The sequence below is a fragment of the Cavia porcellus genome, unplaced genomic scaffold (assembly GCF_034190915.1).
Source record: "Cavia porcellus strain 051 isolate PalLab524CR breed Dunkin Hartley unplaced genomic scaffold, mCavPor4.1 scaffold_11, whole genome shotgun sequence".
NCBI lineage: Eukaryota > Metazoa > Chordata > Mammalia > Rodentia > Caviidae > Cavia > Cavia porcellus.
In genome coordinates this window covers 75,960,119-76,248,476 of record NW_026947494.1, presented here as the reverse complement: position 1 = coordinate 76,248,476, position 288,358 = coordinate 75,960,119, and the positions used below count along the sequence as shown (strand labels likewise).

The window sequence follows — 288,358 nt, the reverse complement described above, 5'->3', positions numbered from 1 at the left end:
AAATTAAAATTAAATAATTTCCAAGAGGAGAAAAGATCTGATTAAAGGAACAAATTAGAAGCAAATTGCCAAGGAAATCCCAGTTAGGAAGAAGCTACCCCCAAATTCCAGGAGCCAAGATAATTAGTATGGGCAACTCTGTCAGAAGATTCAGTTCACTCTGCCACAAGAAAGCACACAGAGGGTTAACCCCTAACTCTCACCGTCCGAGTGAGAATATTCTTGGAGAAAGGTAAAAAGTAGTGCGGATGAAAGAACTAACAAATCTCGGAATTAGAGATGGCTTGTTGAGGAGGCAGCTGGCATTTCACTTTGATGAGTCACTTGAACCAATTGTCATGAGCAGGGTGGGCTGACAATACAGGGGCTTTACTAATTTTGTCTTCTATTGTTACATCACTGGTTTATCAGAAAATAGTATTTGATTAAAACATGTCTCTTCAATGTAGATGCATTTTTTAAAGAAAATACTAAGTGATTAGGCTGTTACCCACAATGTGTTGACCCATCTCCTAAGAGAGACACTTTACAAATAATTTATATTCCCATTTGATGTGGTGTAGCCAAAAAGGAAATGGAGCCAAGCGCCAACACTGAAATCTCATCCAGTGGCCATGCAGAAGCAAGAGTCAGACTTGCTAATCAGCTTCTCAGTTCTTACAGACTGGGAAAGTGGGTGCCATACGTAAAAAAATAAGAGAAATGAGGGACAGGGGTGGACTAATAAAGGGAAAAATTGTCATGTCTTTTCTGAGAATGATCAGAGATTTCCCAAGAATTTGGGAGCCACCACTTCCACTCCTTTTCAGTTCTGTCTGATCGTCATCATGACAGATACCTATGCAGACCTCAACACATGCCACATACACACACACGTACAACCAGATGCACCACACCACGTGCCACATCACAACACACACATACAATACACACATGCAGACAGATACACTACGTACCATACCACACACATATGCACATGGTGTACTACCCACAAACACTGCATATAAACCCACACAACATATAGCACACATATATACAACACATATGCTGTGCACACATGTACCACACACACAGCTACCCACACACTCATGTGCATAAACACACACACAGAGCAATGCTGAATCCTTCAGTGGCTGTGTGGTGTACTGAAGAGTGAAGTGACCAGTCCCACTATGGTAGCACAGAACACACAGCTTCTCCTGTTTTTGAGCTTCAGGCCCTGTGCAAGGCACTGACTGTGCCTCTGTAGGCTTAAAGCCAGTGCTGAGCCCTGGCCCTAGGATGAGGGCCCAGATGCCCCCCAACCACACACACTACCCAGGCTCAGCACCAGGCAGAGTACTCAGGTCAGGCCTCTGCTTATGAGAGTCTGGCCCTTAAGGCTCTCCTGGCCCTGCCCTTAGCCCTCTGCTGCTCTGGGCAACCACGCCCTGCAGGACAGGTGCCCTACCATCCTGCTCAGAGCCTGGGGGATCTGATTCCTTCTATACTGTGGCAACCAGCTCTCATGTCTCCCCGCGGTTCAATTCACAAGGGATTGCAAAGCTCTGAGGTCCTAGTATGGTGGACTGGATTCATCTTAGGGGGATTTCCCAACCAGATACACCCAGAAAGACCAAGAATCAGGCTTCAGGGGACCACAAGGCATGAGGCATGAATGACAAGTGCCCCAGTGGTAGGGGCTTCACTGCGACAAATATAGCAGCTTGCTCTGTGCTCGTTCAACACAGCCTCCCAGACTGGGATCTTTGTGCCTGTCCCTGCTACCTTCAGCCTGCTGAGAGCTTTCTGGCCAGTGCTGGCCAGTTTAGAACGTGTTCTGAGTTTCATGGAAAATGTGGGAGCCGAAGCCCAGGAAGAGTCCCCATGCGGCCTAAGCTATTCCTCCTGTGACCACTGCGGGGCAGGGCAGGTGCTACAGAACTCTTTCTGCATGAGATTGTTTGCCTTCATGTCTGATGCCTCAGAACTCTTAGGAGTTCTGCAATAGTTCCTGGCTCTGGGACAGGTTTCCCAAGTGGTCATGACCTGGCGAATCTAAAGTGTTAGAGGTCTTCATAGTACATCAGAATAACATAGAATCCCTAAAACTCACAGAAGGAGAATTGAATTGTAGACCCCAGTCTTTTGGAACGTGTAGAAAACTGACCTTTTTCAAAGCAGCATCTGTGCACTACTAGACCTTGGTAAAAAAAAAAAAAAAGGTTTATTCTTGCAGCCTGACTCCTACCATGGGGTGCTGGTTATTGATATGCTACACCTCAGCTGTCTATTGCTATGTAACAAACTTCTGCAAAAGCAAGCAGCTTAAAATTACAATTTTATTCATTAAGAGCTCTGAAAGTCAAGATTAGTTTTCTTACTCAGAGATATGGGACTCTCAAAAACACAAAAGAGGCAACACTGAGTCCTGAAGATCCATGGCATGAACACACTCTGGAATACACATAACAATCTCATTCTATCATGAAACCAGGTCAGTCTTGGGACCCAGAATCTCCTTGTCTCCCTTGGCTCCAGGCACAAAGGAAGGTCTTGACAGTGGCTCCTCTCCACTGGAAGAACCAGTGGATTCAAGAGTCAAGATGTCCATCCCCATGCTCCAAATCCAGTGGCAAGGTCAAGAGAAGAAAACTACCACCACTGTTTCCAAACCAGAAGAAAGCAGAGGACACACAAGGATCATAGTTCTGTACGTGTTGCAAACCCAACTGGGTGAATGGTTCACCCAGCACTGGTGAATGCAGCGATCCCAGCCCTGAAGGAGGATGGCTAATCAGTGAGGACATCAGGGCAGGGATGGAGAGCTCTTCTTACAGCAGAGAACATGTGTCATGAAGTGACAGGGTAGACAGAAGATGCCAGCTCTTGTCCTCAGCCACCCAGTGTTAATAAATTATGACAGCTTTCCATTACTGAAACAAGAATCTGAGCTAATTCACTTATGAAGTTTTATTTTGATTGGGCAGTATTGGAGGTTCCAGTTGGTGATCAATGGGCTCTGTTGCTTTTGGCCCATCATGAGGCAGTACACTGTGGTAGGAGCACGTGGCAGAGCAAAGCTACTTACCCACTGGCTGGATACAGAAAGAAAAGGAAGACAAGACCACAGTCCCACAGTCCTCTTCAGGGACATGCCGCCTGTGACCTAAAGACTCCCCTAGTCTCCCCTTGGTGAGGTTCTACCACATCCCTACAATACCAAACTGGGGAGTTTTAACACATGGGCTTCTGGGCAACTTTTTGAAATCTAAATTTCAGCAGGTGCTCCTTAATTGAGGCAATCATGGTGGCAGGATGTGTTCACTGGCCCAACTTCATGGCCTCTTCTGCTCCAGCTGATCCAGATTCTAATCTGCCAGCAGCAGGGCCTCGGAACAGACCAATTAGCTAGTGGTAATTAAACTGCTACTGATTTGGTAACGTTGTATGTCTTCTTCCCTGGAGGAAGCAGCAATTCATCCTTACAAAACTGACCCCAGATATTAGTTTGCTTTCCTGTGTGCTCCACTGCTACCAGCATTATTTGAAAATTTACAGTGTCCTTTTGTCAACACTGAATCCTACATCATAAGATGAGGTAATCTCTTGTCATCTAAGACCAGAAGATCCAATTTATGGTGAAGGATGTGCATTGGGGATCACACAGTACATTACTCTGGAAGTAGTCTTCTGGGCCCATCTCCCCACTTTATCACTGACAGTTCTTTTCCCCAAGTCAAATTCTGATACAGTAGTTCCCAGGTGAAACTCTGCTGATGATTCCTTAAAGACTCTGGGCTATAACTTCATGCTTCAGAACATTGTATAAGGCCTTTCACAATCTGGCACCAAATTTCTCCCCAGAGCATCTCCCAATGCTCCCACTTGCCTAGTTTATTAAAGCAGGTTCCCTTTCAGACCATGTCATTTGTATTGGTTACTCCCTCTGGAATACTTTGTCTTGATTCTTCTCTAACAGTGATGCTGAACCTTTCAGAGCTTTCAATGATAACAAACAGCATGCATGCTATAAGTTCACCATCACTGTGCTTACAATATCCCTCAGCTCATTTAAAGCCTATATTAGCAATCTATAATGATGACACTAACTTAGCAGTTTTAAAGGACGCATATATTTATAACCTCCCACTGTCTGTGCAGCAGGACTCAGGCCTGGCTTAGCTGCATTCTTTATCTCACAGACTGTGATCAAGTTGTTGCCTGGGGCTCCAATCTCATCTCAAGACTCAACCAAGAAGGATATGCTTTTGAGATCATGTGGTTGTTGGCAGAACTGAGGTCCTTGAAATTTCCCGGTGAAAGCCTCAATTTCTTGCAGCTGACAACTAGAAGTCACCCTTAGCTCCCTATCACACTGTCTTCTCCTTCAGGGAATCCACAACATGACAGCTTACTTCATAAAAGTTAACAAGGAGGTGAGTTTGATAGAAAGTATCTAGTCACAACCTAAGACAACACAGTCACAGCAACGACATCCTAGGACCTTTGTCATAGTCTCTTGGTTAGATGCATATCACAGACCCCATCCTACCTCCATTATAAAGAGGCAAAAACACAGGAAGTGGCCCTCTTAGATCCTCTCATTTACAGGGCCCAACTCTATCACCATTGGGGTCTCCGTAAGCCTGCTCTGTGCTGTGTTTCACAGTACAGAGCCTCAGGTCTCAGATGTGGTCTCATTGTTTGCTCGGTAAACATCCCACCACAGGATGCTCATGGGATCTTCTTGTCACTGTCTCCAGGGCTTGGCTCAGTGCTCCATGAACAGAATGAGGCAAGGAATAAAACCTTACAAAGACATTCCATCCAGTTGGCTTCATTTGTCATAGAGAAAGAGATGCAGAGGCTTACAAAGGTGGATTTTCTATAAATTTACTCCCCTTCCAGCTTTCTGATTATCATGAGGAAATGTTGTAGATTTGACAATCTAATAAAACTCTTACCCTGTCTGAAACTGAAATAAAAGCTTAGATTTTACTTGTACCTGATGCCAACCTAAGATAATTTACATAGTAGAACAATTTCAGCCATTGTTTCCATTGAAATGTTTAGCCAAAGGAAAAGAAATCTATTGAATTTTACACACAACACTTCGAATCCTCATGAGCTGCTTCTAGAATAAGCATTATTGCCTCCATTTCATAAGCAAGAAAATGGAGCATGGTTTAAGATAGAATCAGAGCTCACATTTTAGTCTGAATGTTTCCTTTCTTCAATCCACTCACTCAGTAGCACCTGGGCAGGGAGGTAAGCTCGCCAGTGACTCTGATTTCACATCCAGGTATCACAACATACAGTTCCAGAATCATCTCTGCAGGAGCTTAGGCCACCTTAAATTAATCATTTTGCTGTTGCTGGAACAAACCACCTGATACCTATAAATCTTGCATTTTGCCTGAAGAGCCAGCACCAAGTGAACAATGCCAACATCTGCCACTATCTTGAGCCATATCCTTGCCCCTTTGGACAACAGTTTCAGAGTCCTCCGAGTACCTGGATATCTGAAACAATCCCATGGAGTCCATTCCTCAGGTGACCCTCCTCAAACAGAGGAGCAGGGACTCTCTTCTCAAATGAGGGCTTTACAAGTTGTGCACCTTTATGCCTATGATGGCTAGCATGTTGCTAATACTTGAGATACTTTCAAATCATCTTTCCTGTAATTCTGATTTTAAAAAGTATTTGTCTTCTTTTCTGTACTAAACTTTTTAGCAATCAAGCTCTCTATGGTCCCCAGTTTGTAGGTGCTGCCTTTATGATGGAACTGCAAACTCTTCAAATCCTTTAGCTCTGCTCCTTTCTCTTGATTTTTTCACTGTATATCTTAAAGAAACCAGCAGTACTCATGCAACAGCCTGAACATTAGGTTGCTTTGAAATTTCCTCCACCAGATTAATTAGTCCACCACCTTTAACTTTGGTCTCCTACAAATTTCAAAACATGGGCAAAACAAATACAAATTGTCTGCCAGGGTGTAACACTTAGGAGCTCCTGTCTAACTGCCATTGGAATCCTCATTCCCAACTTAAACCTCCTGAGGCTGGCCTTTACAGTCTGCACTTCCATCTACATTCTGATCTTCTGAGCTTTGACCAGATTCTCCTGTCTGTGCATACTCTGATTACAGTGTTCTAAGGTTTCCAAAACTGGCATCTATAAACCTTTTCAAATTTCATGCACAGTCCACTTCCAAAGATTTATGAACTGCTAGGTTAAGTTTAGTCCCAGCAATAACCCCACTTGCCTAGTACCAAAATCTCTTATGGTTCTCTAGAGTACCCAAATCAATAGAAAATATATGTATTATTACACAAGGATATTTGTTATGTAGACTTACAGAATCAGAGGGAGAAGAGTCCACAATGGCCATCTGCAGGATAAGTTCAAGAGAATCTAGTAGCCTGTTCACTGTAAAGATGTAAGTCACAGAATAAGAAGTCTCAAGGATATAGCACCAACCCAAGGTCAAAGACCTGCAAGTGCTATAGAGTGTCACCAGTACTGAGTCTGTGCTGGAAAGATGAAGAAACTGGAAACCTGGAGACTGATCTTCAAAGGCAACAGTGATAAATTTCAGACCCACTCAGAAGACAGGAACTCTTCAAAACCAGGCATACTTCGCTCTTCTTTCTCTCTTTATTCCATCCAGTCTATGGGCCTATTGGTCGGTGCCACTCACAATTGGGATGGATGTCTCCCTACTCAACCTGCTGGCCTGCTTGTCAATAATTCACAGACTCACCCCCTCTTGTGGGTGGGATAACCTCAGCCACATAGCTTAGGGCAGTGAAGACACTGAGCAGAAGGCAGAGCCAAACTGATGGCTGGAAAACTTCCTGGAACAGAGCCTTTGAGAATTTTAGACTACAGTTCAAGCTTTGGTGTCCTCAAAAATTATCTCTAAGCCTATTCCCATACCCACATATCCAACCACATCATGGCTACCAAAATCTTGGATGTTCAAGTCCTTTATATCAAATGGCATAGCATTTGCCTATAATCCACAAATAACCTCCCATATAGTTGAACCTCCCATATCATTTCAAGATTGCTTATAATAACTAATACAATGTCCACATGACATTTCATTCACAAAGATTTTATGTAGTCCTCAGCACAGAGAAAGTTCTGACTTTTGAATCTTTCTGAAATTTTTTCTCAAATACAGTGTTTTTCATCTAGAGCTGGCTGGATCAGTGGATGTGACACCCACAGGCTCAAACAGCCTACTGCACTTGCAATATCCTCTAATATCCTAATAATAAATCAGCTTTAAAACTCTCACCCAAAGAAAATTCATTTAAAAAGGCAATTTAGCAAATTTCATTCATCCCACCAATGTGATTCCCTTATTCTGCCTCAAAGAAAGTGTCTTTTCAACACTAATTCATCTGAACCCACTCGAGAAGGCTGTGCTCATGGAGCCTCGTCTCCTCCAGCAGAGATTTTACAGCTGACACTTGGTGAAGCAGGCTGGGCAGGAGTCATTCAGGGAGACAGGAGGAGGAAAGAGAGCCAACGATAGCATGATTCACCTCGCCTCTGTCTGCAGGCATCACCTAGTAGAGCTGAGTGGTTCACCACTATCAGAGGAAAACTGTGCTTTGTTTAAGATGCCCTAGATGCACTGGTTCATTTGTTAAAGACTCTTATTTTTGCCTCAGAAATACTGTATGCAATCTTTGTCCCAGAGGTATCTTCTGATCACAGGTTTTGTTCTTCTTCAGGTTCCCTCTCTCCTTAATGAATGTACTAGGAAGTGCCACACACCTCTCTGTAAAGTCTCCACTAATAATGTGCCTGACTCTAGATTGTTTATTTTATTCCTCTTGACCTCAGCAAACTGAGACGATGGAGAAAGAATAGATGATCCTGAGATTTGTTTAAGCCTCTGAGCAAAATGAATTAAATAATCTGATTGATCAGCTAACCGTACCATTTTTAAAATATGACTGTTACTGCCTTGAAATAGATTAACTCCTAGCAGGCTGCAGGCAGGTACTTGAAAAAACAAACATAGGAAATAACCAAGCATAACCTTTCTTTAGAAATGTCATGTCACTGGAAATCACTGAAATTTCTCTCCCCCTCCCTCTCTCTCTCTCTTTCACCCTCTCCTTGTCCTTCTCCCTCTCTCTCCTCCCCTCTGTCTCCCTCTCTTTTCCTCATTAATAAAATGGATCTGAAGAAATTCAAAGAAAGTTTTAAGTTTGGCAAGAATATTGGTACAGTCTCCAAGTCTCCAGCACAGCCTCAGTGTTCATAAACATTCATGCTTTTAAGAGACTTTGGCAGCGGTGATAGGGATGTCTTCAGAGAGTCATTCTGCTCTCTGAGGAGAATCTTGGGGATACAAAAAGAACCCTTAGCTCCTCTGAGTCAGAGGGAAACTCTAAATTGCATCTTCATGCCCTAAGAAATAGCTCTGGAAATGCTTGGCGAAAAAGATGAGCGTCATGAGTGCAAAGCCTAGCAAGGTTCGGGGACCTGGCCAGTGTCTTTGGTACGTGGAGCAGGAAGACTCTCTGATCATCTCTTATGCCAAAAATAATGAAATCTGCCCACCACCAAGCCCACCACACACAACAGCAGGAGAATTAGGGGACCCACAGGTTAGGAGGTGTGTCCCTACAGATGATCCCGGTGTCACAGAAAGAAGTCCCTCAGGAGGGAGGGAAGTTGCCACAGACCAGCTCTGGAGGAGTTAGGCTTCCCAGCGTGGGCACTTACTAGGTAGTGATGCTTTAACTGCACCCCAACTTCCACATCCATGAGATGATGACCTTGATTTTGATTATTTAAGTGTAAAGACAGTGAGTGAAACTGAGGCTGGAACCACGTCTGCTCACTGATACTTGCTAAACCCATCTAGGAGCACTTCCAGGAAGGAGAGTTCACCTCCGAGAAAGGGCAGAAATACAGTGCCACTGGGACACCATGACTTCCTCTTGTTCTATTCCCATAGTGAAGAAAAATATACCCCAAAGCCCCCATAGAGTCAAAACTGTCATTAATTAACAAACTATTCATCAACATGCCATTAATTCCAGAGCTCCAGGTAAAGAAACAGAGCCACCATCCATCCACGCGGGCTCAGTACTGAGGCCGACCTCTGTTTCCATGGAATTGCAATCCGGAGCTGTTACCAGAGGAGAGCGCCCTGGGTGTATAAATTTATTTACTCGGCATCTTGGTCTGCTCTTCCTTGCTATAACAAAATACCTGAGACCAGATTATTTATAAACAGTTGAAATTTATTTCACTTCTGGATAATGGCGGCTAGAAGCCCGAGAGCATGTGGCAGTACCTGCTTGGCATGGGAGAGGATGAGCTTTATCCTACATCATAACGTAGGAGAGAATATCACTTGGTGAGACAAAGCAGGTGTGCTAGCTGAGGTGTCTTGTGCTTGGCCTATAAAACCCCTGATGCCATAATGGGGGCTCCAACTTCACGACCTCATCTGATCCTAATTATCTTCCAAAAGCTCCCCCAAATCCAAACACCATTAACACATAAATTGGAGGGAGGCACATTCAAACCGAAGCACTTGGCAAAAGAATTTATCTATTTTATTTTCTTAAAAAGTGTAATGAACAGTAAACCAATAGTTCTCAATCAAATCAACAAAACAATAGCTATTTCATATTTTGGGTAGATACTTGGAAATAACAGAATTTGGGACACTAGAAATAACTTATAACCTATTTGGAAGATAAACTGCAGTACATAACAGGAAATTATATATGAAGACCTTTGGACTCATGATTTAATTTCTAATACTCCTTGCAAATTAATTTTTAAATTACTTTAATGATATAACCATGTCAAAGACACTATAATTCCTTTTGTCTCATGCAAGATTGCAAGTTGGTAGGCAGTAACACACAGCAGGGAGAGAAAGCACAGGTACTAAGCATAGAAACTACAGGTTTGCTAAATGGCAGAACTGGAATCAGGCGGAGGCAGTCAGATGTTACATCTGCAGGGTCAGATAAAAGAGTTCACCATATGACAGGGGAACAGATAGGTTTCCCTATCTGTCCCTATCTGAAACAAGAATTCGCCTCTAAGGAAAAACATCAAAATGTCTGCAGCAGCTGCTCAGAGTTACGGCTGAATAGAGTAGCTTTCTGCAGTGGCACAGAACAAGGCAACCAGAAAACAGGACGAACCAGTCGTTTCCCAAGCCACGGTCTCTCACATCATCTTCCACCCTGCAAGGACCCCAAAACGCCAATAAAGTAGCTCATGCAACACCAGGATCCTCGGGAGGAAGAGGAAGCGTCCACATAATGCTTCTTACAGAGCACAGTGAAAGAACAAAATTCCCCATGGAGAATAAATCTGCAAATCAAAACTCCGGAGCAAATAAGAAAAGTCAGATAAGAAAGAAGCCAAGAAATGTAACAATCAAGATATAATTTTACTGCCAACAAAGTGTAAATAAAGCAATCTCAATATGGTTTAAAAAAAAAGTATATTTAACATTCTCAAGTAAATAACATTAAGAATTAAAATTTAAAATAAAATTAAAATAGAAATTCTTAATAACAGATGAATATAAAAATTAGAAAATGTGGAAATAAAATCAGAACAATTGCTGAAAAAACTGGCTTTCCACATGCCAGAGACTAAAACTACACTTGTATCTCTCACCACGCACTAAACTTAAATCTAAATGGATCAAAGGACTAAATATTAAAAAAAAAAAAAAAAAAGGAACACTAAATCTACTGGGAGAGAGAACAGGTAGAACTCTTGAAGACATAGTTGCAGGCAAATATTTCATCAACAAAGCCCTGATCACACAGAAAATACTACAAAGGATCAACAACTGGGATCCTATTAAAAAGCTTTTGCACAGCAAAAGAAATTACCAACAGAGTGAAAAGACCATCCACAGAGTGGGAAAAAAATTTTATCCAGTTGCCTCTCAGACAAAGGACTATTGTCTAGAACATATAAAGAATTTTTTAAAAATTAGACCTCCCCCAATTTAAAGGCCTAATCTAAAAATAGGCATCTGAGATGAATGTGCACTTTTCACATGAAGAAACAAAAACAGCAAATAAACAGAAAAAATGTTCATTTGAGAGATACAATCAAACAACACAGAGATTCTATCTCTCTCTAGAAAGATGGCTGTTAACAAGTTATCAGCCAATGACAAATGCTGATTGGGCTGTGGAGAGAAAAAGAACCCTTCTCCACTGTTGGCAGGGGTGTATATTGGAGCAACTACTATGGAAATCAGTGTGGAGAGTCCTCACAAAACTAAGCCTAGAAGTTCCACTGAACCCAACTATTCTTCTACTTATCTTCCCAGAAAAATTAAAAATATCATACCACAATGGAGATGGAAACCTGTCTTTATTGCACCACAGTTTGTAATAGTTAAATCTTGAAAACCCCAAATATCTGTCAACAGAAGAATATATATATATAAAAAAAAAGATGTGGAGTATTTTTATACAATGGAGTACTACTCAACCACAAATAAGAATAAACATGAGACATTTCTGGGTACTAGTGCACAGAGTTTCAGGTTGAGAAGGGAAAAATGTTCTGGAGCTGATTGGTGATGATGGTTATGTCACCAAGCTAAATATACTTTATGACACTGAGCCACGCATTTAAAGCTGATTGGATGGCAAACTTATGCTATATATATTTCGCCACAATTTTTGAGAAAAAAAGCAGAAAGATACACTAATGTTCATCAGATCACACATAATTGGAAGCAGCCCCCTCTCCTATCTCAGTGGTCTTGCATTTGTGTATGTGTCACCCTGAGCCAGCACCAGTACAATCCTTGCTGTTGTGATAAATGTCCAAAGAGCTGAGAGACTGGAATCGTAACAGCTGTTAGGCAGCAACAGAATCTTAAATCCAATAGGATGATAAGCACTTGTAAAGATTCTGTATTTCATTTACTCTGTACATATTTATACGCCATCTCTTGACAAGTATACACTAAAGTATAAATCAAAGTATCTTAGTAGGTAAAAAAAAAAAAAAGTAAAAATAGATGATATGTGTAAAAGACACACCATTCTTAAAACTTCCAGCCACAGTGACCAAGTGCACCTAGCAGGACTGTCCAAACCAACTCTGAAGCCGGGCACAGTGGTGAACCCCTGTACTTTCAGCACTCGGGAGGCTGAGGCAAGAGGATCACCATGAGTTTGAGGTTAGCCTGGACCACAAAGTGAATTCAAGGCCAGCCTGTACTGCACAGTGAGACTCACTCTGTGCATCAGTCACCAGGCCCTGAGGCTCACCTTCCAGACAGAGGGCGCTGCAGGTAAGCTCAGCTTCATCCCTCACGTTCCTGTCTCCTCAATATTCATTAATACCCAACAATGGCATCAGGAGGTGGGACCTTTGAGAGATGACTAGTTTGGGAGAGAGCTGCTCTCATCAATGGCATTAGCGTCTTTATAAGGGGCTGCTGGCTCCCTACCTACCATATGAGAGTACGGGAGAAAGTAGCTGTGTGCAAACCAGAAACAGGGCTCATCAGAACCCAGGCCTGCTGGCTCCCTCACCTCTGACTCCAGACTCCAGAACTGTGAGAGATAAATGTTTCCATACCACCCAGTCTGCAGTATCCCGATGTAGCAGTCAGAACTAAGACACCTCAGAGCCAGTGGCTTCCTCCCAGGAGCACAAGGGTCCGCTTATCCCCAGAGACCCCAAGGACCCCAGACTCTGCACAGCTAGTGACGCAGACGTTCCTGCCTAGCTGGTATCCAGCCTGGCTGGAGAAGCAAGCTTGCCCACACAAAGGCAGAATAAAGAGGTAAATTCTCTACACTGGAGCATGAATCCAGTGGGGAAGGTCCACTGGAATTCTGCCTCACTGTGATATGAGGGGATGAGGGGCAATAATGGCCTCTTTATTTCTTGCTGACGCTTGGTCTTACATTTCTCCTTTCTCCTAATCTGCATCTGTGCCTGGAATTAATCCATCTGGCCTCTGGTGCATAACATCATAGTGTTTGACCCTCGCTCTGTCCTTACCAGTGCTAACACCTGGGCTCAGAGACAGGAGCAGCACTGACTGTGACAAGCAGGCCCCTGAGACGGGCACGTCCCTGCCTGATGATCTGAATTCCATGCACACTCAGCATCGTAATCACCCCCAAGCCTGATGACAGTGTGGGTAATCTCGAGTTCTGGCATAATAACTGAGGCCCTCGCATACTTTCCTGTTATTTGCCATCAGGTTTTCAGTTAAGAAAATATTGAAATGTGGCATGTCACTACTACTGTCCAGAAAGGAGAAAGATGCTTCCAGGGTGGAAGAATATTATTAATTATAAGCCCCAAAATAGGACGCTTTCCTTTTATTTTTCTTTTCTTTTCTTTATTATTTTGAAGGTAGTAAAATACAACAAAACAAGACAGGACAAAGCCAATGGAAACAATGCAGTGAAATTGGTACAGAACTTCAGGGCAGGATACCAGGATACCAGGATAACAGTAATAGGTACCATAGTACATCAATAGTTATCCATTCAGTCAGGTGTAGCAAAATCAAACCAAAAACAGAACACTATACAACCAATCAAAATAGAATATTGAATAGAGCAAAAACAATCAGAACAAAGCAAAACAGTGAGAACAATATTGGCCTTCAAAAAAGAAGACAGAAGAAAATCCCCCATGGTTGCTGTATTGCATACTGTAGTCCTCCCAAGAGATGCTCAGGCCTCTGGCCCCAGTTCAGCGAATTCAACCCAACAATACAGCATTTGGTTACTCTGTGTGCCTTAGTTGCTGTCAACTCCGGCTGTGCTCGGCACCACCCAGCTGCTAAACCGGGGTGGGGGTGGGGTGTTGGTTCTCAGCCAGTGTGCCCTCAGGCTCACGGGAGACACTGACTTCTTGTCTCCCTGGCACCCATGCTGCCACTTACCAGGAGGAAGGACTTGTTGCTTTCTTGTTCAGCCCCCCAAGTTCCAACATGGCCCTATTTATTTTTCCTTATGCTACTAAACATCTAACAGAAAATCACATGACAGAATGACAGCTTAAATATACAATGTTTCTTTAAACTGTAACATTATATATTATTCTGTATACAAATTATAATCTATAAATAGGCCAAAACGTAATAAATTGGGGCCAGGGATTTAGCTTAGTGGCATAAGCACCTGCCTGTCAAGCACAAGGTCATGAGTTCAATTCCTGGCACCAAAAAAAAAAAAAGTAGGTAAAAAATAATAAGTCAATCAAAAATGTCAGGTTACACAATCATGTCACATATCACATAATTTAATTTCTATCCAATATAATAACCATCGTCAATTTTTATCCTGTTCTTGGGAAATTCTGTATCAAATTGTGCATCACTTTTATTCTCTTTAAAGTAAATAAGTAAATCTCCTCCTACCACCACGTTGCTTAATTCACCCAGCTGGGTTTCTACCTCACCCTAATGTTACTTATCTTGGAGGATGGGATATCCAAAGGCCAGCAGTCCTCTTTAGGTGAGCTACCCAAAAGCAGCTGGACCTAAGATACCTGCCAGAGTAACAAGTAGGTGATGCCTAATGTCATTGTAATCCCATTGGCATGCAGCATGGTACACCCCAGTGGCATCACAGTTGACAATTGCCATGATGGTGACCAAAAAGAACCATAAAAGTGGGGATAAAGGTGGCACTCAAATTCCTGGGAAATCTCTGCCCATTCTCACAAGAAGCATAAATATTCCTCCCTTTAATTGGCCATGTTTCCCCCTTGTTTCTTTTATCCTCTATCTATAAATTCTCTTTCCTAAACAGATCAAGAAACTCATTTGCAAGTATCTCCTGCTTCTCCAATTCTTGGCCAAGAACAATGTTTTTCATTGCTCAATTGCTTGGTTTTATCGATTTCACAATTCCAAAGAGGGAAAATAAACAATCCAGTTTGGAGTCAAAATTGGCAGTGCCAACAGTTCTCCAAGGCAGAGCCCAGGCCACCAGCTCCATCACCCTAAGCTCTGCACACACTGCCACAAGGCTTTGCCTTTAAAATAAGGGCCTTTGGGACATGATAGCTTTGAATCCCACTTCAGTGTCCTGACGTGTGTGTGTGTGTGTGTGTGTGTGTGTGTGTATGATGTTTGGCCTTATTTTAAATGTAGGTTTTATTATTAAAGTATGGTGAGACTAATACAAACAACTGCCATTGAAAAAGTTTATGTCCCACAAATCCCAACAGGATAGGAGGCCACCATGGGCCACATGAGGAAGTTTGGGAGTTAGTCAGTAAGCAAATGGAGGAGGGTCTAGGCAAGAGCATTGACTGTGATTTCTATAGAAAGGAATGACCAAGCAGGGTAAGCAGGCTTAGGACTGGCTGATCGGAATCCCTTCCATGGGCTCTGGGACATAAGAGCTACCACCAGATGTCTACAGTGGGTTCCTGGAGTAATTATGACAGAAGAGTAGCTAGAGTATAAGAGCCCAGTACATGAACTGATTGCAGTGTGAGCTCTCTCTAGAGTGGCTGGTTTGCATGAAAGGAGAGTTTGCAGGTAAAATCTTAATTTTCCTGTGGAATTGGCTGGCTCTGAAGGGGAAGCTCTTGAAGGGTCAGCAAGACCCAAGATGCAAAAGCATCAGAAATACACTGTCAACACAGCCTGCATGCAGAAGAGTTGATGTACAAGGTCTCACTACTCTCCTTTGAAAGGTCTGCTTATGAAATTGGTGCTTAGCTGGTTTCTGGGAACGGATTTAGGAAGAGTTTCAACCACTCTGTGCAGGAACAGTGGATCACTTACCACAGTAGAGAATTTACAAATTGTGGCTAATGCTGAAAGCAACCTTTTCTCAGGGGACTCTGGGATTTGGGCACATGCCAGGCAGCCAGGAGTATAAGCCCCTAAGCCATGAGTTGCTAAAGAGCTTCTCTAGCATTTGCTGTCTTAGTTTACTGATGAAGGAATTAAGAGTGTCCTATGTGTCTCCTCTGAAAAATATCTCTGGAGGCTTGTGCTTGGTTTTTCCTGGACTTTTCCTGTGTATCTTTTTCTTTGCTGGTCTTGCTTTGTTCTTTTCACTCTAAGAAATCATTTCCATGTGTCTAACTGTATATTCGAAGTCATGCTAATGAATCATGAACTCTAGAGATGCTCTCGGAGAACCCTAAAATGGTTATCTCTTTATCCAGTGAATATTAATCCCCAATTAACTTTGATTCTAAAAAATAAGTTTTTAAAATTAGTCATCATTAAATATTTGGCATACTGAATAAAAATCACACTCTGGTATGAATCATCTGTGAAGGGTATTTTGTGATCAAGCTATTTCCCAGCTCTCTGAAGTTTTATCTTTGATCCTTAATTTAGTAATGCCAGGAGTACCTCTCACGGCCCTCCTCATAGGAACTCTTGGCTTCTTCTACATTCTGTTCACTTCTATGGAAGTGAACATTCTTTGTGGAATGTTATTGATTTTTGTGAACTCTTTTTGTCCCTTGTCTACTTTTTCCAGATAATCATATAGAAGTAATTTCACATAGTTGAATGATAAAATAAACCCAGAAAGAACACTCATACCGTTTATGCAGCTTCTTCCAGCAGTAATATTTGCAAAACTATACTACAACATCATAGATGATATACTGTGTATTGATATTGACAGAATCCATTAATCTTATTCAGGTTTCCTATGTCACTTGCACTCTGTAGTATTCAACCATGTACAATTTATCCCCAATGCAGTTTCTTTATCCACAACCACACTGGACGGTGGAACTTCAGTTCACAAACTTGATTCTTTCTACAATTTTTGTTGCCACCAAATTGCACACTTGCAACCAGAATCATGGAACAAATTCTATGACCATAGTCATGGGCTGCACTAAACAGCTCCAACTCCACAAGGACCCTTTTTATTGCTCTTTTATAACTACACCCAGTTCCTCTTCCCTGGTAACCACTAATCTCATCTCCATTTCTAGCATGTTACATAAGGGACTCATGCAACATTTAACATTTTAGAATTGGCTTTATTCTCTCAACATGATTTCCTGGGGCTTTATCTAGTCTGCTTCAATAATCAGTGTGGTAGTTTCCCCTTGTCCATAATCTTGCTTTCCATAGTTTTGATACCATAGTATTAAAATACAAGATGTGGAAATTTCCAGAAAGAAGCAATTTATACATTTTATGTAACTTTTACTGCAGTCTATTATAAGAAATTTTCAAGTTCATTAATCATTATATGATTAATCTCTTACTGAGCCTACTTTATAAATTAAGCATTATCATAGGTATGTATGCATTCATGCATGAGGAAAAACATAATATATAGGGTTCATACCATCTGAGGCTTCAGCATCCACTAGGCATCTTGGAACATATCCCCAAGAAATAAGGGAGAGGTATTACAGTTTCTCCATTTTTGTACCTAAGTAGTATTCCATTGTATGCCTGGATCACAGCTTGTTCATCAACTGATTTGTTGAAAGAATTCTGGATTTATTCTATTTTGGCACTTGAAAATGGAGCTGCTACAAACACTCATATAAAGACATTTGTGTGAACACACCTTTTCACTTGTCTGGATGGAGAACCACAAGTGCAGTGGCTGGATCATTGCTATGGCTGTGTCTAGACGTCCCCTCAAAGCCTAATGTGGTCATGAAGTATTTTTAGAGGCAGCTGAATCTAGAGTATATGACTGATTTGTAGCGCAATACTGGGATTAAAAGTACTGGTATTAAGCGTGGGTGATGGATGGATCAGGCACCAGTCGGATTGGCTCAGCCCTAATCCCAGGAGACAAGATACAATATAAATGACAGAAAGAGGCTTGTACCCTGCCTTGTTGCTTTTTCTGTCTTCTGCCATCATGAACTGTTGCCCATGTGCCACCCTTCCTTGGAGCCAGCTATGGGCTGGAACCTCTACAAACTGTGAACTAAATAAACCTTTCCTCCTTCAACCTGGGTTTTGGGTGTTTTGTCTCAGCGATGAGAGAAAAGTAACTAAGGCAGTCATACAACTGTCTATGCCTTTTGTTAAGAACCTGTCAAACTATATCCTGAAGGTGAGTAATCCTGTTTCTCCGACTATTAAATTTTCACTGTCCCAGATTCCCCTTTTTCCTACTGAGTGATAACAATCCTTGCCTAGTATGCATGAGGTCCTGGATTCAATTCTCAGGACAGAAAATCATTAAAAGACACCACAAAATCATATTCCTCCTCTTGAAAATATGTCTAAGTGCTTAGAGGCCTATCTCTAATGGGAATAAAATACAATATACCTGTCCCTCTCATGCTAGGGCAAACATCACCTGCCTATTTCCTTCCCGCCCTCACAAAACTCAGTCTTTGTTTCCTAAAGGAAACTGTCCGAGATCCCCCAGGCCAAGTGGAATGGTTCCTCTGCACCCTACCTGTCCTCACATAGTAGCATTGCCACCTCTATTTCAATTACTCAAGTAGTTGTGTTCCTTGCTTCTCAATTCTCTGAGAGGAGGAATGAGGAAGATCTCATTTGTCACCCTATCCTCAATATCTAACCCACTGTCCCTGAACATGTAGGTGCACAAGTGTTTCTCTCTCTGTGTGTCTCTCTCTGTCTCTCTCTGTCTCTCTCTGTCTCTGTCTCTCTGTCTCTGTCTCTCTGTCTGTCTCTGTCTCTCTCTCTCTCTCTCTCTCTCTCTCTCTGTGTGTGTGTGTGTGTGTGTGTGTGTGTGTGTGTGTGTGTGTGTGTGTGTCTGTCTCTCTCTGTCTCTCTCTCCAAATGAGCAGTCCTAACTTCAAAGGCACAGTTCACACTATACTCCAGGCAGCTCTTACCTGCCAATTAAAATTGACATAAGAGGCCTGGGTTTGAATGTGAGGCGGAGCAGTGGTAGGAGAGGGTACTGCTTGCTACAGTGTGCGGCCAGGATTCCCTCTTCCGTTCCTGTATCCCCACAAGGAGTTTATAGCAATGGAGCTTAGTGATGCAAATTTGCAAACACTAACAGAATATTTGGAAAAAACCTTGATCCTGATCCTGCCATCAGACGTCCAGCTGAAAAATTTCTTGAATCTGTAGAAGGAAATCAGAATTATCCACTGTTACTTTTAACATTACTAGAGAAGTCCCAGGATAATGTCATCAAAGTGTGTGCTTCAGTAACATTCACGAACTATATTAAAAGAAACTGGAGAATTATTAAAGATGAACCCAACAAAATTTGTGAAGCTGATCGAGTAGCCATTAAAGCCAACATAGTGCATTTGATGCTTAGTAGCCCAGAGCAAATTCAGAAGCAGTTAAATGATGCTATTAGCATTATTGGCAGAGAAGATTTCCCTCAGAAATGGCCTGACTCACTGACAGAAATGGTGAATCGCTTTCAGAGTGGAGATTTCCATGTTATTAATGGAGTCCTTCATACAGCACATTCATTATTTAAAAGACATCGTCATGAATTTAAGTCAAATGAGTTATGGACCGAAATTAAACTTTTCCTGGATGCCTTTGCTTTGCCTTTGACGAATCTATTTAAGGCCACTATCGAACTGTGTAGTACCCATGCAAATGATGCTTCCGCCCTGAGGATTCTTTTTTTCTTCCTTGATTCTGATCTCAAAATTGTTCTACAGTTTAAACTTTCAGGATCTCCCTGAGTCTTTTGAAGATAATATGGAAACTTGGATGAACAATTTTCATACCCTCTTGACACTGGATAATAAGCTTCTACAAACTGATGATGAAGAGGAAGCTGGGCTATTGGAGCTCTTAAAATCTCAGATTTGTGATAATGCTGCACTCTATGCTCAAAAGTATGATGAAGAGTTTCAGCAGTACCTGCCTCGCTTTGTCACAGCCATCTGGAATCTGTTAGTTACAACAGGTCAAGAGGTTAGATATGATTTGTTGGTAAGTAATGCAATTCAGTTTCTGGCTTCAGTTTGTGAGAGGCCTCACTATAAGAATCTGTTTGAGGACCAGAGCACGCTGACAAGTATCTGTGAAAAGGTTCTTGTGCCTAACACGGAATTCAGAACTGCTGATGAAGAGGTATTTGAAGATAATTCTGAGGAGTACATAAGAAGAGATTTGGAAGGATCAGATATTGATACAAGACGCAGGGCTGCTTGTGATATGGTACGAGGATTGTGCAAGTTTTTTGAGGGACCCGTGACAGGAATCTTCTCTGGTTATGTTAACTCTATGCCTCAAGAATATGCAAAAAATCCATCTGTCAACTGGAAACATAAAGATGCAGCCATTTACCTAGTGACATCTTTGGCATCAAAGGCCCAAACACAGAAGCATGGAATTACACAAGCTAATGAACTTGTAAACCTGACGGAGTTCTTTATGAATCACGTCCTTCCTGATTTAAAATCACCTAATGTGAATGAATTTCCTGTCCTTAAAGCTGATGGCATCAAATATATTATGATTTTTAGGAATCAAGTACCAAAAGAGCATCTTTTGGTCTCTGTTCCTCTCTTGATTAATCGTCTTCAAGCTGAAAGTATCGTCGTTCGTACTTAGGCGGCACATGCTGTTGAATGGTTGTTTACTATGAGGGAGCCTAACAACGCCACTCCTTTTACAGCTGCAGAAATCACACCGTTTGTTGAGATTCTGCTAACAAACCTTTTCAAAGCTCTCACACTTCCTGGCTCTTCAGAAAATGAATATATTATGAAAGCTATCATGAGAAGTTTCTCCCTCCTACAAGAAGCTATCGTCCCCTACATCCCTCCTCTCATCACGCATCTTACACGGAAGCTATTGGCTGTTAGTAAGAACCCAAGAAAACCTCACTTCAATCACTACATGTTTGAAGCAATATGCTTATCCATCAGAATAACTTGCAAAGCTAACTCTGCTGCTGTGGTAAACTTTGAGGAGGCTTTGTTTCTGGTGTTTACTGAAATCTTACAAAATGATGTACAAGAGTTTATTCTATACGTCTTTCAAGTGATGTCTTTGCTTCTGGAAACACACAAAAATGATATCCCGTCATCTTACATGGCCTTATTTCTTCATCTCCTCCAGCCAGTGCTTTGGGAAAGGACAGGAAATATCCCTGCTTTAGTGAGGCTGCTTCAAGCATTCTTAGAACGCAGTTCTAACACAACAGCAAGCGCTGCAGTTGACAGAATTCCTGGTTTACTGGGTGTCTTCAGAAGCTAATTGCATCCAAAGCAAATGACCACCAAAGCTTTTATCTTCTGAACAGTATAATAGAACACATGCCTCCTGAATCAGTTGACCAGTACAGAAAGCAAATTTTCCTTCTACTATTCCAAAGACTTCAGAATTCTAAAACTACAAAGTTTATCAAGAGTTTCTTAGTCTTTATTAATTTGTATTGCATAAACTATGGAGCCCTAGCATTACAAGAAATATTTGATGGTATACAACCCAAAATGTTTGAAATGGTTTTGGAAAAAATCATTATTCCTGAAATTCAGAAAGTATCTGGAAATGTGGAGAAAAAGATCTGTGCAGTTGGCATAACAAAGTTACTCACAGAATGTCCGCCAATGATGGACATCGAATACACCAAGCTGTGGACTCCTTTATTACAGTCTCTGATTGGCCTTTTTGAGTTACCTGAAGATGACACCATTCCAGATGAAGAGCATTTTATTGACATAGAAGATACACCGGAGTATCAGACAGCATTCTCACTGCTGGCATTTGCTGGCAAAAAAGAGCATGACCCCGTAAGTCAAATGGTGAACAACCCCAAAATTCATCTGGCACAGTCACTTCACAAATTGTCTACTGCCTGTCCAGGAAGGGTTCCCTCCATGGTGAGCACAGGTCTCCATGCAGAAGCGCTGCAGTATCTCCAGGGAAACCTTCAGGCAGCCAGAGTGACGCTGCTCTGACTGGCTAAACCCACTGTGGGAGAACAGTTTCTGTAGACTTGTGAGCACAGCTGCATTCAAAAAAGCAAGTTTTCCTCTTGAACTTGTCCTTATAATATCTTATAAAGGATATTAAATGTTGCTTTAAGCTGAAAAAAATTGACATAAGAGTTAAAAATGTAAATCAACAAGATTTGCTTTCTATTTCCAAATAATATATGTTAATGAATTAATAATCTCTTCTAAAAGAGCAACTGGACTTCTTTTGCTTGATGTGTGGAAATCAGCCCTTTATTATGGCTATAGACACACATTTCAACCTGTCATGTTTAGATGTGTGCACATAGTATAATAATCTGCTTTAACTGCTTATTAACTGTCCCTAGAATCAGTAATTTCTAACAGAATCTTTACCTGGACTTTCAATTTTCATTTTAGGTCATTAAGTTCCTTCTAATGCTAGGAGACATTCTCCTATTTCCAGAGGCAAGAATCCAATATTGTCATAAAAATGATTATTACCCTAGAGATGTATGTAATAGAGTGCAGTATCTAATTCCACCCAAGGGATTTGGACACTTCTAATTAGTCTGTGTTCCTTAAGCCCTGATGAGGAACGCATCTGAGCTATTGTTAGTTTCTTCCAAAAAGGCCCATGATCTCACCATCAATCCCTGAAGTTCCCAAACCTATGAAGGGAAGATGAGATAGTCATACAAAGCACTTGTAAAAAAATGACTAAAAATTAGTAAGCATGTACATTCATTAGGCTGCTCCAAAGAATCAGAACCAACACAATGCACAGACTGAGAAAGAGATTTCAAGAAAACAGCTCATGTAATTTGAGATCTGCAGTCCTAAATCTTCTGGGCAGGTCAGCAGGTTGGAGAGTCAATGGGCAGTTCCAGTCTGAAAGCCATCTAACGGTAGAATTACCTCCTTTTTAGATCTCTGCCTTCTCTTAAGGTCTTTGAATGAATGAAGCCTGCTCACATTATGGAGGGTTACCTGTATTCCTCAAATGCTATTGATTTAAATCTTAGTTGTATTGAAATGAATACATTGGCCCAAAACTGTATATTATGGGCTAGTCAATTTAACATAAAATTAACCAATTTTTATGATTTTTGCCAGATTTCCTGAGCATACATTCTTTCATTTTCAGAAGTCCTGAATTCCCTATTCCTAATTCGATATTCCTTTGCTCCTGTCTTTCCAAGATCTTTCCACTGAGTCCCTGTTCCACAACAAATGTATCCAGTGGAATCCATTGTCCATTTTTCTCCCATCCACTGCTTTTCCACTGAAACTCATGCTTCCAGGATTGTTCCTGCTTGTACTCCAAAGCCCATAGAGCTCAGGGCTGAGATGTGCCTGGCTGTTCCCTGTCATTCTTCTCCCAGACTGGGACTCCCCCACTCTGAGTGAAAAGCCTTGTATCTTTTAGAATCCTTCAACTCAGCTAAACCACCTCCTGTTTCTACTCCAAAGAACTTTCTCTTTACCTTGTCCACTCTTCATCCTGGTGTTGGAAGCATACCATGGCAGCTGTCCCACCCACTGGCTTCTCAGCGCTGTCTTCCTGCTCCCCACTCCCTGCTCATTTTCATATCCACTCAGAATTGCCACCCCTGGTAGTTTCTCCCTATGAAAATGCACAATGAAACATCCTTCCCTCTATCCCTGTGGACTTCACCTCCAGGTATTCATGCCATTGCTTCCACCACACTATTTTTGTTTAACGCGTTCCAACCCCAAGTTGCTAGCCCCTTTAACATAATCCAGCTGAAGAATCCTACCAGCTACATTTCCTTCTTTATCTAGTTCATTTCACCCATGCTTCTGGGGCTCTCTACCCTCTTTCTCCTGCCCCCTACTTTCTTCACCATCTCTGTTCAATGGAAGCACAACTCGCTGCCTTTTCCCATCAGCTGAGATGGAGCCACCACAGTGATAGTCACTGAGCTCACCTGAACCCTCATCATGGCCAGAAAGGGCTGTTACACTTCTTCCTCCCCCTGCAATAGTAACAGGTTCAAATTCCTTCCTCTGGCCCAGTCATCTGTGGTCAAGAATTCCCTGTTGGTATACTACCTTTAAATTCTACTTTTTTGCTGATTTAAAGAAGCTTCATGTAATTGTCTCTCACTATATTTGTTTCTTGAGATTAGTTTCAACTGCATTCTTCCTAAGTCAGTTTTCAATTCTATACAAGGAATGAAATTCATCCACCAAGCTCAGGCAGTAATGTGACATGCTAACGCATAACTATAGACTCCCATAGGCCTGTGGATCTGGCCCTTTCTATGGTTGACTCCTTAAGTGGAAAATAAATTTGGCTGTAGCAATCAGGAAGGAAGAACAAATACAATATATTTTATAATTACATGCAAATATAAAGTTGCCAAGCCACCTGGAGTGTGACAAATATTCTATTACTGTTGCCTCCCAAGGCACTCCTATTAGCATCTGAAGGACTTACATTGAAAATTCTAGTAAACTCACAAAAAATAAAATGTCTTATAGTATACTGGGGCCACACAAATGTTTGAATATAAGGAGCTAAAGCACTATTAACTAAAAAAATATATGTCTGAAAAGAGAACAAATTATCTAGTGTACTTCAAGGGCATTGGAAATACCCAACTGAGCTATTTTAAAAGACACTCCTCTCTCTCCTCTCTCTCTGTCTCTGTCTCTGTCTCTCTCTGTCTCTCTCTGTCTCTCTCTCTCTCTCTGTCTCTCTCTCTCTCTGTCTCTCTCTCTCTCTCTCTCAATGTTTTAGCCAGAAATAACCTCTGCTTTGTGCAGAAGCCAGCATTGCACAGAGATCCTACATGTTGGAGTCACCTTTCTACTCTTGATGAAATGTGTACAATATTTACTGTCAGCATAGGAGGTAGTCTTTCCTGAATCAAGAAGAAGCCAAGAGGATGTGTAGTACTAGCATGGATTGGAAATCAGGCACTGGATTCTTGCCATTATATTTTAATCATAAAGTGCTTCTTGGTACCGGGTCTATCTGTCTGTTGACCTTTCTACTCTAGTATGGTTTGCCCAGGTTTCCTTTCCATTTTGTTCCTCCATTGCTGAAGTGCCTCTCTTGCCAATAAGTAAGTTAAATGTCTCACAAGCAGTTTCTAGACCCACTTTCTTATGATCTCCTAAATTAGTTTAAAATTATGGAAATAAACTTTGGCTAAATCTGATGGAATTTAGGAGAGGATTTGGGGATATCCAAAAGTATCTCTTAGGGCCTGGAAAGCAGGGGTCAAGAAAAAGTTCAAAATTATCCTGTTGCAGCTGGGTTCCTAGTTACATCCTCCGTACCCGGCTCTGGACCTGTTACCAGAAGTCATAACTGCATGAAGTCCCTGCAGCCCCCGGTTCTTGGGACAGTAGCTAGAGCCAAAGCCTGGCTCAGGGACTTGTGACAGAGGGAATGCAGGGCATTGTGGCAGCTAATTTCATGCAATAAATGGTTAGACTACAGACCCCAACTGTTTGGTCAAACACCAGTTAAGATGTGGCTCTGAAAGTAACTTTTAGATGTGACAGACATTTGAATCAGGAAAGCAGAGTAACCTCCACAGTGTGGGTGAACCTCACCCAACCTGTGGAAGGTTTTATTTGCAAAGAGTAAGCCAAGTGCAGTGGACTACACCTATAATCCAGCATCTGAGAAGCTGAGCCTAAAGGATCACAAGTTTGGGTGCAATCTAAGCAACTAAGTGACTTGGTATGAATTTATCAATAAATAAAGGGCTGAGGCTGTAGCTGAATGCAAAGGCCCTGGATTCAAAGTCTGGTACTACAAAAAAATAAAAACCTAAAGTCCCCAAAATAAAAAATAAGTCTGCCTTCAACTCTTACCTGAATCTCTAGCCCACCTGCATATTTTATTTTCATATTTACCAGGCTGCACAATCACATAAAATTGTTCCTTCAAATATACAGTATATGTACACGTATAGTTTGTATAGACTTTATCCAAAATGCTTGGGACCAGAACTATTTTGGATTTTTTTGCAGGGGGAGATCTGGAAAAGTTTGTACATACATAATAAAATATCTTGGGGATGGGACTCAAGGCTCAATATGAAATTTATTTGTATTTCATGTATACCTTATACACATAGCCTAAAAGTCATTTTATATAATATTTTAAATAATTTGGTACATGAAACAAAATTTCATGATGTGGAATTTTTCTGCTTATAATATTGTGTCATTTTTCAAAAATTTGTTATTTTGGAGCACTTCAGATTTGAGGTTTTTGAGATTAAAGATGCCTCCCTGTTCTGTTTTCTGGAGACCTTATCACTAGTTGCTTTCTGCACTCAGCTGCCAGACGGGCTGGCTTCTGTAATGCAGGAAAGGAGCCCTCTCACCAGGATCTGATGAAAGGAATAGTCGGAGTACAGCAAAATTATACTACTTTTATTCTTACATAAAATGAATATGCAAATAAGCAAATAAAAGTATAGATAAACTGACTATATTTTACTTTGAAACTCTTGCAGCTGCAGCTTGAACAAAGTTTCTGGAGTGGCCAAAGCTTAAAAAGTTTCATCTTTCTTGGGTTTGACTCACCGTGAATCTGCAAGGCTTAGCTGTGAAGCAACTGGGACTGGCCAGGGAGCCACCCAAGGCTGGTCCGCTGTTCTTCCTGAATTTCTGGAACCAGTCACATGTGCAGGGAGACTTAGTTTCTTTCACTGTTATTCTAGTTTATTAGTACATGTGGGTAGTACGTGTTTTCACTGTGTGTGGAGCTGGTACATGAACATAATACATCTTAATTCCTTTCACTTCCATTCCGTTCCTTTCCTTACAAAATGACCTCCAAAACAAAGTTAGCTCTCAAACTGTTCATGGAAAAAATGAAGTTTGTAAATGAATTGACTCACAGTCTGGAGCCGAAAAATCGTTGACTTGCTGTAAACTAATGAATGGAATTCTGATACTGACCAAGACACATTTTTCCCCTAAGCAAAGTCACAACATATTTTAGAAAGACAAGAACACAAAATTACTGAAACTGGCTCACAAAGTCTTCAGGCTAAAGAAAAAACCTGCTTAACAAATGAAAGGAAAAAGAACTCTGTGAAATTTGAAAAGGTCATCGAATGGCAATGGAAGAAAGCATGTGATTCTCAGCTGAAGTACAATTCTAAAGGAAGTCAAGGAACAGGTGTCCAAAAGAGGGGCTTTAAGTTAGCATTCAGAGGTTCTAATCCATGGTCAAGAAAATCCATTGCCTTTAAGGCTTCTGGTAGGGGTGCCAGAGGGCAAAAGCAGGGAGTATGGGGTAGAGCAAAGCTGCTCCTTCCACCACCAGGAAGCAAAACAGAAAAGAGCACAGTCCCAGGCTCCCTTCCAGGGAACTCCTGCCCCCAGTGGCCTGACAGCCTCCACCAGGTCCCACTCTCAAAGTTCTTCACATCTCTCTTGAAGGACCAACACGGTGGCCAAGCTCTCACATGGGCCTCTGGGGATATGCAAGACCCGAACTACAGCACATGGAACTGGCAAAATTATCTAGGTGTCCATCATAAGGTCTACATACCAAGCACAGTGCTGGGAGCTTTACTGGGAGAATCTCACATGAGTCTCCAAACAAACATAAGCCAAGTATTACGACAATCATCAACATTCATTTCTGATGAGGGATATGAAATGCAAAGGGATTAAATCACTTGCACAAGGTGGAGGAGTTGATCAGGGTTAATGCCTCAGTGTAAGCATTTTTACCACCACACCATATGACCTTATTTTTAGAAACACATTCTGAAGGATCTCCAGACTCTAGCCAGTTTTCTGAATTATTTCTGGTCTTCTTTACCTTTCTGTCTTTCTTTCACTAAGTACTTTTTCATCACTATTATCTATACAAATTAACTTTGACGCCAACAATTTAAGTTTTGACCCCAAGTCATCTAGTTTGTGCCACACTCCTAAGCACCCACAAAGAATATACTTCACAACTATTAATGTGTATTGAAAATCTGCAACCAAAAATGTCTACCATTATAGTAATGTGTTTACAGCATCCATAGAAATATATGTGTGTGCTTCTACTCCATAGATAGGTAGGTAAATAGGTTCTGCGGTTCGGATCTAAAATATCCCCCTAGAGCAAAGATGGCAGATAGATAACAGCTGGCCACAGAGGCTCCCTGAGATAGTCAACTTAGAATTCAACATAATATAGCGTGGGTAGCCCTGAACAGAGGGAGATAAATTCTCTTACCCCAAAAAGAAACTAAGGTGAGAAGAACCAATCAAACATACAGTCCCAGTGCTATTATTGGAACAGCTAAAAGTTCAGTGCTCCCGCCACAGCGGATGACTTGCCGAGCCATCTGAAGCCATCTGCTTCAACTCACTGGAGGTGCAGTCACACTGAGGTGGTCAGGGGTCACCCAGTTGAATGGAGAGCTGAGCTGGTGGGGAGCCAACATTGACCTGTGGTGAGAGACGGGACTGGAGCCATTCCACAGAAAGAGGGGCTCCAGTAAATGACATTCTGAGATCAGGCAGGCCTGGCAAGTGCAAGGGGCAGCAGTGACTTTAGTCAGTTGTTCCCTTCCCTAACAGGATTGGTGGAGTGAGCTAGGCCTGGGTCATGTGACCTGGTTAAGACCCAATAGGTTATCCGAAATCAACTCCCTAGAGCACCGGTGCACACTAACACAATGAAGCCTCAAAAGTTTGACTGACCCAGAGGGGCGGGCAGGCACACTGGAAAGGGTCACATAGCTAGTGCTTCAGAAGAATTGTAGCCAACAAAGAAAGAAACTGGGGCCTCCTGGAGGAAATGGAAAAGATGGGAAGAGGAAGCAACACAAAAAGTCCCCAGGCCCCAACCCTGAGAACATTGACCCAGGACAGGTAAATACAAAGGAGAATGAGAACAGCAAGCATGCATTATCAGACACGGCACCAGTGGACATAAAGAGATATCTTCAAGACCTCATAGATGAGTTCAAAAGTGAAATATTTATCCAAGTAAAGCAAGATATAAGAATATTAATAAAAGAGATGCTAAGCACCCCTCAAGAAAACACAAATGGAAGAAGGGAGGAACTCAAACAAAGGAGAGAACCATTTGATGAAGAATATAAAGAAAATATAGACTACATGAAACAGATTCAAAGAGATTACCAGGAAATTAAAACTCTATGGTAAGATGGCAAATCTGCTTGAAAGAAACTAAGGATAGATTATCCAAACTGGAGGACAGTTTTGCAATGTGGGGTTATGAAAGGAAAAACTTTTTAAAAATAACAAGAAAACAAGCAGTAACAATACAAAGGCTAGAAGATGACAAGAGGATCTATAACTTGAGAATAAAGAATGTGAATGAAGAAGCAGGGGTACAAACAAAGGAACTACAAAGGCTATTCACAGAAGTAATTAAGGAAAACTTCCCAAACATAGGAAAAGTAAGTGATATTCTGATGTATGAAGCACACAGCACTCCAGCCACCTACAACCAAAACAAAGCTATGCCCAGGCATATAATAATCAAAATCCCAGAAATTCAATATAAGAATAGAATCTTAAAAGTTGTTAGAGACATGAAACAGATAACCTATAAAGGAAGGCCCATCAGAATAACAGCAGACACAAACCATCAAGTCAAGAAGAGCCTGGAGCGAAATATTACAAGCCCTGAAAGAAAATAATCTCCAGCCCAGATTGATATACCCTGCTAAACTTTCTCTAGAAATCAATGGAGAAACAAGATGCTTCCAAGATAAAGAGGAACTTGGGAAATTCACAACCACCAATCCAACTCGACAGAGAATACTGCAGGGCATTCAAGAGAGAGAGAAAAGTACTAGGATTCCAGGAACAGTGGCAGAGAGGTCTTAATGAATGGAGCAGAAAACAGAATGAAGAAGATAAGCAGACAACTGATGGCAAAAAAAAAAGAGCATAACAGAAATGAGGCAGAGAAGATTGGTTACAATCTCTAATATAGATGGCCTTGATACCCTAAATTAAAAAAAAAAAAAAAGAACCACACATAGAGCAGATCAGAAGGTAGGGTCCACCGAGATGCTCTTTATAGGAAATATAATTAACATGAAAAAAGAGTTCATGTACTGAAAATCAAATACGAGAAAACAATGCTCTATGTGACAGAGAACCAGAGAGTAATAGGGGCAACTAGACTAGTATTTGTGGATAGGTTAGAAAGACAGGCTTTAATAGGTAAAGGAATACAATTAGAGATCAAGTCCAGGAGAGAGAAGGTTCAGAACCATTTAGGTAAATAGCAGGCTGCCCCGCCCCCCAATTTAAAACCAAGAGTTTTGGTTAGACCCAAAAATACACAGTGTACCCTGGGGAAGTGACAGGGGAGGGAGAGTCTTTAAAAAGATGGCAGAAGATATTATTAATAGTGTATCAGGATTTAAAACCCACATTACTCTGCATAGATAGATTTTATTCTGTGCAGTTTGTCTACTTGCATTAGATTTGAGGGCACAGACAGCTATCCCCAAAATACCAGGATATAGCACAGTAATCATCTTTAATTTTCTATTATTTTAATACTGTTTTATCATGACTGATCTTAGTTAAATCTGGTTTGTTTGATTGCTGTTTGGTATCGACAGATTTTATTCAAAACTGATATGATTGACAGTATTACGTCTGAGAGTACAGGCAATTACACTGAAGATGATAAGACTCTACGATACACATTCTGGTTTGATAACTGCCTGTTTTTGAAGTTTTATACTACATACAAAGTTGTGTTTTTATTGATACTGTTATGTACTGATATATTCAATTATACTATGTCTGATGATATGGCCAATTCTATTGGAGATAACAAGAGACAACACAGGAACCACGGTAGAACTCTTTGTACAATGGTCTTATATGTCTTTTTCATTTCATGTGTTTATAGGAATATGTTTTGCTTTGTCTTGCTTTGTTTTGTTTCTCCCTATAATATACAAAGGATAAAAATACATGTTAAGACTCATAGATGTGTAGAATCTATAAACAGTTTATGAGAACTGATTTTATGACACATGATGAAATGAACAGATACTTTGAAAAAAAAAAAGAGACACTAAAATACCCAGTGCTGATCCTGGAGGGTCATAATGTGAAACCCAGCAATAGAATTATTCTTTATTCAGAGTGATATTAGACTGCTTGGTTTTGTTCAATCTCAGCATAATTGAAGATATGGATAACTGCATGTATGTTTAAGTGTATAGGATTGATAACCATATTTCTAAGTTTTAGATGGATAGTTGTACAGAACTGGTTGCAGTCTCACTGTTTGAATCCCTACTTTATATGTTCCACTTTAGTATTCCAAATAACTGTTTATAAGAGGACAATCTGTAATCATCAACTAGTGATTTCTGTTTGTTTTTTTCTTTGAAAGTATGTATTATTTCTACCCATTTTCTGTTTTGTTTAGTCTTTATTTAAAAAAATTATAAATAAATAAATAAATAAATAAAATATCAGCCAGTTCATAGGCTTTTGGGAAATGATCAGAAAGTGATTGGGTCAATCAGTCAGTTAATCCACAGATGCGATTATAAATTGATTACATTACTGGGAGGTGACAGGAACAGGAAGGGCGGCTTAGCTGGCAGTTGGTCACGAGAGGCTGAGCTGGGGACCGTATCTGATCTGCAGACCCTTCCTCAGAGATTCTCTTACCTTCTGCTTCCCTGCCTCCCATGCAGTGAGAGCAGCTCTTCTCCACCACATGCTGCCTGTCACAATGCTTCTGCCTCACCACAAGCCCAGAAGCAGGAAACCAAGTTGCTGTGGACGGAAACCTCTGAAACAGTGAGCCAAAATAAACCTTTCCTCCTCCAAGCTGTTTATACAAGGTGTTTTGTCATGGCAACAAAATGCTAACAAAGATATAGGAAAACTTCCAACATTTATTTTTTTAAACTCTACTCATTTATGCACCCAATCTAGAAGCTAAAATTTATCCATAATCTTTACTTTGCCCTAAGTGGCATCATTTTTATGATCAGCTTTGTATGTATGGGTAGAACCATCTAGAACCTTGATGAAATTATACAAAAGCAGATGCTTTGGACTATATTCTATTATGGCTAAATACAGAAAAAGGTATCTCAATTGTGGGCAGAATAATTCTTGATAGAGATGATTATGATGTGAAGGATTTAAGGCTCTTGGCGACATCATGGAATGTGGGGGCTTGGTGTGGTGTAGAATGGGGAGACCTGAGTCACGAGGCGCACTGCCCATCCTCACTCCCCTACCCTCCCTCCAGCCTTAGCTCTGAAGAGGAAAGTCAGCGGAGCAGCAGGAGGCTGCCATGGGCAAGCCGAAGGGAAGGTTCTTTCGATGTGGGCCGAGGCAATGAGAAGACTGTGCTGCTGTTTCTTGTCCTGGGTGACAGTTCTGCTCTGTCACCTCCCAGCTTGCATAGTGCCATGTGCTTCTTCACCACTGTTTGGCGGGCTAAGAGGACAGATTAAAGAAAGTCTCAGTAGCAAGCAGACACAGTGACACTGCACATGGGCAGAGGTGATGGCGGCAAACAAATGAAACCAACTGAAGCAAGACAGAGCAAAAAGGAAAAAGCAAGAACTAGGAGAGGAAGAAACCTAGCACACCAGGACCTCTGGGAAGGAGACCGACTTGTGTTCTTTAGATGTTAAAAAGGAAAGTGACTTCAAGGGGCTAGACAGTTCAAGGACAGGTATACCGAAGCAGGAACAAAACTTTAGAAGGAAAGCTAGTAATGGTAATAATCAAAGGTAGATAACTAATTCTTAAAGAAAAAAAGCAGTGAGTATCCACATATTTTCAGATGTGTGAAAGGGAAATGAGATATTTTTAGAATTGAATTTCCTCTAAAGCAATGATACTAGGCCAAAATTCACTGCAATAATAAAATTCTTCTAAATTATTGCTTTATTAATGTATAATGAATATCCCTAAGGAGCTCTATCCTGAGTTATAGCTAAAATTCCTATCTAGCTCTCATTTCTATTTAGCATTAAAGACTAAAACTATGAGATGTATACTCTATAATTTGAAAAAGATTAAGTTAATAATTCTCCATTGTTTAATAAGGTGTCAAGACACTTTGTGCAAATAGAAATGTATTTTTGTCTTACTTTTTCAACTCAGAATCACCCAAGACACAAGGCCTTTGACTCAGAAAGCAAAATTTAAATAATATCCTTTTAAAGCAAGAGGCATAGAGGTTTCTAAAGCACAAAAGAAAAAAGGAGAGAAAACAAAAGATGATTCAAAGAAACTGTTCATTCGCAAGGGGCAACATGAACACCTGAGCAAACAGAAAATGAGTGTCACATTGTTACCGTGCAGTCATCTGGAAAGCCCCAAGTGGCTTTTAGAACTAGAATAGATCTCCGTTTAAAAAGGTCTTTGAAATGAAGCCATGAAAAGGCATTAGAGGAAGAGTGATCACAGATTTCAAATGTTAAAAGATGCCACACAGTTTTTCCCTCTTGCTACTGAAGCCACTGTCCTACTATCTCTGAAACTCCCCCACAACTTGTTTCTCCAATTCTTGCCCTGTTTAAGTCAAATGTGGCCTGTAGCTTTTCTTCCAAGCCCTTGCTTAAAATACTCCTCCAATCTGAGCTCCTCCCAGTCACCAAGTGCCCTTCCTCCACGTCAAATCCCTAATATTCTACTTCCTCAGCGTAACTGCTGAGATTAGAGACAGAAGCGAGGGGGACCACCAGAGCATTTTGTGCCTTAAAGTGTCTAGAAGCTTCCACTGGCCACCCCTGACCTGCCTAGGACACAGGCATTGATCGTGTACAAGGTGCAAGCATAGATAATGGTTGGCTTCCCACTGTGCTGCCTTTGGCAGCACAAATACTAAAACCGGTTCAGTTGCTGAGAGCTGTTGGCAGGACTGTAAAAGCTATAAGCTACCAGAAGCTCTGGCTCCGTGGGACATTTTGCACTTAGAGTTTTTATAACTTTGGCATGATTCCCTTCATTCTTTATCAGCAAAAACCACAAAGTTGGATATCTTTTGTGGTTTTTAAATCTATGATTCTTTCAATGAGCACAAATATTTTACATGAATTTCCTCCCATGATTAGGAATTTCTGCATATACTGGAGTCCTGTCCTCCTGATAACTAAAAAGCAAGCTAGAAGCATCCAAACAGGTGCTCTCCTATCATCTATGCTGTGGCTCCTTGTATCCTCGGGAGTGCCATCTCTCACCCTCTCTTTAGTTAGCCTCCTGCAGCAAAAAGGGAATGAATAACTACTTGCAAAGCAAGGTAACAGGATAGAGAGTTTTCCATTTTAAATGTCCATCTTATTCATAATTGTCTTTCTTATCAAGTCTGGAAGAGTATTGTAGTCAGGATTTGCAAAGGAATAGATTTAATACAGGACACACAATTTATAAGATTATTTTACAATAGTCACACAAAAAGTCAAATGCAGAGGCGTGCAAGAGATCTATTCACATATTAGAGAACCGAAGAATTCAGCTAAGGGCCTCGCTACCATGGCAATGTGCTCCATGAGTCCAGCTGAAGACCTAGAGCCCAAGGCATGTCCTCCATGAGTCCAGCTGGAAGCCTAGAGCTCGCAGCAATGTCTCTGGAAACGTTTCTTGAGGATCTGCACTGGGAAGGCCCAAAGGTCAGTGAGGAAGCAAGAAACTCTGTGCCAGAGGGTGAAGGATCTGTGCCACAGGCTGAGGAATCTGCACTGGAGCCAGGAAGTGACACTCCAAAGTTAGGACCAGGGAGACCCACAGCCATCCTCAGTGACAGTGAGGGGCCAAGCTCCTCCAAAGGTGAAAACAACTGAGTTCAAGGAAAACCAGCACAACAAGCTTCTCCAGGAAAATCAATGAACCATCTTCCTCTCCAGTTCTCCTTTTTATGCTGTTGGCAGCAACCGTCAGGTGGGCCTTCCATACCCAGAGCTGTGCTGACTCAGTTCTGCTGCATGTTCCAATTTGATTTATTAATCCACCACAAACAGCAATGATTGCAGATTTAACTGGCAATGTTCATTGTACCTTCTAAGTTTCCAATAAAACCAAAACTCTGGTACCAAGTTATACTGGCATAAATTTTAGGAGCATCTCCACTACTCTGATTTACATAGCTCCCAAATTTATTCATCACTTGGTAGATTGTAATTTCTTTTGCCCTTCCCAAAGGAAAAAAAAAGATATTCAGATAAAGTTGAAAAGAAGCCGGAAATAGCCTTATTGGATGCTCACAAACAGATCCAAGCAAAGCATAATTGACTATTATTTATAGCTAGAGTTAAAACTACAACTCCTCTCATTCTCCCCAAAAGCATGAGGAAGGTGGAACAGAGGTTTAGTCAAATCATATGTATGACTAAATGCCACTAAAGAAAGCCTTTACGCTTTATCTATATAGTAAGCAGGTTCACCTTGACAAAGTAAAAATACAAAAAAAAAGAATAACAAAAAAACCAGGTGGATTTGAAATAAGCATGAGCACAGAGTCTTAAAGATCAGCCTCACTAGCTTATTAGAATCTGAAAATGTACAACTGATATCGCATGCAAGAGGACCATCCCTGAGCGAACAACTGAATTTAAACGGCCTGATAAGCTAACAAAGGCTGTCAATGCAAACTGGGAGGATTTTTATCCATTTTAATGAAGCATTTCAAAACCTAATATACAATTAAATGGCACTATTTTCTAGGTGATTGTTTTTCAATAGAAATATAATGCAAACCACACATGTAATTTAAAATTTCCTAGCAGTCACATAATAAAAAGCAAAGAGAAACAGATGGAATTACTTTATTTATATTTTAGATAATCTTATACAATCAAAATATTATTTCAGCATGTAATCAACATATAAATGATTAAGAGGATATTTTATGTTCTTTTGTGTATTAACTTTTTGAAATTCCTATTATTTTACATTTATAATACATCTCAAATTAGGCCATCCATAGTTTCAGTATTTGGCAATTATATGTGACAAGAAACCTCCTTCTTGTCAATACAATCAAAATTTTCAGTGTCCTAGTATAGATTCTATAAGTGGTAAATTCTTATCTACAACTGACAACTACCTTAATTACACAGCTAAGTTGCTTTTGATTTAAAAAGAAATAATAATTCCTGAAATTGCCATTTGCCAAACTATAGCATACATTTGCTTGGAAGCTATTGAGTTCTATCAAATGACTGAATTTGTAGTTTGTCAGACATAGGCAAACATTTTAAGACATTTTAAATGGAAAGAAATGAATAAAAAAAGTTTGTTGAGCATAAACAGAATTCACAGAATACAATAAGCATCAGTAGTCTGTGAGTATACCAGTTAGCATAGATAGAAAAACAAAACATACCTAGTATTCATGAGTCACTTAAGTACTAAATATTCATAATATAATATGTAAGAAGTGCTAGATATATAGAATTTACCAAATAGACACAAGTACTTACTATCCATGAGGCTTTCATTTGGCCACACCCATTGTTGACAGTCACTCTGATGAGATCACTGAGTACCCCAAGATTCGGGGATGCTCCTTCCATCTCACCCCACCTATGGTAACTCACTTTTTTCTTTTTCTTTGCTTCTCATTGAGCAAGCACATAGTTCTGGCATTTTAATTGGATCTGTGAGCCCATCTGTCCTGTGGCCTGAGTGATTCCCCACATGCTACAAAGAATGCTACAAAGAGATTTACAACAATTTAGAAACACTTATACAAATAAATTCAGCTAACATTCAATTAAATGACAGCATTATGTGTTTTAAAAAATTGAGACTTCTGGTCCTTTTATGTCCTCTTCTTCCTAAACTCCCACCTGATGAGGCATGCACAGGAGAGCATGGGGTGGTACACTATGTCGGCTTCCAATCCCCATGGGCCCCATGACCTTGAAGTAGCCTTAGTCTTCCTGAGCCTAAGTTTTTAGGTATGAAATGAAGGCCAAGATGCTGATTACCCCATAGAAGTGTTACAGAGATTGAATCTTCTTTCATTTATTTCAATGAAGTTTTAAAATTTCTATCAATAAAAAGTGAGTACCAAATTTATTCTTCATTATACTCAATAGAATGGCACAAATATAAGAGACATATATTTCTGATCCAAGTTGAGGATTTCAAGAAATCAGAATTCATACCTTGCTGGTATGCATAAATTGACACATCTATTTTGAAAACAAATTGGCAGTATTTTAGAAGTTGAACATGAACATACTCTACAGCACCACAGTTCCATTCCCAGATTTGTACCTTAGAGAGGTGATTCCCAAAGTATACTCTTCGGGATCGTAGGGGTCCTGAAAGACATTTTTTTTTAGTGGTTTCCCATGTCAAAACTATTCCAAAATAATACTAATGTTACAGGCAGGTGATTTGGTTAAAAAGATTATAGGCAGTGAGACAGAGCTAGGTCCTCGAAGGAGACTGTGGGAAAGACAGACACCTCCTACTGTGGACCAGGCCACAAGACAAAGGGTCAGACAAATGCACCCACATCCTAGGGACTGATATTCTAAATAGTTCCCTATCCCCTTGAGGAAATCCGGAGTCACCATCCCAACCCGCTATGGGAAGAGTCACTGTTCCATAAGAATGCCAGCTTTCTACATGATTCACTTCTCCATTTGCCCCTGACTTAGTCAATTTTGCCAGAGCAATTAACCATAGTTCTGTCCCATCTTATGCCTGTCTGCCTCGTGAGTTCCCAGTTTTCCCCACCTTGAACCCATCTTGCCCCATGATTTTACTCATAAAATTCCTAGAAAAGACAGTCTTTGGCAACCCGCTCAGGACCCCTTCTGTCACCTACACTAATAAGACCTATGTATGTTTTCTTGTCCTTTATTGTAGGGCACAGTTGACATCGCTTTGGTTTTCCTGTTGTCATAGCAGATCTTGTGATGCTGCACCTGCCCGTTCACCTGTCAGCTTACCCGTGTGCACCACACCTCTTTGCACAGCTCCTTGGGCAGAAACATTTTGTTTTTCCTCTGCTGTAAATGATCTCTTTCAGTCCCAATCTTCTAGAAAATTACTCTGTGATATTTTGCACTTATTTTCTTTGTAAACTATCAAACTACTTATGCAACACATCTTTAGCATTCAGTAAAACACAAACATTGAGCATTGCTTGTGTTTCAAGTGACATCATAATTGTTCCATAATTCATCAAAAACATCCACTCCATCTTTGTTTTGTTGTAGAAAGTTTCCATCTCAGGCTTTAATTTTGTCAGTTTCTCTGTCAATGTTTCCATCATGGTACAATGCTGATATCAACAGTACCAGTTTGTTTTTCTTTGCCATGTATCTGAAATTCAAAGATCTTTCTGAAATTCAAAGATCATACTATATAATTCTGTTCTGAAATTGCAATATTTCATTTGTAATTTATGCTTTGTTCCTGCATACAGTTCTTACACTGATCAACTTGCACTTAGTTGGCAAATGTAAAATCAGTCAGAAGCCGGTAAAGCAATGATCAAATGTCACCCTCTGTTTAGTTTGTAGCTGGAAGCTAAAAGTCTACTCACAACATCACACAGTTCATTACTTTGTAAATTAGGACCTGGAGGTTGTGTTTCAGGATAAATTTCTAAACTGAAAGTACAATGTCTTGCAGCTACCAGAGCATATATTTTTATGAGTGCTTTCAGTTCAGCCAGTGAGGTGTCATAATAAACGGATTTTTTGGTATGGCTATCAGTGCATGCAGAACCTTTTACTTATAGTTCAACTGTTATGTATTTCACAATATCCTGTACCATTTTACCTGTTACAAACAATTTCCAACACTGAACAGCAGTGCTGGCATTTGATCCAAAACGTTTCACTCCTATTGAGATCATCGATATATTTTTGAACCTAGTTCTAACATTGGATCATTTTTGGTTGTGTAGCCATTTTATATCATTTGGTTAGTCAAATATGTACTCACATTGCTATTTCCTTTGCCATCTGAATCAAAGAGGTCTGAATTACGCATGTTTGAATCAGTTGATTCTTGCTCCATTTCATGGTCACAAGAACTTTAGCTCACATGGCCAAATCAGCCATCATCACCATCATCACTGCCATCTTGCATGAGCTATCTGATGATTCACTTTTGACCTCCTTCAAAACTTGTAAATCTGGTTTCTGGTGTATCCTTGTACCGAACTAGGGTACTTCTACCAGAAAAATCAAAAGAAAAAGTTCTTAAAAACAAATTCTAAATACACAGAAATTTAACTGTGAGCCTTTACGTGGGTAAAACTCCCCTCTCACTGCTTTGAAGCACTTGTACACACCTTGCCATTCGTCTGCCCAATGGGTGAATGCACAGATGGGTTCCTTCTTTCCCCAGGCCCAGCTACTGTGAGTCATACCCACATCCTATTATGGTACAGTACATGCTTACATAACAGATGAATAATGTTGGTTGTATTTTCTGTGCTATGATATGCAGGGGAAATAGACCCAGAAAAATGTTACATGTAGCATTATGTGGGTAAAAATCCTAGTTTGACACTTTGGCACATATCCACACACCTTGCCATTTATTATACGATGTAGGTAAAAGCAAAGGTCGGTTCCTGTATCCCTCAAATTCAGTTATGAGATTTTTACTAAAGTACAAATTTTCATTAGGAAAGAAAGATACGTGTTTGTGTAACCCAGTATGACGCCCCAAGAATAGAATGAATACAACAGGCAGGGTGAGCAGTTAAGCAGAAAGGGAAAAATAGAACCAATAACAGAAAAGTAATGCAATGACAAGAATAAATCAATAGCTTTAGTAATAGTTTTCAATGTGAATAGTCTTAATTCTCCATCAAAAGACACAAATTGGCCAGTTGGGTCAAACAACAAAACCCAGTAATATGTTGTACACAAGAAACACATTTAATCCAAAAAAAATTCCTAGACTAACTGGCAAAGGATGAAAAATAATATTCCATGCAACAAGAATCTGAAGAAAAGCAGGAGTAACTATCATATTTTCAGACAAAGTGAACTTCAAGCTAACATTGATCAGATCACAACATATTGAGTAAGGGATTCAATAGGAAGAAATAATAATTGTAACTATATATGCACCAAATGCCAGTGTGCCCAACTTCATAAAACAAACACTATTGGACCTAAAAGATCAGAAAAACAAAAATATAATTACAGTAAGAAATCTTAATATCCCATTCTCTGAATAGATTAATTAAACAAAAAAATCAACAAAGAAATATCAAAGTTGAATTAAACCTTCACACAAATGGATTTAATAGATATTTAGCATGTTCCACCAACCAGCAATACACATTCATCTCACCAGTGGAAGAAACTTCCCACAAAGTAGATTGCATTACAAAGTCATAAAGCACATTTAAGTAAATGCAAGGAGGGAAATTACAAAGATTAGAGCAGACATCAATGAAACAGGAAAAGAATCAATGAGTTGAAGAGCTGGTCCATTAAAAGACTAAGCAATATAAACAAACTCAGTCAATGTTATCCAAAGAAGAAAAGACCCAAGTCAATGAAATTAGAAGTGAAATAAAGCAAAACCACAATGGACAATGCAACAACTTAAAGATTATTAGTGGACTATTTCAAAGAAAACAAGAGACATTATGGTAGCGACTGTTCATTTCCTGTTGTCTTGTTTTTGAAATTCTGTGTTGTTTGCATTGTTTTGTTCTGATTGTCTTGTTCTGTCTGTTTTGTTTTGTTTTGTTTTGTTTTGTTTAAAAAAATAAAAAAATTATTGGTAACAATTTCAAAAACCTAGAGGTTTTTGAAAATTTTCCAATAAATTGGAGAATCCAGAAGAAATGGATAAATTTATAGATACATATAATTGCCAAAACTGAACCAAAAAATATAAAAACTTTGAAAAACTCAATTATTATGCAATGCAATTGAAATAGTAATTTAAAAAAAAACAACCTATCAAGTAAGAAAAACTCAGGATCTTATTGATTCAGTGCTGAATTCTATAATAGCTTTGGAAAAGATCTAATATCAATCCCTCAAACTCTGATAAAACTTAAAGGGAAAGAATACTTCAAAAGTCATCTCTAAAATGCTAGCTTTACCCTGACCCCAAACCAGGAAATGATACAACTGAAAAAAAGGAGTTATAGGGAAACCTTTTTAATGAATATAGACACAAAAATCTTCAGTAAGATACTGGCAAACAGAAGACAATGAGCAATAAAAATAACATGCAGTATAACTTACTAGGCTTCATCCCAGGGATGCAAAAATAGGTCAACATATGTAAATCAATAAACATAATACATCACAGAAAGAGAAGCAAGGACAAAAATCACAAGATCATCCCAATAAATGTAGAAAAAGTTTATGACAAAATCCAGCATCCATTCATGATTTTAAAATAACCTAAAGAAAAGAGGCACAGAAGGACTTCACCTCAATCTAGTAAAAGTAATTTATGACCAACCTACTGCCAACACCATATTAAATGAGAAAAAGCTGAAAGCTCTCTCCCTAAAATCAGGAACAATACAAGGACGGCCAGTATCAACCACTCTTGCTCAGTATAGTATTCAAAGCATTAGCCAAACCAGTTAGGAAGAGAAATAAAAAGGACACACACAGAAAAGAAGCAGTCGTACTGCATTATTTGCAGATAGCATGATACTCTACTTAGATGACAAAAAAAATTCAACAAATGACTCCTAGAATTAATTACCAAATTTGGCAATCTAGCAAAATATAAAATCAACAATCAAATATCAATAATATTCCTATAAACAAATAATGAAGTCAGTAAGAAAGTAATTTTAAAAGACAATACCATTCACAGTAGTTTCCAGAAAAGATACTTCAGAATTAATCTAACCAAAAAATACCTGTACAACAAAATCTATAGTACACTTAAAAAGAGAACTAAAGAAGTCTTAGAAAATGGAAGGACATTCCTTGTCCCTGGGTCAGCAGATCCAAAATTATCCAAATATTTTCAAAATAATATATAGATTTGATGTAATCCCAGACAAAATTGCAACAGCATTCATCACAGAATCTAAGAAAACAATCCTAAAATTCATAGAACAACCAAAAGCAATCCTAGGTAGCAACAGCAAAACAAAAAAAAAAAAAAAAACGCATTCTGGATTTCAAGGATTTTTTCACGAAGCTACAATGGAAAACATGTGGATCAATGGAACAGAACAGAGGGTGGAGAAAAACCCCAGACACATTGAGCTATCTGATCTTTGGCAAAGGGTCAAAAACGCATTGGAAGAAAGAGCCTCTTTAACACACAGTGCTGGCTACGCACATGCAGAATGTAGATACAGATCTCTCGCCATGTATCGACTAAAATCAAAAGGAATCAAAGAACTAAATGCTAAACCATTGCTGGAAGATAAAATAGGTAAAACTCTTGAGTGAGTTTTGAGCAAGGACTTTCTGAACAGAACCCCAATGACACAAAACATAACATAAAAAATAAATGGTATTACATCAAATTTAAAAGTTTCTGCACAGCAATGGAAACAACCAACATAGTAAACATGCCTAGAGAAATGGGGCAGAGGACTAATATCTAGAATGTACTTTTAAAACTCAGAAAAATTAAAGCTCCTCCCCAAATAAAAGAGCTACTTGAAAAATGGGCATCTGAAGTTAATAAACACTTCTCTGCAAAAGAGATATGAATGGTCAATAAATACATGAAAAAATGTTTAATATCCCTGGCCACGATAGAAATGTAAATTAAAACACTGAGATTCTCATTCCAGAAAGAATAGCTATTATTAGGAAGTCAGGTAATTATAAGCACTGACCAGGCTCCAGGAATAAAGGAACCCTTCTTCACTGTTGGTTGCAATGTAAACCAGTATAATCTTATGGATATCAATATGAAGATTCCTCAAAATCTAAAAACAGAAATTCCATTTGACTCATTATCTCCCCCAAACAGTTAACAACATCACGTAAGTGATACATGCACACAAATGTCTGTAGCGGCACAACTCATAACAGCTAAACCTTGGGAGCAACCTATATGCCCATCTACAGATGAACAGATACAGAAAATGTGATATTTATACATAGTGGAGCACTAGTGTGCCATCAGTATGGCTAGCCTTTATTTATCTGAAGAAAAATGGTTGCACTTTGAGGCCATAATGTTAAAGGAAATGAATCCAACACAAAGCCTAAGTATCTCATGGTTTCTCTTATATGAGAAACCAAAATATAAATAAAGAGCAAAATAAGAGACAGATAACCAGAAGAAGTAGGTCTTTTGCAAATGGTAAGGGGACCAAGTGATGTCGGGAGAAGAAAGGAGAAGAAGGGAAGGAGTTGAAAACAGAATTAAGATGTGTTGTGTACATATACCCACTCCCGTGAGTAGTGCCAATTAATAAAACACAAATATAAATAAAGAACAAAATAAAAGATAGTAGAAAATAGGGAGATCGGTCTTTTGCAAAAGGGAAGGGGACCTAGAGATAAAGGGAGAGAAGAAAGGGGAGAAAAAGAGGATAAAAAAGAATTAAGATGTATGGTGTGGTGTACGCGTGCCGACCTCCGTTCATGAATATAATCATTTTGTACTGCGAACATGTACTAATAAAAATAAAAGATAAAAGAGAGACTTCCTCATTATGTCAGCTCAGGTAGAAATAAAAAACAAAAGCAGACTTAAAGACTTTCTAATAAGACTTAAGTTGAGGGACTGGGGATTTAGCTCAGTGGCATAAGTGCCTGCCTTGCAAGTGCGGTACCGATAAAAAAAGACAAAAAAAAAATTTTTTTAAAAAGACTCAAGTTGATGTTAGTTATTGTGATCTTTGTGGTGTTAGTGATGAAATGCATCCACATTTAGAAGATCGGCATATCCTGGTATACTATTATTTTCCAAATGCTCCATGCATGAAAAATGAGGTTGTGTGAAAGATAAACTCAAAATGCACTGGATTTCAATGGAATAGTGCAGCAATTGCACCGAACTTTCAGATTCCCCATTCTAACCAACCTTTAAGAAACAAGCTTATATCTCATTTTAGTATACTAAAGATCATCCACAATTCTCCAAGAAGATTGAAACAGTTCTCCTTTTCCATCTAGATATCCTACATAAAGTTGGATTTTCTTTATATACTTCAACCAAATAAACCACAGCCATCCTAATGAAGAATTAGGTGCCATGGGAATTCACCTGCCTTAAGAGAGCCATTCAAAAGATTTACTAAACTATAAAGCAATGTTATTGTTCTATGTTTTTGTTTTTTTAAAGTACTGTCATTAAAATGTTATTTATGTTAACATGCAAACAGTTTAATATTTTTACTTTAAAATAATAAATATTTAGAATTATTCACTGTTAATTTTTGCTATGGTATATAGCAGTGGATGTAAGAAACAAAATTTCTTTTGTTAATAATTTTAAGAATGTAAAAGCATCCTGAGACCAAAATATTTGGGAACTATTTCCCCAGAGAAACTCATCAAATGACCTTTCAGTTGACATTCTGCTAGTCACATTCTAGGGACTTCTAGACCCAGGACCATACCAGTAAAGCCATCTATCATCCCTCTCCCAGTCACAGCAAGACATTAAAAAGGAGAGGAGATGTGCAGAGAAAATGTGATGAGAAACCAGGAATCAATAAAGTAAGAGTGCAAATCCCTCACCTCCTCCTCCCCACAACCCTGAACTACTCTGGTCTTCACCCTGGACAGCTCAGCTTGAGGACACCCCCTTTGGCTGGTTTCACCTTCTCCTTTGTCATTTGCCTTTGACAGTTGTCATGTCTCGTTTGGCAGGGGTGAGGGAGCAGGCTACAGCAAAGGGAAAAGAACAAAAAAGGGGGAAAGAGTTCAGTGTTGCTTAGCAGCACAGATTCAAAGCAAGCCAGAACAATTAGAATAAATTATTGTGGGAGGAAGTAAGGATCCCTGCCTCAAGATCATCCAGACAAATTAGTGATTTGAAATGAATTAGAAGCACATGGGCTTAAAAACAGAGGTCAGGATCAAACGACAGATGGAAACACAGCCCAGAATTGTGGCACTGTATGAAAAGAAAACCCACCTGTCTGAACTCAGATTCGAGGCCCAGGACCCTTACATTTCCCCAGGGGAAGTGACAGCTGGTATCAACAATGTTTTGTACGTGGTTTATACTTCAAGCAATTCAAACCCTGGCAGGGCCATCACACCTTATTGGCTGTCATTTATTTAACTCTTGTGCAGCTTATTATCTGTCAAGCTGTATGCTAAGGTCACATAAATGTTATCTCTTGCATTCCTAATAACGGCACAATGAGTTCTGTGCATGTATTCTTGTTATCACCATTTTACAGATGCCCAAGCAAGAGCACAGACCTTAAATCATTTGCTTAAGGTCACAGAGCCAGTGAGTGAGACAGGTCTAGGACTCAGGCCCAAGCAGTCAAACTCCATGGACCAGACTCTTATCAGGTTGCTTTAGCAAAAGACCCAAAGTGGGGTGATGTGCAGTGGTGACTGAGAAGGAAATGGGAGGACAGTCCTCCCTGGCTACACGAGGCGAGCATGTGCGGGTAAAAAGCCCACCACTGGGTGATAGGACGCCTTCCAGATGCTCTTGCTCTCCTGCATGAGGACCCTGGGGCATGCTTCTGCGTGGTTACAGTGAGGAAACCCTCCACAGAGCAAGTCAAGGGTGTGGCAGCCAGGTGAGCATCAGTGTGTGGAACCATCTGCTTTGTGGCTGCCGTGACCTCGAAAAACCATGACTCCCACTTGAAACACAATGATTGCATTCAGCCAGCTCCCCACTGTGAGACGTCACAGTCTCCACAGCCAGAGCTCAGCCACAGGGACCCTGCCACTCCTTCCTGATTCTGAGGTTTCTGTGCACATTTTTATAGCCATTTATTCAGGAGACCCACTTAAGCTCCATTCCCTGGTTATTGTGATCTCTGCTGTCATATCCCTACCTTCCTTCCCCACACAACAACTTTGCTAATGATCTAGGAGAAACATATCCCGTCCCCACCTTCAGTCCTACCCATAGCTGGCCTGGGCCACCTGTGTCTGCTGAGGGAGCAGATGCGACAATCACAAAGATGGCAGCAATACAGCATAGACTCTCCACAGCTCCAAAGATGAATGCAACATGCTGAACTGTGTTTTGATATTAGAAACGATTATCAAAACACATTGTGTGCTTATAGACAATCTTCATTTATAAGTCGGTTGTTTATTTGTGGAAGCAGTGATTCAGGAGAAAAAAATATTCGTCCAGAAGCTCAAGCCAGAACAAGTGATTCAGCCAGAAGATTCTGCCTTCCTTCCCTTGTTGTCCTCATGCTTTCACGGGTGAATCTGAAGGGCGCAAAGAGGTGATGCAGCCACAGTGTTCTTTCATCTGTTTGCCCCACTTTTCTCTCTGTGCTGCTCGCAATTTTTCTTCTTCGACTGCGAGGACAGACTTGACAATTCAAATGATTCCTATCGTCAGTGTACCTTGGCAAATTCCAACTTCTGCTCTTCGCATGGCTTTTGATTTGTCCAAATGTGCACACAAAAGCAAGCAAGCAAGAGCACAAAGTGTCATTTTCATTGTCTCCCTACTGAAAGGAGAAGCAGAGGGTTTGCTTGTGGGTCAAGGCTCTAGGAAAAACAAATCTGCTATTGGAAATGACATTTCACGAAGTCCACCCACAAATCAATGCCCAAAACAAGGCCATGATATTCATTTCCAGAAACCTATTTGTATTAATGAAAATTTTAAAGGAATTCATCCATTTTATTCATCCAAATTAGAGCACTAATGATAATTTATGAGTGGCATTCAAAAACCAGATGTTGGCAGGTAATGAAAAAACAATCACTCAGTTTTGAAATTGAGGTCATGAGAAAGTATAGACAATTACAGACCAGTGAGTGCTTCAGGATAATGGTTCTCAAATTTGATTCTAACCCGAATTAGATAGCATGCTTATGCAGTGCCATCCACACATAGGAAGCTCTCTTTTCCAAGATGATGCTTCCGAGCTTGTCTCTGGTTATTGGTATAATTGAGTAATTAACCAGTGAAATCCCAGTGGAAGGCAGCACTTTCTTGCAATGTTTGAAGTGCATTGAAGATAAGCATCTTTTTAACTCAGTAATTAAGTCTCAATATTATAGATTGTTCAGTGAAATAGAAATTAATATATAGTCAGAACTTTCATCCTCAAGGAAGTCAGCACAAAACTAAAGACATCAGAATTGCAACTGGAGGTACATCTTGAGGTCAGACCTCAAGGTGAAGACACAATGGCCAAATGTACACGTCTACCTGCAGGAGAAGCAATGATTTGAAATTATACTGTAATTAGCACCACCTGATCCAGGAAGTCTAGCTTGGCATCAGACTCCCAGGAGAATGACCAGATCATCTGGACCTGTACCTTTCCCAAAATGTCCCAATGGTGCCATACCCATTGACACCTGGCTTGTTTCCCTTTTGGATCAATGTTAGCCAGGCAGTTACTTGTGATCCTGTAACTTGATTGCGCTCTGACTCATGTACATAATTGTGACTTTTCTGTATAAATTACCTCCTGAAAATTACCCCTGAACAAATTACTCCTGACCTTCACTGGTCATACCATTCAGGACCCTTCATGGAAATCTAGGAACTATTCTTCCCATTATTCCCAATAAAGCTCTCCTAACTTCTGCCATGTGTTCAAGACTTCATTCCTCAGTGCTGTGGGACCACCAACTTGGCACATTTGACATCTAACGGGTTGGGAGTTATATTTTTCCTGTATCACCAATGATGAAATTGGACCTGTAAAAAGCCCCTAACTAAAATGCATAATGTCATTTCACCTTCATAACAAGTACTTCAAATGAGCATTATTGATGTCATTTATTGATGGAAAAAGCTGAATCTCCAAAACTTATTCTGCCCTCTGAAGCATAATTATGATGTAATTACCACCTTTTCAGAGGACATCCCACCAGCCACTTCATAGTCTCCCAGACCCCGCTGCCACGTACACTGCTGAAGACATCAAGCAGCACATTTCCTATCTCCAGACTCCTTAAAAAAAGAGGCTGATTTAGACCCAAAATCCCCTGTTCTGTTTTTTAATCTCCCTGCCATTCCATTGCTGGACACTGCTCAGTCTTCTCAAGAATCCAAAGGCCTCCAACCCAGAAAATTAGCTCCAGCACCTGTCTCTGCTCTCACATAGGACTCAGGTTCCCCAGCACAGACCAATCTCACTTTCTGCAAGGAGTGGGACCCTGGAATTCCTCCACTCTACTGAAACCTCAGGTGGTTGGCTTTCCTTTTTTAAGGCTTTTGTCTGATCACAAAATTAATTCATTCTCATTAAAGAAAAATGGGATAATACATAAATATACAAATAAGAAATTTAAATCATTCCTGGCTAACCCATCAGACATAAATGCTATTAAACATTATTACATATTCCCCACTGGGATTTCTTTACTCTATGTTATTGCATTCCTTGTGTAGGTCGTTCACACACACACTGAATGTCTACTGCTTCCCACGGATTGTGAGAGGGCCTGAGTATAGACAACTTCTGCTTTCAAGGAGCTCACTGCCTATTCAGGTAATGTGGCAAGAAAAATTCCATAGTGAAAACATTATAAACCATCACTAAGTTACTGAAGAAAAAAAAAGAGAAATTGCTATGAACAAAAGAGCAAGAAAATATTAGTTAGTGTGGGGAGTTAGGGCTTCCTTTTCTACAGTCAATCAAGGAAACGGATCTGAGCTTGCCTCCTGGTCACTTGCCAATAAAGCTCTTTCTTTCTGCAAAAACATCTTACCAAGAAGTTGCCTTCCATGTGTTTCAGGCAGTGAGCCCTTGCTTAATATCATAACCAGGCACCCGAAGTCTAGCATTCCAGATGTTTTCTCTGATCACTGTGAGTTTGTCAATCAGCAAAAGGACCTTAGGGCAGCCTCCTCCTCTACCTATCTATTGTAACTGTGTGGGACCAAACAATTAGTGACAATAGCAGCCCAAAGAAACAGTGATAAATTGGCTTAGTCCACTAACTGGCATCTTCTCAGGCCTTCCTGAGCAATAAAGAAAGTTCCCAGGATCCTGGGGTGAGCAGTGCAGGTCCTCTTTGGGTTCAGTATGCATCTCAGCTATGAAGGTAGGGCTAGAAGACTACCTCCAGCCCTCCTTTCCTCAGTGGCAGTTGTGAGCTGCATCACCCTGTAGGAGAAAAATCCCCCCACCAGTCAGTATACTTCATTTTCTGTTAGTTGCCTGGGTAACAGTTCCTGTTACAGTTCCTGTTACTTCTCTTCCTTAGAAATGGCTGGTCACTGTGATATATAATTTCTCACTGTGATGCATATTGTAACAACCAATCAATAACCACCAAATACTCTGTTCTGTACCTACTGTTTGCTCATCATATATAAATGCCAAGCTACCAAGGATGAGGACCTGACCTTTTTATAAGGATTAATTTATTACCAGTACCCATCGAATAAATCTGCCTCCAAATCCTGGGTGATGCTTCAGTGTTTCTGTTTGCCATAGCAGTCCTTCCCAAGACAAAATGGACCAGGCAGAGGGATCCTAGGCTTTTAAGATACATTTACTCTGGTCATCTGGTGATCAAGCAGGCTCTGTGGGCCTCCTCCTTCTTTCTCTCCTGGCTGCAGATCATAGTACACCTTGTACCCCAAACACTGTCTCAGTGACTACTTGCAGATAGTTCAATTTTCAGTCAGAGTTTATGCAGAGCGATAGATTACACTAAGACTATGAGCAGCTGAAAAGAAGGAGGGTGGAGGAGGAAGGTAAGAGAAAGAGGAAAGTAGAAAGGAAGCAAAAAAGGGATGGAAGAAAGGGGAAAAAAATGAGACTGAGAGTTGCATTAACTTTTTCATGAAAAGAAACTACAACTTTGGGCTGGGGATTTAGCTCAATGGCTTAAGTGCCTGCCTGGTAAGTGCAAGGTCATGAGTTCGTTCCCCGGTACCAAAAAAAAAAAAAAATTACAATTTCACATAGCAAGTAGCTGGTCCAGGTAACCTAAATTGTTACATCAGCCTTCACATGCCTGACCAAAGATAAGGTTCTTCCAGCCTGGAGAGTATTGTGCAGACCAAATCACACACATGAGCATGTGTGACAGGAAACAGCTACTCAAACACAGTGTAGTTTACACAGCAGCACAATAAAGGACTTGGGAAAATCCTCTCCTCTTTGGGCCTCAGTTGCTTTGAAATACAGATATCCAGAAATACTTTCTATTTCTTTGCCCTAATATATGTGATTCTAAATATATATATTCATAAAGAGTTTTTTGTTGTTGTTCTGGGAATGTTGGTAGTATAACTTGTTTAATGCATTAGAAGATGGTAGCATCAGGAACATCAATCCTCAGATTCAAAAATGTCACAAACTCTCATAAATAAAACATTTCTCTGGGAAAGGGATCCGTGAAATATATCCTTTCCTTGAAGGGGTCCATGACTCCACAAAACTTTGAAAAGCCCTGATTTTGATCCCATAAATTCTATGCCTTTATTAAATGGGGCAGTTTGCCCAAAATAGATGTGGCAGGTAAACAACAGATTAAAGTAACAGAGATGAAGAGACAGATTTAATAATAAAGAGTATACAGGTATAAAAGAAGAATTCAGGGAGGAAACAAGAGCTGAGTTGCTGTTGAAGCCAGATGGATTCCTTGCTTTATGCCCTCTGCCCCAAGGGAGAAGGGCTCCAATTCCCACACGTGAACACACAGAAAGACCCTGAAAAAGAAAACAGAAGCTCTTCATCTTTGAAAGATCTCACAGCCAGGACATCTGAGTCTCTTGCTGCAGCTGAGCTGGGGAAGCAGAGAGGCTCATGGAGACCCAGCAGTGACAAAGAAGATGCCTGGGTGGTGTTCCAAGGTCCTCACACCGTAGAGCAATGGATAAAGACCAAGGCTTCCCACAAATCCTTTTCTGAACTGTGGCCCCGAAGAGGGAGCATTTATTTATTCAACAAATAATTTTTGAGACATTATGTACAAAGCAGTGAAGAAAAAAAATCAGCACCAAAATTAGGAATCTCTCTCTCACAAGGGACAAGTTCTGTAGCCTTATGTGAGGACAAAGAGTGGCTGTGAGAAACGGAACAGAAACAGAAACAATGGTAGGTGTCTTTCTGCAGACACCAGCAAGGACAGAAAGATGACCAGGGGCCAATGCCAACAGTATAGCACTGCCCAAATGGGAAAAATTCCAAGAAGAAAGAGGGAGTCCTGAACTGACCCCAGAAAGGCAGAAATTACTGACTTTACATAAATTGAATGTTCTGCCATCAGTAGATAGAGGTCTCAGAACAGAACTCCATCGAGTTCTTTTACTACACAGTTTGCAGTCTGAGTTTCTAGCCTGCAACTGTCTAGCTTGGAGCAGACTTTCCCATCCCATCCTCAAGGGTAAAATGATGAGCAATGCATGCAGGAATAGAGCCTCACTACCCCACAGGAAGATGAGTGCGGGAAATATCAAATGATTTTCCCAAGGTGCACTTAATGACACAGTTAAAATCTTTCATTCAGGAAACAACTGCTGGAGGCATGCTAACTGCGATATATACCGGTCACCCAGCACACTCGTGGAACCTTGGCCTCTATCACAGTTCTCCTTATCCTATGCTTCTCTAAATGCCATTAAAATAACCAAAGCCTCACAATTCAGTCCAGTCTTCAGACTGTGATATAATTGCCCATCAAAAGTGGCAGACATTCAGTAAATGTTTTTAGGAATAAGGCACTGAAATTCATGTAGTATTTTTTCAACTATGATTTTCCTCTTGTCAGACCATTATTCTATATTTAAAATTGTTCCCGTGTATCAAACTGCACAGAAAAGTAGTTTATTTCCAATTGTGTAGCTAAAAACAACAACAACAACAAAAAAAAAAAAACAGGGCTACGATTGTTGAGATGACAGTAACAACTCAATTGCCTTGGTTAAGTACTCCCTGGAATCTCAAAGTCATCCCCTAAGGGAAGGAGTAGCATTGTTCCCCAAAGTATCCCATAAAGTGAGGTAATTTTCCCTAGGGTCACAAAGACTGTGAGTTACCAGGCTCAGATTTGGCCTTGAGCCATTCCACTTTGGAGTCTCCTCTCCAGGCTGCCAGCCTTATCGAGATTTTGAAATTAAATTATGGCCAAATTCATCCTGATTTCTTGCTCAATTCTGATGCTATTGATAATCCAAATTATGCTTGCAGGGTACAGTGCAGCTGCTGATCTTCATCCTCATAGCGGTGGCCCTATTCTTAGTGGGGAGAATCTGTAACCTCATGAACAGACCAAGGAATCCAGCTTTGCTGAGTGTCTCCAGCTTTCCATTATCTCTGTTGAGATTCTGTATCCTTGATACAGTCAACTATCATTGGAACTTGGCATGTCCCATGGGCAAAGATCCATATGATAAAAGCTTGATCCCAGGGTATCACCAATGTAAGGCAGTAGAACCTTTAAAATGGGACCTGGTGGGAGGTCTTTAGGTCATCGGGGGTGAGTTTTGAAGGGGATGGTAGAGCCCAGTCCCTTTTTACTCTCTATTCTCTGACCATGAAGTGACGAGTTTTGCTCTCCTTCGTGCTCCTACTATGATGTGTGTGGTGGATTCACTAACGATTAACACATAGCACTGCTGAAATGAATCAACGTAGTTCTGGGTGCAGATGGCCCACCTGAAGACTACTGCCAACAGCACAAAGAAAAGGCTAGAGAGAAAGGTGGCATGCTGTTCATTCACCTGGAGAAACTTACTGTACTGTTTTTCCTGACATGAACTCAGCTGTTCTTATCAGAGGAGCTCAGATCCTCACTGCTGCTGTGGTTGGTTGCAATTCTTTTCAGGTGAGCCCTGGTCCTTCCATTGAGCATTGCTTCCTGGCTCCAGTACAGATCCCTCAGCCTGCTGGCATAGATCTTTCATCCTGCTGGCACAGACTTTCTTCACCAGAACGCTTGCAGGACATTGCCATAGGCTGTAGGCCCTCAGTTGGATTCTTTGGGTCTTTGGTGTGTGGACAGATCTGCACTTTTCCATATTGACTATTTGGGTGAATGTTATAAAATAATCCTGTAAATTATGTGTCATATATTAAATCTATTCTTTTGTAATTTCTGACTAAAACACACTCTAATATTAAAGGAAATATAATGCAGTGGTTCACACTTATGATCACATAGTTCCGTCTTAGTCTATTTATGCTTCAACCAAATACCTGAGACTGGTTAATTAGTGAAGAACACAAACTCATTTCTCACTATTCTTGAGGTGAGAAAATTCTAGATCAAGGTGCTGACAGGTTCAGCTGCCCAGGAAGGGCTGCTTTTTACTTCCAAGATGGTACTTTGTGGCTGTGCCCCCTGTGGGGGAAGAATGGTGAGTACAACATGACGGAGTGCAGGAGGGCAGAAGACACAAACCCACTCTGTGGAGTTCTTTTATAACCTGTCACACTCAGGAGGAGGCTTGGTGGAATCACCTCTTGAAGGTCTCTACCACATCAAAACAACTGAATTTTGGAGGGAAACCCAAACCTCATAGTGTTCCCTAAAGTAACTTTTTAAAAGCATCATTTTCTAGGAAAACAACATCATTTTTGCCTCTGAAATTCATATCGAGTCTTTTTCTCCATAGATTTCACCCTGTTTAAATATCTTCCCATGCTTATAACTTTTAATGATCAGTCTTTACAAGAAGTGTGATTATTTTTCAAATTTTCTAATATTTGCTTATTTGTTTTGACAGAGGGTCTCACTAAATCACTATTTCCCAGGCTGAGCTCCAGTTTTCGATGGTCCTGACATAGCCTCCCCGGGGGCAGAGTTAACAGGATGTGTGTCCATGCCTAGATAAAATTTCACAACACTCTTGTTTCCTGACTGTGAAAAAAAACTTCTGGATGAACAGCAATATTTCACAAATTTCCATAATTATTGAACAGAAGTAAGCATAGTTTTCATTAGGACAGGGTTCTAGCTCATTGACAGAGTGCTTGTCTAGCATGAACAAAGTCCTGGGTTGCAACCCTGCACTCTACAAAGCAATTAAATTTTTCATTAAATGAATAGTATTGAGTTGGATTTTTTCCATGAATGCAAGTTTGCAGTACATAACGTTTACAATCCTTGTGGGGCATTGGTACATGTACACAATACATTTAATTCCCTTTTTATCCCATTTTGCTCCCCTCACCACTCTCTCCATATCTTGTTCCCCTTCCCATTTGAGAAAGTTCTATCTCCCTACTCTCTATTATCGATCTTTTATTTTGCTCTTTATTTTACTCTGAGTTTCTCATATAAGAAAACCCATGGAATATTTAAGCTTTATGCCTGGTTTATTTCAGTTAACATTATGTTTTCAAGGTGCATTGATTTTCCTACAAATAACACATTTATCTTTTTTTTATTACAAGCACTACTGAATTGTGTGTAAATACTTGTATTCTTTATTCATTTGTCCACTGACTGATTCATAGGTGCCTTTCAAGATTTTGTTCTTATGAATTGTGCTGCTATAAACATGAGAATACATGTTCAACTGTAATGGTCTAACTCTTCTGAGGAGATACCTAGAAAGGGGATAGCTGACTTAAATGGAAATTTTAGTTTTAGTTTTTTGAGAAATTTCCATACTAACGTGGGGAGCAGGTGAACTGGAGACTGGCCACAGTCAGGCCAGCCCCAAGAACACAGAGAACCAGAGGCGAACCATATAAACAAGTCAGGACTAGAGCAAAGCCAGTCCAGCCAGTGTCTGGCCTTGAGGTTCCTCCCTACCACCTGCAGCACCGCAGCTCTGAGAATGTTTCATTTCAGTGTTCTCAGCAAAACATGGACACCGTGCTCTTTCAGCCCCATCACCATGTCCCGTCTTTTACTGTGTATGAGTAAAGATGCAGACAGTGCTGAGTTGTCACTGCCTTTCAAATTCCTTCTGGTCTCAAGTTTCCTCTTATTATGTGCTAGTTTTTTCTTAATCTTCTATCAGCCTCTCTCAGGATCCTGCTGGCTGCCTGGGTTGCAGATTTCCATCATGGTTGTACTAGTTTACATTCCCACCAACAATGTAGAAAGGTTTCTTTTTCCCATAGCCTCAACAGCACTTCTTAGTATTTGATTTCTTGACTCTGGCCATTCTTTCTGGAATGAGATGAAATCTGTGTTGTTTCAATTTGCACTTCTCTAATGGGCATGAAGCCAAGCCTTTTTTCATGTGTTTATTTCCCAATTGCACTTCTTTTGTGAAATGTGTATTGATTTCACGTCCCAGTTTTTTGATTGTGTCACTTATTTTGGAGGAGTCTACTTTTTTTGAGTTTTTATTTTCTAGATATCAATCACCTGTCTGAAGAAGCTAACAAAATTTTTTCCTGTTATGTAGGTTTTCTTTTCACTCTCAGATGTTCCCTTTGTTGTGCAGAAAATTTTTAATTTGATATGATCCCATTTGTTGATTCTGGTTACTATTTCCTGCATAACCAAGATTCTGTGCAGAAAGTCTTTGCCTATACCTATGGCTTCAAAAGTTTTGCCCAATTTATCTTCCAGGAGAGTATTTCTGTTTTAACATTTAGTTCTTTTTTCTTAATTTTATTTAAGGATAAAAAAGAAAAAAAACATAAAAAGGATACAAGTTATACAGAATTTCAAAAAATAAATAAACAGTAGGAAATCACTAGTTGATAGATTACATATTGTCATCTTAGAAATAGTTGTTCAAGTTACAAAATTAAAGCATATAAAGTGGACATTCAAACAGTGACACTGCAAATAGTTCTGTTCAATGATCCAACAAAACTCAGTAATATGGTTACCTACCTTATATACTTAAATATACATGCAGTTATATCCTTTAGAGCACTTCTTTTCCTCTCTTTTTTACAATAACATTTATATATTTTGGGTTTTATTTCTCCCACAGTTCTTATTACTTTTTTTGAAGAGAATAAAACCAAATGTGACATAACAAAACAGAGTCAGTCAAATCAAAAGGAGACATAGTACATAATTGTAAAAACAGAATACAAGGTGATCAAAATCGTTACCAAAGTGCCTCTTGCTATCTTAAAAAGAATTGCCTATGTCATCAGTTATAATAAAATTGAACAAAACAGTAAAGAACAAAACCAATAAAACCAAAACATTGGAGACATTACAGGACTTCAAAAGAAGATAATAGTCAAACCAGAATGAGCGCCATAGTGAATCTTATTGTCTTCACAGTTGTTGCCTATACTCTCAAACTTGGCACTATCAAGCAAAACAGAATAGAGTAAAACCAGTCAAAACAAGATGGTGAGAGCAATACAGGGTTTCAAATCAAGTTAATAGGAAATCAAAGAGGGTTACTATAATATATCCTGCTATTTTTTATTTTGCCCTTAATTAAAAATATAAAAATAAAAAAATAAATAATAGAAAAGGAGATTGAGATAAAAGAGGACATAACAACAAAACAGCACAGGTCAAAACATAACCATTTAAGCAAAATAGTGTTTCACCACAAGATATCCCATCATAAAAGTAGTTACCATAGTGTCTCTTTCCTTGAAATCTTTGAGTATAACTTCGTATACTGTAGCATCAAACATATCAAGACAATGTAAAACCATTCAAGAGAATGATAGTATTACAGGGTATTTAGAAACAACTAACAGAAAATGAACAATGGTTTCTGTATTATCTCCTTGTCTATAAAAGTCTTTGTTTATATTATCACATATAAAATCCAATAAGATACAACATGTAAAGACTGATGGAGACTGAAGAACAAAAGCTTGATGGGACTCCAAAACAAGATGATATTAAATCAGCACTAGCAATTATGATGTCTTGTTTTCTCCAAAATAGCTGTTCATACCATCCAATCTTCTCTGCCTCATTTCTGTTGAGCTCGTTTTCTGCCATTAGTTGTCAGTTTGTCTTCTTCATTTTTTTTTCTGCTCCATTCATTGTGGCCTCTCTGCTACTGTTTCTGGAATCGTGGTTTTAGAATGTCCTGCAGTAATCTCTGTAGAGTTGAATTGGTGGTTGAAAATTCCCCTAGTTCCTCTTTACTCTGAAAGCAACTTGTTTCTCCATTAATTTCTAGGGACAGTTGTGCAGGATATATCAATCTTGGCTGGACGTTATTGTCTTTCAAAGCTTGAATTATTTCACCCCATGCTCTTCGTGATTTGATGGTTTGTGTCGAGAAGTCTGCTGTAATTCTGATGGGTGTTCCCTTGTAAGTGATCTGTTTCTTATCTCTGACAGCTTTTAATAGTCTGTTCTTATGTTGGATTTCTGGAATTTTGATTATTATATGCCTAGGTGTAGTTCTATTTGGGTTGTAAGTAGTTGAGGTCCTGTGTACTACAGAGATCTGAGTATCTTTACCTTTTCCCATATTAGGGAAGTTCTCCTTGATTATTTCTGTGACTAGCCTTCACAGTTCATTTGTTTGTACCCCTGCTTCTTCCTTTATATTCTTAATTCTTAAGTTATAGATCCTCTTATCATCTTCTAGCCTTTGTATTGTTACTGCTTGTTGCCTTATTTTTAAAAAGTTTTTCCTTTCATGCTCCCACATTACAAATCTGTCCTCCAATTCAGATAATCTATCCTTAGTTTCTTTCAAGCTGTTATGCCAGCTTTCAATAGAGTTTTTAGTTTCCTGGTAATCTCTTTGAACCTGCTTCATGTATTCTACATTTTCTCTATTTTCTCCATTAAATGATTCTCCCCTTTTTTTCTGTTCTTCCATTCCACCATCTGTTTTTTTCTTGGGAGGTGCTTAGCATTTCTTTAACTATTCTACTTATATCTTGCTTTACTTGGTAAATTACTTCATTTTTGAACTCGTCTATGAGGCTCCAGAGATATTGCTTTATGTCTATTGGTGCTGTGCCTGATATTGCATGTTTTCTGTCCTCATTCTCTTTGCATTTACCTTTCCTGGATCAGGGTTCTCAGATTGGGGACTGAGGACCCTTTCTTGTTGCTCACTCTTCCCATACTTTTTGTTCCTTCCATACAAACGTATATAGGAGGCCCGGTCTTTTTCTTTGTCAGTTACAGTTTGTTTGAATCATGCTGGCTAGGTGTTCCCGCCCACTGCAGTGTACTAGGGAGACACAGACCTGGGCAGCCTATGCTGGGCCCACCCCTCCAGGTGAGTCAACCTGCTGAAGGCTTCACAGCATTAGGATGCACTGCCAAGTGCAGGGACCTGGTTTGGGCTAGCCTACTGGGTCTTAGTCTGTGGCGTCACCCAGGTCAAGTGCTTCCCATGAATCCCATTTGAGAGGGGATGTGACTGAAGTCATTGCAGCATCCTCTTCCGGCTAGTCTGCCTGGTCCCAGAATGTCCCTCTGTTGGAGCCTCCTAGTCTATGGAAGGGTCCCCATTCCTCTCACTCACCGCAAGTCAATGCAGGGCTCCCCGCCAGCTCTGCTCTCAATTCAATTCTCTGATTCCTGCTTTCATGTCTCTATCCCTGCTATACCGATTCAGATGCAGCAGCAGTGGCAGGAAATTCAAGTCACAGTTTCCTGAGGCGCAGGTTCCAGCTTTGGCACTGAGACTTTAGCTGTTCCAGTTGTAGCACCAGGATTGCATTTCCATTTGGTTTCTCTCAGCGTAGTACATTCCTGGGTCGGCAGGGTATATCTCCCCTTCTTAGGACTCCACACGTCGCACCATTCCTGGAATCTAAGCTGGCTGTCTCAGAGAGCCTCTGTAGCTGCTGTTATCTATCCACCATGTTCTCCCAGAAGTCTGCATTTAATTCTTTAATCCATTTTGATTTTAGTTGATTTTGTGGTAAAAGATATGGATCTAGATTCAATTTTCTGCATACAGATACCCAGTTTACCCAACATTTATTAAAGAGACAACATTTATTAAAGAGAATATGCTTGAAGTTATTTCTGCATCCTCTATGTGACTACTTTTGTGCAAGTATCATTATGTTCTTATCACTGTGGATTTGAAATATACCTTGAAATCCAAGACTGTGATGCCTCCTCCTTTACTCTTGCTACGCAGCATTCCCTTTTGCTATTCTGAGTCTCCTCTGGTAAGTAAGAAGTATGAATTTGTTTTGTACAGTAAACGGTATGGTTGGTACTTTGGATTAGGATTGCATTAAACCTGTATGTCAATTTTGTAAGTGTGGCCATTTTGACTCTGGGTTCTGCTTACTCAGGACAGGGGATAGCAGTCCATTCTCTGAAGTTCTCTTTGATTTCCTTTTTCATAGTACTGTAGTTTTCATTGTAGAGTTTTCATTCCAGTAGTTTGGTTAATTCTTAAGTATTTAATTTTGAGACTATTTTTCCTGATTTCTTTCTCAGTGTGGATCCATAATCAACATACAGGAATGTTGATGATTTTTGTGTGTTGATTTTGTGACCTGTGACATCACTGAATTTAGTTTTAATTCAAAAAGCCTTTTTTTTTTGGATTTCCTGGGGTTGTCTATGTAGAGAGGATCATGTCATCTGCAAATAATGATCATTTGATGTCTTCCTTTCCTGTGCACATTTCCTTTATTTCTTTTCTTGCCTAATTGCTGTTGCTAATGTTTCAGGTTCTATGCTGAATGGGAATGGTGATAGCAGACATCCGTGTCTTCTTCTGGGTTGAACTTACTCAGGTACCCATGGATGAAGATTATTATTCCTAGCCAGTGTGGTGGAACACCCCATAATTCCAGCACCCTGGGAGCTGAGGCAGGAGGATCACAAGTGCAAATCTGCCTTGGGCAGCTTAGTGACATAGTCAGACCTGTCTTAAAACAAATTCAAAAAAGGTTGACGTTATAACTCAGTGTGAAGACGCTGGGATTAGTCCACAGTACCAAAAAACTCTAGTTTTAGTTGGGGTAAACATTAATTATGTTCAATTTTTTGTTCCTATATTTAAGTGCTAAGAAATATTGTCCACATAAATGAGTATAGAGAAAAGAAGCTAATATTTATACATTGCCACTAGAGTGTTTCAACTTGCTTCAGATTTGTATGCCCTTAGAAAAAGAATAGCACATACTTCACTTGGTGATTTTGTTGTTGTTTTGGGTTTTTTAGATAGGCCTCACTATGTTTCCCATCCTGGGCTCAAACGATTCTTGTTGGGAGCCGCAGCCCCGAGCCCGGTCGCCTCACTTGGCAGACGTGAGGCCTGTAGTAAAGAGTAAAGCCTGAGGTAGATTACCCCTCCCATCGAGCACGTTAGTTTCCTGCTTACCGCGTAAGCAACCCGCTCAACAATATAGTCTGCCTGGCAACTGATGATGTTAGCCAATCAGCTTGCCTTGCTCACTTTAACATGATTGGACACTGTATCCGTATATATACTGGTGCCACCCCTGGGGGGGAAAAAGAAGCCCGGAAATAGAAGCCCAGAAGGAGCCGCGGGGAGCGGACCAGAGGAGGCTTCGGCTGGGAGCGATCCCAGGGCAGGCTGTACGGAGAAGAAAAATAAAAGAAAAGGTTGTCCACTGCCAAACTTTGTCGTGTGTCCTTCCTGCCGGCCGGGAGCGGACATCGACAGATTCTCATATGTCAGCCTCCTGAATAGCTGGGAATGCAGGTGTACCACTGTACTAGGTTTTACAAAATTATTTTAAATGATCTAACAAATTATTACCTACATAAGTCCTAATGAAAATGCATTAAAAGCTAATATTTGACACTCTTGACTTTGGAAATGAGTTATTATGAAGTCACTTTCTTTTTAAATCTGGGGAAAGAATTTTTTAAAATACTTTAATCAGTCTTTTCAAATGACTCTCCATTATACTTGATTCTCTTAACCTAGAAACACCTAGTATAAATTAGAACTAAAGAGGAAACAAAAGCTATAAAATTGAATATTGGATATTTTAAGATTTTTTTGTACTGACTAAGACATGAACATTAATACTGTCAATATTCGTGGTTGTCATGAAGATTAATACTAACTGTCAATATTCTTGATTGTATCCATATGTCTTTAAAAAAAAATAGGACTGATCCCAAACAGAATTTCTTTTCCTGGCATGCAGCGAAGCCAACACTATGCCACTGGTTTTTGCAAAAAGAAGTAGTGTGATTGAAGACTGCCTAACAAAGAGACAGGAGACTTGACCAATGAACCAAGGAGAGAGGTGGCCAAGGCCTTTTGGTTGTCGATGGGTTTAATAATATCTTGGCTTTTGACTGAACACAGCTGTGCCTATAAGGTTTTGCTATCTCATTCCTTGGGATGCATGGTCAGTCCTTTCTCCTTCATTGTAGTCTGCGCAGCTCCTGATGGTTATGCTCCATTTTGCCTGAGACATTTAGTTCCGTTTTCCCCAGGGTGATGCTTAGGCTAGACTTGAAACTGTATTCCAGGACCGCATACTGTGCTAAGCATTTCACACAACATTCAGAAACAAGGAATTTCTTTTTTAAATGCCTAACAGTATGGGGGTAAACTCCAATTTTGCTTGGATGCTTTAAAAATAATTTTAAATGATTACTTTCAGAATAATGAATGTGGTAGAAAAACAATACCATGTCAATACTTTGTGCCAAAAATTAGCTGTGGTTAAATATTTTCTAATTAATTAATAGTTTAAAATTAATGGCATTGTATCCTAGACTGAAAATGGGGCATGTTTTGCTTCTACTCTTAAAAAAGAAAAGGTTAGGATCATAATATCTTCTGTGAAAGCAAAAAGCAAAAAGAAGTGGTGCTACTGTGTTACTAGTAGGTATAGAGCTTACAAAAAAGTTATCTGCAATTATTAAGTGCAATATCCTGACTGCCTCCAATAACGTGGCAAACATGAGTGATTTTTTCCTTGAGTTAGAATAAAAGTTTGTACAAATATCAAACAATAATGTTCTCTGCTATCTATGGCTGTTTTGCAAGTTTACAACCTTTTCCTCCTAGAAGTAAACATGAATCATATCCCCTCATCCTGAAATCAAGCAAAATTAAGAAGAGAGACACAGCCCAAGAAATGGGCTAATGCACCAGCTCCCAGCTGGTTTTCTAGATTGCCTGGATGCACAGAGTAAAGAATTATCTTGAGGTGCATATAAAATGTACAATATGATTGATATATGTAAATGAAAAATTCCTTTTTATATTTTAACTTATTCTACAAAACAGGTTACTCCAGGCTTAGTAATTAAGAAAATGTATGTGTTTGCTTAAAACAATAAATGCCTTTCTTCACTGGCACACACACGTGTAGGTAAGTCGAAATGCTATCATCAGTCATCACAGGTATTTACTCACCAAGTCGCATGAGTGCATGCAATGTTTGATACACACAGGTTTCAGTTAGACTAACCGTGCACGGTGGCCACAAGAGGCAGACTGAACCTGCTCTGTGCCCTTCTTTACATGGTGTTCAGTTGTCTTCTATGCAGTCTGCACTCAAGCAAATGAAAAGCATCACTAAAAATCACATAATAACATTAATTAAAAGTTGAAGATTCCTGGGGCCACATTACTAGTTGTGCAAGGCTGCAAGTGGTCCTCATATTGGACGTGGCTGGGCTGAGAGAGGTCTGTCTCCTTCTTGAGGGTAACAAAAGGCAAGGGGCTCATTTGGAAGCTGAGTGAGGCTTCCCAGAATGCTTCCTACCAGGCTTTACGTTTGGCTCCAGAGATACTCAGAAAAAGCATGAAGCTTGCCCTCAGTGTGTATCTGGATGGATCAGTACCTCACTTTCAATATTTGTTCTCCTTCTCTCCAAGACTGGGTCTCAGGGAACTTTCGCCAAACAGAGGTATGCTGCTTCACAATGGTCAGCCATAATAGATGAGACTATAAAACAAAAAGTAGAATTCTCACACTGGCTCTCTCTGCAATGTGTCTGATTTCAGAATATCCTAGTAATAACCAGAGTACTGTTTCTGTTTTCTCCACTCTGAAAGAAATATGGGTAGGACAAGGAGTGCTGTCCAGGGTTTACAAAGATCCTGGATACACAGAGCTCTGCTGGTTTGCCTCTTTGTTTGATGAAGTGGAAAATGAGAAAGAACAACCATGGCTTCCAAAGCATGGGTCGTGTTAAAGGTGTCCTCATAAGGGACATGGCTGGATGCTGAGATTGCTTCCATGAACTCCTCACCCCAACCTGAATGCCCGTGTAATCTTCCATGGCACCTCAACCCAGATGGACTTTTATGGGTTTTTACGCCTATTTGCAGCTGATGCTCTTCTTTTCCAGGGCCTTCATTAAACCCAGGGCCTTCATTGTGAGCTACATCCCAAGCCCTTCCTTGTTTTTCATTTTGAGACAGATTCTAGGTCACTAACTTGCCAAGGCTGAGCTCAAACTTTTTAAAAGCTGCATCTTTGCTGAAAGATGCCAAGAGCAGCTGTGCACATCTCCAACACTGGATCTCTCACCTGAGCACAGAGACTTTGCTTCTGCATGGGTTAGAAAAAGTTTCATCATGGCAAGTTTGGAAACAAAACTGAACATGAGCCATCCTCCAAGAAAGCAAATTTAATTTAGGATAACAGAGATTGATAAGGACCAAAAGTAACTGTTTAGATTAGCAATAAAAATATCAGGGTACAGTGCTGGAGAAGAGCTGAATGGGAGGAGAGCTACAGGAGATGCTGGTGTGGGCTGAGGTTACAGAAAGAAAAAAAGCATGGAAAAACTACAAATATCTTCCGTTCCATCACGTCCTCTGTGAAGTGTTTCCCAGTGCTTCTCCAAACTGAAGCAATCCATCATTCCTAGAACCCACCTAAAGTATTTTCAATTTCTCTTAACATGTTCATCACATTGAGCTTTTTATTCAAGACATGATTTATCCTCTCTTCCTATACTATAAACTTTACAGAGACAGTCACATCCCTCTTGATGCTTTATTCCCCCACTACACACCCATCACCTATGAAATACGTTATGGTTGGATCAAAATTATCCCACAAAAGATTCAAAAATGGGACTTTTGGAAGATGAGTGGGACATGGGTGCATTAATTTCATCAGCTGATTAATCTGCTGATGAGTTCATAGCTAAATGAGCTGTTAGCAGACGGGTCTGGTTGCAGGAGTCAGATCACCGGCGTCATAACCTGAAAAAGTGCATTCCTGTGGCCTGCTGCTTGCTTTGTGGCTCCGTCTGCTCTGTTTCTTGCTGCCCTCAGGCAAGCAGCTCTCTGCTACCTCTCTGCCAGCTGGCCACAGACTGAACCACTGAAGCCATGAGCCACAGCCTTTTAGCCCTCAGGTTTGTTCCTATCAGATGTCTTGGTCACGGAGACACAAAGCTCAATAATACAACACACAGTACACTCAGACCCTACTCACTGCATACACACACACATTCTGTACACACACGTGCACACTGCACACACTTACGCATAATACATATCCTCATCTATACAAAATACACCATACACACATGCCCAGCATACACACTTCACACACACCACATCACACGTGCACAGGTATGACACACTCTACAAGCAGACACCACACACACATGCATACACTTCACAAATACACTAATATGCATTCTTCCTACATGCCACACAGATATGCACACCCCACACACAATACACACGCACAAAGTACAACAGACTTACTATACCACCATAAACATACACACACACACAAACCAGGCATATACTTCTGCACTCTATACATACCACACACACACAAACATGATGCACATAGTCACAAACTTCCTCTCACATATCCACCGCACACCACACATCCCACATACTCATGAAACATCACACTCATTGTGCACGTATACCACTTGTGCATGCATATCACACAATACTACATGCACTGCATACATGATACACATATGTAACATACACATAGCACACAAACATACCCTGGGCAGAAGTGTTTAGATTAGTTCCTGTACACAGTAGTTGTGTTTAATATAATAATGTTCATTTGAGTTGAATTAATATATTCTCTGTCAAAAAGAACTAACTTTTTTATATCAAATATTCTGTCCTCTGACATATTGGTGCATTACATGGTGGTAGAACAGAAGATCTATTCTTAATCATTTGATTTATTTCTATCTCAGTGTCATGTTTTCACCTCAAGATAAAACTTAATTTGAGCAAATCTGCGCCAGACATTAATCACATGCTTATTAAATATTTTTTGAAGCTTGACTATATGTGACTTTCTGAGATCAATGCTTTGGTTAGTTTTCCCTGGAGATGCCAGCTGAATTTTGATACACTTGGCACACAGTGTATAAGAGGAAGATGAGTCACACATGGCTCCATCTAACGTGGTGCTTCTTAAGGTACAAGAGACTCTCTGGGGCAGCCCCTCTCTTGGGACCCATGTCCCAAGACTTGGTCTCAAATTTGCCATCATACTTGGATATCCACATGGCAGAGTTACCCAGACAATAGCTAGGACTATACCTTGAGTTGGACTTGTATACCTTGAGCTCTTGATTTCTATCGTACATTATTGCCTAAAATTTGAATCTATTTGTTGTATTTACATAATATCTGTTTCTTTTAAGTGCTGGGATGGAACCCAAGGCCTTTCTAGGCAAGTGCCCTACCACTGAATTACATCCCCAGACCAGCATATTTCTGATATGCAGTTGGCTACTTATTACCAAAACTAGTATCTATGTAAAGGCTTCTCTGTGAATTATGATTTCTCTTATTATCATACTCAAATCAACAAAACTTTATTGAGTTTTGCGAAAATCGGGATTAAATTACAAGAAATGGATTTAATAGAGGGAATTGGTTGCTTTTGACATCATTGAATTGGACATTTAAAACAAGCTCTCAGAAAAGCTTTGGAAAATGACTTACTCTGCACAGATGCCAAAATGGTGGGCCAGATTGTCACCACCTGTCCCATCTTCACAAAGGGGGAAAGGAGTGTCAGAGGGCATCCACAGGTCTGCCGGGTCCAGGGATCCGGTAGCCAAAGCTGTTACTGTAGTCACCAGTTCTCAGCTCCCTGACCCTAGAACTGGACACAGGCTGCTACTGCAGAAAAATCCAGCACCCCCAGCAATGAGGAGCCCAGAGTCTGGTGAGACAGGGCTGCTGTTACCTGCACCTACATATCTCATCTAATATCATAGCTTCCTTCTCAACCGAACAGTAGTTTTAAAATACTACAGTACATTAAAGGAAAAACACAGTATTTTCATACAAAATTTGAGGCTTAGTAAGGCCAGCAGATCAGGAAATGATTGCTATTAAAAGTAAGTTTGTTAATATAAGTATAATTAATAGGAGGGGCATGTCATGCCAGGGGTGGAGATGAAGTGGTCCCAGGAAACACCAGCGATGGTCAAAGGCCAAGGTCAGGACTGTGGACAGCAACCTTCATTGGCATAGTGAGAAGATCTTAGATTGACTAATTTGGATAATTTCAGTAAGCTCTTGACATAGAGACTGGACCTAGTTGCCTAGAGTGTGTAAAGCAGTGGATAGTGACCCCGAGTGTAAGATCCTAATAAAGGAGGCAGCAGGTGGAGGCTCTAGATTGACTGGTATATATTGGGAAAGTATGCTCATGGGTAAGTCGTTTACCTCCCTGGAACTTGCTAGCATTGAGAGCCACAGTCTCTCCAGCACCAACAGGAATCAGATATAAAAGCAATAGAATACAGAAAATAAGACCAAGCAAGGAAGTTTTGAGTTTCCAGCCCCTGCAAATGAGAAAGGCACGTTAACCACAGTGTTGCTGAGCTGTTTCCCTGAGTGATGCAAAGCCTTCTTCAGGACTCAAGAAAGACTCTGCACCCTGTGCTCAGGCACACACAGCCAAGAAAGAGACCAGAGAGAATGCAGCACACAGCAATATTACAAGGCAAAGTGAAATAAGGGACCCCAGACACAGCAAGACACTTACTTGTGTTAAAAGGAGATTAAAAGCTGGGGTTGTGGCAAATTTCTTTAATTCTAGCACCCAAGATTACGGGCTTGAGGCAAGAGGACCACAGACTCAAGGCCAACTTTGGCTATATAGTGAGATCAAGTCTGTCATGCTCTACTTAGTGAGACCCTATCGAGAGAGAGACAGACAGAGACAGAGACACAGAGAGAGAGAGAGAGAGAGAGAGAGAGAGAGAGAGAGAGAGAAGGAAAGGAGGGGCAAGAGAACCCCCAGATGCATGCCTAGAGAGGCCAAGAGAACCCCCAGATGCATGCCTAAAGAGGCCAGTTGGAGGTTATGGAAAGTGCATTCAGCTAGGCTTTGAAAAACTGGTAAGATTTGAGAGAGTCAGGTCAGAGGACATTCCAAGTAAAAAGAGGAGTTGGAGAAGAGGCACTGAGGGGTTAAAATAAGGTCTGTGTTGAGGGAAGAGGACTCAGTGTCATTTGTCCCCTATGCAGACATTCAATGACGTAGATTGGGGGAGATATCATCAAATCACAACACCTGGAGTAAAGACAATTAGAGTACCTCTGTTCTTAGACAGTTGAGAGCCCATGAGACCCAAGCTGTAAAAGCAGCAATTGAAATAGAATACAAAAGATAGGTTTTTGTGGTAAAGCAATAGATTTTGATGGCCAAACTAGGAATTTCTCAGGCATACGTTTATCTTGGGAAGATCCATCCTGTCCACAGTACCTGAGAGACATGTAAGGTTTTGTAAAATAGCATCTATATGACTTGGTAAGTTGAAGAAAGTTTGGCAGTGTATTAGTCCATTTTCTATTACTATAATGACAGTACCTTTATTTTTTTTAAAAAAAGAAATTTATTTAGTTTAAAATTTTGGATGAAGTAAATCCAAAATTGAGTAGATCCCATAAGTTTGACCTCTGGTGAAAGCAACCTGGGCTGAGTCACATAACAAGAGGAGTGCTTATGACAAAGAGGGGGTCGCATAGGAATCAGTCAGCAAACCAGAGAGAGCCTGGGGTGCCCTGAGAACTCTATTATTGCCTACAAGATCATTGCTCCCAAAGCCCTAACAACCTCCTATTAGGCCCCCCTTTTTAAAGGTCCTGTCTCCTCTCGCACTGCCACATTAGACACCAAGCTTCCAACATGTGTACCTTTGAGCAAACATCAAGTCAAAATGTTGTGAGTCTCAATGACTGAACAAACACTGTGCTGTCTACTGCCAGAGAAGCCAAAGGCGTGTTTGGATAAGTGGCTCAATCTGTATCGAGCCTAACCTGCTGAGATCAGGAGAGTGAAAACCAGTGGTAGCAAATATTTTTAATTTTTTTCCTCACTATTGGAGATTAAAACCAGAGGGTGCTGTGTTGCATGCCCAGTTTTTGTTTTTGAGACAGGTATTCCCTAGGTTGCCCAAGCTGACTTCAAACTTACAATGCTGCCTCAGCTTTCAGAGTAATGGGATTATAGGTATGCACTACCATGCCCAGAACAGGTGAAAATCTTGAGAGACATCACAGTCAAAGATTTGGGTACCACAGAGAAGCATTAGGATGCAGCCTTGAAGTAAAGAAGGAAGAAGAACCAGGAACAGAGAAATTCGGAGAAAGTTCTGGATCAAGTAGTACTCCAGAAGCAAGAAGCTGAAGGCCAGCAAAGACAATCCATGCCATGTTGCAAAGGGCAGAAGACAGCTAAGGAAAATTAACTGGTTTTGTAGTAGGGAGTCATTGGTGATGTCTGAGTGAGCACTTGTAAAATTCATTGAAATCTCTGCAGAGTTAAAAAATGTTCAGTGCCTTAGGCCCACTCCCGGAGGTTCTGCCCTAGTTACCTGATCTAAGTCCTGCACCAGGATTTCTGAAAGCTTACTAGGAGATACAGATGACCTGACCAAGATTAAGAGTCACAGCAGGACAGTGTTGAGACAAGAAGTTAGATGATAAGAATTAGGAAGAATATATTGGGAAGGTGGAGATCATATATAAACAAATGACGCTCACATGTGATTACCTCTACAGGAACTTAGCAAACATCTAAAACTAATAAGTGGGCTCAGAAAAGTTGTAGGATTCAAGATCAACATAAAAATTAATTTCATTTCTGTATAATGTACTATCAATTAACACATAGAAGCAAAAACTTAAAATACAATATGATCTACATTCTCACATAAAGTAAAATACATAGATATAAATCAAACAAAATGCAGATATACTCTTATAATAACATCTATAAGATACTAATGAAAAAAATAAGATCTACATGTTCATAGATTAGAAGACTCAGTTATAAACGTAACAGTTTGCCTCAAATTCATCCACAGGTTTAAAACAGTTCCTGTCAAAATCCCAACAAAACTATTTGTAGATACTGAAAAAATTTTTCTCCAATGTATGTGGATCAAGAGGCTGAGGCAGAAGGATGGACATGAGTTCAAGGTCAGCCTGGGCTGTACATAGCAAGACCTTGTCTCAAAAAAAATTATATGGAAAGAACAAAATCAGAATGCCTACGGTAATTTGAAAAAGAATAAAGTGAGAAAAATTAATGTATTCAATTTCAAGAATTACTATTGAGCACTATTAATCAAAACTACATATTACTGGTTGAAAGATAGACATATAAATTAGTAGAATATAATATAAAACTCAGAAACAGACCTAAACAAATGTTTCCAACTTATTTTTGGCAAAGATGAAAAAAATAAATCAATGAGAAAAAGATGGACTTTAAACAATCAGTGCTGGAGAAGATAGATATACATACAGAAAATTCATAGCGAAAATATGAACTTCAATTTAAATCTCACATCTTATCTAAAAATTAACCCAAATTGGACCATAAACTAAAACTTAAAGGTGCTATTTTTATCCAGGAATAAAAAGCATTTTCACAAAAAATAGTGAAATAGCAAACACCAAAACTTACTTTCTTCATTAAGGTAACCATTAAGTTGACAATAAAAGACAGAGCCAACCTTTTTTAGATTTTAGAAGAGCTAATGTCAAAACTGATAGCAACTTAGGAAACTCTGATTAAGTAGAAAGGTTACCAAGTTTTGGCATTTGAAGGAAACTGCATTGGACTGCTCCATGACAGCTAAAATGATTGCACACAGCTTCCTGTGACCACTGAAGACAAGAAATAGAGTCTTCATCTAAAACAGTTTGGAAGAGTCGCTAAGCAAATAGATAATGGCAGCCCTCCAAAATGATTGATAGATAGATAGATAGATAGATAGATAGATAGATAGATAGATAGATAAAAACAAAGCAAAACAAAACAAAAACCAGCAACACTGAGCCATGGGGGATGAAAGGATCTGATTTCCAAACTTATCACATGACAAGATTCAGAACTCCCAGTGTTAATTACATTAACATTAATTACAAAACATAAAAATAAACCAGAAAATACAGGCTGCATAGAAAAAGGGGAAAAGGAACTTGGCAGAAGCCATCTTCAGGAAAGCCCAGAAATCTTAATTACTAGGCAGACTTTGAATTGACTGTCTTCAGTATGCTTTGAAGCTAAAGGGAATTATAGGCAAATATCCAAAGGAAGTCAGGAGATAACTTGGGCACAAACAAACAATATCAATAAAGAGATAAGATTTAGGGAGGTTCCAGAAGATGGCAGATCAGTAAGTAGCAAAATAGGGAGCCTCTCTGAGAGAAACAGCTCAGGTGCTGGAATAAAACATCCTGGAGAAGACCAGATGGAGGGAGATGGATCCTCTTGATCCAAGAAGAAACTAAAGGGAAAGGAACCACTCAGACTCACAGTTGTGGTGCTCTCACCACCGGAGCCACAGTCACACTGAAGTCAGGGATTGGCAAGCCCAACAGAGAGCAGAGCCAGCATGGAGACCTGCACCAACCCATGGTGAATGCTTGGAATTTGGCCTTCCCGTGAGAAGGGTGACCAACTGGACGACATATTGGTATTGGGCAGGATGGGCCTAAACAAGGAACAGCAGTGACTTCAGCTGGTTGCTCCCAGCCCAGAGAAGATTGGTGGGATCTGCTTGGGCTGGGTCATGCCCCTGGCCAGGACCCAATAGCTAGGGATGGAATTGTCCCTAAAGTTGTTCCAAACTGGTTCCGTCCACTAGGCACATACTAACCTGGTGAAGGCCTCCAATGGTTGAATGGACTGGAGGGGAGGGGTCAGCCTACACCATTCTTACTTGCACCTCAGTGACCAACAGCAAACTGGAGAGGGCAGAAATCCCTATCCAGCATGCTTCAGAAGAACCATAACCAATAAGAAAAGGGGCTGAGACCTCCACCATACAACTATATGGAAGAAACCAGAAACAGGATATAGGTCTGCAGAGGAGGAGCTGGGCAGATCTGGGGTGCCCTCACCAGCCTCTCTGCATGTCTGGAGGACTCTGGATATCTCCGCCCAGATTGCTGGAGTTCCCCCAGGCTTCCAGGTGCAGTGAAGGGGAGAGGTGGGTTTGAGGCTTCCACATCAGCCACCCCATTCCGATTACACTTGGAGAATTGCTGAGCTACCCACGGGTGGGCGGGCCCACACTATCAGCCTAGCCCAGCCTGTTTAGCTGCTGCGCCTGGCCATTGGTCTGCAGAGGAGGAGCTGAGCAGATTTGGGGTGCCTGCATCGGCCTCTCCATGTGTCTGGAGGACTGTGGATATCTCTGCAACCAGGGAGGGTCCACAGGTTCCTGAAGCACTGCGGCCTGTGGTGAGTAACCTAACCCAGCTGCGATTGAAGAACTGTGGAGCTTCCAAGGGGCAGATGGGCGCACAGTGTCCCTGAGGCCCAGCTTGTCTGGAACTGCGGAGTTCTGAGCAGGCAGAGGAGGGCCACTGGTTCTGTAGGCCCAATGGCTTGGGGTAGTGCGGTGCCAGAGTCTCAGTAGCTCCAAACATAGAAGGGGATTTTCAACAGATCCTGAGGAAGCTTTCAAATAACACTTGAAACACAGAAATATAGGAAAATGATAAAACGAAAGACCAAATTACAACCTCAAACCTCCAGCCCATCTCAAGAAACCCTAGAAGCGATGTATATAGAAGAAAATATATCCCATCCACCTCATATATCGGACACAATAGCCACTGAAATTGACAAGCAACTCCAGGAAGCTTTAAAGAAATTCAAACTCGAAATAATCTCCCAGATAAAAGAAGAAATGATAAAAGAAATGAAAGAGATTCTAAATATATCTAAAGAAAACACAGATAAAAAATTGGAGGAACTAAACAAAAAGATAGAATCCCTAGACGAGCAATATAAGAAACAAACAGAATACATAATGCAGATGCACAGAGATATACAGGAAATAAAAAACTCCACTGAAAGTTGTAAAAACCGCCTTAATGAAAGTGAAGATAGAATTTCAGACCTTGAAGACAGGATTGCAGCTAGTGAACAGGAAAGGAAAGATCTTTTGAAAATAACAAGGAACCAGGAAACAACAATTCAACAACTGCAAGACGATGCAAAGAAGAATAACATAAGAATGATAGGGATTAATGAAAGAGAGGGAGACAACATGAAGGATGTCAGGAGGATATTTAGAGAAGTAATAGCTGAAAATTTCCCAAGCATGAGATCAGAAACTGACATCAGGATCAGTGAAGCATATAGAACTCCAAACAGTCATAACCAAAATAAAACTACACCCAGACATATAATAATCACCATCCCAGAAATCCAACACAAGAATAGATTATTAAAAGCTGTCAGAGAAAAAAGACAGATCACTTATAAAGGAAAACCTATCAGAATCACAGCAGACTTCTCAGCACAAACGATAAAGTCAAGAAGAGCATGGAGTGAAGTATTACAGATCCTAAAGCAAAATGATTTCCAACCAAGACTGATATATCCTGCAAAACTATCATTCAAAATAGATGGTGCAATACGATACTTCCATGACAAAGAACAGCTGAAGAACTTCATGAACACCAAACCAACCCTGCAAAAAATATTGAAAGACAGTTTAGATACACAAAGGAAAAAAGCACTAAGCAAAGCAAATAATTAAACAGAACAGAAAGATAAATATGCAACAGCAGAGAGATAACATTCCTACAATTAACAAGCATTTAACAGTAATAACCATTAATGTAAAAGGTCTCAATGCACCAATCAAAAGAAACAGACTAGCAGAATGGATCAAATCAAAGAGTTGGTTCTTTGAAAGAATAAATAAAATCGATAAGCCCCTAGCCAACCTTATTTAAAAAAGGGAAGAAAAAGCTCAAATTCATGCAATAAGAAATGAAAAAAGAGAAATCACTACAGACCCAATAGAAATACAGAGGATCATCAACACCTATTTCGAAAACCTCTACTCTCAAAAGTTTGATAACACAGAAGAAATAGACAGATTCTTAGAAGCATATGAAGTACCAAAGCTAGATCAAGAGGATATAAAACTGTTGAATAACCCAATCTCTGCTAATGAAATTGAAAATGTAATTAAGTCCTTACCCACCAAGAAGAGCCCAGGCCCAGATGGATTCACTGCAGAATTCTACAGGAAATATAAAGAAGACCTAATGCCGACACCCCTCAAACTATACAATGAAATTGAAAGGGAAGCAATCCTTCCTAAGTCATTCCTGGAAGCAAATATTACTCTAGTACCAAAACCTGAGAAAGACCCAACTATAAAAGAGAACTATAGACCGATCTCCCTAATGAACACAGATGCAAAAATCCTCAATAAAATATTGGCAAATAGGATCCAGCAAATCATCAAGAAGATTATACACCATGACCAAGTGGGATTCATCCCAGGAATGCAAGGATGGTTCAACATATGCAAATCAATAAATGTAATCCACCATATCAATAAAGCCAAAAATAAGAATCACATGATCATTTCTATAGATGCAGAAAAAGCCTTCGATAAGGTCCAACACTTATTCATGATAAGAACTTTACAGAAAATTGGAATAAATGGTCTTTACCTCAATATAATAAAGGCCATTTATGACAAACCAACAGCCAGCATCATACTAAATGGCCAAAAATTGAAAGCCTTTACTTTAAAATCGGGCACAAGACAAGGATGTCTTTATCACCACTCCTATTTAATATAGTACTGGAAGTATTAGCCAGAGCAATTAGGCAAGAAAGAGAAATAAAAGGGGTAAAGATAGGAAAAGAAGAAGTTAAATTATCATTGTTTGCAGATGACATGATACTCTACATAGAAGACCCCCTAAACTCCATTGAAAGACTCTTAGATACAATAAATAAATTCAGTAATGTGGCTGGATACAAAATCAATACTCAGAAATCAATAGCATTCCTATACACGAACAACAAAATTACAGAGAGGGAAATAAGAGAAACTGGACTATTCACATTAGCAAGCAAAAAAATGAAATATTTAGGAATTACTCTTACGAAATAAGTGAAAGACTTATACAGTGAAAATTATAATACACTGAAAAAGGAAATTGAAGATGATCTCAGAAAATGGAAAGACATCCCTTGCTCATGGATAAGAAGAACAAACATTGTGAAAATGGCCATTCTCCTAAAACTGTTATACAGATTCAATGCAATCCCAATAGAAATACCATCAACATACCTTATAGATCTAGAGAAATCACTCCTAAATTTCATCTGGAACCAGAAGAGACCTACAATCGCAAAGGCAATTCTAAGCAGCAAAGACAAAGCAGGAGGCATCACAATCCCTGACTTGAAGTTATACTACAAAGCAACAGTAGTAAAATCAACATGGTATTGGAATCAAAACAGAGCCGAAGATCAGTGGAATAGATTAGAAGATACAACCACAACTACGAACACACTCAACCACCTTATCTTTGATAAAGGAGCCAAGCAGGTTCACTGGAAGAACCACAGTCTCTTTAATAAATGGTGCTGGAAAAACTGGCTCTCCATTTGCCGAAAACTAAAGCTAGACCCATGTCTATCACCATGTACTAAATTAAAATCTAAATGGGTCAAAGATCTGAATATTAAAACAGAAACACTAAATCTATTGGAAGACAAATTAGGTAGAAACCTTGGAGACATAGGGGTAGGTAGAGAATTCATGAACAGGACTCAAACCGCACGGGAAATACTTCCCAGAATCAATAACTGGGACCACTTCTTATTAAAAAGTTTCTGCATGTCAAAAGAAATCTCCAGCATAGTGAAAAGAAAACCCACAAACTGGGAAAAGATTTTAGTGAACTCTCTCTCAGACAAGGGCCTCTTGTCTAAAACATATAAAGAATTAAAGAAACTCAGACTTCCAAAATTCAAAGATCCAATCCAAAAATGGGCATCTGAGATGAATACGCAATTCTCAGATGAAGAAATGCAAATGGCAAATAAATACATGAAAAAATGTTCATCATCATTGGTCATTAGAGAAATGCAAATTAAAACCACACTGAGATACCATCTCACACCTGAAAGAATGGCCAGGATCAAGAAAACCGACAACAAATGCTGGAGAGGCTGTGGGGAAAAAGGAACTCTCCTGCACTGCTGGTGGGAGTGTAGACTGGTACAGCCTTTGTGGAGATCTGTCTGGAGATTTCTCAAAAAGTTGGGACTGGAAATCCCATTTATTCCAGCTATTCCACTTCTAGGCATATTCCCAGAAGAACTGAAAGCATCATACCACAGTGATATATGTGCACCTATGTTTATAGCAGCACAATTTGTAATCACCAGATCTTGGAAACAACCCAAGTGTCCATCAACTGAGGAATGGATAAAAAAGTTGTGGTATTTCTATACAATGGAGTATTATTCAGCTATAAAGAAGGATCACATTGAGATATTTATCAATAAATGGGCGCAGCTTGAGACCATACTCATAAGTGAAATAAATCAATCTCGCATGTGTGAATACCGAATAGTTTCCCTAATGTAAGTATTGATTCAAATATATAAAAATATGTGGTAATCATGATTCCCCATTAGGTGGCCTTGAAGCCTTATAAAGTTTTCACTCATTAATTAGAAAGACTTTATTCTGGGCTTCTTGATATGAAAATATTTGAAGCTAGAGTATATGAAGTTTTATCCAAATATTTCAAGGAAAAAGACACTATGGTAACTACTATTAAGTCGGGTTATATGGTGGTGAAGTACTAGGTTGTTAAAACAGTCATGCTGTGACCTCTATTGTTATATTGTTATGTCCTGTTTTATCTCAATCTCCCCCTTATTGTTTTAAAAAAATTATTTAATCATTTCTTATGTTTGTCTTAATTAAAGAAAAAATTCAAAAAATTAGGATATATAAATAGTAACTCTTTTTGATTTCCTATTAACTTGTTTTGAAGTCCTGTAGTACTCCCACGATCTTGTTTTGACTGATTAGACTCTGTTCCATTCTATATGATAGTATCAAGTTTGAAGACATAGGCAACTACTTTGAAGACAATAAGATTCACTAAGATACCCATTCTGGTTTGACTATTGTCTTCTTTGGAAGTCCTGTAATGTTTACAATGCCTAAGTTTTATTGGTCTTGTTCTCTACTGTTTTGTCCAACTTTATAATATCTAATGAGATAGACAATTCTTTTTAAGGAAACAAGGGACAACGTTGATAACCATCGTTGATAAACTTGTACTCTGTTCTACACCATGTGCTATGTCTATCCTTGGTATTGACTGACAGCTTTGTTTTGCCATATTTGACTGTATTCTTCCCCCCCCCAAAAAAAGTAATAAGCACTAAGGAGTAATAAAATCCAAAATGTGTAAATTTTGTTGTAAAAAAGAGAGGGAAAAAAAAAAGAAAAAGAGCTCTAACGGATATAACAGCAAGTGTGTTTAGGGGTGTTAAATAGCTGACTATATCAATGTTTTTGGATCATTGAACACAGCTGTTTGCAGTCTCCCTGTTTGAATGTCCACCTTGTATTCTTTGATACTGTGATTTGAGGAACTATTTTCAAGATGATAATATGTAATCTACTAACAGGTGATTTCTTACTGTTATGTTTTTTTTTGTTTTGTTTTGTTTTGTTTTGTTTGTAGTTCTGTATTATGTGTACCTTTACACCACTTTGGTTTGTTTTGTGTTTTTCTCTTTTTCCTCTTTAAAAAAAAAAAAAGAAACCAGAAACAGGACAAGAGGGAATATCGGTCCAGGAGAGGTAAATACAGAAGAGATTAAGGGCAGCAAACATGTAATATCAGACATGGCATCAGCTGACATAAAGAAATATCTTCATAACATTATAGATGAACTCAAAACTGAAATATTAATACAAGTAAAGCAAGATATAAGATTAGTAAGAGAAACGCTAAGCATCTCTCAAGAAGACATAGATGGAAGAATGGAGGAACACAAAAAAAGGAGAGAAACTTTCAATGAATAATATTTTTTAAAAAACCTAGAATACATGAAACAGATTCAAAGAGATTACCAGGAAATTAAAAATTTCATTGAAAGCTTAAAAAATTGCCTGAAGGAGACCTGAATTTAGATTTTAAAAACTTGAAGATAGGTTTCCAATATGTGATTGTGAAAGGAAAGTTCTCTTAAAAATAACAAGGAAACAGGCAGTAACAATACAAAGGCTAGAAGATGACAAGAGGATCTATAACTTAAGAGTAAAAAATGTGAGTGAAGAAGCAGGGGTAAAAACAAAGGAAATACAAATACAATTCACCAAAATAATTAAGGAAAACTTCCTAAGCATACAAAAAGGAAAGGATATTCAAATGTATGAGCCATACAGAACTCCAGCCACCTACAACCAAAACAGAGCTTCACCCAGACATATAATAATCAAGATCCCACAAATTCATCACAAGAACAGAATATTAAAAGCCATCAGAGAAAAGAAACAGATCACCTATAAAGGAAAACCCAACAAAATCACAACAGACTTCTCAACACAAACCATCAAATCAAGAAGAGCTTGGAGCAAAGTATTCCAAGCTCTAAAAGAAAATAACCTCCAACCCAAATTGATGTACCCTGAAAAACTCTCTCTCAAAATTAATGAAGAAACAAAATGCTTCCATGGTAAAGAGGAACTGGGGGAGTTTGTGACCACCAATCCAGCCCTACAAAAAATACTGAAGGACATTCTAGAAAGAGAGAAAAAAATAAACACCAGGATTTCAGGAACAGTGGCAGAGAGGCCTCTATGAACAGGGAAGACAGTAGAATGAGGGAGAAAAGCAGAAAACCAATGGCAGAAAAATAGCATAACGGAAATTAGATGAGAAGGTTGGGCTATAATCTCTAACATAGATGGCCATGATACACTAACAAAAAGAAACACAGAAAGAGTAACTCAGGAGATAGGGTCAACTGAGATGCAATGTATAGGAAATATAATTAACCTGAAAGAGGGTTTATGGAACAAAAGTCAAAGATGAGAAAACAATGCTCTATGTGACAGAGAACCAAAGAGAAATAGTAGCAACCTGTCCAGCAGCTGCAGATAGGTTGGAAAGTCATGACACACTTATGCAGTGGAGAACTACTCATCAATAATGAAAGAAAACCTTTAGGCTTTTGTAAGTAAAGGAATACAACTTAAGATCAAGCCCAGGGGTAAAAAGGTTCAGAACCACTTAGGTAGATAGTGGGTTGCCTCCCTAATCTAAAAACTAAAGGAGTTAGTGGGACCCAAAATATACAAAGCACCCTGAGAAAGTGAAAGGGGAGGAATTGTCTAAAAAAGTAAGGCAGAGGACATTGTTAATAGTGTACCAGAATTTAAAAGACATAGTAGTCTTATCCCTATGTTTAGTTTGATTATATTTTGTTGCAGTCTGTCTACTCATATTAGATTTGAGGGCACAGACAGCTAACCCAAAAATAGCAGGTTATACTACAGTAACTATCCTTAATTTCCTATTAACTTAAACTGAAACCCTGTATTACTTACATGTCTTACTGTGACTGATCTTATTTGAAGCTGGTTTGTTAGACCGCTGTTTAGAATTGACTGATTTTATTGAAATTTGGTATGCTTGATAGTATCAAGTCTAAGAGTAGAGGCAACTCCTCTGAAGATGACAAGATGTAAAACAGATATCCATTCTGGTTCTGATTATTAACCACTTTCAAGTCCTACAATGTCTTCAAAGTTGTGTTTTTATTAAAGTAGCTATGTAATGTTATATTCAATTATATTATGCCTGATGATGTGAACACTTCTATTGAAAATAACAAGAGAAAGCATAGTAACTACTGTAGATCACGTAATATTGTGATCCTATATGTCTTTTTCATTTCATGTTTTTCTAGGAATTTGTTTTGTTGTCTTGTTTTGATCTATTTTTCTCTATAGTACAGAAAGGATAGATACACATGTAGAGATTCACACATGGGAAGAATTTCTAAACTATTTATGGGAACAGATTATATAATACACGATGTAATGAACAGATACTCTGAAGAAGAAGAGACACTAAGAAACCCAATACTAATTCTATAGCATTATGATATAAAATCTAGCAATACTATCATTCACTGTTCACAATGATATTAGTCTAGTCTCTTATGTTCAGTTTCAGCATATGTAAAGATAAGACAGCTACTTACGAAGAGACTGAGAAACATTATGATAGTCATTATTGATTTCCCCAAAATCAGGTCTTGAAGACTTAAAAAGCCTTCATCATCCTGTAATGATTTGATTAGTTCTATAATGTTCAGTATATATTTAATGTATGTGAAGATGGGGACAACTATTTGGAAGAAAACTAGAGAAAATAAGATAGTGAAGATCTCCAGTGGACTTGATTTGAAATCTGTGATTCTTTAAATTGTTTCCTTATAAACTGTTTTGTTCTTTTTGTTATGTTTAATCTCACCCTCTTTAAGATAAAAAACAAATGTGTAGGACTGATAACCGTATTACTAAGTCCTTGTTGGATCATAAAGCAGAACTGTTTGCAGTGTCATTATTTGAATATCACTTTGTATATTTTAATTTTGTAACACAAGCAACTATTTCTAAGATCACCGTATGTAACTTATCGACTGGTGATTTCTTACTGTTTATTTTTCTGAAATTCTGTATTGCTTCTACCCTTTTTCTTTCTCTTTAAATAAAAAAAGAACTTCTAAATAGTTTAAGAAAACTAATTATATAATGCATGATGAAATGAACAACCTCTTTGAAGAAAAAGAGACACAATGGTACCTAGTGCTAATTCTGTAGTGTCATGATGTGAAATTCAGCAATACTATTATTCTTTGTTCATAGCGATTTTAATGTTTTGTTTTGTTTTGTTTTGTTTAATTTCAACCAATGTGAAGATATGGAGTTACCTTATTGTCTGGTCTTGAAGCTCTAAAATGCCTTCAACATCCTGTTCAGATCAGTTTTATACTATGCTTTTTTTGTATGAATTTATTGCATGTGAAGATATGGACAACTATGTGGAAGAAAAAAAGAGACAATATGATAGATAGTGAAGATCTCCAGCTGTCTTGCTTTGAAATCTGTGTCTCTTTCATTGCTTTCTTATGTTGTGTTTTGTTGTGTTTAATTTTATCCTCTTTAAAATGATATTTAAAAAAGAGATAAGATTTATAAAAAGAAAACAAATAAATAAAAAGTGTGAGGTAAAAATGAACAATACATGAAATGAAATTTATAGAGGACTTTAGGAACAGATTTGAGCAGGCAGATTTACTGAACTTGAAGATACAGCAGCTAAAATGATCTAGCCCCATTATCTTGTTTTAACTGATTAGACTATTCTGCTCTGTATGAAAGTAACAAGTATCAGAGTATAGGCAACTACTTTGAAGGCAATAAGATTCACTATGATCCCCATTCTGGTTTGATTATTATCCTCTTTTGAGTTTCTGTAAGACTTGCAATGTTTAGGTTTTATTGGTCTTGTTCTCTACTGTTTTGTTCAACTTTATAATACCTAATGAGATAGACAATTCTTCTTAAGGAAACAAGAGCCATTATGGTAACCATTGTTGATAACCTTGTACTCTGTTTTTACATCATGTGCTATGTCTATCCTTGGTTTTGACTGACAGCTTTTTCTATCATGCTTGATTTTATTCTCTTACAAAAAAAGTAATAAGATCTCAGGGAGCAATAAAACCCAAAATGTGTAAATTTTGTTGTAATAAAGAGGGGGGGAAAGTGCCCTAAAGGATACAACAGCAAGGGTGTTTAAGTGTGTTCAATAGAAGACCATATTAATATTTTTGATTGGATTACTGAACACAACTATTTGCAGTCTCACTGTTTGAATGTTCAATTTGTGTGCTTTGATCCTGTGACCTGAAACACCATTTCTAAGATGATAGCATGTAATCTATTAACTGGTGATAGCTTACTGGTTTTTTGTTTGTTTGTTTGTTTGTTTGTTTTGTAGTTCTGAATTATTTGTACCCTTACACTGTTTTGTTTTGTCCTGCTTTTTTTTCTCTTTTTCCTTTTAAATAAAAAAAAGAATTTAAAAGAAAGATCAACAAAGCCTAAAGCATCTGTGATAAACCATAAAGCAGGCCAATATTAACATTTTCAAAATCCAAGAAAGACACAGAAGGAATATTTGAAGAAATAATGGCCCAAAACTTTCCAAATTTGATAAAAGATGTGAATTTATACAAGCAAGAGCTCAGTAAGTTTCAATTAGGATAAAATCAAAGATCTATATCTCAGTCTATCAAACTATATACAAGCCATCAAAATGTTATATGTTAATGCATTATAGAATAATATACATAATGATATAATCAAACTATGAAAAGACAGAGAATAGTTTTCTTTTCTCCCTCTTTTTTTTGAGACAGGGTCTCTCTAAGTTGCTAAGAGAGCTAGAACTTGTGATCCTCTTGCCTTAGCTTCCCACGTGTTGGCATTACAAGCAGCAACACCATACCCAGCTAAGAGAGAATCTTAAAAGCAAGATAGCAGTGATTCAACATACATAAGGAATGGTCAATAAAATTAACAATGAATTTCTCATCAGGATCCATGAAAGCCAGAACTCTGTGGTATGACATTTGTGGTAAGTTAAATTGATTTTTTTATTTAAAAGCAAAAACAAAACAAAACAGTGTAAGGGTACAAGTAATACAGAACTACAAAAAAAAAACAGTAAGAAATCACCAGTTAGTAGATTACACATTATCATCTTAGAGATAGTTGCTCAAGTCACAGGATCAAAGCATACAAAGTGGACATTCAAACAGTGAGACTGCAAAGAGTTGTGTTCAATGATCCAACCAAAAATATTAATATGGTCATCTATTTAACACCCCTCAACACACTTGCAGTTGTATCCTTTAGAGCACTTTTTTCCCTCTCTTTTTTACAACAAAATTTACACATTTTGGGTTTTATTACTCCGTAGTTCTCAATACTTTTTTGGAAGAGAATAAAGCCAAATATGGCAAAACAAAGCTGTCAGTCAAAACCAAGGATAGACATACCACATGATGTAAAAACAGAGTACAAGGTTATCAACAATGGTTACCATAATGCCTCTTGCTTCCTTAAAAAGAACTGTCTATCTCATTAGGTATTATAAAGTTGAACAAAACAGTAGAGAACAAAACCAATAAAACCTAAACCTTGTAAACATTACAGGACTTCAAAAGAAGATAATAGTCAAACCAGAATGGGCATCATAGTGAATCTTATTGCCCTCAAAGTAGTTGCCTATACTCTGATACTTGATACTATCATACAGAATGGAACAGAGTCTAATCAGTCAAAACAAGATAGTGGGAGTATTACAGGACTTCAAATCAAGTTAATAGGAAATCAAAAAGTTACTACAATATGTCCTGCTAATTTTTTTATTTTTCCCCTTAATTAAAAAAATCATAAAATATAACTAAATAATTTTTTTAAAGAATAAGGGAGAGATTGAGATAAAAGATGACATAACAACAATAACAATGCAGGTCAAAGCATGACAGTTTCAGCAACCTAGTGCTTCACCACCAAATAAACCGACTTAATAGTAGTTACCATAGTGTCTTTTTCCTTGAAATATTTGAATATAACTTCATATACTACAGCATCAAACATATCAAGTCAGTGTAAAACCATTCAAGTGGATGAAAGCATTGTAAGGTATTTAGAACCAGCTAACAGAAAACAAACAATGGTTTCTATATTATCTCTTTGCCTATAACAATTTTTGATTATACTATCACATATAATAAATTCCAGCAAGATACATCATGATAAAACCAATGGAGACAGAAGAGCCATAGTTTGGTGGGGCTTCAAAACAAGATGATAGTAAATCAGCACTATCTATTATGATGACTTGTTTTCTTCAAAATAGCTGTTCATTTCATCACAGGCCACAATATCAAGCAGCCCAGAATAAAGCCATTCCAATTTTATAAGTGAAAACTTTATAAGATTTCAAGGCCACATAATGGGGAATCATGATTACCACATACTTTTATATATTTGAATCATTTCTTACATAAGGGAAACTATTCAGTATTCACACATGCAAGATTGATTTATTTCACTTATGAGTATGTCTCAAGCTGTGCCCATTTATTGATAAATATCTCAATGTATCCTTCTTTATAGCTGAGTAGTACTCCACTGTATAGAAATATCACAATTTTTTATCCATTCCTCAGTTGATGGACACTTGGGTTGTTTCCAAGATCTGGTGATTAAAAATTGTGCTGCTATAAACATAGGTGCACATATATCACTGTGATATGATGCTTTCAGTTCTTCTGGGAATATGCCTAGAAGTGGAATAGCTGGAACAAATGGGACTTCCAATCCCAGCTTTTTGAGAAATCTCCAGACTGACCTCCACAAAGGCTGTACCAGTCTACACTCCCACCAACAGTGTAGGACAGTTCCTTGTTCCCCACAGCCTCTCCAGCATTTGTTGTTGTTGGTTTTCTTGATCCTGGCCATTCTTTCAGGTGTGAGATGGAATCTCAGTGTGGTTTTAATTTGCATTTCTCTAATGACCAATGATGATGAACATTTTTTCATGTATTTATTTGCCATTTGTACTTCTTCATCTGAGAAGTGCATATTCATCTCAGACGCCCATTTTTGGATTGCATCTTTGAATTTTGGGGGTATGAGTTTTTTTTAATTCTTTATATGTTTTTGACAAAAGTCCCTTGTCTGAGGGGGAGTTCACTAAGATCTTTTCCCAGTTTGTGGGTTTTCTTTTCACTATGCTGGAGATTTCTTTTGACATGCAGAAACTTTTTAATAAGAGGTGGTCCCAGTTATTGATTCTGGGAAGTATTTCCTGTGCGGTTTGAGTCCTGTTCATGAATTCTCTACCTACCCCTATGTCTTCAAGGTTTCTACCCAATTTGTCTTCCAATAGATTTAGTGTTTCTGTTTTAATATTCAGATCTTTGACCCATTTAGATTTTAATTTAGTACATGGTGATAGGCACGGGTCTAGTTTTAGTTTTCGGCAAACGGAGAGCCAGTTTTTCCAACACCACTTATTAAAGAGACTGTCGTTCTTCCAGTGAACCTGCTTGGCTCCTTCATCAAAGATAAGGTGGTTGAGTGTGTTTGTAGTTGTGGTTGTATCTTCTAATCTATTCCACTGATCTTCGGCTCTGTTTTGATTCCAATACCATGTTGATTTTACTACTGTTGCTTTGTAGTATAACTTCAACTCAGGGATTGTGATGCCTCCTGCTTTGCCTTTGCTGCTTAGAATTGTCTTTGCTATTCTAGGTTTCTTCTGGTTCCAGATGAATTTTAGGAGTGATTTCTCTAGATCTATAAGGTATGTTGATGGTATTTTTATTGGGATTGCAGTGAAGCTTGTATAACAGTTTTAGGAGAATGGCCATTTTCACAATGTTTGTTCTTCCTATCCGTGAGCAAGAAACGTCTTTCCATTTTCTGAGACCCTCTCAAATTTCTTTTTAAATTGTATTATAGTTTTCCCTGTATAGGTCTTTTACTTCTTTCATAAGAGTAATTCCTAAATATTTCATTTTTTTGCTTGCTAGTGTGAAGAGGGTGGCTTCTCTTATTTCTCTCTGTGATTTTGTTGTTCGTGTATAGGAATGCTATTGATTTCTGAGTATTGATTTTGTATCCAGCTACATTACTGAATTTACTTATTATGTCTAAGAGTCTTTCAATGGAGTTTAGGGGGTCTTCTAGGTAAAGTATCATGTCATCTGCAAACAATGATAATTTAACTTCTTCTTTTCCTATCTTTACCGCTTTTATTTCTCTCTCTTGTCTAATTGCTCTGACTAGTATTTCCAGTGCTATATTAAATAGGAGTGGTGATAAGGGACATCCTTGTCTTGTGCCTGATTTTAAAGTAAAGGCTTTCAATTTTTGGCCATTTAGTATGATACTGGCTGTTGGTTTGTCATAGATGGCCTTTATTACATTGAGGTAACGACCACCTATTCCTATTTTCTGTAAAGTTCTTATCATGAATGAATGTTGGACCTTATCAAAGGCTTTTGCTGCATCTATAGAAATGATCATGTGATTCTTTTGGCTTTATTGATATGGTGGATTACATTTATTGATTTACATATGTTGAACCATCCCTGCATGCCTGGGATGAATCCCACTTGGTCATGATGTATAATCTTCGTGATGATTTGTTGCATCCTATTTGCCAATATTTTATTGACGATTTTTGCATCTGTGTTCATTAGGGAGATTGGTCTATAGTTCTCTTTTTTACTTGGATCTTTCTCAGGTTTTGGTACTAGAGTAATATTTGCTTCCAGGAATGACTTAGGAAGGATTACTTCCCTTTCATTGAATAGTTTGAGGAGTGTCGTCATTAGGTCTTCTTTGTATTTCTTGTAGAATTCTGCAATGAATCCATCTGGGCCTGGGCTCTTCTTTGTAGGTAAGGACTTAATTACATTTTCAATCTCATTAATAGAGATTGGGTTATTCAGCAGTTTAACATCCTCTTGATCTAGCCTTGGTACTTCATATGTTTCTAGGAATCTGTCTATTTCTTCTGTGTTATCAAACCTTTGAGAGTAGAGGTTTTCGAAATAGGTGTTGATGATCTTCTGTATTTCTGTAGAGTCTGTAGTGATTTCACCTTTTTCATTTCTTATTACATGAATTTGAGCTTTTTCTTCCCTTTTGTAATAAGGTTGGCTAGGGGCTTATTGATTTTATTTATTCTTTAAAGACCAACTCTTTGATTCGTTGATTCTTTGGATTTTTTTTCTTAGTCTCTATTGCGTTGATTTCTGCTCTGATTTTTATAATTTCCTCTCTTCTTTTGGCTTTGGGCTTGACTTGCTCTTCTTTTTCTAGCTCTTTGAGGTGTAGCATCAGGTTATTTATTTGTATTCATTCTGTTTTCCTGATGTGGGAACTCAGTGCAATAAATTTTCCTCGGAGGATGGCTTTCATTGCGTTCCACATACTCTGGTAAGTTGTATTTGTGTTTTCATTTTCTTGCAGGTAGTGTTTAATTTCTTCTTTAATTTCCTCTGTGACCCACTGATTACTCAAGAGTGTATTATTCAGTTTCCATGTGTTTGTGGGATTTTTGCAGTATCTTTTATCATTAATTTCTAATTTCAAAGCGCTATGATCCAATAACATGCAAGGGATGATTTCAACTCTTTTGCATTTGTTTAAATATGTTCTGTGAGCTAATATATGGTCTATTTTAGAGAATGACCCATGTACTGCTGAGAAGAATGTGTATTCTGATGTTGTTGGTGGAACATTCTGTATATGTCTATCAAGCCCACTTGTTCACAGGTGTGATTCATTTCTGGGTTTTTTTGCTCATTTTCTGTCTGGTTGATCTGTTCCTTGGTGTCAATGGTGTGTTAAGGTCTCCTGTTACAATTGTGTTACTGATAATTTGAGTTTTCATTTCTGTTAATAGTTTTCTTATATAACTGGGTGCTCTGGAGTTTGGTGCATATATATTTAAGAAAGCTGTCTCTTCCTCTTGGAGTTTTCCCCTAACGAGTATGTAGTGACCTTCTTTGTCCTTTATGATCATTGTTGGTTTAAAGTTCATGTTGTCTGCAAAGAGAATGGCTACTCCTGCTTTTTTCTAGATTCATGTTGCATGAAGTATTGTTTTCCATCCTTTGACTTTCAGTCTGTGAATATCCTTCTGGGTTAGATGGGTTTCCTGTAAATAGCATATGGTTGGATTTTGTTTCTTGATCCATTCTGCTAGTCTGTTTCTTTTGATTGGTGCATTGAGACCATTTACATTAATGGTTTTAACTGTTATATGCTGGTTTATTGTTGACATGTTATCTTTCTGCTGTTGCATCTTTATCTTTCTATTTAATTATCTGCTTTGCTTAGTGGCTTTTTCCTTTGTGTATCTAAACTGTCTCTCAATATTTTTTGCAGGGTTGGTTTGGTGTCATGAAGTTCTTCAGCTGTTCTTTGTCACAGAAGTATCGTATTTCACCATCGATTTTGAATGACAGTTTTTCAGGGTACATCAGTCTAGGTTGGAAATCATTTTACTTTAAGATCTGGAATACTTCACTCCATGCTCTTCTTGACTTTATTGTTTATGCTGAGAAGTCTGCTGTGATTTTGATAGGTTTTCCTTTATAAGTGATCTGTCTTTTCTCTCTGACAGCTTTTAATAATCTATTCTTGTGTTAGATTTCTGGGATGGTGATTATTATATGTCTGAGTGTAGTTTTATTTTGGTTATGACTATTTGGAGTTCTATATGCTTCACTGAACCTGATGTCAGTTTCTGATCTCATGCTTGGGAAATTTTCAGCTATTACTTTTCTAAATATCCTCTTGACATCCCTTATGTTGTCCCCTTCTTTTTCATTAATCCCTATCATTCTTATGTTATTTTTCTTTGCATCGTCTTGCAGTTGTTGAATTGTTGTTTCTTGATTCCTTGTTATTTTTAAAAGATCCTTCCTTTCCTGTTCACTAGCTGCAATCCTGTCTTCAAGGTCTGAAATTCTATCTTCACTTTCATTGAGGCAGTTTTTACAGCTTCCCACTGAAAGTGGAGTTTTTGATTTCCTGCATATCTCTGTGCATCTGCTTTATGTATTCTGTTTGTTTCTTATATTGCTCATCTAGGGATTCTATCTTTTTGTTTAGTTCCTCCAATTTTTTTAACTGTGTTTTCTTTAGATATATTTAGAATCTCTTTCATTTCTTTTATCATTTCTTCTTTTACCTGGGAGATTATTTTGAGTTTGAATTCCTTTAAGCTTCCCGGAGTTGCTTGTTTATTTCAGTAGCTATTATGTCCAATATTTGAGGTGTATGGCATATATTTTCTTCTATATACATCGCTCCTAGGGTTTCTTGAGATGGGCTGGAGGTTTGAGGTTGTAATTTAGTTTTTCGTTTTGTCATTTTCCTATATTTCTGTGTTTCAAGTATTATTCCAAAGCTTCCTCAGGGTCTGTTGGAAATCCACTTCTATGTTCGCAGCTCCTGGGACTCTGGCACCCAGTTCCCCTAGGCCGCTGGGCCTCTGGAACCAGAGGTGGTCTTCTACCTGCTTAGAATTCCACAGTTCCAGATAGGCTGGGTTCCAAGGACAGTGTGCGCCTGCCTGCTTGCTTGAAACTTCACAGTTCTCTGAGCACAGCCAAAATGGGGAGGCGGATGTAGGCACCTCGGACCCACTTAGCCACTCCTCTGCACCTGGAAGGCTCGAGGGTCCCGAACAGGCTGGGCTTGGGGCAGAGTGCACTGGGCCCTTACTACAGGCCGCGCATCCTCTGGAACTGGTGATGCTCGCCTGCTTGCTTAGAAATCCACAGTCCGTAAGTTAAATTTAAAAAAAAAACAGTGGTGATGGGGAATCTGTCAATTAAGAATTCTCAATCAGGCAAAATTATCTTTCAAACATGCATAACAAATTTAAATCCTCAGATAAACAAACCTTGGGAGAGTTCATTACTATGAAACTAGGACTCCAGTGGGAAAAAAATGAAACGATAAATGGTACTAGACAGTCACTTGAATCAGTATGAAAAATTAAAGAACCAATAAATGCATTTACTCTGTAAGTAAATACAATGACAGTAGTGTTGTATCTCTTGCTTTTAGCTTCTATGAGTTTTCATATAATTTATATGGATATGCATATACAGTAAATATAAAGTTTAGCTGACACACAGTGTATATACATAGAATCTGTGACAACAGAAACATAAAGAGGACATGTGTAGAGTATCACATGAGTAGAAATTTTTATATTACTGAAAATAAGTGCCAGTTCAAGCTAGACTGCTATAAACTTATGATAGTAACTGTTATTCTTAAGGTAATTACTAACAGCAAAAAAGTTTTTTATAAAACAGAACTGGGCCTCATCTTTAGATATACTAAAATGGAATTTCTGAAAATGAAGCCTAGGACTCTATTTTTAAAAGTCCAATACATCCTGTCATAAAAACAAAGCCATGGGGATTCACTCTCATTTTTCTTCCACCACCTATAAACTTGTTTTCCCCTATACTAAACCCTTTTTATTCTAAGATAGCAAAATTTAGACAAAATCTCCTGCTTTGAACCTCTAATTATCATTAATCCAATTTTTTAACTGAATAAAACACTCATTTGGTTACCTCCATAATTTTTTTTATTTACACAGTGACACAAAAACTATGTGAAACACCTGACTTTAATCTAGAACCTGAGCCAGAGGGAAAATTAAGGCTATTGCTATAAGGGACATTATTAAATCAACCAAAATAATTGGTTATGGGCAATAAATCAGGAAAAAAAATATACACTTGTTTAGCTAATGATTATTCTATAATTATATATGCAAATGTCCCTATTCTTAAGACATGCATGTTGTAATAGTTACACCTAAAGAATCATAATGTTATGTGGGCATGATGATGCATGCCTGTAATCTCAGTACTCAGAGAAGCTGAGGCAGGAGGATCATAAGCCCTGTCTGAGCAACTTAGTGACTTAGATTCTATTTCAAAATTTTAAAAACTTTAAGGTCTGGGGATGTAACTCAGTGCAAAAACCTTGTGTTCAATTCCCAGAACCACCAAAACACAAAATATGTAACCCACTATCAAATAGTTCAGGAAAGAAAAGTAGAGTTTGTGAAGATGAGACTGGATCTGAGGATAGGGTATGGGACGTAGAGAGGGGCAAGGGAAATAAAAAGATGTGATATGGTTGTGTACCAGTTTCCCAAGATAAATGGAAAGATTATATATCAGAAACAAACTAATAAAAACACAGCATTGCAATGCAAACACTCACACTGTAGTAAACTGGGCACACACTCAAGGAAACTGAGGCAAGGAAAAGTTTTTTGAGATAAAATGGGAGATATGCAAATAAGCTGCATGGCTACAGAGTTCAATGGTTTTGGAGACCAAACGGCTTCAGCTCACAGAGGGTAGTGCAGTTATTAGGCAACTGTTCTGTCCAGAAATCCCCCACTGTGCAAGCAACCAGCTGACGGGAGGAACACAAGCTGGGATGATAGCAACTGAGGTACAAAAACAACTTAATGCTTGTATTTATTGATTGACTTTGCAGGTCTTTGACCAGTAGTAGTCTCAGCATCTGTTTAAAGGATAATAATATGCAAAATAGCAGCTGTGGGGGATTTCTTTGTCTTCTCTTTGAAATTTGATATTGTTATTGCTGTTTTGCTTTACTCTGGTTTATTGTTTTATTCCTTTCAAAACAAAGATAAAACATTATAGAGAATGTATATGTATGATAAAATATATGTGCACCTCACAAAGAAAAAGAACTCTCATTTAGTTAGATGTTTAGGAAAAGCTTCACATAGAAGACAGTGTCAATTAAGTACATTCTAGGAAGAAGTAATCTGTTAGCAAAGGAGTAATAACTAGAGAGAGTGGGGAAAAAGTAATCCAACCTTGTTAACCATGGACTGTTACAGTTTGTGTCTAGATATTCCCCCAAAGTCTCATGCAAAATCCAAAGATAGGACTTTTTCAGAGGTGGCTGAACCTAGAGTGCAGGGTGCTGGGATTATGAAATCAGCCCCTTGGTTGGTTTGGCACTGCCATAATCCCAGTATCTTAGATAAAGTATAAAAAGGACAGAAAGATGTTGCTAAGCCCCTGTCTTTGCAGTCTTCCACTGCTGTGAGTGGCTTCCTGTCTGCCACATGTCACCATACTTGGAGCCAAAAGATTATGGACTGAAACCTCTGTAAATGCTTAATTAAATAATTCTTTCCTCTCTTTAACTTTGGACATCGAGAATTTTGTCTTAGCCATGAGGAAAGTAGTTAAGCCATGGACGAGTGAGAGATAGAGCTAGATGGAAGCACTACTAAAAGTTTACCAAAAGAAATTCTCTGAGGCATAGAAAGAGCTTCAAATATAGAATTTTTCTTCCTAAATGACTTTGCTTTGTTCATAATTTATTTCTTGGTGACTTCTATGATTTGGATATAGTTTAAGCATCCCACAAAACTTCATGAGCTAAAATTTAATCACCATTTTGAGGTACAAAGAGGGTGAAAACTTAATCCAACTATGATATTTAGAAATATGGTGGGAGGTGATTTGGATTAGATAAAGTTTTCAGTGTGGAGCTCCCATAACTGAACCCTGGTGGCTTTATAAGAAAAAAGAAAAAAAGAGCAGAAGACACACACACAGTGTGTCTCCTGCCACCTGCTGCATCAACAAGAAGGCCATCACCGATTCAACCTCTCAACATTGTTCCTCTATGGCTGGGAACCAAAATAAACCCTTTTTCTTTCTAAATTTAAAAAAGAACAATTTTGGAGCTGCTCAGTGCTGAACCATGGAACTGTACAACATAACTAAGGTCAAGTGGGATTCCTATTAAGACACTGCCATGCATTTCGGTGAAAATGAAGAGGGTGTAGCCTCGGTGACACAGATACAAGATTAGACACTGTTTCTTCTTTTTATATAATCAATATGAACTCCTGCACTGCTACAAAACTGATCATGCATAGTGGCAATAAAGTAACAAAATTTTATTTTCTAAAAGAAAATAAAGATCAATAGCTCCTCTATAATGGACAAGCTGAGAAAAATCAGGAAAACAATTCCATTCACAATAGCTTCATAAAATATGTAGAAATCAATGTAACTATGGAGGTGAAAAATGAAAATTTCAGAACACCAAGGAAAGAAATCAAAGAAGACAGTAGAAAGTAGAAAGACTACCCATGTCTTTTGGCAGAATTGGTATTTTCAAAATGTCCATATTGCCAAAAGTGACCTCGGGATTCCCATCAAAATACCAATGACTTTCTTCATGAAATACCAACTACAAAAGAAATGCTAAATTTCATATGAAAGCACAAAAGACCCAGAATATCCAAAGAAATCCTAAGGGGCTGGGGATATAGTTCAGTGGCATAGTGCCTGCCTGGCAAGCCTAAGGTCATGAATTTGATTTCTGGCACACACAAACACACACACACACACACACACACACACACACGCACACACACACACACCTGCAAAGCTAGAGGCATCACAAAACCAGATCTCAAATTATGCTGCAAACTCACAGTAACAAAAATAGCATGACATGGGCACAAAAATAGACACGTAGAGCAACGCAACAGAATAGAAGAGACAGAAATAAACCCTCGCAACTGAAACCATTTGATTCTGAACAAAGGATCCAAAAATATACCTTGGAGAAAAGACTATCTCTTTAACAAATAGTGCTGGGAAAATTGAATACCTACTTGTAGAAACTGAAGTTAGATCCATATCTTACACTGTTATAGATTAATAACTGGTGGTCAACTTAATGCCAGCTGGATTACATGGCACTGAGCATACCGTGCTGATGGAAAGTTGCCAGCATAAACAGACAGGTGGAGAAGGAGAAGGAAGGCATTGTTGTGTTGTGGCGTTGTGAGTTCTCCTACGAGTTGCTGTCTGAGCTGTTGGTTCTCCTGGAGAAGCTCTGGTCCTCACATTGAGCATTGCTTCCTGGCTCCAGAGGGGAAGACCTGTGCCGCTTGGTCTCCAGAATGAACTCATTACTCTGGCTTTCTGGCATGTATTTAAAATGACTGTGCTTGTCATCGAGGAGCTTGGGGTCTCTGTCACTGAGGATGGCTGTGGTGCTTTTCAGGACACCACACTCATAACAAAGCTTTTCAGGTGCTTTGTTATGAGTATGACTTCTTGGCTCCAGTGTAGAACCCTCAACCTACCAGCACAGCTCCTTCACCCGCTGGCATGGATTTTCTGGCTTCCACCGCTGACCTTTGGGCCTTGCCAGCATGGATCCATGAAAGAGACTGGCATGAGTCCCTTCTTGTGGGCTCTGGATCTCCAGTTGGACTCGTGGGAGGCATTGTCATGAGTTCTAGGTCTTCATCTGAACCCATGTGGGACATTGTTGTGGGATTCAGGCCCATGGCTAAAGATTCTATGTCTTTGGTGTTGCAGGTAGATTTACTGCATTTTATTGTGTTAACTCTCGGTGACCATTATAAAAGTAATAAACTCCATGTCCTAATTATAGTTGCTCCTGCACCACCCCTGACTACAACATACACCTTGTACAGAAATCAATTCAAAATGGATCAAAGACCTAGGTATAAAACCTGAAATTTCTTTGGAATGAAAAACTGAAAGTATAAATAAGAACCAAAATGTATAAATGGGGAAAAAATGCTCAAATGAGAAGGGGAAAACGGGAGGAGGGAGAGAGGGAAAGGAAAGAAAGGCTAAGAAAAAAGAGAATAGAAGGAAAAATGGAAATAAAACTTGTAAATAAGGAGGGGAAGTGGGTTAAAGGGAGGAGAGGGGCTTGGGAAAAAAGAAAAATCAAGATATATTATATACAGGCGCAAATTCCTATGATGAATGTCATCACGTACCAATAAAATGTATCAATAAAAATTTTTAAAGCAAAAAAAAACTGAAATTTCAAAACTGCTATAAGAACATATAAGGGAAACACCATATATATAAGCAAAGACTCCCTGACTTCCTGAATAGGACCCCAATAATATGGGAAAAAATAGCAAGAATCAATAAATTGGGCTATATTAAATTAAAATTCCCGCACAGCAAGGAAAACACATAACAGAAGAAAGAGATAACCTACAGAATGGGAGAAAATCTTTGCCAGCTACTCTTCTGACAAAGGATTCATATCTAGAATATATAAAGAGCTCAAAAAACTTCACACCAAGTTGATATATTGATAGTCCAATCAATAAATTTGCAAAGGAACTGAACAAATATTTCTCAAAGCAAAAGTAAAAATGGCCAGTAATTATATGAAACCATTTAAGGAAACACAAATCAAAATGACATCAACACTCCATCTCACCCCAAACAGAATGGCTATCAGGAATACAAAAAACAATAAATGCTGGGAGAATGCAGAAGTACTTTAGAATATGGCTGCTGAGATTATAAAGTAGTACAGCCATTACGGAAATCAGGATGGAAGACTAAAAACAGAGGCTCCATTTAACCCGCTTCTGCTATTCCTTGGTAAATACCCAAAGGAGTTAAAGTCAGCATGCTACAGGGCTATCTGTAGTGCTGGGTATTGCACCAGCCTAGGTGCCCATCAACAAATGAATGGGCAAAGAGAATGTGGTATATATGCACAATGATCATTATTCAGTCAAAAAGAAAAACAAAATTTTGTTGTTTGCATAAAAATAAATGGATCCAAAGATCATCCTGCTGAGTGAAATCAAACTTAGAAAGACAAACACCCTACGTTCTCTCTAATGTGTAGACAAGAACGTGGAAAAGAGACTACTAACGGAAGAGAATAAGAGAGAGCTGTACGGGAAGGTAGTAGGTGGGACAGATATGATCAAAACATAAGTATTAAACAGCATCTGTGACACCGGGGGAGGGGAAGGGAAGGGAAGTGGCAAACGGGGTGAAGTGATCAAAGCATGCTATATGCATGCACAAATCTGCCAAAAGGAAACTTGCTGATGTGTAGACCGCTATATATATACGTACAAAATGTGAAGAGGAATATTAAAAATAAACTTTGACACAGAAATGTGTGTGTGTATGTGGGAAGCATGTAAACCAGGCAGTGTGCAAATAGAACAAGAAATCTCTTTTGAAGTCCTGTGGACATCCTTGAGAAAGTCCTTACCTCAGACAGGCAGACATGACTGCCCTCCATCTCCACCCGGTCACCCTTCCCCAGCTCTAATTCTGCCTGTTTCTAACAAGAACAATCTTCCTTTACCATCATCAACTGTCACAGTTACCAAGTTGGGGGCAAGGGCAGGAATCTCACCATCTTTCTATCTCAGCTCGGCAGTCATGGCTTAGTTTTGTTTCATTTTTATTTTGAATCACCTGAATGTTTCCACAACAAATATTTAACTACAAAACTCTACAGGTAAGCAAATCTTTTTCTCCTCCCAAGCAAAGTGAGGACCTTAGAGCACAAAGTTAGCATATGAGCTCAAAGATCATATTTTATTACTGTGCAAATTATTTTTCTCTATTGTTTTTATTTTACCCTCTTAAATGAGGCCTTATTCATTCATCTTATGCTTTCAGGTTATATTTCTGAATTCCACTCTGTCCACTGGTTTCTGTGTCGATTCTAATGCCAGTAAGACAAAGATTTAAGTACTTTAAACCAGGTATTTTAAGTCCTCCAATTTGGTTCTTTCGATTGTTTTGGATCTTGGATCCTTTGTATTTTCACATAAATTTTTAAATTGACTTGTCATTTTCTTCCAAACAGCTATGTGACATTTTCCTTGGGATTGTATTGAACCTACAGACCAAGTGAGAAGTACAAACACTGCAACTGTTCATGCTGGTGTCTTCATTAATTCAGTCCTTTTGAATTTGTCCCAAGAATGTTTCAAGGTTTCCAATTGTATAGCTTTGGCGCTGCTTTTTTACTTCCTTTTTTTTGTTTGCTTGTACTAAGGGTTAAACTTAGGGCTTTCACATTTCCAGCTCTTTTGTTGTTTGATTGTTTGTTTGTAGTACCTAATGGTTACACTCTTTGTGGTAACTGACACATTTTAATTATTTATGTCTCTTTCTGTCCCCATCCAGAAGCTCTCCCTCTCTTTCACTTTTGTAAAACATCTGTCTCCCTGTTTCCTATTCTATATCTTTTATTTTATACTTGTATTTTGGATCTTTCATGTAAGAGAAATCAGGTGATATTTAAGCTTGCCCATCTGATTTATTTCACTTAATCTTATTTTCCAAGAAATATCTCAATTTTATCCTTCATTATAACAGAGTAGTACTCCACTGTGTACAATTACCTCATTTTCTTTATTCATTCAATTGCTGATGGATGCATAGGCCACCTCCAAGATTCAGCTATTATGGACTGTGTTACTAAGAACATAGGTACTCGTGTATTACTACAGAATGACATCTTTTGCGAGTAACAAATACCAATTTTATACCAGTGTCTTCAAAGAAAGGAAGATGAGGCAAGATTTCTGGACCCATTATTTTCCGGAAGCAGCCAAAATTACTTTAACAACACGGCCCACCCCACCAAAAGAAAAAAGACAAGAAAACCACAGGTCAATATTTTTAAAGATTTTTATACTTATGTACATGAAATAAATAATAATTGGAAAATAACTTTTTAAATAGCATAAAAATGTAAAAAACTCAGCAAACTGTGGAAGCTAGGATACTCTTTCGAAAGGACCTAGTATGGCACAGCTGAGTGGATTGTAATTTCCAATTTTAGTTTTTTGAGGAATCTCCATACTGATTTCCATGGTAGTTTTATGAGTTTACATCCCCACCAACAATATAGAAAGGTTTTCTTCACGACAGTTGTGGGAGCAGTAGTTATTGATTCCTTGATGATATATATGTTAGTGTGTGTTATATGTTATTCCTTGATGATGGCCATTCTTTTTGAAGTAAATGGAATCTCAGTGTTGTTTTAATTTGCATTTCTCTAATGGCCAAAGATGTTCAACAGCTTTCATGTATTTATTGGCCATTTGTACTTCTTCAGAGATGTTTCTGTTCATTTCAATTGCCTGTTTTTTTATTGAGTCTTTTATCTTGGGAACTCTAACCTTTTTTTAAAATTCTTTAAATGTTCTAGATATTTGTCTCCTGTCTAAAAATAGCTGGCAAAGAAAACATCCCCATTCTCTAGGTTGTCTCTTTGGTGTGCTGTTTCCTTTGCTATGCAGAAGCTTGTCAATTTGATTTTAAAAATTTGTTCACTCTTGATTCTCTTTCTTGTGCAACTGGGGTTCTGTTCAAACTGTCCTACGACATCAAGGCTTTTACTATTTTGTCACTCAGAGGTTGAAGTGTTTCTGTTTTAATATTTTGATCTTTGAACCATTTAGATTTTAGTTTATAAAGGATGAGGGACATGGATCTAGCTGCACTCTTTGGCATGTGTTTAGCTAGTTTTCCCAGTGGTGTTTATTAAAGAGGCTGTCTTTCCTCCAGAGTAGCATTTCTCAGCCTTTAAATATTTCTTTTGAGAAAGAGCTCAGTAAGTTGCCAAAATTGTGCTTGAACATTTGAGAGTCTTGCTCAACTTTCCCAGGTATTGAGTTGTGTTTTTATGTTTTTTTAAAATTGTAATTTCTAATTAAGGGTTTTTTCATGTACACAAATGTAAAAATGTCTTAAAAACATCAGTCTGTAGTTTTATTGTCTTTTGGGAGATACTGTGTTGTTACAATAATTTTGGTTGCAGACAATAATGAATCCAGAAGCATCCCCTCATCTTCCTTTGTTAGAAAAGTTGGTGAACAATTGATATTGGTTACTAGCAAAGAGAGATGCATTTAATTTTTATAGATTGACTTTGTATTTAATTTATTAATTCTAGGGGGGGTTATATTTTTTTAGTTTCTACATTGATAATGAGGTCATCAATTTCACCAATAAATGAAGCTGTATCTTTTAATTTCCATTGTATATGCTTTTATCTTGCCACCTTCCACCCAGTACAGATTAACATTTACTTTGCACTGTTGAACAGAAGAGACATCACTAACTTATTCCTAACTTTAGGGGAAACACATTTAATCTTTTACCATTTAATATAATGTCAGCTGTAGGCTTTTAGTAGATGCCCTTTATCTAACTGAGAAAGTTTCCTTTTATACTTGTTGGCAGTGTTCATGGTGAGTAGATACTGAGTTCTGTCAAATTCTTTAAATATATTGAAGTGATCATATGGTTTTTTAGTCTAAATTTGATGTTACATTGATTGATTTTTTAAATGTTAAATCTATTTTGAATTCCTATAATAAACCTACTTGGAAAATATGTATTATCCTTTTTATAAATTGTTAGATTCACTTTGCTCAAATTTTGTCAAATTTTCACATCGATGTGCATGAAAAATATTGGTCCATACTTTTATTTTTTCTTCTTTTGAAAGTGATGTCATGTAATTTTGACATTAAGAAAAATGAATTAAGAATTATTCTCTTTGGGGTTGGGGATTTAGCTCAGCAGTGTAAGCACCTGTCTGCTGAGCGCAAGGTCGTGAGTTTGATCCCTGGTACCAAAAAAAAAAAAAAAGAATTATTCTCTTCCTTTGGAGAAATTAATATTTCCTTTTTAATTCTGATATACTTCATTAATGAAGTCACCTGGAAATGGAATTTTTCTGTTCTCTGTTAGAACATTTTTACCTACAAATTAAATTTCTTTAGTAGGATTATGACCACTAACCCTTAAGGGAAACTGAGGCACAAATTGAAACAAAGTTTATTTGGGCCAATCGGAGTTCTACCTCAGGTCAACAGACTAGTCAAACAGACTAGATTATGTGCTCCAGGGTCTTAAAGATTTCAAGCTAGTTTCAAGGGCAAAAGCCAGAAGTAGGAGAGGATGACGTTAGTTTTCTGTCAAGAATTTAGATTCATGCAGGTAATTAGCAAGAAAGGGACTTGTTAACTTAACTAATACAAGTAAAATAGCTCTCAGAGGAAGCAGAAAGAAAGGACAAGAACAAAGAAATTCTTGGAAGGAAGAGGCAAGATAACTGTGATAGCTGATGTTCTACTGTAATGAAAATGACACCTCTCAGCAGTGAGTTCAGGTTGTTTAACTGTGTGCAGGGAAAGAGATGTATTCCACATGGTCAGAAGCTCCTCAGTTAGATGTGGATAAAGCCTGGTTCCTTCTGTCCTCTTGATGTCAGGTTGCATTGGGTGGAGGGGGGAGGCTTTATCTGCTTTGTCCTTTGATTTTAATTTCTTCCACAGTAGTATGAAGTTTTCTTTGTAATTTTTCTTCTTTTGGGTGCATTGGGTTTCTTGGATCTATAGTTTTGTGATTTTCATCAAATATAAAAAATCCAAAGACATTATTTCTCCATATTTTTGGTCCCTTCCCCTCTCTGCTCCTTCTCATACTTTGCTACACATATACAGACATTGTTTGATATTATCCCACCATTTCTCAAGACTTAGTTTTTCAGTCTTTTTTGTCTCTTTACTTCATTTTCTATACCATGCTATGCTTTCAAACTTACTAGTCTTTTCTTTCTCAGTGCTTAACCTGCTGTTAATTCAACGAAGCATGTATTTTATTTCATTACCACTTTTATCTCTAGAAATGGCATTTGAACCTTAATATCTTGGATTTATTTCTTTATCCTCCTCATATTTTCCTCTATAACAATATACTCTTGTTTTGCCGTTTCTGGGTTTATTTCTCAGTGATAATTTTTCTCTTGTTCGTGAACCTTATTTCTTCTTTGCATGGTTTGTGATTTTTTAAATTGGATGCTAGACACTGTGGCTTTTATGTGATGAACTGAATTTAATTATATTCTTTTAAAGTGACTTGACACATAGGTTATTTAGAACAATGATCCTTTAATGGTTTGCTTTAAAATTTGTTAGGATCAGACTAGCTCCTCAAAAATAAGACATGACATTCCTGAGAACCCCATCCTGCTTTCCATACATGACCAGGTCTCTGCTCTGCACAAGAGAACACAGACTTTCCCCAGCTCCATGTGGAACAAAGACAGCATGGGTAATGGGCATCTTCTCACCCTTCAGGATAAATTCCATCCAGAATGTGGCTTCCGGGGAGATGAGCCCAATGGTGCAAATATGAACCTCTAAAGAAGGTGCCATCAGGAGAGGAGCTATCTGTTTAAAAGTCCTTTTGCTTTCTTTAATCCATGATTTTCCATATCCTTCATTCTCCTGGAAATTCACCGCCTGGGGATAAATGCCCTATATGTCTTCCAGCCAGGTGAACAGTTTCCAGAGACAGTTGGGCAGAGGTTCTAGACATTCTGACACAGTTTTACTTGTTACAGATGCCACCAACTGTTGATCTGGTAAGGACCAAATGAAGGGATTCTTAAGAATTGCTTGGTATTTCTTACATTTTAGTAAAAATATTAAACTCTATTGTTTGGGAGATAAAATGAGGTTGACTGAGGTCTACTGAGACCAAAATAAGGAACGATGGAAAAGAGTAACAGAAAATGGCAAACCGAAGTGGAATCTGAAATTTCTGAGCTGATGGGAACACTGACACCCCTCATTATCAATAAGAGCGTGAGAAGCCAGGGCTCTAGCAGAGCCTTCCACAGCAATTTATGAGTCACCCCATTCCCATTTAAGACAGAGCCACAGCTCTGTGTGATTACATGCTACATTGTCTAAGCAGCACACTCTTGACAAACGTGAAATATATATTGAAATATATATTGAAATGTTTCATGCTAGTCCCTTGTACATTACCACCAGACACCTGAGTTAATCAGAATTCAAGAAGGAAAGGTTTGTTTTAGTTCATAATTTTGAAGGTTTCAGCCCAGGCTCTGTTGACCCATTGCTTTGGAGGCAGTGGCAAGGCAAGATGTGACACAGAGTGTACAACAAAGCACAACCAATCACCTGTGGTCAGGATTCATAGAGAAAGTGAAAGGAGGAGAGAGGAGTCCTACAGTCCCTCTCAAACACACACCCCAGTAACTTCAAAGCTACTCCAGGCCCCATCTCTTACACTTTCCACCTCCTCCCAGAATCTGGAGACAAAAACATTTACCACATGGGGCTTTGGGGGACACTGCAGATCCAAACCAGAGCAAGTGTTCTAATATTTAATACAAAAACACGCATCTGGAGAAGGACTTGTTTACCATGACAGGATGCTGCCCATAGGACACATCATCTTAACATGGTCATTCAGCTCAGAAACTAAGCACCAGTGAGCTAGGTGTTCTGATCTAATTATCAGTCAGTACCCTAAAAAGTAGCTTTCGTTGAACTCCTTTCCACAATAAGTACACATGAATAATATGCCCAGTTATATGTCCCATTACAAACCAACAAACCACTTAATATGTTATGGGAAGTGGTTACAGTTGTTACTGTCTGACTGAGGTTTAGTTGCTTTGGCCAAGGTCACTGTGATGGTGGCTGTTGCCAGACCATTCTCTGAGAGTGACAGTGAGACCCATAAAACAGCCACTGTGATTAAAATCTCAGAGTCATACAGATGTTAGGAGTGTCTGGAGAGGAAGAAAGAGCCACAAGGAAAAGAATGGGGCAGCCCACAGAGCTATCCCAAGGGTAAGTGCCAGTTCCTCTACCGTCTTAATCAAGGTTGCAGCACAGTCATGGACACTGAACGCACCAGAGCTACTTTCTTTTTTATTATAATTTTTTTACTTTCAAGAGAATAAAACTCCACAAGCAAAATAAAACAGAATAAAGCCAAATGAAACAACAGTGTGATATAAGATTTCTAATCAAGATAACACGAAATCAACAACAGTTACCATAATGCCCCTTGTTGTCTTCAAAATAGCTGCCCATACCACCAGACCTGGTAAAATCAAACAACACAGAACCGATCAGAACAAAACAATGGACTCAATACAGGACTTCAAAACAAGATAACAGGAAATCAACAATGGCCACCATAATATATCTTGTTGTCTTCAAAATAGCTGTCTGTCCATGCCATCAGATATAATAAAATCAAATAACAGAACAGAATAAAACCAAACAAAACAAAACAATGAAAATGATATAGGACTTTAAAACAAGATACCAGGAAATTAACAATGGCTGCTACCTTCCGAAAGAGCTCCTCCATAGATGCTACATTGCATTTTGTTATCCTCTAAATAGATGATCAGAGGGCTGGGGGTTAACTCAGTGGCATAAGCACCTGCCTGGCAAGCACAGTGTTGTGAGTTTGATCCCTGATACCACAAAAAAAGACACAAAATCAGTCTATCAACTTTTGGCCTACAAAAGTAAATGAAACACTAAATATTATAAGCATTAAGTTTTATTTTACTTCAATAGCTAACACTTCAGCCTGTATTTCTCCAGCCAGTTGGTTACAGGGGGTGGGATAGGGAGGGCAACCCTAGCTCTTCTTTTTTCCCACGCACTGGAAGGGGCTGGCATCTCATTCTCCTCCCCATGGCCCACACAAGGCACCAACTCTCAGGAAGGGGCTGGGATCTTGTTCTCCTCATGGTGGCCTGAGGCTGGCGTGGACTCAAAGGAAGGGGCTGGCATCTGGGTCTCCTCCTCATGATCCGCAAATGGCACCTACTCATAGGAAGGGGCTGGCATCTTGTTCTCCTCCCCATGGTCTGCACATGGCATCAGAGCTACTTTCACAGACCCAGAAACAGTTCCCTTTTGTTGGAAATTCTTAATATTCAGTTAATCCAGGAAACAGTCTAATATTAAATGCAACCTCACATATTTATCTGGAAGACCCTTGGTCAGATACTTGGATCAGATATATATACTTGCCTTCAGTAGTCTGAGTCAAAGAGGCAGGAATAATTAGACTATCTTAAAATAAACATTTAGATTTGTTTTATGCCATTTATACTATTGAAGGAAAAGAAAAAGGGATCAAATCCTGTTCTGTGTCACAGAACAAGCTGTCCAGCCAACTTCAGAATAAATCCCTCTTGAACACGTAACTGCCAGCTTCCCTAGGGAAGCCCCTCACTCTGAAATTACCTGTGATTTAGACTTGGTAAGGTATTGTACATGCATCCAACACACATACTCAGGTACTGGAATTGTTTTCCTCCCATACTTGTGATAAAAGCTAAAAATACCAGATCAGAACTTTGGAATCTGAACCAAATGGTAACCACTTCCCAAATGTCTTCAGGTGTAGAAAGCTCTGGATTAACCAAGGCCCATCCCACAGCTGTGTTCTCTCAGTCCTGCACTAAGCATAGTCCTGCTGGATGAAAGGTGAGTCCACATGCAGCAGCTGAGGGGACAGCAAGGACTACCTCACTCCTCCAGGGGGGCAGAAAGCACTGTCCCTGCAGGTCTGAGGCATATGGTGCCGATTCAGCTTGTTCTCAGGGGTGTGCACCTTAATGTCAGCCTGGAGCCTGGGGGCTGGAGAGGCCTCCTGTACACAGGAGACACATCTTCCAACACTTCAAGGGGCTTGGCCAGTTACCTTCCTCCTCTGCAGAGGCAACCGCGCCTTCATGATGGGCTGGGAAGAGCAACTACTGGCTACCAACAGGAGTCTCTGGAAGTGCGGATCTTAAGTTTACTAATCAGTCTATCTGCTCTGGTTTCTTGTCTCCTTCCTTTCTGTCTGTAGTCTAAAAGCCAAAAGAACTTGATTCTCATCTCTTAACCTTTTTTTGTCCCTATAAGAATATATTTTCTACTGCAGTATTGAATTGGCAAGGACGGTCAGTCCTGGTTGCTCCTCCTCTGGATTTGCACTTTCATGTGATCTCTCCAGCTTCACTGGGAAGGGCACAACATAAGTTTCTTAGAAAGGCACAAAATCATGAGTGTATAACAACCACATTTATTATTTAGAATATTTCTATTGATGAATGATTTAATTTTAGTTCAATGAGTTTTATTACATTGAACAATGGTACCCAACAGAGGAAAATACTTTAAGTGTTGCATTTTTAATATTATTAATATTCACAAAAAAGCATCAAAAGTTTCAACATAATTGTTTTGTGGTGTACAAAGTCTAAAAAATAACAACAGAATTCATACATTCCTATATGAACTACAAAGAAAATACCAGTAGAACTCTACAAAAAATAATCTTTACTTCCATTATCACACATAAGGCAGTCTTCACACATAACAATGGCATACTCCATACACATGTATTGCTTACACTGACAGCACCTGTGTTTTGTTTTCCTGGCCTTTTGTAGGATGTATTTGACATCTTGCTGGTCTTGCTGTTTTGTCAGGAGGTTCTTAATGTATTATATAATGCATAATTTATGGTTGAATAAAATACCAGTAAAATAAAGTATTAACTTCTCAATATGTATTTCACGTAAGGCCAGGGATTTAGCTCCGTGGCATAAGCACCTGCCTGGCAAGTGAGAGGTCATGAGTTCAATCCCCCATACCAAATAAAGAAATAAAATTATTTATTTCCTGTTTACAATAAACATCAATATATCAATATACCAACTACATACTTGCTTACAAAACCTAAAAGATAACATCATAAATAAATTCCTATGTGAACTACAATGTGAACACAGACAAAAGTCTACAACACAAATAGTCTTTGCTTCAGTCTTTACACGTGATAATTGCATGTTCCGTGCTCATGTCTCACTTACGCTGACAGCACACATGCTTAGCTTTCCTTTCCTATATGGCAGGCCATTCCTGTCACTTCTCTTTCTGTTTTATCAGGAGCTTCCTTCTCTACTGTACAATGTGCAGCTAGCAGGAAAAAAAGATATCAATACCATAAAATATCAAATATATAGTGAGTTCTTAAAATAGACATCAAAATTTTCACATGGCTGTTCATTTTCCTACAAAAACTAAAATATAATATCAGAAAGAAATTTCTATGTGAACCACAATGAAAACAAACAAAAGTTTACCACAGAAATAAGCTTTGCTTCTACTCTCACATCCAAGACAGTCTTCAAACATGAAAACTGCATGTTCCATACACAGTATCACCTACATGGATAACACATGCTTTGGTCTTCTCTCCTTCTTGGCAGGGCACAGCTGACATCTTTTTAGTTTTCCTGTTTTCCTACTAGGTCCTTGTGATGCTGCACCCACCTGTTCACCTGTCAGCTCACCGGTGTGCTCCACAATGTTTTTGCATAGTTCCCTGTACAGAAACACTTTATTTTTCCTCTGCTGTGTATGACCTCCAGTCCCAGGCCTCTAAGAAAACTTCTCTGTAATATTTTACAATTGCTATTTTCTTTGTAAATTATCAAACTGTTTGCACCACACATGTTCAGGCTTGAGGAAACACAACCACGGGCCAACACTTTGTGTTTGAGTTTTGGGTGACATCATAATTGCTCTGTAACTCATCAGCAACATCTACTGTCCTTTAAAGTTACCTACTCAGGCTTCAGTTTTGTTGCAGTTTCCTTATCAAAGCTTCCATAATGGTGCAGTGTCAACATCAGCAGTATCAGTCTGTTTTTCTTTCCAGTTATATCTTTCCAAAATCCAAAGATTGTACTATAGGGCATGCATTTTATGCCGTATTTCAAAAGGATTTGGGGGAATACACTGCCAAAGCTACAGCCACCATGAAATCTGCAAGATGTTCATCAACAGATCAAGTCATGTATTCAGACAATTGCTGGACGATTACCCGCAAATCTCTCAAACAGTAAGCAGACAGTAGCCAGGTTATCAGTTCTTTTTCTTTGTCAGTAGGCAGTTTTGTCATCAAACCTTGGGTGTTTTGAAGGAAACCAAATCTCCTCAGTGTTATCATCGTTATTCCACAACCTCAAGCCTACATCCACCACTGTTCCATCAAACTTTTACATTCTGGCAAGACCATGAGAAAGCCTTACTAAGTACATGGTGTTCAGCTAGTACATCAGTTTAGCTAGTGAGGTGTTACTTGTATTTCAGCATTTGTGTATTTCACAACGTCTTGTAGCACTGTATATTGCCTATTACAATTTCCAACATCGAATGGCAGTGCAGGCATTCTGTCCAATAGGCTTCACCCCTACCAAGACCCTCACTATATTTTCAGACCTGGTTCTAGAATTGCATCATTCCGTTTCATGGCATGACCATTTTGTTCCACTCCAACTAGTCAAGGATGTACTCCCATTGCTACTTTCTCAGTCATCTGAATCAAGGAGGTCTGTGCTCCCCATGTGTGAGTTGGTTGATTCTTACTCTGCATCAGTGTCACAGGAACTTTAGCTCATGTGGCCAACATCAAAGTCATTGTCATCTTCACTGTCCATGCATGAGTAATCTGATGATTCTTTTTTCATCTCCTCCAAAACTTGGCCATCTACTTTATCATGTGCCCTTGTACTGAACCAAGCTACTTCTATAAGAAAAATCAAAACTTTTTAAAAAAATCCTAAATGCACAGGAATTGAACTATGAGCATTTCATGAGTAAAACACCTGCTGCTGCTTTGCTCCTCCTGCACACCTTGGCATTCATCTGCCAAGTGGGTAAATGGACAGACAGGTTTTTTCTTCCCCTAGGCACAGGAATTGTGAGTTATACCCACTTTCCCTCACGATAAAATACATGTTTACACAACAGAAGAGTAGTGTGGGTGAGTGTATTTTACCCGCTGTGATCTCTCAGATAAATGAACTGAAAACCTGTTCGATGGAGCATAATGTGGGTTAAAATCCAGGTTTGACTCTTTTTTCACAAGTGCATACTTTGCCATTCATCATACCAAATGGGTAAACACAAAGACTGCTCAGGTGCTTCTGGTGAGACACACACCTGGCTAATATTATGCTAAAGTACAAATTTACAGTATAAAAGTGTAGGATGGGTTGTTGTAACCTGTTATGCTTTACTACCAACCCCACCTCCTTCCTCTTCCAATTCTAATATTCAGATGAAGTATTCTTGGGAAATGGGGCTCAAAAACCTTGACATTTCCTTCCCCAAAGCAGCCAATCAGTTCTCAAACCTATTGGGTTTTAAGTAACTAGGTAGATTCATGGGGTCTAAACTAAGCTGTTTACTAAAAGAGTGACCTTGAATCTAGGTTCAGACCTGCATACCTTGAAAGAGAGATGAGAATCATAAGCAAGTGGAGATATGCCCTGCTGACCCAAGAATGAACTGGGCTGAGAGAAACCAACTTGGAATGCAATCCTGGTGCTATAACAGGAACAGAAAAGCCTCAGTGTGGAAGCTGGAGCCCGCGGCATTGGAAGCCACGATTTGGGTTTCCCGCCGCATGGCGGCTGCGTCTACATCGGCTTGGCAGGGAGAGAGATGCGCGGAAGCTCTGAGAACGGGAATTGGCGAACGGAGTTCAAAACAGGACGGGCGGGGAGCTGTGCATTGACTTGCGGTGAGGTGAGTGAGAGAAACTGACACTCTTCCACAGTTTAGGAGACTCCAGCGGAGGACATTCTGGGACTGGGCAGACTTGCGGGAACAGGGCACTTCAGCGACTTCAGCCACGTCTTCCCCTCTCAAGCAGGATTGGTGAGAAGTGCCTAGCCTATGTGACTCTGCTGGCTGAGACCCAGTAGGCTAGCACAACCCAGATCCCAGAGGCTGAGGGTGGCCTGGAGGGGCGGGCCCCGCGTAGGCTGCCTGGTCTGCAACTTCCTGGTGTGCTGCGGTGGGCGGGAACACCTAGCCGGTGCAATTCGATCAGGCTGTGGCTGACAGGGAGGGAAGCTGGGCCTCCTATATAAGCTTGCATATATAAGGAACAAAGAATATGGGAAGAGAGAGCAACAAGAAAGGCTCCTCGGCCCCCAATCCTGAGAAACAGGCAATAGCGGACACCGCACCAATAGACATAAAGAGCCATCTAGAGAGACTCATAGATGAGTTCAGGAATGAAATTATTAATGACGTGAAGCTAGAAATAAGCAGAATAGTTAGAGAAATGCTAAGCACCACCCAAGAAAAAACAGATGGTGGAATGGAAGAACAGAAAAAGAGGGGAGAATTGTTTGATGGAGAAAATAGAGAAAGCATAGAATACATGAAGCAGGTTCAAAGACACTACCAGGAAACTAAAAACTCTATCGAAAACTGGCATAACAGCTTGAAAGAAACTAAGGACAGACTATCTGAACTGGAGGGCAGATTTGTAATATGGGAGAATGAAATGAAAAACTTCTTAAAAGTAACAAAGAAACAAACAGCAATAATACAAAGACTAGAAGATGATAAGAGGATCCATAACTTAAGAATTAAGAACATAAAAGAAGAAGTAGGGACACAAACAAATGAACTACAAAAGCTACTCACAGAAATAATCCAGGAGAATTTTCCTAATTTAGCAAAAGGTAAAGATACTCAGTTGTATGAAGCATACAGGACCCCAGCCACCTACAATCCAAACAGAGCAACACCCAGGCATATAATAATCAAAATTCCAGAAATTCAATACAAGAACAGAATATTAAAAGCTGTCAGAGACAAGAAACAGACCACTTACAAGGGAACACCCATCAGAATTACAGCAGATTTCTCTGCACAAACCATCAAATCATGAAGAGTGTGGGGGGAAATAATTCAAGCTTTGAAAGATAATAATCTCCAGCCAAGATTGATATATCCTGCACAACTATCCCTGGAAATTGATGGAAAAACAAGGTGCTTCCAGGATAAAGAGGAACTAGGGGAATATGCAACCACCAATTCAACTCTATAGAGAATACTGCGGGATATTCTAAAAAAGAAAAATACAAAGAATCCAGAAATAGTGGCAGAGAGGCCACAATGAGTGGAGCAGAAAACAAAAGAAGAAGACAAACTGACAACTAATCACAGAAAAAGAGCTCAACAGAAATGAGGCAGAGAAGATTGGATGATAGGAACAGCTATTTTGGAAAAAATGATGTCTTAATAGGTAATACTGATTTAGTATCATCTTGTTTTGAAGTCTCATCAAGCTTTTGTTCTTCTGTCTCCATTGGTCTAAACAGGTTGTATCTTATTGGATTTTATTATGTATGATAGTATAAGCAAAAACTTTTAAAGACAAGGAGATTATACAGAAACCATTGTTCATTTTCTGTTAGTTGATTCTAAATACCCTGTAATGCTGTCATTCTCTTAAATGGTTTTACATTGTTTTGATATATTTGATGCTACAGTATACAAAGTTATACTCAAAGATTTCAAGGAAAGAGACAATATGGTAACTACTTTTATGTCAGGATTATCTTGTGGTGAAACACTATTCTGCTTAAATGGTTATGTTTTGATCTGCGCTATTTTGCTGTTATGCCCTCTTTTATCTCAATCTCCACTTCATTATTTACTTTTTTATTTTTATCCTTTTAATTAAGGGAAAAATAAATAAAAAATAGGATATATTATTGTAAAAAAAAAAAAGAAAGAGAGATGAATGAAAAACATGAGAGAGAATAACTTGTGGAGGGGCAGGGGACTTCACCAAAATGAAGCCCCACACAGACTCAAACTCCCAGATATATCAAGGAACAACTGTGGCACAACAGTGGCATATAGTACAAATGTTTGTTTCAAGCTAACAAGGCACAGTGACAGTTTGACTGAATCATTAACTTTTATTTGATTGACTTCTCAGAAGTTTCCTTGTTTTCTCTGTCAAGCCCATTTCTGTTCTAGTTGGCAAAACATCCTGTCTTCAAGATGTTCTGGCTCCTTGGAGATAAGTCTTCAAGCTTTGAAGGCAACCTAAGCAGACATTGATCCTTTGGGTGTTGCAAGGAACTCCACACTTGAACAAGCTATTTAATCTGTTACTCATCTTTCAAATGGGATGGTTTTTATGTTCCTTTATGTTATTGTGAAGAAGTGAGGAAACAAATGTAAAGCATTTGACATGTTAATTGGCATATGGTGTTGTGCTTGATACATTGTGTCAACTTGAGAAGTTTAGAAGTTTAACTGAGAGACTCAGCAGGGATCCAGGATCCTTATTTTGTAAATTTCCTCATCCTGTAGAAGAGGGGGGCAGAGATTTTGTGATTGCTACATCCACCCTGGGGTGGGGGTAGGGTAAGGCAAGAAAAGAGGCTTGCTCTGCCCGGTTTTGCTCTGGCTGCTGGCTTGAAGTGTTGCCCCAGTGCCATGCCACCCTGCCTTGGAGCCAGCTGATTATGCACTGAAACCTCCACAAACTGTAAGCTAAATAAACCTTTCCTTCCTTCATTTTGGGTATCAGGTATTTTGTCCAGCAATGAGAGAAAAGTAAAAGTAACCAAGACATATGGCAAACAATTTCCTACCCTGGTTTAGCTACCCTGGATTAGCATGGTCTATCTGAGCTACCTGTAACACCTTTTCACCTGTCTGTCTGCACCCATCACCCTGACCACTTCCACCACCTCCTCACCTATCTGTGTTCACACGCATGTTTACAATTACCATCGCTTTAGCAATAAGATACTTTTTGTGAAAAACTATGATTCTAGGCAGCTTCTCCAACTTCCTCTTGCTGACAGCATTAACAGCCACGGCCTCCTCTCCTCAGCTCAGTAACTGGATAAAAAGTAAAGCCTCAGCAGCATTGTCTGAAAGAAATTTGCAGGTGCTTTGAATAAAATGTTTTCTCTTTTTACCCAAACAAATGGGCTCCTGTGTTTCCTGGGAAGTAGCAGCCTGTGGACCTGAGCACCTGGTAACAATTCTACAGACTCTGTGTTTAGCAGCACCTTCAGCTCAGGCCAAGAGGTCTGCTCTACTGTTCCCTGTCATTTTAACACTCTTATAAATCCTCTTATAAATCAATTGTTGTGCCCTTAAAAATCATTAAAACTTCATATTCTCCTCTAAACATGTCCCTGGCTCTTCTGTAGGGAGGAAAGCAGATCTGCAAAGGAAGGTGTGGTTTTCTCTCCACACCCCTGCAGGAGCATCTATCTCAAATGTCCTTGGACCCACAGCCAGCTCTGTCTCCATGTTTCCAAGGTTGGTTGTCCACATCAGAGGGGATGCTTGAAAGGAGAAACATGGATGACATCAGTGGCAGAGGACACAGTTGACAGAATTAAAATAAGTGCCTGGTCCATGGCTTGGCAAGCAACAAAACAGGTTGGTAGGCAGCCAGGGAGAACAGGCAAAATGCAGAGAAGGAGAGATAGCAGTATTAGAAAGGGTTACTCACCGTGAAATGCATGCTCACCACCATTTTGATCTTACCATCAGCAGAGATGTCTCTCGAAAACCCTGAGATAATCATCCACTATTCACTCTTTCTGCATGACAAAGCTCATCCCTGGAGGAACATCTGAAGCCTTAACAACAGGGTCCCCCTGGCGGCCTCCACCCCAGCTTCTGGTGTGACTCCCGCACCTCCACTCCTTTAAACCGCTGCACCCTCAAATCTACTGCAGGCAACAGCTGTGCTCCCTGTGCTACGTTCCAGCTGCACTGCCACTCCCAGCTCCTGGGAAGACACCTTGTTTTACACATGCGTAGGTTCTGGTTTTTCTTACTCCAAGCCAGGCACGGGAGGCCAAATGCTACGTGATCTCACTTATTTGTACAGTCTGAAGAAAACTGTTTTAATAGAAGTAGAGAATATGACAGTGGTTACCAGAGACTGGGGAAGGCTAGGGATAGAGGGAAATGTGGAAAGAAAGGTCAGCAGGTTCAAAGTTGCAGTTAGGAGGAGTAAATTCTAGGGTTCTGTAGCACAGCAGGGTACGATGACGTGTCTTATATTTCAGAATAGTTAGAAGATTTTTTGTGTGTTTTCACTGCAAAGAATGTGTTTGAAGTGACAGAAATAATTACTCTGCTTTGATCATTACACAATGTACCTCGTACCCCAAAAATTACTACAGTTATTATGTGTCAAAAAATATCAACTAATTAGAACTGTTGATTGAGTCAACATAGGTCAAACTGCCTTCCCAGTTACCAGGAAGAGGTTGTGTCTTAAAATGAGTGGACGAAATTATTGTTGAAAGAGCTTAGGTATAGTCAGCATACACACACACACACACACACACACACACACACACACACACTCACTCACATCAAAAACTCCTGCTAACTTCTGAGTTCAAGTTTCCTAAAAGACTGGCTGGCAAAGCCTCAGCTTATTTAAAGAAAGACATAAATATAGTTACAAGGATAGACAGATAGATAAAAATGACAGTGTACATTTCTGTTAGTCCATGAATATTTGAACCCCTGTCTGTTGAACACGTGCTGACAAATTGACAAACACAGAAGGAAGCAGTTCTATCAGCTACTATCCATTCCTGCAAGAAACCCTTTCCATCCTCCATCAAAGTTATCCAAGTCCAGAAAATTGCACACAGAGTTAAGTCCACCATTTCTCGACAATACAGACTTCTTTTGCAAATTTCTGAACCAAATCTTCTTGGTTTGAAATTTAATTTCTCTTGAACAGTTGTTTTCCCTGGTTTCTCAAGCCTTTCTCCAAAGGCTGTGTTATAACATCAGCCTGCATCACACAGTCCCAGGAGGGATGTTCTGAGCTGTGGGCATCGTGGACAGATAGCCTCTTTTTGTGCAACCAGTTAACCCAGGATGTGCAGAACAGCGATGGACCTTGAGAGCAGTAACAGTAACCTGCATGAACAACAATCTCAGAAGCTCAAAATTTGTCCTGTAAATGCTTCAAAGCTGCAAAAGACAAGGAAGGACATACCCTTGGGATCTCAGAGCGATCCAGCTGAGGTCATCACTGAGAACCACCATGTTCAAAGTGCAGTATGAAGTTTAACGGAGTTCGAGCAATCACTCAAGTGATGACACAAACAAAACCAACCTTGAGACAGATGTATATAATATTTAATGTAAAAGAACAGTAATTATATTGCATGAATAGAAAAAGGTCTGATTTCAACTTTGAACTCACGCTGACATCTCCAGGCTCTCCTTGATTCTGAGTACCTTCACTCTACACTCACCTCTGGGAGGGTTCTTAGCCATGCACATAACAGTCTCCTTCCTCCCAAGAGGGTCGTTGCTGTCTTATGAGAGAAGATTGTGTTCTGGTTTTCTTTATGCATCACTTGGGTTTTATTTTTTAACACAGTAAGCAAAATTTCTGATCCTGGAGCCCCATTTCTGGGAACCACTTCTGACGCTGGACTCAGCTTCAAGTATCAAAAGTACAAGAAGACATAGAAATGGCCCAGCTGTCTTCAGCTCTCTGGTAACCCATTCATGGGTCATAATGCAAGGCAGCCTCAGGCTGAACAGCTCCTATCGTTGGTCCAGAAGCCAGGCCATGCGCCTCCTTGAATGTCTGCTGAGTAAGCAAGACAGTTCTTGTAGGAAGCTATACAAATGCTAAGTGGTCCTTATGATGGTATTTGTGCACCCTTCTTCCCACATACTGTGCTACTGTGAAGGAATGAGGACATTTTAGAGGGGAAATTATGGATGTGTGTGATGATAAAGGTCATAGTTTAGGTTCAGGGATTTTGGAAAGTGAGTTGGCTTTTTACTAACTTGGCTGACATTGTTCTTAATCTGTTCTTTAATAACCTTATTTTTGGTAGCAACCTGATAATAAAAAAACCAAGATAAGAAAAAAAAGTTTAGGAGACTTCTCAGTTTCAAAATGTAAGTACAATAAAAATTGCAGAGGAAGGGAGGAAAAGTGCTCTAAAGGATGTAACTCTACTACTAAGTTTTCATTAGATCAGTGAACAGAATGGTTTGCACTGTGAATGTATGCTAACTTGAACAACTGTTTCTAAGAGAACAATATAATTTATCAACTAGTAATTTTAGTGTTAATATTTTTCTTTGAAATTATGTATTACTTGTACCCTTTATTCTTTAAATAAATTTTAAAAATTGCATAGTAACTGCATAATTTTAATATGTAGTCATTGTGACATCTTCCTCTCAGAAAAACAATTAATACAATGTGATTTTATATATATACAAAATGTTATGTTTATATTCTGAGTTACTTTAAAAAACTGCTATTCAGTCACACAGTGCGATGTGAGAAGCCACCACCCCCTAGGAAAGGACACAGAAGTCCCCCTTGCTCCCTTCTATGCCTCCCTTTCCCCACCTCATAGTGGCTCAAGACATGTCAGAATGAACCTAGCACAGTGCAGAGAGGAATTGTTCTGGAGGACACTCATCAGAATTGTACCTGCCAAAGACATTATGTGTTCTTCTTGTATCCAAAGATGTTAAGAGTCCACGGGAACCTGTTAACATTTATGGATTATATTCTCTAGCTTGAAATGTAGGACTGAGCTCTTTCCCAGAAAGCCAGAAATAGATTTTCCTCAGTACAACTGCACTGTCCAGAAGACTTTGGAAGTTCAGAATAGTGTTTAAAACTGGGCTAGGGATGTAGCTCAGTGCTACAGTGCTTGCCTAGATGCATGAGGCCTTGGGTTCCATCCCTAGCGTCCCTTCCCCTTCCTACAATAAGTAATTTATAAAAGGCTTCATAAATAAAAACACAAAGCCTCTGGACTCAGTAGTACACAGCTGCCCTGGTCTGTAGCAATATTATCCAGAAAGTGGCCTTCTCTGGCTCCACCTATTGTGGGAATACCAGCACACTAGCACAGGGTTCTGATCGTGTTTATGACAGGATCAGTATCCAAAGGCCAAGCATAGGATGCTGAAATCATCTCAAGCAGGTGTTTGCATGACTAGGTCCATGTTCTTGTGAGGGCTGCCTTCCTACAGCCTGTAATTATAATCCCACCACTTTGCTTTCTTACATTCTGGTTCTCCTCTCAGAGAAACTGATGACAAGAAACATCCTAGGAAAGTCCGCAGGAGAAAATGTGTCTTTAACTTTCAGCAGTGGCCATTTTTGTAACTCATTCCATGGGCAACAGTGTAATCTGAAATGCAGTTGTTATTGTTGTTGTTTTTTTTAGCTATCTTTTAGAGAGAATAAAACCAAGTAAAATAAAATAGAATAAAGCCAATCAAAACAAGACAGTGTGACACAGGATTTCAAAACAAGATTAGTATTACTGCATTAGGTCTTACTGCTAATGAACTTTGTAATAGAAAGGTGTAATGCACTGCAGACCTGGGGTTCTCTTGCTCTATTGTGATCATATTTATCCGGTCAATATTTTCATCAACTATATGGATAAGGACATAAATTTATTAAATACACAGGTGGTCAAAGCAGAGAAATAATACTAATGAACTAAAAGATTCAGGTTTTAAAAATCTGAAAGGCATTTATGCATTAAAAGGACAATTGCTATGACCAGATGTGACTGTTCCAGAACTGCAAAGGTTTCTTAGCACTAGGAACTGCCTAGATTTGAGGGTCACCACAGGAGAGCGTATCTCTAGGGTCATCTATGAACTTCCAAGGAGTTATTCCACTAGATTTCTCAAGGGAATGGACAAACTCAGTCTCTGTCATTGGCTGAGGGAAACCTGTAGTAAGTCCCAGGCCAACATCTCTAGTTTCCACAACAGCAAAACACTAGGAAAAGTGCCTTTAAAATTAAGACCAACAAAGATGCCCTATTAAGTAGCAGCATCTGATGACATCTCAACAATAACTAATATGAGTCGTTTTGGTCTGGGGTGTACCTCAGAGTTAGAGCACTTGCCAAGCATGCAAGAAGCCCTGGGTTCAATGGCCAGTAAAGAAGGAGTATGTTGAGTGCCTATTACTTATCAGCATTTGCTTCAACGTTCACCACTCTATATAGTAGGTACTATCATTTTCTTATTTTATAAACAATGAAGGCAAAGCCTAAGGCAACTCAATAATATCTACTTGATAGTATGAGGCAGTGCTTTTATGTAACCTTTCTCTGTTAACGATATAAAGCAGAAAAGACAAACATACTCATTGAAAAGAAGAAAGCTGTCAGCACTCCTTTTAACAACTGGGGAGCAGAGGTAGGACAACTGCTAAATTCAAGCACAATGTGGGCAGGTTAGGGAGACCCTGTCTCAAAAGCAGGAAGCAGAGTTGGGGGGAATCTGGAGATGTAGCTCAGGACGAAGGCCCTGGATTCGATCCCCAGTAAGGCAAAGAAAAAGAAAAACGGACTAAAGGAAATTGTGAATTTAGTGTTTGATTTGCATACAGCATTGAGAGATTTTAAAATTATTCACAGCTCTTTTTTTCCACTGATTTTCCCACTGGAAAACTGTTCAGAAACTTAAGGGAGCCACAATGCTTAACCAGAACAGAACATCTTGTACAGCTAAACAAGACAGAAAATTCAAACTAAAAAGAGATTTCATCACAAGATTTAGATTTGGAAGGTAACTTTGCCACCTACTACCTTTTGAGTGATTTTAAAGTGTTCTCTATATCAAAGGCAAAGTATGGGAACAGAGAACCTTTTAAGTCATTTTCAAATACATCAAAAACACTAAAACTTGGCTCTCTGCTTTCTAAGATTAGACAGCTAAAAGTTACAAGAATATTTAAATTTTAATTATATGAAAGTTAATACCAATTTTGCTGATGTGTCTAAATAGAAAGGAATGATTTTAAGTGTAGAGATTCTGTACTCTGATATTTGTAGCTGGCCGAGCACACAAGTGGGAGTTAGTTTCATCTGCCTACACAAGGGCACGCACCTTTTAGAATTTAAGACTCAGAGTAGTTTTCTAAGAAAGCATGATGGGATTTTATTTTCCTTTCTATGCAAATGTGTGCCACTCAAAATGCTCAGTGCTGAACAATCCTTGTCAGGTTAATTTTATTATAAAAGACTAACATTTAGAGACTGGTTTATTTGGGTAAACTTCCTGTTAAACTTTTAAAAACCTATTATGCCCTCAGTAAGAAACTTTTTAAAACCTATTATGGCCTTAATAAAGAACTTAATAAAATAAACTTTACACATATTTTCCTTATTTTGACGATCCAGAGATGTAGCTCAGCAGCACAAAAGCCTGCCTGGCAAGCTCAAGGTCCTAAATTATTTATTTTTTGAGACAGAGTCCCCCTGTGTAGTTCAGGCTGGCTTTGGACTACATAGGCAGCCCAGGCTGGCCTCAAATTCACGGTGATGCTCCTGCCTCAGCCTGGTGAATCCTAGTATTACAGGTGTGGGTCCTCCTCATACACTGGATTGCCAAAAAAGGGAAACCTCTGGTTTGGGAAGAGAAATGTAACTGACTAGAACCCAACTGAAAACCTTGTATTTCCAAAATGCAATACACACACACACACACACACACACACACACACACACACACACACACAGTGAGTCTTACCACTCCAGAGCCAGAGCGCAGACCAGGGAGAACTAAGAAGGAGACTAAGCTCCTGCCTGTGAGCCAGCCAGAGCAAAGAATGCAAAGAACCGGGAAGGAAGCTAAGCCTTTGCCTGCAAGCCAGCCAGAGTACGGACCAGGGAGAACCAGAAAGGAAGCTAAGCCCCTCTGGAGGCCAGCCAGAGCAAGGAATGGGTAGAACCATGAAGGAAGCAAAGCCCCTACCCCTAAAGCCCATAGTCTTCAGTAACTAGAGAACAACAAAATGCAATATAGTAAATATTGTAAACTTCCTATTGTCCTATTACTGTTTCAGTTCATTTTAAATTGTTTTATTACCTTTAAATTTAAAAAAAATAGACCTAGAAAAAAACTGGGGGGAAAAGGAAAAGAAATGCACACCATTACTGGCTGGACGGTCACTCGGCCCCCGTGACTCCCAGCCCTCAGAAAAGTCTCACACATTCAGTCACAAAGCATTATAACATTGCTGAGACAGCACTCACAGCCTTCATCTATTATCCATAGCTGGCTAGAAATGCTAGGGCCTGTCCCTCCCAGTTGGGTAAGTATATTCATAAAACTCAGGAGGACAGAAATTGCAAACTGCTGGATAGGAACTCAGAGGATCACAGCAGTTTCTTCTAAAGGAGGAAGCTGCTGCAGCCTTTGAAGTAGTTTAGTTGAGATAAGGTCTTCCAGAAAGACAAGATGTCACCAGTATAAACCAGTCAAAGCCAACCAGCCTTTCTTCTAGGGTCCACAACCAAACTTTGCTGATTATAATCGAATGATAATGCCAAGTTTGCTGCACAAGGGCTGTTTCTGTCTCCCACCTTTAAACCTGCAATGTATGAAGCATCAGGATTTAGGACTGCACGTGCTCTGAAGACGCCCTGCTCTGTCTCTCCAGTGTGAAAATGCTTAAGTCTTCCCAGTAAAATCCCCTTGCATCCTTAGTTCATAAAGAAATGCTGTGCGAGTCATCCCAGTGCTCTCTTTTCTTGCAGCAATAAACCTTCCTTCTCTCTTACATCCTCCTGGTTATGCTTAAGTCTTTGCATTCACCAAGAAAATGAAAGCAAATATTCAATCGTGTAACACTGCTGATTTGGTGTCAATTGTGCTTATAAAGGTATAATACATATTTTGTAATTATTGGGACCTTTGATTAGGCTTGTTTTTTCAAAAATACTTGATAGAATCAGCTCTACTACTTATCTGCTGGTTAGGTTTACAGGCATTTATCCAGTACTTTGATTTGATTTGTCAAACTTACAAGTCTCCTCAGCTAAAATGTTCATAGTCTAATTGAACATAAAATTAGTATTAAATTTTGAGCATTTAAGCATTATCAATCAAAAGTGATGAAAAACAAAACTATAAGGGCTTAAGGGAAGAAAAGAGTCTAGAGATGGTTAATACAGCATGACAATTAGGGCATGATGACATGTGAGTGTTAATTTTCACATACAAAATACAAAAGCACTTGCTGGAAATTAAACCACCAGTATTCGATCAGAATGGTGCCTCTTATTTCTGCTTTACAACTATAGGGCTGTACATAATGAAACTAAAAACAGAACCTAGGACACCAAAGAATCAGTGTGTTCTTATGAATCACAGAAGACTACAGTGTGTCTGATTCCAGACACTGTCTGAAAAACCTAATAACTTACAGACTGCCGATATATTAACATGAAAACTGAAATTTCTGCTTATGCAGAGAATCTGTAATTAACACCATAAAAAGCTCTGTCCAGTATTATTGCACATTTCTGAAAAAAATATTCAGGTCTACAATAATTTAAAAAATTCTAACTTTCAGTAAATAAAATATGGTGGTTTGATGAGACCACTAATATCCTGGCTAAAATGAAGTACAACTTATCATAGTAAACTGTTTTTTAGCTGTGGCATATCTAACAAATCAACATTCAGAAAGCTGTTAAGCATGAGAAAGAAGGTAGAGAGAGAGAAAAGGAGAGAAGAGAAGGAAACGGGGAACAGAGAGAGAAAGGAAGAGGGAGAGCAACAAAGAGGAAATTCAGAGACCCACCGATGAGGTTAAAACCCAAATGGCTCAAAAATAAAGGGGAGAGCCAGAGACACAGCTCAGAGGCACAGCACCTGCCTGGCAAGTACAAGGTCCTGAGTTTGATTCCTGGTCTCTAAAATGAAACAAATACATAAATAAAAGGGAGGGGGGACAAATGAAACAACATGACATTGGAAGATAAGGTATTTTTCACATGCAGAATGATATTGCTATATAAAAGACTACCATTCTGCACACAGTCGGACAAAACTACAGCACATACGACTACACAATGCACAACACTTAAGCAACTGCGTTACCAGTTTGTGTATTTGCCATGTTCTTTATCATTATTTTAGGGCACATTCCTTTTGTTATTAAAATAAAGCACACTGTCCGCCACATTCGCCAGTAACAGCCTCCTCCATCTCTTCATTCGCATCCAGCCAGGACAGGTGACTGACTGGACAACCCAGGCTTGGGAAGGTGCACTCTGTGACGTCTGCACAGTGACAGTGTCACCTGAGGACACATTTCTCATAACATATTAAAATACCTGTCATCTACTGCTTTGCAACAATTCTTTCAATTTTGTGCAAAAAGGAACAACAGATGACTCTTGTTCAAATCCAAGTAAGGAGTAAGTAAAGAGAAATGGACACGTTTGGAGTGAGAATTCTTTAATAATTATATTCATTTCCTGAGAACAATAAATACAGAAATTGCAAGCAGTACATGTAACAGTAATATTTTCCTTAGAAAGGAAACTTAACAAGCAAACACACTATTTTTGGAAATTAGCACTGAGAAAAGTTACACAAGAGAAGAAAATTATTAGTGACATTTATTTATTCTTGGCTCTAAGTACTGAGGTTCCCACTCCAGGCTCCGGCACAGGGACAGGGGAAGGGTGCACAGGTCAGTTCAGCTTCGGGCAGCGGCAGTCTGAGGCTGCTCAGATTGGAGCTGTTTACCAAGATATTCCCTAGAAAACAGGAATATAACAATGCAAATTAGAACTTCAATAACCAAGAAGCACTTTAAAGATGTAAAACGTACAAACGAAATAGCCCTAGAAGACAAAGCTTTTCCAAATTTCTAAAGTATCTGTGGACCATTTCTACTCCTGTTCTGTACACAAACTAGACGTGACACACACCTGCCAGTCACTGCACACACAAAGGAGGAACTGCAAGACATGGGGACACACTTCTCGGGGAAAGTCTACCATCTTGTTCACATAAAGGTCTTGTTTGTTACTGCTCAAAACTCAATTATGATTCCAGTGGCTTCATACATGAAAAACACATTTCCCAGTGTTACCAAATACACATACCACAGACTGGGATGAGCACAGGAGCACACGAAAAGAAGTCATGGCAGTCTCATCAAGAATCAGCACTGCCCAGGGTTTCTGGTTACAGACTTTCTATGGACTGGCCCAGCCTGGTGGCTGTGCAGCAGCCCCGGAGCCAAGAAGCAATATTCTTATCCCAAAGGGGCAACCAGGGTAGCATTTATGGAACTCTTCACATTGCACTGTACTTCAGAAAACAACGAACATGCACAATGTAAGCACGCAGCATGTGGACCTGCAGTTCTAGACTGCACCCAGGTACTGCTGTTAATTTCAGGACAGCAAGCCATCTTTTCCCTCTTTTCAGATGAAACAGCAGAGAAGCAGCAGGCACTAGGTTGGTGCTGTCCCTTCTTACATCTTCTACTGGCCCCACAGCCTCTGCTATGTAAGTGCTACCAGTGACCAACCTTTGGATACCCTGGAGTCTACTGGTAAATATGGGTCCGCCTTCCCACAGACCTGCCAGAAAGGCAGACAGAAGCAACCCACATGTTTTCTCACCTACTCTACCTTCTGCTCTGAGAGCCAGCTCAGAAGAATGGCAAAGATGGGAGATGGTACGGCTGGCACTAGGCAAGGGAAGATGCCACACAGATAAGGCAGGGGATGGGAACTGGAGTCGAATGAATATTCCTAGAACCCAAGGCTGCCTTGGAACCCTCTGTGACCCCAGGCATATCAGGTGTCTACGGCTGAGAACAGAGAATGGATACTGCATTCATTTTTTTTTTTTTTTTGTACTAGGGATTGAACCCTGACCTTCACACTGAACTATATCCACAAGCTTTTTTTTAAATTCTCTATGTTGAGGCAGGGTCTCACTAAATCATTAAGTTGCCCAGGCAAGACTCAAACTTGCAATCTCCAACCTTGATCTACCAGAGCACTACGATACCAGCTGTGTGCCCCAGTGCCTGGTTCTGTTCTGCTCTTTATGACAAGACATCATGAAAACTTAAAGATATGTTCATACCTTACCCTATTCCGTATTTATAGATGGGTGAGTGTTACCTTCTCATTAAGTAACGAAGTGACCAGAGTCTCAGAAAATGTCAATTATTCACATACGGGCAAAGTAAGTTCCCAGGTGGCCAGGGCTCTCATCCCACGCTCCCCAATACTGTGGTGTGGGGCTGCCCAGCCTCCAAGAAGAGCTGGGAAGGTGCTGGAGACAGCACTGCTCTTGTTTTTGTAGATCAGAAAATAGTTAGAGACCATGACTAGTTTCTTTAAGTTAAAGTTATATTACTGTCTGGCAAAGGAAAAGTTGATAGATCTTACTTTGGCAATTATAGTGTATCTACAATAAAGGACTCAAGAAGAGATTTATTAAAGTGAACTAATCTTTTTGCTAGACAACAATAAAAATACAACTTATAATTCATTCAAAAGGTACCTGATTTATATCAACAATTTACAGGAGTTTAACGTTCAATCTTCATTTGCACTATTTAAGAAGCCTAATTTGAGAATTGTAACATTTTTCTTCTCTTTTAACTTTATCAGTAACTGAAATCGTTTTAGAACCCCAACATCTCTGAAGAGGATGTCTGAAGACATGTTCCTTTCCTCTGGAAAAATCCAAGTACAAAACAGCACATAAAGGGACCCACAGGTATACTGCAAGAAAGTGCGCCTCGATGGAGAATGGAAACCGGTCTCCAGTTCCTACGAGGCACCTCGAGCCAGCTCGGCCTGGAAGACAGGATCTGACTGAGGGCTCCGTGATCTGTTCCATGAGGCGCTAGGGCAGCCAGCTTCACCTGCTTCCTCATTTTTCCCATGTAGTCACAACATGCAACATGACGAGCCACTAACAGCACTAGGTCGGCAGCAAGTGCCCCTGTTCTTTTAAAGCTGCCAGTTCCTGATTAGCAAAGTTGATTATCTGCATAGTGGCCAGATTAAACAGCCATCTTTGCTGCGCTAAGAAGTTTCAATTTTTTCCTGGGGAAATTTTTTCGGGGGAAACTGAGGCTCAGTGAACTGGAGAGGAAACACTGGAGGAAAAACACAAACAGGGCTGTAGTTCCAACCAAGAGCAATGGGCACAATACAGAACATGCCCCTAAGTGACCACCGTGACATACAGAGCCAGTTACAATGCCTTTGGTGGTGGTGGTGGGGGGGGGGGTATCTGTTCTGTTAAAGAAATGTGTAACAAGGAAAGCTGTGCTTACTACAAAGATACTGTGTAAACACGGGCCACATTTAAGATTTACCAGAGACTCCTTGTTCTTGAATTACATTTAGACCATGAGACAATAACTGCCTGACGGTTGTCATAGGATCCGATTTACCTTCTTCCAATATTCAGAACAGTGTCCAGAATAAAAGATCAGTAATTATTCAGTGAAAAGTAGCTGAAAGGGGTAGGGTACCTCGCTCACCTGCATGTGAGATACCCAGTGTCTGAACGCCCAACACTGCTCCCCAAAAACAAAAAAAAAGAACAAAAAGAAAAAGGCCAAGCATGGTGGGGCATGCCTACAGGCTAGGAAGCCAAGGCAGGGGGATCACAAATTCATGCCCAGTCTGGGCAACTGAGCCAGACCTTGTCTTTAAAAATAAAGAGGGCTTGGGGAGTAGCACAGACCAAAGAGGCCAGGTTCAATTTCAATTTCTGAAACACAACAAAAGGACTGGGAGATCCTATAGGGAGTTAGACCCTAGAGGACTCATTATCCTCCTGAGGAGAATGTGCTGAAATCACTAGCAAAGATATCAGTAGTTTAAACCTACCAACTACTTCATAATCTAAACTAATATATTGCATGGATTGCTCAAAATGTAAAATCACCTTTAGTTACAGTCTGCTTCTAACATAACTCAGTTAAATCTATAGTAAAAAATCAGTAGACGGGTAGTTCATTATTTTAATGATACACAGTAGAACATGTATTACATCAGCTTTTAAATCAACCTTGTAGCCTACTAATGTGTTGTTTAGAGGATCATTTCTCCATAAGATATGCTAAAACCATAACAAACCAAAGCATTCAGGTGAGTTGTTTCTTCAGTATGAATCACAACCACCTGCAATGAGCTACATCCAGGAAAAGAAAGCCTATGCAATTCTGGCAAAGCCGTAATGCCCGCCTTCCCCCTCTCACATCCAGCTGTTCTCAGGGGCCCACAGATTCTGCGTCCTCACTACACAGAAGCCACCCCTTGAGCTGCCTTGCTTCGCTGACACACACCTCAGGCATGGCTCGGGTGGAACTACAGCCTCATTACTGGTGTTTTCCTCACTAACCCTCACTCTCTACAGTGGTCTTGCTGAGATGGCACTGTTACTGCTTTTGCTGCCCCTCAGCTTTCCCTGCCTTCAGGAAAACATTCAGACTTCTTAGCCCAGCAAAGGTGGCTTGTTGCACCTGGTCACTATGCAGATCTCCAGCTTTATTTTGGGCCTCGTGATCAGATGCCAACTCCACAGAACCACTGCCAACTGCCCAGAGGGTCAGGCTCTCTGGAATCTCAGTGTCTCTGCATACACAGCTCTCCTTGCCTGGGCACTCCCCATGCTCCGGGCTCCGTCCTCCCCTTCACCAGCGCCCTTCTCCGAATCTACCACAGGGCCATCTCCTCTTTGCCCAGCGTATTCCTGTGCCTGGAAGAGGCCCACTCTCCACACAGCCACCAGCCTAGCCACATAGCACTGCAGTGAAGCCTCTGCCTGACGCCCTTGTCACAGGACGATCAATCAGCATCCCCCAAAAACAGGTAAGAGGAAAAATTAGCTTTGCTTACATTTATAAACCAGATACACATTTCAACAGATTGTGATTAATGGACTTACCAACTGTACCAATCTTCTCTGTGAAAAAATTTCAAATTAAAATGAATTTTATTTAAATAGAACCTACAATTAGCTATTTTTCACTTAGTATACTAAAAGAAGTACACCTACTGCGATGAATATTTCATACAATAAAACAAAAATTCTTGGCAATGCCTAGGTCATAAGAGCTGAAAAATACTTACTTTCAAGAGACTGTAAATAGTTTTCCTGAAACTCCTAAAGGAAGAAGGGGCTTTAAGCTACATTATTTGAGGTTTCTGCTATATTGTCAGCTAGCCCTATCCTTTCAATTCCTTCTTCTCTTAAATATAAATACTAGTTAGTATCCATGCTAGATACACACTGGTAAATTCATGTGCCTAGACTAGTTAATCTGGGGTTAAAATTATGTCGGGATAATAGCTTACCTACAAACAAACAAATCCAGTCAGATGGCAACAGAACTCAGATTTTTTTTTCAAATACTAAAAATTGGAAACTTCCCTCAAAGGCCTGTTTACAGAATTCTGACCCAATTTCTACCTGATATTTCATCTAACACTTGTGCCCCTTCTAGTTCTCATCCATGCAGGTGAGCAGAAAGGCTGTGATTTTTACCAGGCCAGAACTACAAAAGCATTAACAATATAGAAAATCTTGAGTACCCCCAGAAGTGGTAACGAAACTTCCCCTCTTGTGAAGGGAAGTTTAGCTATTTAGCCAGTAAACAGACAGCTGGCAAGGGACAGGTCCTGAGCTGGAGCTGAGCTGGCAGGCATCACAAAGGAAACAGCAGGGACAACAAGCCAAGACAGCTCCTAACTCAAGCCATGCAGAATTAAGCTTGAACATGTACAGCAAGCTCAGGAAATCTGGTGAAGATGCAGGACAAGAACAGGCAGTTAAGAACTCTGGCTCCCAAAAAAGAACTTCCTAGGCACCAAGGTGGCAGCCCTCCCTGTATCAGGGCTGTGGGCTGATGAGAAGAATTCAGGAACACTAAGTAACTAGTTTTACTTTTGAACCCTACACTAAAAACCCAAATCTCAATTGGTTGTTTTGGGCTTGCAAGGCCACCTGTGATGAGTGACCCTGAGCAGTGGACAGAGTCTTGCACTCTACTCATTCATAAAAAATTCTGGGCAAAGAATCACATGGCAAACCCACTTTTACGACTGCTCCTGACTACCCACAGGAAGCTTTCTTTCTTATACCTCCAATGAACACTTCTCCCTTACCACCTCCTTTTCATCTATAATTTCACTATTTGGATTCATTAGACAATAGGCTCAGTTTATACGAAGTTAATTTCATTATGACTATACAATACCACTCCACTGGGAGACTTTAATTTACACAATGAGCATTATACATAGCTACAGCCTTTATGCATACAAGTCAGAGGTATGGAAGGAACAAAAGCAGAAAAGAGGCCAAAAGAAATCATCTAGTAAACTGCAATTGATATAAAAATGGGGAGGAATTCAGGGCACAGAAGAAGAAGAACATGGAGAGTGAAGAACAGACACTCATGAAATGTGCTTCTAAACGGAAAGCGAAGCCCTGAGAAGCTGGTTAGGCAGCACTTTTCCTGCACTGCGAGGCCAGGCCCAAGCAGCCTTACTGAAGAGCATCAGAGTGATACCAAATGTGGACTCTGAGGTTACAGACACAAGCTCAAATATGAGTCCCATAAATGGGGGTCATTTAACCATTTCTGCCTGGGCCTTCCTATCTATGACCACTAGAACAGCAAAACCTAACGGTAAGAGAAAAATAAAGACAAGCTGTCCGTCTCGGATTAGTGCTTCTTTGGTGTCTAATTAATGTTGACCTGTTCCTTCCCATATTCTGGAATAGGATTGTCTTTCTCCATCCTCACCTGTTACTTATAACACTCAGTGTGCAACTGGTAAGAGTCGGGGGACACCAAACATTCCTAAGGAAATGCACCACTTCCCGGTCCTATGGAGTCTCAGCCCCAACCCCCAAATTACAAGTTCAGAGCACAAAAAGTTAAATATTTGTCCATGAGGAAAACAGGCATTCAGCATCAGTTGTCTACTCCACCCTATCGACCTCGGTTACCAATTCACTTCAGTAAGCATGCATGTGCTGAACTAGTCCAGATTAAGCACCTGCTCAATCTACTAAAAGTCCTGAGCAAGAAAGTTTGTCTCCTCTTTCCCTGGCAGACAGGCCCCATCTTCCTTCCACTGACAGCAGCCCTTAGCTCTTCTCCTTGCCCTCTCTAACTCCTGTGGGTAGCATGGAAACCAAAACATTTCCTATTTGAAAATTAATTACAACACAAATCCAGTCCCCACCTCAGGGCCACACAATATACAGGCCTCCTTCCTCCTTTTCCAATGAAGCTTCTGGAAGGAAAGACCTCTGGAAGGGAAAGACTTCCCTCCCTTTACCGTCCTCCTCATATTGTAATCTGGCTCCCGTATTGCAATCAAGGGCTCAGGCACCTCTGACATTCTTGCTGTCCACATCCAATGTACATTTTTCTCACTCCTCCTCCTCTAGGCTCTATTTTATACTGCTCACTGCTTACTCAATCCTTGCAATACCCCTTTTGCTTTTGTTTTCCGCTTAGAAGCACATGTCCCTGGTTTTCCTCTAATGTGCCAGTCTTCTCTCTAGAGTTCCCTAGTTTTTCTTCTACTCCATCTTGTTTTATAAAAACTCTCCTATCAGCCCCTTACATGTTTTGGTCTGGTCTCTAACAGTGATTTTCACCTTCTGAGGATCAAACATCCTTCTGAGGAGGTGATGGAAAGCAAGGCCCCTCCTCCACTGCAGAGACCTTCAGGAGCCTCACTCCAAAACCTCCCGGGATGAGTGGCGAGGCCCTCACAGACGCTTTCCAGACTAATCTCACACACTTCTACGACTTTCCACTCCACTGATTATGTTAAAGCTATCACTCTTGCTCACATCTTGCTCCTAGACTCCAAGTCTATAATTTCATCTTCTGGATTTCTCCTCGGATATTAATACAGAGACATCAAATTAAGTGTGTCCAAAAAATGTCCTTATTTTCATTCAGACCCTGTTTCATCATCTAAATTCATTCATTAGTAAATGAAGCAGCCATTTGCAGTCAGAAGCCTAATTGTCATTCTGACAGACTCATTCACCACCAGCTCTTTTCAATAATCAAATCATTTCTGTCAGTTCTATACTTTTAGCATCCCAAAACACCGGTTCTCATCCCTGCCTTCATAGCTATCATTATTATGAAGCATTCAACTGATGTCTAAATTGGTTCTCTAGTCTCCTACTTGGTTTCTTTGCCTCTAATCTTGCTACAAGTCAGGAGAGTGACGCTGAGAAGCACAAACCTTCTCACAAAACTCTCCTGTTCAGGGTCCTCCATTTGCTGCCCACCTTTCCCAGGTTAATATCTGCACTCCTTAAAGGGACGAGAAAGGCTCCTGACATCACCAAGCTCATCTGTCTCCACTCGCCTCTTCATGACTCCATCCTAAGCCTCAAGAGACAGCTGGCCTGGGGCCAGGCCAGGCTGAGCTGCACTAAATATGGAGTTCACTCAGGACTTTTATGAATTGATGTGAAAAAAATAGCTTGTTAAGACTTTTTACATTGGTTATTTGTTGAAAGAACAATGTAGATATATTAGGTTAAACAAACATTAAAATTCGCCATTGTTTTTATTTTTTAAGCTACTTGAAAGTTTTGAACTTCTCAATTGGTTTGCATTTGTGGCTCCCCTTGTATTTCCTCTGGGCAGTACTGCTGTATACAGTATAACTCTGTGCAGTTCTTCCTGCTATTTGTCCATTCCGGAAACACTACTAATTCAACCATACTTATTAGGTGCTGCATATGAGCTAACAAGAGAGCATACAAAGAACATGGAAGCCTCAAGATGCTTTCTGTATGCTCCTCCACCTCTTCATTTGAGTTAGCTTCAATTGAGTGAGTTAATTCCAGAACATTTTCCTGATTTCACCAAGTCGAATGCCTCACTCATCTTTCCCCCAAGGGCTGCAGTGCACAGTTCCATCTTAGTGTGCAACATTGTGCTATCACTGTCCGTGCCAGTTCTTACACTAGTTTATTAAGGTCTGTGAGGACAGAAACATACAGCACCACAGTTTAACAAGGTCTGGCACAAAACACCTGCTGAATAACTACATGAATAAATTAATAACTCACACAATCCATACTTGTGATTCCAGGTCTGCTGACGGCATAAAAATAGAGACTGGATCACAGGGACAGAAAATCTTTGGACACAGCATCTCTTTTCTTCAAACCCTAGTCCCAGTACACCAGAGACCAATATACATGTTTTGGTTGGTGGGTTCAGTACTGAAGGATGTCCTGTTGGAGTGGAGGTTCAGGGGACAGGAAACAGAGCCCTGGCTGTTCGGGCCAGCTCTCTTTTTCTCAGGATGCTGCACTACCAGTATATTCTATAGTCATGACTAAGAACCAGAAGTGGAAAGAAAAGGCGCGGGAATTCAGTAGGAGGAAGGTCACACAGAGAACTATCCTACAGGGTGTGGCTAGTCTAAATACAATTCTTTGTTCATCTTTCAAAACCCTTCAGAGGAGTGGACCTCAGCCGCTACACCAGTCCATATCAACCTACCACCCTGGCTTAGCTCAGCAGGTAAAGGAGAGAAACTTGCCAATCTACAGGCCAGACTGGAGCTTCCACAACAACTGGGAAGAACACACTCAAACTGAGCTAGCTAAACACAGAAAGATAACCTGGAAAATCATTAAGACACAAAAGTTTATTAGCCAGCTGCTTTGATGCAACCAATGATGAGGGCTTGAGCAGAAAGGCCAGTTTACAGACAAGAGCAATGGAGATTGTTATAATTATGAGAAATAGGGCCCAGAGGGCAGGGAAGTTGGAAAGTTGCTGCTTTGCTTTTGCCCGCTTTCTGATTCCACGTTTTGCTGAATTAACATTCAGCGACAACTTCACCTAAGAGATACTCAACAGCCTTATAATGTATCTTCTTATATTTAAGCTAACTTGAGAAGGTGGTGTTTCTTACAAAGAAATAATTACTAGTGAAGATAAAGAACAAGAATAAAAACATAGATCTTGGTTTACTAAGGTACTCTCACTAGTAGAATCAATTACACTACATTCCTGTTTTATTCCTACACATAAATACATGTAAGCATACACACAAAATTTTCTTTTGTACACAGAATAAACTTAGACAAATAAAGTAGAATTTAAAAATTACACTAAATGTTTTAGTATTTAGCAATACTAAAATATTAGTCATGAGCATATGAATCTTATCAAACAATATGGTTCATTCATGTATACCTGAAAACTAAAGAAAACAAATGTGTACAGTAATTTAAATATCTTATGGTTTACTCTTAAAATTGTATTTTTCAGTATATGTTTGCATAATGATTCCATTAAAATCATATTCTTGTGGGAAAACACTCACCCTTATTATCCCAAGTATAAGCTCCAGTACTAACTTCTATTGCAAAGCTTAGTTCAGAGAATTTTTTCTAATAGCTTTATTATGTCCATCATAAGAACATCCTAAAGAAATCAAAGCTGTATCGCTTTCAGAAAGTCACAACTGAGATAGGAAGCAAGCTGAAAATGAGTCACATTTTCCCCAAGATAGCTACCTAAAATGAATAAAATAAGAATTTCATTCTGTTTCCATCTCTCCTTTCCTGCTAGCACCTAAGTACCAATTACTAGCACTCGAAGGAAAGGAAAAGTGGAAATAAGAGAAAATTTTCACTAGCTCCCAAAACTAGGCTCTTAGATGCCAAGTACCCTGCCGTTCTTGCCTCCTTAGCTCCACGAAGAAGCCCTGACCAGACTCTTCGTTGAGCCATTATATTATCTCTGCTTAAGATTCCCTTTCCTATCTGCTGATGAATACAGACTAACTAAAGAGGTGTTAGATTTCTAACAAAAAAAAAATTCCAATGGCATTTTGTGACCTTTATAGTAATAATTCACTCAAGTAAGAAACACCAATGGAGGGCTGGGGATTTAGCTCAGCGGCATAAGTGTCTGCCAGTGTCGGCAAGCACAGGGTCACAAGTGCAAAACCTGGTGCCAAAAAGTGAAAGAAACACCACTGGATATTAAAATAATTGGGTGAGGAATTATTGGGACGTATAAGTACTTACAATCTTGAAATATACCCCCAGATTATTTACTCATTACAAAGGGAAAATAGGTTTCTTTACAATGGTAAGATACCACTGTAACCAAATGATCAAAGTTAACCTAATCAGTAACCGAACAAACTGACTCAGGAGCTTACTAATGGGAACTGAGGAGGACACCATATCCCTTCTGCAGGGAACCTACCAAAAACATCACATCATGAGGAAACGTGAGAGGAAGCCAAACTGAGAGGCCTCTATAAAGCACCTGCCGTGTAGTCTAAGAATATTAACATTAAGAAAACCAAAGCACCATTCTGTTGAAAGAAACCTAACACAACAGTAAAATGCAATATGTGATCCTGGGTTAGACAAAACGTTTGTTAGTGCACAACGGTAAAAATAACAGACAAATGTGAATATGAGCCATATGCTACACCATACCACAGCATGTGTGAGAACATTCCTCTAGAAATTCATGCTGCAGTATCCAGAGCTCAAGAGTCAGACTGCACCATCTCAGGCTCAGGAGAAAGAGCGTGCACACACACTAATGCTGTAAAACAACATTTTATTACCTCATCATACAGACTAGTCTTAAACCTTTTCAGCAACTGAAATCTTTCCAGTTAGAAAGTAAAACAAGCAAACAAGAAAAGAAGGCTTTGCAAGAAAGCTTTTTCATTTGTACTTCCCCTTTCCATCACGACCAGGACGATGAAAACTCCAGCTCACAGCTGGGTACCAGAAGGATGGAGGAGCCTGGTTCTTTCACAGTCAGCTGTGGATTTGTCAGTGTGTAGCATTCAGATCACATAAAAGATAAATAGATCTCGTACTAATTAAAAAATACTATAAAAATAAACTTGGATTCAAGTTAATATGATTATATTAAGTCCTCCTCAAATACTAAGACAACGTGCGTGACTTCAAAGGTGGCCTTTGTGTGTCAGTTCAGCCACTAGAGGAAATCTCCTGATTTCGCCTGTGGGGACACAGCTGTGACTTCCCAGACGCATCATGCCCGGACTGTCTTTGCCCAGAAGTCTGCCCCACACACCAGCCACATCTTCTCCAGCTCTTTCCCCCATCCTGAGTTGGCCTATGCACCGCCTCCTCAGACACAGCTTCCAAGCTCCTGGGACACTGGTAAAGGTTCTGTCACTGCCCTCATGCCCTCTGCAGTATGTCTCATCTTCTACTTCGTATTTCCCAGCTTTACACTTAGGAATTATCTAACAAGTATTCCTTTCCATACTTAAACTTAAACTGGAGGCTATATACAATGTTCCCTTAATTTCCTTATCTGAGAAAGGAACTAGATACAACAGAACAACAGTGTACATACACTGAAATGTTTTCTCATAAAACATTTCTGGGATAGTTAGCAAGGCAAGAAAAACTGCCCTCCAAGGAGCTGCTGCAGGCGACCACAGCACTCACCCTCTTCTTAAGCCCTTGAGGTAAGAGACGCACAGCTCCTAGCAGCACAGGGCATGGAACCCAGGAGCCATCTCCCTGTAGGTGTGGAGCCCTGTTAACAGAGCAGGACTCAGAAGCCTGATCCTTCAGGAGACCTCTGGCCCTCATGCTAGCATGTGGGCATCTTTCTACTGAATTCATTACTTAAAGAAAAGACAAATGTTAAGCTTTAATGGAGTGGGGGTGGTGAAAGTAACTACTTCATCACTGCATGATTCTTTTAAAGTTTAATAAAAATTCAGTTGAATATTTACATCAAAATTTATATCTACAAGTATCTTTTTAAGATGACAGGCTTGTCACAATTTTTTCTTGACCAACTCCTCCGATGTTAAATAGCAGCAAAACCATGTCAACCCATTTCTGTTATCACGAGGTTTTCTGTCCCCCATCAAAATGCAGTTTCTGGTTAATATTCCATAACAGGAAACCAAGCAAGTAATTAAAAAACCTAATTAAATCCCTGAATAAACATAAAGTTTATTTAATGTTTATCTAGTTTTTGGCCTACTCATTAATCTCTATTTAGATTGACTATTAAGACATACATACACATACCTGCCCACAGCCTACACCAAATGACCGCAAATGTAACTGCTCCGCTCATAGAGAAAAGAGAGGCGGCCATGAAAGCAAAGCAAGTTAGTTCATTTTTCTCTACCACTTTTTATTAGACAAGCCTTTTTTCCACCTATGCTTTACTGATTGTTCAAAACCAAGTTTAAGAATCTGTACGACTAAGAAGCTGATCCTAATCAAGCAAAATCAAAACATGAACTGCATTCACAGAGCATCATACCACAGTCCCGGGCACCCAAGTGTGAAATTGGTATTTGATTTTGTATTTAATTTAAAAATGGACAGATTCCATTACCCTTTGGGGTTTTCTTTACTGTCAAACTACTCAAGATCCACTTCTTCCAAACATTTATTTAGGCTGACACTTTGCAACAATCTCAGGTTTTGTTATGCTGACGTTTCCAAATCAGTTATAATGAAATAGCACATAGTGTCCAGAAAAATAAATAGTACAGCCTCAAGACACATGCCTAACAGGCAGGCAGAACCTGCACCTGGGAGACTGTAACCTCCTTAACTGATGGTGAGCACACAGCTCTATTACCAAAAAAAAAAAAAAAAAATTCCATCCTTACTTGGAACTGCTTTTAAGGTGGCATGGTCAGTCATTCCTAGGGCCTCCAGAACACTAGGCCAGCAGTCCAACACTGAGCTATGTCCCTGTTCCTGAGATAAATAGACGGATGGATATAAAAACTCCAGCTACATTTGCTTTTTTAGTAAGATACATGAAACATATGATATACTTTCAAAACTCCCTTCACTAAAGATGTCATAAGAATAACGTGGAAAATCCCAGGCACTCAAAAGAAATAATTTTCTAACCTAATTCTGGAGAATGTTAAATCTGGTAATGTTATGTTTATTAAAACCATGGAATCTTTTATATGCAGTATTAGTGCTAAAAGTTTAAAACACATAAAAGGGTTTTCTCTTCTGTTCATAAGTAACAGTTTAAATCACTGTATTTACAGCCACACACAAAATAACTAAAATATTAGACATAAACACTGGAAAGCAAACCAGAATTATAGCCATATTCTTGGCCTGGTGAATTTCTCTGTTATACTGATTTTCCCATTTGTAGAATATCTAATGAGGGTTATATTCATAATTTATTTTGCGTAAGGTTCAAAAAGAATGTAGAAACATAAATAGAAAAGATTCCAAGAGATCCTATATCTACAGCATTCAGTGTTGGTTTACAGAAGTCCTGAGCTTACACACACACACTATGTTGCTGCCGACTTAGAGGCTGATTATCTTTAAAATCATTCTATAAGAGAAAAATGATGACATTTTATGATGTTAAATTATAAAGTATGAAATGGGCATACACAGATAAGCTCTCTAGAATAAATGGTCATCATTTATTTATTACTGTCAAGTTTATGAAAATATAAATCCAGCACTGCTGATAAAGAACAAGGAAAGCAACAAAGAAAGGAAAAATCCGAGAGCTGCATGTCGTCATCTTGAGGGAGACTGAGAAATGCCTTGCTCCTGGCTCCTGAGCTGAGGGTGCTTGTCCTTCCCCAGTGCTGTGGCAACTCTATTCTTCCCCAGCTCCCTGCACTCAGAGACAGTTAGAATCCGTTAGCCCATGCAGTGCAGATGTCAAGTGGAACGGGAGACACGACAGCCATTTTAAGAGCCAGGGCTATGAGGAAAGGGCCACTGCCTGGTAGACAGACTTCATCTTCATTCACCATTATATGTTAATTATTTATGAACAACTTTTCCTATGGAATACTAAAATATATCATCTATAAAAGCTCATTTTGATTTAAATCAAAAATCAATTGTGTTTTCAAGTCTTCATTTGGTGTGAAAGTAAACAACTTTAAAGAGAATTTTATACATTTTAATCAGTAAATATACAGAACATCAGCAGCATAGAAACAACAGTGAAATGCTATTTTAGGTAAGTAAAAACAGTATGGTTTAATAAAGTGACTAGGCTGCAACAGATATTCCACAGATACAGATCCTTTATATTTGGGAATGTACTTTACAGAAGGTTTACTTTCCATCTGATGATCTATTTAGCCTCATGTTAATTTGATGTTGAAATTGTTATTACTTGAAAAATTTTCATTCTGTGGCCCCAAGAGCTATGGAAATGTACAAGTCATAATATAGAGGTCACATGTGAATGATAATAATCTTCCCTTGAATGGGACAAGCAGAATGAAAACAGGAAGACTGTTTCCATAGATTTTCACAGTAGTAAAGATGGCTAGTGGACTGGAGCTAGACACTAAAAGTGAGATCAAAGCAGATGGACCTGGAGTAGCTCCCAGAGCTGGTACTAACAGCCTTGTACTGTCTCTTGAAATAGTTTCTCAACCTCAGCACCAACATATAGGGCTAGACAGTTCCTTAATGTGGGAGCTGTCTGCAGTTTCAGATGTTTACCAGCACTGCAGGTCTCTAACCAATAAGTACTGTCAGCACCAGCATTAAGCCCAGGGTTAAAAGTAAATTTGCATCCATGCATTACTTTACATGAGCTAAGCTCATTGCTATTTCTGGTTTTTTCATTTCTTTTCCCTCTCATTCTGTCTACTTGAAAGGCTGATCAGGCCAAATAATTAAGCTATCTGGCAGGTTCCTCATCCATAAAGTCTCAGCATAACAGTTTCGACCCACTCAAAGAGGCCACCCCTAATCATCTTATGAAAGGTTATACCCACAACCATCCTATCTTTAGCCCACACTTACAAAGTACAATGTACTTACGAAGTTCAAAGGAAATATGAGAATACATAAATATCAGTATTTATAAGAAAAGGTACTTAAGCGGCAGGACCATAAAATTCAATATATGAGACCACAGCAATCCTCCAGGATGTTCCCATGTGCTGCATTTGCCTGTATCTTCAAATGTGCCCATTCTAAAGCACCATCCATCTTTTCTTATGGAAGGCAGATAGCACTACCATCAGCTTGTGGGCACTGTTCAGCATGTCTTTCCAAAAACTATACAAAATCAGAACATCTTTCAGTAGGGTGGGGAAAAGGAGGCTTTAAACTTCTCAGGAAAACATTACACAGTCACCGTACACCTAAAAACAGCCAAGGCAAAGGAAAACCTCATCTCTTCTACCTTGTACACAAGGGTCTACGTCGATTATATTTTAAGTGGACACAAAAAGGTTAATAATATTATTTTTAAATAAGAACAGCAAAACTTCAAAAGCAAAAGGCTATAATAAATGAAATCTGTGCTCTAATCAATCAGCTTCTAAGTTGTTACTTGAACTTCTAATGTTGTTACTTGAAAAATTCATTCAGGTTAACCATACATTGAATAGTTAAATCTTGGAAAACTATACAATAATCAGTCATCCACATGTATTCTACTCAATTCAAAAAAAGATTAATTCATTTATGTCACAATGGTCTTTTTAGCTACCTTCTGGAATTGTCTGCGATACTGGTACTTTGAATTTACCTTTCTTAACACCATTAGTACAGTTCATCTTTCCAAAATTATGTCACTGCTCTAAATCGGTAAAATACATTTCTAGATTTTTAATCAAAATCACTGATTTTAAAACTAATCCTTCATCAGAGTAATCACATACGGACTTCCGGGATGGGCAAATGAGAGCCCCAGTCGGAGTAAAAAGCTGAGCGTACCAGTTGTGTACCATGAGCTTCTGCACAGCCAGCAGAGCGTTGTAGCGGACCTGCTGATCTTCGTGATGCATGTGGTTCATTACCAGCTGCTTCCCCCCGAGCTGCTCAATAACCCTGCAAAATGGAAGAGGCACAGTAAGAACACCCACCGCAATCACTCTGAACTCATGCTGTGCATAAGCAGGAAGTTCCAATACCTAAATACCAAAGTATTTTCAAAAGAAAAGTTACAAGACACAGAAGTAAACCAACATGTGCACCTTTGTTACATTATTCTCTCTGAATCATAGATTTCAAATATTCGAGTATGTTCTCTTTTGAATTCCTAATAATATATCCAACTGTTGTTCTCATTTCTGAGTTGGAGAGAGGGGTAGGGGATCATTGACCTTGAAACCTCACAGACTGGTACTCTAGGTTATCATGTTCTGGGTGTTCAGCATCAACTTATAACCAGTACTTTGCAAGGCTGGAGTGTAGCTCACTGGTAGAGTGCTCAGTATGTAAAAGACACTTATTTATAGTGTGGAACACAAGGTAAAACACAGCCTGGTCTTTCACCTCAGCCAAGGAAGTCCCCATCAATAGCTCAACTGTTTCACTGCATTGTGCATGAATGACCCAAAGAGTGCCATGAGTATTGTCATGGGCTTCTGAATTAATTTTGGCAGATAATAGGTTTTATTACTCTGTAATCTACCAATAACAAGGACAAACATGTAATTTCAGAAAGCTGCCATGTTATGCATAACGTGATTGACTGAAAAACATAAAGGGATCATATTTCATTTACAATAATAACAGCAGCACATTTTCTACATGCTGGGCCCTGTGCATGTATCATAATTCTTATTATAATCTTCGCAATAAATGTATTGCCAAAGGTCTTAAAAAGCAGGATTTTTGACATTATAAAACACTGCCTTTTACACTATCTTCTCAAACTACTACCAGCAAAGAAAATTGTGAAGTCCTGCTTTTAATAATCAACATATTTGTTAGGGCCTGGGATGTACACAGTGACTGACCACTTGCTTAGTATGCATGCAGCCCTGTGCTCTACCTCTAGCACTGCAAGAAAAAAGTGTATTATTCGCCTTCAACCTACATGTTCATGTTTCAGTCTCCTGCAAGTCCCAGAGTGTGGATAATCTCACCCACTGAAACTCACTGCTATAGGATAAAGATACATTTCTTGTCTTCCCACCTCCAGACACAAGTGAAGCACCAATTACTTCCAGAGTATACACATGTCTGATATCAGAGATGTTTGGAAAACAGAGATGTGTGAAAAGAATTTTCCACTTGTCAGACTGTAAGACAACATCATTTCATAAAGGATATTCTGATCATTTAATTGAGAGTGAGATTCAAGGACCTAATAGGGACAACCTTTCAAAACACATTGAGCCAATACCAATTCACCTTTAAAGACCTGGAACATCATAATCTATAACTAACAAGCTCTGCTCTGGTAAAAACATTTAAGGAACCAGCACCAGCTGGTGAAAGAGAAAAATGTAATTTTAGTGTAAACTTTAAATATCCCTAAAAGCACAGAACTATTTTTGTTTGTTCTAAAGATCTTTTTTTCATCTTAATTCTGATATTTACATAAAATACCCTGTGAAGGATTCTACTGTTTAGCATTCTATTTATGGATGTTTAGAGGTTAATGAAATCATATACTTAAATCAATACAACAATGTGTTCTCTAGACTCCATAAATTCAATAAGCCATAGAAACCATAGCTGTTTTGTTTTCCTTGGGAACAGGTCATTAATATTTTAAAAAAGAGGAAGTATTTAGGAGAGTGTTCTGTGGATTTCCTTTGGAAAGGAAGAAGCTGAGTGTGGCGGCACATAACTGCAGCCCACAGCATTCTGGGAGGCTGATGCAAGAGAATCAAAAGTTCAAGCCCAGCCCAGGCAAATTAATGACTTGCTGAGTTCCAGTCTCAAAACAGAACTGTGCTTACAGCTCAGTGACTAAAACCAGCACCAGCGGGGAAAGCAGTGGAAAAATCACCAGGTCTCACTTGAAAGTAAGCCTCATGGGCAATACTAAGAACGATGCCCACAAGAGATGCATGATAAAACATATGAAAATCTATGATTTTCACTAAATAACAACTGAAACTTACACATATTTTAAAAGTTATGGACAGAAAAATTTAACATAGTAATGTAATAATATTAATGTTTAACATAAATAGATATTCTAAAAATGTATCCGTCAAGTGTTAGTCCCAGTAAATCATGCAAGTAGTTAAAATAAAAATTACAAGTATGGATGCCATTTTCTTGTAAGAGGTTAACGTGAAAGGATAGCATTAGTGACAGCATGGTGAAAATGTTCTCTTATTGTAGTTGAGAATTCAAATTGGTCTACATTCAATAATGTTTTAGAAATCTCAGAAATATTCATATACTTCATCTTATTAAGTCTACTTCAGAAAGCCAACAAAAGAAAGTAATCAAAATACAAAATGTTTATTCCATCTTCATAATAATAAAAAAACTGCAAACAAATCAAATATCCAGTAGTAAGAAGAGTAAACTGAAATACACATACCTATAGATAATATCAAGTTATATTTGATGGACTTCAAATGTTTCATTTACAGATTTTAACATAAAAAACAAGGTACACAAATACATATTATATCATGATGACCAAGGCAGTATTGTACATCATGAAACTTAAAACAAAACAAATTTATATAGTAAATGTACAGGCAATGAATAAACATAATACCTGATAATTAATCCAGGCTTTTATGCACAAAATGATCTAACTGCGTACTTATACAAAATAAATCATTTGATAGACATCAAAATGACAACCACTCTGACTGCCTACTGCCTTATTCTTCCAGTGAGCATTCTGAGAGAACATTTATATAATACAAAAGGAACTGACATGGCACTTAAAGACTGCAAAAAAAGAACATAATTAAAAGCATGTTTATAATGCAATTCTGCATAAAATATACAGAGTAAATCTTACTAGTTCAAAAAATTAAAAACCAAAAGCCCACCCTCATAAAACAAACACAAACTCATCATAGAAAATCGCTCCTCATTTGTATATGATTGGTAAAAACTGGTAAGATTTTGTTAGAGGGACCAGGGAAGACATCTAAGAAAGTCATTCATTAAAATTTGTTCAAAAACATTGACAAGGTTGTAACTTGCTCCTTATGCCATCTTAAAATATTTGGCATGAATACACTTTCTACTACTAAACTGCACAACAAAAGAAAAACTTGAAGAAACCGTTTATCAAAATGAGCCCAAAGGTCCAGAAGAACTATGTGGGCCCTATAATACACACTTTAAACAAACTTCCTGTTGATTATATCATATTTTGAAATGCCACATAGGGAAAACAGCTCCACTTAAAAGCAAGATCATAAATACATTCCTGACAAGTCAAACTTTCTATAAGTTTATGATGTGAATATTGATTTTTATTTTAAAACAAGTTCTAAGCATTAAGAGAAAAATATACTTTTCAAATAAACCTGTCAATGTATATAAACATTTTCCTTTGGGTTTTTCATTATTTTTAAACTTAATTATTTGAAAAAAAAGATGATGCATGACTACAAGCTTTTGGAATAGTTCATTAGAAGTAAAGCAGCCAAAAAAAAAAAAAAAAAAGATAATTCATTAAATGCCTACGTTTTAAATCATTCTAAATTTAAAAACTCTTTAAAACTAGATAGCTCCCATAAAATTAAAGTTTACTCAGATTGTACAACTGTAAGTTATTAAGATGACCATGGTTACTTCCCAAGTTCTCTGCATAAAAATGGCATTAAAATAAAGAGACCTGGCACCTCTTTCAGTAAATTGCTAATCACCTATTTGAATAAAAATGGGCTGAAAGAAGTCTGTCCCTGAAATGAATTCTACAGTGTACTACATGTGTTACTCTTCTAAATAAAAACTCAATGAAGGAGACAAAATTGACATGTATATGTTTACTATGCATTTATTCACAACTGTTGCTATTTTTTGGATGTCACTGAAGATTCTATAAACCAGGGCCCAAAAGTAAAGATAATCTGGTTTGGAGAGAAACAAGCATACTTAAAGGCATTCTACTTAAAAAACATTTACCTATATAATAAATAATAAGTGGGCTGGGGATTTAGCTTAGTGGCACAAGCATCTGCCTGGCAAGCGCAAGATTGGGAGTTCAATCCCTGGTACCAAAAATAATCATAATAAATAATAAGAAAAATAATTACACATTCTATCCTCAATAAATGGCATGTGTTTTGCAAGTCTGCAAAACCTGCAATGAGGGAGTGCCTCCTAAGACAAATTACAAAAGGCAACTAGGGGATAAAATCTTTAATAAGGAATAAATATTGCCATCGCATTTTTCTGTAGCTACTTTAAATTTCTGTCTTGTTTTCTTTCTATATAAAGAGCGATTTCCCATTCAGCTACATCTTGGGTCTTCTGAACTACGTATATTAAAATTCCAGTTAAATTTCTACTAAAAAGGCAAGCTCGGAGGCAGCCCTTTTATTCTGAAAAAAAAAATCACTTTTGTCAATTTTTCAAAAATACCTAACAATTTGGAATCTGATTCTAAATCAAAATACATCTACATTTTAACTAAGCAGAATCCAAGCCAGCACCTGAAAGGCTGAGGTGGAAGGGTTATGAGTGAGGACCTGCCGGGCTCCATAGTGAGTTCAAGGCCAGTATGGGCTACACGGTAAGACCTTGTCTCCAAAGAGAGGGAGAAAGAGAGGAAAAAGCATCCAAGAAACACCTTCTAATTTAGCAACTACTGCTTGAAAAATCAAGAATTTAATTGTCCAAGGAGATAAGAAAAATAATAGCTGGATTTTCAAACATACATTCCAAAACTAATAGGTAAAAAGTTGTTCTGTTTTATTCCCAAATTAAACCCTCAAGTAACTTAACACAGAATGATAAAATCTATGGAAGGCTTATGATGTAATCCCACTGTGTGCCTTAATGCAATAGATACTTTCTTTAAAAAGCTTCACTACTCATCTGTAGGCCTCTGAAGAAACAGGATAAATTTCACCGTGATTGTCTAGAAGCTAATTTTAATTTCCTTTTTGTAGTTACATTTAGATGTAATACTTGATTCTTACAATCCACAACAGAAGACATTAAATTTTTTTGTAGGCACCCAATATGAAATGGTTAACTGTATCCAGGCTGGTGACAAGTTTATCCAACAAAGGCAGAATGTACATTTGAAAAGTGAAGACCAGACACATTCTACAGACTTCAAGACAGGACTGATATAAGTTGTAGCTTGGCATAACTGTACCATCTTGTACCCTGTATTTGACCTAAAAGAGTGAAAAATTACTCAGGGTACAAGTTCCATGAGAAAAGCAGAATGAGCTGTACCCAAAAAGAAAATACTTAATCTGCTCAGCAAAGAAGCAGGATATAAGTGTCAACCAAAGTGAATGCAAGATTCTAGCTAAACTGTTTCCAACAGGATGTCTTGCTTTGTGGTTTTCTGCTTTAAACGTCCTGTAACCCTCCAGTTCAGGGCCACTCAATTTTGATTCTGAAACAGTCATCTACATGAGTGGTCACTGAGCTTAGCTAATAAAATCCCAAAATTTATCAATTTTGCTGTTTGGATTCCAATACTGACTATGAACCCACTTCGACATACCCAAAATGTTCAAATTCAGATTGACTCCATCTGAACAGGTTCACTAGTAAACTGACAAAGTTTCCAAATCAAATTCTCCAGAAATATTTGGTTTAAAGGGAGGTACTGCCTGTTTTTGCTCCAGGACACTTCCAGTTTTTATAGACAGAAAATGCAGTATATGATTTTTAATTTTCCAATATAACTTGGAAGAGATAATCCTCAATTTTGATTAGGATTATCAGAATTCTGATAATATGAAATGGTGACCTTCTGATCATCTCAAACATTAGCATTCCCAGAATCCACCAGTTGACACTGAAATCATAACCTCCTCTTAAAATTTACAGAGCAGTGTAATTAGGAGTACCACAAAAAGTGCTGGTAGTATCTCCTGACCATAATCCTTTCTTACACCTGACATAGTCAGTGAGTTTAATGTGCCTGAGTCGCAGTAATACACTGTGCAATTTCAAATCTCCATAAATTTGCCTTACTCATGAAGACAAGGAAATGTTAAATTGATTTTAGAGGAGTAAAACCTAGCATGTTCTTCAGCAAGTTTTAATTACTGCAAGTGAAATTTCCCATTTACATACTCTAAGAATAATCTTCTTCCTATGTGAAAACAAGAATGTAGTCCAACAGGAAAAGGGTAATAGGATGCTTGCCAAAAAACATGCCTCTGCATGAAATCAATATCCTGATCATCACTGACCAGTTCTTTTTTACAACCTTCTTTGCACAGATAATTTTTTTAATTGAACCAACAGCATTTTCATATAACCTCTTCTCCCTATTACCCAGAGTAAATCAAAGTCCTGAAGATCAAAACTGGATGAAGCTTTGCCACTTTCCCTACTGTTCACTGTCTCATTTTCTTACCAACTTGGTCCAAGCTCTCACGACTTGAGGAGGAATTAATGGAATTACTGAGCGTACAGGGTCTGAATGCATGGATGACTGCTCCACTGGCTGTCCAAGGAATGCTACTCACATTCAACTGTGACAAGTTTGTGGCACATCATACAAACTATGAGTTTAGAACTGATGTATCCGGCATCCAAGTCCTATTTGGTCTATGCAGGCAGCACATTTAGCACGCCTGTCAAAATGTTTGGCTCAAAGAGTATGGCTATTTGCACAATAAAGCTTTCTCTAGTTGCAGGTACCTCTGTGATACATGGGTTATCTTCTCTTGGGCAAGGCATTCCAGGTCATTCTAGTATACAAGAGAATACATAGATTAAGATTTCAGAATCTTTGTTTAGCTCATAAAGCCTAAGAGCTTCTAACTTCAACAGAGATGATACAGTACTATACCCAGATCTCCTTTGTCATCTATCCATTTTATGCTGAAAAGCTGTTCATTGTCAAAAGAATACACCTCAAACTTAATTGCCAAGGCCCCTAAAACAGATGGAGGATTCAAAATGTGTTATCATGACCTCTTCTCATCATGAGTGCCTGTCAGGTAGAGGTGGAGACCATGGAGGTGGTATGGAAGAAGGGATCACAGAAGGGTTGGCTGCCTAGGAAAGCTGGCAACAGGAATCCAGAAAAAATTGTGGCTTGACTCCATGCACCAACCACAATGGCCAGACTTTGGCAAGACTCCCAGTCAAGCTATTTCCATTGTGGTGACTGGACTAGAGTCGATGTATGGTGGGCTTCTTGGTGTCTATGGGTTTCTGATGGCCAGAGACTGGCCACTGAGGAGAACCTGTCAAGAGCTACTTAGTATCTCTGGGTATGTGGTGGCCAGACCCAGTGAGATTTACCTTGCGCTCTTCCACATCTTTGTCTCTCGTGGTTAGCTTAGGGAGACTCCCCATGGGTTCCTCGGTTTTTCTGGATGACTGGTAGTCAGGCCTGAGGAAAACTATCCTAGATGCCTTGCTGCTCTGGGGACCTAGGCCTTGGGAGATCTTCCCTGGGCTCTTTGATGCCATTAGGTAGCTGGTGCCTAGATCAGAGGGAGACCTTTCCTGGGCTTTTGATGGCTGTATGGCTCCTGCAATGTGGCTTAAAATGTTTGGATGAATCAGCCATCTTCTCAGTCCTTCAAAGACACTCTCCCTGCCTGGGGTCCTGCAGATGGGGCCTCTCATGATCGGGAATCAGCTCAGTATGTTTGTGGTTAAGAACATCTCCAGCCACGTAAGCTCAGTAGGTGTCACCAGACTGTGATGCCTGTTAACATGGTCCAAGTTCTCTTTAACATGTTGCCCAGGAGGTGATGTCACGTCTTGGGGTCTACAACATTAGTGCTCTCTCTGATAAAAAGATCTGATGGTAGGGGCTGGGGGTTTAGCTCAGCGGCATAAGAGCCTGCCTTGTAAGCAGGTAGTCGTGAGTTCAATCTCTGGTACCGATAGAAAGGAAAAAGACAAAAAAAAAAAAAAAAAAAAATTAAAAAAAAAAAAAGATCTGATGGCCCATCCTTGTCTTCATACTAAATAAATCAGTGGCTACACACTTTGTCATTTTTATCTAAGTATCTAAATGCCTTTTAATCTATTTAGCTAGCTAGCTATCAATCTGTTGAAGTACTAAGGCTTGAACCCTACATCTTCCCACTGAACTACACGCTCAGACTTTTATTTCCATAAACCCGCTAAGGATCTCAGTAAGTCATCACATTAGTCAGGCTGAGTTCCACCTTCTTGCCTCCGCTGCCCAAATGCTCAGAGTACAGCCACACACTGCTGTGGTTGGTTCAATGTGCTATTCAGAACAGTAGACGAAAAACTAGCGATGCTTCCTGTGATATTAGGCATCGGTGACATTTAACTCTTAAAGCAACAATGTGTACTGACACTCTGCACAGAGCTGAGGGGGTCTTTTCCTTACCAAGGGACCATTTTCCCTGAAGATGCATAGCTAGGCATTTACAATTAGCTGTGAAGTTTTATTTAGGATGCTTTTCTTTCCTGGACTGAGTATATTTTATTTTATTTTATTTTATTTATTTATTTATTTATTTATTTGTGTCTTTTTCATTTTTATCGGTACTAGGGATCAAACTCACGACCGCCTGCTTGCAAGGCAGGTGCTTATGCTGCTGAGCTAATTCCCCCACCCCTAGACTGAGTATATTACAGTGTGCATTTAAATAGGAAATACTGAAACATTCCATAAATTTTCACAATAGTTTTCTTTGAAAGCTAGAGATGTTGGTTCCAAACTGTAACATCTGGGATGGTGGTGGTGGATTCTCAGCAAGTTGTAGCTTTTAGATGCACACAAATGGTAACTTTATTCTTAGCTAAAGAACTTAGTAGTCAGTATTGTGAGCTAGCATAAGGTAGAACAGCGTGTGGTAACTTCACGGCAATAGTCTGTGTAGACCCTAGAAACCACCACCCCACTGTAATGATGAGCATCTAATATGTCACTTGGAAGCTTTCCTTGTGGCCACTTGTGATCACTTTAAAATGTTAGCAGGATGTGTTTGTACAAACCTTTAATCACAGCACTTGGAGGTGGAGGTAGAAGTATCACAAATACAAACCAACCTGGGCAACTTAGCGACCAAAGAGACCCATCTCAACATAAAAACTAAAAAGGGCTGGGGGTGGATTTCAATGTGAAGGCCCTGAGTTCAACCCCCAGTACAAAAAGAACACAAGTAATATCCATAAAAAATAACTAAAAGCAAGAAATAGAGTAAATACCACATGATCACTGATTCAGAGCGAAAAAAGATACATGGCATAGATGTATTATTATGTTTAATCTCACAGTTTTCAGTATTAGAGCGCTATTTCTCCTTCATTATTCTTTTCTGCAATTCTCAAATTTTCCATAATGAAGACTTATTGTTTTTCATGATAGCTACAGTTTATGAGGGAAATTAATTGGTTTTGATGGATAAAAGCTTTGTGCCACTATCAAAAAAAAATTATGTGTATGTGCTATTCTCATCTTTGTACAATGGAAGAGAGATATCTATCTGATGTTAAAGTCTGCATTTTAAGAGAATAGCATGAATTTTGGTGACTCAGGATTTAATTTTCCCTACTGTGTTGTGAATACTATGCCTACTCAAACAGTTACTCTTTTCGAGAAGTTCAGTTTAGAAAGAAGACATATAATCAGGTTATCACTGAACTAAATGAAAAGTGTTACATAATAAAGATGCATACAGAATAATATGCTTCCATAATAAAATAGAATACTAGTGTTTTGTTCTAAGGGCAGGTACAGGGCTTTCTCCAATATTTAAAAAAAAAAAAAAAAAAAAAAAAAAGCAAGAATCTTTTGCAACACTCAGTATTTTTAGTTACAATAGAAATCTGATTCTTCCTAAGCAGCAAAAGAAGGCAGTGACAGCTGGGAAGGCCAGAGAAGCACACTTGAAGGCTGCCCAAGCTGGACCACTGCTAAATTCAAGTAACCCAATGAGGTGCTGCTATGACACGTGGCCATGCAGCTTACTCTGTTCCTATCTTCCCAAGACTTCTCTCTATGCTCCGCTCACCACTGTTCCTGACAAAGTCCAGGGCAGGTACATCTGTTCACTGAGCTCGGTAAACTGCAGTACAGGAAGATTCAGAAAAGTAAATTGCTGACATTTTGATCTACAGTGGGAGAGATTATGCACCTTCTAAGATGGGCATTCCTGCAATATAGAAAAGTGATTTATATGCTGAATTTAAGGCAATAAAATGTGCACCATGGCATTCAAGGCAATTGCGCACATCCACCTATAAGAGAATTAACCTCGCTTGGGTTCTGTCACAATGTTTAAATGGTTAGAACAATGTTCAGAAAGCCAGACTTCTGGAGAAGACAAGTCAGTGTCCGATGGCACACTGAAATACACTTTAATGAGAAGTTTCTGTGGAGCCACACACGATCTGAATACCCAAACCTCTGCCAGAGCCTGAACTCTCATAGCCATGACAGCCCACTAACAGTGACTTAGCACAGCACTTTCTAACTAGGTAGCACTAAGAAATATGAAAAGAAACTGAGTACAGAACCTGACTTAGGATTTGAGAAATCCATTCTAGAGACCTTTGTTTAAAAAAAGTTACAAACGAAAAAGTTCCTGTAACTGATGCAAGAATTATCGGTAATTTAAGTATTATAGTTAGCCTTTAAAACACTTACTTAAAATTGCTGGGCTATAAATATAAAGATATATATATTGTTAAGTTTGGAGAAAAAATCGAGCAGCACAGAGAAAAAAGAATAACTTCATTTTTTTTGAGAAGGCTCAAAAAGGAAAGTCTTCAAGGCAGTACATGATAAGAAAATAATTTACTAATAATTTAAAAATACAGAGTCAGCAAAAAAAATATATATGCACTTGAGGAAAAGAAAAATATGGTGTTACCCTTGTATGGAGATCCTAAAGGATATAACATAGCACAGAAAATCCACTACACTGCCAGCCTTTAGAGCAGAAATTGAAAATGAATGTGCAGCAATTTCAACCACCAAGGTTACCCAAGCCGCAGTTAACAGTACTAACAAATCTCTGGAAGTGAATGATCACCACTGTGAGCACCTCTTATAATTCTAGAGGCCAAAGGTAACTTGTATTAATATCATGATGTCTCAATAAATTTAGTATTAAAATAGTTATACAAGTTTTCCTTTCCTGAAGTATGCACATTTTTTGGCAGACTCTGTATATCTCAAAGGATAAGGAGAATGCACAGAGAATAAATTGCTCCTGGTGAGGGGCTCCAGAGTTAAGATGAGTATCTTGATCTATGACATAAACATGCCACTGGAAGGACTCAGAAAAGCAGCAACATGGCCAGAGTTTAAGTCAAAAGAGATTGTTTCAGGAAGAACAATGAAGATTCCAAGGGTGTTATGCCTGTGTCTAGATGTCCCCCCAAAGCCTCATGCAAGCAAGCGGGGCTTTTTCAGAGGTGGCTCAATCTACAGTGTGAGACTGATTCATGGTGCCAATGCTAAGATTAAGGTGTTAGGAACAAGGTGATTAGTAAATCAGTCCACTGATTGGTTTGGCTCTGTCCTAAGCCCACTAGCCTGGATACAAGATAATGGACAGAAAGAGGCTTGTCTTCTCCTTTCCCTTCCTTGCTTGCTTTTGCTGTCTTCTACCACCATAATTGTCTCTCCTCTGGGATGCGCCACTGTCTTAGGGCCAGCAGATTCTGGACTGAAACCTCAATAAACTGAGCTAAATAAAGTTTTCTCTTTTTAAAAGTTTGGGTGTTGGTATTTTGTCTCAGCAATAAGAAAAGTAACCAAGAAAGAGTAAAACCGGGAGACAAAAAGGTCCAGGCCAGTGAACCAGATTACATGAATGTTGCAACAGGCTTCTGATTAGGTAGCAGATCAAAGGACAAAAAAGTTGAAACACCAGCTGGTTGGCAATGTCAGTACTGAGCCACCTGGAAAAAGATAGGTTCTCCAAAAAGCTTTTAGGTTTTCAAACTATTATGCTTTTTTAATCTTAGTTCATTTTTAGCAGTTACAGACCTAAGAAGGCTCTATCTACCATGTACTATTTGTAGTTCCTCATGTCAAATGCTATTTGGATGGTTTAGGGGTGTTAGCTACTAGCTTTAAACTCCTGTGCCACATAATGGCCTTTTGTTCAACAGATGATACACATGACAGTGGTCCCCTAAGATTATGTCACCTACTGATGTCTTAGCCATCTTTGTTTGTATAAGTACAGGTTATGATGGCCATAATGACAAAAGAAAGCATCTAACAATTCATTTCAGAGAATGTATCCTCTTATTAAGCAGTATAAATACATGGCTGTATTTACATTTGCCTTATCTAAAGATGTTTAGCTTTCCATAGTAAAAGAGTATTTTTGGGTAGTGTTAATTTTGGACAGCTCTTCATATTATAGTGTCAAGAACAATAAAGATCTTACTTCTTACTCTACTAGCAGCTGTCACATGAGCCTGCCTTAATGTTATGGATGCTGGTAGAAGTCACTAAGACTTGCAGATCTGAGACAAAGGACAGTTTATTGTGAAGGCAGTAGAAGAAGGAAGACGCTAGTTTTCTGAGGCTCAATTTCCCTGGGACAGTATAAAGAGAGCCAAGTGATCCCTGCAAACTGTGCAGAAGAAGCCCAAATTTAGGAAAATGAATCTTTCACAGTAAGCACAGCTGCCCTTTACTCAACAAACTTTTTGAAAAGAACATTCACTGCCTCGTTTTCAAGAACTTCAGAGAGGGGATAGAAATATCTTCATATTATATCAGTCTCTCACTTCTACACTATTTTGCCTTTTGACAAATTTAACCATGAACACAGCAGTTGCTAGTAACTCTGATTAATATGGCTGGCATACATGGGAAGAAACAGTGCAAGATTTGAATGCTTTCACTATAGAGTAAAATATGAACCTAATATCATCCCCCAAAAAGTCTTTTTAGTATTTCTACTTCTTTTTAAGGCTTCTTGTGCTATACACACATACTCCTATCTATGGCCATCTGTTTTCAGACGTGTGCCTAGAATGAAGTTTTATGCCTATCCAGTAGGAAGGGTTTCCACTGCCAAATAAAAATGAAGTCCACTGTCTTAATTAGCTTACTCCAATAACCTTCCACTTTCCCTAAAGCATACACCAATATTGTAAGTAGTTTCCCAATTTCTTCTCTCACTTAACTCTTCTCTCACTTATCTCCAAAAATAGCTCCAACTGCAGGGCAGAACTACCCAGCAAACCTATGTACTGTATTACATTTGGCACATTCACCCATTATGCAAAGTTCTGAGATGTCTTTGGTCAGTATTTCAACCCAGAAAAAATGCAAGGGAAACAGTCCAGTTTATGCCACAGTGACCTGTTTATGCCATAGGGATATGCTTCACATACCCAAACCCGAAAGTGGATTTCATCTTACCGGCTCCAAGTCATCCAAGTGTGCCAATGAAAACATACCTGACCCATGTGGTACCCACCACAGTACCAACAAATTGCTCCAGATGAAACTGTCACAATTCTGGAACTAGGGTTACAAACATCAAGCAACATAAAGTAGCCTGAGCTACCATACAGGTACAGAAAAACACGATAAAAATGAAAAACAATATTCTTCACTTGTGTACTTAGGAAAAAGGGTACTTTCTTCATTTCAAAGGATATGTCTTTGTCTAGTCATTGATATGACTTTTGTTATGATTAAATATTTTATACAAAATAAGGACAAAGACAAAGGTATGGAAATCATGAAATTTCTAATGTTATCTCTGTTGGCTCCTCCACAATAATATTAATTCAAGTGTACTTCTATCTTTATACTGTTCAGTTTTAAGTTTATCTATTATGGTATTCTTGATTTCATTTATTCCATTATTAGCTCCTCTACTAAATTACTCTACTTTAGGTAAGTACAACATTTAGAATTCCACCTGGAAGCTTAACCCAAATGAATCAATGGTCTCCTTACCGTTTGCCCCGTGGATAATGGCGCACATATTCTCCAACATCGTGAGCAGCAACAGCCAATACCTGTGGATCATCTGACACCTCCAGAAGCTTTGTTAAGATTCTGAAATAAATTTAATCCAAAAAGATCAACCTCTGCTTTTTTCTACAGAGCACAGCAGAGCATAGGTATTAGAATGACATCCACCTCAGTTAAGATGTTTACTGTCATACTCTGCTGAGGATTTCACTATTACACCTCACTTAGCAGTTTTTAAATCTTTACACTTATGTGGCAAGTTACTTGCAGATTCATGATGTCTAGCATGCACAATTCCCAAATATCAGGGACTCCCTGTCCCTTTGTTTCAAGAAAGACTAGAATAAAAGTTATTTTAAAATAAGACCACCAGTAGATTTTTGCAAATTATCCTTATTAAAAAAAAAATACCTGTAAACCACAGGGTTTATGTACTGTTAGTACCAGAACAAATTCCTTGAAATCCACTGTGGTGAGTGAATGCTTCTTAGAAGATGGCAACCCAAATACACCACTCGGACTCCCTGGCTCTCCTAACACGGTTCCCAGTGCAAACACAGTAAAGTTTCCATTGAAGACCTACGGGAATTTCTGAGACAACAGAGGTGATCCCCCTCTGGCAAGATTTCTGTCTCGTCCTTCAAGGACCACAATGGAGAGAGTACATCTACCAGGGGGTGTGCATGTCCTTGGGAGTGAAGAGGAAAGGAGAGGACACTGCTTAGAAGCCATGGAACTAATAAAAGATGACCTTCCTGTCCAAGGAACAGATAATTCCTATGTTATTTAAACTGCTCCAGGGCCCTCCAAAAAGATGGAAAATTTGTAAACTCATTCTCCAAGTAGATGGTAACTGATAATCAATCAGAATGAGTAGTTTTATTAGTGTCTCAGTCTAGTCACTGACATAGCAACTGCTTTCTGTTATGCTAGCAATCATTATTCGTTTAGAAATAGTTAAATAAAAACCTTAATGAATTAGCAAAGTGAACCCAGTAGTATACTGAGAGTACACATAATTCAGTTCTCATTCTTGGTCAAGAGACCTACCACCCTAAGACAGCATTCTCTGCCATTGTCTTTTCCTATTTCTCTTCATCGTACTAGTTACTGTCCACCATTACATCCTCTATTTCCTGGACTGCAACGTTAGTCTTTCCCCAACACAATTGTAAGCTTAATAAGAATGACTTTTATTTGCCATGCATCTATAACATCTAGAATAGCACTGATGACTCAAATAGTACAGATGCATCAAAAAACACATCAAAATAAATGAATAAAAATTTAAAATGAGCCAACTGGGAAAACCATTTCTGATAGCTTTTGATGGAAATTAAACTACAGAGAAGCTTTGACCCAGCAGTTCTATTTCTAGGAATCTTTCCTACAGAAATATTTTCACATTTCCACAAAGATGTACATGTAAGTTGTTTATAAAATGACTAAAACACTTATTTAAGTGAGTCACAGTAGGTAAAAAAGTCTCAGTGGGTAAAAAAAGACAGCAGATTAACACACTTACTGTAATGAAAGTATAAACATTTTTTTATAAAATGTAGATGAGATACATCTACATATCAAAAAAACTCCAGAGACTCTACTGCCTGTTGATTCCAGATCCCACTGAAGAGGAACAGCACTATAAAAAATTTTTTCTTAAAAAACTTTTTCTTTTAGTTCTGTATGCCTTTAAGAGTGCTCAGAAGACTCTGACCAGACTGTTTGCAATAACTTGGAATTCAAGTAAGCAATCACTTATTTTTACTAAAATGGTCAAGATGCTACTACCCATTTGAATTGCTAATTATGCAAAACTAGCATTAGCATGAAAAAAATGAAATAGTTCAGCTGTCTGCATATAATCCACTCACTTATAAAACGTCATACTTCTTAAAATCTTTACTAGGAAACAAATCCCAACTGTCTTTGCTTATATCAGTTATCAAAGCAAATATCAGTAATAAAACTCATTTGGTTCAAAATTTATCTGAATCCACAAAATTGTTTACTGTAGTTTCTGGATCACACATATTTGACAGCCTCCTGAAGCTTGAAGTCTTCCTGCTTACCTTCTCCTGTCACCACCTCAACCTGCCAACTAGCTAACATTTTACAGACAATAAGAAGCACTACACAAGGACTTTGATACTAGTCAAGGAACCATTTCATTATGAAGGAGTTATACATCTTCTTCCTTCGGATTAGGTGGAAAATCTGAATTTCCAAATTAAAGAGGAGAAAGGAATAACCACTAACATAGATATAGATAGGGATATAGATATATTAGGCAGAGAGATAAACGTATGCCTCAAACTGTTTATATACATCTTTACAAACCACAAATGCAAAATGAGGCTCAAAGAAGTCAGTTAATACATCTTAAAACAAGCAAATGTTGCAACTAAAATCTGATTATCTGCTGATTCTATAGCCACATAACTGCAGTGCAAGAAACTTTAACTCATGTACATGAAAAACCATGACATATATTCAATTTTCCATGTTTATATTTAAATTTTATTTTATTAGTATGTATGTATAGTACATAGTGCTTATATTTCTTAGGAGGAGTTGGTACATGTATATAACACATCTTAATTCCTTGTTTATCCCCTTTCCTTTTCTTCCCTCCCCCATTTACGCTTTTCTTGATCTCTGAAAGAAACAGAAATTTAAAGTTGTCTATTTGCAGGCTAAAGTGTTTAACTCTGCCCGGAAAACTGTTATGTCATAACCTTGTGGACTTGATAAGGACATTCATCTGAATGAGTCTCTAATGGGGAAGGGTAGATAGTCAATACCGTAAGCATCACTACGGTGACTGGAAAAGTACTGGCAGTTAAGAAGTTACCCCCTGCAGCTTAAAAATTTGCTTATAAAACCACAAAACATTTGCAAAGAACAGGGGACAAGGGTATTCAGGTGCCTAGGGAAAAGACTGTATCTGCCAAGTACTGGGCCAATGAGGAAAGTGGGGAGGAAACCACACTAGTAGGAGATTGAAGAGTAACAGGAGGCTCCCCTCCTTCTGTGCCTCATAGCATAATGGATATCCACTCTTGCAAAACTGAACCAAAGCTTCCCTTTCACTGTTTTTCTTGCCTCTTACCATATTCTCTGAACTAAAATTCACTGTCTGAGTCTAGACAAGATACCATGTCTCACACAATCTCATTGCCTTTTGTTGTTGTTCTTTTCTGTACATACTTAAATGTTCTTTTCAAAAAACCAGCTTGCAAATTATTCTAAACTCTGGTTCAGCTCAATTGAAAAATTTAATTATTTCAGAAGATTAGCATTATGATATTTTAATACTAAGAAATTATAAGCAAATTACATTAATATAAAATTATTTACAAAATTAACATACACTTGCGCTGAATATCTCAAACCAGGTCTGCAGATTATAACCCAAGTCTAAGGCTGGTTGCCATCTGTTTTTCCAAGTAAAGTTTTGTTGGAATGATTCCAGGCTCTTTAGTTTACTTACTGTCCATTGCTATTTTGGCACCATAATGACAGAGCGGCCACAGCCCTGTCAGCATTCATTACTGGCCAATGTCTGGATTAATAGCTATTCTCCCTGGAGTGACATGGAATCTCACAGATGTCTTAAATTTGCATCTCTTGAATGCTGAATCTCAGTGATGTTAAGCATTTTTTTTCAAATATTTATTTGCCATTTCTACTTCTTCATTTGCTAAGTGTCTGCTCATTTCAGATACCCATTTTGGGGCTGGTCCTTAAATATGAGGGTGTAGACTTTTTAGTTCTTTATATATTTTAGATAGTGCTAGGAAGAGCTGACAAAATTTTCCCACACTGTGTAACCACCAGTCTGTTGGTGGTTTCTTTTGTTGGGTAAAAACTTTTTAGTAAGATGAGATCCCAGTTGTTGATTCTTTGTGATAGTTCCTATGGGAATAAGGTCTTGTTCCTAAAGTTTTTGCACACATCTATATCGTCAACAGTTCTACCTATTCTATCTTGTAGAAAATTTAGCTTCTGTTTTAATATTTAGATCCCTGATCATTTGCTTTTAGTTCAGAGAATAAGGTAAGAGACATGGGTCTAGCTTTAGTCTTTGGCATATGGAAAGCCAGATTTCCAGCACCATTTACTAAAGAGGCTGCCTTTCAGTAAAGGTATTTGGCTCCTTCATCAAAGATAAGGTGGCTGAGTGTGTATGGAGTTGTTTCTGTACCTTCTAATCTATTCTACTGATCCTTGGATCTGTTTTTCTGCCAGTATCATGCTGTTTTCATCACTGTAGCTTTGTAGTATAATCTCAAGTCAGAAATTGTGATGCCTGCCCCCTGCCTTGTCCTTGTCGGTCAGAATCGCTTTTGCTATTGTAGGTCTTCTCTGGTTCCAAATGAATTTTAGGATTGTCTTCTTGATCTTTGTGATATATGCTATTGATATTTTGATCAGGAGTGCATTAAATCTGTGTAACAACTTTGGAAGTATGGCCATTTTCATCATATTTATTTCTCCTACCCAAGAAAAAGAGATGTCTGTCCATTTTGTGATATCCTCTTCAATCTCTTTCTTAGAGTACTGTAGTTTTCAATTAAAATCTTTTATTCCTTTGTTAAACTGATTCTTATATTTTTCTTTTTTTCTTTTCTTGGATGTCATTTCTCTCAGTGAATTTGTTAATTCAGTAAAGGAATGCTATTGAGTTTTGAGTGTTCACTTTGTATCCAGCTATTCTGCCAAATTTAATAAGTTTTAAAAGTGTTTTTGTGGAGCTTTTAGAGTCTTCTAACATTTTCCTTTCCTATATGTATTTCAATTATTTATTTAGTTGGTTTAATTGCTCTGGCTAATGTTTCCAGAACTATATTGAGAGGAGCTGTGATAGTGGACATCCTTGTTTTGTTCCTGATTTTAGAGTGAAAGTTTCACTATAATGTTGGCTGTTGATTTGTAACAGAAAGCTTTCATCAGATTGAGATAAAGAACTTCAATTACAATTTTAAAAATTTTTTTTAATCACAAATGGAGTGGATTTTGTCAAATGCTTTTTTGTGCACCCATCTAGATTATCATGTGAATTTTTTATCCATGGTTCTGTTACTGTGATATATTATTCTTATTGATTTGCACATATTCAACACCCTGGATCCTGGGATGAATTCTACTTATTCATTATCTATAATTTTCTTGGTGATTTGCTGCATTCTGTTTGCCAGTGTCTTACTGAGGATTTTTGCATCAATGTTCACGAAGGAGATTGACCTATAGCTCCCTTTTTTGGTTGGATCCTTCTCTGGTTTTGTATCATAATAATGCTTACTTCTAGGAATGAATTTGGGAGTATTACTTCTCTTTTAATTTTATTAAAAAGTTGAAGAACTAATGGCACTGGGTCTTCTCTAAACTTCTTGTAGAATTCAGTAGCATAATGGTAATCATTTTTGATCACCTGGTATTCTATTTTTGCATCATATACTATGTCCATCCTTCTGTTCTAACTGACTCTATTTTGTTTTGTCACATTTGGTCTTATTCTCTTCAAAAAAAAGTAATAAGAACTGTGGGAATAATAAAACCTAAAAAGTGTAACTGCTATTGTAAAAAAGAGAGGAAAAGAAAGTGGTCTAAAGGATATAACTGCATGTATATTTAAATGTGTAGAATAGAAAACCATATTACTGAGTTTTTGTTGGATCGTTGAACAGAACTGTCTGCAATCTCACTGTATGAATGTCCACTTTGTATGCTTTAATTTTATAATTTGGACAACTGCTTCTGGGATGACAATGTGTGATCTGTTAACTAGTGATTTCTTACTGTCTATTTTTTTTCTTGAAATTCTGTACTACTTGAACCCTTTTACTGCTTTTTTTTTTCTTCTTTTTTCTCTTTAAATTAAAAAAAATAATTCAGTAGCGTAGCCTGGTCTTCAGTAATCTTTTCCCTACTGAAACCTTGTTAAAGGCCATGGCCTCCATCTCTTGTATATAATTTAATCAGCATGCACTCTGGGACACACATGCATGTTAATCCCTGGGATGACTCAGCATTCTGTCAATCTTGGCCAGCGACCCAGGGACAGGTACCTGGGCTGAGGCCATATCTGGAAGCCTGATTTATCTGCACATGCTTTTTATTTCCCTATTTCCCCTATTCCACTTTTCTGTTTACACTACCCTTTGTGTTTCTGTTGGCACAGACCTACTCTAAGCACATCTTTCCATTAGCTTCAATAAAGGTAGCTGCTTTTTCTTTTACCAGCAGATGTACATTTGCAGTTCTCTGCTCGTCACACATCACAGCCTGGAGTCTGTCAGTGGAACCCACTACACATATCACTACTTGTCAGTCAAGCCATGCAAGTAAGGTAAAGGAAGAAAACAATGATTTCAAATTTTTCATCATTAAACACAAAATAAAACTGTATTATAGTGCACAGTTCCTGGTTATTCAGAAAAATCACAAAGGTTCATACAGAGGTAAAAAGTAGTAACCTGAAGGAGCCATGAAAATTAAAATCTAATGCCACAAAACAGAATGTACTTTCAAAAAGTTATCATTATGTTAGTTATAATAAAGACATGTAATGCTTCAGCAATAACTTGTAAAAGGCTCCCCTCTGTTACATTCCCAACTTTCCCAAAGACTAGATTTTAAAAATACTCAACAGCTTTTTAATACTATTAAAAACTCAAAGCGACAAGGCAATGCTGAAAGATAATCCATTATTTTCACTTCCTTTTATCCAGCAGTACTGTCTCATCTATCAACCACTCAGTTTGACTTATCACCCTCTGTTTAAATAAGAATAAGAAATTTTCTATGGATCAATAATCCATAGAAAATAAAGTCTGAACCACAGAAGTATATCTGCCTAAAAATGTTCCATCAGACACAAATACTTACCTCTGCTTATGTAGATTCCTCACTTAAAAGAAAGTAAAAGTAATTTTTGAAAGCAGAAACCCATGGAAAAACAAAATGATAAAATAAAATACAAATAACAAAATATTAAATTAGGAAGTCAGAGGAACAATTGTTAAGTAACTTGATAAAACAAAAATACCAAGCTGGCCATGAGGAAAGCTGAGCAGCAAATCCATTTAGTACACATAATAATTTATAGCAGTACTTCTAGACATCAGCTGAGACTGTTATACAATTTGACAGGCATTAGACACACATGGGGGTACAGTTACATGGATTAAAATTAAATTTAAAATTCAATTTGCTGGCCCTCAAAAATCTCATGCTTTCAGAGGCTAGGCTTTTGGAAGGAGACTGCACCAGGGAGATGCTAACCTACACAATGGATTCACCTACTGAGTTCACAGTTGTACGTGCATTAGAACAGGTTAAACTGGGCCTGGTAGGGAAGAGGCAAGTCCCTGGAGAGTGACCTAGGACACACAGCACGCCCTCCCCGTTGCCCACCAGAGGTAATCAGGCTTGCCTTCACCACGTCCTTCTACTCCAGTGTTTCTACCTCAGAGTCAGCCAACCGAATTCCCTCAAGTAGGAGACAAATTTAACACACTCCTACCTGCCAGTGTGAGCCAACAGTGGTACCGCGTGACTGCCCCACAGGAAACTGGTACCGCTGGTGCACAAACAATGCAACCACTTTCACTGTCCTCTCACTAATATGGGTATATTATTCCTGTACCACAGTCTGCTGCAAGGCAGCAAGACCTATGAATTATGCTCCATGGTGAATGTGTTAAATGTCTCCTCCTTAAAACCATAGGTGTCGGGTATCTTGTTCCAGCAACACAAAAACTCACAAACACAGCCATCATGAAATACAAATAGAAACCTCAATGAGATGGCACTGCACATCTACTACGATGATGAGAATCAAAAACCAGATAAAAAGTCTTGATAAGGAGGCCCAGAAACTAGAATATCACCCATGCCTAATGGTAACACAAAACTGTGCAGCTGCTCTGGAATACAATCTGACAGTTCCCCAAAGGGCTACACAGAGCAATTCTTCTCTGAGGTATCTACTCAAGAAAGGAAAGCAAAAATATTTTATGCCCCTTATCAGCTTGCACAGTAAATACTGTTGGTAGTAACAAGGTAACCAAATGGTAGAAACAACACATACATCCATGGACTGAAGAGTTAATAAATCAAATGCAGTCTTACCTATAAAATGCAATAGCATTTAATCATAAACAGGAATGAAGTACTAATAAATGGAACAACACGGTTGAGCTTTGAACATATGGTAAGTGGAGAGGGAGTTAAAAAAAGGACAAATATAAGATTTGACTCACATAATGGTAACCATTTTTGATCACCTGGTACTCTATTTTTGCATCATGTACTATGTCCATCCTTCTGTTCTAACTGACTCTGTTTTGCTTTGTCACATTTGTTTTTTTTTTTTTTTCTCTTCAGAAAAAAAAAAGTTATAAGAACTGTGGGAGTAACAAAACCCAAAAAGTGTAATTGTTACTGTAAAAAAGGGAGGAAAAGAAAGTGGTCTAAATGATACAACTGCATATATTTAAGTGTGTAGGATAGAAAATCATATTACTGAGTTTTTGTTGGATCACTGAACAGAACTGTCTGCAATCTCACTGTATGAATGTCCACTTTTTATGCTTTAATTTTGTAATCTGGACAACTGTTTATAAGATGACAATATGTAATCTATTAACTAGTGATTTCTTACTGTATATTTTTTTTCTTGAAATTCTGTATGACTTGTACCCTTTCACTGCTTTGGGTTTTTTTTTTTCTCTCTTTAAATAAATAAAAAAAAGATTTGACTCACATAGAGACTTCAATAGCAGAAACGTTTTCAGAGGTATGAAGCAGATTTTAGTTACTTAAGGCTGGGAAGACAGAAAGGTCAGAGCTAAAGGATGTGGCGTTTTTGTGAAGTGAAGAAAATGCTCTAAAATTGTGCTGATGGTTGTGAACATACTACAAGCCATAAATTGTACAAATCATGTCTCACAAAAAGAAAGTTATCTGTATGCATTTGGTCACTTTATCAAACAAAGGTAAGCCTGAAGAACACTGCGGGAAATGCTATTTCCAATAAAGGAGCCGCTTCCATCAGACATATATGTGAGGGAAAAAGTGAAGCTTGACTCCTACTTGACACCTTCCCCCAAAATAAATTCCAGATGAATTGGAAGTATAAACGGAAGAGATAAAGCAATAAAGCTCCTACATGATAACACAGAAGTTCTTCATGACCTTGGATAAGCAACAACATCTTAACTACAACACAAGACACCAGCCTAGCCATACTGTGATAGATTAATAAATTCAGCCACAGTATGGGCTGGGGACATAGCTCAGTGGCACAGCACCTGCCTGGCAAGCACAAGGTCCTGAGTTCAATTCCAACCATCCACAATAAACTTGGCCACTTTAAAATTGAGGGCTTCCGTTTATCAAGGCACTGTTAAAGAGTGAAATGGAATGAGACAGCAAGACAAAACAGTTCCCATGAATGTATGACAAAAACTCATGTTTAAAATGCAGAACTCCTATAAAAATATATGGAAAAGCTACACAGACTTGAACAGATATCTCCCTAAGAAAAAAGATGTTTGAACAGCCAGAAGCACTGAAAAGATATTTAGCCACATTATAGAAAGAAAAATATGAAATAAAATCAAAGAATATCTAAAATATAAAGAGTAGCAAAAACAATTATTGGTGAGGATTTGGAATAACAGGTTATTAAGGATGTAAAGTAGAGTTAAAACTTACTTCAAGAGTTCATAATTCTTCTCATTTAACCTCACAGCATTTTCTCTCCAAAATTTCTCAGATTTGTGCACAGGGCTCCATTCCAGCCTTCCAGATTTAAGTTCTGAGCTATATTCATCGAAAGAGCTATAAAAATTTTTAAAGAATTCCAAGTTTATGTAAGAATCCAACTTAATCCAAAATTAAACAAAATAAAATATCTTCATTGATGACTTGATTACAAATCTCTGCTAACTGCCCTTAAAGACTGAACAGTTTAAATAATCTTTAATAGACAATGTCAGAGTACTAAGGCCAACACACCTACAAATCTGAATGCTTGGCTGGGCAGAGTGGCACACACTTATCGTCCCAGCCCTCAGGAGGCTGAGGCAGGAGGATCATGAGTACATCATAAAACAAATCACAGCTATCAGTACAATATTTTACAATGTAATAACCAATAATATAAAAGTCACTAATTGAATTAACAGATTAACCAAAACCTACAACACCTGTACACATAACAAACTGTAATGCATTCTAATTCAAAAACATTTGTATGTACATAGTAACTTGATTATTTAAAGCTTTATAATACACATTTTAAATCTGCCAACAGAGAGTGTAAGGGCATGCTTCAATCTTCTTTCAAGTAAAAATGTAAAAAGAAATGTGGATTAAAGGTTGACTTGGTAAATTAGAATAACCAGGATATACTGGGTAAGTTAATCATGGTATCTTGTTCAAATGAAGTATTTACTTTAATGCAGGGTCAAAGAGTATAAGAATTGACCTATTGTTAATGTTCACATCCTAATTCTGGTAACAACAAAAAGAAAATAAAAATAAATAAACCAGCTATACCCATCCCATCATCCTATTAAACAGAATGGTGTGAATCACCCCAAATGAGAAAATACATACTTCTAATCAACTGTTACCATGTAAAAAATTCTCAGTAGAAAACATAGCGTATTTTAGGGAAATCTCTTGTTCATATTTGGCACCCTATTCAGATTTTCTTTAAAAACCATGCAAATCAGCATATATAACTATAATCCTAGCTACTTGGGAGACTGAAACAGAAAGATCCCTGGAGCCCAGGATTTCAAGACCTGCCTGGGCAAAACAGCAAGAACCCATCTACTCATCCTCCCAAAAACTACACAAGTCGAACACCCCATGAATTCAGTACATAAAAACTTTAAAATAATAAATAATAACACACCTAAGGTCCTGGACACTCTCACCAAGCCTTTCCAAAAGAAATTTGATATCTTCGCTGATATCTTCATCGTCGTATTTCTGCTGTTCCAAGTTCTCCAACTGCTTCAGAACTTTGCACTGAATCATAGCTAGAGCATATTCTTGACGAGTTTCTCTTTCAGTTGATTTTTCTAAAAAGTTCTGGGTTAGACAAAGAAGTAATGAGAAACCACGTAATCTGTTATGTGATGATCTCAAACTTCTATACTTCCTTCTATACACTCTCACCTTACCGTATTCACAGATTTTAACTCTCATTTTTGGTGATAGTTAAGGTTCATTTTGAATCTTTACGTCTTTCCTGAATATCTATATCTGTCCCCTTGTCAGAAACCTAGTTTTTTTTTTTGTTTTTTTTTTTTAATTTTTATTTAAGGAGAAAAGAAAAGAAAGGAAAAAAAAAAACAGTGAAGGGGTACAAGTTATACAGATTTACAGAATAAAAAAATGCGCAGTAGGAAATCACTAGTTAATGGATTACATATTGCCATCTTAGAAATAATTGTTTAAGTCACAAAATTAAAGCTTGTAGAGTGGACATTCCAACAATGATACTGCAAACAGTTCTGTTCAATGATCCAATAAAACTCTGTGATATCATTTTCTATCTTATACATTTAAATATACATGCAGTTATATAGTTTAGAGCACTTTCTTTTCCTCTCTTTTGTACAGTGACTATTACACATTTTGGGTTTCACTGCTCCCACGGTTCTTGTTGCTTTTTTGGAAGAGAGTAAAACCAAATGTGACATAACAGAACAGAATCGGTCAAGTCAAAAGGGTGGACATAATAGATAATATAAGAACATAATACAAGGTGATCAACAATGGTTACCATAATGCCTCCCGCTATTTCTAATAGAATTGCCTATATCATTAGTTGTAATACAATTGAACAAAACCGTAAAGAATAAAACCGACAAAACCAAAACATTGGAGATATTGTAGGTCTTCAAAAGTAGATAAAAGTCAACGAGAATGGGCGTTATAATGAATCTCATTATCTTCTCAGCTGACGTCTAAACTTTCGAACCTGATACTATCCAGCAAAACAGAATATAGGAACCTCAGTCAAAAACAAGATGGTGAGAGTAATACTGGGCTTCAAATCGAGACAATAGAAAGTCAAAGTGGGTTACTATATTATATACTGCTATATTTTTCCCTTTAATTAAATGGATAAAAATAAAAAAGTAAATAATGGAGTGGAGATTGAGAAAAAGGAGGGCATAACAGCGAAACAGGGCAGATCAAAACATAACCATTTAAGCAGAATAGTGTTTCACCACCAGCTAATCCTGACCCAAAGATAGTTACCATATTGACTCCCTCCCTGAAGTCCTTGAGTACAACTTCATATACTGTAGCATTAAGTATATCAAAACAATGTAAATCCATTTAAGAGAATGACAGCATTATAGAGTATTTAGAATCGACTAACAGAAAATGAACAATGGTCTCTGTATAATCTCCTTGTCTTTAAAAGGTTTTTTCTTATACTATCGTACATAACAAAATCCAATAAGATACAACCTGTTTAGACCATTGGAGACAGAAGAACAAAAGCTAGATGAGACTTCAAAACAAGATGGTACTAAATCAGTATTACCTATTAAGATGTCATTTTCTCCAAAAAAAAGCTGTTCCTATCATCCAATCTTCTGTCTCAGTTCTGTTGAGCTCTTTTTCTGTCAGTAGCTGTCAGTTTGTCTTCTTCATTTTGTTCTCTGCTCCATTCGTTGTGGCCTCCCCGCCCCTATTTCTGGGTTCTTTGTATTTTTCTTTTTTTAGAATATCCTGCAATACTTTCTGTAGGGTTGAATTGGTGGTTGCAAATTCCCCCAGTTCCTCTTTATCCTGGAAGCACCTCGTGTTTCCATCAATTTCCAGGGACAGTTGTGCAGGATATCTCAATCTTGGCTGTAGATTATTATCTTTCAAAGCTTGAATTATTTCTCCCCATGCTCTTCGTGATTTGATGGTTTGTGAAGAGAAATCTGCTGTAATTCTGATGGGTCTTCCCTTGTAAGTGATCTGTTTCTTGTCTCTTACAGCCTTTAATATTCTGTTCTTGTATTGAATTTCTGGAATTTTTATTATTATATGCCTGGGTGTTTCTCTGTTAGGGTTGTAGGTAGCTGGGGTCCTGTATGCCTCATACATTTGAGTATCTTTACCTTTTGCTAAATTAGGAAAATTCTCCTGGATTATTTCTGTGAGTAGCTTTTGTAGTTCACTTGTTTGTGTCCCTACTTCTTCTTTTATGTTCTTAATCCTTAAGTTATGGCTCCTCTTATCATCTTCTTGTCTTTGTATTATTGCTGTGTGTTTCTTTGTTATTTTTAAGAAGGTTTTCATTTCATTCTCCCATGTTTCAAGTCTGCCCTCCAATTCAGATAGTCTGTCCTTAGTTTCTTTCAAGCTGTTATGCCAGTCTTGGGTAGACTTCTTAATTTCTTGATAGTCCCTTTGCACCTGCTTCACATACTCAATGCTTTCTCTGTTTTCTCCATCAAGCAATTCTCCCCTCTTTTTCTGTTCTTCCATTCCACCATCCGCTTTTTCCTGAGTGGTGCTTAGCATTTCTCTAACTATTCTGCATACTTCTAGCTTCAGGTCATTGATAACTTCATTCCTGAATTGGTCTATGAGGCTCTCTAAATGGCGCTTAATGTATAATGGTGCAGTGTCCACAATTGCCTGATTCTCGGGATTGGGGGTCGAGGAGCCTTTTTTGTTGCTTCCCTTCCCCATATTTTCTGTTCCTTATAAAATGTAATCTTACACAGGAGGCCCGGCTTCCCTGCCTGCCAGCCACAGCTTGATCAAATTGCGCTGGCTAGTTGTTCCCGCTCACCGCTGCGCCCCAGGGAGTTGCGGAGGAGGCAGCCTACGCAGGAGTCAGTCGCTCCTCCGGGCCACCGTCAGGCTCTGGGATCTGGGTTAGGCCAGCCTAGGAAGTCCGCGAGCAGCGTCCCTCCGGCCAGGCACCTTTCACCAATCCCGTCCGAGAGGGAAATGTGCGGCTGCAGTTGCCACCGCGCCCTGCTCTTACAGGACTGCCCGCGCCCAGAAAAACCTCCGCTGGAGTCAAACTGCGGTAGGGAGTCAGTTCCTCGCTCACCTCGCCACCAGTCAGCCTTCCTCCCTGGCCGTCGCGTTTCCGACTCCGTTCGCAGATTCCCGTTCCCAAGCCTCTGCGTGTCTCTCCTTGCCGAGCCCCTATGGAGGTAGCCGGGCGCCTGGCGGCGGGAAATCTAAACCGCGGTTTCCGATGGCGTGGGGACTGCGTTCGGAGACTCCCGTTCCCAGAGCTCGGCGGTCGCGTCTCTCCTTGCTGAGCCGCTGTGGAGGTAGCCGCCCGCCGGGTGGCGGCGGGAAATCCAAACCGCGGTTTCTAATGGCGCAGAGTCGAGCCTCCACACCGAGATTTTTCTGTTCCTATTTTAGCGCCAGGACTGTATTCCAAGTTGGATTCTCTCAGCCCAGTTTGTTCCTGAGTCAGCAGAGCATATCTCTACTGGTTCGTATCTCCTTAGTCCGCATCATTCCTGGCCTCTGAGCCAAGCCTTTAGAGAGCGTTCAGAAGTTGCTGTTGTCTGTCCGCCATGTTCTCCCGATCCCCAGAAACCTAGTTTTATTTACACATTGCTACAGTTTGGGTCCGAATGTTTCTAAAAGCATAAGTGTTAACGTGGTTCCCAGCCTACGGCACTATTGGAAGATGGCAGACCCCGCGCAAAACGGCTCCTAGCTGGAAGCACCCTGGTGACCGAGTACATTCCCTGAAGGAGACACTGAGACCACAGCATGATTTCTCCCTGCTACACGCACACTCTCTCTCTCTCTCTCTCTTCTCCCTCCCTCCTGGCCGCCATTAGATGAGCAACTTCCCACCACAATGTGCTGCCTCACCAGGAGCCCAAAGGTGCTGAAGCCAAGCAACCACAGACTGAAACCTCTAAAATCATCAACCAAAATAAACCTTTCTTCTGTACGGGCTAATTATCTGAGGTGTTCTGCCAGTGACAGAAAGTTGACTGACACACATCCTTAATGGCTTACTAAACATCTTTAATCATTGACCCCACTGAGGCTTACAACACTGAACACATTTAAAGCTAAATCCATCACAGTGGTTTCCCGTGGCCCTGCTTCTGAGCACACCATAATGCTTTTTCCCTTTATTTCCCACTTAGAGCATTCTGGATTTAGGGAAGAATATTCCTTTAAGTATCTTTCTAATTTCCAGTCATATATTCCCAACTCTCTAACCAACCTACAAGTACACAAAGAACAATATTTCAAAAATCTTGCTCAATTATTTAAAGTTTTATGATAATCAGGCAAATGCCCTCCAGCTTTCCTCTGTGCTTTTCTATTCTTAAGAGAACTTTTGAATGTAGCAAAGGAACACACGAATTTAAAAACCATAAACTGTTCACTGAATGAACCCATATTTCTGAGCAAGTAACAAACTAGCACCAGGAACAAGAATAAATAAGATAGGGTTCTTGCTCTCAAGAAAATTCGTTTCACCAAATTCTTTGAAATCACTCCCTGGGGAAAAAAAAAAAAGAGAGAGAGAGAGAAATCCAAATAATTTGTGCCCAAATACAGAAAAAGAGACGTCAGAGAGATTAGTACTCACTCTGATGGGCTCACTCATATGGGACTCTGCCAGGCTTAACATAGCGCCTGCCCAACATGGCACTGGGCCCTAAAACGACAGCGTGCCCCTCCAATACTAACTTCCGTGTACTTCTTCAATCCCACGATAAACTTTCTGCTCTTTTTTCCCATGTGCCAAAGACCCTCCAATGCTCTCCCAACGTGACAATCCAGTTTCCACCCCAGTCCAATTCCATATAAGCCATTCCCCAGTGTCCCCTATTTGAAGGTTCTCACAATCTCCTACAGCCTTCCCATGCTGGCAATAAAGGCTTCGCATTTTTTTCCCCCTGCTTTACTTCTCTCTGTATCTCTCAACCTCACCAAAAAAACCTAACAATTTGGTGCTGTGATTCAGCTAGGCTGGAGCACGCAGCACCTCAGTTTGAGTTCCCCTGCCAATGAGCAGCCCTGCTCTTTCTCTCATCTCTGCCTTTGCCACTGCCAGTCTCCATCTAACACTGGTCCACTTCATCTCCCACAGGTGAGCCACCTCTCATTCCAGGAGCTCCTGCCTCTTTCCCCCTCTCTCTCTTTCCCTCTCTCTTCTCTGAAAAGGTTAACTCCCTAACTCCCCAGAGCGGGGAATGAAAGGGTTAACTCCCTAACTCCCCAGAGCAGAGAATGAAAGGGTTAATTCCCTAACTCCCCAGAGCTATCAGAGCAGAGCAGAAAGAAATGCCTAACTCCCCAGAGCTATCAGAGCAGAGAAAAAAAAAAAAAAGAAAGAATGCACCTGCAAGGTTGTTCTGTCTCAACGAGATAAGTAAGACAAGTAACTGTTCTGTTCTGGGCACATAGTGACTGGGCTAGGACCCCCAGTCTCCATGGTTACTCAACCCCAAACCCCTCCAATCAATTTCTGCCAAATCCTATGCTGCTCAAAATTAACCAATGCAATCTGCTTCTGTAAACTTGCTTGCCTCCCGCTTGCGCCCTTAAAAACCCTACACAATTCCCCCTCGGGGCCCTCCGCACTTGTTTGCCTGGGGGACGCCATGCGCATGGAAATAAACTTTTTACTCCTCACTACGAGCTGAGTCCTTGGGGTCTTCTTCCCTGCGACGCCGGTTCTTACATATGGAGGCCCCAGCGAGATAGTACGTCTCACGGGAGACGACCTCAACGGCTCCGCTTTACACCGCGGGTGAGTACGACCGGTCACTTTTGTTTACTTTCATTTTGAGATCGATCTACCAGTACTTTACGCCCCAAGCCGAGCGGCTCCAATCTAGGGGCAATTTCTGTTATCTGTTCTCTGGTGACCGGGGGACGCCCCACACGGTTTTCCGTGGCTCACCGTCCGCGATAGGGTTTTCCTATCGATCTGGGGAATTTCATTCCCAATCTGTGGTCCGTCCGGGCCAATCTGGAGGCACCCACCGGGGTGGCTCGTCTGGGGAATTTCATTCCCAATCTGTGGTCCGTCCGGACCAATCTGGAGGCACCTCCTAAGGTGACTCGTTTGGTGTGAGACTAATGCGTGAGAGTGAGGTGGCCGGCCTGTTCGCCTTGTGTGTTGCAGGTGTTGTGTTCGGATATTTGTTGTATCGCACTTGCGTTAACCGCCCTGTGACTTTAGAACGCCATGGGACAATCGACCTCATCCCCATTGTCCCTCACCCTCGACCATTGGTCGGAGGTTCAGAAGAGGGCTCACAATCTCTCCTTACAGGTCAAGAAAAGTAAATGGCAGACTTTCTGCTCGTCTGAGTGGCCCACATTCTCCGTGGGTTGGCCACCGGAGGAGACCTTCCACCTTCCCCTCATCCTAGCAGTTAAGAACATCATCTTCCGCCTCGGACAAGAGGGCCACCCTGACCAGGTTGCCTACATCTTGGTATGGCAGGACCTCAGGGAGGAACCCCCACTATGGGTGAAACCCTTTCTTCCTCCTCCCGACTCCTCTATACCTAAACTCCTAGCTCTAAAAAGGGCTCCCACCCCGGTCCTGCCCGATTCTCAGCCCGATCTCCCTCTGCTCGACTATGACCGACCTCCTCCTTCTCAGGCTCAACCTCCCCCATACCCGCTTTCTCCCCTAGCCTCTTCGTCCGGATCAAGCGCTACTCCCCCTTCAGCACCCTCTTCTCCTGAATCAAACTCTTCCTCTCCCCCGGCACCCACGCCTTCTCTATACCCCACGCTCCCGCCGGTGGCTGGTCCTGGGTCCACTCCCCTGGGACTCGCAGGCCCAGCCCAAAACACTCGTAGCAAACAACAACCGGAGGACCCAGTGGTCACTCTCCCCCTCCGTCCCTACGGGCCCACTATCGGCGACGGGACGGACGAGGGAGTAATGCCGGCCCTCCAGTATTGGCCATTTTCAACCTCAGATTTGTATAACTGGAAAAATAATAACCCTCCTTTCTCTGATGACCCCTCCAAGTTAACAGGATTAATGGATTCGATCATGTTCTCCCACCAACCCACATGGGATGACTGCCAGCAACTTCTGGGAGTCCTGTTCACCACCGAGGAGAGAGACCGCATCCTTCTTGAAGCCCGAAAAGCCGTTCCCGGAGATAACGGCAGACCCACCCAGAGACCTGACCTGATCGACGATTTCTTCCCCTTAAAGCGCCCCGACTGGGACCCCAACTCTCCTAACGGTAGGCAGCATCTTTCTATCTATCGCCAGACTCTAATGGCAGGTCTCCGGGCGGCCGGAAGGCGCCCCACTAATTTGGCCAAGGTAAGAGAAGTAATTCAAGGGCCCAGTGAGACTCCCTCCGTTTTTCTAGAACGCCTGATGGAGGCTTACCGACGGTACACGCCTTTTAACCCTGAAGAGGAAGGCCGACAGGGCTCAATAGCCATGGCCTTCATAGGGCAATTGGCTCCTGATATAAGGCGTAAGCTCCAAAGGCTAGATGGTCTGCAAGACCTAACTCTGAGGGATCTTGTTAAAGAAGCTGAAAAGGTCTACTATAAACGGGAGACAGAGGAGGAAAAGGAGTTAGCTAGGGACAAAAGACGAAACAAGGAATTGGCTAAAGTGTTGGCTACAGTTATTCAGGGTAAGCCTGAGACAGGAAAGGGAAAGCCCAATCGCCCCCCATTAGACCCTGACCAATGTGCATATTGCAAAGAAAAAGGACACCTAATGAAAGACTGTGAAAAACTAAAAAGGAGGCGAGCCAAAGAGGAACGAGAAAAGCAGTCCTCACAGCGACAGCAAGCCCCCATGCTCGCCTTAGATGACGAGAACTAGGGATTTCGGGGCTCGGTCCCCCTCCCCGAGCTCAGGGTAATGTTTAAGGTGGAGGGGACTCCCGTGGAATTCGAGGTCGACACAGGAGCTGTTTACTCGGCCCTTCAGGCCCCCTTAGGGGCCCTTTCAACCAAGAAATCACTAGTTCAAGGGGCTAACGAGAGCAAATATCGCTCATGGACCACCGAGCGCACAGTTGACCTAGGCAAGGGAAAAGTAAAACACTCCTTCCTGGTTATTCCTGAATGCCCTGCTCCCCTTCTGGGACGAGACTTATTAACCAAACTAGGGGCGAAAATCTCCTTTGAGCCCCAAGGACCTCAGGTGACATTCCGCAACCCAAAGGTTGGGCAACCCATGGTTACAGTGTTATCTCTAAAATTAGAGGATGAATACAGGCTCTATGACCACCAAGACCCTCAGCCCATCTCCCCTGCCTGGTTAACTGATTTTAAAGACTCCTGGGCCGAGACAGCTGGACTCGGGCTGGCAAGCCAGCAACCGCCTGTAGTGGTCACTCTAAAAGCCACCGCCTCTCCTATTCGAGTTAAACAATATCCCATTAATAGAGAGGCCCACCTGGGGATCAAGGTACACATACAGAGACTTTTAGACCAAGGGGTATTGACCCCTTGCCGGTCTGCATGAAATACCCCGTTGCTCCCTGTCAAAAAGCCTGGGACAAATGACTACAGACCAGTACAGGACTTGAGGGAGGTCAACAGCAGGGTGGAAGACATTCACCCCACCGTACCCAATCCTTATAATCTCCTCAGTGGCTTAAATCCATCAAAGACTTGGTATACGGTCCTGGATTTAAAAGATGCCTTTTTCTGTTTGCCTTTGCATAAAGATAGCCAACCCCTGTTTGCATTTGAATGGACGGACCCCGAAACTGGGTCCACCGGACAATTGACCTGGACACGCCTCCCACAGGGCTTCAAAAATAGCCCAACCATTTTTGATGAGGCTCTACACAAGGACTTAGCCCCCTTCCGTGCTCAACACCCGAACCTCACCCTCCTCCAATATGTAGATGACTTGCTGCTGGCCGCGGACTCTGAGGGCGATTGCACCAACGGAACCCAAGACCTTTTACGTGAGTTGGCTATCTTGGGATATAGGGCATCAGCAAAAAAGGCCCAAATCTGCAGACAAGAGGTAATCTTCCTGGGATACTCCTTGAAAGGGGGAAAAAGATGGCTTACTGAAGCTAGAAAACAGACTGTGGTCCAGATTCCCCCTCCAAAGAACCAAAAACAGCTACGGGAGTTTCTGGGTACTGCGGGGTTTTGCCGGCTGTGGATCCCGGGGTTCGCAACCCTGGCGGCTCCCCTGTACCCACTACTCAAGGGGGGATCTCCCTTTGCTTAGAAAAAAGACCACCAACATGCCTTTGATGCCATCAAGCGGGCCCTCCTATCCGCTCCGGCCTTGGCCCTCCCCAACATAGACAAACCTTTTACTCTCTTCATTGAAGAGAGAAAAGGAATAGCGAGGGGAGTATTGACCCAGGCCTTCGGACCATGGAGGCGACCGGTGGCTTACCTCTCAAAGAGACTAGACCCTGTGGCGAATGGATGGCCGCCCTGTTTAAAGGCGATCGCAGCGGTGGCCTTGCTCATTAAAGATGCTGATAAATTAACTTTGGGACAAAGAATAACAATCATTGTCCCGCATACACTAGAAAGTATCATCCGCCAACCTCCAGATAGATGGCTCTCAAATGCCAGAATTACTCATTATCAGAGTCTCTTACTCAATAAAGACAAAATAACTTTCGGACCTCCAGTGACTCTCAACCCGGCGACCCTGCTGCCGGAGGAAACCTCGGAACCCATCCTCCATACCTGCCAGGACATCTTGGCAGGAGAGGCCGGAGTACGGCCGGACTTACTGGACTGCCCCCTGTCCGATGCGGAGGTGACTTACTTCACCGACGGGAGTAGCTTCTTGATTCAAGGTAAGCGGTATGCAGGGGCGGCTGTGACTGATCATTCCAATATTATCTGGGTAGCCAAGCTAGAGGATGGAACCTCGGCTCAAAAGGCCAAACTGATCGCTCTGACTAAGGCTCTAGAGCTCGCCGCAGGAAAGCGAGCAAACATTTACACAGATAGCCGATATGCTTTTGCAACGGCCCACATCCACGGGGCCATATACCGCCAGCGGGGACTTCTAACTTCCGCAGGCAAAGAAATAAAACACAAACAAGAAATTCTTCAACTGCTAGCCGCAGTCATGTTACCCCAGAAGGTGGCGATAGTACACTGTAACAGCCACCAAAAAGGGACTGATCCTGTTACAAAGGGAAATAACCTGGCCGATCAGGCAGCAAGATCTGCGGCCATGGAAAACTCACAGATGTTGGTGACTGATGTCAAAAATCCTCCTCCTAAGGAGGAAGCCCAAAATAACCCAGCCTTTGAGGCATCAGACCTGACTGCTTACATTCAACAGGCCCACCGGCTCACCCATCTAGGGGTTAAGAAACTATGTCTACTGGCTCAACGCCAAGATTTCCCGGGGGTATCTCCCACTGCCATACGTCAGGTTGCCACACGGGTTGTGACTAATTGCAAGGCTTGTCAGTTAACCAATGCCTATCCCACCAAGCTGGCTCCAGGCAAAAGGCTACGTGGTGCCAGGCCTGGACAACACTGGGAGGTGGACTTTACAGAAGTTAAACCTGCCCGATATGGACTAAAATATCTGTTAGTTTTTGTGGACACCTTTTCTGGATGGACTGAGGCCTTTCCTACCAAAAAGGAAACTGCTGCCATGGTCACAAAGAAGTTGATGGAAGAAATTTTTCCCCGGTTCGGATTGCCAAAGGTAATAGGGTCTGATAATGGGCCGGTGTTTGTGGCTAAGGTAAGTCAGGGACTGGCCAACATATTGGGGATTGATTGGAAGTTACATTGTGCTTATAGACCCCAAAGTTCAGGACAGGTAGAAAGGATGAATAAAACTATTAAGGAGACCCTCACTAAATTAGCTCATGAGACTGGCTTAAAAGATTGGACGATGCTCCTGCCTTATGCCCTTTTTCGCGCACGAAACACCCCGTCTGCCAAACCCCCTAACCTCACCCCCTTCGAGATCCTCTTTGGCACTCCACCCCCCATTCGAGATCTCACTCCCTTAACTGAACATACTACCTTGTTACCAACCTCTTTGTCTGACAGGCTCATTGCCCTCGACAGCCTGCAGAGGGACTTGTGGATGCAACTAGCCTCAGCCTACGCCCCCAGCGAGTCTCCTATACCACATCCGTACCAGGTGGGAGACTTTGTGCTCGTCCGGCGCCACCAACAAGAGACTCTACAGCCTCGCTGGAAAGGACCATACCAGGTCCTACTGACTACTCCTATGGCAGTAAAGGTTGACGGGATCGCCTCTTGGATCCACGCGTCGCATCTAAAGCCTGCCTCAGCGCCAGAGGACGACTCCTGGGAACTCAAACGGTCTGATAACCCCCTAAAGCTTAAACTGAGCCGAAAGACTCCCTAACACTGTTTCTGTACACTTCTGTTGTGCGTCCTTACAAGATGACCCAACCAAAACCCCAGGCTGTAACCCCCTGGGCCCTAATGGGATTACTCATGTTAATTACCCCCGCGATGGCAAACCCCCACCGTCCTTGGGTCTGGTCATTGATTAGGTGGGATAACCAAAAAGAGGTCGACAGATAGATAGGGTCAGGCCATCCAACCTTCAGTTTTTATTCATGTGATCTTGTTCCTCTTGATCCCAATGTAGATCTCCCCCCGGGAATATATCTGTGTCCCGCGTCTGTGGAAGGGAGAAGTTACTGTAATTCCCCAGGCGAATACTACTGTGCCTACTGGGGATGTGAGACAGTGGCCACAGCATGGACTCCCTCAATAAAAGATCGACACCTTAGCTTGTCAGGAACAGGGAGTGGCCCACACAAGGACCCTTTGCCACTGTCAAAAAGGAGCCTTCACTCTTTTGACGGGGGACCAGGCAATTGCCAACATTTACAACTCAAAGTCCTCACCCCTAAGGACCAATCTTGGACAACAGGAAAAACTTGGGGATTTAGATACTATATGAGTGGACCTGACATAGGGGGGTTTTTCCTTATTAAAAAGGAGTTAAAGACAAAACCATTACCGCCAACACCAGCCCCAACAATTGCTAAAGGGCTCTCATCCCCTATGCCCGTGACTAGCCAAAGCCAAGGGCCCACGACCTCACCTCTCACCCTCTCCGGGTATTCAACTAACCCTCCTGATTTGGGGCTCATCCCTCCAACTGTGAGCTCCCTCCTTAGTCTCATACACGGGGCTTATAGAGCCCTCAATCTTACCCATCCGGACCTCGCCCGATCCTGTTGGCTATGTCTAAGTCCTAACCCTCCATACTATGAAGGGACTGCTCTAAATGACTCTTATACATTAACCCCCAACCCCGACCAATGCGAGTGGAATCAAGTATACCACACTCTCCCCCTTCCGGGCCTCGCCAGTCAAGGGACCTGTATAGGAACAGTTGATAACTGACCGACAGACCTACGCCATCACTGCCTCATACACGTCAACTCCTTTCCCAAAAATCAGTATCTCCTTCCCCCCCCTGGGGCATTCTGGTTATGTACCACTGGACTCACCCCTTGTGTCTCCACAAATGTTCTCCTTGCAGACAATAGCTCCTGTATCCTCATAGACCTCATGCCTCGGATTAAGTACCTCCCACCCAACATGCTCCCCCTCATGAGGGGCCGAAGTAAACGAGAACCGGTTTCCCTGACCCTGGCGGTATTATTGGGGATAGGAGTAGCGGGAGGCATAGGGACTGGTACAGCAGCCCTCATTACTGGACACCAGTCCCGCCAACAGCTCCTCACAGTTGTTAACCAAGATTTAAAGGCCCTCGAGGGATCTATAACTGCACTAGAACAATCCCTTACGTCACTATCTGAAGTAGTGTTACAAAACTGGAGGGGCCTAGATTTACTGTTTTTAAAAGAGGGGGGTCTCTGCGCCGCACTTAGAGAGAAATGTTGTTTTTACACCGACCATACTGGAATTGTGAGGGATGCAATGGAAAAGCTGAGAGACAGAATCAAATCCCGAGAGCCCTCTCTAAGTGAGACCAAAGCGTTCTCCTTCTGGGAGTCAATTCTGCCCTATATTCTCCCTTTACTGGGACCACTGGCCGGGTTCATTATAGTTATGGCTATAGCCCCTTGCCTCATTAATCGAGTAACTCAATTTGTGAGGACCCAGATTTCTCAAGTAAAAGTTATGGTGCTCCATTGTATAGAAATACCACAGTGATTTGAGCAACTATTTCCAAGATGATAATATGTAATCTATTAACAGGTGATTTCTTACTGTTATGTTTTTTTTTGTAGTTCTGTATTATGTGTAACCTTACATTGCTTTGTTTTGTTTTGTGTTTTTCTCTTTTTCCTCTTAAATAAAAAAAAAAAAGTTATGGTGCTACGTCAACAGTATGACCCCCTGCCCATGCAGGGCCTTTAGGATTAAAGGCCATTTACAAGAAGAAGAGGGGAATGAAAGAGTTAACTCCCTAACTCCCCAGAGCGGGGAATGAAAGGGTTAACTCCCTAACTCCCCAGAGCGGGGAATGAAAGGGTTAATTCCCTAACTCCCCAGAGCTATCAGAGCAGAGCAGAAAGAAATGCCTAACTCCCCAGAACTATCAGAGCAGAGAAAAAAAAAAAAGAAAGAATGCACCTGCAAGGTTGTTCTGTCTCAACAAGATAAGTAAGACAAGTAACTGTTCTGTTCTGGGCACATAGTGACTGGGCTAGGACCCCCAGTCTCCATGGTTACTCAACCCCAAACCCCTCCAATCAATTTCTGCCAAATCCTATGCTGCTCAAAATTAACCAATGCAATCTGCTTCTGTAAACTTGCTTGCCTCCCGCTTGCGCCCTTAAAAACCCTACACAATTCCCCCTCGGGGCCCTCCGCACTTGTTTGCCTGGGGGACCCCATGCACATGGAAATAAACTTTTTACTCCTCACTACGAGCTGAGTCCTTGGGGTCTTCTTCCCTGCGACGCCGGTTCTTACATCTCTTTTCTTCTCTTCTCTTCTCTCTTCTCTTCTCTCCTCTCCTCCTCTCTTCTTCTTCCTCTTCCTCTCCTTCTCCTTCTCTCTCTGTCTCCCTCTCTCCTTCTCTCCATCTCACACACACACTCTCTTTCTCACTCTTGCTCTCTTTAAACTGTGGGTCGACGTCAGGACTCCCTCGCATCCACCAGGATGCCCCTCTGTCTCCTAGGTGTTGAACAATGGGGACTGGCAGGCACCTCTATCTATCACATCCCATTGAGGGTGATGATTCTACTAGGGATTGTGACTGGCTTCTGCCTCTGGTTCATCCTTAATCTGATCACTATAGGAAATATCGCTTCCCAAACCCAAAAAACACACTCTACTCAGGTGTCTCTTTAAAAATTTGAACACCCTAGGTCTCTGGGAGATCATTAAACCAAAATGGCTAGTCTTTTACTGCCAGATGGCTTGGACTGAAAACAAACTTGATAATGACAGCCTCTGGCCAAAGAGGGCACTTTCAATTTCCCTGTCCTCCGCAATTTAGACAGTTTTGCTACTGCAATGCAAATGGCCAGAAATCCCTTACATACAGGCTATTTTGGCTCTTAGCACATGCCCCTCCCTCATTCACGTGAGCAGAGTGGAACAAATATTCCTGGCCCATTCCATGTCACCAAACCCCTTACCTGATAATCCCACTGATCTTCCTGCTTTAACTCCCCCTCCGTCATATCCAAGGAACCTCCTCAGTCCTCTCAACTGGCCTCACCCACTGTCTTCTTCTCACCAGCCCACTGCTTCTTCCTCCTCCAACCTTCCATCACCATTTTCTCCTCCCACCTGCCAACATCTTCTCACCAACTATTGCCATCTCCCAGCCAGCTGGCACCTCATTCCTCCCACACACTACCATATTCTCACCCACCACTGCCATCTCCCAGCCAGCCACCACTGCAACTCCAACCCCTCCTTTCACTCTGTGACATGGCTGGCCTGAGGGGCAGGTTACTGTTCATGTCCCATTTCTCTTTCTGACCTATCCCAAGTCCCTCATAAATTAGACTTCTTCTCCACAATTCTTACAACTATATACAAGAGTTCTAATTTGTAATTAATTCCTGTCTTCTACATTACAAAGATCTCTGTATCATTCTTACAGTCACCCTTTTCCCTCAAAAAAAAAAAACTCAATTGTGGGAGGCAACCCAAGACAGGGCTGACTACAGACACCAAATTAACCCTGACCATCTGTTATGGATTAAAAACTGATGGTCAACTCAACACCAGCTGAATTAAATCAGGATGGTGCTGAGAGTAGATGTTCTACCTGCGGACAGTTGCCAGCATAAATAGAGACATGGAGAAGGAGAAGCTAGGTGTTGTGGGTTCTCCTATGTGTTGCTGTTTGAGCCATTGGTTCTTCTGGAGGAGCTCATCATGACTAGCTTCCCCAGTGTGAGTTTGACCATTTTCATCAGAGGAGCTTGGGAGCTTGTTGGTGAGAGTGGCTGTGGTTCTCTTGGAGAAGCTCTGGTCCTTGCATCACACATCACTTCCTGGCTCCAGAAAGGAAGATGTGTGCCACTTAATCTCCAGGATGAATTCATGACGTTGGCTTTCTGGCATGTACTCAACTGTGCTTATCATCAGAGAACCTCGGGACCTCTCTGTCACTGAGGATGGCTGTGGTGCTTTTCAGGACAGCCTTGGTCTTTATTATGAGCATGACTTCTTGGCTCCAGCATAGAACCCTCAACCTATCAGCACAGCTCCTTCACCCCACTGGCATAGACTTCGTAGATTCCACCACTCACTTTTGGGCCTTCCCAGCACAGATCCATAAAAGAGACTGACATGAGTCCTTCTTGTGGACTCTAGGCCTCCAATTGGACTTGTGGGAGGCACTGTCATGGGCTCTAGGTCTTCCTCTGGACTCACACGGTACATTGCTGTGGGATCCAGGCCCATGGCTGAATATTCTGTCTTAGTGCTGTGGATAGATTTCCTGAACTTTCTTCTGTTAACTTTGGGTGACGATCATAAAATAATAGTATAAATTCTGTGTCCTGATTCTAATTGTCTCCTGACAACCCCTGACTACAACACCATCCCACTAGGGCCACTGCAGTATCAAATGCAGGCCCCCAGTGGGATTATCAGGGAAATGATGGCTCACAACACATAAATATAATGATCAGTTGCATTAATGTGAACCTAAATAAGATTTCCCATAAACAAACTACCAAAAACTTCATGAACAAACCCAACCCACTGATGAAAACCCTGATGAACTTCTTTCCCATTTTGCTGACACCCTAACCAAATACACTATCGTTAACTCCCAACCTCCTGAAGGAATAATCCTCATCAACTCCCATTTCATTTCTCAATCTTCCCCTGATATCCATGAAAAATTTAAAAAGACAGATCTTGGCTCTCAGACCCCATAGGAGACCTCCTTAATCTGGCTTTCCATGTCTTCAACAATAGAGAGCAAGAACAAAAGCAAGATAAACAACAGTGTATTAAATTTAAATGCCAACTTCTGGCAGCGGCACTCACGTCCTATGGTAAAACTAAAAACAAAACGGAGCCACCCGAGCCCTCCCCCACCTCAGATCATGATTTAAGTGTGGCAAGTATGCATAATCCTGCTCCAAACCACAGCCACCACCAAGACCTTGTCCCACCTGCAACCCTGAGGGCCACTGGAAGGGCAACTGCCCTGTCCACCAGTGAGTAGGTAGGTCATCAAACTCCCTACTCTCTTAGGAGATCTCACTGCCATCCTCAGACTTACTGCTAGCCAACCTGCTCAGTCTTGCTACTGAAGAGGATTGATGGGGCTCAGGGTCCATGACCCCCATCAATATATCTTTCTCAGAACCCGGACTCTCACTAGATATCACAGGCAAACACACTCCTTCCTTGTTGACACAGGGGCCACCTATAGTCTTATTCCTGAGTTTTCAGACAACTGCACCTGATCCCTGGTCTTTGTTGTGGGAGTTGACAGCCAATGTACATAACCCCTCCAGACAGGACTCATTCCCTGCCGATTTCAAACCTCATTCTTCACCCATAATTTCCTTGTTATTCCAACCTGCCCCACACCCTTCTTGGGCAGAGATCTCTTCTAAAAACTCAACTTGTATTTCACTTTCTCCCTCCCCCTGGCCCTTGTCCTTTGAACTCACCCACCACACATTGCTGGTTCCATTCCTCCTCTCCCTTCTTCCCTTCTCAGTTCTGTAGTCTGGAACACCTCAGCCCTACTCATGCCACCCACGCCAGCCCTGTAAAGATCCTTCAGCCTTCCCCTGCATATCCCAGTATTCAGTGACCCCCAAACACCAACAAGGACTTAAACCTGTAATTCAAGGCCTATTAACCAATGACTTCCTTAGGACAGGTCATTCGCCCTACAATATCCCTGTTCTTCCTGTACTCAAACATAATGGCTCCTACCACTCAGTTCAAGATCTCAGGGCTATGAACAATATGGTGACACCAATTCACCCAGTGGTACCAGAACCTTGCACTATGCACTCCCATATTCCCCCATCAACCTCCCACTCTACTGTGTTGTATCTTTTTTGTAAAAGGGAAAATAAAAACACTTTATTTGGAAGTCAGAAAACAAAGAAGCAATAGTGAGCTACATTATGAGAAGGTGTGGCTCCTGAATCACATACCTGAGTATCTTTCTTATTTTTTAAAGAAAATAGAACCCAACAAAACAAAACAAAATAAAGCCAATCAAAACAAACAAGTGAAAGTGTACAGAACTTCAAAACAGGATAATAATAAATCAACAATGGCTACCATAATATTTCTTGCTATCTTTACAATAGTTGTCCACAGCATGAGAAGTAGCAAAATCAAACAAAACAGAATAAAAACAATCAAAACACAACACTGAGTCAAACAAAACAATTAAGTCAAAACAAAACAAAACAATGAGAACTATACTGCAGATTGTTATATTCAAAATAACTGCTCAGGAAACCAGATGCTGGGATAAAGCAAAACAGTAAAATGGAGCAAAACATTGGATTTTAAAAACAAGACAGGAGGATATTCCCCACAGTTGACACAATGCACACATCTTCCAAGCAGATGACCAGACCTCCAGCTCCAGGCCTGGGCAATCAACCAAACAACACTAACATTAAGCTATTCCCTCTCCCTCAGTTGCTATCATATCTGAGTCTTCTGAATTAGAGTTTGGGGAATGCTCTTTTCAGTCTGCAAACCAGCTGGAAGGCATGGTTTCTCTTCTGGCTGAAGCTTTTACCCATCAGCATGGTGGACCCTGCCTCACAGGAAGGCATGATTTCTCTTCTAGCTGAGGCTTTTACCCATCAGCATGGTGGACCCTGCCTCACAGGAAGGCATGGTTTCTCTTATGGCTGAGACTTTTACCCATCAGCATGGTGGACCCTGCCTCACAGGAAGACATGGTTTCTCTTATGGCTGAGACTTTTACCCATCAGCATGGCAGAGGGAAGGTATGGTTTCTCTTCTGGTTGGGCTCTTACTGATAAGCATGGTGGGGCTTGCTCCACAGGAAGGCGTGGTTTGTCTTCTGGCTGAGGCTTTTACCCATCAGCATGCCCTGTCTTAGGTCTTAAAGATACAATTTTCACTATCTCTTTATACTGTGATTGTCAGGATCTCTTCACTTTATGTAGACAGACCCAGTCTTTACAGCTTTACAGCTCCAGTCTTTACAGCTTACACAGACAGTTCTACCTCAGGGGATCAGAGATAGTCTTCACTTCTTTAGCCAAGCTTTTGCCACACCTTGCAACTCTCCACTCCAACCTGGCAGTCTCCTTCAAAGTGGATGACCTCCTTCTCTGTTCTCCATTCCATTCTCTAGCCATACAATATACAGCTACTCTCCTCAATTTTCTCAGATTGCAGACATAAGGTATAACCTACTAAAGTCCAAATAGCCCCACCAAATCACTCTCACCCCCACCACTCATTGGATTCCACCAACCACAAGGTTCTTCTCTGTGACCTCCTGGAGCCGACTATAAAATAAGTTCTGGCCTTTCATGGTCTAGCTAACTTCTTTTACCCTTGAATTCCTAACTTTGCAACTCTAGTCCAACCTCTCTATAAAGTGTCCAATGGTCCCCGTGAAAGCCTCTTGACCCCACCAATTCTATATGCTCTTCATTCTATAAACTAAAAGAGGCTCTCTTCAAGGTACTGTTCCTCACTCTCTCAAATCTGACCCAACCCTTCGTTCTACATACTACCTCTCAGGATCATAATACTGTGAGAGGTCCTGGACACCGAAAGAGACCTTCCTTCCAAGCAGTAGCATCTCTCTCAAAGCAATTAAGACTGCACAGTACATGGCTGAGTCCGTCTTGGGGCGCTTGCTGCAGCAGCCACATTAACACAAGAAGCAAAAATGTTCACTTTAGGGTAATCCAGCACACTCACCTCACTACTTCAATGAGCTTATTTTGCACAAAACACTCCCTGCCTTAGTGACTCCTTCCCCTTACAACAAGTTATTTAACATTCATTAAAGACTCTTCAATCTCTATCTCTACCAGCAGTCTCCTCAACCCAGCCACCTTACTCTCCACCTTTGATGAGATCCCTCACCACAACTGCACTGAAGTATTGTAGATGACCCCAATCCCATTCCCCTACGTTAACAGCATTCCTCTTCGTACAGCCTCTGACACATGGTGCATAGACAGCAGCTCAACCAACACAGACATTCAAAAAAGGGCAGGATATGCTACAGCTGATGGCTCTTGGGTAATAGGGGCAAGTCCCCTACCACCTGAGACATCTTCACAAAAAAGGAAAACTCATCACCGTTGCACAGCCGCTCACACTTGCCAAACAGAAAATCATAAATATCTACGCTGACTCAAAATACACATTCAACATCCTTCAGGAAAGAGTCCTAATCAGTACTCAAGAGACCCCCAATACCAGCGCTCCCCTCATCCTCAAGCTCCCAAAACAGGTAGCAGTCATTTGTGGCAGAGGACACTAAACACCATCAGATCCCATTGGTCAAGGCCACACTTGTGATAACACACAGGCCTAATTAACTGCATAAAAGCCACATCCTTCTCATCTTCTCCCCCTTATCCCAGACACCCTGCCCTCACCCCAATACTCACCCCAACAACTACAATTACTCCACAAACCTACCTAGAACCAAAATACTCAGAGATGGATTTTTCCAAGACTAAAACTTCTCCCAGATCAAAAGGCCGTAAAGCAGCATCACTAACCTACATAGCTGCTTTCATGCAGGCACCCAGGCTCTATATGAACTCTTGACTCCAGTTGCTGTCCCTCCCTCCCTGAAAATCATTATTCACCATTCCACTCAAAATTGTCAGCTTTGTGCCAAGACCTCTCCTCTCAGACACTTACCTTCCTCTTCTTTCCCAAACTAGCAACTTTGGGACACTCTCTAGGCAAAGACTAGCAGACAGATTTTACACACATACCTCACCATAAGACCTACAAATATCTTACCTTTTTCTGCACTTCTCAGGATGGATAGCAGCCTTTCCCGCTGCCCAAGAGACTGCAGACATAGTCTAAAATTCTTATACAAGAGATTATCCCCCAATTTGACTTACCCCAAACTATCCAGACAACAGACCAGCTTTTATCTCCCAGATTACTCAACAGGTATCCCCAAGACTAAACATCACTTGGTACTTGCACATACCACACCACCCACAATCCTCAGGAAAAGTAAAAAAGGCAAATGGTCTTCTAAAAACATATCTCACAAAACTCATCTTAGAGCTACACCTACCCCGGTGTCTCTATTTCCCTTAGCCCTGACTTGACTCAGGGCAGTTTATCAAGTATCCACTTCCCTAAGTCCCTTCCCTCTATCACCGCCTATATCCTAACCCTCTCCTTTCTTAGACACCTTTTGTGAAAACATGCCAATCTTTGTCTCCCACAGCCAACAGATAACCCAAAACCAGACCCTCCTATGACACCTGGAGATTTAATATATCTCAAACTCTTTAAGCCCACAAGACTATATAGCCCAAGTGGATGGGACCAAATTTGGTCATCCTCATGACACCAACAATAGTCAAGGTCACCAGCCTTTCATCTTGATTCATATAACCTGGGCTTAAATGTTGCCCTGACAGTCCTGACCCCAGACGCCCATCCCCAAAGTGGTCATTATACCTTCTGTTTCCCACTTGTCTTCACCTCACGCATCCCTAAATCTCAGTGTTCTGTTATTCAACACCCTTCCATGCTGTGTTTCTATCGCTGGTCCTCATATCAGCTGTTGCACTTTAGACAGCTTCACCTGAAGATACCAAGCTAACTATGTCCTTCTGTTCCTCACATGATTTTAAAGTTGAGGACTCTAGACTGTCTAAGATAACAATCATCATGATTTTAAAGGTCCTAACCCTTCTACTCCTCCCCTCCCTAATTTCCTATCACACCCCCTCACAACCCCTCCCCCTTGCCTTTCAAATCTGCAGAGACAATGTCAGATTCAAGATCTGGAATGGCTCCCATTCCACTGAGCTTCAAATTACAATTCATCAGCGTCAAATCTGCCCCTCAAGAAATGGTAATTGGAGAACTTGGTCTTATTATGGATACCTTCAGGAAGAAAAAGATCCAAAATTCCACCAGGCCAGAGTTTACCTCTGCCCTCCCCAACAAAAAAACCTCTTGTTTTGCCCTCCACCACTACTATTGCCCTTCTCTGGGGCTGTAAGACTACTGACTGCCAAGGGCCTAGGGGATCAGACTCTACAGGGCGGGGATAGACCCAGGACTTAACCTAAATATAAAGAAGGTTCCAAAACCAAAACAGATATGTATCCTCAACAGTCCCACTTCTTCTTCACCTCCATCTCTGCCCTCCTCCACTATCCCTGAGCCTCTTAATCACACATTTGCCCTTATACAGCTTCTAACCACATAAACTGGACCCAAAGCTGGTTTTACCTCCTGTTCAGCCAAAACCTATACATGGCTTTCTCTCAATCTAACTTCAAACAACTCCAAACCTATACATTCATTGAAAATTTCCCAAATTCAAAGTGAGAGAAATTTTCAAATCCACACTGTCCTATGCACTGCATGTTTAAGCAAAGGGATATCTAATTAATCTGACAGAAAGTTTGTTTGAGGGATATTTTTGTTGACATAAAATTGAGCATAGAATTCTGGGTTTACAGTTCAGAGACAGAAGACAAAACTGAAGCATGCGCACCACAGTGACATCAGTAAATTCTTGGAAACTACAAGATCACTAAGGCTTCCATCTAATAAAACAGAAGGGATTCATTCTTTTAGTCAATGAATTTGGAAGCTTTAGCCAAGTCAGAAAATGGGTCCCTCATCTACATAAAGCAAAATCTGAGCTGGAGACAAAAAAAAGTGTAATTTTTCATGCTGAAATGTTAAACTGTCACCACCATGAAATAATTATTTTTAAAAAACAAAATTATATTTGGCAATGTAATATTTTCATCAGATTACTTTTGAATTTCTAGTATTATTTTATTCTTTCATGTAAAATATTGCAAACAAGGTATTTAATGGTTGATTTTTAAATTTTAAATATATCCCAGAAACTCCAAATGGTAAAGTAGCTCCTGTTGGATCAAGCCTCTCACTGAAAACAATTCTAATATCTAGATGTACTAAAAAAGAAACTCCCTGAAGATACAAAGGACATCAGAAATTGGAAGGAGTATATACTTCAAAACAAAACAAGGCACTAGAAATTCTAGTTTTATAAGACTCTCTCCTAAGGAAAAGGCCCAGTCTGAAAAATTCACATTAATATCAGTAGAAAACCAAACTCTTACCAGCCTGGGGAAACACTGAACAGTTCAGAGTGACCACAATCTCCAGAGAGTGAGGGAGAGCTGGGAATGGTGAAGCACACCTGTAATCCCAGCACTCAGGAGCCTGAGGCAAGAGGATGGCCATGAGTGCAAGGCCAGCCTGGGCTGCACAGCAAGATCCTGACTCAAAAAAAAAAAGAAAAGAAAAGAAAAGAATAGGGAAATTGAAGGGAAAATAAGAAGCAAAGAAAGGAGCCCCAAATTCTGCTCACGAACTGTACGTGAATCTCCAGCTAACTACTAAAATATGCGCGCGAGGAAACAGTGCAAGCAGCCAAGCTGAACCAAAGAGAACTGAAGAGGTCAGATGCTGCCCACCAAGGAAGACAGAGCTCGGAGTTGAAGACCAGGCACATTAAGAACCTGCTGAACCAAAAAGCTCAGCACCCTATGGGGGAACATAACAAAAACCAGTATATTTAACATGATTCATCTACAACATTCAAGACCTATTTATCAGGGAAACAGGACATTTATAAATGTTGTAATAACAGAACTTCAAAATCCATGAAGTAAAAACTGATCAAATTAAAGAAAGAACAAATCTACTTTAGCTAGAGATTTTTACCATTCTCTCTGCAATTGGTAGAACCACTAAACAAAAAAATCCTAAAAATGCTATCAACCACCCTGGCCTGACATTCATCAGACACTGTTTCCACCTGTGAAGTAGCTATTCTTGTAAAGTATACACAGAACATTCACCAAGATACAGTATAAACACATTGTAAATTCAAAGGATTACAATCTTATACATAGGCTCTTTAGACCATAACACAATCCAATTAAAGACCAGTAACTTTCTAATTTCTATTTGGAAACCAAACAATGTTCTTCCATGTAATCTACAGGTCAAAGGAGACATCTTTAAGCCTTATCTATTTTTCCTTTTAAGAGTTTCTACCTTTCAGGAGGCTGAGGCAGGAGGATCATTGTGAGTTTGAGACCAGCGTGCACTACAAAGTGAATTCAAGACCAGCCTGAACTGCATAGTGAGATCCTGTCTCAAAAAGACAAAAAATAAAATTAAACTTTAAAAGAGGTTTCCCCTTTCCAAACTGATAAAGCATGAAAAGGAGGAATGAATAAGTAATGAAAAATACTAACGGAAACTGAACTGCCAGAAACAACCTAGATAATATGTCAGCAACAAGGTTCTGTTAGACCCTAATACTAAATGATATCTTTGCCCAACAAAGTAACCGGCTAATACAATATAGATTATTTGGGGCCTCAGAAAATTCATGTGTAAAAGAATTTACACTGACTTTACTAAGAAGATAAAAAGAAGTGTAATTCAGATCTTCACCAAAATCATGTAAAAATATATGGTAAAACAAATTAACTGGAGAAGACCAGTTTTGTTTCTTAATTTTCAATTAGTCATGAATAAATATTTTTACAAAAACAGAAGGAATTAATTTTTTGAGACAAGGTCTCACTATGTAGTTCAGGCTGACCTTGAACTCATTATATAGATAGCCAAAGCTGGCCTCAAACGTATGGCAATCCTCCTGCTTCAACCTCCTGAATGCCAGGATTACTACCAGCCCGACAGGAATGCATTTTTAACTATATGAAAAATCGAAGCTTGAAATTTATATTATAAAATTCAATAGAGATACAATTATCTTGTCAAACTCCTGTAAGTTTCTAAATGTTCATTCCTCACTTTCAGACTTATTCATTGCATGCAGCTCACAGTTGACTGTACTCCACTGATAATGCAAATCACACTTTCAGGAACACTGTATTAAAGGTCTCTCGCCAAGATTAGAAGTGTCTCAGTCTTGCTAGGCCTCATCTACACCTGATATCTAATAAAAAAGAAAGATAGTCACATGGTGCAGTGCACACACCTGTAATTCCTGCTACACAGGAAATAATGCAGAAGGATGGTAAGTTAGAGACCAGCATGGGCAACTTACACCCTGTCTCAAAATTAAAGGACTGGCAATACAGCTTAGTAGCAGAGCCCTGTTTAGCATGTAGAAGGCCCTGAGTCCAATCCCCAATACTGAAAAAAAGAAGGATTTGCTCAGCCCAAAGATCTGGGCAGAATTCTTGAAATAGGTAATAAAGAACAAACCTGTGGATACGATTTTTATGGCAATGTATTTTTATGGCAAAGCAGTGAGCAAACATTTCCAAAGACTCAAACTAGAGCTAGGTTCTTTGAAAGCGTTCTGTGAAATCCTTACATAAACAGATGTGCATATCCATGTCCATGAGTATATGAGTATGCATGCATAATGTGAGTTAAAAGTCACAATTAATATATCTATTGAAAAGGAGTGCTCTCCTTGGTGGTAATTTGCAAGTCCTCCTGGGGAAAATCATAGTTTTAAAAATAATAATTTACCTTATTATCTGACATTTAATGTAGGCCCCTGAATAACCAGAGCCAAAATGGCAATAAAACTTATAGCAGACATAAAACTCTAGACAACAACAACAATCTCCAATGTCAGCCTCAGTCATGGCACCAAAACATTCTAGTTTATTTAAGGAACTAAACATTAACAAATCAAATTAATCAACAGCAAAAACATTTGCAGAGACCAGGAGTTCAGCAACTGCTATGAATAGTGAGACTGACATTTTCAAAAATAAAATCCATCCCATCAAAAAAAAATTAGAAACTGCTAGATTTGTTCAGCTCATAGCAGTTCAATACTAAAATCTCCAGCACAAAAATTTCCTTCTGATTTCAAGATAAGAGATAAGATAACATGCCCTGACTACGCTCAATCACATCAGTGAAAACTTTTTTTAAAGAATATATGAATTTGTAAATGATTCTTGAAAGATCATTTTTTTCGACCAGTTTAATGCTCTAAATCAAATGACTTTCTTACATTCTTACAAATAGCTAATTTCAGCCCAGCTGAACAGGCTATAAACATTCTCATGTCTAAAGACATCCATTTGAATTTCATCCCTCAGCATATTCACATAATAACTGCATTAACCCAAGTTTAGCAGAGAGGTCTCAAACAACTTGTATTTCTGACTATGGACCAGGTCTAGAAAAATAACCTGAAATCTAAAATTAGAGACAATGAGAGCCCAGAAATCATCAAACTAAATTCCACACATTATTGGTAAAAAAAGAAATTGATTGAGACTAGAATCTCCATTTCAATGTACACTTCATGTGGTTTTTTGAGCTTTGCACTGTGATGAATGTAAGGACTTCATCAACTCACCCCCATCAAGGAAGCTGAAAGAGTAAATAACTTCTAAAATGTACAATAGATATTGTGAAATGGGAAGAAATAGTTCAAAAGGAACAAGGAAGGGTGAAAGGGAAAAGACAGGGCTGGGGGTTTAGCTCAGCGGCATAAGCACCTGCCTTACAAGCAGGCAGTCTTGAGTTCGATCCCTGGTACCGATTAAATAAAAAAAAAAATTTAAAAAAGAAAGGGGAAAGGACAGTAGGGAAAAGGAAAAATGCAAGTCATTGGTGTCTATTACTATTAGTGTCTCTTAGTTCACTGAAAAAGACCGTTTGTGCTAATATCCATTAGAGAAATTTTTATGCCCGTATTTTCTACCGTACACTAAGCAACTACTTTAAAGATAACATGTAAAGTAGTAACTCATTATTCTCTGACTGTTGTTATGAAATTTTGTCTTATCCTTTTTCCATAAAATAAAAAAGTATGGTCTCAAGATGCATTCATGTTCTAGAAATATCTCAAGCTTATTCTTCTTAATGGCAGAGTAGTATTCCACTGTCTTAAAAAACAAATCATCTTTATCCATTCACTAGTTGATTGGCATTAGGGCTGTTTCCAAGATTTAGCTGTTACAAACTGGGCAGCTATAAGTAACAGTGTCCAAATATCACTGTGGTGTGATGTTTAATACCGGAAGATACAAGAAAGGGAACACCTGGGTCAAATGGAAACTCTAGTACTAGTTTTTGAGGAATCCCATCACACTGATTTCCACAGTGGCTGCACCAGTCTACACTCCCACCAACAGTGGAGAAGGGTAGAACAGAAGGGAGCTGGGAAGAAAACTTTTCCCACACTGTGGCTTCTCTCTTCATTCTCCTGATGGTTAGTGCTGATATGCAAAATCTTTTTAATAAGATGAGATCCCGGTTGTTAATTCTTTGTGATAGCTCCTGTGTGATCCAGGTTTTGTTTATAAAGATTTTGTGTATACCAATGGCTTCAAGAGTTCTACCTATTCTATCTTCAAGATTTAATGCATTTGTTTTAATATTGAGGTTTTATTTTAGTGCACAGTGAAAGACATGAATCCAATTTTAATCTCTGGCATGTGGAAACTCAGTTTTTCCAGCACCATTTATTAAAGAGATCATCTTTCTCCCAATGAATGTGTTTGGCCCCTTAGTCAAAGATAAGATGACTAAGTATGTAAGGAGCTATCTCTACATATTCCAGTCTGTTCCATAAACCTTTTACCAGACCTCAACAATGAGCACAGCTCCAGTCAATATGGGTAAAGTTGTTAGTAGGTCATCAGGTTATCAGCTTAGTGTCTTGGCTATCTTTCTTCCAGAGAATATGCTTGACACTTTTGTCCAAGATAAAGTGCCTAAGTGTGTCTGCAGTGGCTTCAGCATCTTCTAACCTGTTCCACTGATCCTCAGGTCTGATTTTTGCCTGTATCATGCTGTTTTGATCACTGCAACTTTGCGGTATAATTTCAAGTCAGGAATTATGATGTCCTCTGACTAGCATCTGTTGCCCAGAATAGCCTTTGCTATTCTAGGTCTCTTCTGGTTCCAAATGAATTTTAGGATTCTTTTCTCTCGTTCTGTGAGATATGCTGTTGGAATTTTTATCAAAATTGCATTAAATCTATATAACAGCTTGGGAATTATGGCCATTTTCATTATCTTGGTTCTTCCTACCCAATAGCAAGCATTTTCTAATACCTTCTTCAATCTCTTTTTTCTGAGCACTGTAGTTTTCAATATAGAGGTCTTTTACTTCTTTCATTAGATCTTTAGGTATCTCATTTTTTGGATGCTATTGTAAAAGGTGTTGTTTCTCTAATTTCCCTCTCATTGAGTTTGTTATTTGTATACAAGAAGGTTATTGATTTCTGAGTGCTGACTTTGTATCCAGCTAGGTTACTAAATTTGGTTATTCAGTTTAGATGTCTTTTGGTAGAATATTTGAGGTCATCTATGTAGATTATCATATCATCCATGAATAATAATTTAACTCCTTTTCCATTCATTGTTCCTTTTATGTCTTTCTCTGTCTAAAGTTTCCAGAACCATATTGAGTAAGAGGGGTGACAGTGGAAATCCTTGTCTTATCCTTGATTTTAGATTGAAAACTTTCAAATTTTTGTCCATTAAATATGATGTTGACAGTTGGTTTAAAGACCAACTACTCCAATTTTCTATAGGATGTTTACTATGAATGGGTGTTCAACTTTGTCAAAAGCTTTTTTTGCATCTACTGAGATGAATGTGTTTTGCTTCAGCTCTGTTAAAAGGGTGCATTACGTTTATTGATTCATGTATGTTGAACTATAACTGCATCCCTAGGATGAATCCTACTTGATCATGGTATATAATCTTCTTGATAATTTGCTGCATTCTATTTGCCATATATTACTGAGAATTTTTGTTGTCTTTGTTCACAGAGAGATTAATCTATAGTTTACGTTCTTAGGTCCTTCTCTGGTATTTGTGTCAGGATAATGCTTTGCTTCTAGGAATGAATTTGGGAATACTGCTTCCCTTTCAATTTCATGAAAGAGTTGGCAATATAATGGTTATTAGGTCTTCTCTAAAATGTTTTGTAAAATTCAGCAGTGAGTCTGTCAGGACCTGGGCTCTTCTTTGTTCATAGGTTTTTAATTACATCTTCAATTGCATAGATTGATAGTAGTTTAGAATTTTTAAATTTTCTTAATTCAGTTTTGCTAATTCATATGCATCAAGAAATCTGTCCATTTGTTCTGCATTTTCCATCTTCTTTGAAAACAAGTTTTTGAAATAGGTACAGATGATCTTCTGGACTTCTGCATGGTTCATTATGATTTCACACTTTTCATTCCTAAATGCATGGATTAGTCTTTTTCATTTTTTTTTTCTTATAAGGTAGGCTAAGGGGCTTTGTGGATTTTATTTAATCTTTCAAAGAAACAACTCTTTGATTCACTGATTCTTTGTATTGTTTTATTAGTCTCCACTGCATTAAAATCTGCTCCAATTGTTATAATTTCCTCACTCAGATGAGCGTTGGGTTTGGCCTGCTCTTCTTTTTCCAAAAGCCCAAGCTTAACATTAAGTTGTGAAGCTTCAGCATTAAGTGGTTTAGTTGAGCTTGCTGTTTTCCTCATATAGCTATTCACTGCTACAAACTCCCCTTGTAGGACTGCTTTCACTGTGTATCATAAATTTGGATATATGGTATTAGCATTACTATTTAATTGTAGGAACTATATAATTCCTCCTTTAATTTCATCTGTGACCCATTGGTTTTTCAGGAGGGTGTTAATTTTCATATCTTTATGAAGTTCTTATGTTTTCTTTTGCCACTGATTTCCAATTTTATTGCACTGTGGTCTGAAAATATGCATGGGACAATTTCAATTCCTCTGCATTTACTAAAGGATATTTTATAAACTAGTATGTGATCTATTTTGAAGAACATTGCATGTGCAGCTGGAAAGAATATGTATTCTGATGTGGGCTGGAACACTCTGTAGATATCTACTAAGTCCATTTGTTCCAAAGTTTGGTTCAATTCTAATGTTTCATTGTTGATTTTTTTATCTAGTAGATCTGTCTACCTGTGATAGTGAGTATTGAGATTCCCCCAAGCAATACTATTAGTGTTTGATTTTTCACGTCCCTAATACTGATTTTAGATAACTGGAAAGCACTGGAATTTGGTGCATATATATTTATGATTGTTATGTCTTCCTCTTGGATTGTTCCCTTTGCCAGAATACGGTGACCTTCATCTCTCTTAAATCTCTCTTAAGCAGTCTTGGTTTGGAATCCACTCTGTCTGCAAACAGAACACCTAACCCTGCTCTTTTCCAGGTTCCTGTCACATAAGTGTTGCTTTCCATCCTTTGACTTTTAGTCTATGGATTCCTTCTTGAATTAAATGTGTTTCTTGTGTGCAACATATTATTGAATCTTGATTTTTAAATTATTTTTATTCCAAAGAGAATAAACAAAACAAAATGGAACAAAGCAAATCAGAACAAAACAATGCAAGCAACACAGCACTTTACAACAAGACATCAACGGTGGCTACTATGTCTCTTGTTTTCTTCAAAATAGTTGACCATGCTTCACATACAATAACAGCAAACATATCAGGACAGTATAAACCATTCAAAAGAATGAAAGCATTACAGGACTTCAAAACTGAATAACAGGAAATGAACAATGGCTACTATATCTCATTTTCCTCCAAAAAGTTGTCCATATCATCACACATAATAAAATCAAATAAAACACAACAGGATAGAACCAAAACAAAAGAACAAAAGCATGACAGAACTTCAAAACAAGATGATAGAAAACCAGCAACGGCTACCATAATGTCTCATTTTCTTCAAAATAGCCGTTCATATCATCACATGTAATAAAATCAAACAAAAACAGAAAAAAACAAATGACTGTAAGCATTATATGACTTCAAAACAATCAGGAAACCATGATTACCACAGCATATCCCATTATATTCAAAATAGCTGCCCCTACCATCAGACAGAGTAAAACCTAACAGAACAAGACAAAACAAAGCCAAACCTAACAAAATTGTGAAAACAATACAAGAGTTCAAGACAAGACAGTAAGAAATTAACAGAGGTTACCACTTTCTCCTCCCAGGTGTCTCCTCCCCTATCATTTTTATAATAATGATTTTGCTTTTGATCCCATTTTGAAAATGAGACATTATGGTAGCCATTGCTGATTTGATCCCATTCATACTTCTGTTTCTTATGCTAGGGTTCATGCATATGAGTTCAAACTGTCTCACCCTTGAACATGATTTCCAGTTGCATCCATTTACCTACAAGAGCCTCAAGATTATTCTATTTTATAGCTGGGTAGCTTTCCATTGCATGGAAATACTATCTTTCTTATCCATTGTTTGGTTGATGGGCAAGTTATTCTTGCTTTTGTTCTGGTCTCCTGTCACATGGAGCAACTGTTTTCTCTCCTTTGAGTTTCAGTCTATGAATTTCCTTTCCAGTTAAATGTGTTTCCTGCCTACAGTATATCAATGGATCTTGTTTCTTAATCCATTTTTCCTGTGTTTCTTTTTATTGCTGAACTGAGGCCATCTACAATAATGGTTACAACCAGCATATACTGGTTTGTCTCTGTCATACTATCCTCCTGTTACTGGCCTTCCACTTTTCTCCATTTAGTTGCCTGTCTTGTTTGGTGATCCTCCTCTGCCACTGTTCCTGAAACCATGGTCAACTTTATCTCTCTCTAGAATATCCGTTAGAACTCTCTGTAGGGTTGGTTTGGTAGTCCTGACTTCCTTCAGTTGTTTTATCATGGCAATATCTTGCTTTTCCATCTATTTTGAAAGATAGTTTTGCAGGGTGTATCAATCTGAGTTGGAAGTTGTTTTCTTTCAGGACTTGAAACACTTCACCACAGTCTTCTTGACATGATGGTTTGTGTTGATAAGTCTGCTATGATTCTGACTGGTTTTCCTTTATAGGTGATCTGTTTATTTTCTCTAACAGAAATATTCTGTCCTTGTGTTGAATTTCTGGGATCTTGATTATTATATGTCTGGGTATAGGTTTACTTTGTTATGGCTAGCTGGAGCTCTACATACCTCATTTATCTGCATGCCAGATCCATTTCCCATGTTTGGGAAATTTTTCTGCTATTACTTCTGTAAACAACCTTTTAATTTCATTTGTGTTGTCCCCTACTTCTTCACTGACACCTATCACTGTTCAAGTATGCTTCTTTGTGCCATCTTGCAGTGGTTGGATTGTTATTTCCTGATTCCTTGTTAGTTTTAAGGGATCTTTCCTTTCACAATCACTAGCTGCAATCTTGTCTTCAAAGTCTGAAAGTCTATCCTGAGTCTCTTTTAAGTGGTTTTGCCAGCTTTCGATTGACATTTTAATTTCCTGGATCTCTCATTGAATCTGTTTCATGCATTTTGATTCCTTTCTATATTCCTTCAACATTTCTATCATTTTCCTTGTTCCGCTTTCTTGTCTATGTCTTCTTTAGACATGATGAGCAATTCTTTTAGTGTTTCTGATCTGTTCTTTTACTGGAGACCTTATTTCCGAATTTGACTGCTTTTACAATCTTATGAAGTTGTTTCCTTACTTCAGTTGCTATCCTCTCAGAGATTTCAGGAGTGTGACTTCCGTTTTCTTTCATGACTGTACCTCCCAGACTTGTTCTGTGTGGGCTGGAGATTACCTTTTCCTCCTTTGTCTTCACATTCTCCTGGGTTCCGCCCACCAGGCTGGTTGTGAGGCACTAGGCATTTCCCACATCGGCTGCCCTTCCATGGTGCAGATGAATGGGACAGGCACCTGAGTTTCTCTAACCCTGGATTTACAGGGAGGTAACAGAGTGTGGGGCAGGCTTCTCCAGACCTGTGCAGCTCCACTGGGCCTTCCCTGATGATCAGGAATGCGTGGAGGTGGGGCTGCTTCTCTCAGCCTGTGTGTCTACACTGGGACTCCTGTGATGGTGGCAGGCACACAGGGGTGTGTTTGTCTAAGTCTGCTGGTGGGTGATGGCTGCCTGAAGGAACCAAGGTCCTCCAACGGTAGCCTACAAGTACACAGAGCTTACCTGGCTGTGTGTCCCTGCTTCTGTTGGCCCTCCACAGGAAAGGGCCTTCTGGATTACAATAGAGATTAGGATCAGAGGCTGGACAGGCCATGGTGGCCATCGGCATGCTGGAGACCCTCATAACCCTCAGGGTGCAGTGTCATCTCCACTCCATAGGGACACCCCTCTGCCTTCTGCTGGCCACCAGCACCCAGCCACCTGAATCCTGCTTCTTGATACATTCTGCCAGACTGTTTCTTTTGATTGGTGAACTGAGATCATTAATATTGATGGTTATAATTTATACGTATTGACTTATCTTTATCATTTTGTTTTCCTGTTGTTGGCTCTTTTTCACCCTCTGTTTAACTGTTTGCTCTTCCTCATGGATTATTTCTCCATCAATTTTGAAAGACAGTTTTGCAAGGTACATCAGGCCTGGTTGGAAGTTGTTACAGCTTGAAACACTTCAGTTCTGGTGGCATATGCTTGTAACCCAAGTTCTTGGGAGGATGAGGCAGGAGGACTGCTATGAATTTGAGGAAAGGCAGGGCTACATAGTGAGTTGAAGGCCAGCCTAGACTATAAAGCAAGACCCTGTCTTAAGAAAGAAAAAAGGAAAGAAACAAAGAAAGAAAGACTCTATTCCAAGCTCTTGACATGAGGGTTTGTGTTAAGAAGTCAGCTGTGATTCTGATGGCCTTTTCTTTATAGGTGATTTGTTTCGTTTCACTAACACTTTGTAATATTACCTACTTATGTTGAACTTCTGGAATCTTGATTATTATATGCCTTGCTGTAGACTTTTTTTTGATCATGGCTAATTGGAATTCTATATGCCTCACTGATCTATAGGTCAAATTCTTGTTCCCTGCCAGAGAAGTTTGCCATGACATCTGTGAACAAGTTGTTTATATAATTTGTGCTATTTCTTGCTTTTTCATTGACTATACTGAATCATATGTTATTGTTCTTTTCATCATCTGTCAGCTGCTAGATTGATTTCTTGTGGCCTCCCTGCTATTTTTAAGAAATCCTTCTTTTCAAGATCACTAACCACAAGCCTTTGTTCTGTATCTGAGATTCTGTCCTCATATCAGTTTATTCCACTGCAGATTTCTTCAGTGGAATTTTACTCTGCTGGATATCTACTTGAATCTGTCCTATGGATTCCACTTCTGTCTTATGTTGGGCAGTCAAGCTTTCCATCATTTTCCTAAGCTCCTCTGTTTTTTACCTATAGATATAGAATCATAATGCATGTTTTTCATTGTGATCATCATTTCTGTAGCTACCTGAGAAATCTTTTTTAAATTTTCAACAGCCTCTTTCATTTGCTTTGTTGTTACCACCTCAGAGAGGCCAGTCAGGTGATTTTTGGATTACCTTGTTTCACTGCTCCCTGGGTTTGCCTCTGGTGAACGGGATGTCTAGGGTTGCATCATATTTAAGTGTCCTCTCAGTGTCTTTTTTTTTTTTCTGTACCGGGGATTTAACTCATTACCTCACACTTGCCAGGCAGGTGCTTATGCCACTGAGATAAATCCCTGGCTTCTCATTTTTTATCTTTTTTTTTTTAATTCCTGGGTTGGTGCTTGTAAACTGCCTATGGTCAGTAGCTTCATTAGTATTCAGAACCCTTAGGAAAATGACTACTTTTCAGAGGTGTCTTCTAGGTATAGCTGGCTTCTGGGCTTTGAGTCTGTTGCAAGATACTACTTGTTGTGGTTTGAGTCTGGATGTCCCCTCAAAGCCTCATGCAGTTATGGAGGCGGGCTTCTAGAGTTTGTGAATGACTCATGGTGTGGCTGGGATTTGAGTGCTACACCCACATAGGTGTGACCTACATAAAATATAAGGAACAGAGAGTCTTCTCCATGCTCTTCCCTTCTTTGCTTTTGTTGTTTTTGCTGTTTTCCACCACCATGAACTGTTTCCCCCGTGCCATGTGCTACTCTACCTTGGAGCTAGCCAAGTATGGACTGAAACCTCCACAAACTATGAGCTAAATAAACCTTTGCCTCTTTGATTTTGGGTGCTGGGTATTTTGTCTCAACAATAAGAGAAAAGTATCCAAGACCATCACCTCTCTGATTTACTAGGGATGAGAAGTTGCTGTCTACTTGGCCCAGCCCTGGTTCTTTGATACTGGCTCACAGTATTTTCCATGACCCTAAGGTAATCTTGGTCTTGTTATATACCAGGAAGAACAGCTAGTTAGAACAATTATGTCACTTTAGCTAAAGGGGACAATCACAATAACAAGAGCATCAAACAGCCTAAAATATGACAAACTGAGGTAGCTATCAATTTGCCACCTTTAGCCATAGGAACTATATTTATGGTTATACAACAAAATTGAAAACAAATCACAAAATTAAATGAAGTAAAGAAGCCCTCGCTACACCGGTTTTACCCTCAGGAGAGAAAATTTTAAATGGATTATAGGAAAAAATAAAGAAATAAAAGAAAAGGAAGAAATTATAAGCAAGAAAAGGAAGAAGTTATAAGCAAGAAAGGACAATCATACAAACTTTGGGAAATTGGTGCAGAAGACAAGAGAAATAGACAAGGAAGAAATAAAAAGAACAGAATAACAACCACAAAAAAACTAGAAACCACATTCACAGAAAAACAAGATCAAATGATGAAGTAAGCAAAAAACAAAAACCAAGGAAAGAGAGAGAAAAAAATGTTCACTTTAAGGTTTGTCTCTGCCATGGGTAGAGAATACCAGAACCATGATGATTTACCCCAGTAACCCAGCAGCAGCTTCACAGGAGGGTAGTGGATAATCTCAGCCTGCACCTTTGTTGACCCTGAAGTTCAAGCTGTTTCTGGCCGTGAGGCTGGAACCAGACCTGTTCAGCCTGCAGCAATCAGCATACATTCTGCAGCTTTGAACTTAGCTGGGAGCCACGAGATGGAGCCAGCAGTTGTTCTGTGGTCTGAGCTCAGTTTGCCCCTCTCCAAGATGGCTCCCAGCCAATCTCTTTTCTTTCAGGATGGCCAAATCCTTGCCACTCACCAGCCAGTGAAATCCACCGTATCCACTGCTCCACTGCACTGCTGCATCTCTGACGCTGCTGACAGTCATCATGTGTCCACAGGTTTAAACTATTCCTCCCTCACAGCGAGCAGCAACTAGGGAAAAAGCAACACCCACACATCCTTCTTCTTTGTTGAAGTTTCTTTCCTCTTCCCACTGGCTTCAATTATCACTTCAGATCCTTCCTGGGCCCAGGGGACCCACTTCCCTCCTTCTTCTCTTCCTCGAGCTGTTATATTCTAGTGTCTGGAAGCTGAATCTCAGAGAGGCTCTTTCTTTGCTGCTAACCACTCCACCATTTTTCCAGAGGTCCAAATGACTAACACTTTAAAAGTTTCTGTCTGCCACTCAAGCATTAGTATAGGAGAATGTCCAGTAAAGGGATTTTTCCAGGCTTAGGTCAATGAGGGCCTCCTAGAACAAATGCACCTTAAGTCTGGGGCATTTTGTAATGCTATGGGGAATTAATTGTTCTAAAGAATAGGGAAGAGCCTCTTATACTCATCAACATCTTGAAAAATAGGTGTTTTAATTTCAAAAAATAGCTAACATACTAAAAAGGACAAGTAAACATAAAATGAAAAACAATACTATTCACTTTCATGTTTATTACCTAGGAACCTGTTGATTTTATTATCCAAAAGTGAGTCACACACACACACACACAAAAAAAAAAATAATTCAAGGTATCTTTGTAGGATAATCTAATGACAAAGCCTTTGATTGAGTCAAGGATGACTTTACTTCCTAATGGCTTAGTATAAAGTATTTATTATAAAGTATTTATTTTCTGAAAGGAGCTTTTTCAAAACCATATTTTAACAGCTTTCAATTAAGAAGTAAAAAAACATTGAGGAAAAAAGTCTGTCTCACGCTAGTCCTGCTCTCTATGAGATGTTTTTAAGTGGGTTATTATAATAAACTTCTTATATGTTAGTAACCTTTATATAATTATGAAAACTAGCTATTGGAGTCTTATAGTAGATACATCAATTCTCAGTGTAGCAGTACCTTCAACCAATAGATGATGTGTCACAGAATTTTATCATCTTAGTTTTAAAAGAATAAAGTACTGTAGCCATATGTTAAAAAGAATTTAAAGTCAATAAAGAAATCAATAAAAATTTTAGTAGTCTCATATCCCACCCTATTCCTTACAGAAAATTTTTCTACATCTTCTTACAGTGGTTTTGTCCAGTCTCTTACAGTCACAAATATATTTACTGGGGATGTACTATATGCCACGGATTCATTCAGTGCATGTGTATTTTTCAGTAGGCATTAACAGATAGCCATCAACAAAGTACAATGACAAACTTAGAAAAGATGATATTGCTCCCACTGGACACAGGACAAAAGATAAAATGTAGAGCACCTAAGTAAACGCAAAGGCCTGGAGGTCAGCCCATACTCCCAGGGAGCCTGGCCCCCAACCATACAAGGTGCACTCACCACCAGCTTGAGTGCAGAAACCCTCTATAGTCAGTAACACCAACCAGGAATCATAAAATCACGAAGAAAGCAAATTCAGCGACTCCCTCTAGCTTTAGAGAGTCTGTCAGTGTTTCAGTGTCTACTGTCTTTCACCCAGAGTTGATGCCTTGCACAGTAAGAGAACAGATTATAAATTACAAGCTCTGTTTAACAGGGCTCTACACCGGGGAGTGGGATTGTGGATAACTTACACTTTTTTCTTATTTCTCTATCATTTTATTTTCAACCATAAGACCATATCATTTTTATAATCAAATGAAAGATGAAACTAGGTCCAATTTTTCAAATGGTAAGTGAGTAGGAGATTTTAGAAAAATCCTAGCTCCTGTACAGTGTTGTTAAAAATTAGAAACACAAAGAAGACACTCAAATATATCAGAAAACTTCCCAAGCATGGGAAAAGGAAGTGACATTCAGTTAAGTCAGGCATGTAGAACTCCAACTAGCCACAACCAAAATAAATCTACACCCAGATATATAATAATCAAGATCCAAGAAATTCAACACAGAACAGAATATTAAAAGCTGTCAGAGAAAAGAAACAGATTACCTATAAAGGAAAACCCATCAGAATCACAACAGACTTCTCAACACAAACCATTAGGTCAAGAAGAGCTTGGAATGAAGTAGTTCAAGTCCTAAAAGAAAACAATTTCCAACCCAGATTGACATACCCTGTAAAACTGTCTCTCAAAATTAATGGAGAAACAACATATTTCCATGACAAAGAACAACTGAAGCAATTCATGACTACCAAACCAACCCTACAGAAAATATTGAAGGACATTCTAGACAGAGATTTAAAAAATAAACAAAAAAAACACCATGGTTCCAGGAACAGCATCAGAAGGAAACCACCAAGCAAGGCAGACAACGGAATGGAGGGGAAAAGTAGGCAGCCAATGGCAGGAAAAAGTATGGCAGAGATGAGGCAGAGCATGTTGGCCCTTAACACTAATGTAGATGGCCTCAATTCACCAATAAAATGAAACACAGTAGAATGGATCAGGAGACCGGGTCCATCAATATGCCTTATACAAGAAACATACTTACCCCGAAAGTGGGTTTATAGACTGAAAGTCAAAGGAGAGAAAACAGTGCTCTATGTGACGGGGAACCCAAAAGAAGTGGGGGTAGCTCATCCATCAGCTGCAAACCAGATAAGAAAGTCATGGCACTTTTACACAATGGAAAACTACTCAGCTATAAAGAAAGAAAACCTTGAGGCTCTTGTTGGTAAATAGATACAACTTGAGATCATGTTTATGGAAGAAATGGTTCAGAGTCATGTGGGTGAATATCGTGCTGTCTCCCTAGCATAAAAACTGAAGGAGTTAGCAGCATCCAAAAGGCACAATACATCCTGTGAAACTGAAAGGGAAGGAAGTGTCTAAAAAGCAAAGGCAGTAGCCATTGTTAATCTATCATCATGATTTGAAACCCATGTTGTTTTCACTACTCTGTTTAGTTTGGTTTCATTCTGTTTCAGTTTGTCTAATTTTATTGTATTTGATGGCAAGGACAGTTATTTCAAACATAACTTTTTATATATTATGATAGCCATTACTGATTTCCTACTAGCTTGTTTTGAAGCCCTGTACTGCTTTCATTGTTTTGTTTTTATTGGTTTTATTCTGTACTATTTTGTTTGATTTTATTATGCCTGATGGAATGGGCAATTGTTTTGAAGATAACAAGAGGCATTATGTAGCCTTTGTTGATTTCCTTGTATTTTGTTTTAAAGTCATGTACCATGTTCATTGTTTTTTGATTGACTTTATTCTGTTTTGTTTGGTTTTGTTTTAATCTCTTCAAAATAAAAATCTTAAAAAATAAAAATAAATAAATAAAACCTAGACGGATGAGTTCCATTTACTCTCTTAGAATTTACTGTTAGGGAAGGGGAAATCCTACAAGAACAAATGACTGAGGGTTCCTCAAGACTTTCTTTACTTCTTAACAAGATTTATCAACCTCTTTCCACCTTTGGACTTGTAAAAAACTAGTCAACTTCAAGAGCTCTTAAAGTCATCTCCTCCTAAAATATTTGCTAAAATCCTACTTTATTCTCTTCCTATTGTCTACTGTTTTCACTCTTGTACATTACTTATCACTGCATTGCACTGGCATATATTTACACAGACTGCTTTGCTAGTTTAAAAGATTTTCAATGTCAAGATCACCTCAGTCACTTGCATTTCCTACTGATTGGCATAGTACTTAACAAGAGACTGAAAACTGTTTTTGTAAATTAAAGGAAACAGAGGATAGCATTCCTGGAATTTTTCATCTTCACTAAACAAAAATATGAATGACAAAACACTTAAAATATACTGCTTAGCTCTTGCGGCACTTCAAAGTCAAATCTCATTTATACAGCTTACTCTGATTTAAGAACAGGACCTCCCCTTCCACCTGTCTGCAGGACCGCATGCAGATCCCGACTCCACACCTTCACTCACTCAACCCTTGTTACGTAGATGGGAAGACAGTGCCATTGCGTCCCTTGCGTATTTTAAGTAAAGGTATTTGCCTTCTCCTTTCATTAGTTTTGATTTTCTTTTTCAAGGTTTTTTTGTTTTTGTTTGTTTTGGTACCAGGAATCAAACTCAGGACTTTGTGCTTGCCAGGTAGGCACTTGTGCCACTGAACTATATCCCTAGCCCTAAAAAGTATTTTCAAAAAAAAATATTCTTTTGACTCAGCAATTGCATCCCTAGAACTATTTTCAGAAGAATTATTTTCCGAAATGGGCAAGCATGTATGAAAGAAACCAGAAACATCCCACAAACCCATCAATAGGAAACTGATTAACATTCTCACCAGTACAATGAAAGATAGCCATTGAATGCTGAAGCACTACAATTACAGAAGTGAACATATTCATTATATCTTGTTAAAAAACAGAAGCATGACAATATTAACATGACATTTTTGTATTTAAATATGAAACAAAACCATACACCTACTTATATATTTATCTATACATGCTTAGAAATATCTAAAAGACGTTAGGGACTGTATCTGACAATCAGGGTGTACATATGCTACATAAATTTCTGCAATGTATCTGTACTTTTTGACTTGTGTATTTTTTAAAAAGAAAAAAAATGAGTAACAGTTAAAAGCACAGATTCTGAAGTACACAACCTTTATTTTCATGTCTACCATCTACCCATAATGGTACCTGTCTGCCTCAGCACCTCTATTTGCAAAGGAAAGACCAACATAAATAACAACGATATTCACATACACAATAACTTTATGCTATAGAAGTTTAAATCAATTAACAAATGGGAAACCCTGAGAAGAATGCACGGCACAAAGTATTACATGAGATATGTCCACTATTATTATTCTTCAGGTAATATTCTCACAAGACATTCCATCAATCAAGCCACCTCCCAGAACCCCATATAAATCCTACTACAACCAACACGATTATCAGTAAACAACTGCTACAATGAAGACACTGGCTCTGCGAACTAATCAGCAACGTTTCAGTGTTACAGCTGACCAGCAATCTAGAATACAGACTCTGAGCTCTTTATCACTGATTAACTCATGTGTTCAAGGGAAGAAGCTGACTTACATAATTTGATACATTTTAGTATCCTAATAAGATAACTTTACTGCTTAAAATTATAAATCTTTACATTTGCCTCAGAAATACGCTTCAAATCAGAATCTGAATCAGATCAGATCAGAATCTGAAAGGCAGGCCCCATAAGAGAAAATAGCCTCCTTCAGTAGTAGTCTCTTAAAAAAAAAATAGTAGTCTCTTAACTATAGGAAAACAAAAATGTCTTAGTTACTGTTCTCACTGATGAGACAAAATACCTAACACTCAAAGTTAAGGGAGAAATGGCTCATCGTAGGTCACAGTTTGCGGAAGTTTCAGTTCAGAGTTGGTTCGCTCCAAGGCAGCAGGTATGGCGAGGAGAAAGCAGCGAAGCAGCAAAGCAGTAGAGAAGAGACAGCAGCCACCGCCTCCTATCCATTACATCCCATCCGGGCTACCAAGCCTCAGGGTAGACAGCACTCACACTCAGGGTGGGCCACCCTGAACCCTAACACAGCACCATGCATTAATCCAAGCCTCACATCCTGGATCCCAGCATCACACATCCGAGATCCAGCTACCTGCACAAAGCCCCACCTATGGCCCCATGAGGCATTGTGTGGTCAACTAGATATGAGCCATTCCAAAGAATCTCCTCCATCTGAACATTACCCACCACCTTTCCTTCAAGCATTCAATGAATCACTCAATCTGTTCCTTTAGAGTTACCTCTCATCTATCCCACTAATCCATGCCATAAAGCCAACAGTGGTATTTTACTCTACATTCACCAAGACTCTACAGTTTCATAACTACACAGAGGACAAATAACTTTTTCCCACTTGCTAAAAATTTAAATATACTTCACAGTACAAAATAACACACACACACACACATATACATGTACCACCGCCACCACCAATAACAGCAGCAGCAACAAAAAATACTAAGAACTTACACGGAATGCTGCAAGGATGATTCTTGTTACTTTCTCTTTGACAGATTCTTGAAGGATGTCAGAGAGAACAGGAATGATATTGTAGCGCCGCAAGTGTTCACACATTTGAGGATTGAATGCCAGAAGCCATATTGAAAAAATCATTTGATATTGGAGTTGAAAGCCACATTTGTTACTCAAAACTCCCATTATGCTGAAAAGGAACACACAATTAGAAAACATTTAATATAATGGCCAAACAAAAAATAAATGATACATAATAACAGAACAAGTCTCTCTGAATTATACCCTTAGTTTCAACTATACCAGCAGTAACTCAGAGGGCCATTTCCAGTACACCGCCACTTACCCCTCTCTCCAAAAGCCACAGACCCTCAAAGCAGAAGCAGGAAAGCAGTAAGAAAGGAAACTGAGATTTGCAAGAACGTAGAACATGAAAGAAAACTGACACACAACAGAGAATGGAAATCAACAGAAGATGATGACAAAAGAAATAACTACCTTCAAGTCATATTTGATAGCCAGATTTTCAGTATGGGCAGCCAAAAGGAAGGCATTAAAATACAAAGGAAGGGATTGACAGGTAGCAGGGTAGAAAGCCTCTCTGAGAAAAACAACTCAGATGCTAGAATTTACCACCACGGAGAAGACCAGCCGAAAGGAGATGGATTCTCATGACCCAGGAAGAAACTGAGGAAAAAGACAAAGGGAAAAAAAAACAAAGAAATAAAGAACAAACAAACAAATGGAAGGCTGGAGCTAGCCACACTCTCACAGGAACCGGTCCCATGCTGTGCTGGGCGCCTTGGAGTAAGATGACCCACGGTCGTACTGAAGTCATGGACACACCAAAATCGGGGGTTGTTGAGCCCAAGGCCCTTGGTGGGAGATGCGCTGCAACGGGGCACGGAACTGGTATGGATACTTGCACTAAGCCATGGGGAGTGCTCAGAATTTGGTCCTACGTGAGGGGGTGACTGGCTGGACGACATATTGGAGTTGGGCAGGACGGACCTGAATCCAGAACCACAGTGGCGTCAGTCAGCCACTCCTGGCCCAAAGTGGACTGGTGGTATCTGCCTGGGCTAGTTCACACCCCTGGTCAGAGCCAATAGCCAGGGACAAAACTGGCCTGAACCGGTGACATCCAATTGGCACAGAATAAAGTGCTGAAGGCACTCACCAGTTGACTGGCTCAGAGGAGAGGGGTCAGCACACATTGTCCATGCGTACACCTCACAGATCAACAATTAACTGGAGAGTACAGTAATCCCTTAACCAGCACACTTCAGAAGAACCATAACCAATAGGGAAAGGAGCTGGGACCTACACACCAGACAGCTGTCTGAAAGAAACCAGAAAAACAACAAGAGAAAGAAACAAGAAAAAGTCGCCAGTCACTGACCCAGGGAAAGTAAGTCCAGGAGAGGTAAATACAGAAGAGATTGAGGGCAGCAAACTTACAGTATCGGACACAGCATCAGCAAACATAAAGAAATAACTTCATGACCTCACAGACAAAATTAAAACTAAAATTCTAAATCAAGTGAAGCAAGATTAATAAAAGAAATTCTAAGCACCTCTCAAGAAGACACAGATGGAAGAATCGAGGAACCCAGAAAAAGATGAGAAACCTTTGATGAAGAATATAAACAAAATCTAGAAAACACGAAAGAGATCCTAAGAGATTACTAGGAAATTAAAAACTCCATTGAAAGCTGGCAAAATTGCTTGACAGAAATTAAAGTTAGACTTTCAAAACTTAGAAGATAGATTTGCAGTGTGTGACCACAAATGGAAAGATCTCTTAAAAATAATAAGGAACCAGAAAGTAACAATACAAAGGCTAAAAGACAACAAGAAATTAAAAAATGTGAATGAAGAAGCAGGGGTAAACACAAATGAAATACAAAGGCTATTTACAGAAATAACTAAGGAAAACTTTCCAAGCATAAGAAAAGAAAAAGATATTCAGATGCATGAGGCATATAGAACTCCAGCCACCTACAACCAAAACAGAGCTACACCCAGACATAAAATAATCAAGATCCCAGAAATTCATCACAAGAACAGAATATTAAAAGCCATTAGAGAAAAGAAACAATCACCTATAAAGGAAAATCCATCAAAATCACAACAGACTTCTTGACACAAATCATCAAATCAAGGAAACCCTGGAGTGAAGTATTCCAAGTCCTGAAAGAAAATAACCTCTAACCCAGATTGACATGCCCTGAAAAACTGTCTCGCAAAATTAGTGAAGAAACAAGATGATTCCATGACAAAGAGGAAATGGGGGAGTTCGTGCCAATCCAACCCTACAAAAAATACTAAAGGACATTCTAGAAAGAGAGAAAAAAATCACCAGGATTCCAGGAACAGTGGCAGAGAGGCTTCACTGAAAAGGGCAGACAGTGGAATGAAGGAGAAAAGCAGACAAGTAATGGTAGAAAAATAGCATAGCAGAGATAAGGCAGAGAAGATTGGCTATAATCTCTAAAACAGATGGCCTTGACACACTAACAAAAAGAAACACAGGCGGAGTAGATCAGGAGATATAGGGCCAATGTAACACTCTGAATAGGAAATATAATCCACTTGAAAGAGGGTTAATGGGACTTCCGGGAGAACATGGCGGATAGTTAACAGCAACTACCGGAGGCTCTCTGAAAGGCCCGGCTCAGAAATCAGGAATGATGCGGACTAAGGAGACATGAGCCAGTAGAGATATGCTCTGCTGACTCAGGAACGAACTGGGCTGAGAGAAACCAACTTGGAATGCAGTCCTGGCGCTAAAATAGGAACAGAAAAGTCTCGGTGTGGAGGCTGGACCCTGCGCCATTGGAAACCGCGGTTTGGATTTCCCGCCGCTCGGCGGCTGACTGCCTCCACAGCGGCTCGGCAAGGAGAGACGCGCAGAAGCTCTGGGAACGGGAGTCTGCGAACAGAGTCGAAAACGGGACGGACAAGGAGGCATACACTGACTGGTGGCGAGGTGAGTAAGAGAAACTGACACTCCACCACAGTTTGACTCCAGCGGAGGACTTTCTGGGCTCGGGCAGTCCTGAAAGAGCAGGGCGCGGTGGTGACTCCAGCCACACATTCCCCTCTCGGACGGGATTGGTGAAAAGTGCCTGGCCTGCGTGACGCTGCGGGCGGACTTGGTAGGCTGGCCTAACCCAGATCCCAGAGCCTGACGGTGGCCCGGAGGGGTGACTCCCACGTAGGCTGCCTAGTCCGTAACTCCCTGGTGCGCAGCGGTGGGCGGGAACACCTAGCCAGCGCAATTTGATCAGGCTGTGGCTGACAGGCAGGGAAGCAGGGCCTCCTATGTAAGCTTGCATTTTATAAGGAACGGAGAAAATGGGGAAGGGAAGCAACAAGAAAGGCTCCTCGGCCCCCAATTCTGAGAAACAGGCAATAGCGGACACCGCACCAATAGACATTAAGCGCCATATAGAGAGCCTCATAGACCAATTCAGGAATGAAGTTATCAACGACCTGAAGCTAGAAGTATGCAGAATAGTTAGAGAAATGCTAAGGACCACCCAGGAAAAAACAGATGGTGGAATGGAAGAACAGAAAAAGAGGGGAGAATTGTTTGATGGAGAAAACAGAGAAAGCATAGAGTACATGAAGCAGGTTCAAAGGGACTATCAAGAAATTAAGAAGTCTATCCAAGACTGGCATAACAGCTTGAAAGAAACTAAGGACAGACTATCTGAGCTGGAGGGCAGACTTGTAATATGGGAGAATGAAATGAAAAACTTCTTAAAAATAACAAAGAAACAAACAGCAATAATACAAAGACAAGAAGATGATAAGAGGAGCCATAATTTAAGGATTAAGAACATAAAAGAAGAAGTAGGGACACAAACAAGTGAACTACAAAAGCTACTCACAGAAATAATCCAGGAGAATTTTCCTAATTTAGCAAAAGGTAAAGATACTCAGATGTACGAGGCATACAGGACCCCAGCTACCTACAACCCTAACAGAGAAACACCCAGGCATATAATAATAAAAATTCCAGAAATTCAATACAAGAACAGAATATTAAAAGCTGTAAGAGACAAGAAACAGACCACTTACAAGGGAACACCCATCAGAATTACAGCAGATTTCTCTGCACAAACCATCAAATCACGAAGAGCATAGGGGGAAATAATTCAAGCTTTGAAGGATAATAATCTCCAGCCAAGATTGAGATATCCTGCACAACTGTCCCTGGAAATTGATGGAAAAACAAGGTGCTTTCAGGATAAAGAGGAACTGGGGAAATTTGCAACCACCAATTCAACCCTACAGAAAGTATTGCAGGATATTCTAAAAAAAGAAAAATACAAAGAACCCAGAAATGGTGGCGGGGAGGCCACAACGAATGGAGCAGAGAACAAAATGAAGAAGACAAACTGACAGCTACTGACAGAAAAAGAGCTCAACAGAAATGAGACAGAGAAGATTGGATGATAGGAACAGCTATTTTAGAGAAAATGACATCTTAATAGGTAATACTGATTTAGTATCATCTTGTTTTGAAGTCTCATCTAGCTTTTGTTCTTCTGTCTCCAATGGTCTAAACAGGTTGTATCTTATTGGATTTTATTATGTACAATAGTATAAGCAAAAACCTTTTAAAGACAAGGAGATTATACAGAAACCATTGTTCATTTTCTGTTAGTCGATTCTAAATACTCTGTAATGCTGTCATTCTCTTAAATGGTTTTACATTGTTTTGATATACTTAATGCTACAGTATATGAAGTTGTACTCAAGGACTTCAAGGAAAGAGTCAATATGGTAACTACTTTTAGGTCGGAATTATCTGGTGGTGAAACACTATTCTGCTTAAATGGTTATGTTTTGATCTGCGCTGTTTTGCTGTTATGCCCTCTTTTTTCTCAATCTCCACTCCATTATTTACTTTTTTATTTTTATCCGTTTAATTAAAGGGAAAAAATAGCAGGATATAATATAGTAACCCACTTTGACTTTCTATTATCTCGATTTGAAGCCCTGTATTACTCTCACCATCTTGTTTTTGACTGATGTTCCCCTATTCTGTTTTGATGGATAGTATCAGGTTCAAAAGTTTAGGCATCAGCTGAGAAAATAATGAGATTCATTATAATGCCCATTCTCGTTGACTTTTATCTACTTTTGAAGACCTACAATGTCTCCAATGTTTTGGTTTTGTCGGTTTTGTTCTTTACTATTTTGTTCAATTGTATTATAACTAATGATATAGGCAATTCTATTAGAGATAGCGGGAGGCATTATGGTAACCATTGATGATCACCTTGTATTATGTTTTTATATTATCTATTATGTCCACCCTTTTGACTTGACCGATTCTGTCCTGTTATGTCTCATTTGGTTTTACTCTCTTCCAAAAAAGCAATAAGAACCGTGGGAGCAATGAAACCCAAAATGTGTAATAGTCATTGTACAAAAGAGAGGAAAAGAAAGTGCTCTAAACTATATAACTGCATGTATATTTAAGTGTATAAGATAGAAAATGATATCACAGAGTTTTATTGGATCATTGAACAGAACTGTTTGCAGTATCATTGTTGGAATGTCCACTCTACAAGCTTTAATTTTGTGACTTGAACAATTATTTTTAAGATGGCAATATGTAATCCATTAACTAGTGATTTCCTACTGTTCATTTTTTTCTTCTGTAAATCAGTATAACTTGTACCCTTTCACTTTTTTTTTCTTTTCTCCTTAAATAAAAAAAAAAAAAGAAAGAGGGTTAATGAATCGAAAGTCAAAGATGAGAAAACGATGCTCTATGTGACAGGGAACCAGAGAAAAATAGGGACAGCTCACCCAGCAGCTGCAGATAGGTTGGAAAGTTATGACACTAGTGTGCAGTGGAGTACTACTCAGCTATAAGGAACGAAAACCTTGAGGCTTTAATAGGTAAAGGAATACAGCTCAAGATCAAGCTCAGGAGTAAAAAGATTTGGAACTACTTAGATAGATAGCAGGCTGACCCCCTAATCTAAAAACTAAAGGAGTTAGCGGGACCCAAAATATACAAAGCACCCTGAGAAAGTGAAAGGGGAGGAACTGCCTAAAAAAGGAAGGCAGAGGACCTTGTTAATAGTGTACCAGGATTTAAAAGCCACACTGGTCTTATCACTATGTTCAGTTTGATTTTATTCTGTTCTAGACTGTCTACTCATACTAGATTTGAGGGCACAGACAGCTATCCTAAAAATAGCAGGATATACTATGGTAACCATCCTTAATTTCCTATTAACTTAAACTGAAGCCCTGTATTATTTACACAGTCTTACTATGACTGATCTTATTTGAATCTGGTTTTGCCTTGACTGATTTTATTCGAATCTGGTATGCTTGATAGCATTAAGTCTGAGAGTAGAGGCAACTACTCTGAAGATGACAAAATTCACTAGGATACCCAATCCAGTTTGATTATTAACTGCTTCTGAAGTCCTATATAATATCTCCAATGTTTTTTATTAACACTGCTATGTACTGCTACGTTCAATTATACTATGCCTGATGATATAGACAATTTTATTGAAAATAACAAGAAACATAGTAACTACTATAGATCACCTAGTATTGTGGTTGTATCTTTTTCGTTTTGTGTTTTTCTAGGAATTTGTTTTGTTTTGTCTTGTTTTGATTTGTTTTTCCCTCTAATATAGAAAGATATGTATACATGTAGACTCATGCATGTGTAGAACTTCTGAACAGTTTATGAGAACTGATTATATAATGCACGATGTAATGAACAGATACTCAGAAGAAAAAGAGACACTAAGATATGCAGTGCTAATTCTGTAGTGTCATGGTATAAAATCTAGCAATACTATTAGTCTCTGTTCAGAGTGATACTAGTCTGTTTTCTTTTGTTTAATTTCAACATACGTAAAGATATGGATAGCTATTTTGAAGAGAATGAGAGACATTATGACAGCCATTGTTGACCTCCCTATTGTCTGGTCTTGAAGACCTCAAATGCCTTCATCATCCTGTTCTGATCAGTTTAATACTATTTTGTTTAGTATGAATTCACTGTGTGTGAAAATATGGACAACTGTTTGGAAGAAAACAAGAGACAGTATGACAGCGAAGATCTCCAGTGGTCTTGCTTTGAAATCCGTGTTTCTTAAATTGTTTTCTTATGATCTGTTTTGTTCTGTTTAATTTTACCCTCTTTAAAAAAAAACAAAACAAAACAAAACAAAACAAAACCACCAAGGAAATTCAAAGAAAAGTGACCATGGCTTTAGAAACCCATAAGTCCAAATTTGACACAGCCAATCAAAGAGCTAGGGATCAGAAAAAAAGTCTCAGAAGCTTCCAGCTTTATCTCTTATTTCATCAATAAGAAAATGCAGATGCTTCATGGAAATGAAAGACGTTATCGCAAGCAGATAATAACATATATAACAAGAGACAGCTTAGGAGATCTCCCAAGGGAATATCTGCATTTAGACAATGAAAGTCAGAATTGCTGAAATAAGACCAGGTAAAGTGACCGACAGGGATACAGTGCTCAACACAGTGACCCCTAATATATAAACTATAGATTTTTCTTAATAATACAGTACCAGCACTGATTCTATTCAAACAAATATATTATGCAAAATGTTAATGATAAGGAATACTTTGGAGGGGAGGACATGTGGCCACTCCCCATACTTTCAATTTTTCTGCAAACCTAAGGTTGCTCTATTAATAAAAAGCAAAAATTTTTGAAGTCTAATTTTATAATGTAAGCTTACTATTAACTTGGTAGAAGGCCAATTCTCAAAGTTTGTGATTTATACACAGTTCTGAATTTACTGAATTGTCCCTAATTCTCTCATGCAGGCTTCTCCCTTGAATCTCCTCCAGACTGGGTTATTATGTAAAACTTACTTTTTAAAATACTGATACTAGGTAGTACATCAAACACTATAAACATGTCATTTTATGCTATCACTGTAATGGCACCTGGTTCCCTGACTATTCCAGTTGTTAAGTTGTTACACTTGGCTTTGTGACACTGTGCCTGAGACCCTGAGAACCACATCTCTGCTATACCTCCTGGCTCGGATGAGGCTCTGCCAAGAGCCAGTCAGGAGCTGACTGCAAAGATGGAGACGAAAGGACCTCTCTTCTCTTAGCTTCCTATTCCTGTGACCCTTTCCTTGGCGACACTTTATAACCCCAGAGCATTAGTTCCTTCTCATGGAAGCAGGGAAATTCAGCTAGGGTTTCCAGTTTTATAAGAAAACACATTTTCACGTAACTTCGGATAACAGCTCTCGCCAGTTGAGCCCCTCACCAAAGGCCTGATTCCTTGCATAAGACTTCCTCAGAATTTAGAGACACCAGTTATCAGAGGAGGAGAACTTCCTCTTTACAGTTCTCAACTTCAGATTGCCTTCCCCCTGGTTATTAGAAGGGGTTGAAATTTACGGACAGCATGACAGCACTGCAATTTAATGTTAGAAACTGTAATACATGATATGCTATGTTGTGAAACACACAAATGCAAGTAAAACACATAGCTAGTTCAAGTGCAGTCCAGACTACATAGAGAATGGCCCTGAATCAAGGCTGGCAGTTTTCTTAAGCTGTTGGTTTCAAGCAGGAGCCTAAAGTGGTCTGTTGGCAATTTTAGAACTTTACAAATGTAATGGTCAATTCACTAGAAAGAAACAATTCAACCCCTGGTGAGCCTGTCCCCACAGGCCCAGAGGAAAAGAAGCCACACCCCGGGGTTCCGCTGCTATGGTGGGGGACAGACAGCGATAAGCAGCCCCCCACTACCTCTCTGCCATCCTGGAAACTTCCACTGGAGAAACCTAGGTGCCTAGCCCAATCCCCTGCACCACAGGACTGGCAGCCAGTACAGGAAATACCCAGGATTCAGCAGCCAGCTGATTCAGAGTAACACAGGAAAATGTAAAGACGAAGGAGGAAGGAGCAATATCAGACCTCCAGTCCACCCTGATCAAGTCCAGAAGACATAGACACAAAAGAAATTAGAAGTCATGCACCTGAAATTTTTGAAATGATAGCAACGGAAGCAAAGAGACAACTTAGTGCTTAGACTGTTTAATTTTGCATGTCTATATCTCACCCAGAACAAGTCCAGGAGAAATAAACATAGAGGAAATTAGAAGTCACACACGTGAGGTATCTGAGATGATGGCAACCGAAGTAAAGAAACATCTCAGTGCTTGTGCTGTTTGGCTGAACTCACATGCCTGTGTCTGGTACTCTGAGCACCTATTTAGAGAAAAACAATGGGCATTACAGTAATTATGGTTGATTTCCTACTGTCTTGCTTTTAAATTCCAATATTGTTCCCATTGTTATGTTTTGCTTCATTTTATTGTTATTTTATTCTCTTTAAAATAAAATAAATTTTAAAAACATAGCAAGGGCCAGGGGTTTAGCTCAGCGGCGTAAGAGCCTGCTTGGCAAACGCAAGGTCATGAGTTCAATCCCCGGCACCAAAATAAATAAATAATAAAAAATAAAAACATAACAAGATCCTGTCTCAAAAAAACAAACTCTTATGGTTGATACATTGTGTCAACTTGAGAAAGTCAGAAGTTTAACAGACTCAGCAGGGAGCCAGGATCCTTATTTTGTAAACATCCTGAGCCTGTGCAAGAGAAGGGCATGAAGGTGTTACAAGTGCATTAAAATTGTGCTTCTACTTTAAAAATACTTAAAATTGAAGGATACAAATGTTCACAAATGCTAGCTTAATTTGTAGACATAATTACTCCCAGGAAGCACCCATCTTAGGGGCTCCAATACTTTTTAACGATCATGGTATAACCTAAAAACATTGTGAGTGCTTAAGGTTTTTAAAATGTACTACCATGAAAGATTAGCACTAATCCCCCTACTCTTTCTCATATCATGCTCATTTATCCCATTGCTCTTGCTACTTTCTGAAGCAGTTCTGGAAGTCCTCCTTCATGAATGTCTTTAGGTGCACTGTTACAACTGCCTTAATGTCCTGAATTAATTCAAAACATTTACCTTTCAGGATCATTTTTATTTTGCAGAATATCCAGAAGCTGCAAGTTGCCAGATCTGGTGATTCAGGTGGATGAGCACATGTAAGGTTTTTATGACCCTGCCTTTCCACTGGATGGCACTCAGCAGCAACATTTGCTGTATTTTTAGGGTACACCTCACAACGACACAAAAGAGGACTTCCAGACCTACTTTAGAAAGTGGCAAAAATGACAGGATAAGAACAATTAAGTGAGGGAGGATAGTCAGAAGGGAATTCATGGCAAAATGCCTTTTACTAATAAGAAATTCTGTTTTGATCTAGGCTGGGAAGCTGGCAGATCAATTAGCAGCAAAATAAAAAGCTTCTCGGAGAGAAACAGCTCAGATGCTAGAATATAGCACCCTGGAGAAGACCAGATGGAAGGAGATGTATCCTCTTGATCCAGGAAGAAACTAAAGTGAAAAAGAAAGAAAAAAAGAAAAACATGGGCAGAAGGCTGTAACCAGACACATTCTTACCAGAGCCAGTCCCACTGTGTGTGAAACACCACCGGAATCCAAAGACACACCGTCATGGTGAAGTTGGGCGTTGGCAAGCCCAAGGGCCTCAGTGGGAGGACACAGTCGCGGACAAGAGTGACAGACCAGAGAACGGAACCAGCTCGTGATGAGTGTGGGGAATTTAGTCCTCTCTCAGGAGTGGACAAATGGCCAGGCGACATTTTGGAGTCTGGCAGGATAAGCCTGGAACCAGAACTGCAGCTGACTTCATTCAGCTACTCCTAGCACAGAGAAGAATTGCTTGGACTGAGTCCCACCCCTATGCACAATCCAATAAACAAGAGAGAGGTTTCCCTGAAGCTCTCCCTAACCAGCCCTGACTGCAAGGCACACACTAACATGGTAAAGACTCCCAGTGGTTGAGCAGCTCAGAAGGGAAGGACCAGCCTGCCCCACCCCTGCTTGTACTCCAGTGGTCACCAGCAGATTGGGGAGGGCAGCAATCCCTAGCCAGCATGCTTCAGAGTAATTGTAACTAATATAGGAAGTGCCAGGGACCCCACTATCTACTTGTCTGGAAGAAGCCAGAAACATGACAATAGGAAGAAACAAAAGGCAGTCTCCAGCCTCCAACCCAAGCAGTCCTGGCCCAGGAGAGATAAACACAGAAGAGATCAGGGTTGCACACCTTCAGTTTCTGAACAAATAGCATCTGATATAAAGAAATATCTTCATGAAATTATAAAAGAACTTAAAACAGAAATACTAATACAAGTAAAGGAAGATATAGGAAAGTAATAAAAGAAATGCTAAGCATCTTTCAAGAAGACACAAATGGAAGAATGGAGGAGCACAGAAAAAGAAGGGAAACCTTTGATTTTAAACAAAATCTAGAATACATGAAACAGATTCAAAGAGATTACCAGGAAATTAAAAACTCCATTGAAAGCTGGCAAAACTGCTTGAAAGAAACTAAAGACAGACTACCAAACCTTGAAGACAGGTTTACAAGTTGTAATCATGAAAGGAAAGATCTCTTTAAAATAACAAGGAACCAGGAAATAGCAATACGAAAGCTAGAAGATGATAAGAGGATCTATAACTTAAGAATAAAAAATGTGAGTGAAGAAGCACGGGTAAACACAAAGGAAATACAAAGACTATTTACAGAAATAATTAAAGAAAACTTCTCAAGCATAGGAAAATAAAATGATATTCAGATATATGAGGCATACAGAACTTCAGCCAGCTATAACCAAAATAGATCTACACTCAGACATATAATAATCAAGATCCCATAAATTCAACACAAGAACAGAATATTAAAAGCTATCAGAGAAAAGAAACAGATCACCTCTAAAGGAAAACACATCAGAATCAAGATAGACTTCTCGACACAAACCATCCAATCAAGACACAATGTGACTAGAGCTGCAAACTCAGAACTTTTTGTTTGCTAACAATACAGAGGACAGTTTAATTAGAATATAGAGGAGGAGAACCAAAATAATACAGCGGTAAGCAGCAGAGAAAGAGCCACTCTGAAAGCTGCCATTCAGACAGATAAATATAGAAATGTGAGGAAGATGAGGAGGGAAGTGGGGCCCCTGGGCCCATGAAGGATCTGAAGAGAGTGAAGGGAGAAACTTCAAAAAGAAGGAGATATCTAGCAGCACCTTCTCCCTGAGATGGGGCTCACTGCTAGAGGAGAAGTTCAAACCCACACACAGTGACTGCTGGCAACTCCATAGGCCTCCACAGAGACACAGCAGTGGACAGGAGCAGTGGACGTGAAGCACTGCACTAGTAGTGGTGAGTGCTGAGGGCTCAGTCGTTGTGCACAAGAAAGCAAATGGCCAAGAGCCATTGTGGAGCAGGACTGACTGATGTCAAAACTCAGAGTAGCTGCTGGCTCCATCCAGCAGCTCTCCACTGCTCAGGCCCAGGGAGGCTGCACTGACAGCCACAGGCCGACTGAGTCTGGTCTCAGCTGAAAGCTGCATGCTTGCTGAGAGTATCCACTATCCTGCCAAAAAAGCCATTGCTGGCTTGCCAGGGTAAATCAACACTGATGGGGACTCTGTCTCCACACCTTGTGTCTGTCTGTCTGTCTGTCTCTCTCTCTCTCTCTCTCTCTCTATCTCTTGCTCGCTCTCTCGCTCTCTGCTTTTTTGTGGTTGTGGCTGTGGTTTAGTTTTTGTTTTTTTCTCCTTTATCATTTGATCTTGTTTTTATATGAGTATGAATATGGTTTTTAGGCTCTTTGTGGTTGTGGTTCTGTTCTGTTCTACTTTTTATCTCTTCCTTTTCTTTCCCTCCAGTCTTCTACACCCGTTTCCCAAAATTAGCCTATTACCTCTTTATCCTCCAGTCTTCTAATCTCTTCCTCTTCTTTCACTTCTCTCAAAACTGACATGTTAAAGACTTGTATAATGTATAGAACTTTTTGGTTTTAGAATTTGTTAATACAACCACAAATCTAGTTCAATATAGTTAAAGGCATCTAATTAATGATTAGCTCAGTTTGTCATTTTCTAGGCTGTATTTGATACTACTGTCATTGCTCCTGGTACTACTATAGCCAAAAGTAACATAATTCTTCTAAACAGCTGTTTTTCCTAGTATACTGAGACTGCAACCAGGCATATCATAGCAAAGAGCCCAGAAATTCAACACAAGAATTGAATCTCAAATTCTATTAAGAAGAAATAAATCACCTAGAAAGGTAAGCCCATCTCATCAGAATCACAGCTAACTTCTCATCACAAACTCTCAAGTCAAGGAAAGCTAGGAGTGAAGTATCTCACATTCAAAATACAACCTTCAATTCAGATTGATGAACCTTGCAAAAGTATCTTGCAAAACTGATGGATAAATAAGATACTTCCAAGACAAAGAACATCTGACGAAATTTATAACCATCAAACAAACACTTCAAAATTGTTTTGAAGGACATTCTAGAAGGATATAGATAATAAGGACTACAGCTCCATGAATCCCAAATAAGGAATCCACCTGTTATTGATAAGTCCATACATATCAGTTATAACCATCAATATTATAACTCAATCCCCCAATCAAAAGATACAGATGGGCAGAATGGACCAAGAAGCAAGATTCAACAATATGCTGCATACAGAAAGAACATTTAATTCAAAAAGGAATTCAAAGTCAAAGGATGGAAAACAATATTCCAATACTCAGGCAACAAGAACCCAGGGAAAAGGAGGAGTAGCAATTCTATTTGCATACAAAGTAAATTTCAAGCCAAGATGGATTCTGAGAGATGAAGATCACTACATCCTTGTAAAGGGAACAATCCAAGAGGAAGACATACCAATCATAAATATACATACATCAAATTCCAGCACATCTAACTACATAAAACAAATATTAGCAATCATGAAAAAATAAGCACTAGTACAATTGTATTAGGATATTTCAACACCCCACTTTCACAAGTAATATGAACAGCAAATAAATATATGAAAAAATGTTCAGCATCACTGGTCATTCAAGAAATGCAAACTAGATCCGGAGTCCCTGCAGAAGCCCGTTCCTTTGTCTGAAGGACTGAATACTTCTGCAAGCAGAGAGGCATCGCAGCTTCCTGAGGCACCTCAGCCTGTGGTGAGTGCCCAGCACAGTCTGCCCAAATCTCAGACTGTTCCGGACCCCCCAGGCTTCTGGGTGCAGAGAAGTGGAACAGTGGGTTAGAGGCCACTACAGCTGCCTCCCCATCCCCCCCCTCCCCCCCCGCTACACTTGGAAGTCTGCTGAGCTCCTGACGGATGGGCGGGCCTACACTAACCCCCGAGCCCAGCCGCGCCTAGCCATCTGCCTGCAGAGGAGGAGCTGGGCGGATCTGGAGTGCCTGCAGAAGTCCCTTCCTTTGCCTAGAGGACTGTGGATATCTCTGCAAGCAGGGAGGGATCACAGGCTCCTGAGGCACTGTGGCCTGTGGAGAGCACCCTAACCCGGCTGCAATTGAAGAGCTGTGGATCTTCCAAGGGGCAGGTGGGCGCACAGTGTCCCTGAGGCCCAGCTTGTCTGGAACTGCGGAGTTCTGAGCAGGCAGAGGAGGGACACTGGTTCTGCAGGCCCAATGGCTTGCGGTAGTGCGGTGTCAGAGGCTCAGTAGCTCCAAGCATAGAAGGGGATTTTCAACAGATCCTGAGGAAGCTTTCAAATAACACTTGAAACACAGAAATATACAAAATGACAAAACGAAAGACCAAATTACAACCTCAAACCTCCAGCCCATCTCAGGAAACCCTAGGAGCAATGTATATAGAAGAAAATATATCCCATCCACCTCATATATCGGACATAATAGCTACTGAAGTTGACAAACAACTCCAGGAAGCTTTAAAGAAATTCAAACTCGAAATAATCTCCCAGATAAAAGAAGAAATGATAAAAGAAATGAAAGAGATTCTAAATATATCTAAAGAAAACACAGATAAAAAATTGGAGGAACTAAACAAAAAGATAGAATCCCTAGACGAGCAATATAAGAAACAAACAGAATACATAATGCAGATGCACAGAGATATACAGGAAATAAAAAACTCCACTGAAAGTTGTAAAAACCGCCTTAATGAAAGTGAAGATAGAATTTCAGACCTTGAAGACATGATTGCAGCTAGTGAACAGGAAAGGAAAGATCTTTTGAAAATAACAAGGAATCAGGAAACAACAATTCAACAACTGCAAGACGATGCAAAGAAGAATAACATAAGAATGATAGGGATTAATGAAAGAGAGGGAGACAACATAAAGGATGTCAAGCGGATATTTAGAGAAGTAATAGCTGAAAATTTCCCAAGCATGAGATCAGAAACTGACATCAAGATCAGTGAAGCATATAGAACTCCAAACACTCATAACCAAAATAAAACTACACCCAGACATATAATAATCACCATCCCAGAAATCCAACACAAGAATAGATTACTAAAAGCTGTCAGAGAGAAAAGACAGATCACTTATAAAGGAAAACCTATCAGAATCACAGCAGACTTCTCAGCACAAACGATAAAGTCAAGAAGAGCATGGAGTGAAATATTCCAGATCCTAAAGCAAAATGATTTCCAACCAAGACTGATATATCCTGCAAAACTATCATTCAAAATAGATGGTGCAATACGATACTTCCATGACAAAGAACAGCTGAAGAACTTCATGAACACCAAACCGACCCTGCAAAAAATATTGAAAGACAGTTTAGATACACAAAGGAAAAAACCACTAAGCAAAGCAAATAATTAAACAGAACAGAAAGATAAAGATGCAACAGCAGAGAGATAACATTCCTACAATTAACCAGCATTTAACAGTAATAACCATTAATGTAAATGGTCTCAATGCACCAATCAAAAGAAACAGACTAGCAGAATGGATCAAGAAACAAAATCCAACCATATGCTGTTTACAGGAAACCCATCTAACCCAGAAGGATACTCACAGACTGAAAGTCAAAGGATGGAAAACAATTCTTCATGCAGCAGGAATCCAGAAAAAGGCAGGAGTAGCCATTCTGTTTGCAGACAACGTGAACTTTAAACCAACAATGACCATAAAGGACAAAGAAGGTCACTACATACTTGTAAGGGGAAAACTCCAAGAGGAAGAGATAACTATCTTAAATATATACGCACCAAACTCCAGAGCACCAAGTTATATAAAACAATTATTAACAGAAATGAAAACTCAAATTATCAGTAACACAATTGTAACAGGAGACCTTAATACGCCATTGACACCAAGGGACAGATCAACCAGACAGAAAATGAGCAAAGAAATAACAGAACTGAATCATACCTGTGAACAAATGGGTTTGATAGACATATACAGGATGTTCCACCCAACAACATCAGAATACACATTCTTCTCAGCAGTACATGGATCATTTTCTAAAATAGACCATATATTAGCTCACAGAACATATTTAAACAAGTGCAAAAGAGCTGAAATCATCCCTTGCATGTTATCGGATCATAGCGCTCTGAAATTAGAAATTAATGATAAAAGATACTGCAAAAATCCCACAAACACATGGAAACTGAATAACACACTCTTGAGTAATCAGTGGGTCACAGAGGAAATTAAAGAAGAAATCAAACAATACCTAAAAGAAAATGAAAATACAGATACAACTTACCGGAACCTGTGGGATGCAATGAAAGCCGTCCTGAGAGGAAAATTTATTGCACTGAGTTCCCACATCAGGAAAACAGAACGAATACAAATAAATAACTTGATGCTACACCTCAAACAGCTAGAAAAAGAAGAGCAAGTCAAGCCCAAAGCCAAAAGAAGAGAGGAAATTATAAAAATCAGAGCAGAAATCAATGCAATAGAGACTAAGAAAACAATCCAAAGAATCAACAAATCAAAGAGTTGGTTCTTTGAAAGAATAAATAAAATCGATAAGCCCCTAGCCAACCTTATTAAAAAAAGGGAAGAAAAAGCTCAAATTCATGCAATAAGAAATGAAAAAGGAGAAATCACTACAGACCCAATAGAAATACAGAAGATCATCAACACCTACTTCGAAAACCTCTACTCTCAAAAGTTTGATAACACAGAAGAAATAGACAGATTCTTAGAAGCATATGAAGTGCCAAAGCTAGATCAAGAGGATGTAAAACTGTTGAATAACCCAATCTCTGTTACTGAAATTGAAAATGTAATTAAGTCCTTACCCACCAAGAAGAGCCCAGGCCCAGATGGATTCACTGCAGAATTCTACAAGAAATACAAAGAAGACCTAATGCCGACACTCTTCAAACTGTTCAATGAAATTGAAAGGGAAGCAATCCTTCCTAAGTCGTTCCTGGAAGCAAATATTACTCTAGTACCAAAACCTGAGAAAGACCCAACTAAAAAAGAGAACTATAGACCGATCTCCCTAATGAACACAGATGCAAAAATCCTCAATAAAATATTGGCAAATAGGATCCAGCAAATCATCAAGAATATTATACACCATGACCAAGTGGGATTCATCCCAGGAATGCAAGGATGGTTCAACATACGCAAATCAATAAATGTAATCCACCATATCAATAAAGCCAAAAATAAGAATCACATGATCATTTCTATAGATGCAGAAAAAGCCTTCGATAAGGTCCAACATTTATTCATGATAAAAACTCTACAGAAAATTGGAATAGATGGTCTTTACCTCAATATAATAAAGGCCATTTATGACAAACCAACAGCCAGCATCATTCTAAATGGCCAAAAATTGAAAGCCTTTACTTTAAAATCAGGCACAAGACAAGGATGTCCTTTATCACCACTCCTATTTAATATAGTACTGGAAGTACTAGCCAGAGCAATTAGGCAAGAAAGAGAAATAAAAGGGGTAAAGATAGGAAAAGAAGAAGTTAAGTTATCATTGTTTGCAGACGACATGATACTCTACATAGAAGACCCCCTAAACTCCATTGAAATACTCTTAGATACAATAAATAAATTCAGTAATGTGGCTGGATACAAAATCAATACTCAGAAATCAATAGCATTCCTATACACGAACAACAAAATTACAGAGAGGGAAATAAGAGAAACTGGACTATTCACATTAGCAAGCAAAAAAATGAAATATTTAGGAATTACTCTTACGAAAGAAGTGAAAGACTTATACAGTGAAAACTATAATACACTGAAAAAGGAAATTGAAGATGATCTCAGAAAATGGAAAGACATCCCTTGCTCATGGATAGGAAGAACAAACATTGTGAAGATGGCCATTCTCCCAAAACTCTTATACAGATTCAATGCAATCCCAATAGAAATACCATCAACATACCTTATAGATCTAGAGAAATCACTCCTAAATTTCATCTGGAACCAGAAGAGACCTAGAATCGCAAAGGCAATTCTAAGCAGCAAAGGCAAAGCAGGAGGCATCACAATCCCTGACTTGAAATTATACTACAAAGCAACAGTAGTAAAATCAACATGGTACTGGAATCAAAATAGAGGCGAAGATCAATGGAATAGATTAGAAGATACAACCACAACTACAAACACACTCAACCACCTTATCTTTGATAAAGGAGCCAAGCAGGTTCACTGGAAGAACGATAGTCTCTTTAATAAATGGTGCTGGAAAAACTGGCTCTCCATTTGCCGAAAACTAAAGCTAGACCCATGTCTATCACCATGTACTAAATTAAAATCTAAATGGGTCAAAGATCTGAATATTAAAACAGAAACACTAAATCTATTGGAAGACAAAGTGGGTAGAAACCTTGGAGACATAGGAGTAGGTAGAGAATTCATGAACAGGACTCAAACCGCACGGGAAACACTTCCCAGAATCAATAACTGGGACCACATCTTATTAAAAAGTTTCTGCATGTCAAAAGAAATCTCCAGCATAGTGAAAAGAAAACCCACAAACTGGGAAAAGATTTTAGTGAACTCTCTCTCAGACAAGGGACTCTTGTCTAAAACATATAAAGAATTAAAAAAACTCAGACCTCCAAAATTCAAAGATCCAATCCAAAAATGGGCATCTGAGATGAATACGCAATTCTCAGATGAAGAAATGCAAATGGCAAATAAATATATGAAAACATGCTCATCATCATTGGTCATCAGAGAAATGCAAATTAAAACCACACTGAGATTCCATCTCACTCCTGAAAGAATGGCCAGGATCAAGAAAACCAACAACAACAAATGCTGGAGAGGATGTGGGGAAAAAGGAACTCTCCTGCACTGTTGGTGGGAGTGTAGACTGGTACAGCCTTTGTGGAGGTCTGTCTGGAGGTTTCTCAAAAAGTTGGGATTGGAAATCCCATTTATTCCAGCTATTCCACTTCTAGGCATATTCCCAGAAGAACTGAAAGCATCATACCACAGTGATTTATGTGCACCTATGTTTATAGCAGCACAATTTGTAATCGCCAGATCTTGGAAACAACCCAAGTGTCCATCAACTGAGGAATGGATAAAAAAGTTGTGGTATTTCTATACAATGGAATATTATTCAGCTATAAAGAAGGATCACATTGAGATATTTATCAATAAATGGGCGCAGCTTGAGACCATACTCATAAGTGAAATAAATCAATCTCGCATGTATGAATACCGAATAGTTTCCCTAATGTAAGTAATGATTCAAATATATGAAAATATGTGGCAATCATGATTCCCCATTATGTGGCCTTGAAGCCTTATAAAATTTTCACTTATTAATTAGAAAGGCTTTATTCCGGGCTTCTTGATATGGAAATATTTGAAGCTATAGTATATGAAGTTTTATCCAAATATCTCAAGGAAAAAGACAGACACTATGGTAACTATTATTCTTTAAAAAAATTATTTAGTTATTTCTTATGTTTATTTTAATTAAGGGAAAAATTTAAAAAATTAGGATATATAATAGTAACTCTTTTCGATTTCCTATTAACTTGTTTTGAAGTCCTGTAATGCTCCCACGATCTTGTTTTGACTGATTAGACTCTGTTCCATTCTGTGGGATAGTATCAGGTCCGAGGGTATAGGCAACTACTTTGAAGGCAGTAAGATTCACTAAGATGCCCATTCTGGTTTGACTATTGTCTCCTTTGGAAGTCCTGTAATGTTTACAATGTCTAAGTTTTATTGGTCTTGTTCTCTACTGTTTTGTCCAACTTTATAATATCTAATGAGATAGACAAATCTTTTTAAGGAAACAAGAGACAACGTTGATAACTATTGTTAATAACCGTATACTCTGTTCTACATCATGTGCTAAGTCTATCCTTGGTTTTCACTGACAGCTTTGTTCTGCCATATTTGACTTTATTCTCCCCCCCCAAAAAAGTAATAAGAACTAAGGAGTAATAAAATCTAAAATGTGTAAATTTTGTTGTAAAAAGAGAGGAAGGGGAAAAAAGAGCTCTAACGGATATAACAGCAAGTGTGTATAGGGATGTTGAATAGCTGACTATATTAATGTTTTTGGATCATTGAACACAGCTGTTTGTAGTCTCTCTGTTTGAATGTCTACTTTGTATTCTTTGATACTGTGATTTGAGCAACTATTTCCAAGATGATAATATGTAATCTATTAACAGGTGATTTCTTACTGTTATGCTTTTTTTTGTAGTTCTGTATTATATGTAACCTTACACTGCTTTGTTTTGTTTTGTGTTTTTCTCTTTTTCCTCTTAAATAAAAAAAAAAAAAAAAAAAAAAGAAATGCAAACTAAAACAACATCAAGATTCCATCTCACCCTGAAAATATGGCTATCATGAAGAAAGCCACAAGTAACCAAAGCTGGAAGACCTGTGGGGAAAAAGTAATCCTCCTCCACTGCTGGTGGACCAGTCTGGTGCAATCACTGTGGAAATCACTGTGCAGATTCCTCAGAAAACTAGGATAGGGGGTCCCGATTTGACTGAGCTGTTCTCCTTTTCAGTATCTTCCCAAAAGAAAAACATAGTACCTGGGGCACCAATGGAGAACCTACCAGTCACCTAGCAGAAGCAATAAGTAATACACACAGCCCTCACCCCAGTACACTAGTGGAGGCCCTGTTGGCTGCTGGGGAGACGCAGTAGGGAAAGAATGAAGCCTCCACTCAGCATACCTTGGCAGAGGTGGTTCTGGCTACCAGGAAGCAGTAAGGAAGAAATGCTGCCCCCAAGCCCCATGGTTGCCAGGCAGAAGCAGTAAGGAAGAAATGTGGCCCCCAATCCCTGTGCAATGGCTGCCAGGGAGCAGCAGTAAGGAAGAAATGCCGCCCCCACGCCCCGTGTGCCAGCGAAGGCCTTGCCAGCCACCAGAGAAGGCAGTAAGAGAGCCCCACAGCCCCATTCCCCATGCTCCAGCAGAGGCACTGCAGGCTGCCCAGGAGAAACAACAAGGGAAGCAATGCAGCCTCCAGTCCCAGGGTATCAGCAGAGGACCTACTGGCCAGGAAGAAGCAGCAAGGAGGCCATGCAGCCTCTCTGTGTGCCGGCAGAGGCCTTGTCAGCTGAGGAGAAGTAGCAGGGGAGCCATGCAACTCCTGTGTGCCAGCAGAGGCCCCACCGCCTAGGGAGAAGTGGCAGGGAAGCCATGCGGCCTCCCTGTGTGCCGGAAGAGGCCTTTTCAGCTGAGAAGTTGTAGGGAAGCCATGCGGCTGCCCTGTGTGCCGGCAGAGGCCCTGTCAGTCATGGAGAAGCTGCAAGGAAGCTGCAGCCAGCCTCTCTGGGAGCCGTCGGAGGCCGACCAGCAGGGAAAAGCAGTGAGGAAGCAGCGCAGCCTCTCTGGATGCCGGTGCAGGCCTTGAAGGCCAGGGAGAAGCACCAGGGAAGCTAAGCAGCCTCCCTGTGTGGTGGCAGAGGCTCTGCTGGCTGGGGAGAAGCGGCAAGGAGGCTGCCATCACCTCTGCCTCCTACCCCACCGTCCTGTGAGCAACCAGACGTGACACAGGCTGAGATAATAATAACTGGAGCAGGGAAGCAGCCTGACATTCATGTTATCTGAGCAACTCTGCAGGCCCAGGCAGTGGTCTGAGCAACTAGAGGATAACAACATGTAACAAAAACCTAGACTACTCTGTTCAATGACAGCGTGGCTTTTTTCATCTTCTATGATAATTACACATCAAAGCTTATTAGAATAAGACTTGCTATGTTTAAATACTAAAATTTACAATAGCTTTCACTTTCTCTTTATTAATAATTCTATTAATTTTTCATAAAAAGACTAAAAATATTCATTTCTAAGGGTCTATTGAATGAAACGAAAACTATGAGTATTTTTATATGAGACTGAGGATTAAATAATTATGACTAGATTGAAATTTTGAAGATCAGAACAAGAATAATTATTAACCTAATTAGTCAATGAAAAAAATTATACGTGGCAATTTAAATCTAATTCCTAACTAAGAATAGCCACTTGCAAAAGTAACACACTTTAAGAAACTGCACATACATGCAATAGGAGATCTGGAATGTTTATGTCCTTTCCCAGGTATCACCCTACATTGGAGATATGACAGTTTGAAAGAATCTGACAATGCATACATCATTCAATCACTTCTCTTTCTAAACTCTTGCTCACCAGGCAATTTGCTATCAATAATGTAACATGTGTGTTACATGCTATGCAGACTTTCTTTTTTTTTTTTAATTTTATTTAAAAGGAAAAAGAAAAAACAAAACAAAACAAAGCGGTGTAAGGGTACAAGTAATACAGAACTACAAAAAAAAAAAAAAAACAGTAAGAAATCACCAGTTAATAGATTACATATTATCATCTTAGAGATAATTGCTCAAATCACAGTATCAAAGCACACGAAGTGGACATTCAAACAGTGAGACTGCAGTTTTGTTCAATGATCCAACCAAAAACATTAATATGGTCATCTATTTAACACCCCTAAACACACTTGCTGTTGTATCCTTTAGAGCACTTTTTTCCCCCTCTCTTTTTTACAACAAAATTTACACATTTTGGGTTTTATTACTCCTTAGTTCTTATTACTTTGGGGGGGGGGAATAAAGTCAAATATGGCAAAACAAAGCTGTCAGTCAAAACCAAGGATAGACATAGCACATGATGTAAAACAGAGTACAAGGTTATCAACAATGGTTATCAACAATGTCTCTTGTTTCCTTAAAAAGAATTGTCTATCTCATTAGATATTATAAAGTTGAACAAAACAGTAGAGAACAAGACCAATAAAACTTAAGCATTGTAAACATTACAGGACTTCCAAAGGAGACAATAGTCAAACCAGAATGGGCATCTTAGTGAATCTTATACTATGCAGACTTTCTAAAAGAAAAAAAAATGCCCTCGCTAACAAAAGAGCATTTGGTTTAAAAACAGTGAAGTTTCTCATTATGAAATAAATTGGCTTTCCAGTGATGAAACAGAATCCAGTGTTAATTGTATGGTTTTCAGGTTCTTTAGCTAGTTGTATAAGTTGGTAGGCATCTCTTCAAAGTTTCTGTACCTACCAAGGAGTCCACAAAAAATGGGCTAAATTCTATGGCTTTCCAAGAACAGTTTATACTCACTCTTTTCTGAGTAAGACTTTTCCTTACTGATACTACTGACATTCACTGCAAAATCATTTTATAACTCTTTTGAATTCTGAGTACAAGGAATTTGTTCTTTCCAGTATTAGTTTCTTGGAGGCCTTATACAGTTAGAAAACTCCAGCCAAAGCAAGGGGAAACATTCCGTTTGATTTTTAACTTCTATGGTTAGTATAATCCACTGTTCAGCAGATATTTAAAAAAATACCTCTTTTATATGATTAGATGTATTAATTTCTTTGAAAATGTCAAGGAGAAACGTTTTTTAAATGTTATTCTACACTAAAAGTGAAAGGCACTCACCAGTTTACACCATCTGCTTCCACCCAGGCAAAGCGGTACTCATTGACCCGGAGCATCAGCTGCAGACACCCAGCCACACACTGCACATACTGCGAACTCTATGCAAGAACAAGTGCACAAAGTTATAAACCTTTTCAAGTCATGGACCATATGCATGCATTTCTAAGTGAAAAGTTTAACTTTTCACCAAAATTTGCTAACCATCAGAGCATCCAAAATTCCCTTTTCCAAAGTTGGTCCTCATGTATGCTTCTATCTCCACCTCACAGAAATGAAGATGATTTTGTCTCCCAAACTAAACCTACATGATTCAAGACTACTTACACAATGTTTAAGAAAATCAAGAAACAATCATCATATCTTGGTGTACTTTGATAAATAAAACACTGCATCATTTCACATTCCCTGAATTGTAGTACTATAGAGGAAAAACCCAACTTCCAAACAATTGCACAAAATTAAAAGAACAATAAAAATGACAAAGAGAAAAGTGAATGCTTTGAAACAGGCCTATAACTGAGTAATTTTAGCTAAATTAGTTACCTTTCTAATACAGTGCTCAGTTTCTTCACTCTTAATGAGGACAGCACCACCAGTATCCTTAAAGGGTACTGCTAGGTTCAAGGGAACTAATTCAATTTGCATACAGCTGGATATATTGTGAGAACTTTATGGAAACTTCAAAAAAGAAGTCTTGAAATAATTAGGAATCCTATCTCCCCAAAATTATAATTCCCTTACTAAATCATTTAAACACCTGGCATGGGCCTATGTCTAAATATTGACAATAAGCCTTGTATCTTTAAGAAGTAGAGAGACAAAAGAAAATTTTAGACTCTAGTCTTCATAAAGAATATTGTAATAAAAATTTTTACAATAAAGAATCATAAACACAAAAATTTGCAAAGCCTAACATACATGACACTGCTAAACTCTTCCAATTTAAACATTTAAAAAAAATAACACTTCCAAGAAATTTTGAACATTCAAATGCAAAAACATGATAATGGAAACATATTTGCTAAAAAAAGACAAGTGTTATCACGGGAAATTTATCTTATACTCTACCTAAAAGTAATGAACGTTGTATATACAATAGATCCAGAAAATTGAAAACATTAACAGAACTTAAAACATCAGAAGCAGTTAATGACAAAAAATAGTTCATTTTCAACTGTAAAATAACCTTTCCATTATGGAAAAATATGCACTTTTCCAATTAAGTCAGAAGAAAGAAACTTAGTGAAGAAAAGGACTTCCATCTTTCTTGTTTAGAAACAACTTGAGCAAAATTTCTAGACATAAATGAATAAAGAACCAACTAAGGGCACTCTCTCTTCTCCTATGTATTATCAGTTTCCTAAATGAAAACTGCCTTGATCCAGTGTACATCTTTTCTAAGCCCAATCACCATGGTATGTTGAGGTATGTGTTACAAGTATGGATGCTTGATTGTCAATTATAGCATGAGTGTTCACATTGTAAAAGAGCAGTGTTCACATTGTTCACATTGTAAGGTACTGACTGGTTCCTGTAGCTGGCAGTACTCTCTCCTATTAGACAGAATAAGGTGTTCTCATACCACTCCAGAGATTATTCTCAAGTATAAAGTGACACAAACTTGGGTAAATGACTGAATTCCAGTAGAGTGCGTTATTTTTTGCCTTTCACCTAAATCTTATTAGTTTCTTGTATAAATTATTCAATGATTTTCTAAAAACAATTAGTCTCAGAACAAACAACCAGTCATGATTTCTAATATACAGAAGTGCAATTTAATACCACTAAAGAAAATCACACAACCATGCAAAACCATTAAGTACCCTCTGCCATTCCCAAGTCACACCCATCACTCTTCTCTGCTACTCTCCTCCCTCGTCTCAGCAGGTAACAGAAATAGAGGTTACTTGTTAAAGATTCATTCAGCTACAAACTTCTCACTTCACCCCAAGGTGACTTACTTTTTCAGCTGTTTTTACTGATCCCTTACATAAACAGCCTCAGGTAGGTCTGGGTCTCCCTCCTCCCATATCATGCTCCACCAATCAGATTTTCCTATAAGTTCAGCGCCTCCTTCCTCACACTTCCCCAGGACAACAGGAGCAGACTTCAGCAGCAATATGAGACCCTTTGTTGTACAGCATCAAGGAACTCTCTGCTTCTCTGTTATAGGGGTGTTGCAACTTTACTAATCAACTGTGTAATTACTTATTTAATGTCATCTTCCCAGACATAATGTAGTCCTCTGAAAGCAAGAATTACAAATATCTTGTTCAATATTATACATGCACTACAATTAGGAAGCACTCAATAAATACTTCTTGAATGAATGAACAAAAGAAAGTAAAAATAAACTCTCTACCTTACATTAATTCCAAATGAATGGTACATAGATACAATGCAATGGTCTAAAGGTCTAAACATTTGCTCAAAATTTGCATACTAACAATAAGCAATACTGCACACAATATGGCATTATTACCATATCCCATTTTGGAGCCAAGATTTAACCCAGTTGACTGTTAAAAGTATTTCCCTAAAGCAATTATAGACCTTAGATAGATGCCTGTATCTTTTTAAATTTAAGTCAACTCGATTTGAAAATGAATATAAATTATAAAATCAACTCTGAGTCTACTCTATGTTATCATATCTTACTAGGAAATATTGATGATGATAAAGGCTCATTTAGCTAGTTTCTATTCAAATCACTAAAGTAATTCATTTCTTCAGTAAGAAACTATGACCTGTATTTGAACTGAATTATTCAGAACATATCCAAATAGCAGATGTAACAGTGTTATCAAAACAAGAAAGGAACAAAAGAAAAAAAAAAACTAGATCTGTATCTCTGATAAACAGATGCAAAATCTTCAGTAAGATTCTTGGAAAGAGAAGCCAACAACACATTAAAAAGAGCAAACACCATTATCAAACTGATTTAACTCTATGGATGTAAGGGTGGTTCAGCATAAGCAAATTAGTAAACATAATACATCACACATATACAATCAAGGATAAAAATGACTATTGGCTTAATTGATGCAGAAAGATTAACAAAATTCAACAGTCCCTCATGATAAAGCCCTTTAAAAACTGAATACTAAAAGATCATTGCTCAATACAGTAAAAGTCACAGATGACAAAGCCATAGGCACATCGTTCTGAATGGGGATGAACTGAAAGCATTTCCTCTAAAATCCAGAACAAGGCAAGGATGCTCATTCTCAGAACAATGTGATTCTTCAGCTTTTAGCCAGAGCAATTACACAAGAGAAAGAAAAGCAATACAAAGAAGAAAGAAAAACATCAAACTGTCATTGTTCGCAATTACAAGGTCCTATATTTAGAAGACTCTAAGACTCCAGCAGAAGGTTTTTACAGCTGATAAATGGATTCAGCACAGATGAAGGGTATAAAACCAACACAGAAAGATCAATAGCTTTACTATACACCAATAATGGGCCAGCTAAGAAATCAGGAAAACAATTCCATTCAGAATAGCTTTGAAAATAATATCCATAGATCAATCTAATCAAGTCTTTTTATTATAAAACTTCTACAATAAAAATTTCAGAATACTGCAGAAAGAAACTGAAGACATTAAAAGATAGAAAGACCACCTACACATGGATTGGCAGAGTTCATTGTTGTACTCTAAGCAAATAGCTTTGTTATATGTGTATTATAGCAAACCTGCAAACGTAGCTTACTAAATATGTTTTTTTATCCTTTTTCCCTAACTGATATGTTAAGTGACCTAATTGATATGTTGAGCAATACTCTCCTCTGTAAAGAATTGCAAGAATCTCACCTAATTGATATGTTAACCATTGTTGCCCTCTACAAACTACAGAAGTTGTGCTAAAACAAGCTAACAAGGGTTGTTAATCACTGTTAGGCACCTCTATTCTCTGCTAAAGAGCTAAAGAAAACTAGAATGGCCCATTAATTTACACTTGTTTAAAGTAACCTGCTTGTGTACAGAGAGATTTGCGTATGAGTTTAACTCTTTACCCTGACACATAACCGCAGTTTTCTGTTCTGTATGGCGCCTTATTGCCTCCCTCTCCCCTCACCTATCTATCTAGGCCATAAAGAATTTGGGTTTCTGGTGACCTCTTCCCGACCCGGTGATCATCTGTCATAAAATGAGCCTACCCCAATTTTAAGAACTGTTTAGCTTCAAAGAAATTACCGGAAAATACTATGGCCCAAACCCCAATCGGTGCTTTCCTTTTGTTCTGTATGCATCAAATGAGTTAGATATCAGAACTTGGTAAAACTTAAGTTTCAGCTTCTTGTAACTCTTGACCCCTTCGCACCCACTAGCGAAAACGAGCTGTCCTTGGATAATTAACTGTCCACTTTCTTCTCCAAATATTGCTGCAGATGTGCCACTCCGAGATAATGTCAGTCTGTAGGATGGGAGTAATTTGAAAAACATCAGGAACTCCCGAGATTGTCAGAGCTAAGTGGACAGCAATAGTTTCCAGACTCAACAAGTTTGATGGCTCTGCAGGTTTCTTTGTTTCTCCCCGCCACCCTTTTCCTCCAGCCTCTTTTTAAAGTCCTCCCTTCAGTCTCTGGGGCACAGTCTCCAAATTGGCTCCCGGAGACTTGTCACCAGGCCTGGAAATAAAGCCTTTGCGACCTAAATTTTCGGTCTCTTGTTTCCTTGGATTTTATACCAGGGCACGAGTTATAACATTCATATTGTCAAAATGAATATATTACCAAAAGCAATTCATAGATTCAACACAGTCCCCAACAAAATACTATGATATTCTTCACAGAACTAGAAAAACCAATCCTAAAGTCCATATAGAAACACAAAAGACCCAGAACAGCCAGAGCAACCCTAAGCAGAAACAGCAAGGCTGGAGACAAAACCATATAGACTTCAACTTATACAACAAAAGCACAGCAACAACAACAACAACAACAAAAAAAAAACAGCCTAGTACTGGCATTTAAAAAGAAAACACATAGAACAATAGAACAGATAAAGGACACAGAAACAAATCCAACAATCTACAGCTAATTCTAGATAAAGGATCCAAAAATGCATGTTGGAGCCTCTTTAACAAATGGTGCTAGAAAATTGCATATCCACATGCAAAAGATTGGAACTGTATACTTCTCTTTCACCTTGTAAAAAATCAGTTCAAAATAGATCAAAGACCTATGTACAAAACCTGACACTGCTAAGAGAAAACAGGTGATGTAGACATGGCGGTAATCTCAGCTCTCCAGAAGGCTGTGGCAGAAGGACCACAAGTTCAAGCCTAACCTGGACAACTTAGTAAGACTATCTCAAAATTTTAAACAACTTTTAAATAGATTAAGTTTACAATTTTTTAAACTGAAGCTCAATGCAAAGGCCCTCGTTTCAATCTCCAATATGGGGGGAAGATAATAAACAGAAATTTAAAAAAACACAGGGGAAACATTTGAAACCACTGGCACAAAGACTTTCTAAATAGGACTCCAAAAGTACAGAAAATAATAGTGACAATCAGTAAATAAGATTACCTCCAACTAAAAAGTTTCTGGACTGCAAAAGAAAACACCCACTCAGAGAAAAAAAGGCTACAAACTGGCAGAAAATCTTTGCCAACTACTTTTCCAACAGAGGATAATATCTAGAGTATCTCAAAAAATTTAATCCAAAAATCAAATAGTCCAATCAATAAATGGGCAAGTCATCTAAATAAACACTCTTCCAAATCAAGGAGGGCAAACAGTCAATAAGTAGATAAAAAGTATTTAACATTTTTAGCCATTCAAGAAATACAAATCAAAACTGCGTTTAGATTCCACCTCACCCCAGTCAGAATGACTAACTAGCATTAAGAATACAACAAGTCCATATGGCTGGAAAGCATGCAGAGAAAAAGGAGCAAACCCTTCTAAACTGCTAGTGGAAATGTAAATTGGTACACTCACTGTGGAAATCAGTGTAGATCTTTCTCTAAAAACCAAAAGTAGAGTTCCATTTGATCCAGCTACAGCACTCCTTGGTAAATATCTGAAGCAATGAAAGTCAGCATAAGGTACAAGTACCTGCATACTCATGATCATTGTCGCACAGTTCACAAGAGCTAAGATATGGAACCAGCCCAAGTGCTCACCAAGAGACAAATAAAGAAAACATGGTACATATACACAGTGGAGTACTGTTCACCCATAAAGAACAAAATTCTGTCATTTGCAAAAAAATAGGCAGATCTGGAGACCATTCTGTTGAACAAAATAAGCCAGACTCAGAGAAACAAATACTCTCTCATACGTGGATCTAAAAACGATGATAAGAAAGTAAAAAGGAGACTAATACAGATAACAGGGAGCAAGATGGGGTGTGAGGGCAGGTAATAGGGTGAACGGATATGATCAAAATGGACACATTGAACTCTGCCAAGGGAAAGGTGGGGTAAAGGTATGGAGAGAAACCATGAAGTATATGTAAGAATCTGCCAAATTCATTAATCTGCAAAACCAATTTTAAAAAGTGAAAAAATAATCTATAAAAAAGATGCGTTGTCTCTTGAATACTGTTCCTCTTCATTTTAATGTCACTCAACAGTATTCACTACAGAACTTTGTTTTTCCATCATCAAAACAGAATTTTTAACCTTCATGACAACCAAAATTACATTTAAAAAAACCTACTTTTACAATGATAGTTCATTATTATGTACATATTTTTCTAAGTATTTTCAAATAAATGTCATGGTTTATGTTGGCGGCCCCCAGGCCTCATGTGCTTGCACTGTGCATTTGTGATTGGTTCATTGTCTAGTGCTTGGATTGGGGGTGTGAGTGCTACACCCACATAGGGGTAGAGCCAGGATGTGGTGTAATGGCAGGAAAAAGGTCTGTCTCTCTCTCCTGCTGGTTTCTGCCTTGCTGTTTGTAGCTACCATGAACTGCGAACCCACCATGCCAACCTGCCTTAAAGCCAACTGAGTGTGGACTGAAACCTCCAAAAACTGTAAGAAATAAACCTTTCCTTTCCCAACTTTGGGCATCAGGTATTTTGTCTCAGTGACGAGTAAAAAGTAACTAAGACAAAGGAAAAATAAGAATTTACTACGCTAATGATACCAACAACTCATTAATTAGTATGATACCCATTTCTTCAGATGGGGAATTCAAGTTTTAGAAGTTCACACAATTTGTTTAAATTAAAACAGTGAATTAAAAACAAAAACAGAAAGTAAAAAGCATCCCTTGAGCAAGCCAAGGGGCTTCATTGAGGAACTTTTGTTTTTGAATCATTCAAAGTAGAAAACAATAGAACAAGAAATGAAATGCCACATGTGTAGAGGAAGATGATTCTTGAAGACAATAGTATGTCAACATTAGGGATTAAAAAAACTAACAAAATGTCATTTCAACTCAACATGATTATAAAAGACTTTTATGGCAGGGAAGAAATGCTGGGTTAAAGGGAAGGAAGATAAAAACTAAACTTAATTGAGTACATACTTTGTGTAAAACTTAATATAAAGGAAGCAATCTGTATTTTTTAAATCTTCTAACAATCCTTTTAAGTAGGTATTATCTTTGCTTTCTTTGTAGTTGAGGAATCAGAATTTCAATGAGGTGATAGAAATTTTAGACCATACAACTCAACTGCAAAAGAATCCTAACCTCACAGTTTTTTTCCTTTACACTGAAAAGTTAAAAAATTAACTGTCATTATTGACTAATTCTGATTCACTTCCTGAATGGAGCTACACACATCATCTCATTGCATTGTGACTTGCATAGGGTGAAATTCTCCACATCTCTTACCCATAGAAAAAGTGATGAAAAAAGTAATAACAGTAAATTTTCTATAGCCTTTCTCTACTGATGTCTTCAGAATTAAGATGCCTTTGTTAATTTTTGAATCAATGGTACAAAGTACCAGTCAATTACTCTGTTTTTAATGTGAACTTTCAAAGTTGACAATTACAATGTTCACTATTCTTATTTCTTAAAAATAGTAAGTCTTAGGTAGGCAGTGGAAGACAATTTCCTGACCCTTGCGCTAGTGTTCTTCACACTGGGCCCTGTCCCAGCTGCGAACTTCCCACAATCTATATTCCCTGTGCAATAAACATCAGTGATAAAGAAAACAAAGCTATTTTTATTTCAACACTTAAGAAAATATCATTTATACAAATTTCCAATGGTGCTGAAAATGCAAACTCACTATATTACAGTGAAAACAATCACATCATAGGAAAACTAGCAACTGACAGAATTCATTTAACTAGTGAATATGATCTCAGAGACCTACAGTCTCCAAAACTACTAAGTAATTTAACTGAAGAATCAAAAAATAAAGAGCAGTTACACATAAACAAAAAATAGTCATACTGCAGTAAACTATTTTTTTATTTTAAAGAGACAAAAAAATAAATATAATGATATAGAATTTCAAAACAGGGTATTCCGAAATTGACAATGGCTAATATATTCCTTACTGTTATCTTCAAAGTAGTTGCTCAGCTTACAAAATAAAAGCATGCAAAATTGACCAAACAATATAAGTACACACCAATCTTGTCAATGAACTCAAAGTAATTAGTAGTATGATTATGTTAGCTACCACATATATATATATATATGTACATAATTTATTTTCCTTTTCTATTCTTCTTTTTTCCTTTCCCCCAACCCAGTTCAGTGGTTCTTTCCTTCTGAACAGTTTCTTTCCTTTTCTCAATATTTATTGCAGATTTTGTATTTTATTTGCTCAGATTCTTACACTAGGGAGACAAGACAATGTTTATATATGCAAGTTTGATTTCACTTATGATATGGTCTCTAGTTGCCTCCATTTACCTAAAAAAGCCTCGGGTACCATTTTGTTTACAATGTTCAGTATTCACCTTGACAATGCTACAATTTAAGTGCAAACTGAATTTTAAAAAAGGATCAAGAGATGGAAGGGAAGGGAGGGGAGAGAGAAGGAAGAAAAAGGGAATGAAAAAGAAATGAAGATGCATTATGTCCATGTACCAACTCCACACAAAGGATGTAAACATTATGTACAACAAACATATATTAATCAAAAAAAGGCCATAATGACCTAAAATTTGGAATTATGAGCTCTTGAAAAAACAAATACACACCAGAGTACACAGCACCTGTCCTACAGATACACAGTGAAAGTGCTCAGTCCAAAGGTATCAAAGATGAATTTTAGAAACACAAAACCAAAACAAATTCCAAAATTCAGTTTTTCGTAAAATAAAAGCATCCCTGTATGTTTCATGACTATTAAATGACTTTCCTCTTAGAACAAAAAAGCAACTGTCTACGCATGACTATAGTATGATTTTTTTTTGTTGTTTCCATCACTAGGATATTCATTTAATTCCTGGAAAAAGACAAGTGCAGAATGTTCACAGCAAAATTATTCAGAAAGACAAAAGGAAAGGGAAAAAGGAGAAAATGAGGGATTAAGGGCTGGGAAAGGAACCCTAAGTTCTCCCACATTATCTTAGACAATCACTTAACCTTTCCAACATTGTTGGAAACAAGGAACTATCAACAAAGAAAAATAATGCAAGCCATACCACAACCAAACTAATATAAAACAAAAACACAATGCTAGATAATTATAAGGCATTAATCACCTGATATTCATCAGCTAAAATATATATAGCCAAAAATTCTCAGTAAGTCAGCTTTGAAAGCAGGTCTCAAAAGCCAATATTCATAAAATATCTACAGTAAATTAAAATATAGTCTTATAAAAAGTTATTTCTGCATTAACTATATAAAAATGTATAAATCTTTAAAAAAATCTTCATTAGCTGTATAAAAATGTATAAATCTTCAATGTAATTTTCTTAAATATGACTCAATTATAAGATTATTGAGAAAGTTTATGACAAGAAATAACTTGCTGAAACAACTAAAGAAACATGATTTATTTTATTTTACAAATTATTGCTTTATAAACAATTTCCAAAACTATACCTAAAACCTGGTATTAGGTTGCCTTACTAATACTATCTTACTACTTTCAAAATGACATGCAAAAGAAAGTGTAGTACTCAATATCATTTAATTTTCTTTTGCATTGCTAAAACCTGTCTCCAGGAACAATCCTTCAAAGGATCTATCAGAAAAACAAAAGTCAGAGGTTCTCTGTTTCCTTTCCTTAATACTGACTCCATATATATATATATATATATAAACTTTAAAGATTATCAATGTATAAAAGTACCATACTTGTGATTACAAGATTAAATGTAATGAAAATCTGTAATGAGTAGTGTTGTTAACTTGGTTTGGACTGCCAAATGTCTAGGAAATTAATAAAGAACACTTCTGATGTCTCTGAGGATTTTTCCAGAGAAAAGGTGGGGCTAAGTTAGAACTAAAGCAGAAAAAGGGCAGGCATGGTGGTTCATGCCTATAATCCCAGTACTTGAAAAACTGAGGCCGGCAGATTGTCTTGAGGCCAGTCTAGGCTCCACAGTGAGTTCAAGACCATCCTGAACTATGTAGCAAGACCTCATCTCAAAAAAACAGAAATAAATAGATAAATAGATTAATTAATGTCATTAAGTTAAAGCAGAAGGAGGAAGTCCACTAGCACAGCTCTCTGGCACCAAGAGGTAAGCCCTTTAGCTTCCACATATCCTTCTGCTATGCTGTTCTGCTTTGCCTTAGGCCCAAAGTAAGGTAGCTAGCAAAACAAGAACTGAAACAAAGATTCAAACTAAACCTTTTATCCTGGCATTTAGAACTCCAGACGGGACAGAAAAAAATCTTCCTATGTGTATTGGATACTTTTATTATTGCTGAGACAAAATACCCAACGCCCAAAGTTAAAAGAGGAAAGATTTATTGTAGCTCACAGTTTGTAAAGGTTTCAGTTCATAGTTGGCTGGCTGTAAGACATAGTTGCATTGCAGACAGGCATCACAGGAGAAACTTCATGGTGGACAGAAGGCAGGAAAGAAGAAAAGCAGCAGCAGCATAAGCCTGCCAGGCTACCCACCCTTTGGGTGGTACCACCCACACAAGGATGGTCTTCCCATCATCCACACCCAGAATTATGACAAGGCAATCAGTGGACTAATCACACCCCCTTCACCGCAGCATCACACAACCTAGATTCAGTCACCTCTGAAAAACCTCACCCATGACCACATGAGGCTTTTGGGGAGGACATCTAGACACAAGACCTAATGCCATGTGATACCACAGATCAAACATAAAGAGTACAAAACAAAGAAATGATAATAAAACTCCAAGAGGAGAACACTGGATTATTTATAAAGGCAAATTAGAATAACAGATTTCTCAAGCAGAAACTCTAAGGAAGACATGACATAAAGTATTTGAAGGTATAAAAGAAAATAATCACAAACCTAGACTACTATATCCAATAAAGCTATCTGTCAGAATTAGAAGAAAAATAAAGACCTTCCAAAATAAGCAGAGACTAAAGGAATTCACGACCACTAAGCCAGCATTGTATATGATCATCAAAGAAAAACTACACATGAAGAGGAAATGAAAGCTAACAAATAATTATTTGTAGAGCTGGGAGTGGTGGCTCACGCCTGTAATCCCAGCTGAGGCTGGAGGTAGGAGGATCGTTGCGATTTCAACCAGCCAGGGCTACAAAGTGAGCTCAAGGCCAGCCTGAACTGCATAGCGAGACCCCATCTCAAAAAAGACCAAAAAAAAAAGATCATTTGTACAGAATCAAACTGCAAAAATTAAAAAGGCAGAAACTAGTAATGCCTTTCAATAACAGCCCTATAATTAGCAGTAGCCCTTGGAGTCCTTGGAGTAGTAGCCCAGCAGCCTTTGGGGCGTAAGACTAATTTTGTCATCAAGGTACATACATGCTGACTTATCATACCCGTGTTTACTCTTCAAAATATTTTAATTAACTAATTTTATGAATTTTACTACATTAAACAGTGAGTACTTAACAAGAAAAAATCACAAAATGGAGAAGTGAGTTTTTAATATTTATTGTTTTTAAAAAAAGCATCAAAATTTTCAACACTGACTGCTTTTTGGTACAAAGCCTAACAAAGAAAATCAGAAACAAATTCCTATATGGACTACAATGAAAATACTAACAGCACTCTACCAAATAAAAAAACAATTTTGAGCACACTACAGCTGCAGCAGCCAGCACTTGGCAGCCACAGCAGCAGGACACTGTGTCCCCGGGGCCCCAACAAAGCCAGCAGGGAGTGAAGTGAACCAGTGCGGTGCTCCACAGAGACACACAGTAGGAAGTGGGTAGGAAGGGCAGCATTTTACTTCAAGGGATCAGGGTGAACCCTGACATCAGACAGCCCCAGGTCTTTCACTGCCTAAGCCCCGAAGAGTAACGAGGGAAATCATGCAGTCACAGTGGACTGCAGGTAGTCGGGAAGCAAGATAGAGAAAATTCTGCTGAGAGATACGAGCTTCTCAGCCCTAAATACAAAGGACCAGAGACACTCCTGTCTGTGACCAGCAGGGCAGCACGGACACAGTGGCAGAAGCAGGCTTCTTGCTGTTTTAGGGGGATTTTTTAAAATTTGTTTTTGTTTTCTTTTGACTAAATAGATTACCTACACTTCTATCTGTTCTATTCTAGCCATCTTTCACTCTTCCCTCAACTATCGCTCCTGAATTTAAGCTACTTTCATGTGAATGAATACTGTCTCTTCTTTTTCCCGTCTGCTTCAATGCTCTATTGCTTTCTCTTTCATTCTTTCTCTACTACACTCTTCTCGGCCTCCCAAAACTTAGGTGCTCACCCTTCGCTTTACAGCCTCACCTCCACTATGTTCATCCCTCTCTCTGTCTCCCTACCCCTCTTAAATACCACTCAAACAGGTAAAAGCAATCTACCTAGAACCTAGCCTTACGTTCTAAGGGGAAAAACACAAACTGGCAGACTGGACAAGTAAGATTCAACTATATGTCACCTTCAAGAAACATACCTCACACTCAAAGACTTACACAGACAGAAGGTAAAAGAATAGAAAATGATATTCTATGCTAATGGAATCTGAAAGTAAGTAGGAACAGCTAACACATTTCATAAAGCAGACTTCAAATTATTCAGAAGAGATAAAGAAACTCACTATATAAAGGGAACACATCCCTAAGAGGAGAAAACCATACTAAACAAATAGCACTGAATATTAATACACCCCATTTCATAAAACAAACATAAAAGGAACAAAAAATTCTAATAAGATTATAGTGGGTGACTTCAATACTCAACTTTCACAAATAGGATATCCAGACCCCCCCAAAAATATCAACAAAGAAATACTGGTTAAAGCATACGCCAGAGTAAATGGACTTAATAAACATCTACAAAATGTTCATCAAGTAACAGCAGAATTCACATTCTTTTCAGGATCTCAAACAACTTCCTCCAAAACAAAATAGACCATTTTTAGGGAGGCAAATTTTAACAAATACAAAAATACTAAAATAATTTCATACATCCTATCAGAACACAATGAAATAAAACTAGACATCAAGTAAGAGAAATCACAGAAACTATACAAACATGTGGAGAGTGTCTAATATACTCCTAAACATTTAGTGAAAAAAATCAGAGGATCACTGAAGAAATGAGAGGGATTAAAAACTCCTAGAATCAAATGTTAATGGGGAGACTTCCAGGAAGATGGTGGAGTGGTAAGCAGCGGAGAAAACCGTCTCTCTGAGAGTCACCACCAAGATGCTGGAATATAGCAATGTGGGGAAGACAAGAAGGAAGGCAGTGGGTCCCCTGGACCCAGAAAAAATCTGGAGTGCAAACTGAAGCCCACAGAGAGAGTAAAAAGAAAAACTTCAATGAAGACAGTGGTAGCTGATGGCACCTTCTCCCTGAGACAGACTCACTGTGCAAGAGGAGCTGCTGGAACGTGGGGATGCACAGTCACAGTGACAGTGACAGCTGGTGACCCTGGGGCCTCTACAGGTAAGACGCGGTAATGGAAAAGAGTAGCAGATGTGGCTACAGGCTGGCAGAGAGTGCAGAGGACTCAGTTTTCCCACAGGAGAGAGCAACTAGCCACGAGCCATTTTGGAGTTGGACCGGAGAGCCCCAGAACCCAGAAACGCTGCTGGCCTTCCTCTAACCGCTCCTAGTTGGGTGAGACCCATGGACACCCCTGGCCTGCGGCAAACCCAGGGAGTCTGGTCTCAGGGCAGCCTGCTGAGGTTATCTACTATTCCACCATAGAGCAACTGCCAGTTTGCTGGGATACATCATCAAGATTCAGGACTCTGTCTCCACTAATGAAACCAAAGAGAATCCTGGAAGTGGACTGTTTCTTTTACTTTTTCACTTTTTAAAATTTGTTTTTGTTTTTTTCCTCTTTCACCTTTCTTGGTTTTTTTATGAGTGTAAAATGGTTTCTAACCTCTTTGTGGGTGTAGTCCTATCTTGTTCTTTCTTTTATCTGTATGGTCTCAAACCTCTATTCTTCCTTCTATACACTCTCACCTTACCGTATTCACAGATTTTAACTCTCATTTTTGGTGATAGTTAAGCTTCATTTTGAATCTTTACGTCTTTCCTGAATGTCTATATCTATCCCCTTGTCAGAAACCTAGTTTTATTTACACATTGCTACAGTTTGGGTCCGAATGTTTCTAAAAGCATAAGTGTTAACGTGGTCCCCAGCCTACGGCACTATTGGAAGATAGCAGACCCCGCGCAAAACGGCTCCTAGCTGGAAGCACCCTGGTGAGCGAGTACATTCCCTGAAGGAGACACTGAGACCACAGCATGATTTCTCCCTGCTACACGCACGCTCTCTCTCTCTCTTCTCCCTCCCTCCTGGCCGCCATTAGATGAGCAACTTCCCACCACAATGTGCTGCCTCACCAGGAGCCCAAAGGTGCTGAAGCCAAGCAACCACAGACTGAAACCTCTAAAATCATCAACCAAAATAAACCTTTCTTCTGTACGGGCTAATTATCTGAGGTGTTCTGCCAGTGACAGAAAGTTGACTGACACACATCCTTAATGGCTTACTAAACATCTTTAATCATTGACCCCACTGAGGCTTACAACACTGAACATATTTAAAGCTAAATCTATCAATCTTCTGCACCAGTTTCCCCAAGTTGCCATGATCATCTTTTGACCTCCAACCTTATTTCTCATCACTTTCTCTTCTTCCAATTCTCAATTTTCTCACTAATCCATTTTAAATTTTAACCCCAAGGGCAAAACTATGGACATATATAGTACACATTATGGACATATATAGTACACAGAACTATCTGGTTTTATATTTTATTATAAAATCACAAATTAGTTTATATAGTTAAAAGTTGCAAATAAAGGGTTAGTTCAGTTTGTCATTTTCTAGGCTGTGTTTGATGCTATGGCCAAAATTGCCTAACTGTTCTAAACAGCTACTGGTCCTAATAATCCTTAACTGAGATTATCTAAGGGTCAAAGAAAATATGGTGGCACAGTGCCAAACAAGCAACTTCTCATCTCCAACAACTGAAGATGTGAGCTCTTCCAACAAACTCAAAACCCAAAAACTAGCTACACCTGGAAGATACCTCAAAGAAGAAATCATCACCTAAGAATCCTAAATACTACCAATAAAGCAACCCGACACAGGCAACTTACAAGCATCTAAACTAAAAAAAGGAATTAAACTAAAAAAAGAAAAGAAAACAGGATGCAACCGCAGACATCGAGTTTACCAAATCCAGGGGACAATGAGGTAGGACAATCAAAAGGCCCCAACCAAGCCTCCCTGAAGTGGAAACAACAAGCAACTGAATGAGACTCTGGAAAAAATGAAATCATAAATAATCTCTCAGATAACTATAGAGATTACCAAAACACACACCATGCTTAGCGACATTCGAGCAGACACTGACATAAAAGTAAATGAGGTTAAGCAAATTATGGAAGCACAACATAGGAAATAAATGGAATCCATAGAGCAGATTCAAGCAGATATCCAGGTAAATAAAAATTCCATTGAATCAAAGCATATTAGACCAATGTGAGAACAGGATCTTAGATATTGAAGACAGGCTTGCAATTAGTAATCAGGAAAAGAAAGATTTCTCAAAAATAGCAAGAAACCATCAGAAATCAATCCAGTAGCTGCTAGATGAGACAAACAAGAATAACTTAAGATTGGCTGGAGTCAATGAACAAGCAGGAGATATCACAAATGACATTAAAAACTTGTTCAGAGACATCATGACAGAAAACTTCCCTGGTAGAGAAAAAGAATTTGACATACAAATAAATGAGGCATATAGAATTCCAATTAGGAATAATCAAAACAAATCTACAGCCATGCATTTCATAGTCAAGAGTCCAGAAATTCAACACAAGAATAGAACCCTGAAAGCTGTTAGAGGAAAGAAACAACTCATCTATAGAGGAAAGCGCATCAGCTGACTTCTAAGAACAAACTCTCAAGTCAAGGAGAGCTAGGAGTGAAGTGCTCCCAGCTCCAAAGAAAACAGCTTTCAACCCAGACTGATGCACCTCGCAAAACTATCTTTCACAATTGATGGAAAAATAAGATGCTTCCATGACAAAGACCATCTGAGGAAATTTATGACCACCACACCAACACTCCAAAATGTTCTGAAGGACATTCTAGAAAGAGATAATAAGGACTACAGCTCCAGGAACCCCAAAAGAAGGAATCTACCAGGGAAGGCAATCAGTGCCGGGCGGGGGAGAGACACGTAGCCAACAACAGGAAAATAACACGACAAAGATAAGTCAATATATATCAGTTATAACCATCATTGTGAATGGTTTCAATTCACCAATCAAAAGAAACAGATAGGCAGAATGGATCAAGAAGCAAGATCCAACCATGTGCTGCATGTAACAAACACATTTAATTCAAAAAGAAATTCATAGACTGAAAGTCAAAGAGTGGAAAACAATACTCCGTGTGACAGGAACCCAGAAAAAAGCAGTGGAAGCTATTCTATTTGCAGACAAAGCGAATTTCTAACCAAGAGTGATTAAGAAAGATAAAGAAGGTCACCACAGCATCATAAAGGGAAAAAGCCAAGAGGAAGACAGAGAAATGATAAATATATATGCAACAAATACCAGTGCACCCAACCATATATAACAATTACTAACAGACATGAAAAATCAAGTAAGGCCTAATACAACTGTACTGGGAGACCTCAATACCCCACTGTCACAAAAGGACAGATCAACTAGACAAAACACCAATAATAAAATACTAGAATTAAACAAATGGACTTAATTGTAGCTTTTCACCCCACAACATCAGACTACACCTTCTTCACAGCTGTACATGGGACATCCTCCAAAACAGACCATATACTGACTCATAGAACATGCTTAAATAAATACAAAGGAATTCAAATTATCCAATGCATAACTGTTATGGATTAAGAACTGGTAGTCAACTTAACGCCAGCTGGATTACATCAGCATGGCATTGAATGAAGATGCTCCACCTGAGGAAAGTTGCCAGAATAAATAGGTGGAGAAGAAGAGAGGTGTTGAGAGGGGTTGAGGCGTTACGGAGGCATTGTGGGTTCTCCTACAAGTTGGTGTCTGAGCTGTTGGTTCTCCTGGAGAAGCCTTGGTCCTCACATCGAGCATTGCTTCCTGGCTCCAGAGGGGAAAACATGTGCTGCTTGGTCTCCAGGATGAACTCATCACACTGCTTCCTGGCATGTACCTGACTGTGCTTGTCGTTGGAGGAGCTCGGGGCCTCCATGTTGCTGAGGACAGCTGTGGTGCCTTTCAGGACAGCCCTGGTGTTTGTTGTGAGTGTGACTTCTCGGCTCCAGCGTAGAACCCTCTTCCCACTAGCACAGCTCCTTCATCCTGCTGGCATAGACTTTCTGGCTTCCACTGCTGACCCTTGGGTCTTCCCGGCACGGATCCGTAAAAGATACTGGCATGAGTCCTTCTTGTGGGCTCTGGGCCTCCAGTTGGACTCATGGGAGGCATTGTCCTGAGCTCTGGGTTTTTATCTGGACTCATGTAGAAAATGTACTGTGGGGTTTAGGCTCTTGACTAAATAATCTATGTCTTTGGTGTTCTGGATAGATTTCCTGCATTTTCCTGTGTTAACTCCCGGTGACCATTATAAAAATATTATAAACTCCATGTTTGAACCTAATTGTTCTCTGTGTACAGCCCCTGACTACAACAATAACTATCAGACTACAGTGCAATGAAATTGGAAATCCATGTCAAAGGAAATCACAAAAATTTCGTTAACACATAGAAATTAAATAGCACCCACTCAACAACCAATGATTCACAGATGAAATTAAAAAAGAAATTCGACAGTTTTTACAGTTTAATCATAACAACAATAGAACATAACAGAATTGTGGGACACAATGAAAGCAGACTTAAGAAAACAGGACAAGCACATATAAACAAGGTAATGTTGAACCTCAAACTTCTAAAAAAGAACAGACTAAACCAAAATCTCAAACAAGGGAGGAAATTCTAAAGATCAGAGCAGAAATTAACACAATGGAGACTAAAAAAACACAAGGAATCAATGAATCAGAGTTGGTTCTTAGAAAGATTAAATAAAACTGACAAACCCTTAAATAAAATTGACAAACCCTTAATCTTAGCAAAAAAAGCAAAGACTCAAATCCATGCAATTAGGAATGAAAAGGGTGAAATCACAACAGACCCTGTAGAAATCCAGAAAACCATATACATCTACTTTGAAAACTTGTATTTTAATAAGACGGAAAAGACAGAAGAGATGGGTAGGTTCCTAGATACATATGAATTACCAAGCTGAATCAAGAAGATACAAAAATCCTAAATAACCCAATATCAATAAATGAAATTGAAGATGCAATTAAAAATCTATCAACAAAGAAAAGCCCAGCCCTGTCGTATTCACTGCTGAATTCCACAAGAAATTTAGAGAAGACCTAATATCACTATTTCTTGAACTCTTTAATGAGACTGAAAGGGAAGCAATACTTACAAATTCATTTCTGAAAGCAAGCATTACTCTGATACTAAAACCAGAAAAGGACCCAACTAAGAAAAAGAATTACAGTCCAATCTTCCTAATGAACACTGATACAAATATGCTCAGTAAGATACTGGCAAACAGACTACATCAAATCGTGAAGATTGTATACCATGATCAAGTGGGATTCATTCCAGGGATGGAGGGTTGGTTCAACACACATAAATCCATGAAAGTAATATATCATATTAACAAATCCAAAAACAAAAATCGTATGATCATCTCAATAGATGCAGAAAAAGCTTTTGACAAAGTCCAGCACCCATTCATGAAAAAACCCTACAGAAAATTGGAATAAACAGTGTTGTAGTCGTAAGTTCCAAGGAGAACAATTATAGACAGGACACAGAATTTATAATATTTTATGATGGTCACCCAGAGTTAAATATAAGAAAGTACAGGAAATCTGTCCACACTAACGACCTACAAAATCTAGCCAAGAACATGGATCCCACAGTAACATTCTGTATGAGTCCAAGTGAACACCTGAAGCCCATGACAATGCCTCCCATGACCCCAGCTAGAGATTTAGAGGCCATGACAATTACACATCCACATCTGTTTTATGGATCTGCACTGGGAAGGTCCAAAGATCAGTGGTAAAAGCTAGAAAGTCTATGCTAGTGGGCAAAATGATCTGTGCCAGTAGGTTGAGGGTTCTGCAGTGGAGCCAAGAAGTGATGCTCAAAATAAGGACTAGGGCTCCATTGAAAAGTACCACAGCCATTCTCAACAACAGTGAGGTCCCAAAAGCCTCCAACAATGAGAACAATCAAGTACATGTCAGGAAGCCAGCATGACAAGCTTCTCCTGGAGATTAAACAGCACACATCTTCTCCTCCAGAGCCAGGAAGCAATGCTCAATGTAAGGACCAGAGCTCCCCCAAAGTGAACCACAGCCACTTTCAGTAACAAGGTCCCGAGCTACTTGGAGGATAATGGCAGAGTTCATATCAGGGAAGTTAGCCATGACAAGCTCTTCAAAGAGAACCAGTGACTCCAAACAGTAACACTCTGGAGAACCACAATTCCCCACTCTTCCAAGCCATGTCTCCTTTTATGCTGTCAAATTTCCTCTGGTGGGACATCTACACTCAGCACCATGCTGATTTAATTCAGCTGGTGTTAAGTTGACCCCCGGTTTTTAATCTGTAACAGATGGTTTTTGTATCAGTCTAATAAAAGCCATCTATGACAAACCAACAGCCAACATCATACTAAATGGACAAAAACTAAAAGTTTCACTCTTAAATCAAGAACAAGACAAGGATTTCCACTGTCTCCACTGTTATTCAAATAGTCTGGAAATTTAGCTTGAGAAATTAAACAAGAGAAAGCAATAAAAGGAATAAAGATAGGAAAGGAAGAAGTGAAACTATCATTATTTGCTAATGCAATGATACTCTACTTAGAAGAGCCCAAAAAACTCCACCAAAAGATTTAATAAGAAAATTCAGTAAGGTAGCTGGTTACAAAGTTAACAATCAAAAATCCGTAAGTTTCCTGTACATGAATAACAAACTCACTGAGAGAAAAATCAGAGAAACAATAATTTTTACAATAGCATCCCCAAAAATGAAATACCTAGGACTCAATCTAACAATGGGGGTAAAAGACCTCTACATTGAAAACTACAGTATTCTGAAAAAGGAAATTAAAGAGGATATTCAAAAATAGAGAGATATGCTATACTCTTGAATAGGAAGAACCAATATACTGAAAATGGCCATATTTCCAAAACTGTTACACAGATTCAATGCAATACCAATCAAAATTCCAAGAGCATATCTCACAAAATTAGAAAAAACAATCCTAAAATTCATCTGGAACCAGGAGAGATCTAGAATAGCGAAGGCAATTCTGGGCAACAAAGACAAGAGAGGGGACATCACAATCTCTGCTTGAAATTATACTACAAAGCTACTGTGATAAAAAGTGTGGTACTGGCAAAAAAAAAAAAAAACTCGAAGGTCAATGGAACATATTAGAAGATGCAGAAACACTCTAGAGACATTAAGGACCTTATCTTTGACAAAGATGCCAAACACAATTAATGGAAGAAAGACAGCCTCTTCAATGGTGCTGGAAAAACTGGCTCTACACATGTGGAAGATTAAAATTGGACCCATATCTTTCACCATGTACCAGGCTAAAATCAGAATGCATCAAAGATCTTAATATTAAAACAGAAATATTAAGTCTGCTGGAAGATAGAGTAGTGAAACTCTTGAAGATACTGGTGTAGGCAAACACTATATGAACAAAACCCCAATTGCACAGGAACTGTCGCAAAGAATCACCCTACTGAAAAGCTTTTGAACAGTAAAAGAAACCACCAACAGAGTGAAGAGACAACCCATAATGTAGGAGAAATACAAATGGCAAATAAATATGTGAAAAATGTTCAACATCACTGAGATTCCACCTTTCACCAGAAAGAATGGCTACCATCAAGAAATCAACCAATAACAAATGCTGGAGGGGCTGTGGGCAAAAAGAATCCTTCTACACTGTTGGTAGGAATGCAGACTGGTGCAACCACTAAGGAAATCAGTGTAGAGATTCCTCAAAAAACTAGGATTGGAGGTCCCATTCAACACAGCTATTCCCCTTCTAGGTATCTTCCCAAAAGAATTTAAAACATCAAACCACAGTGATATATGTGTACCCATGTTTATAGCACAGTTTGTAATAACCAGATCTTGGAAACAACCACTGGTTGAGAGATAAATAAAAAAGATGTGGTGTTTTTATACAATGGAGAACTACTCAGCCATAAAGGATAAACTGGATACTTTTATAGGTAAACGGATGCAACCTGAGAACATACTCATTAGTTAAATAAATAAGACACACATTTGTAAACATCATATTGCTTCATTAGTGTGAAAAGCTGAAAGAAAAAACATATGTATATGTGTATGTATATAGAGATATATAAAATATTTAAGACAGTTATATTACTGATTTCTCTGAGTTCACTGAAGAGTAAGATTTGTGCTGGTATTGTTCAGACAACTGAATGCAAATGTCTGTGCTCTGGGTCAATGATTTAAGGATGACAATGTGCAGTGTATATATCATTGTTGCCCCAATTGATGTGTTTTGAAATTTGCTGTAATTTTTTTTTGTCCTTCTTGTTCTTTTTTCATTTCTTTCTTTTTATTCTTGAAATAAAATGGATTTGGAAAAAAAAGTTAACCGACTACCAAATGTGAGGTCCTGAGTTTGATTCCCAGTGCAAAAACAAAACAGAAAAAAAACTGTTAATGGAAACATATCAGAGACACAGGAAAGGTAATTCTAAAAGATAAGTTATGGCTATGTATGCTTACACAAAAAATTAGCGACTGCAGATAAATAATGTAATGATGCAACTCGCAACATATCCAAAGAACAAGAACAAACTCAATCTAATGGAAAGAAAGAAAGATAGAGGTGAAATTAATGAAATGCTGACTAAAAGCGCAATATCAACGAAACAAGAGAAAGAGACCTAAATGAATAGACTCCAAACATAAGCTTTCCTAACCTCAGGAGGAAGTTTACATTTCAGAGATGTGGTCCCACTGTGCTGAGAATTACTCCTCACATTTCCAGCAGTCTCTGCCACACAATGACCCCCAAATACAGGACGCTCCCAGGATCAAACAACGCTTCTACCCTTCTCGACCTCCCCACACCCCTTCCCAAACCCTGCAATTGTATCTTTCCAACCCTGTTTCCAAGGCCTTGTTATTATAGAGTTACATAATAATCATGGTTGTACAACTCCATAAATACATTAAAAAGCAGTGAACTGTAGATGGATGAATTTTTATCTCATGAGCAATATATTTCAATAAAACTATAAAACTAATAAAGCTACACTAAATAAAAATTTTTAATTTACTTCCTCACTCACACTAGCCACGTTCCCAAGTGCTCCAAAATCACACATTGTTAATGGCTGCCATAATGCGCAGCGTGGACACACAGAACCTTTCCCATTATCATAGAAAGTTCTAGTGAACAAAACTGCTCCAAAACACACAGACCAAGAAATGAGAAAAAAGAGAATCTGGCAACTTAAGTTACTACGAGTGAAGCAGTACCTATCTGATAACTAACGGCAGACTGCACATACAACAGAAATAGCCAAAGAACAGGATAAAGTCAAGTGCAGAAGACAGCAGGCTCCAAGTGAAAGTGGGCAGAAGAAAAAGGGAACCAGAAAGAGAAACAAAAACATCCATATTGTAAGTTTTTCGAAGTCTGTGTATTCTCTGTCAAAGCACTGGCCGAACAATCCACTGCTCAGGCTGTGCTACTTCCTCCAAAGAAGATGAATTTATAATTCACATTTGAAATCCACAAAGGAACTGAATAGGCAATTTAAAGTAAACATATATAAACTGAAGTTGTCTACTGATTTTCATAACTAAGTAAAGGAACATAATACATCTAAAAGGAACTCCACCTATATAATGCTAATTACAGTGTTCTAAAGATTTACTCAGAATTTACAGTGTTTCTATGGACATTTGAAAAGACAGTGAGTCCTGTTTCTCATTTCGCAGCACTTTCTGTTTGCTTGTCATATACTGCCACCAAGTGGCAAAAGTGTGTAATGCCATTTACAACAAACTCTCCACCACTGAAAAAGGAAAGGGATTTTGAAACAAAATACTGATACATTAAAAAGTCTGAGCCAGCAGTGTGATGGGAGGAACACCTAAAAACCCAGTCTGTTCAGATGCCGCAACAGTAACTCTCCCATAAGCAGCTCATTTTGTTAGGGTGTCTGCCATTCAAGGGGTGTGACTTCCAACACACTTTTCTGCTCAGGTTCACTGCTTACCCACAAAGTGTACAAAACACACCCACACTGATGGAAGAGTGTAACTACCCAAGGTGACATAAACGTAAGATGAGGAACACAGCGCTTGGCACGTAGTGCTCAATCAATACTGACTTCAGCATAAGACCTGCCCATGAAAGTACAAGTATCCAGAGAAAGGACGGCACTGTTCTCAATTTGAGCTCTGCTTTTCAAGCTAACAACCACCTAAAAAATAAGCCTCTGGAAAAGCCAGAAAACACATCCAGGTTTGAGTGCACTAAAGGGAACCAAGGAGAAAAATCAAAATCCTCACCTTTCTTACATTAGCCCTGACACTCATCCCATTTAGAATACACTCTAGGTAAACCATTGTGACACTGCCAACCCCATCAGTTTTATTTCTCCAATACACTCGACAGAAAAAAGCAAAGTTAAGAATGCCAAGTCAGCAGACCTTGGATCTCCTTAGTTAAGCTTTGATAACTAGCAAGTCCTTGAATAAATAGATAAGTAACTTTATTAGGCAAACGATTCTGAAAAAAATTTTTTTAATCTACTAGGATACCTCACACAATTTTTTAAAATTTCAAACTAGCAAAAATTCAAGTCATTTAAGATTAATATTTCTAATTCTGTGGCTCAGAAATAAAACTTCCTGTCTATTTCCTCTCCTCACCTGGCCTCAAGGCTGCTCACCTGGTTCTGCACCTTGTCCTGACTCTATTTCAGATTCTTTTGTTGGCCCAAAACTCTCATTGTCAGTCTTCACCCCATGTTTAAAGGGAAGACAGCTCCTGTCTCTGAAGTGGACACTGGCTATAGCTTTAGAACACACATACAGGGAGGCTCTATTCAGATTATGGAGGCTCCAGTAATGAGTACAGATATTAAATGGGCTCAACAAGTTTCATTCACATCTACAATAGGCGGCTTCTCCAAAGAGGCGTTCCAAAGTCTCCAAAGTATTTCCCGCAAATGAAGCTAGGTGTACCTCACCTTCACTTGTGCCTCCTTTATCCATCTTTCTCTCAATTTGCCCTAGTCATGCCCATCTTTACTTGTTGCTGGTTCCTAACTATTAGAGCACAGAAATGTTAACCATTCCCAGATGGGAAAAGGTGGCATTAGCCAAACGCTTGGGGAGCCATAATTAATCCTAACCTTCAACCTCTCCATGCTGCAAATATGTGAGAAGAGGCTAGCTGAAAAATGGGGCAGAGTGGGCCAACACGTGGCCACACTGTAGTAATCATGAAGTGCTGAGCAGCACAGAACACAATACATTTGAGTGTCACTTGTTAACTGGACTGGTCAATCACTTGATGTACTATTAGACATCAAACCTCTGGGTTGGACAGACACTAGTTTATTAGCCAACCGAAGTATCACAAGAGTACTTTTATTATTATTTGCCCCAGTTATATACCTGAATTCAAACTCCTGCTTTGAGGTCTAAATGAAGTGGACAAAAAAATAACAGGCAAGGACAACTCTCATGTCTACCACAGAAAGGTGATCACCACAGACTATAAATACTTACATACACTTAATGCAATTAACCTAACTAGAGGTGGGGGATACTTCATGTCCATGGACTTACACTTTCATAACTAGTACACATGCTAAAAATGTTCTGTATCTGTGACTCAAAGTAATTGTTTCCAGGGAGGTAAAAAGCCAGTGAGTTAAGGGGAATGTACTTACATCACTTGAAGAGACTGTTCCTGTTTCAACAGCAACACCGCTACCACGCAGTTTCTATTATGAAATAAATGACTTATTACTTAGTTTTGTTTTAAACTGCATCCTAATCTATTATCTTACAAAGGGAGCTAAGTGAATGTTATAATTATTTTCCCTAATCCTACTGTATAAAAAGCATGAGGATGATGTAAAATATTCTAAATAATATACTCTTCCAGATAACATAATCATTGTAACACTAAAAATGGTATAATAAACAATTTGAATGCTAACCTCCAGGTAAATTTCAAAAGTGAAAATAGCAAAAATCTCCATCTCAAGAGATACATACTGAATTGCTTTTCTAAAGTGACTTACACTGAACGAGCTACACTGTATTCTGTGGCAAAGCTTTTCAAAACAGGTGCCTGATGACAAGAAGATACTACATGAGATTCAAAATAAGGTTTTCCACAGCAATGTTAATAATGCTAATAACAATCAGCATCTCAGATATTATACAGAGTGATCAAAGAAAACATAAGCTAGAAAGTCAAAGGCTGAAAGTATAAGAAAAAAGAGGTAATCAACTTCTGAAAGGAAATGTTTATTTTCTTTTATTCAATAACTACCAAGTATATATCTACCAAAAATTTCATTATAAAGTCAAAGAACAAAATATCCCAACAATGGACTTGGACTTTTTCAAAGTTTATTTCTCATAGAATCACAAAAATATGGTCATTTTTATGACAGACAAAACACTTATGGCTGAGAATGACACAAATGGCACTAATATACGACATTAGAGAGAGAGAGCAAATAATCCTGTCACTTTCTTCACACAGGAAGCCTTCGCTCTAATCCTAATAAAAGGCCAGGAAACAAGTGTCTCCCTAAATCAAGACAGTCCGATGAGAGCCACATCACAGTTCCCAGATGGAGAAGCAAGGCTAGATGATGCCCGGTGCCCTGAAAAGTCTCCCCACAGTTGGATTTGCAAAGCAGAAATGCCAAACTCAACTGAAAGCCAAACATTAAAAGTGTGTGACAAAGACACAGTCAAGGTTGAAGAACATGTGTCTAAAACCAAAGAGCCAAGTCTAATGAAAACTGTTAGACACTGAGATATCTTCTTCCACTAGTGATGAGAGGGGTAAGTTCCACCAGTTGATGGACACAGCTGTAGCCATGCAACCATTAAATGGACATCAGTCATTCCTGGAGTGACAAGCCATCTGTTAGACACTATAAAGTGATAAATCAACCAAAAAGTTTCATTATAAAGCCAAAGAACAGCCTAAAAAAACTAGTGGCGTGCTGCAGTAATACACGCTTCCCTATCTATGTTCACTGTACAAACTGCAATATAGCCTTACCAGGCACCACCACACCCAGTATGATAGCTAACATTAAAGCAGAATGAGCTTTATCTAGAAGGAGAGATCATTTCAAAACCAAAAACAAAGGGGAAGGTGTATTTCTTATGTAAGCACTGATATACATTCATAAATTTCAATCTCATTTTCATATACCTATTTTTCTGTTTTTAAATACTTTTGTTTTTAAAATATTCTCACAAATTCCATAAAATCTTCAAATTGGTAGCCTTTACTAAAAAAAAACTTTATAAAGCTAAGCCCAGAGAGGGTTTTAAATTGATACTATGGGCATTACAGTTAATTTTCTTCAAGACATTTTAGAATCTCTGTCCAAATATAAAAAGCAAATATCCCAAAAAAGGTAAGCAATAATAAAACAAAAATAAATGTAAGTGAAGTATCATGGTATTTGTCTTATGCCTCAAATTAAAATTTATTAAAATAATAGGATCACCGGAAGTGTAAATTACAGCTTCCCAAAACTTTAAATAGACATGTGTTAGTCTAAAGATCACAGCATGAGAGCTCTGCATATTACCCACCCATTCTCATTCCTATCCAGCCACCCTCAAGCCCAAGTCTCATTCTCTTCCAGCTTTCCTTCCCCAGAATCCCCTCTCCCACTCACGTTCACTACTCTCCTTTTCTGAGCATCATGCTCACCAAACTTTATCCATAGTCACTGGAAGCCCAAAAGAAACACTCTGAAGAACCACTATAGGTGTCCTGTCTTTTGCCCTATCCTGAGGACTCACAGAGATAAACACAGAAAACTTGTCACTTTCTAAGCCATTACATAAAATTTCCTCTGCAGAGTTAGACAGACCTGGAAGCAACCAATGTGACCAGTAAAAGCAGGCCTCATATCTGACACAGGACCTAGCTGTGCAATCCTACAGCCACACTGATACCACGAGAATCAGTCATTGTATGAAACAGAACTATCTCACAGCTGGACTGGGCAGCTTTAGACTTACCCAGAGACACCTGCAAGCCTGGTACAAACTCCTGGCAAGACAAGCACAAGCAGACAGACCAACCATCTACATAATGTGCTATTTCAGCTTGAAGCTCTCCAATCGCATTCAGAGACAGTTTGTTTATTAATGTATCCAGTTAGGTAATTTGGCCTGGTTATGTAAACAAAAGAGCATAAAAGGCCTCACTAGAAATATTCAAAAAGCTGTCCCAAAACCAACATTTCTTGCACAAATCATGGTGGTCTGAAATCCTGAGGCAGAAGAGGGAGCTGCGCCTGAAGTCTTTGGGCCTGTAGCTCCCCGCAGCCTCTCCTGCTGCATCATTCCTTCCTGAGGAAGAGCCTCACTGGAGCACGCTCCTCGGAGCGGCACAATGCTCCGTTCTCCAAGCAGGGTAATCACACAGCTGCCTAGAAGACACTCCCTGACCGCTGAAAGTCAAGGACGGAAAACAACAATGGTGGAAAAGGCAGAAGGGTATGAGCTGAAGACTGGTAAATAAAGGAAAAGTGAAGCATGCTACCATGCCAAGAGCACTCTTGTTTATTCAGCAAGCACAACATGGCATTATTTTAATAGAATGTATTTTATAGTTTAATACATTTATGGTAAATAACTTAAGAGAACATGTATATTTCTTTTGAAGATACTAAGAGAAATTTGTTACCTGTGAACTCAGCTGAGTTTTTATCCAGTTGAAATAGTAATTTAAGTCACTGCCTTCCATCAGTTCTTTTCCCCAAGCCGCTAATTTGGCAATTATTCTTGCTGCCTGAAAATTAGTAAGAAATATATTTGAATACCATACTGATTCTAAAAAATCATATATCTTAAAAGCCAGAACTTAAAATCACTTTGATGCATGATTTTTATTAACAATTCCCACAAAAATGTCTACAATTCATCTTTTATAATTTATTAAGCATGAATGTTCAAAATATATTTTTAAATATTTCCATTAAAGTGAAATGAAATTAACTATGTTTTGAGAATTTTAGGACATTCTCCAGATTTCTTTTGCATTTCAAACGTAAGATTCAGGATTCATTTTAAAACCAGCAAAAAACTTCCAGAAAATAAACTATTTCCTTAAAGGGATTACTATAAGGAACTCAAGAGATTAAAAATACTACCAGCAGTGCAAGAAGAAGTAAAAAGAAAAAGACAAAAGAACAAGAGATCTGACATTCACACTCCTAGCTCCATCAACACATGATGCCCCACAACCAACTGATCCTCAAAATTTTAAAAACACTGTCCAAAAGAAATTTAAATCGTCAAGAAGGATCTACCTGTACACTAAATAATAACAATGAACACTGCCCTGAATGCACGTTCTGTTTGTCTGTGGTTCTGGGAATCAAACCCAGGGGCTTGTGCATGCAAGGCAAGAACTCTATCACAGAGCCACACCATCAGCCTTGTATGCCCATAGTTGTCAGTTTTGCTGTAACACTAGAAAGCTATTTAAACCAGGAATCCAAACAGTGAAAACCCTTTTCACTTTTAAAGGAGAAAATCTATTAGATACCTGTGAAGGAAGAAAGAGAAAAAGCGAGAACACAAAAGACATACTGAGACGGGGGTCTGAGAGCTCCTGCCTCCTTTCCACGCTGGAAATAAAGAAGGCTGTGTGTGCAAGGGGCTATTCTCACAATTCTCCTCTCACCCTTAAGAATCCATGAAAGTCTTCAGTGTTCACACTGCCAAACCCAGCTCTTGAAACTCAGTTTAAAACAAGAGTGCTTAAGATACAAGAAAGCAATTAACTAATTAAAATTAAATGGAACAGTAGCTGCTTCAAAGCAAAATTTAATTTCTACCAGAAAAATGTGGTTAAGCCTGCTAGAGACGATTTTAGCTGTTTGCATATGTGAATCCACCACAACATTTAATGTTAATTAACTCATCCAGCAATCTACAAAACTTTCAACTGCCTCAGAATGCCCATATCTTCTATAAATCCCTAGTACCCCCTTACATTAAAGAAAACTAATGTCACAGCAGCTGTTCCTCTGAGAGCAAGAAGGTTACCAAGTCATAAACAGCCTAGATTTGTATCTGTCAATCTAAAAATAACAAAGATAATTTTTAATTCCCTTCATACTTACACACATGTTGCCTATGTATGTATACGTACATATGCTCATATACACATATATATGTGTATATAAGTTATATTTTCAAACAACATAATCATCATAACATTTACCATATGAACAGTGAAGGGATCCTGGCGGTTCAGCATTGGCAGAAAGTAGGGCCAGGCAGTATTCTTGCTTCGTTTTGCATAGTCAAAGAAAATGCTGACACGCTGGTGATTTTCCTAAAACAGAAAAGAAATTATATATCACTAATTCAAATGAACTGTGCTAAAGAATGTAACAACTGGGAACCGCTTCTCAATCTTTCACCTTATATTTCATCTGTGTATCTTTTTTCTATTGTGTAGATAATTTGCGTTTCTGCCATTATTATGTAAGATGATGGTAAGGATATGTATTTTACAAATAAAATCACCATTAATAAAAATTACCACTATTTTAAATCATAAGGTGTGGAAACATAAGTTAACTTCTTCCAAGCCTGTATGTCTGACCTCACACTGTCTCCACAATTCTACCCACAACCAAGTATGCATACCTATAGTTTCAAAATAGAAATTAAATACCTATGAATTGACCTAACCAAGCATGTAAAATACCTCTAAAGTAGCCAGGCATGGCTACACACCTAGAATCTGAGCACTCCAGAGGCCGAGGTAGGAGGATCATTATGAGTTCTAGAGCAGCCTGAACTACATAGTGAGACCCTATCTCAAAAAGACAAAAAAAAAAAAAAAAAAAAAAAAAAAACCACCTCTACAGCGAAAACTATAGAACTCTGAAGAAAGACACTAAAGAGGACATTAGAAAGTAGCCATACTGGGGCTGGGGATTTAGCTCAGCGGCATAAGCGCCTGCCTTGCAAGCAGGCAGTCGTGAATTCGATCCCTGGTACCGATAAAAATGAAAGTAGCCATACTACCCAAAGCAGTATACAGGAGTAATGTAATCCCCATTTAAAAAAAAAAAAAAAAGCAACATTCTTTATAAAACTAAAAAAAAAAAAAAAACAATCCTGAAAGTTATATGGAACCAGAAGAGACAGAATAGAACCAGAAGAGACAGAATAGACAAAGAAAACTTTAACAATAAGAGAAAGGAGAAGGCATCACAATTCTCAGTTTTAAAATTATACTACAAAGCTACAATAACAAAAAGAGCATGATACCAACATAAAAGCAGACACATACCAATAAAACGGAACAGAATACAGTACCCTGGTGAAGCAACAACCCCATGCACCTTCAGCCATCTGATGTGTGACAAAGGTGCCAAAAGCATACACTGAAGAAAAAATCAGTTCTTTAACAAATCGTGATGGGGAAACTAGTCACCCATGTGCAGAAAAATGAAACTAGACCAATACCTCTCACCCTATACTAAAATCAAATCAAATACATCAAACAAAAACTTTGAAACTTCTGGAAGGTAACACAAGAGTAACTCCTGAAGCAACAGGCAAGGGCTTCCTGATCAGAACTCCAGTAGTACGTGAAATAATACTAAGAATCAACTAATGGAACCAATACAAATTAGAAAGCTTCTGTGTAGCAAATGAAATAACGAGGTAAAGAGACAACCTTCAAAATGGGGAAGAAAAATTTTGCTGCCTACTCTTCTGAGACAGCACTAATACCTAGAATATACGAAGAACTAAAAAAAAAAAATTGACCCCCCAAAAATCCAAAAACCTAATCAAAAATGGACAAATGAAATGAACAGACACATCTCAAAAGAAATACAGTCAATAAATACAAGAAAAAAATTTCATCATCTTTAGCCATTAGGGAAATGCTTATCAAAACAATTCTGAGATTCCATCTTACTCCACTTTGAATGGCTATCATCAGAGACACGCAGAAAAACAACAAATGGGCTCAAAATTTAAACCTGGAGCTTGGCACAGGCACAAATCTATAGTTCCAGCTATGCCAGAGGCTGAAGAAGGCTTTTTACTCTTGTGCTAAGAGTAAAAAGCCAGCCAGGGCAATAGAGTGAGACCCCATCCGAAAAAGATACATATATAGCTATAGATATATAGAGACAGAGATAGAGATAGATACGTAGATTGATAGATATGGCACTGGGGGACATATAGCTTAGTGGATGAACACTTGATTAGTAAATATAAGACCCTAGGTTCAATTCCCAGCACAGTATAATAAATAAATCTACATTACCATATAAGGTACTCAAGAGACAACAAAGTTGAATGTCAAAGAAGTGTGAACACCTGTAATTCTACACCAGTGAAACTAGTCTACAAATTTATAGACAAAAGGAAAAGAACACAAATTTAGAGAGTATTGCACTTTTCCTTAGAAACCTACTGGCTTCATTCAATCAAGAGACCCCGGGGAAAATCTCAGCAAAAGTCCAGTGATGAAAATTCAATATATCAAAATAAAATTCATAAATAAAGGTTCTGACAAAGTAAAAAACTATAACTTTAGAGTAAAAGAAAAGAGGAAATAGAACAAGCTCGTTGACTATTGCAAATCAAAAACTATTAAAAATGACAGGGGCTGGGCGTTCAGGAGTAGGACACACACTTACATGCATAAAACGTGCTCAATCTTAGCACCAAAAAATTCTTTAAACCAAGTTATTAATGAAACAAGAATAAGCATTCCTGATGATATAAACACATACTTAAGCAAATGGAGTGACATCGCTTGTTCTTGGATACCAAAATCAGTATTATAACAATGTCGTTTTTCCCTAATTTATAAATTTTAAAATGCCAACATATTTACTTTATAGGTCCAGATAAACTCATGCTCAATCTCATAGCAAAAACAAAAACAAAAGGAAAATACTGACGGTTAAGGAAAAAAAGCTACAAAGAGAGCTGGACAAAGGATCCTCTGTAACTAGACCTGGCGGCCCTGAGGCATGATCATAGGGGACTTCCCACAGCATTCCCACAGAACAGTGTAGAATGGAGACGGCCACTTTTCAGGGACTTCAGTGGTAACGAACAGCAGTCTGTGTGCCTTAAATTTACCACCACTGGTACAGAAGGCTCAAAATTAAACGCAGATACAGAGGAGGCTTAATGTCAAAAGCAGCATCGCACCATCATGAGAACGACAAGCACTTCAACAAAACAGCGCTAGGACAACTGAATGGTCTTTGGAAAACAATGAAAAACTACCCTACACCACACACAAGAACCAACTCTAAATGAGTCACACATCCAAAGGCAAAAAAATGCAACAATGTGAGTACTAAAGAAAGCACAGATGGGCGTGGGGCACTGTCCTGTAATCCCAGCATTCAGGAGAATCACTGTGAGTTGGAGGCCAGCACAAGTGAAAAAGTAAGTTCAAGGCCAGCCTAAATAGCACAGTGAAACTCTATCTCAAAAAAGACAAAAATAAATAAAAACAAGGATGAATTCCATAATAACTTAGGTATAAAGAAAAACTCTTAGGCAGCTGAGGCAGGAGAATCACCAAAGATTCGAGGCCAGCCTGGGCTACAAAGTAAGGTTCAAGACAAGGAAGGAAGAAAGAAAGAAAATGAAAAACTGTCTATGACTCAAATATCCAGATAAAGTTTCTGAAGCAAATTGAAAAAAATGAATAAACCTGGAAAAATATTTGTTTCTATACACTACAGAAGTATCCCTCCATTTAAAGAATTCTTAAAAATTGAGGGGAGGGCTGGGAGTGTGGGTCAGTACAGCACAAAGCCCACGGCTCACTCCGCAGGGTCACAAAAACTAAACACAAACTACTATAAGGAAATAAAACAATCTAAATCTTGACAGAAGAGGAAAAAAACAAAATGGCAAAGACATAAATAATTCTAGTGGCTGGAGGGAGATATAAAAATATCCAAAGCTGCTAAACCAAAAGGGTTCAACTTCAGACACCACTGTGCTCGGCACAAATACAGTGGCCCAGCAATGCCCTCTGCAAGGCTGCAGGGAAACATGCTCTGATGCACTGCGGTGGGAAGGCAGGGTGGGCAGCGTGCTAACAAAACTACGCATATGGATCCCTGGTCCCCACTAATCCAAATGCTGAGAAGCTACTATGATGCAGGGCCCCAACAATATAAAAATACGCTTGGTACAAGGCTATTCTTTACTTCATTTCTGATTATAAAATACCAGAAAAAACTCAATGCCACAGCAGCCAGGGTTGACTAAGGAAACTGTCATCTCTCCACTACTGGGATATTGTGTGGCTGTCAAAAACAGAACGTAAGAAATCTCTGTGAACTAATATGTAATTAGTTCTGGCATATTCTGTTTCGTGAAAAAAGCAAAAAATAAGAGACTATTCAGTAAGCATTTTGTACAATAAAAAAGGTAAATAAAATATACAAGTATTTGCTTTATTTTTCCAAAAAAAGAAAACCAAGGATGTTAAATCAAAACTCACTGATAGTGGTCAAATACAAGCACAAACCTAAGAACAGTACAATGACTGGAGAAAGGCTGGTGAGATTCCTCTAGTATAACCTCTGTACAGTTCTGACTTTCTTGAAGCATGTTAACATTTATACACTCAAAATCAGTGACAAAATACACAAAGGTGAAGAGCAAAGTCCAATTACAAAGCCAACAGAATAAATGACTGCAACAGCTTTTTTAAGAAACGAATACTTATCATTGTAACAGGTGCCTTAACTCCTTCAGGAAGACGCCCAGAAGATGCACAGCTGGGACAAGCGGAATTTCTATTTTTAGACTTTTGAGGAATCTCCACACTGATTTCCACAGTGGCTGTACTAGTGTACATTCACACAACAAAAGAGGGCTCCTTTTTCCCTACAACCTTGCCAGCGTTTGTTGTTTTGAGTTCCTGACTGCCATTCTTTCTGGACTAAGATGAAATTTAAGTGTTGTTTTAATTTGCTAGAAATCAGAAAAATTAAAAATGTGGTAGTACTTGTGTTAAGAGTTTATGAAATAATGTTAATCATATTTCCTTCTTTGCATGGTGCAGTACAACAATTGTGCCAAATTCAAGTGTTAAAAAAGAAAATTACACAAGTATAATTACAGTTTTTAGAAATGAAAAATGTGCAAATGCAAAACCAAGTAATATAAGTCTTTTTGCACATGTACTCTTTTTTTTTGCACATGTACTCTTGAAAAGCTATGAGTAAACTGTCCTTTTATATTTGAAATAATATTTTCACTGTATTATGAGAACATTTTAAAAGAATATTATAGAATAACATTTTGAAATGCTAAGAAATATAAATTTTTTAGGTGTTTTAATCCAAAATCTCAGTCTCTGAAAATAAATCACCTTTCACTTAAAATGTAATAGTCTTGCAATATTAGGTCTCTAGAGAGGTAGAGGATAACGATAAATCAAGTAAGCTTGAGAGCATAAATTTTGTTTTAAAATAGTGGTCAACATGCTAGGAAATAACTGTGAATATAGGTATTATAACATCAATAAAAGAAAAAGAAGATAACTACAAGAAACTTGAACATAATACTCTGACTACATTATCAGTTTAAATACAGAGATATGCAAATGCAAAACTTTAGAAAAGAGGCTTGTTTCACAATCAACTCAAACTACTTTCTATGAATTATATACATAAGAAATGAGGGAACTTACTGAGGAAAAAGGGAGTTTTCAATGGCCTGGTCACAAAGCATTACAGAGACAGAAAGGGGAACAAGAATGAACCCTATTGTGCTGATCTGGCATCAGTATAAACTCGTAGTCTTTAATGCATAGGTAAACGTGTAATAACTGAGATCTGTAGATAACCAAGATAATTAAGGCAGATCATGCATTTCTGTTTCTCTTAACTTTACTATTTCAAGGGGGAAAGTTATTATCAGATTTACACCTGCTTAGATCCTTATCAGAGAATTCTCCATCAGCCTAGGAGGGATATTAACCCCTCCTCACATTATAAAATCACGGTCTTCTTGACATGATGGCTTCCCAGTACCATTTTTCCTACCTTCTGTGTCCCCAGGAATGGCCACAGTGCACGTCAGACAGTAGGCCATCAATTATGTGTGTGTGTGCGCACACGCAAACTGACAGATCCAGGCTCCCAAAGCACCCCGCTGGCACTTTCATTCAAGTCTTCTGACACATGCAGACCCAGCAGCTTTCCCGTCTCCTAAGACTTGTTCTATACACTAACAATCTAAGCTTAGAGTATCCTCTGGTATAAAACACAAATTATGAATAGGCCCCTCTATGTTTAGGGGCAATTAACTGGTAAGCAGAAACTTTATGCACATACTATAGAAGTTTCAGATAACAAGCAAATCTATTAGCAAAGGAACAAAAGTACTGAATCCCGTGTCTGGTACTGGCCCCAGAACACAAAGGCCTTGAAAATCTGTGGACTGCCTGGAAGACAGGAGCTGCATCATCTGAAAGTACACAGGGTGTCCAAAAGCCTCAAGTGACTGACTGTTGCTGGTACAGTAGTGCACAAAAAAACTTAGGCACCTCAAGGAAAAATACATATTGATGATATTTAGAAAAACAAAAAAGACTGTGTAAGCATATTTGCAACTAATTATAATTAATTTTCATAAAATTAAGAAAACTATATCACTGTGTCCTACGAAAGAGTAAATGCTGTATATAAAACCTTACAGAACTGTTGTTACTGTAAAGTACCCAAACAAATGAACTCATCAAAGGTACTAAGGAAAAATTATACCAACCTGCAACATGTCATCAACCATAGTTAGTATGTACTGCACTGTCTGCTCTTTGGAGATATGAGTCATCAGGTTTATAAACGTTTTAGCACACTAGAAAAAAAATGAAATTGCTGTTAATTATTGTTTTCATTTGCAAACAGCATTTTAATGAAACTTCAGTAAAACATCATTTCCCTTTCATCAAATAGGGTACAAAGCAGTTAGCTAACACAATTATATAAAGTATGGGAGCACCTTACTGTGACCTGCGTAAGTTTCTAGTGATAAACTTCAAAATGTTTACACTTTTTTCTTTTGAGACAAGGTCTTGCTGTAGTTCATGCTGGCCTTGATCTTCTGGTGATACTCTTTATCTCAGTCTCTTGAGCACTGGGATTGCAGGTGTACAATACCATGCCCAGCAAAACATTTACTACTTTAAACAGACATGACTAGCCATGAGCCGTTCTTGATCACACATGGCAATATAAAGTTAATATAAACAATTTAAATTAATATTGGATTTGAGTATTTTGTCTGATGTTTTTGTGTGAGCTTACTGTGAAGCAGAAGCAGAACATTAAAACAAGAGTACTAGAGGCGAGGCACAGTAAGTACCACATACCTATAATCCCAACTACTCAGGAGGCTGAGGCAGAGGCTCACAAGTTCATGACTAGTCTAGCAACAAAGTGAGAACTTATCTGGAAGGAAGGAAGGAAGGAAGGAAGGAAGGAAGGAAGGAAGGAAGGAAGGAAAAAAGGAAGGAAGGAGAAAGAAAAGGAAAGAAGGAAGAAAAAGGAAGAGGGTAAAGAGAGAAACAGAAGAAGGGAAGCGAAGGAGGGAGGGAGGCAAGGAGAAAGAGAGAAAGCAAGCAAGCAAGTGGAAAGACAGACAGATGGACAGACTAGAGAGACTGCAAACAGTAGGCCTTGCTCTGTGTCCATTCCACATGACAGTGACTGTGGAATTCAATAAAAACTGCAGCCAACAACAGGTTACCTACCAAGTTTCCCAAGAATGTTTGAGAAGCAGACCAAATTGTATACAGGCTCCTTCAACCAACTGGGGCCCTATATCAGAACAGCCAATGGGCAGCAGAACTGCATCTTATTTGGGGGGCAGGTTTAAACACAGCATATAAATCAAATATGCACTATCAAAATTATTCTACAAAATCCTTTAAATCACAAAAGAAAATTAAAACTTTATGCATACAGTCACATTCAGTAATAGGTTTGGAGTCATACTTTGAAAAACTTTCCCTAACAAGATATAAATTAAAGTATATTTTGTTCTGTATTCATTCATTCAATAAATCCTTAGGGTAGTAAATGCTATAGGAAAATGCATACCTTATCAAATCATTCTCTTTGCAGAACTTACAATGTACCAAGAGTCATGTCCTCCATGCACAGATAGTTCACTTACCTTACTGAACAACGGCATTTTAAAGATTACAAAATATATCAATAACCTTCACATCATTTAGAAAGTTATTTGACCTCTTTTAGCAAAAAAAAAAAAAATATATATATATATATATACATATTAATTTTGTTTCAGATATACATACATACATATTTTAATTTGGATAAAACCTAGCAACAACCCACAAAAATCCCATCACACCAGATAACACAATTGAGAAACACTCCATTTACTTGAAGAGAAGAATCTTACTACCACCACCTCCCCAGGAGTACTATGCACATGACCGGACTCAATACCGGATGAGATACACCACCCCTTCTCCCCCCACCCCTGTGCACATGCCCTTAGAGTAAGAAACTTTTTCACAGGGCGATGCCAATAGCTGTGATCACAAAGGAAAGAAAACAACAGCTCTGATGCACAAATCTGACTGCACAATATCAAAATAGAAAAGGAAATAATTAACCAAGTTTAAAACTGAACAAGCAAGCTGGGAAAATATGTCATACCCAGAGTGACCCTGAGAATATTGGTATGTGGCCAGCAGGCATTACAAATTGGAACAAGTCCTCCAGAGTGGTGCATGCCTGTAATCCCAGCTACTGAAGAGAATGAGGCAGGAAGGCTGCGAGTTCAGGGCCAACCTGGGCAATATTCCAAGACATATCTCAAAAAAATAAAAAAACCGGGCCAGGGATTTATTTAGCTCAGTGATACAAGCGCCTGCCTGGCAAGCATGAGGGTGTGAATTCGATCTCCAGTACCAAAAATAAACAAATAAATAAAAATTTAAAAACTACAAATTGGTACAACCTATCAAAAAGCATCTTTATAAAGTATATTAAAACCCTTATAAACATTATATTGATTACTACATTTCTAGAGTTTATGAGAAAATAAATAAGAATGTTTGCCTCAAGACTGCTTATAACAGAAAAATTGGAAAGAAAATATTTACAGTACTGGCTTAGAATATTATGAGCTGGTTTAGAACATCCATTAAATGGAAAATCATACGATTATTTTAAAAACTTTATAGTACTACACTGTTTAGGGGAGGGATTTAAATGAAAGGACAAAAATCACTTATAAATATATCACCCTATTTTTACAAAAACTTCATATTTGCATTAATAAATGGGTTATATATACATAGAAAAATATCTCAGTGATACTAACCTAAGTCCACCTTAAACAGAGAAATACCTCATAGAATACTTATTTTCTTCTTTTTGGTTAATAGAATCTTACTTTTCTGCAATAGATGTATCACCAAAGAAGATAAAACTTCAATATATATAAGCATATATATACATTTAAGACAATTAAATATGAAAAACTCCAGGATAATTCAAAGATAAATAATAGGTGGGGTGTAGATCAATGGTAAGCGCATGGTTAGCATGTTCAAAGTCCTGAGTTCAAACCGTAGCACCAAAAGAAAAAAAAAGGTATGTGAATTAAAAAGTAGCAAAACCTTCCAAATTAAAATAAGGATGCAAAAAAGTTCAAGAGATATAGAAACAATTAATCAAAAAACGATTTTCACAGTAAATTTTTCATTAATTATACATTTAAAAACAATAAATCAATTAGGGAAAAATGCAACCTTCTATAATCAACATAATAATATGTCCCTTTTAAGCTATAAATTCAAATATTTTTAATTCTATCAGTCATTTCTAACATTACCAATGATATTTAAAGGTAAAAAATAATCACTTAAAAAAGTTCAGCAAGTTTTAAAACTTCTGTACTTTGAAACAATAATTTCCTTCTGAAGGAAATTTAGGAAAGTTTCAAAAATATGGCAAAGGATGGAAGTATCAACACATTCAAAATGACTCTTCTTTTCCAAAGTTAAGTGAAAACTGGAGATGACCTGAATGTTTTCCAATGGAATAATTTTCAAATAAACTGGTGCAGGCTGCGGTGTAGCTCAGTGGTAGAAGAGCTGTCTACCATTTATTCACAAGGTCCTGGGTTTGATGCCCAGCACAAGGGGGAAAAATCACAGTACATATCTACAATGCAATATCATATGGTCATTAAGATCTGTACAGCACTGGGGGGACAGGCTTGCTTGTGATTAAACTCAGAGCTTTGTGCACAAGCCAGCACTCACCACTGAGCTATACCCGCCACCCTCCTCTAAACTCTAAAGGCAAGGGAAGCAATCGGGATGAAATGTATGTATGCATTACCTGGCTGCCTTCCGCTTGAAGCATCTCTTGCTTCTCCTCAGGAGTTCTTTTCATTTCAAACCTTTGAATAAATTCACAATCTTCCGCAGAAATCATCTGGCCTCTAGAAAGTAAGAATAAGTTGTTTTGTTCAGTAAGAGTTGAACAGCCACTGTGAGAAAATAACAGAGGAGTTCCTGGTAAGCGGTGGTGGTGTGGCAGACTGTGGCCCCTCCAGGGGGAGAACCACCAGCAGCTCCTGAGATCTGCGCCATGTTGGAACTTTAGGACACTGGGAAACCAAACCAGTCTGCCTCCCTGCTAAGTAATAGTGAACCTACTGATGCACGGCCTAGAGTCAAACATCTCACTTCCCCTACCCCCTTCTCCTGTCCCCATCTCGCACCTGCCTTGCCTGGTGGTTTAGCTCTACTTTTGTCCCTAGAAAAGATGAAGTCTTTGACAACCCACCCTGGACCCCTTCTGTCTCCTCAGACAGAAGGTTTCCTTCTCTCAATAAACCTGTTCTGCTCTGTTGTTCCTAAAATTCATTCTTCCAGCTTTAGAGAACATGAACTTGTACCAGACATCCAGTAGGTTGGGAGTTTCTTACCCTAATGGTTAGATCTCTGGGGAACTGAAGCCCGGTTGCTGAGTTTACGGTTTCTGTGATGTAGACTCACACTACAGCTGATTTCAAGTGAGGTGGTGTGAAAAGATGCGCAGAGTTGTTCTCTTGAGCTGGCATGAGCAATCTCTAGCACACGTTCATTCAAGAGACTTTAGGGACCCTTTAAGAAAACTGTAGTATCGCTACCACACACGTTGAATAGCTGCTGTGGGCATCAAACTTCTGACAATTGTACACCTAACATTCTCCCACCTTTAAAAAACACACCTACAGAAACATTGCTTTCTGCACGATTTCGTTTTAATGGAACAGAACATGGGAAAGAAATAAATCAGATTTTTCCTTTTCTTCACTGGACTGAAAAACTGGTTTCATTAACTCCACTGTTTTCTTTATAAGTGAATATTTACTTTTCGATTGATGAGCCCTGCACACCTTGTAGTAGTTAATATCATCTTTTAAATGATATTTCTTTGTTATTTACAAGGCATTAGCCTGGGTTTAGGTTTCAAAAAAAAAGGCAATTTTTGTTTCAGATAGCTTTTGAAAGAGCATCTGTTAATATATCAAAGCAGTAAAGAAACCCACTCTTTAAGGTTTGAGATACTGAGTCAGCTACTTTCGTCACTGCTGAGAACAGATGCACGCCCCCTCCATCAGTAGGGTCTTGCCTTCTTGGATCATGTGGTGATGACTACCGTCTTCACATGTTTCCAATTTCCTGAATTTCTACCCTATGTACTCCTGCAGCCCATTTTCTGCACTCTGCTATACTAATGGTAGCTTAGTACTTTATGTGTTCTATGGACTTCCACGTCTCTCTACTCAGACCTGCACCCTGGAAGATGGAACTCTACCAGGACCTACCCCTTCCTGCCAGTGAAAACTAATTTCACTTGTATCTCATGGCATGGAAAAAAGAACAAGTCCAGATTAGGAATCTAAGATAGGTATTATACCTCCAAGGCAACTGCACTATTAATCCAGAACTTTAGCTGGGCAGGGAGGCACGCAGCTGTAATTCTGCCTCTCTACAAGGCCGCAGGTAGAGGATGGCAAGCTTGGGTCCAACACAAGTAATGTACTGTCTTGGTGAGACCTTTACTCAAATTTTAAAAATTAAGAAATAGTCCAGGCATGATGGTTTATGTCTATAATCCCAGCACGCTGGAAAGCTGAGACAGGAAGACTGCAAATTCCAGTCCAACGCGGGTGAATTAGATGGAATTTAAATAAAACATGCAACTATATAAACACACGGGCAGTGACAATTTCACTGACAATTATAAAAACACTTTTCATCATTTTGTTTGGTGTAAAATGCGTTGTAGTTTTCCTGTCAGACTTTTTTATTTAGTTCTTTTAGAAATTAACTCGCTAAACATTCTAAAAAGTTTTTAAGTAAGAAAAGAAAAAAGAAAGAGCATTTTGATCTTAGTGAATGTTAGAAGGGCTGGATCTGAGAAAACTGGTAGCACTGTCTTTCAGCCTGGATTTTCACAGCAGCTGTTGACTTCTGTTATTCCCAAGGCTGACCAGAAATTTTATGCCAGTCAGGTGAAGAGACGCAATGCTCCCTGTCACCTTCATTATAAACTGTCCATTCTATGAGCCAAGACAGAGCACAGTCCTAGGAATGAGGAGGTTGCATTTCATCCCATGGCCTGTCATTAACCCAGGAGTCTACCGAACTTTTCACAGTAGCTTTTCATCTTGTGAGATGGGACACAATTCCATTTGTGGGAGAGGATTTGAAAGCCCTTTACCGTAGCCTTTTGTTTGCAGCCTGGCACTGGGTTAAGGAATTATCTGCAGGGTCAGTACAGGGAGTACAATGGATGTAGCAGAACAAGACCAGGACCCCCAAGTAGGTGATCATCTTTGAGATGTTGAATTCCTACCCCATCCTGAGGTACACTCCCCCTTGGTGCTCCATCACTGATGTTCATAATTTGAGAGTTCTTCCTTCTCCTTAAAGCTATGTTGCTTGTGGAATGCAATCTTCCCAGAAGGACATACCATTGTTTTTCAGGATGATCAGTGATTGAGTTCTAAATAACATTTTAGTTCATTACATTCTTTCCTGGAGACTAAGGCCAAAAGGGAGGAGGGCCCAACAGAGAGGGAGGGATGCATGAGTTGGATGGCAACACAGACCTGTTTTATAATAGACAAAGATCATTCATGTTGTTGCTTCTGGTCAATCCTTAGTGGAGCAAAAACACATTAACTATTTCAGTAAGAGCTGTATCAAAGGGATAATGAATGTGAGCATTCACAGGGAGAAGTTGGTAACATATCTACCTAGATGACCCTTAGTTTCAAAGAATGTGAATTTTACTCTGACTTTGGATAACCACAACCTTCTTTGCTAGCATTTACCATACTAAAATGTCAAATACCAGAAAGGTAGAATGGAATTTGACTGGAAAAAGAGAAATTTGCTTTTTAAGAGATGTCCAATCATGAGTATCTCTATTATAGTTTTCTTCACATAAGTGTATACAGTGATTTCTTTTTCAGAACATTGTTTCTGAGCCATTGCAGGATTCTGACCTCTCAAAGGAAAGTTGAAGCATGTTTATAGGACTGTGCACGAAGAAGCTAACATTTATCAGTACGTGCTTAAAGTGGGAGTTTTGCCTGAGTTCTCATTTAATCCTACCTATGGTTTTGGCTGCCACAACAGAACACCAGGACCGGGTTCTTTAAACAACAGAAACTTATTTCTCGGAGTTCTATAGGGTGAGAAAGCCCACCAAGATCAGGAAGGATGCCAGCAGCCTTGTTGTCTTCTTGGCTTAAAGATGGAAGCGTCTAGCTGTATCTTCATTTGGTAGAGAAAGTGGGAAATTTGGGGTCTCTTCTAATGCCACCATCCCAGTTACTTTTCTCATTGCTGAGACAAAATACCTGATTCCCAAATTATAGGAGGAAAAGTTTATTTCAGCTCACAGTTTGTAGAGGTGTAAGTTCGTGGTTGACTGGTTTCAAGGCATACAGACATGGAAGAGAAGCATTGGAGAAGAAAAATAACTCCTGGAAAATCAGGCAGGAGGTATCAAAGGAGCCAGCAGCAGCAGCAGCAGCAGCAGCAAGTCTCCTTCTTTTTATCCCATCCAAGCTACAAGATTTTTGGGTGATGCCACCCACACCTAGGTTGGCCCTTTCCATTATCTACACCTAGATCTATGCTAAACCAATTTAGTTGCCACATACCCTAATCCAGCATCACACACCCATGATGCAATCACCTCCCCAAAACCCCACTATGAGTTCATGAGGCTTTGGGGGGACATCTAGATACAAACTATAACATTCTACTCCTGACTGCTGATAAGAGGCTCATATGTATCTCTTTGTGCAGAAGGCATGTGGTCTATCTCTAAGAGTTGCTGAAGTTCTAATAGTTTCAGTATTGCTGAACAGTTCAAGTCCAAAGTCTCCTCTAAGATTTAAGGCAAACTCTTAACTCTAAGTCCCTCTACAAATGAAAAGAAAGTTAAACACTTTCAACATACAATGGTACAGCATTACCTTTCCAAAAGTTATAAACAAAGAGACAGAAACTAAAGCAAGTCCAATATTTATCAGGGTAAACATTAAATCCCCTAGTTCCATATCTTGCATCTGATGCGATCTGTAAACTCTGAAGTGCTTAGGTGGCTCTGCCCCTACGGCACTCCTGATTGTTGTAGCTTTAATGGATTTTCCCTTGGTCTGGCTTTGATCAGTCCTTGTCAGTTTCCTTAGATGGCCCATGTTCCTGGTTTCTCCACCCTTCTGGGGTCTTCACTACACCTCTGGCTTCATATTCACAGCTTCTCACATTGCCTTCGCAGAGGCATACTGCTTGGCCTCCCAGGTTTTCTTTTGCAACCTGGGCAGAAGTCTTCCTGAGTCCACAGTCTTGCATTCTGTGTGCACCTAACACCAGTGCCAATGGATGATGACAAGGTCTGACACCAGCTGGAGCAGTAGCAATGCTTTTTTCTCTCTTGGCTGTAAGGATCAAGTGTCTGGATTAATGAGCACTATGAAGAGCAGGAGAGGTAAACTTTTTCTTCTTGGAGCCTCCTTTATCGGGGCATTCATTCAAGTATAAGGACAAAAGTCTTGTATTCTAATCACTTCCCCAAAGGCCTTACCTCTTAATACCACCAGCATGGGGATTAAGTTGCAACATTAATTTTACAAGGACATGTGCTCAAACCTAACCAACTATGGTTACCCCCAAATTCATGTCCTTTTCATATGTAAGCTATACTCATTCCATTCTGATAACATCATACAACTTTAACTTGTGCTATGGCTTGTACCTATTTGTTCTCCCAAAGGCTCATGCAGTCATAGGTGGGGCTTTTTCAGGGGTGGCTGGACCTAGAATGTGTGATGCTGGGACTGACTCATGATACAATGCTAGGCTCAAGGGCACTAGGATTAAGTATGGGAGTGCTACCTGCTCTAAATAACCTTCATAAAATTTAAGGAGGAGAAAGAACTGTGGTTGTCTTTCGTTGCTTTTTCTACTTGTTGTCCACCATGAACTGTTTCTCCTTTCCATTGCCACCCTGCCTCGTGTCCAGCTGACTTAGAATTGAAACCTCTACAAATTGTGAGCTAAATAAACCTTTCTTCCCTTAACCATGGGTGTTGTGTATTTTGTCTCAGCAACAAGAGAAAAATAACTATGACAATTTGTTTTAGCATCAACATCAGTCTTGTCTAAATGCCATCTAAGACAGAAACAGTGAGACATAAGTTCCACTTCATTTGAATACAAATTCCCCTCCAGGTATGAGCTCATGAAGTCAAACAAGATATGTGCTTCCTCTGTACTATGGTGGGACAGGCATAGAATAGGTGCTACTATTTCCAAAGGGAGAAATAGGAAGAGAGGAGCAACAGGTCTCAAGCAAATCCAAACAAAACTAGGAAAATGACTTTTTAAGGTTTTAGAATAACCTGTGACTTGATTTCTTGTGTTCTGCACACTGAGGAAGCCCACCCAGCAGCTCTCACAGAAAGAAGTCTGCAATCCTTCCCCTGACCATGACTGTACTCTGATGCCTCTATAGTTCTGAGGCTTCAGAGCCACTGCCACTCTTGTGGCGTTGCCATCTCAGGGGCTTTGTGTGCTGGGCCCTGAGGCTCTCTGTGGCTGAGATCCAAAGTCTGATGGGGATAGCTGTGCCTCTGCAGACCAGGTACTCTGTGTGCTACAGAGCTGGCAGCACATGAATGCTGCCAAGGTTCACAGTCTGTACTTTCCAGAGTACAGCCAGAACCACACCTAAGACAGCTGAAGAGCAGTGAGCCAGAATTCATGTGATTAGTAAGCTTCATTGTCAACTTGATTGACTTGGGAGCTGCTTAGGGCATTAGTAAAGCCCTGGATGTGTCTGGGTGCGTTCTGGAGGCATCACTTTGGGTACTACATATGGCTCTGGTCCCTTCCTATCTGGCATTGTTCCCTTTGTGTCCTGGATGCCACCAACTAAGCAACTTTGTTCACTATACCTTTTGCCATAACACTCCTGCCTTGGAATCAGATAACCAGAGTCTCCTGAAGCCATGAGCTGAAATTAAATCTCTCTTCCTGTAAGTTATGGGTATGACTCAGTCACAGGAAAGCTAGCTAACACAATGTGACAGAAGAGACCTGAGGTGGCCTTGGAAATAAAGCTCTGAGGCCCCTGGACCCTTCCCTCAAAACCTTTCTGTCCCCAGTATTCCAGCAAGTGCTGGGACTTTGATGGAGGTATAGTCTGGAAGATCTCAGACATGCCTTGGAGGATTATCTCCATCTTTTTTTTTTTTTTTTTTTTTTTTTGTCTTTTTCCTTTTAGTGCCTGGCTTTCCTCCATCCATGCCATCTTCTTCACCAAAGGGTCCTTGGCTACACCCTTGGTTTTCTTTCTAACACACATTTAAATCACAGTAACTGCTGTTGTGGGCTGGGGATGTAGCTCAGTGGTAGGAAGCTTGCCTGACATGTATATAGGCTCTCAATTCTGATCCTCGGCACCACAAAAGTAAGAAAAACAAAGAAAAAATGCTACTGATGTGGAATTTCCTAAGAAGAAAGCATATGATTTCTTTAGCATTGATCTTCGCATGGTTGTTTTGAAAAACTTTCTGAATCCTCCCATGAATTCTGTAAGATGATTACAAATCTCCATTTTACTGACAGATAATAAGAAACTGCCACAGGTGAATTCTTTGGGCAAAATTATAAGAACTATGATGGAGCTAGGGTTCCACTCAGGACACCACCTAACGCACCCTAACCTGTGCTGAGGTGTCAGAGCAGGATGATTAGAAGGATTCGACTTTCACTTTCAGTCATTCCTTTCCCACTCCCTCCTTGAGTAGAGTAGTTTTCAAGCACATAAAGTGTGTGGCATTCTGGTATTGGAGATGAGTGCTGTGTAGGGGGTTGTGCAGAGAACAATTAGAATCGGGATATGGAGTTTATAATATTGTTTTATGATTGTCACCCAGAGTTAACACAAGAAAATGCAGGAAATCTATCCACAACACCACAGACATAGAGTATTTAACCAAGGGCCTGAATCCTACAGCAATGTCCCACATGAGTCCAGATAAAGACCCAGGGCTCAACACAATGCCTCCCACGAGTTCAACTGGAGGCCTAGAGCCCACAAGAAGACTCACGCCAGTCTCCTTTATGGATCTGTGCTGAGAAGGCCCAAAGGTCAGTGGTGGAAGCCAGAAAGTCTATGCCACCAGGATGAAGGAGCTGTGCTGGTGGGATGAGGGTTCTATGCTGGAGCCAAAAAGTCACACTCACAACAAAGACCAGGGCTGTCCTGAAAAACACCACAACCATCCTCAGTGACACGGAAGCCCTGAGCTCCTCCAACGACAATCACAGTCGAGTACTTGCCAGGAAGCTAGTGTGAGGAGTTCATCCTGGAGACCAAGCAGCACACGTCTTCCCCTCTGGAGCCAGGAAGCAATGCTCGATGTGAGGACCAGAGCTTCTCCAGGAGAACCAACTGCTCAAACAGAAACACGTAGGAAAACCCACAACATCTCAACACCTTAATGCCTCCCTTCTCCTTCTCCACATCTCTGTTTATGCTGGAAACTTTCCTCAGATGAAGCTTCTATGCTCAGCAGCATGGTGATTTAATTCTGCTGGTGTTAAGCTGACCACCAGTTTTTAAACTATAACAGCCATTCAACCAACACGTTCACAGCTTAGCTCTACCCTTAATGATGGGCTAACCCTTGTGGAACCTGAATTAATTTACCTGGAAAATGAGAACAATGACCGTTTGCTTTCCAGAGGCTGTACTGAGGATGAAATTAAATAATTCATATTAGACAGTTAACATGGCACCTGCCCCACAACAAGCACTGAATGAAACGTCACCTCTTAACTTTCCCCAAGTCTCACCCTTATGGTCCTACCCAGGCTGTTATAGATTAAGAACTGGTAGTCCACTTAACGCCAGCTGGATTAAATCAGCACAGCATTGAGTAAAAATGCTCCACCTGAGGAAAGTTGCCAGGATAAACAGGTGGAGAAAAAGGGAGGTGTGAGAGGGTTGAGGCATTAAGGAGGCATTGTGGGTTCTCCTACAAGTTGCTGTCTGAGCTGTTGGTTCCCCTGAAGAGGCTTTGGTCCTCACATCGAGCATTGCTTCCTGGCTCCAGAGGGGAAGACATGTGCTGATTGGTCTCCAGGATAAACTCATCACGCTGCTTCCTGGAACATACCCAACTGTGTTTTGTCGTCAGAGGAGCTCAGGGCCTCCGTGTCGCTGAGGACAGCCGTGATGCCTTTCAGGATAGCCCTGTTCTTTGTTGTGTGACTTCTTGGCTCCAGCGTAGAACCCTCTTCCCACTAGCACAGCTCCTTCATCCTGCTGGCATAGACTCTCTGGCTTCCACTGCTCTCCTTTGGGTCTTCCCGGCATGGATCCGTAAAAGAGGCTGGCGTGAGTCCTTCTTGTGGGCTCTAGACCTCCAGCTGGACTCATGGGAAGCACTGTCCTGAGCTCTGGGTTTTTATCTGCACTCATGTGGGACACTGCCGTGGGATTTAGGCTCTTGACTAAATAATCTGTCTTTGGTGTTGCGGATAGATTTCCTGCATTTTCCTGTGTTAACTTCTAGTGACTATTATAAAAATACTATAAACTCCATGCCCTAATCCTAGTTGTTCTCTGTATACAACCCCTGACTACAACACAGGCCAAACAATGTACCTGACCTTCTGTGTCTTCACAAATCAAAAACACTTTACATCAAATTTCTGCACTCACTTCCTCCAGTGTATTTTGTCATTCCAGACTCAGAACAAGGTCATCCTCCCTTCTCTGAAAACCTCTCTCCTCTACGGCAATACAACACCAATGCACCCAGTCTTGTCTGAAAACCTCTGTCCTTCCAGTGGTTACCCCTTGATATCCTGTTTCCCTCCCCACTCCTCAGGGGCCCCTGCATCACTGGGTTTTGGGTGTTGGTTCTTCAAGACTTCTCTCCATGGCTCAACTCTTGGAAATTTGCTTTTCTTTCCCAAACTCTTCACTCCAGGGAGAATTCAGATCAATGTAGTTCCATTCTATCTCTCTGTCTCTCTCTCGTATCATCACTTCTTCTACCACTATGTAAAAACAAATCTTCACAAATGCAGCATCATTTCTACTGCATCTGTCTCCTTCAGCTCCAAACCTGACTCGATCTTCCAACTTCACTTAACAAGCAGCACAGACCTCCCCCTAATATTTTTATTTATTTATTTTTGGTACCAAGGATCAAACTCATGATTTTGCATTTGCCAGGCAGGTGCTGCATGGCTGAATTATACCCCCAACCCCCACACTAATTTTTAAATGCAGACTCTTCTTATTAAAATACATGTCCATCCAGACGTGGTAGCACACACCTGTAATCCCAGCACTCAGGAGGCTGAGGCAGGAAGACTGCCATAAGTTTGAAGCCAGCTGGGCTATGTAGCAAGTTCAATGCCTGAACTACATAACATGATCCTGTCTCAAAAATTAAAAAAAAAAAAAAAAATGGGGCGGGGGCTGTCCACAAAACTGCCCTGTTGCCCTCAGTATCACTCTGGCCATGTCATCCTGACCTGACGGAGACTGAAGGGAACCACAAGCCGCCTGAAACTCCCCAAACACTGCACACTCTTCCGAGCTTCAGCTCCTGCAGGGGCTCCTTTTACTACACCACCCCAGGCCTCTGCTTGGATGACCCTACAGTATCCTCTTGTGTTCTGTGAAAACTTCCCAATACTCCCAGGCAATTATTTGTTCCTTCCTTGTTAATAGTTTTCTTTCTGTTGTATACATCTTATATTGCAAATCTGTAATTACACATTTTATAATCTAATTTGTTTAAAATTCTGTTACCTCTTTAGACTTTAAACTCAACAGCAAGGGTGGTACATTATGATACTTGTATCCTCAAAACACAGTTTTACTGTATTCCTGCTTGACTCAAACAGCCATGTTTATTCATTTCTGTTCTAATTAAAAGCTTAATCAAATATAAACACTGTATTTTCACAATATGTTAACATACGTGAGCTAAAAGCAAACAGTCACAGCCTGGTACTCAACTACTCCAAAACTCACTGAATTTGGAACTCAACACACCTTTTTATTAGTACGTGTTTGCAGTACATTATGATTACACTTATCATGGAGAACCAGTACATGGATATCACACATCTTGGGTTTTTTCCCATCTGCTATCCCTCCTACCCTCCCTGCTCCATCCAATTTTGGTGCCCTTCCCATCTGCAAAGGCTCTGTTTCCATTTATTTTGCTTCTTTTACCCATCTCCTTTCCCTCCCCTCCTTTTACCACATTATCCTTCCCATTTGAAAAAGACCCCCCTACTTCCTACTATCTTCATTTTGCTCCTTATTTGTATTTTGGATTTCTTAAATAAGAGGAACCATATGATGCTTAATTTGTATTCCTGATTTATTTCACTGAACATTGTGGTCTCAAGGTGCATCCATTCACCTACAAATTCGTTTTGTTTAGTACTTGACATTAAGCTATAACTTGTTGGTGTGAATTACTTTGTGACATGCTACCTTTCCAATCAAACAATCTGTTTAGCTTTCATTTTTGGTACTCCTCACATCTCCCAGAACCAATTAATCTAAGTACTGAGGCACCATAGCACTGGCTTTTGACCCTGGAAAACTCTCCCAAAGGTTTTATCCTATCAGCATATGATACAAGATTTACTCATTTTGCATATGTCATGACCAACCCAAATAATCTGTGAACTCCTTCAGGAACACCCACCAGCGTCCACACATCAACCGGCTTGACAGCAGGCCCATGGTTAACACTTGGTGAACATGTGCACATAAACACATAGATTAGCAGGGGCTCTGTAAAAGAGACTTGTAAAACAGACAGCAGAAACAATGAGGGAAAAGGGACAATACAATGTGCAGCACAGAGGCCATAAAACCAAAGAAACAGAGGAGAAAAACTGAAAACTACAATGTCATTAAAAACGTCCTAAATATTAACACTAGAGGAAGTTTTGCTAGACTGTCTAGTGTTTTATGATCAACAATATTTTTCTATTTAGGTTATAAACAAACCCAGGGTTTATAAACATAAACTTTCTTGTTGTTTAGTCTAAACACTGGAATAAGTAAGAAATTCAGAAACAGAGCTTGGAATCCTAATTTCATAATGAATTTAAACAGTTACACTGATACCAATCAGCAAGGTAAACATCAATAAGCCCCCACCTTGCTCTGTCTCCCCTTCAGTCACCGTCTCACAATGATCTACACCTTTCAAGAGAGGATCTGAAAGTCATTCCTAGACTTTTTCACTCTCACATATGAAATCAATCACTGTCTTTCTCAAACCTCTCCAGCTCGGTCCATTCTAACACCCATTTGCTACTACTACTGACTTTCCCTACCTCTGTCTGTTGCTGACAAATTCACTCTTTACACTGTCAGCAAAACAGTCCAACCGAAATAAATCTGATCATGCAATAAAAACTTCAACAGCTACAGCAGTGGTTTTGTTCCCTTCTCCATTTTTCCCACTATTAGAAAAAATGAAGCTGGGGGCAAATGCATGCTAGGCCAGCGCTCTACCACTTAGTTATACCCCCCGGTCTTTTATAAATTTTATTTTGAGACACAATCTCACTAAATCATCCAAGCTAACCTAAAAATCAAACTCCTCCTCCTCCTCCTCAGCATCCCAAATAGCTGGCATTACAGCCATAAAGCACCGCATCTGGGGGTGGCAGTGCTTTTTAAACTCCACTCCATGGCACCCTAATGAGGATGGTGAATGATCTGAAGTAGGAGACTGAGACACATTCCTACCACTACTGTACTACTATTTTCATCTATTTTACAGACTAAGCTATTTTATTAGACTTCATATCAATCATGGGCTTCACAGCTTAAGCCTCACCTCAAAAAATACTACTGACAGGAAAGCACAAACTCCTTTCTAATTTAACTGAGCACATAAGGACCTTCACAATCAGCCCCGGGCTCCCTCAGCCTCAATTGTCCCCACTCCCAGCCTCCAACAATGAATGACTCTCTCTCCGCATGCCACTCTACCACCCTGCCTTTGCTCACAATTTCTTACACGTGAAAGTTGTTCTTTGTTGCCACATGACTGATTATCATGCATCCTTGAAAACTCACTTCAGGGACCACCCTCTTCCAAACAACTTCCTGAGGCCATGAAACTCTGCCCTTTTTCTTGGTTTCATCTCACACCCTGGGTGTCTCTCTATTATCACAGTTAACACACTAAATTAAGTGAATGTTTATACAGTATGGGTTTCTTTATGAACGGTATTCTACATACTTTCTGAAGCCATAAAGTCAAAAAAAATGCCTTAAATTGGTGATGAATGACTACGCTGAGACCTTAAAAAATCACTTTTGTACCCTATTGATCCCTCCTACAACAAAACAAACTGCTAAATATAACAGATTCCTCAACTTGTTCTTTCATATATATGCAGATTGAACTGATTTCCTTAATGATTCACTAATTAATATGATATGAAATCAACTCAACTTATAAAACATGGTCAAGCAAGGCCAGGGATTTAGCTCAGTGGTGTAAGTGCCTGCTTGGCAAGCACAAGGTCGTGAATTCGACTCCTGGACAAAATTAAATTAAATTAAATGTATTAATGAGTAACAATTCAACTCCAAAAAACACGGTCAAGAATAAATGAATGCTAAATTCATAAACATAAGTTACTATAAGTAACAACTGAACATTAAATCTTAATATACATAAGGAAAAAAACTACAATTTATTGAATATATTCAACATTTTAATGCTTATGTTCAACTGTGCTAATTACTTGAAATACACCATTTCAGCAGCAAGCCTGAAGAATATATATAGATATCATTTTACATCTGCTTTAACTCAGAGCAGTTAAATGATTTGCCTAAGATCACTAAACTAGTAGTAGACAGAATGAGAATTCAAATCCAACTCTTAAACCTCAAATCTCTAAAATTTCTAAGAGCTATTTTTCAACCACACGTCCCCACTCTGACCACCAAGGCACACAGGGCCTACGAAGCGTATTTGCCCATGAACTTCTTCCTGCCTCGGTAGCCCTTAACATCCCTCCTATGCTTCCAACTCACTCAAAAAGTACTTTTTCTAGACATGTGGTCAAAGCACTTTGTATAAGCAGCTCTACTTCCCCATTAGAATCACAAGTTGTTTCCACCACACTTCACTGTCTAACAACTAACTGTGCTGAAGAGGAAATGTCTCTTCCACACTCATTAGCAATTTTCCAGTATTTCTCTCATAGGTGCATGATCGTGAACGAGTCTGACAGAAAAGCACATGATTCTGCATGACTCACAGCTAATCGGTACTTACTGAAGGTAGGACTGCCAGTTCACTTTATTAGCTCGAACCTCTGCAGCTTTGGCTGCAATAATGTTGGTCGGAACAGCAGCGTCAACGGCCCCTCGAATATCCATTTTTGTCATCTAAAGTGGATGATCTTTAATGTTTTTCAGATCTGCAATTTTGATGCAAGGAAAAAAATAGAACACCAAAGTGTTACTCTTTAACAACTACTACTATTACTAATATCACTATTATCACTTTATGTCCTCAGGCATTCAGCTCAAATATTAAATATCGTAAGTCTGCAAACACTACCATTGTATTTCAAATCTTGCCCAATGCTCCATAAACAGGTTCCATATAGTTTTACCATTCCCAAGAATCATTTTTAATTAGCTGGCCTATTATTACAGTGAGATTTTTAAAGTGACCATTTAAGATACTGACGTCAGAAAGCATAACTAAATAAAACAGGCATAAAATAAAAAAAAATCAGTGCTGAGGACTAAATAGAGGGTCTTGTGTTACGTGTACTGGGAAAGCATATTAAGTATATTTATTAGGTTCAATTTTCCTTCTCTGATAGAAACAATACAAACCAGTATAATACTGGTAGAGGCAATTACTGTACCTAATAATGTTTACTAAATATTTTGAAATGATGCATTAAAAATTATAAGTCCCTTCTAAACACACATTTAAATTAAAATACATAAAAGAAGAAAAGTTTTGGAACAAATACCTATCCCAATTTAGACACAGCCAACAATGGGAGTCTGGTCTGGTGATAAGAACTCAATAATGAGCTTTGCAGTAATTTTCATTTCTAGAAACAAACGTTAATTTTTATCAAACCACAAAGTATAGATCACTGTTCACAAAATGTAAGTTAGTGGCCACCACTACAAAAGAAGCAAAAATTATTCCCAAAATTCCATTCAGAGTTCGCAACAACCTTAATCTCTGTATCTGAGGATCTGCAGCCTAAACAGGTAGTTTAATGAGGGCTCCTAGGACCTGATGAAACAGGTTCTGTCTGGTACAGACTGGAATTCCAGAAACAGGCTCGGCCCCAGCGGCAACCCAAGACTGTTAGCTAGTCCCCGAGCAAGTCGCACCTCTGGGAATCCGGCCTTGGCCTAACCCTGGAGGGTATACTTTCCTCCATTCCCCTCCACTCCTCTGCCCACCTCTTCTCGCTCTTTCCCCTTGCTCTGAACGCTGGCTCTTTTCAAAACCCTGGTTGAGGCCTGGAAGGCAGAAAAATGTAACAATCCGAGGCCGGAAGAGGACCCGAGGGGCCACCGGGAAGTAACCAGCAGGTCCCAGGGAAGCTGGAGAAACTGCAGGGATCCGCTCCTCTAGGCAGGCAGGCGGCAGACAGAAACTACCCCAGGGACCCTGCAACGAACCCAGAGGAGGCAGGACGGGCGCGGCGGTCCGCGGAGTCCAGGCCACCGCCAGGCTGGAGCACCGAGTCACGGCCAAGCTGGCGTTTCCTGCGCGGTCCGGGCTTGAGCGGCTGCGGGAGGCTCGGGGGGCAGACGGTGAAGGAACCCCGCACCCAGGAGACGTTGAAGGGCGACACCGGCAGGAGGAAGCCGCGGCTGCCCCAGAATGACAGGAGCGCCGGTCACGTGAGAAGGGGCACGTGACAACCGCAGCGGGCGGAATGCGGAAGCCGGGAAGGCCCAAAACAGCCGAGGGAGGGGCGTTGCCCTGAGTGGGCTCCTGCTCGGTGCCGGGAGCTGGAGACGCGGGGACCACGACGTCAGCCCGGAAGGACCCGGAGCTCGCGACCCAGAGAGCCTGAAGCAAAACAGAGCTGCGCCCTCAAACCCAGATCTCCGCCTGGGACGATTGAGGACGTCGGCTTGGAAACCAATTCACGTTTTTGGAAAGGTTAATTCAGTGCCTTCAAATAGTTTTTAATTTTATTTCTCCAGTGCTAAAGCGAACCCTCCTGAGTGCTGAACATAGCATTTTGTAAATGAGTGTTTCCTCTCTGCACTTTAAGAGCAGGTATATTCCCAGCCCTGTGTGAGCTCTAAGAGGTTTTTGTTTTCCCTCTCCACTCTACCCTGGGCAGATCTTTTCCTGGCTTTAATTCCTCCCGTCAGTGCCCTGCTGTGCTCATAGGATTCTCTTGGGATCCTCTGAAGCTCCTCAGATTCTCTTGCTGTGCCCCTGTATTGTAGCCACCTTGACCTCTCGGGACTCCCCTGCACAGTCTCCTCACCTGCGGGGTACGTTAGCCTCCACCTGGACCCCCTGCCCTAAATCACAGACTGAACACTTTATCTGAGAAGGAAGAGGGCATCCGCGGGGCTCACTTCGTTTTTTAATTTTCTTTGTTCTTTGTGGCTGCCCTTTGTTGCCGATACCCAATGTCTTCTGTACCATTTTTTCGTATGCTTACTTAAATTTATTAGCTATTTCAACTGAAAAGGTAAAATAGATTACTGTCATGATACATTGGCAAGAAGTGGAAATTTGAGCATTCTTTTGAAAGCAAATATAAGGAAAACTTTAGGCAGAGGATGAAGCAGAAACTATGTATCAATAAATCCCCCAATATAAAACAGGAAATGTTATTTTAAAACCAGTAAAATAATCCTATGGTGGCACGTAGTCTTAGTCATTTGGGAGATTGAGGCAGGAGAGTTGGCAGTTCAAAGCCAGCCTGGGCAGCACAGGCAACATACCAAGACCCTGCCTCATGTTTTAAAAATGAAGAAAAAGGAACAGTAAAATATTGCCTGCCTTACTTCCAAACCAAGAAGCAAATGACAAGCTTTCCTCAAAATGTATTCAGTTTCTTTATTCTCAAAAGAGCCTTCCTTTGGTCTTCCTTCAGAATTCTGCATTTTCCCATATTGTCATTATTTTTAATTCATATATAAGGAAACTGGTTTCCAATATTGATATAAAATGCATATCACAGTGTCTCTGATGTTGGAAGAAGTCTTCTTGCTCTTTGCTGTAGCTTAGATGTTGAACATCTCTCAAAGGACCAAGTGATGAAGGCTTGGTGGGGTGGTAATACTGGAAATTGCTCTGGACTTTTAGAAAAGAGCATTATAGGAGGTCCTTCAGTGCTTAGGGGTGTACGCTGGGAGAGCACTGTGGGACACCAACCTCTTCCTTTTTCTGTTTTACTTTCTGGCCATGAGGTGAAAAGTTTTCTGTACCACCCTCCCGGAATCCAGTATACTTAACAGAGAAGCCCAAAGCAATGAATCTGCCCACTCTTGAACTGGAACCTACAAAATTATGAGCCAAAATAAACTTTTCTCTTAATTATCTCGAGCAATTACAGTGAAGACACGTAATTCATGTCATTGTGGATAGAATGAAGAACACAGTGACTGTTAAATTCTGAAATTTATACAACATAATAGAAACCGTGAGATGTCAGGGACATCTGAAAATAAGATAAGGATTTAAATTAAGCATTTGTAAGCCAAATAGCAAAACCCTTCTTGCCACTTTTATTAATAATTTACCATTGAATGTGAAACTGAAATAGGATCCTATAGGGATGTATGTGGTGATATGGTCAAAGTTTGTCAAAATTTTATATGTATTTCAAGGGTATGACAAGATAACCTGTTACTGCTTACCTATGATGAACAGATGGAAGCAAGGACCTGGCTTCCAATAGGCTAATATGTAAATGTTGTTTATTTCCATTGTCATTACTGTTAAACAGTACATAAAATAATAATTTAATATAAAATAATAATTTAAATAGCATTTACTTTCTAGTAAGTATATAAGTGATCTAGAGGTTAAATATGCCAAAAGATGTGCATAGGTTATATATAAGTACTGTACCTTTTTATTTTTATTTTTTAATTTTATTTAAACAAAGACAAAACAAAATGGAAAATGGGTAGAAATAGTACATACTTTCAAAGAAAAACAGTAATTAATCACTTGTTGATGTTTATATATTGACCTCTTAAAAAATAATTGTTCAAGGTACAAAAGTGGAACATATAAATAGGAATTCAAACAGAGAGACTGCAAATAGCTCTGTTCAACTATCTAATAAAAACTTGGTAATATGGCTATCAATTCTATACACTTAAACATGTACGCATTTATCCATATCTTCATTTATGTTGAGATTAAATAAACTAAAGCAGACTAAAATCGCTTTGAACAAAGATTAATAGTATTGCTGGATTTCACATCATGACTCTCCAGAATCAGCACTGAGTACTGTAGTGTCTTTTTTCCTTCAAAGCATTTGTTCATTTAATCATATGTCATAAGTGATAGGATTGTTTCCAAAAAATGAGAAGTATAAAACAAAAGAGGCCTTTATTTTGAGAACACGGAAAGAGAGAACCAGCACCCCCGACCACTGGAGTCTGGCTTTCTCTCTGGCAGACACATGGCATCGGGGGTATGTAAGTAGCCTCGGTTTGGGGTGGAACCTAAGGGGGCATCAGGGATGCACGGGTAGCCCATTGGTCCTAGGTTTGGTGCCATAGGTAAGTTCCTGTCTGGGCCATAACCCATTCATATCCCGTCTTATGATTATTATTATGAAAAGGGGCAAAGATTTCTCTCTTTAATTCCTGCTGACAGGGGGCACTGTACTGGAGTCTAGGGGAGTCAACAGGGTGATGGTTGATGCCCAGATACACGCTGGTGCCACGTGTTTTAGCCAGGACAACTTTACTGGTGAATGCATGTATGTTACACTGGAAAAACAAAGAGACATGATGTTATGAGGAGACATGGCACTGTCATATTTAAGGGCCCAGGTGAGGTAGATGGAAAGGAGCCTTTGATTTTAGACATGTCATTATATCAGGATGATGTTGAGGTAGGATCATTGTCATGGTGAGGTAGACTTCTGAAAATTAAGTGTGAGGTTAGGAGGAGTGATGTTATGAGAGGTGATTACTCCCCCATCTGAAAGCATAAAAGTTAAAAGGGTAGGTGTGTAAAACTTGTCTCTGGTCTAGGAGTTGAACTGGAAAAAATAGGGGGAGTAGGGAAGGCAGTGGCTGTACCGGTACAGGGAAGGTAAGGGCCTAGGCTTTCAGGGATGTTACGTTTACCCAAACAGCTGAGGGTAGAAAGAACTAAGACAGTTGTCACATAGAACATTATGAAGATGATCTTACACACGATGTGGGAGTCTTTGGGAAAGACTATGAGAGTCCTGCTGTAAAAATGATCATTAATAGAACGTAAGAAATTAGGAACCAAAGTGGATAACGAAACATGACTTAGCCTGTTAACTGTGGCTGCGAGGCCTTCATGAAACGGAGATGGGTGGGTGACAGAAGATGAGATGGCCACTCAGAATGATCAGATTCAGGGCTGGGAGGGCATCTCTTAGCCCGAGTGATGTGAAACCAGGATGGGAGTCCAGCAACTTTGACCACTGTAGGGGTAGCCAAGTAGACCAGATAGGGGCCACTCCACCTCGGTTGTAGTCCTGTGGATTTAGAACATTTGAGATAAGTTAGATCTCCTGGGGATATGGGAGGATCTGGTTTGGCTTCTCCAGAGGGTTGTGGAAGGCAGAGATCAGCATGTTGTCACAGCAGGTGTCGGAGGAAGGAGAGGACTGGGACATAGCCAGGGGAGGGAGATTTTGGGGAGTAGGAAGATTGTGGAGTAAGAATGGCCTGCCATACATAAGTTCAAAAGGACTTAGGAAAGAAGGAGCCCGGGGAAGTGCCCTGAGTTTGGCTAAGACTAAGGGCAAAAGTTGCAGCCAAAGTTGGTGTAGTTCTAAAGTGAGTTTTGTAAGGTGTGTCTTTATGAGGCCATTTGCCTTTTCTACTTTTCCTGAGGATTGCAGATGGTATGGGATGTGTAGGTGCCAGCTGATGTGTAAGCTCGAGGATACCTGTTGAGTGATCTGAGAAATAAAGGCGGAACCATTATCTGACTGAATACTCTGAGGTAGACCAAACCTTGGAATCATTTCTTGTAATATAACTTTGGTAACTATATCAGCAGTTTCCCTGGTTGTGGGAAAGGCTTCTATCCATCCTGAAAAGATACAAACAAAGGTGAGAAGATATTTGAGAGTCTTGTGGCGGGGCATGTGTGTAAAATCTATCTGCCAGTCCTGACCAGGAATGTGTCCTTGAAACTGATGGGTAGGAAAGAAAGGGGGTGCCATACGTCCCTGAGGAGAGGTCCTGGCACAGAGGTCACAGGTGTGAGTAATCTTAAGAATGATAGCTCTTAGAGAAGGGTGTGTGACTGTTGGGGCTAAGAGTTTGTATAGGGCCTGTGATCCTATATGAAAACAGTTGTATAAGTCAGTGATGATGTCTAAGGCCTGTTGATGTGGGAGAACAAGTTTAGATCCCTGAAAAATCCATCCCTGAGTGTTTTGTGTGTAACCTGGTTTATGAAGTAGCTGTAACTGCTCTGGTGAATAATGAGGCTGAGGTAGACTGTTTGGGACTAATGGGAGAAGATGAGAATGGCAGGGCCCTTGTGCAGCTAACTTGGCTTGTAAATCTGCAAAGGCATTGATTGCCTTGAGCAATAGGATCTGTAGAGTTCTCTACAATGGTGTCCTCTACAATGAATAACTGCTGCCTGCTTTGGAAGTTGGGCTGCCTCTAGAAGTTTAAGGATAAGGGGAGCATTAATGATGGGGGTCCCCTGAGTGGTAATAAAAACCCGTTCTTTCCAGATAGAGGCATGAGAGTGTAAAATGCTAAATGTATACTTTGAGTCAGTATATATATTTATAATCTTGTCTTTTGCTAGTGTAAGAGCCCTTGTAAGGGCAATAAGTTCTGCCCTCTGCGACAAGGTGCCAGGTGGCAGTGGATTTGCTGCTGTAACTTTTGACTGGTTAACTATTGCGTATCCTGCCTTCTTTTGGTTGTCTGTGTTTGTTGAACTGCCATCTATGAACCATGTGTCAAAGGCTAAAGAGAGAGGTGTGCTACTGATGTGAGAGAAAGGGGTGGGAGTCATCTGTAAAAACTCAATACAGTCATGGTGAGGGTGGCCCTCTGAGGTGGGAAGTAAGGTTGCCACATTAAGAGGACCACTAGTTGCAATAGAGATGCAAGGGTCTTGAGAGAGAGCTAAGTGTACCTGTTGAAGGCGAGAAGGGGTCATTAGGGCAGGGAGCACCTTATGTGAGATAAGCTCACGTAGGTGATGAGGTGAGTGTACTGTAATAGATTGCCCTAATGTAAACTTTTTAGCTTCCTGTATCAGGAGGGCTGCAGGTGCAAGAGCTCAGAGACAAAGAGCCCATCCTTTTACTGTGTGATCTGTTTTGACAAGTAAATTACTGCTTGAAAAGAAGGTCCCTTTTTGTGTTGTAGTACACCTATAGTGTTGTGGCCCTGACAAGTAATGTATAGGATGAAAGGTTGAGTGGGATCAGGAAGGGTAAGAGCTGGAGCTTTTAGGAGAGCCTCTTTTAATTTTTGAAAGGAGGCATGTATAGGCCTAGTAGGGTCCAGGGGTCCTGATAAGGGACTCTTAGCGGCCTTGTAGAGGGGTTGAGCTAGGGCTGCAAAGTTAGGAATCCAGAGACGAAAGACATTAGGTAAACCTAGGAAAGGTGTAACCTGCTGTTTAGTTGTGGGCACCTAGAAGTCACAAAGAATTGCCTTATGATCTGAACATGGAGCGAGTGGTGGAGCGAGTGGTGGGGGTGAGAGCAAGACCTAGGTATTTGACTTTTGAGGAGGCTATCTGGGATTTAGTAGTGGAGACCCTGTATCCACGACTAGCAACGAAATTAAGAAGACTGGCTGAATGGTGTATGGCTAACATATGGGATGAAGAACATAATAGAAGATCATCTATGTATTGAAGAAGACCACTAGGTTTGAGATCAAGTTCTGTGAGGTCAGTAGTGAGAGCCTGACTAAAAAAGTGAGGACTATCTCTGAACCCTTGGGGGAGCACTGTCCAAATAAGTTGTTGAGACCTGAGAGTGTCTGGGTCAGTCCATGTGAACACAAAGAGGTCCTGGCAATCAGGGTGTAGGCGGATAGTGAAGAAGGCATCTTTAAGATCTATAACTGTAAAGTGAGTGGTGGAGGGAG

The 288,358-nt window shown here is 39.4% G+C and overlaps 2 protein-coding genes and 1 pseudogene across 4 annotated transcripts; 2 read left to right on the top strand and 1 right to left on the bottom strand.

The window, feature by feature from the left end:
- The first annotated feature begins 18,843 nt into the window (after positions 1–18,843).
- Positions 18,844–21,864, top strand: LOC100722882 (exportin-2-like). Its single transcript, XM_063258505.1, is given in 4 exon segments — positions 18,844–19,001; positions 19,004–19,572; positions 19,574–21,149; positions 21,152–21,864. Coding segments are annotated over 4 exon segments (2,910 nt in total). The 5' UTR covers positions 18,844–18,949.
- A 97,663-nt stretch (positions 21,865–119,527) lies between these two features.
- Atp6v1h (ATPase H+ transporting V1 subunit H) lies at positions 119,528–281,942 on the bottom strand. Of its 3 annotated transcripts, none has more exons than XM_003465991.5 (14): positions 281,708–281,942; positions 280,323–280,467; positions 266,792–266,894; positions 263,175–263,264; positions 256,612–256,725; positions 255,067–255,171; positions 252,059–252,112; positions 226,484–226,581; positions 202,628–202,820; positions 160,893–161,071; positions 159,683–159,808; positions 149,942–150,043; positions 135,865–135,978; positions 119,528–119,849 (listed from the first exon to the last, which is right to left on the bottom strand). In XM_003465991.5, exons 2-14 carry the CDS (start codon positions 280,433–280,435, stop codon positions 119,789–119,791), a joined length of 1,452 nt encoding a protein of 483 aa, XP_003466039.2. In that variant the 5' UTR covers positions 280,436–280,467; positions 281,708–281,942; the 3' UTR covers positions 119,528–119,788. The 3 variants fall into 3 exon arrangements, with proteins under 3 accessions (XP_003466039.2, XP_013003936.1, XP_013003937.1); XM_013148482.3 differs by lacking the exon at positions 281,708–281,942 and adding an exon at positions 281,486–281,656; XM_013148483.3 differs by lacking the exon at positions 252,059–252,112 and having other exon boundaries at positions 281,708–281,941.
- Positions 211,200–211,323, top strand: LOC111755683 (small nucleolar RNA SNORA2/SNORA34 family; annotated as a pseudogene).
- Positions 281,943–288,358: the final 6,416 nt, after the last annotated feature.

What these genes read in the sequence shown, in the direction of transcription:
- Atp6v1h (XM_003465991.5), bottom strand. Translation starts at nt 280,435, where the DNA reads ATGACAAAAATGGATATTCGAGGGGCCGTTGACGCTGCTGTTCCGACC. An exon ending in AACTGGCAGTCCTACCTTCA is followed by an intron (nt 266,895 to 280,322) that starts GTAAGTACCGAT and finishes CTTACTTTCTAG; the next exon opens with AGGCCAGATGATTTCTGCGG. An exon ending in GAACAGTCTCTTCAAGTGAT is followed by an intron (nt 226,582 to 252,058) that starts GTAAGTACATTC and finishes GTTCTTGCATAG; the next exon opens with AGTTCGCAGTATGTGCAGTG.